Source organism: Mustela putorius, unplaced genomic scaffold (assembly GCF_011764305.1).
Source record: "Mustela putorius furo isolate JIRA1106 unplaced genomic scaffold, ASM1176430v1.1 tig00000228_pilon_pilon_pilon, whole genome shotgun sequence".
NCBI lineage: Eukaryota > Metazoa > Chordata > Mammalia > Carnivora > Mustelidae > Mustela > Mustela putorius.
The window spans coordinates 24345929-24604694 of NW_025421322.1; the positions used below are offsets into that span (position 1 = coordinate 24345929).

Consider the following 258766-nt stretch of genomic DNA (forward strand, 5'->3'; position numbering starts at 1 on the left):
GAAAAGATCAATGCTTTAAAAAAATTTTATTCTTTTAACAAAGAGAAAACAAAAATTTTAATTTCTGCACCAATGTATTTTTTATTTAAAACTCATTTACTTACTTAAATTTATTCTTATCTTAACCAGTACTGACCATACACAAAATTCTCTTCTAAATATTCCTTCTCCATAAAACTTCTACAACTTTCCTGTTTACATTCAGAGTTTGTCCTAAGTCCTTCTTCTTTAAATAATTAGTCTCCTATTAGGACAAAATTACTTTATTTTCCGGCAACAAACATATATTCCCATTCCAAATATTTGTCCCTAAAGCACATCTCTTACTTTGCTTGCATGTAATGTTGTTTCCCTTATTTCTGGTAGTCTTAATTGCATTTATTAGAATTCTTCGTGCTTAGAAACCTTAATTTCTTGTGTAAACTAAATATTGAGCAGTTGCAAATGTTTTTATACCACTATTTTTGGTTAGCTAATTTATGAAAAGTCTTATGATTTCTGAAAACATGCATTTTTCAAAGTATAATTTTTTAAAGATTTTATTTATTTATTTCAGAGAGAGAGAGAGCAAAAGCATGTGGGGGTGGGGGTAGTGCAGAGGGAGAAGTAGATTCCCTGCTGAGCAGAGAGCCCAGGTGAGGCTTGATTCCAGGATCCTGGGATCATGACCTGATGGCAGATGGCTAGCCCACTGACCCACACAGGCACCACTCATAGTACAATTTTTAAATAAAGCACAAGCCAAGTTTACTAAAAAAACTGTATTGATCTTTAGTTTCTCTGCAATAAGATAAAAGTAGACAAACCTATGTTTAGTACTTAATATCTCATTATTTTATCTTATTTGGCAATGATCTAGATATTCAAATTCAGCTCATCATGTTACTTAGAAAAAATCCAAAATTTCAGGTTACCAAACATTTTGGAACCTACACAAAAGTTAAACCATAAATATAAACCTTTTAATCCTATTTACATCTATTTAATTTACTTGTTTGTAACAATTATGTTTAGATTACCCACAAAACTTCATAAGGCATTAGACAAAGTCAACCATTACTCTAATTTTGGGGGGACAAATTTGCAACAGAGACAAGAACCCATTTGATCCCATTAAACAAGGGTAAAATAAAAGCCTTACATTCAATACATAACTCTGAAGACAATTTTGTTTTAATTAAACCCACAGCCTTAAATTAGCTTTAGTACCGAACAGTATCCCAGATTCACATGAGTTCGAAAAAAATATTTGATTTAGTTTCTGAGTTTGGGAATGCCCAACTCTTACAAGTGCTTACCTTCAAACCAACTAAATAGAGCTCTTATATAAATGAATTTCAGCAATACCATCCAGAGGTAGAAAAAACTTAACACGTATAGACACACAGAGACAAGATGAATGGACACACACACACACACACACAGAGGATGTAAACAATCGTCTGGCTTTTGTTCTTACTAATATTTGTGGGAAAGACATTAAAAGCCCAATTTCCAAATACCTCCCTTTCTCTCACTCTCTCTCTTTTTTTAATGAAAAACATTTCCCTAAATTTCCTAATTCTTTCTATTTCAAAGAATTGCTCTTAGGTCCTAGAAAAGATGGGGAGCAAAAAGTTTACATCACTAAGGCCAAGAGAGAGCTCCTACATTTTGTCTGAGATGAAGCTTTGGAACATATCTGCTTAAGAGGTGCTAGAGTCTGGGCACAAAAACCAATCTAGCAGTTTGCATTTCTTTTTTTTTTTTTTTAATTAACATATAATGTATTATTTGTTCCAGGGGTACAGATCTGTGATTCGTCAGTCTTACACAAGTCACAGCACTCACCATAGCACATAACCTCCCCAATGACCATTACCCAGCCACCCCATTCCCCCACCCCCACTGTCAAACCTCAGTTTGATTTCCTGAGATTTGAGTCTCTTATGGTTTGTCTCCCTCTCTGGTTTTGTCTTGGTTTGCTTTTCTCTCCCTTCCCCTATGATGCTCTGTCTTGTTTCTCAAATTCCTCATATCAATGAGATCATATGATAATTGTCTTTCTCTGACTGACTTATTTAGCTTAGCATAATACCCTCTAGTTCCATCCACGCTGCTGCAAACGGCAAGATTTCATTTTTGTGGCTGCATAATATTCCATTGCATATATAAACTGCATCTTCTTTGTCTTTCTTCTAAATTTCTCCTTCTTATTTCTTCAGTCTCATGCAATTGTAGGCTGTGTTTACATTATAAAGACATAAGATTTGTATTTCATAGTACAAACAGAGTGTAAAACAGTTTTGGGGTTTTGCTTTTTTTTTTTTTTTTTTTAAGAGTTTCAGGGTAATTGCAATCTAAAATTCACCTTCTTTTCTCCTAAGTACAGGAGAGTTTTATTCCAGTCTTGATCTTTTACAAAATCCACAAACATTTAAGAGGAATAGGTGAGATTGGGGCTTGGTAGGTAGGTGGGCCTTGACTTCTTTCTGGAGTTCCATTTCTGGTTTCATGGAGATTTGTAAGACAATGAATTGTTTTTACTTCCTCAAAGAAGTAGATTACAGCCTGAATATCAAGTGATTGGCCTACCTTTTTAACTAAATTTGCTTCTTTATATTAGGGAGATTTTTTAAGTGAAATTGGAATCAAAAGATTTTTGTCTATAGAAAGCATTTCAATAAAAGCCTTCTAATTCTGCTAGTCCCTGAATATTGGGTTTTTCACAAATCATTTGTAGGAAGGACTAGAAGAAATTTTGGTCCCCCTTTCCTCTGAAGGGAAGGTAGCAAATAAGTCTTAAACTTTTAAATTTCTCTCTGAATTTTACAGGATCTGGTAAATGTAGAAGTAAAAGGGCTTATAATTTAAAAGATTTTGCCATAAACAATGAATCTTGGAACACTAAAAAAAAAAAAAAAAAAAAAAAAAGATGACTAATATTAAAAAAAAAAAAAAAAAGATTTTGCCACTAGGGGCACGTGGGTGGTTCAGTAAGTTAAGTGTCAGACTCTTGCTTTTGGCTCAGGTCATGCATGATCTCAGGGTCCTGGGATTGAGGCCCCTCACCAGACTCTGGGCTCAAATGCAGAATCTGCTTGTCCGTTTCCCTCCCTCTGCGCTCTCCCCACACTCGTGCTCTCTGTCTGTCTCTCTCAAATAAATAAATAAAATATTTAAGATTTTGCCACTATCCAGGAGACACAAATTCTTTTGCAATGGGGTGGGGGTGGGGGGGGTGTCTAGGATACACATGCAAAGGACATTGCATATGAATGCCTGAGCCTGGCAGAGCCTGATTCTCAATTCCTGGAAGGTAGGAGCAGCAAGGCAAGCCTTATTGTCAGTCTCACGTGTTTTTGTTAAATTTATTTCCTGGCTTTCAGCATTTACATGAGCAACCCATACATTTTGAACCTCAGTGTCCAGCAACTTAAAGTAATGCTGCCAACTCCTCCAAATGCTGGGGAGGAAGACCTTCCTCTGTCCTACGGTCCTTCTAGCTGAACTTAGAATCAAACTGGCATAAGACAGATGAACAGGAGAAAATCAGGGGTGCCTGCCTAGCTCAGTCTATAGAGCATATGACTCTTGATCTTGGGGTTGTGAGTTCAAGATCCATGTTGGGCATAGAGCTTACTTAATTAAACACACACACACACACACACACACACACACACAGGAGAAAATCAAATTTAATAGGCATACATACAAGGAATCCACACAGATACGAAATTATCAGTTCAAACAACTTTTGAGTCTGGATTAATTTAAGCCTCAGATATGGCTAAATCCACGGGTACCATGATAACGACATGTCTCTCCACTCTGCTTTCCCGTGTTCTGACTTTATTCTCAGGCAGACTCTCTGCTCCTAGAGAAAAGAGTCTCTCACAGCTCCAGACTAATTGGATACTTAAAGCCAACTGTCTCCAAAAAGAACTCTCCTTCTCCATAATTCTAACAAAATTCCCAGGGAAGACTCTGATGGGCCTGGCTGGAACATGTGACTATCCCTGAGCTAAAACACAGGATTCCCATAAGGAGAATGTGTGGAGCAAGATAAACAGTCACCAGGGGATAGATTCCCATATAAAAGTGTGAAGAAAGAAAGAGAAATCTACAAAGGAAGAGTAGTCAGAGAATTAGGAGTAGAATCAGGATAAAATTGATGTCACAAAGAAAGGAAAATGTTTAACATTGGGTGAGCAGCTCTCTCAAATGCAACTAAAGTATACTTTGTTAAAAATAAAGATCTGTGGTATATTCGTTGGATTGGTAGAACAGTGGACACCAGAGATTGATGGCAAGACTTTGGTGTGTTTGTGGGGCTAGAGAAGGGGGTATTTGGCAATGAGCTGAGGAAAAAGAGAAAGTAGAAACAAAACTGTAGATGATCTAAGAAATTCAGCTGAAAGAAGTAGAAACAGAGAGGTTACAGAAGATGCAGGATCAAGGTAAGATATTTGAGGCCATAAAGGACTTGAGTTAGCAGGTGGGAGGAAGTCTGAAGAAAAGGAAAGAAAGTTGCTTTGTTTAAAAGACTGAATTACAAGGGAAGTAAATATCAAAAGTATCAATTTAGACAGTAAAACTGCTAAAAATTCCTGAAGGGTGTCTGTATCTCCCCACTATGATGTCCTTCGCCTTCATGGAAATTGAAGACATTGGAAGTCCTGCCAGCATTTGATACATTCATTCTTTATTTCATTCATTTATCCATTCACTAAATGTTTAGGAAGCCACTACCTAGCCTGGCACCATCTAGATGCCAATGATCCAGCAGTGAACAAAACTGGCAAAACCCCTGCTGTCATGGGTGTTAGATGCCTCTGATACATGAGTTGGGGTTTCCTGGGGAATCTGAGCTATGCACTTGACTCCCAGCTCCTTCTGGGCCCACTGGAAGGTGTTACTGGACACCGGGTCCCATCTCTGACAGCTGAGATGTTGGTTCCCTAAACTTTATAGCTGCTTACCCATTATCTGACCAAAGAGAGAATATAGTCATTTCTACATTATCCCCTCATAAACTTTTTTCTCTTCTTTGCAGAACTCAAACGGGAACAGGGAAAAACAAAATTTCCCCACATCGTTAGCTGCCAGTTGAATTCCCAAAATAAGATAAACTTCTCCAGATGACTCACCTAAAAAAACACCCCACACTTCTGTACCCCTGAAAAAAACAACCAAGAGTAGCTATTATTCTGGGCTACAGGTGGAGATTAAAGATGGACATCCAGCCTGATGGAGGCAGAGAGTGAGAAGGCTTGAGTAAACGGACTCCAGAGTGAGACCATCTGGGTTCCAATCCTGGTGCTCCCGCTTATCATCTTTGACACCTTGAGCAAGCTACCCTGCCTGGGGAGAAGTCATCTCGTTGGCCAATGGAAATAACGATAATGATAGCACTTTCATCAAAGAGCTGTGTGAGGGGCATGTGGTCATTCGTTCAGGAGACCACCTGGGCTGAGGGCTAGGTGAGGTGCACCGTCACATCCGAGTTGGGGGCTGCGGCCAAAATGGAAAAGCAGCGAATGTCACAGAAGCAAACATCCAACATTCACTTACCAACGCTGCCAAATAGTCTTTACCTGAAAGTTCACCCTCCTTCAGACCCACTCAGCCTGGACGGGAGAGAGAAGAAGGGTAAGATTTCTCTGTCTACCTTAGACATCAAGGTTGGTACATTTCGTACTGAATTCTTCATTCTGGGGCCAATTGACTTAGGTCATATATTTAAAGAAAAATCTATCTTTCTTCTTAACATAACACGGTGCCACCATTAGGTCAAAATTTTGGCTAACGACTGGTTTTCTGCAAAATGTCAAGGAAAGTGTCTTACCATTTATGACAGGACAGCTGTTGCCTTATTTTCCAAAAAGGAATTAAACGATCTTATTACCCTAAACGAAAATGACTAAAGCATGATTATTTTCCTTTTAATCTTTTTCCCCCAGTGGAAATTTACATAAGACGGAGCTGTAATCCATTCCTTTCATGCCTGCAGTGTGTCAGAAAATCTCTACTCTTGTAGTCCCTGTGGCAGCAACCCTTAACCTGAGCCGAGGCTGCATTTGCCTCGTGGAGTGGATCTGACTTTTATCTGGTGAAATGCAATCAATGTAGACAAGTGCCTTGGATAACTAAAACTTGAGATTATTTCTGGTTTTGAATTCCATGTGTGTCTTGGCTCCTTTTTTTGGCTAAATCCACCCGATGAATTCAGGTCTGTTTGTTACTTGATGTGGTGGTGAAATGGCCCGAGAACCCTCCCGGCATTTGGAATGCTGGTTTTCACTCCATCCTGGTGATGGTGCATTTTCCCGTTTTCTGAGAAGGAATGATGCCCCAGACTCACTTCCTGGATCAGTGAGGACGTGCCCTTCGAATTGTTCTGTCAGTGGTGGACCACTCTCTGTCAGCTCATCTTTTTGTGATGTTCTGGAAAACACTGACCTGTGGCCACCAAAGAGAGTAACCCCTGCGAGGATGAGCTATTTTAAAGCTCACTGAGTGCACCCAAATGGGAATTCAACCCATGATCTGCCCTGAGGAGCGGCAACCAATGGAGCGACCATGTCCAGCACTCTCAAGTACAGATCAGGCTTTTCTAAATGGGAATTTAAAATCACCACTTGTTTTGTGCTTAGGAAAGACCCTGTTTAAAGGATGAACAAGCAAGCTACAGACTAGGAGAAAATATTTGCAAGTCACATATCTGACAATCACCACATATAAAGACTATCTAAAGACTCGCAAAAATCAACAACCAGTACAAAAGCAAATAAAGAATCTAATTAGGGGGCAGCTGGCTGGCTCAGGGGGTAGAAGATGTGACTCTTGATCTCAGGGTTGTGAGTTTGAGTCCCATATTGGGTGTAGAGCTTACTCAAAAAAAAAAAAGAAAGAAAGAAAGAAAGAAAGAAAGAAAGAAAAAGAAGAAGAAGAAGAATCCAATTAGAAAATGACCCAAAGACATGAACAACTATTTCAAAAAAGAGGAGATACAGATGGCAAGGAAGCACAAGAAAAGTCAATGAACATCAGTAGCCAGTAAGAAAATGCAAATTGAAGCCACATTGATGTATCCCTACACACCTATTCAAATAGCAAAATAAAATATAGGGATAATATCAAGGGTGCCTGGTGGCATAGCCGGTTAAGCATCTGACTCTTGATTTCAGCTCAGGTTGTGATCTCACAGTTTTGAGATTGACCCCCATGGGGCTCCAAGCTCAGTGCAGAGTCTGCCTAAGATTTTCTCTCCCTCTCCCTCTGCCCTTCCCTCCATTCAATCTGTCTCCCTCTCACTCTCAAATAAATAAAAATAAATATCTTTTTTAAAAAAGAGGGATGATATCAAATGCTCATGAGACCACAGAGAGACTGGATCTCTCGAACATTGCTGGCAGCAATATAAAAAGGTACAACCACTATGGGACAATTTGGCAGTTTCCTATAAAACTAAACATGCACTTACCATAGAATTCAGCAACTGCACTACTTGGGCATTTATCCCAGAGCAATGGGAACTTCTATTCACATGTACAAAAACATGTACACAAATGTTCACAGCAGCTTTATTTATAATAGCAAAATACTGAAAACAGCTGCAGTGTCTTTTTATAGGTGAGTGATGGAACAAAGTCTGGTATATCCATGATGGGACACTGGTCAACAACAAAAATCAGCTATTATGCACACGACGACCTGAATGGTCCTCAAGGGCATGATGCTTAATGAAAGAAGATAGTCTCTAGAGGTCAAATGCCCTTTGAAGAATGATTCTAATTCTGTAACATTATAAAAAATGACAAAATCAAACAAATGGATAATAAGTTCATGGTTGACAGGGAAGGGAGAGGATAGGGAAGTGGGAATACAAGAGTAGTGTGAAAGAGTTCTTCTGTGGTGATGGAAGGGTTCTGGACCTTGACTGTGATTGATACAGTTACATGAATCTATACATAAATACAATTACACAGATGCAAACACACACATTTCAAAAAGGAAGAGAACAAAATGAAGTCTGTAGTCTAGTTTACAGTAACATGCCAATTTCCTGGTTTTGATACTGACTACAGCTTGATATCACGACTGGGGGAAGCTGGGTGAAGGGTACATGTGATTCTGCTATTTTTGCAACTTCCTAATAATCCGTAATTATTTCAGAATTAAAAATTACAAAAAGCCCTCTACTCATCATTTTCCTTTATCTGTCTAATCATTTATTCATGGTATTCATTCTAACAATAACCATTCATGTCAAAAACAAAAACAAAAACCCCTCCAATATACAGCAGATCTCCTTGTTTATTCTCAAAGCACCACTGAGAGCTGCCGTCAGCCTGCCCGTGATCCAGGTGGACACCTGTCTTACACACCATCTCTGACAGAAGCATGGAGGTTGGATGGAATGGTCCTTTGTGGGCGGGGCTGCGTCTGGAGCGTCTGCCACGCTCTGCAGCCTCACTCTTGGTCTGTCGTCAGTGAATTTATCCACATTTTTAAAGGACTTTATCTTTTCCAACACTGCAACTTCTACAGTCACTGAATTCCATGTGTTTATCCCCCTTGTTTGAAAACACTAACACTCAATATTTAGAATTCCCTTAACCTTTTGAAACTTCCTGGGTGCCCCTCTTATTTGAGTCTATTGAAATTTGGTGAACAAGTTTATTTGTAGACATATTTTCTCTATCTTTCATGAGTTCATAACAACTGCTTATTTCTTCAAATCTTTTTTCTTTCCATACTTGAATCCATACTCTTTGAGCTCGTGCTCAAATGTAGACTCCTCTTAATAATTTAGTTTGTCTCTTCTGATGTGTCCTCCACATGTCCTTCCTTGAGTGGCTGAATGAAATCACACACATTCCTGCAAGTGCTGACCCATTAGGTGTTGTACGAGATAGATGAAACAGACCTTTTAGTATCCAGAACGAATGAAATGCTCTTTTGCATGCTAAGTTTTAGAGGTATAAATTTTTCTTCTAGGCTTTTTTCCTGCCTCGTACTTTTTAGCCAATTGAAATATGCATAAAAGGAACATGAGGGCAGCGTCTATCAAAGGAACTGAGAAGCTGAGCCCAAAAACATCAGGCACTGGGGAGAAATGTTTCCAGGGTGCCCGCAGCGGGCAGAGACAGAGAAAGAGAAAGGGGAAGGTAGCAGGCATTTACATAATGACATCAACATATATTAGCTGCCAGCTGTGAGCCCGTCTTCATTTCTTCTTTCAGGTGTTCCTCAAAGTGTGAGACCCAGAGTGACCCCTGGGTTTGTTGGCCCCAAGGACAACTCTGAAAGGGAACTACAGTTTATCTTCTGTTTCTATGCTCCCCCAGAATAGTGAGCAGGATTTTCCCATCCTGATAAGAAACGCACAGCGCAAATGTTTTTAACAAATAATCTACAATGAATACTATATCTGTTTTCTGATCAGCAATTGAAAGTCATCGTTTTATGGTTTGATTTGTTTAGACCTGTCCGCTTTTAAAGTGTTTTTTAAACATTTGCCAATCACATGCTTTCCCTCTTCTGCTTACTCAGTGGTTCACTCCTTTCATGTCATTTCTCATTTGCTTATTATGGGCAAGTCCCTGAATAATGCCCTGGGGGCACACCACAAATAGAACTATGACATAGTCAACAGCACGTCCTAGGTGGGGCACGTGACCCAGCCTGAGCTAATCAGCACATCCCATACTCCTGGCTATAGTGATTGGCTGCAGACGGAAGGTGTCCAAAGACATTTAATCAGAGCGCCCGGGGGCTCTCATGTGAAAGCCCCATCACAAGAGGAAGTTCTTGTCTCTCTTTCTCTCTGTATCCGTAGCATGTAGAAGAGATGTAGTGACATGTAGTGAGCCCTCAATAAATATATGTATTTTTAAGATTGACTTGAGAGACTGTGTGAGAGGGAGGAAGATCAGAGGGAGAGGAGGAACAGAGGGAGATGGAGAGAGAGAATCCCCAAGGTGACTCTCTGCTGAGCAGGGAGCCTGGAGGGAAGGGGGTGTCTCTCAATCCCAGGACCCTGAGATCATGGCCTGAGCCCAACCCAAGAGTTGGAGGCTTAGCCAACTGAGCCCCCACCCCCGGCGCCCTTCAAAAAATATTTTTTAAATTATTCAATTCTATGGTTTTCTTTTCTGTTGTACCAGAAATCTGAGATGATAGAGGCTAGAGCTGCCATTTTGGCACCACAGAGAGTCCGAGACTGAGCCAACAGAGCACAAACCACACAGAAAGGTGAGATCATATGATTACATCTGTGAGCCTAGATCTTGCCGTGCCTGAAGTCAGAGCTGCCCTTGGCCTTCTCTCTTACATGAGCCAATAAGTTTCTGTTTTGCCTATTCCATGTTTGGTTGGGTTTATGTCACTGTTCAGTAACCAGGTCCTAAATGAAAAAATGAAAAGAAAGATCATGCCCCAGGCTTCAGCTGGAGCATGTCAGCCCCTTGGAAAGGGACCTTCGGAGCACAGACACAGGGATCTGAGTTTGATGGAGCGTCTTTTCATGATGATGTGCTGATGTCGGTGGGGGAGGAGTGACGCCAGCAGGCACAGAGAGCGAGCTGGCAATGGTGACGATGCTTATAATGATGCTGGTGAACCTGGCGATGTTGGTGATCTTGTTAATGGTGGCAATGGTGGTGGGGGTGGGGTGGCAGCAGCGGTGGCCATTAGCACATTAGAAGTGACTCTCCTGGCTCCGCCACCATAAACTGACCTTACAGCCACTTCCAGAATAAGAAATCTCAGGTCTCCAAGAAACCTCAAAAAGTATCTAGTCCAGCCTCCTGCTTGAAGGCAGGCAAAGTTATTGTCTTCACTCTACAGATGAAACCACTAAAGCTCAACAGCTTTGAGTGATTTTCCCAAAACCTTCCTGGTGAGCCAGGCACGCAGCTTTCACCTGCAGACAGATCTGCCCACTTCACCCCCATCTTTCATTCCCAACTACCTGCGGTGTAGATGCCATAGGAATGGTCCTCATTCCTGGGCATGCAGTATGATGGAGCTTTCCATGTCAAAGCCTCAGCCCCACTCCTGATTGCCTGAGAGACACTCTGGGAACGGGTCCCAGCACAGCAGAACTGTGTCCCCCTCAATATTCCTATGCTGAAGACCTGAACTTCAGTATCTTAGAATGTGACTACATTTGGAGATGGATCTTTAAAGAGGTCATTAGGTTAAAATGAGTTCTTTAGGATGGACCTTAATCCAATCTGACTGGTGTCCTTATAAGAGGAAGAAATTTGGATAGAGTTAGAGGCAAGACCACATGAAGACACAAAGAAAGATGGCTAACTATAAACTAAGGAGAGGCCCCAGAAGGAACCAGCCCTATTTACAATTCGATCTTGAACTTCTAGCTTCCAAAACCATAATGAATAAATTTTCGTTTACTTAGCCTGTGGTACTTTGTGGCCACACTAGGAAATTTATACAGGGTCGGTGCATTAGTATTTCTTAATTCTCCCCAGTTCATTCTAAAAGCCAATGTCAGGAATAATTGCCTTATAAGGTAAACTTACACTGCCCAGCCGTCATTCAAGACACTGGCCCACACTTTACCTGTCCAACCACAGAACCAGCTTCCCTATCAAAGTCTCCCACCTCAGACAGGGCTTTCGCTGCACCATCTCTTAAGAAGGCCATGCCAGTTTTTGGCACCCCTTACTTGCTCCTGCTAGCTATTTCCCAACCCCAAAGTCTTCATCCCTCCCTTCCCCCAAACCATATGCAATTCAAATTTTCATTAATCGTTTACTAGGCAAGGTGTTATAAAGCTTAACCAAGTACATATTTTTAAAGAAGGGATTTTCAGGGACCTTTGCTCCTAAACAAGGTGGGGAGGTGTGAAGGGGGGATTTCAACTTCACGCTACACCTCTCAAGTTACACCAGCTGGGAACCTAGCTGAACCACCTGTAAAAAGCTTGACTCTAAGTTCTCAGAGAGTGAGAGCAGGAATTTCTGGGTTTTTTTTTTTTTAAGACTTTATTTATTTTTGAAGTTTTCATTTATTTATTTATTTGAGAAAGAGAGAGAATGTGAGCGGTGGGCAGGGGAGGGAGGGGACAAGCAGACTCCATGCTGAGTGTGCAGCCCAACCCCCGGACCCTGAGATCATGTCATAACCAAGAGTTGGACCCAACATTCAACCAACCGAGCCACCAGGTGCCCTTAAACATTTTATTTTTAAGCAATCTCTATACCCAATGTGGGGCTTGAACTTAAAGCCCCAATATCAAGAGTTGCATGCTCTACCAACTGAGCCAGCCAGGTGCCCCTAGAGCAGGTATTTCCACCATCAGAGAGGAAGAAAGCAAGTCCTCTGCTCGGGGGAGCATGATGAAAGAGTTGGTAAATTCATGGTGGCAATTTTTGAGGTATGTTCTCAGTTTCTACGCACAGTTTTCTTTGTCCCACACTGCCTTGCTACTCCACCAGCTACTGCTGGTGAGAAAGTATGTCCCTTAACAGCGAAGAGCCTACACCCTGCTCTTGGAAGAACCCAGTTCAAATCCCAGTTCCTCTACTTCCTACTATCCGGGAGAATGTCCTCACCTCAGGAATAACCAGAACAGAGTAATGGGTGTTCTTTTGGTGCAGCGTTGGGCTTGACTTTCTACTGATTGGGCAATTTTCATCTCTGTAGGGGCAGAAGTTAACTTATAAATTTTGATCCAGGACTGATACAAATAATTTAACCCTGGTGGAAGAATTAGCTCCAAGGGTTATGGTTTATGGCCCCGTTGGACATTAACCAGCTCTCAGTCTAATTCGGTAATCCTTCTGTATTAATTTCCTGCTGCTGCTGTAACAATCCACCACATCTTAGGGCTTAAAACAACATGAATTGATCTTAGTTCTAAAAGTCAAAAGTCCAAAATCAGTTTCACTGGGTTAAAATCAAGTGTCAGCTGGGTTGGTTTCTCCTGAGGGCTCTGGAAGAGGATGCGTTTCCTTGCCCCCTCCTGCCTCTAGGGTCCCCCCTGTTCTGTAGCTTGTGGTCGCTTCCTCCCTCTACAAAGCACATCTCTCTAGCCTCTGCTTCCCTCTTCTCTCACTCCAGTACTCCCGCCTCCATTTATGAGGACACTTGTGATGATACTACCCAGATAATCAAGAATAATCTCCCCATCTCAAAACCCACAACTTAATTAAGACTGCAATGCCCCTTTTACATATTCCTAAGTTCTGGCATCGGGACGTGGACATCTTCAGAGTGTGGGAGGTCATTCTTCAGGCTACCACAACTTTCTTATATTTCTTTGTTAAATCACCTGCATCTACCTAAATTCTCGAATGCTCTTTGGATAAGCATTAACATCTTACTGGTTCTCACACTAATTAATGACTTAAATAAAATCTTTGACATGATGCAATTTGTACTTAAATTTAACTTAATTAATTTAACACTTACTGGAGGCTCATGATGCACATTTTTAAAAATTAGACTCAGCAGAGCTCTGTGACCCTAGGCAAATCACTCAACCTCTCCAAATTTTACATCTCTGTAAGCAAGGATGAAACAAATCATAATAATACTTAACTTTGGGGCTTGCCGCAGTAGGGACCAAACTAGACAATGTATGTAAAGCAATTGGTTCAGGGCTCATGCATCGTTAAGACCTCAGTACATGTTAGATGCTGATAAGAACCGAGAGCAGTGCTCTGGCCCTCTGTATCTCCACTTCCATAAACCCCGACGGCTGTGCTCAGCACTCCCTGAGTGCCATGTAGCTCTCTCTAGCTTTAGCACCAGACATCCAGCATCAGGTACTTTAATTAATTAATTCAGTTTGCAAAAAAGCACCCTAGGTGAAAAAGGCGATGCCATTCCAGCAAGAACACCTAGCTGGGCAAAGGGGCGCCAGCTGGTTTTCAGTCTCTGCTCACCCTTCCCCAGCTGGGTCCCTCCGCAGCACACACACACTGTGCACACCACATGGAGAGTCTCTATGATTCTGAAATAAATTGATCGTGGTGGCGCTCCACATTGTTCTCTAGACAGGAGTGGAATGAGGTAATAACCCTCTGAGCAAAAAGGCAGGACTTGCCTTCGTATTGATTTCATGCCAAAACCTGGCAAATTGCATCAGGAAATTGCTAGGAAACTTAGTAGCGTCAATACTACTATTCTTGCACATGTACCCACACACACCAAAACTAAACTAAACTAAACCACACCTGCCCAAACAACAGACAATTCTCATGCAACAGACTAACTACCAACATTCCCCGCTGTGTCATGTATAACAATGGATGGAACCCTCCGCCCAAGCTTAGTAACCTACAGCTACACACTCGCTGACCACAGAGCTTCTTGCACTCAGGGTCATGTTCACACTGTCAATATGTGAATCTACCACGTAAATATGTATCCTCACTCGATTCCTTTTAAAAAAGGGAAAAAAGAAGAAAAGAAGAAAGAAAACGAACAGTGCTTAGGCTGAACAAAGCAGCCAGTCCACTCGATGTGGGGTCTGGGTCACCAGCAACTAGATGACATGGTCACTCATTAGAAATGCAGAGTCTCAGGCCCCAAGGCCTGCTGCCTCTGAAGCTGCATTTTCTCAAGAGCCCCCAGGTAATTCAAATGCACGTCCCAGTTTGAGAAGCTCGGCCCTAGAAACTTCTGAGTGAAAGCAGTGGGTGGTGATATCCTTCTGAATAGCTATCCTTCTTTGTAAGGAAAAATCACAGCATAGCTACAAACCAGCAGGGATGTCAGAGAAGGGAAGTCACGGAATCATTTTTTCTGCAAACATTCATTAGGGCCTGTTGTGTGCCAGATACTATTCTAGGTGCTGAGATACAGCAATGAAAAAAAAAAGAAAAAAGAAAAAAAATCCCAGTGCTAGAGGAGCAAATGAATAGTCTATCCATGTCAAGTGGTGATAAACACTATGAAGCAAAATGACAATGGGATAGGGAGGGGGAAATTTTTGCATTATAAAAAAAAAAAGTTTAAACTTTGTTTTCACATTTTTCCTTCTTTTGGCTTCAGAAAGGAAAGGAGAACATAGGTGTGCAATTTCTGCCCTTTTACATAGTATGGTCAGATGATACTTGTGCAAAGATCCAAAGGAGAGAGACAGGATTTGTAAATGTTTTCTGGAACAGCATGGCAGGTAAAGGGAATAGCCCATGCAAAGTCCCAGGAAGGAGAAATGACAGCACGAGTGTATGTGGATGAGAGTGATCCATTGATGATTGCCTGAGGGAGAGGGAGGAGTTGCTGATGAAGTTCTGACAGGGGGAAGAGGATGAAATGGAGCAAACAAGAGAGGCCAGCCCCATAGAGAAGCATGGACTATCTGCCCAGTAATGCCAGGGAAGTTGGAACATAAATGCCCAACCTGAGTAAGCTGATAAATGAGGGGGCAGAGCTCCCAGAGGTTTCCTCTAGTGTTGATGGTTTTTTCTTCAAATAGGAATCAGGTTTATGAATTGAGAGAGACAAGAAGAATACTGAAGTATTATAAGCAGAGAGGATAAGGCTTGGAAGGGTGTAGAAGACAGAGTGAACAGACCAGGGGAGCGTAGGCTCAGCACTGACTCCTCCTGGTGACATGTCAGACTCATCCTGTCTTTCTCCAGCCACGTTCACCTTCAGGTCTGGAGACAAGGAGAAAGTGAGCAGTTGGTAGTGAGGGAAGGGAAGGCAAGCTCCCTCTTGACTCCTTAAACCTGCAGCCGGAAAAGCTTAGCGCGGGAACTTCCCTGGGGAAGGGGGTTGCTGGAAGCAGGAGCTACGCTTCAGGGTTCCATCCTGGAAACCCACCTGAGTTCAAATCCTGATTCTGCCACTTACGACTCTGCATCCTAGAGCACATCTTCTCACTTCTCTAAATCTGCACCCCCTTATCACTGGTCCTATTACCTCTGCCCAGACACTTCCTTTCTCTTTTCCAAACCAAGGAAATGGTCTTGGTCTGCTGCTCGAAGATACACACTTTGAAATATTCAAATAACTGGCCGTGTTCACGCATTCATTCAATTACTCATTCATTCAGGAAATACTAGTATCAGAAGATACTAGTATCTTCTAGTATCAGATAACTAGTATCAGAAGAACAAATGGATAAACCCAGGTTCAAATGCAGGTTCCACCACTTACCAGTTATGTGAAATAGACAGAAACAGCTGTACCAGACAGTTTCTGACTACTCCAAGGCTCAGTTTCCTCTTCTGCAAAACAGAAACATAGTAAAAACTCAGTAAGTATTGGTCATTATTAGTCACAACCACATTTTGCTAGGCACTGTGCTAAGTGCTGGGGATACAAAAATAAAGTGGGTCACCTATGTCTTACACATCTCACATTGTCACAAGGGAGACAGCATCTAAACCAATAATAATTGTGACCCAATTAGGTAAGAGCTGGGCCAAAGAAATGTATACAGCTCTTACTGACATGTAATGGAGCAAAAGGTTTCATTGCACCTTGGGAAGAAGAGAAGTCTTCCTGGGGTGATATTTGGAACAGTCTTTCAATGACTAGATGTTTGCCAGTTGGAGAAGGGGAAGGGCATCCCAAGTTAAAGGAGCAACATGGCACCTTGAAAGGACACAGAGTGCTCATGAAGCTGTGAGGAGCCACAGCCACTGGAACAGAGAGGACGTGGAAAAACAGAATAGCAGGTGAAGCTTAAGAGGCCAAGTGTCCTTTGTGAGGAGGACCAAGTCTGCCACCTAGCCCTTCCAGTGTGATCTTATAAGCAATGGGCAACTATGTTGAGGTTTCCAGGCAGAAGAACGAGATCAGGATCTTGGCATTAGAATGGAACACAGATGAGAGGCGGAGCAAGACGAAGGGTGGAGAGACCATGTAGGAGGAGTGATGTCTCATGAGCATGTCTCACCTGCATTTTTGTAATAATGTAGGTGAGACATAGTAAGAACCTGAACAAGGGCACTGACAGTGGGCATAGAAAAGAAACTAAGGATGGGAGATACCACTCAGAAGAAAAATCCATAGGACTCAGGAATGTGCTGGGCTGGATATGGGGTAAGAAGATGAGGGAGTCATTCACCATCAGCCTACTAAACTCACACACCTATAGGTTGCTGAAGCAGAGCTTAAAAATGTTTTAACAAGTGAGGGCTCAAGTCTAGGGCAGCTCAACAGTTACCTTGGAGCATAGCTTCTTTGACTCTGATGAACACTTGAGCATTTCTTGGTCATCATGTTAACAGTAAAGCAAATACCCTTAGAAAAGACTATCCAACCATGTATCTATAATGCAAGTACAATATTGCTATTAATGATTATGCAATGTGTGTGCTGCAGGGGATGTGAAACAAAGAATAGAAGACCTAGCCTAGGGAAAGATCTACTTCCTGGAGGCACTCATCCATGAGTACATTTTCAAAGGAGAGAAATGGGCACTCCAAGAGCAAAGAAATGCCTGAGCTGAGCAGGTGAGCAGGAAAGCATTTCTCAAGTGTGTTCTGAGAGCCCCTCATCCTGTGAGATGCTCTAGAACAAAAGGACCCATGGTCAAAAACAACCTAGAGATGCCACCTCCAATTCCAGCATGTCCCCTTGGGCATTCACAACATACTAAAGATCCTGAGAAACTCTGCAGTTAAAAATAATTTGTCTAGGGGCAAATTATTAAATAAAGTAATTTTTAAATTATTAAAATAATTTGTCTAGTGGCTCACTCGATGAAGGGTCCAACTCTTGGTTTTGGGATCAGGTCAGGATCTCACGGTTGTGGGATCGAGCCCCACATTAGGCTCCATGCTCGGTGCCGAGCCTGCCTGAGATTGTCGTTCCCTCCCTCTGTTCCTTACCCTCCACCCCACACAAATACACACTCTCTCTCTCAAAATAATATAAATAAAGTCTTTAAAAAATTATTTGTCCAGTGAAAAAAGCAAGTCAGTGTTTACATGGGGCAGGTTGGGGGGCTAGGAAAGGGCACAAGGAAACATCTGGGTGGTAATGGACATGTTCTATACCATGACTGAGATGGTAGATTACACGGATGTATATCAATGTCAAACTCATTGACCTGTACACATAAAATGCATACATTTTGCTATATATTTTGTGTGCAAATTATACCTCATTTAACTTGAATAAAAACTATAATATTCTGTTGGGTTGGTTTGTTTCTTTCACTTTGGAAAACTTTTTAATTATTTTCATTAATATTCCTTCAAAAGGCCTATTTCTTTGAACACCATCTGGAGAAACACCAGTGTGTTAGTTTCCTATGGCTGCTGTTACAAATTACCACAAACATGGTGGTTTAAAACAACATAAATTGATTATCTCACAGTTCTAGAGGTCACAAGTCTGAAATAGGTCTCACTGGACTAAAATCACGGTATTCCCAGGGCTGTGTTGGTTCCGGAGGTGCTGGGGAGAGAAGGATCTGGTTCCTTGCCTTTTCCAGCTTCCGGAAGCTTCCTGCATTCCCTGCCTCAGGGCCCCTCTTAGCTTCATCTTCAAAGTCAGTGACCACATCACTCCAACCACTAACTTCCCTAGCTCTCCTTCTCTGACTTCTGTCTCCCTCTCTCACTCACGAGGACTCTTGTGATCACCATGGGCCCCTCATCATTCAGGATTATGTTTTCACCTCAAACTACTTAATCGGGTCACATCCACAAAGTTCCTCACAGGTTCCAGGTACTGGGACATCTCCGACGGAGGCAGGTGGAGGAAGACATTATTCTGCTCAACACAACAAGTTTTTAGTGTAAAATCAGAGGAGTGAATAATGAGCCTGGAAATGAAGGCTGAGGCCAGCTCAGGCTAAAGGATTTGGTAAGCCACAGGTAGGACTTCTTTACCATTAAATGGGTATATATATGTGTTTTGAAACACGAAAGCTATTCATTGGGTATAACATTTTTTTTCATCAGATCCCTGGCCACCCAGTCTCCCTCTCTGGGAGTAACAAAAATGTTACTTACCACTTTCTTATACATTATTCCAGAAGTGATCCATACCAACCTAATTCTTTTACACAAAGAGTAGAGTAGTATAAAAATTGTCCCAGTAACTTTCTAATTGCCCCTTGAGAATATAAGTTGGATATCATACCAGAGCAGAACAAAGAGTTTCTTAAAAAAAAAAAAAAAAAAGTTGATTTATTAATTTCTTTCAGTAATCTCAAATGCACAACCCCGAGATCAAGAGTCACATGCTCCACTGACTAAGCCAGCCAAGTGACCCCAAAGACAGCTTCTTTATTCATTTCAAATGGATAGATAGCATTTAATTGTATAGACCAGTGATTCTCAACACACTTGTTCATTAGAAGGGCCTGGGGAGATTTTGAAAGAATAATTGGAACAGGAGTTCCTGTTATCCGTTCTCTGCAATAAACCACCTCAGAAGTTAAGAAGTATAAAACAATGACCATTTTATTATGCTCACAGTTTGGAGGGCCAAGAATTCTGGTAGAGCACCGTGGGGATAGCTTTTCTCTGCTCCACAGTGACTGGGAGTAGTGGGGTGGTCTGGATGGCTGGGAGATGGTAGGAATGGTTTGATTGGAGCCACGGGTCTGGGGCCTTGAGTCTGACATCAGCAGGAAACCTCAGTTACTGCCCACATCATATTTGCAGAAGCCAAAATATGCAAAAAAAGTTTCCTGGCTCACATGCCTAGTGCTTGGGCTGGGACTGAATAAAACTCTCTCTCTCTCTCTCTCTCTCTCTCTCTCTCTTCCCCCCCCCCCCCAGCCTACCCCCTTTCATGCAGCTAACCTGGGCCTCCTCACAATATGGTGACCTCAGCATAGTCAGACTCCTTACATAGCAGTGGGCTCATCCCAGAGCTTGAGTTCCGAGAGGCCAATGCAGGAGCTACAAAGCTTCTTATAACTTAGCCTTCGTGGTCTCAGGCTATCTACTTGATCTCCTTCTATTGGTCAGGCAAGTCCCTAAACAAGAGACTATGCCTATTTAAGAGAAGGGGAATGAGACTCTACTTCTCAATAGGAGAAGTAGCAGAGAATTTGCGATCATCCTAATACACCACACCCAGGTGACCTGAATGTGCAACCAGGCTTAAAAACCACAGTTACGAATGTACCAGACCTTATTAACCTGACTGATGAGTGTGCAGGCGGGCACAGCTAGGGAGCCAGCCCTCGGTATGCGGGGTGAGCATCATTTCACACATGGGCAAATATGTCTGGGATAAATTGCTGGAGGTGAAACTGGTGTGGATTAAGGACACCAGGCTGGTCCAGTCGGTAGAGCATGTGACTCTTGAACTCAGGATCATGAGTTCAAACCCCACAATTGGGGGTAGAGATCACTAAAGAAAGGGGGGAGAAAAAAAAGAAATTGGTGTGGATTAAAGATGAGGCATTGGAAGTGTTTTGTTTTGGGTGGGGGGATTTCCATCTTTCTTGTTATTCTCAAAATTTGGTAGTACTAAAGTCCAAGAGGTATTGGACTGGGTTGGCCCTTGTATGGGCTCGAGTGCTTAGGAGGATGCAGAATTGAGTCCCCAGGAATATGAAAGCATTGTATCCAAAGGACAGCAGTAGCTACTGTGCCAAGTTCAAGAGCCCTTATACATGGCAGGGCTTTGGCTCCAGGTCTTGGGGAGGAACAAGGGGTGATAACTGCCTTGAGACAACTGAGCAAAAGAAGAGCCGGTGCAAAAAGGTCTGGTGGGAGAAACAGGGAAGGTGAAGGAAAGGGATCTTCCTGTCCTTTCTCCTATGACTGAAGGGCAGAGGCGTGTGACCCAAAGTAGGTAGGAGCTACTAGATCCCATTAGAGAGAGGCCAGACCACTCTAGGGCAGGTTAACTGGCTTTGGCAGGCAGCAGAATAGTGGTCATAAGAAAGGAGACAAACTGTTCCAATTTGTGGGTAGCTTGTTTCCCGACCTCTAGTACTTCCTCCTGGTTGACCTTCTTGGTGTCATAATCCAGGACGACTTTGTTAGCGATGAGGGAGAAGCCAAAGACTCGAAGTCCACAGTGCCTTGCCAGCTTCGACTGCTGGTACCTGTGTTCATGCCAACAGCATCTGCCCCCGGCTCCGCAGCAGCCAACGCGCTGCCACAGGCTCGAAGGTGAGGCCTGCCCTTCCTTTCGCAGGTGCCTTCCTTTTGCTCCCTCTGCTCCCCATCTGTTTCCAGGCACTGTGTGCCTTCTGCCTCATAGGCATCGGACATGGCAGGGACACGAACTCCAAACCTTTCAAGCCTTGGGCCCTCTAAGAGGGTTCAAACCACTGAAGCCAGTTAGGTTGACCTGACCACAGATCAGCATGGTATCTCCAACCTCAAACTCGGGGTCGAGTCCTCCCCCTGCAATGGTGACTACTAGGGTGTCCACACCCATAAGGAAGAACAACCTCACTGGGAATGTCACCTTCAAGATCGAGTAGGCTTCGTGCGTGGGAAACCTGTCCTGCACCATCACACAGGCTCTGCCATTCGGGAGCCCAAACACCAGCTGACCAGCAGCACTCGGCACTGTATTTTGGGGAAAGTTTGGTATCTCACTGTAGACAAAGCTTTGGGCCTCAGTTAATTTATCAGCCAGATTTCCTAGCCCAGAACCACAGAGGACCGCCACTTGAGGTCTGTGCTCGGTGGGGTGCAGAAGCCATTTGCTAGTGCTTTCATCATCATACGTAAATTCATTCTCCGAGGGGCGCTACCGCCACTGCTCTCTCAAAAAGCTTGTCCTTCGCCTCTGAGACCCGGTCCCCTGAGCTGCACCACACTATGCTGAGCCCTACTTCCCGGGATCCGTGTGCACAGTCCTGTCCTGGAAGTTTGTGAGTAATAAAGTGACACAAGCAAGTCTGAACTTGAGAAAATCCAGTTGTCTGCACTGCCCAGGATGGAGCAGAGGGAGACAAGAATTGCAGACAGAGACCAGACTGATGGTGGTCAGACTATCTGGGGGGTAGATCATAAGGTAGAAGTGTAGCTAGAAAGGGACAAGTGAGTCAGAGCACCAAAATGCTTGGACTCCTGTTCCAAGTGCTGGAAGACAGAGGCTGACGAGGTGATCAGCTTGGTGGAGGGATGACAGGCCCTGGAGTGCTCATGGCCAGTTTCTTAGAAGAGGTAGGACTTGAGATGGAGCACGCAGGGTGAGAAAAGCTTGAACAGGCAGCAAGGAAAAGGCAAGACAATCTTTCCACCAGCATTTCATGTGTTACAAGACATGGAGGAAACTTCTCCTTGTTTTTAAATAAAGATTTTACTTATTTATGAGAGAGAAAGAGAGTCCATATACATGGAGGGGACAGGGGAAAGGCAGGAGAAGGGGGAGGGAAGGGGCAGAAGTAGAGTCCACCCTGAGCAAGAAGCCCAATGCAGGGGTCGATCCTAGGACCTGGGATCATAACCTGAGCTGAAGGCAGACTCTTAACCGACTGAGCCACCCAGGCACCCTGGAAGCTTCTCTTCTTCTCTTTGATACAGAAAATGCACCTCAAGCACTTAGGGCTTAGTCGGCGCCTGTCACACGGCAAATATTCAAAACTATGATGCATAATTCTCAATAACAGCAAGAAATGCCTATTAAAAGCTTAACAAATTGGGACCTGACTTTGGACGGCAACAATCAATGTTCTCGTTATTTCTAAAAAGATCTATGCAGAATGAGTAAGCTTAGGCTCTTCAACCATTGGCCCAATCTGAAACAGACAGTGGTTTGTTTCCTCATTCTGTCTTAGAACCTTCATCAGCTTCCCTTCCTTCCAAGGGAGAATCAGCAGGAACTGACCAGATGAACAGAGAGTCCCTAGAGTCCCATTCCTGTCCCACCATCATGCTCTCAGCCTGGTACTCATCTCCTTGTCATCTTGTAAAACTTGATCCCAGGAGCTGATTTTCTGTGGGATGCGTTAACAAAGAAAAGATCCCAGAGGAAGTACAGAAAGGGTCTCACTGTAAGTGCTGGAAAGATCTTATCTGAAGACGTGTTCCAATTCTGGGTGGCCTGGGGCCATGAAAAGAAGTAGCATCTGGATAGTATCCTATGATATGGTTAACCCTAGTGATCCTTTTGTTCTCGGCTTAAAAAATCCTTCCTCCAGGAGTTCCTGATGGCCCTGAAACTGTTTAAGTGCCCCCACATGTGCTTTCTTATACTCAGAATCTCCCTCATCATAGAAATTATGACACCTTTGTTATTCTTGTGTATGTGTCTCCCTTACATATATATAGACGATCTCTTATAAACAAGCTCTTGTTTGTATGTCTCTGCAGTGGAGATACCCCAAGGTGACCCCCAGTGGCTTCCACTTCTTTTTGCCCATGCCTTGGTATAATCCCCTGCCCTTGATTATAGTAGGACCTGTGACTTCATGCTAATCGACAGAATACAGCAAGGTGAACGGAGGTCACCCCCAGGGTGATGCTGGGTTACATAACCCTCTTTCAGCAGACTGGAGCAGGAGACTTTGCATTCTGACTTGATGAAGTAACTGGTCGTGTTGAAGAAGCCCATATGGCCAGGGAACTACAAGAGGCCTCTAGCTGCCATGGGTAGCTTCTATGGGCTTCTAGAAATGGTGCCCAGAAAAGAAAAGTCAAGAAAAGAGTGGGGGCTGGGGGTGCAGGGAGCTGATGTTCTGTAGCCTGATGGAACCCAGCTGACAGCCAGCCAAAACCAAGGCCTACAGTCTTACCATGGTAAGAAATCAAACTCCTCCAGCAAGCTCAATGAGCTCAGAAACAGATTTTTTTCTCAGCCAAGCTTCCAGAACACCACTCAGCAGACATCTTGAATGCAACCTTATAAGACCTCAAGGGCAGAAGCCAGCTAAGCTGCACATAGACCCCCGACCCACAGAAAGTGTGATAGAAAAATGTATATTGCTTGAAGCTTCTAAATTTGTGGTAATTTGTTACAGCAACGGAAAATAAATACATGTCCTCGATGGACAAGGAGCTCTGCGTAGGCAGCAACCAATGCATAGGGCATCCCCCATTGTACCTCCAGCACCTCCCATGATGCTCAACAAAGATGTGTTGAATGAATGTACATCATCCCTACAATACTTGCAAACACTCCATAAGAAGGAGTATTTTTACTCGAATTTTATTAAGACTGAGAGACGGTAAATGACATATCCAAGATTCACACTGAGAGAGAAGAGACAGGACTTGAACTAGCATCTCAGATCAAACGGCAAGCTTGTTCATTAACATCACAGCTGCAGGAACAGTGCAGGCTTTCCATCTTGGCAGAGCCAGTGGAAGCTTACACAAATTATGGTCCCTAGCCCATGCTCCTAGCAGACATCACTAATAAATCCCTGTATGCTTTCAGGCTGCCTCCACTGCAAACCCTCTCAACTCAGCATTTCGGTAGCCACAAGCAATTGATCAGAGCTGGCCCAGGAGAGGAAACCTATTTATCATCTGGGCCCTGAGCTCCGAGTTCTATCTGTATCTCCTTGCAACTGGATTTGGGATTCCTTCCTAGGAACGTATAGGGAATGATATGAAGGAAAAGAAAGTCGGGGCATAGATAGAAGAAAAGAGATGGGGGGACTGGGGGTGCAGGGAGACCATGTTTCTAGAACCTTCCTTGAGGAGGTAAATGCCTTACAACACTTCCAGGCAGGAAATTCCACTAACGATGCATGCTACAGCTGGGTTTTCTCATGGCTGGCTCCCCGAAGTCAGGTGATGGTGTCTTCCTTGCACAGTGATCAGATTCAGCAATTAGAATCCTTTCTTAATTATCATCATGGTCAGGCCCTCCCAGCTGATGACCCCACCCAGGGAGCGATGCATTGAACATGGACCGTAGCTGATATTTTTGTTGTTTTGACAATTAAGGTGCTCTGTTTGCCCGAGGGGTTACAGTTTTGATATTTTAGACATTAATCCGCAGGAAGAAAAGCTAACTATTCAAACAAGGAATACTTAAGGCTGCCATAAATGTGACGGAGCCTTGAAGTAAGAAAACAGATTGAAAAGTAAAGCAAACAGTCAGTGAATTAGTCGTTTGGTTTTTACTTTATCTGTTAATAAATGGATGAAATCCACTTTGCTCTGGGCATTAGACAGACCAGGGGCACCAAACGTATCGTGCTGATAATACCACCTCTCACGCCAAGGCAGGCATTACTAATTAATCACATCATTCTCTCCTCCCTGAGTCCCAGCTTGGTCTTGGAAACTGTCCCAACATGGTGCGTCAAGCAGCCAATAACAATCTATCATTTTGGATCTCCAGGCAAAACTACTTGCCATCCAAAATTACAGGCACAGCCCCAACTCGCAAGTTATCAAACAAAAACAGTAGAGTGAAGCTTTAGGATGACGAGCACAGAAACTGGCCAGAGAGTGCCTGGATTTGAAGCCCACCTCTGCTCTCCATTAGCCATCCCATGCCTCTGTTTTGTCACCCATAAAATGGGAATCATAAAGCATGTATCTCGTTAAGCTCCAAGGATGATAACGTGAGTTCGAATACGTTACAGATCCTGAAAGAGTACCTGGCAAGCATAAACCCTGGCTATTCTTATATTTGATTCCTTTTATTCTATGTACAAAATCTAGCTCTCCTACTGGACACAGGCTGTTCAAAGATAGGCACCATGCTTTTCCTTCTTTGTATCCCTGGCGCTTAAAACACAATGGGAGCTGAGTCTCTTGAATTGCATTCTTCCAGCCAGACTGGCAGACTCACTGGTCCTGCCCCCAGTGCCTGGCCCATTTCTGCCTCCTGTCTCTCCCATGGTTTTCCCTCTCCCCACACCCCCCACCAGCCGCCATCTCTTCAAGGCCCCCAATTAATTTTCCTCACCCTTCTATTCTCCCCACCAAACCCAGCCGGCCAATATTCACCTGATTTCTACATATCCTTCAGAGCCTCCCCAGCTGGAGTAGTTATTCATTGGTCCACCAAATAGATCCAGCTCTCTGCCTTCTGGGCACATTGTGGAATTTGACTTCCTGCCCTACCCCTGTGGTTGGGTGAGACCCCATTAAAAGTCTGGCCCACGAGCGGAGAAATCTGACTGCTGGTGGGAGACCCTCCCAATTCCAGATCTGTTTCCTCTGCCACAGCTACCAGCAATGTTCCAACCTGCAAGTGCTCGACCTGTCCAGTCTGGAGTGAAATTAGGGGGAGCAGGGCCACTAGCTGACCCATGATGGACCAATAGCAGGAATGAGAAATAAACCTTCATTTTTTTAAACCACAGAAATTTTCTTGTTACTGTTTTATCCTGATTTATCCTGACAGATGCATTACCCTAATGTCAGCATCCCCCTGTGAGCATCTTCTAGCCACCCTGACTCACAATAATTTCTTCAAAAGGGCAGGGGGAAAATACTCTTACTCATTTTTATCCCCAAATCTAACATAGTGCCTTGCACACAGTCAGTGCCCATTAAATGGCTGTTGTGTAAAGGAGTGGCCATTAATCTCTGGGCCTCTAGTTTCTCAGTCTGTGAAACAGGATCATAAATGTCTTGCCCCCTTATTTTGCAGGACTACTGTGGGGCTAGAATGCAATTATCTGTAAGAAGGTGCGTTGGGGATTATAAAATGATGAACACATCTCCAGCATTATTATTAGATAATAAAGTACTAAGAAAAATTCTCAGCATTCATTCATTCATCTTATACCCAGTACCATTCCAGTTTGATAATTAACCACCCCCACCCCCCGACACACACACAAACGCACAATTCTTAAGTTCTGTTGCTGTCTTTAAACTCAGGAACAATGACAGCTGTCAACATCTACTGAATATCAATATCCGCCAGGCACCGCACGGGAAGCTCTTCAGCCCCTGGTCACTATAATCCCCAAAGGGTCAGAGGATTTGGGTACCATAGGCCGATGTTACAGTTAGCCCCCAACAAGGTAAGTAGCTGGCCCAAGGTCAAATGGCAAGAAAGTTGCAGAGGTAGGAGCTTGGTCAAGAGCCCCAAGTATTTGAAGTCCTTGGAACAGAGGCCACAGCACTTTTCTCCCTCCCAAGGAAGGTATGAACTGAACACTGTCCACACCGGGCAGTGTGCTCACGAGTCCTCAGGGTGGCCACCGAATGGACAGCTGAGACTCCGTGTCTTACGCGGCCAGACACCGCCCTCATTTGCCCCGAGTCACACGGGTTGAGCTGCTATTGGGTGTTCGAAGATACACACACACATAGTTGAGTTCACTCCCAGTTTAGGAAACCCAATACATGGCAAGACACACACACACACGCATGCACAGACATTTGCTTCTCGCTTAGAAAAGTTTATGCCATCAGAAGCATTTAAAATAGCGGCAGCTTGGTGACCATTTGCCCAGTGCAGTCCCGCAGGCCCAGCCCTCAGGGGCCCTGCTGCGCTTGGTGTCTGATGCTCGGTAGTCACCATCTTGAAGTTCTCCGATTCTACCTTGAGTGTGTGTTTTGCACGTAAAGCTGGATGGAAGAGTGGAGCCCACTTAGAGCCTAGAGCCTTTGCTCACGCGCAGTCCCAGCCCCTGCCTGGTCTCAGCTTCCCAGGGGAGGGCTCTCCGCCGCCCGTGCCCCTACCCAACATGCTCCAGGAGCCCCCTGCCCTGCCTGCACCCAAGCATCCACATGGAGGAGGCTGGGCCAGGTGGCGTGGGGGGCAGGGTACTAGAATTTATATCTGGGCATATTCTTTAACTCTGGTCAGCCTCAATTTCCTCACCTGCAAAATGCAGACTAAAACCGATACCTGTTACACGGGGTTGTTAGAGAACAGATTTTGAAAACACCTGGAAAGCACTCAGCGCGGTTCACAGCACACGGCAGCCGCTCAGTAAAGGGCAGGTGTCCCACGAGCCGAGCCGTGAGGCTGGTATTGTGACCCCAGGGGTCAGCCGAGACACTGAGGCCTACACAGATCAGGCTCTGTAGCTGGGGGACTCCTCGGTGCAAGGGAACAGATGCAAACCATGGCTCCCCAATGTCCAAACCCATGGGTTAGACCACCAGACCACACTCCCCCATCACCAAAGAGGGCCTCTTTTGATGGCCTGATGTTCCCCGCACCAGGCCTAATTCTGAGGTCCTCAAGCCACACGGCCCTCTGATCTTGGGATCCGACAGAACCTTACAGCTCTCAAAGTCCTGGTGATCAGATTAGCCCTACCAGGTAGCAACGACAACCACCATGTGTGCAAGCCCCAAGAGACCTCCTATCTGCCTGACTTCCCTTCTGCAGAGCCCCTTACAGTGCCTTGCCCAAACAGGTACTTCATAAAGCTCCTCTGATCAAAAGCTATGCGGCCAATAAGGCTCCACCGTACCTACCTACCATCCAACGCCAACACTGAGCCCTAGGAGGCAGGCAACGAGATGAACTAGCAGCAGCGCCATTGAAACTAAAGGCAAAGGAGAAAACGTGAGAAAGACAGAACATGCACAAATGTTTGAACCCAAGGCTTTTGTGTCTTTGAAACTGAAGCCAGGGATATGACAGGAAACCCTGTAGATAGTTGGAGGGCTTCTCCCCGGCTTGGATTGTTGCAGTGTTCAGGAGTCTCCAATTTCTAATCTCACAGGTCGGAGCTCAGCCCTGAGGTCTCTGTGCAGCAGGGTGGGTGTGAGTCAGCCGTGGAGCTGGCAGGGCCCTGGGCCTCGCGGAGTCCAAACCCGTCGCTGACACATGGGGGGAGCGGAGGCAAGAGTGGGTGTTTGCTGACAAGCAGCTTCATGGGAACGCTTGCCTTGGCATTTCTCAGTGCTGAATCAGGGAGAAAAGTTGGGCAGAGCGCTGCGGGGTTCACTGAGGGGGAGAGAAAAGGGGAGAGGGATCCAGGGAGACCAGAGCCCAACATGGGATAGCAGCAGGACCAGAGCAGAAGGCCCACCACCCGAAAGGCCCTCTGGGTGCATTCCACGCTCTCTCCTGTCCACCCTCACCCCAGCCTCGCAGGCAGGGAAACCCCTCCAGGCACGGTTTTTCTCTCCTGCACATGAAGAAACTGGGAACAAGAAAGATCAAGGGCTACATGGCTAACTAGTGGCTAAAATGGAATTCAAACTCAAGTCTAACAAAAACCCAATGTTCTCCTGCACCTGACCCCTCACTTGACGCCCACCTCTGATAAACCCTGTCTCACCCTGGCCTCACCTGCTTCTCCTCTAAAGCTTAGCAGAAGCCAGACAGACAGGAAATGAAGCTGATGTAAAGAGGGTCATTCCCCTCTCAGACAGACTGGGGAGGGTGAGTAGGACCCCAAACGCAGGAACGTGGGTGCGTCTTGTTCAGCCCTGAATGGGGCAATCCTGCACCTGCCGAATCAGATGAAGAGAGAAAAATCCAGGCCTCCCCATTCCTCCCTGATTGTGTCATCTGGAGCAGCACTATTTGACAGAAATATCACCAACTCCAGCTACATATTGTAATTAGAATTTTCGAGTAACCACATTTTTCAAAAGTAAGAAGAAAGAGGTGAAATTAATTAATAATGTTTTATTTAACCAAATCTATCCAAAATAGTACTACTTCCAGATGTAATCAACATAAAAAATTTTATTTTTTATGCATGTCCTTTTTTTTATGATTTTATTTTTTTTTTTGACAGGCGGAGATCACAAGCAGGCAGAGAGAGAAGCGGGGAAGCAGGTTCCCCGCTGAGCAGACAGCTTGATGTGGGGCTCAATCCCAGGACTCTGGGGTCATGACCCAAGCTGAAGGCAGAGGCTTAACCCACTGAGCCACCCAGGCGCCATTATGCATGTCCTTTTTTTTTTTTTTTTTTTTTTTTGGTATAAGTAATCAAAATCTGGTGTACACTTGATCCCTACCCATGCCTCAACTGGGATTAGCGTACGTGACTAGTGGCTACTATATTGGATGGGATAGGTCTACAGGGTAGGAAAATACCCAAATGAACACAACCTCACTCTACATGATGAAAAGGGCTTTTCAATGATCATACCAGAAGGTTGATTTTTTTGATTTACAGTTCTATGCATCTTAACACATGTGTACATTCATGTAACCACAGGTAACCATCCCCATAATCAGCATATGGAGCAGTTCCGTCACCCCCAAAAAACTCCTTGGTGCTTCTTCTTTACTGCCAAACTTTCCTCCTCCCCTAATCCCTACACAAAGGGAATCCTACAATAGGTAACCTTTGGAGACTGGGTTCTTTCACTCAGCATGATCCCTGTGAGAATCTTCTTTTTTCTTACTGAGTTTTAGCACACGGTACAGATAGACCCCAGTTCGTATACCCATGTAGCTGCTGAACGACATCGGAATTGCTTCCAGGTGGGGATGATTACGATCAGAGCTGCTGTAAATATGTGGACAGGTTTTATGTGAACATTTCATTTCATTTCATTTCTCAGGAGTGGAATTGCTGGGTCATGTGGTAACTGTAGGTTTAACTTCATAAGAAACCACCAAATTGCCTTCCAAAGTAGTTGAACCATGTTTTATTCCCATGTTTATTCCCATGGGAAAGTTTCAGTCGTTCCGTATTCTTTTCAGTACTCGATACTGTCAGTATTTTTATTTTAGCCATTATGATAGGTATATAATTGTATCTCATTATGGCTTTAATTTGCTTTTCCCTAATGCCTAATAATGCTGAACATCTTTTAATGTGCTTCTCTGTCCTCCGTATGTCCTCTTTGATGATATGTCTGTTCAAGTCTTTTGCCCATTTTTAAGTTAGGCTGTGTGTTTTTAAGGTCTTATATATCCTAAATATGAGTTCTTTGATGGACATGTGATTTGTATAATATTTTCTCCTATTCTCTAGGCTTTCTTTATACTCTCTTAACATTGTCTTTCACAGAGCTGAAGTTTTCCATTTTGATAATGTTCTATTTACCAATTTTTTCTTTCATGGACTTTGCTTTTGTTGTCCTTAGTAAGGACTCTTTTGCCTAACCCCAGGTCTCAGAGATTTTCTCATATTAAGTTTTTGAAAAATACATCACATGTTTAATATCCAAGGGGTAACTCCTTAAAGAAATTCAGCCATGGGTTTTAGTTGTGAAAATCTACCTTGTCATATGAATTCATTCATCCACTCTGCATGATTTTAATAAGTGCAAAGTCATGACTAGTAAAGGAGAGATCATTAAGATTTGGTTCACAATAGTGGATGCCATTAATTGAAGGTCTAGGGCCAGTGGCCCTATATAAACATCCTCTACATCCTCCAATCTGGCATTACTATCCTCATTTTACAGGAGAGGAACCTGAAGCTTAGAGAAGTAATTTTTCCAGCCACACAGCCAAGTGACAGTAGAGTTAGGCTCGGCTAATTCCAAAGTCCTCAGGTGTGAGAGGGTTCTTTGCCTTCTAGCAATAGAAGACAGCTCGACCTACCTAAGGGGAAAGAAGGAAAGAGAAAGGAAAGGAAAGGAAGAAGAAAGAAAGGGAAGAAAAGGGAAGGGACGAAGGGAAGGAAGGAAGGATGGAAGGAGAGAAAGAATGAAACAAACAAACATATATTGATTCACAGGCATTTCACAGAACCAACCCAATGGCTGAACACCAAATCTTAGAAGGGAAAAAAATTAAGGAAGTACAAAGATCTAGGCAGCAGGAAACATATAGATGTTAACATCCAGACATCCATCCCCTTTGAATGAAGCATCTTTAACTACTTTTAGCCCTTTCATGTATCCTCTCTAGATCCAAATTCCCTGGAACAATCATCTGACTGACCTGTCATAGGTCATGAGACCAACTTTTTCCCAGAGAATGATGCAACACCTTGATTGATGGTCCAACCAAGACTATGTCCAATTAGGGGCACAGTCCCCTTTCCTTGTTGAGAGGTGGTTACATTAATAGTAGTGCTATTACTGCAGGAAAAAGGAAGATGGATCCTGGGAGGATAAAAACCACAGGGGCCCATGTTGGCAATGCTTTCAAAATTTTTGATCATGATCCATGTTGAGAAATCTATTTCACCAGAACGTAGATATACTCACACAACTGAAATTAAATTTTCACATAACATTATGTCCCCTTACAATGTGAAGCACACTCAACATGTAGAAACCGATGCCACAACTCCCTCATGGGTCACAACCTGCAGATTGGAAGTACCACATTACCATGATTTCCTCCTTCTCTGTATCCATGAGGACTCCAGAAGGGAAGTGAGACAGGGAAGGGAGGAGAGCCAGCAAAGCATTCACGACAAGGGTGCTGTCCCTGTGACATCCAGGGCCCTGTTCCACAGGAGACCCTCTGAAAAACTGGGCAGAAAATACCTCAAGATTGTCCCACCAAAGGGCAGGGAAGCTGGGATGTTCATCTGTCCACTAACATTCCTCCACGTGAAGGTGGCACCCAAGGCATTAATTTCCCAATACTTCCAGACTGCCACCAAGTGAAGGCTGAGCTCCGATGGCCAGAGAACCCCGTCCCCCACAAGCAGAGAGATGCAGGAAGCTTTGGGGTATATGGAAATTATCTTTAGATGACCTCTGGGTGGGCAAGAGTGGACGGGTTGAAGTCCTCCTACAAGACGTAACTGGGAGGAAGAAGGACTAACTCAGAAATCCATTGTCAGTCATAAACACCTGCCTCCCTTCCCAAGCCACACCACACTGTCAAGCCCATCCGACCCAACCCCCAGATTTCTAAATTCACCAGGTGTGTCCTGGGCTGGCTGGCTGTTTTCCTGCTTCAACTTTGCTGAAGGAAGAGAGGAAGTCTGGTGCACCAGTCCTACCTCGCCCCTCTGATTCTCAGCCAGCATCCCAGAGAATGCCTCGTTTCAGCCTACCATCTCATTTCAGTAAATCTCTATCCATCTCTGCCCTCCCCTTAGTGCCAGAAGAGACCGTGGCCCTACTCCTGTCAAGGTACCAGTGAAAACAAATATCCAGGACTCAGGGAAGGATCCGGTGCACAAACCTTGATTAGTCACCTGCTGTTTGTCAGATTAAAACATAGAAACATAGATGATAAACTGACTTTGGAAGTCAGGTGCGACGGGATGGAAATAGAAGCCACACGGGGCGCGGCGCAACAAAGCTTCAGTCAGCAAAGCCTGAGGGCGGTGGGCCTTAACTTGGGTCTCCACAGTCACCTGAAGAGCTTTGATTTCCACCGGGAGGTAGGGTAAGTCTGAGGCATCTGAATATTTTTTTTAATTCCCCAGATTCTTTTAAAAAAAAAAAAAAATTCCCCAGATTCTAACACAAAGGAAGTGTGAGACGGGACAAGAAGGAAGAAATAACATTTCTTGTAGTGGCTTTCTTTTTGAGGTCACCTTTATACCCATCTAATTCTCTCAAGAATGCCACAGTAAGGCCCCCCTTATCTGCAAGGGATACGTCCAAGACCCCCCTGCCCAGCAGGTGCCTGAAACCACAGTTAGCACCAAACTCTATATATACTATGTTTTTTCTATACATACATGACCATAATAAAGCTTTATTTATAAATTAGGCACAGTAGGGGTGCCTGGGTGACTCAGTAAGTTGAACGTCCGACTCTTGATTTCAGTTCAGGTCATGATCTCAAGGTGATGAGATTGAGCCCTGCACTGGGCTCAGCAGGGAGTCTGCTTTGAGATTCTCTCTCTCCCTCTCCTTCTGTTCCTTCCCCTGGACTCATGCTATCACTTTCTCTCTATCTCTCAAATAAATAAATTTTCTTTTAAAAAATATTTTATTTATGCATTTGACAGAGAGAGACGCCGTGAGAGAGGGAACACAAGCAGAGGGAGTGGGAAAGGGAGAAGCAGGCTTCCAGCCAAGCAAGGAGCCCAATGCAGGACTCGATCCTAGGACCCTGGGATCATGACTTAAGCCGAAGGCAGATGCCTAATGACTGAGCCACCCAGGCCCCCCTCAAATAAATAAATCTTAAAAAATAATAATAAGTTAATCACAGCAAGAGATTAACAACAATAATGTAATAGAACAACTCTAACAATACACCATAATAAAAGTTATATGAATTGTGGTCTTGTGGTCTCTCTCTCTGAAAATATCTTATTGTCCTATACTCACTTTTCTTGCGAGGACGTGCGATGGCAAAACGCCTGTGTGATGAGACAAAGTGAGGCGAATGACATGGCCATAGTGGTAGACTATCTTTGACTTCCTGTTAATTCGTCGGGAGGATCTCCTGCTCCCAAGCCACAGCTGGCTGCAGGTAACTGAAACTGCAGAAAACAAAACCAAGAATGAGGGGAAACTACTCTTTATGCATGACTGTGCCCATCTCAAAGGAGAGAACACTGAGGTTGAGGGAAATCAAGTAACTTACCCAAGTCCCCAGTGTTATGAGCGAAAGGACCTTGATTGTGCACCATCCAAGACTGAGTCCAAAGGCTGTAACTCCTTCTACCTCACCATGCTGTCCCCCCAGTAAAATTTTAATAAGATTCATGGTAAGAAGAAGGGAGAAGGAAAACATTTGAGATCAAGAGTGTCACTGGATAAATCAAGACGGGCCTAGGTGAGGCAGGTGGGAAGGGCTCTGGGGGCAGCAAGAAGCCTGGGTACCCAAAACCATTCACAGCAAAAATGAGGCAAAGCCACCAAAGAGGGGACAGGGAGTTGAATGCCCGCTAATCCTGCCCTGTCCCAATGTCCACCTGGCTTTGCTCTCAAAAAGGTGTTGCATCCAAAGTTAGCTCACTGGGCCTTTTTCTCATCAGATCGGAATTATAACTTGGAACGTCACAGCCGGCCAGCCCGGGGTTAATCCCCCTCTCATCCCCCTCCTCCAGGCTGACTATGTTCGGCTATAGGAATAAACCAACATCACAGCAGACAGCTTTTCTTCATTTCTCTCTCTGATTCCTCTCTTCTCTGTGGCGGCCTGGCTCTCCGGGCTCAGAGAGGCCCATCTGCTTGAAGGGATGGCCTGCTGTTTACAGCCTCCTCTGGGACCGCTCAAAGACGGGAGAAACCCTATCCATTCCTGCTCCTCTGTGTCTGCTCCAGGAAACTGAATTTTATTTAAGCATCACATTTGCAGAAAGAAAAAGAACTTCAGTCTGCTCTTTCTTGACGGTAAGTTTCAGCAACCAGAGGCCCAATAAATGAAGGCAATCCTCAAAAAAGAAACTTCAAAACCAAGAGCTCCCTCGCACGCTGCACATCCAAAGTCCAGAAGCATCTTTCAGAAAATCCTGGAAAACGGCAGAGCTGGAAGGACCCCACGGATCATCCTGTAGAAGGGGAAGCTGAAGGCCCACACGGGAGAGAGAGCGACTTGACCCACATCATGGCCTGAGTGAGGAGAGAGCAGATCAGGGCCTGGGACCGGGGCTTTGTCCCTTCTCCCCAGGTGGCATTGTACTGGCAGCGACTGAGGACCCACAGAAAAGCAGCACTCTGAAGATGGTCTCCCGTGAGCCCACCATGATCCGTGCTGAGCAATCTAATTCACCAACACGCAAGCATACGGACACTCAGGACTGAAATGCCTGTATAGGAGGCAGAGTTACTGCCAAGGAAAATACCGGATGAAAAACATGCAAGCTCAGCCCCAACTGTGAAGAAAACAAAGTGATCTCCGCTATTTACCAACCCATCCCTCCCGTCGAGGGAGCAGAGGGCCACCATACGACACCACTCCAGGGGGCGTAACGCACACCCTACGGTTAATCTATATTTTCCAAAGGCGGAAGAGCAGGAGCTGAGATATCAGCCATTATTTTTCTTGTTCTGCATTAACAGCAGGAACCAAGGCATTAATTGATAATGACAAGATTCATTAAAAACAAATAGTAACTTAAGAACAACCCCAGGAGACTTGGCTTTCAAGATTCCAGAGAATGAATCTATAAAAAGTGAGCTCATCATAAAGAGGTCCAAAGGAGGGCCATTCAGAAGGCGCCGATACAAGTGCACACACACAGTGGCTCTGGGAGGCATTGTTCTTGTGCTTTTGGTGTACAGAGTCTCCCAACAACCCTATGACATAGCTAGTGATATCCTCTCCCATTTCGCAGATGGGGAAACTGAGATGTTTGCAAGACACATAGCCAGGAAGCAGCCAGCTGTGATTCAAAGTGCCCCACCGCCACACACACACACTGTGTGAGTGACTGTTGAGGACATCGCCCCATTTGTAGGGACAGCTAATCACTGTGACCTGCTAGGGAGAGCTGGGGACAACTGCCTCCTGCCCTATTTCGCTCCAGTCCCCACAGGTGCTGAGCGCGATCCTGCTCCCTGTTCCAGGGAGGAGTCTGCCAGCGCTGTGCTCAGGAAATCTGGGAAGGAATGAGGATGTCCTCAGGGAAGCACAGGTCTGGACAGGAATCCCAGCACCCGCAAATATCGGCATGAGAGCCTCCCTCCCATACCCCCAAGCCGAAGCTTCCTCAGGGTGAAGAAGGGAGAAATAAAGGGAGAAATGAAGGGAGAAAATGCTTCCGCCCCTCCCGTGGAGGCCAACAGAAAGGATTCAGAGTAGCTTGAGAGCTCGCCCAGCCCTTCTGAAGTCAACAGAGAGAGGAGATACTTTTTCATTCTTTCCTCTCTGCTGCCTGGAGCGATTTCCTCAATGCTTCCGAGACTCAGTTTCTGAAGTCCCCGCCAGCATGCATACATTAATGAACTTGAGCTGACCAGCCGAAAAGCCAACACAGTGCTTACCGCTGACCAGAAGACCAAGTGGACAGATACGTGAGCGTGTCCGTCTGCGCTTTTGGGATAAAAAGGTCACAGGTAATTTCCTACCCCTACTCATTATTTTTCTCTACCGACAGACCCCTGTTTTGATTCAGGGCTTTAATATGCCCCAATACAAGGATCGCCTTCCCAAGTTCCTTTGTGAGTAGAGGAGGCCTTTAGTTCTGGCGAATGAGATATGAGGAGAAGACTGTTTGGAGGGAAGGGGGCTTCCAGGACCTTAGTCACCCCCCCAAAATTAGCGGGACAAGCTCAGTGAGCCTTTCTCTCTGCCCTTCCCTCTTCTTCCTTCTGAAAGTGCAGCAGCCAAGTTTCTACCATGGGGACAAAAACCACAGGCAGATCACAGAAACAGAAAAGAAGCCTCGGTCCTCAATAACCTCCCAATGCTTGAGTCCCTGCCTCTTGATCTGTCACATTAGAAAAATAAACCCCTTTCAGGTTTTCCATTATTTGTAGCTAAACACATGCCTAACGGATATTTACCAATTCCAGTTTGATATATTGAAATAAACAAAATCTAGAGACGCGAGCTTGCTTGCTCAAGACCATGTCATGAATTGATGGGTGGGGAATCCAGGCCTGATGAGTATCTTGAGTCTTAAATTCCCACCCCAAATACTCTTTTAATAGAGTCCATGCCCATGAAAATCATATTTATGTCAAGAATCAGAAGGAGAAGTCATAAAATATTTATACGGAAGCAGTTATACCCATCTATAAGAAAACTCCCATCTAGAAATTTAAGTAGCCAAACTTATTTTTGAAAACCATGAATTTCAATCTATGCAAGTGGCCTTTTCAGTCTTGGGGCAAATGACACATAAAGCTTGGAGGAGAAGCTGACCACCCACAGAGCCTGGCTTCACCCCTAGGTATAGGCAAGGAAGTTCCCCTTTGCACATCACACCACGAACTCAACCAAAAAGCACTGTCTGCCCTAAAAATCTGTCCTAGAGAAGATACTGAATTTGCAAAAGCAACTATTTTGAACCACTAATAAATATTTTATAACCCAATCGCTTAGGAAGTCAGGATTGCAAAGCACTCAAATATAAATATGATCATTGCACGGCAAAACTGAGCTTAAGGGTATCATCCACCCTGGATTGTTAGAATTTCATGAAAACTATTTGCTAACCATGAAAAAATGCAATTGATAAAATCATATTCAAATGCTCTTGCTGAGAAGTTCTATCTGCAGTAAAGCTACAGGGTGTGCGTTTGGTCAGGAGCTCTGGAATTTTGGATCCCTCAGAGATGAAAACCTCTTCTTTTCTTTGGGAAAATGTATATCCTTAGAACTGTCCAGATGGATGTAGGCAGTGGCGCTTGGAATTCTGCTGCCAAGCATAGCCACCAAGAAGGAGGTCTTCATAGTGATTCCCCCCTCCCAGTGGTGTTGGCTGTGCACATGTCCCTGTTTCCCTGGACAGATCTAGGTGGTCCAGCGAAAACACACACCGCCCAATTCGTGCCAGGTTCTCTCTCATAGGAGGTCAAGATGTAGACAGCAAGTCATAGTGATGGGAAGTTTTAGACCTAAGTTATGGGGCTGGCAGCAAATGAGAAAGTGAGCCCACCGACTCCTACCCCTGAGGCCCCAGGGGCTTGTCTAGTTCTTGCCCTTCCTGGGATGGTCTGATTCTGTGAGCTCTCCCCGCACTTTCCTAAGAAATAGTTCATTTTAGCGGCACCTGGGTGGCTCAGGTTAAGTGTCTGCCTTTGGCTCAGGTCATAATCCCAGGGTCCTGGGATGAGTCCCGCATCGGGCTCCTTTCTCAGCGGGGAACCTCCTTCTCCCTCTCCCTCTATTCTCATTGCTTGTGCTCTGTCAAATAAATAAATAAATCGTTTTTTTAAAATGCTTTATTTTAGGGACACCTGGCTGGCTCTTTCAGTGGAGCATGGGACTCTTGATCTCGGGGTCATGAGTTTGAGCCCCACCATGGGTGTGGCGCATACTTAATAATAAATAAAATGAAAAACTTTTTTAAAAGAAAGAAATATTTCCTTTTAAACTTGAGCTAAATGGAATCTGTTTCTGTTGCTTAAAGAAAATGTAACAGTGCATACACTTGGCACTCTCGTGCACGTCTTTATTTGTAGGGTCACAGAGTCAGAAAGACCAGCTTCTTCCCACATCGAAACAGAAATAAGCCGTCTTAGTCTTGAGCAACTAGGAGGTGACAGAGAGTCTCTTCCTTGGCGTCTCCAGACCTCTCAGGAAAGTAGTTCTGACATCCACCCTCCTACCCTAACAGCAGAACCCCTTTTTCACACGTTCTTTCTCCTCCCTGTTGGGGCACCAGCAGAGCGGCAAGTGGTTCAGGGTGGGGCTTTGTAGCTGGACCCCCTGAGCTGGGCCCCTGACACTGCTGCTTCTAGCAGTGTGACCTAGACTACTGCTTGACCTCTCCCTCAGTTTCCCCATCTAGAAAGGGGTGGTAACCACAGTGCTCAGGATTGTTGTGAGAATGGAGTTAGCCCAGACGAAGTGCTCAGAATAACACCTCATCCCTAATTTCTCCAAATGTCTCCTCTTGTATTCCAGGCACCCCAGCCTACTTTCCATAAACACAAGCTCCTTCCTGCCTCGAACACTTAAGGGGCCTTTGCACACACTGTCCTCGCCACTCAGGAATCCCGCTCCACCCAGATCTCGTCCCACACCTGTTCCCCACACCCACCTAGAGAGACATTGCAAAAATGGCCCCGTTCTCCGGCCCTTCCTGTATCCACACTCACGCTTTGCTCTGTGATTGCACAGCCCTTCCCCTCAGGAGTCTATATTACCTGTCCCTTGATCCCAGGCTTGCTATGGCCCACAGAGTTCAGTAGAAGTGACCTTGCACCAGTTTTGGGCCAGAGGCCTCAAGAGACCTTGCATGTTTCCAAGCTCCCTCTCAGACCACTGCCCAGCCACAGGGCCAGGCTAGCCGGCTGTGGGATGAGACCACGGGCACCAGTCTCTACCGTTACCCCAGCCCACTACCAACCAGGTCCCTGAAGCAGAGCTGCCTCGCTGAGCAGTCTCTGACCACAGACTCCTGATGCTCTCCCTGAACCGACAGAGACTAGGAGACCCGCCCAGGGGAACAAGGCCCAAACTGTCTGCTCACTGCATTAAAAACAAAATGAGGGATTGCCGTCTCAAGCCACTCAATCTGGGGGTGGTTTGCTACATTGTAAATGCTAACTGATACGCGCCTTCTCTAAGCCTCTGCTTCCTCAATGATATCATGGAAATAAGGAATAATAAAACCTATGTCCTAAAATAAGCTTGAAGATTAGGTGAGATCATGCTTGTAAAGTGTCTATGTTACATTAAGTATTACCCAACTGGTAACTACCACAGACATGGGCTGATGATATTGGGTTCATTTGCCTCTTGTCTGTAAATGGGGAAACAATGATATTTAAGGAATAGGGTTGCAGTGAAGAACCGAGAAAATATGTGCCATGTGCTCAGCACGTTGCAGACACCCATCAGCAATAAATGGTTATTACTGACTTTTTAAATATTATTGCAGAGGACTGGCTCGTTTCTTCTCTTCCCTGGACCGTGTGCACCCCCAGCCCGCATAGCACCCCCACCCCGCCCCCTTGCCGCCACGGGAGGAGGCCTCAGAACCCAGGGCAAGAAGCAGGTCAGAGTCCCTGGGACCCCTTGAACTTGAGCCCCCATGTCGACCTTGGCCACTAGGGGGCAGCCTCGCCCTCCAGCCACACAGAAAGCTGGGGTCATCCCGTGGGTCCTGGCCGGTTTTCCGATCCCGCTGCCCACGTTGTCTCGGGGTTCCTGCGGGTCACGCTGCACACGGGCCACACCCGCACTGTGATCACGCACCTGTCCGCGGACCCTCCCTGCTGGCGCGGGAGCGAGCCCACCCCCAGCCTGCCTGCGGAGACACTGGTGGCCATCCTTCCCCAGCTCCAGGCAACCTCTCAACCTACGTGAGTGGTTTCATAATTCATGTCTGCCCATCAGCGGACAGATTTAGCCTGCTGCCTGCTGAGTCTGGAAATACTGAATATTAAAATATCCCAGCTCGCCCTTCTGACGCCCTCGCCTCTCCCAGATTCACAGGCAGTCGGTTGCACAAACAATCCGGGAGCCACACATCAATTTGTCAATTAAGTAGCTTTTGAGGACTCACATGTGTAACTTTCACGGAAACACGGGGAAGGAGTATTCAGGGCCCTGGACTGAGGTGCCTGACCTTGGAGAAATCCTAGTCCTCTGGCTTCAGACCCAGTGTATTTTCTCCTGCCCCACATTACCGTCCAAACTCTCTGGCCCTTTTTGTAGCGCTGTGCAATGAAGGGATGCAGGAATCCTACTCAAAGGATTTCACTGAGCAAAGTAAAGCAAAAGACCTCCCCATCTCCCCAGAACAGCAACAGAAAGGCTCCCAGGAATTAAAACCGACTGTTATTTGCAGATGGAGGAAGCAGAATCTTTCATATATGGTAAAGAGAAGGGTGTGTGTGTGTGTATGTGTGTGTGTGTGTGTGTGTGTGAGAGAGAGAGAGAGAGAGAACCTCTGACAAAACTCTAGCGGACTTCCTTCATGCACATCAAAGACTGCCAAGCATTTCCCACCTTCAATGTGAATTTGTAAAATTTCTGCTAACGGGGCGCCTGGGTGGTTCAGTCGGTTAAGCATCTGTCTTCAGCTCAAGTCATGATCCCAGGGTCCTGGGATTGAGTCCCACGTCGGTGGGCGGGGGGGGGGGATCCCCGCTCAGCAGGGAGTCTGCTTCTCCCTCTGCCTGCAGCTTCCCCTGCTTGTGCTCTCGCTCGCTCTCTGACAAAAACTTCTAGGAATTTCTAGGCTAATACACACCTTTGCTATAATATCTACTGGCAACTAACTGTAAAAGTGGGTTTAGGATTTCAGGGAAAGGGGGTGGGAATTCCCCACAGACTGAAAAATAGAAGAAGGGGTGGGGCACCCGGGTTTTGGCTCTTGGTTTTGGCTCAAGTCCTGATCTCAGGGTTGTGAGATCGAGCCCGGCCTTGGGCTCTGTGCCGTGTGTGAAACCTGCTTGGGATTCTCTCTCTCCTTCTGCCCCTCCCTGCTCATGCTCCTTCCCTCTCTCTCTGGAATAAACAAATCTTTCGAAAGAAAAAGAATACAGATGAAGGGGTTTCTCCTGCTCTCCTGGCAGATTTCATTCTTTTTTCCAGGAGGAATTTGGTGAGCCCCTAAAGCGGGCTCCAAGCACTGAGAGCAATTCAGAAGGAGCAATGTGGCCTCTCCGAGTATGTGACCTAATTAAGGGGGCAAGACCTCTGTGGGGGGGATAAAGGATAATGTCCCTGCAACACGGAGAGCACGTGTGGTAACTTAGCAGAGGAAATAGTGGGTAACAGAGAATGAGTCTCCCCAGAGAGAATCTGAAATTCCTCTATCACATATTCAGCAAGAAGGCAGTTAAGGCTGGAGAGTGTGGTATGGAGAAGAGCAAGTCCAGGCCAACCTGGATTCAAGGCCTGACTCTGCCATTCCATGATGGACTTTGGACCATGTACCGATTCCCTCTTGAGCCTTGGTTTCCTCATCCATGAAATGGGTACAACAATGCCCACTTCAGAGGCTTGTCAGAAGAGTTCACATAAGACTCCCTTTGGGGTGTTTTTTCCTCTGACACTTCACTAGAAATTTTACCTGATTTTGGCCTAAAAATGATTTAATCTCAGCTGATGGATAAATTACTAATTGGATCAGTAAACAGTAAAACTAGGCATGCTAATTATAAACAGGTAGGCTTTGTCCATACCTCTCCCCTCACTGAGGGACCTTTTCAGAGATGCCCGGCCAGGAATCTAGGAAGATCTCTTGTCTTAGTTTCCCATTGCTGCTCTAACATATTTCCAAAAAATTAAATTCCTCTTATTATATTCTAGTTCTAGCAGTCACACGTCCCAGTTGAGTCTCAGTGAACTAAAGCTCAAAGTGTTGGCAGGGCTGCATTCTTTCTAGAGGTTCTGGGGGAGAATCCGTTTCCTTGCCTTTTTCAGCTTCTAGAGCATTCCTTGGCTCAGAGTCCTTCCTCCATCTTTAAAATTAGCAGCACTGGGCTGTGTCTTTCTCATGCTGACCTCTCGAGTTCTCTCTTGCCTCCCTCTTCCACCTAAAGGACTCGTGTTTCGGCACTGGACCAGCGGGATAATCCAGGCTAAGAAGCCTGTCTCAAGGTAAACCGATCAGCAGCCTTAATTCCATGTACAATTGCCATGTGATCTTACTGACTCATGAATTCTGGAGACTGGGCGACAGACATCCTTGGGGGCCATGGATCCTTCCTGTGACACCCACTGCTGCAGATACAGGGTGAAATCTGGATGAATGGAGAGGGGATGGTTCATTTCCCATCAGTGGTGATGATGGAGCAGCCCCACAGAGATTAGAAAGGCACTCATCTGCGGGTCGGGAGGTGTGAGGTCTGGCCCCACCTGGCTGTTCACTGCTGGAAACTTTGGGCAATTCACACTTTTCTAGGCATCAGCGCCTCATCTGTAAAATAAAAATAATGACTCCTGCCTGCCTCCCCTCCATCACTATTAGAAAGCTTGAATGTAATTCTCCACTGAAAGCCTCCTGTGGACCAGGCAGTGCGGAGGACCCCATGGTATAGAGGATGTCGCACCTGCCTCCAGGGAACTCACACTCCAAGGTGTAATCCCCTGACCCGTCCCCTTGATTCTCCTCTCCACGTTTCTTAGATTTGCCTACATATCGCAGCTCGCTCATCATCAGGAACTGTGAGATAGAGATCCATAGCTAAAAACATTTATTTAAATATTTTATTGGAGTTTTTCTCTAATTTGCCTTCATTTTCAAGTATTTTGGTATGAATAAAGCATCTTTAAATGCTTCCAAAACCATTTTATGAAGCCAGCATCATCCTGATACCAAAACCAACAGGAACACAATAATCAACCAGTCGGTATATAAATAAATACACAAATAAATAAAAATACAGACCAATATCCATGATGAACATAGGTGCGAAAATCTTCAACAAAACATTAGTAAACCATACTTAATACTTTAAAAGAATCATAACCATGATCAAGTGGGATTTATGTCAAGGATGCAGGAATGTCTCAGCATCTACAAATCAATCAATGTGATATACCACATTAACAAAATGAAGGATAAAAGTCATGAGCATCTCAATAGATACAGAAAAAGCATTTGACAAAAGTCAATATCCATTTATGATAAAAACTCCCAACAAAGTGAATATAAAGGGAACAGATCTCAACATAATAAAGGTCATACATGACAAGCCCACAGCTAACATCATGCTTAACAGTGAAAAGCTAAAAGCTTTTCTCTAAGAAGAGGAATAAGACAAGGAGGCTTAATCTCACCACTTTTATGCAGAATAATATTGGAAGTCCTACTCAGAACATTTAGGAAAGAAAAAGAAATAGAAGATATCCAAATTGGGAAGGAAGAAATAAAATTGCCACTATTTGCAGATGATATGATTTTATATACAGGAAACCCTAAGGAACTACACACATGCAATAAAAAAAAAAAAACTAACAACAACAACAATTAAAAAAAAAACCTGTTAGAACTGATAAATGAGGTCAATAAAGTTGAAGGGTACAAAATCAATATACAAAAATCAGTTGCATTTCTATGCACTAACAACAGATTATCAGAAAGAGAAATTGAGTAAGCAATCCCATTACAATTGCTCCTCCCCACTCCCCACCCCCGCCAAAAAATGAAACTAAACCTGGGAATAAACTAAACCAAGGAGGTAAAAGATCCATATACTGAAAATTACACAACATTAATGAAAGAAATTGAAAATGATACAAATAAATAGAAACATAGTCCAAGCTCACGGATTGGATGGATTAATCCTGTTTAAATGTCTATATTGCCCAAAGCAATCTATAGATTCAGTACAACCCCTATCAAAATTCCAATAGTACTTCTCACAGAGGAAAAAAAAAATGTATGGAACCACAAAAGACCCTAGAGAGCCAAAGCTTTCTTAAGAAAGAACAAACCTGGAGGCATTAGACTCCCAGATTTCAATCTATATTGCAAAGCTGTAGTAATCAAAACTCTATGGTGTTGGCATAAAAATGGACACATTAATCAGTGGAAGAGAATAGAAAGCCTAGAAATAAACCCGTACATACGTGGTCGACTAACTTATGATAAAGGAGGCAAGACTATACAATGGGGAAAAGAGTCTCTTCAATAAATGGTGTTGGGAAAACAGGACAGTAATATGCGAAAGAATGAAACTAGACCACTATCTTCCACCACACACAAAAATTCACTCAAAATGGATTAAAGACTTGAATGTAAGATGATGATGATTTTTTGGATCTGACTCCAAAAGCAAAGGCAACAGTAGAGCTACATCAAAATAAAAAACTTTTGCACAGCAAAGAAAACCATCAACAAGAGAGAAGACAACCCACTGAATGGAAAAAAAATTTGCAAATCATATATCTGATAGGGGGTCAATATGCAAAAACATATAAAGAATTCCTATAACTCTCAATAGCAAAAACAAAAAAAAAAATCGCTTAAAAAATAGGCACAGGATCTGAATAGACATTTTTCCAGAGAAGACATACAATGACTAACAGGCACATGAAAAGATGCTCAACATCACCAGCTATCAGGGAAATGCAAGCAGAACCACAATGAGATTATCACCTCATCTGTTAGATTGGCCAAAATTAAAAAGACAAGAAATAACAAGAGTCCCCGAGGACACAGAGACAAGGGAACCCTCGAGCACTATTAGTGGGATGGTAAATTGGTGCAGTCACTGCGGAAAACAGTATGAGGGTCTTCAAAAAGTTAAAAATAGAACTATACTGGGATCCAGAAATTCCACTTCTGGGTATTTAACCAAAGAAGACAAAAACACGAATTTGGAAAGATCTGTGCACCCAAATGTTCATTGCAGCATTATTTACAATTACGAAGATATGGAAAGAACCTAAGTGTCTATCGGTGGATGAATGGATAAAGACGAGGCAGTGTACATATACTCAATGGAATATTACTCGGCCATAAAAAAAGAATAACATCTTGCCATTCGCAACAACATGGATGGACCTTGACTGCATGATCCTAAGGAAAACAAATCAACAAGAGAAAGACAGATACTGTATAATTTCAGTTATATAATGGAACCTAGGAGACAAAGACAAAAGCAAATGAACAAACAAACCAAAATTCACAAATACAGAGAAAAAACTGATGGTTGCCAAAAGAGAGATCGGCTGGAGGATGGACAAAATGCGGGAAAGGGTCAATAATTGCAAATTTCCAATTATAAAATAAATAAGAACATTTGTAGGCAACAAAAATACTTAAAGCAAAGGGTTTACGGTGGAGCCATATAACTAACTGAATGGGAGTTAGGAGACCCAGGCTCTCATTTTTGGGCCTCAGTTACCCTTCTCTCAAGGTCCTGTTTGGCTCAAACATGCACAACTTCATAGCCTCCATCCCTCAAAATGGCCTGCCTACCCCACCCCCACCAAGCAGAGGTTGGATCTCTCCGGTTGTCTGAATTCTAGAAAAGGCTTTGCAGGAACATTGCGGGAGGGGCTGAATGGAGACAGAAAAGGCTTATTGACAGGTCAGGACAGTTGTATGGGCTGTTCTGTAAAGCTGGCTCCTCTCTAGGAAGAGCAGCCAGTTGCTGAAACAGTCATCCCAGGGTACCTGCTCAGCTCTCTTGCCTTCCCAGACCTGTCCCCACAAAGGGAGTTGAGAGAAGGGCAGGATCAAAGCAAATCAAATCACAGTTGTTCCCTATTGGTTTCCTGCCCCCTCTCCCTCATCCCCCACTCTGCTCTGCTACACAGGTCTGAGCATGGCATAGCGTGGTTAAAAAGTGTCCCTGCGCAGAGACCTTAGTCCGGTGAGAGAAGCCTGCCCCAGCCTGGCCCAACCAGATGCTTCCATTTTTTCTATGGCGACCCTTCCCAACACACCCCACTCTCCCTGTCAACCCCTCTGTAAGACCCGACATGCCCCAGCCTGCCTTTGCTCTGGCTCCTCCCTTGCCCCGCTGGTGGACCTAGCTCAGGTATCCCCTTCTCAGGTGTCCCCTTCTCTGAGGACACAGGTCCTGGGATCAAGCTTGAATCCCAGCTCTGCTGCTTCCTATCAGGTGTCCAGAGCAAGTTCCCTGACCAATATAAGCTTTGGTTTCCTCAATGTCACATGGGATGATTATAAATAGCACATGCTTGTGGACTTGGGGGATTTAGGGACCTAATGCTCATGAAGAGCTTATCACAGTGCCTGGCACACACTAAGCACACAAGAATCCTTGACTCAGTTACCATGTCTTAATATTATCATTACTTATCAACAACTATTGCTACTACCCATGCTCATTATCACTATGGCCTGAATGTTCATGCTCCCCAAAATTCATACATTGAAACCTGAAGGATGGTATTAGGAGGCAGGGCCTTGGGGGAGATTATTAGATCATGGGGATGGAACCCTCATGAGTAGGATTAGCACCCTTACCAAAGGGGCTGTAGAGAGCTCACTAGTCCCTTCCACCATATTAGGACACAGCTGGAAAGCACCATCTCTGAGGAAACTGGCCCTGACCAGACTCCAAATCTGCCAATGCCTTGCTCTTGGACTTCTAGCCTGCAACTGGAAGAAATAGATTCCTGTTGCTTATAAGGGACCCAGTTTGTGGTATTCTGTTCACAGTAGCCCAAAGGACTAAGTGAGGCAGAACGGACCCTTCCTCCAGTGTGTTCCTACCCACTTGGTACCGGTTCTCTCAAAGATAAGGATTTGGGTTCAAGGAGTTTATTTGGGAAGTGATCCCAGGGAAGACAAAGGAGAAAGGACAATGACACACAGAGAACGAAAAGCCAATAAAGAATGTGTGAACGAGACTTAACTTTTGTGGGCAGTGACGCTCAGCCTCGTGGGAGAGCCCCTAAGAAAGTGTCACACCCATGGACCCGACAGCGAATGGCATGCTCAAGACCCAACACCGCCCAGTCACGGAATGCTCCCGAGAGACTGGACCATCGCCGCAGGACACGCGTACAACGTGATGTCCAATATCTGTCCGAAAAACCTCAAAGGTTCGCCAGCTCTTCGATGCAGCAGTTCCACTTCAAAGAATTTCTCCCGGGTGACTAATCAGAGATGTACACAAAAATGCAGCTAAAATCATTTCCGCTTCCAGAATGGTTCATGATAGTGAAACACTGGACACAATCCAAATGTCCATCAGGAGAGTGGGTAATGACACCATGGCTTATCCTCACCTGGAAATCCCGGCAGCCACTGAAGATGATTTTATACAAAAATAATTCATGTCACAGGAAAATGACCATGATATAGTTCAGTCGTCTTTTTTAAAAGCAGATCGATACGCTCATAAGCTAGTATTTAGGATAGGACCTGAAAAGAGCTGCGACGTGACGAGCACACACATTTGCGCATGCGCGCGCGCACATATGCACGCACACGCACGCACACATACACACGCATGCGCACAGGCACATACACGCGCACGCGCAGACACACGCGCGCGCAAAACCCGGGAAGGTAATCTCTAAAAACGTTGACAGTGATAATAGGTGAGTGGTTGATTTGTATTTTAATTTCCTCCCCCCCACCCCATCTGTATGTTTTAAATGTTCTCCTGCGTTCCCGTGGGGTAGGGCCGCTCTGACAGCACCCGGCTGCCGACACAGGAAAGCTGCAAGAAGGTGCAGCACCGCTTCACTCGCTGCCTGTCCATATAGGCTTGTATTTTTCCGTCATAGGAACTGTCCTGAGATCAGGCACCTTGGAAGACGGGCTTGCCTCCAGTCCCCGAGTCGTCCGTCTGAGACATGGGCATGTCTGAAAACACACGGGCTTTTTTGCAATGAGAAGATACAACCCACAGCCAGGAAAGGAAATTAAATGCTTTTCCCAGTAAATTTCTCCATCTCCAAATTTCTCTCATTGAAATAGGGCTACCTGCTGGTTTATGTTGCTTGGGGACTGATTAAAATAGGTTGATTCTATGAAGTTACCCGTAGATTTTGAACGGTGGGGAGAGAAAGTCAGTATTTACACTGGGCTTTCTAATCTCTGATCTTGAGGTCCTTTTGATATCATTTCATGTTCTCCGAGGCTCCTTTGAGGTGGGATTCAGGAGATAAGTAGGGAAAGGAGGAGACTGTATGGAGAATCTTTACAGTCACTCAAAATATATTTTCTGATTTTTAGAGGAGGAGGAAAGCCTTCTGCCTTTTCTCTGGTTTTTCTCTCTCACAATAGGATTAGAGGAATTGTCATCCCTTTTATCACTTAAAGTGCCTCAGCCTACTCCCTCCTGTAATAGCTTTCCCCAAAGAGAGGGACAAGCTCCTGTCACTGATCAGAGCCTGGGGTGATCTCTGGATCATGTTTTATGAGCGGGTGGACCTACCATGCCCTTCACATCCTGCTTCCATGAATGCAGCCCTCTTCCGAATTCCTGTGTCACAGCGCAGGACCTGCTGAACCCAGTTCACCCTGTGTGCTGGGCTTGGTGCCCATCCCTGAGCAAGTGGTGCAAGCCGGCCATCCTTGCCCACACAGCTGGTCTGGTAAACAGGCTTAGAGCTGGCTCTCTAGACCCAGCCATTCTAGATTGGAGAGAACAGGGAGAAGGAAGTGCCTTTTTTTTTTTTTTCTGCCCCAAGGCCTCAATCTCCTCCAGCTTTTATCAAAAGAGGCCTTCTTTTGGGGGGTTTTATGGTGCTTGCAGATCATTAAACAAGCTCGTACTTTGTTCCACATCTGACTACCGTTCCTTATATATGACTTGGCCAAGAACGCATGGGGCAGCTGGGATGAGTGGGAGGATTTATTCTCATCCTAAGAGCTGAACTGTGAACCAGATATGTTCCAGGTACTGTGTCAGGTCCTGAACATACACAGAAGACCCCTTCGTTGCCCCCAAGGGGCTCTTAGCCTGGGGGAGGAGGCGGATATGTAAGCAAATACGGGTAATAGTAAGTACAATCCACGGTGATAAGTAATTTAAGGCAAGAATGTACAAAGTGCAGGGGAGCATAGAGAAGAGAGAGCACATTCAGCTGTGCTAGAGGGGATGGGAAAGAGACCGGAAGTCTCCTCGGAGGAAGTGGCATTTAAGCTGTGCCTTGAAGAGTGAGAAAAGCAAAGGAAGGAAATTCTGGGCAGAGGGAACAGTGTGTGTGAAAAGAAAGCAGTGTCACTTCCAGGTGTGGTCAGGCATAGACATTTAGGGTCATAATGATTTTCCTATTCATTTATAGAAGTTCTTTGTAAATTAAGGTGAACATTCCCATGTCTAGTTATGCTGTAAATTAGAGACGTAATCTGTCACAGTGTATGGAGTAGGTTATCGTGGGGAAAAGCTGAAGATAAGGCATTGGTTGGGAACTTGTTTGTCTACTTAAAAGCAATGCAGAGTCAAGGGTGAGATGCAAAAAGAAAGCATCCCAAGTGGGCTGTCCAGAATAATCCTTCAGTATATGACAGACATGCGAGTAAAACCAGAAGGTTAATACACTGCATTCTAATGGAGTGTTCTTTGTTGTTCTTCTTGGGTGGTACAGCCAAGAAGGGTCTCAGGTAATGAAAGGATGCCTACGGAGCTTTTAAAAGGAAAAGTAGGGGGAAATTGAAAAGAAATATCTTCTTTACAGCTTCCACTAAAGTCCTAGTCTTCTGATGGAATTCCATGAACTCACATTTCAACAGAGGAAGCCCTTGGTAACCAGGAATCAGAGCTGCTTTTTTAAAATGTTGCAATGTGCTGGGGCCATTAACAAGGGCTTCAGGGGGAAGATGGAGCTTAATCTGGTCTGGAATAAGGTTTGAGTGGGTGGATGCCATGGTCTGAATATTTGTGTTTCCCCAAAATTCATATGTTGTAATCCAAAAATGATGGTGTTAGTAGGGGAGGCTTTTCGGAAGTGCTTAGTTCCTGAGGGTGTAGCCCTCCTAATGGGATTGGTACCTAATAAAAGGGTCTCCAGAGAGCTCCAGAGAGCTCCCTTGCTCCTTCCACCTCGTGTGAGGATACAATGAGAAGTGTGCAACCCAAAAGAGGACCCTTGGCCAACCGTGCTAGGACCCTGACCCTGGACTCCCAGCCTCCAGTGCTGTGGCATATAAATGTCTGTTGTGTATAAGCTACCTAGTCTATAACACCTTGTTACAGCAGCCCAAATGGATTAAGACAGCGGGGAAGAGATTGGCATAGGAATTCCAGGAGAGGATTTCTTTGTGCTTCTACTAAACTTTCAAGGGTGACCATCCTTTCTTAGGTCAGTCCTCTTTGGTTTCAAGTAACCAAAATCAAGTCAGTGTAGCTCAGTGAAAAGGGGAAACATTTGTGAAAGCGATAGAGAGTGGGGCATCTCACAGGCCATCACCTCATCACAAAACTAACTGGAGCTCTCTGAATCCCAACTCTCAGAAACAGATCTGATTCGTCCAACTTGTCTCACGTGACCAGATTCACCCAATCAACTCTTGCTGAGAGTCTGGATCCCACAGGATAAACATGGCTACCTTGAGCAGCTCTCAAAAAGACTATCAGCCTTGAGTGGCCTAGCTGGCTCCTGGGTGGAGCATGTCACCCTCCATCTTGGGGTCATGAGTTTGTGCCCCACATTGGACACAGGGTTTCCTTAAAAAACAACAACAACAGACAGTCAGTGCAAGCTGAACTGCAGTCCCCAAATTCAAGGTCCTTTCATATGCTCAAGATTCCTTCTGTTGAAAGATTCAGCTGAAACCTATGAACAGTTAGAAGTCTTAATTCGGTGTGGAAACTAGAGTTGTCAGATTTGGCAAAGGAAAATGAAAGGTGCCCAATAAAATCTGAATATTTAACAAAAATATGAGTATTCCCCATATGATATCTGGGACCTTCTTCTACTGAAATATGCTTCATTGTTTGCCTGAAATTCAAATCTAACTGGGCATCCTGTATTTTACCTGCCAACCCTAGTGGAAAGGTGGTACTTTCTGCAGGACTCTGAATTCTTGACATTTCCAAAATAATGATCACATCTCTGGGAATTTTAATGCCCAAGACATATGTAAGGGTTTTCAATACGCCAAATCGAGGACACCGTGAGTGAAGCCAGCATTCTGAGAGTGAGGGGTGGACCTGCATAATTATCAGTGAGTTAAATTGCTTTGTTGCTGAGAGTCGGCTATTAAATATGCATTTCAATTTTGGAGTGGCTGGCTGAAAAACTTGAGTATCAACAGATGAGAACTCCCTCACTGCAGCCGTGACCTTTACCTGTCAGGCTCGCACACAGGACCATGTGCAAGAAGACATCGTTATAGTCCAGATGTCATTCTCCAGAGCCTTTGGACAGAGAAGGCTGGGCTCCCTTAGGCTGGGCTGGGAAGGTGGAGAGGACTGTTGTTAGTGTTAAATCAAGTGGGGTCCTAGTCCAGCAGCTACTTCTTTCAAGCTACCTCTTTATGAACTGGAGCAAATCATAAAACCCTCTAATCCTCAGTTTCCCCATCCATTTATTGGGCATAATAATAGTACCCATCTTACAAAGTCATTGGGAAGGTTGATGATCTCCTTCCTATTTATATGTCATATTCTGCGGACCCCAGTCCCTCAAATCTGTCCCAGTCTCCCTCCTTCCTATGATCCGAGGCTCCAGGGCCAGTTGTTAATAATATCCTCCCAGCTGCCTTAAACTGTGTGCCTTGTCCACGGTCCTACTCTGCTTATCCCCCAGCTTCAGAGACTTCTTAACCCATGGTCTCTAGCTCTGAGTTACCCAACATACATCATAAATCACGTTATCAAGTCAGATCATGCCATCCGGCCCCAGGTTCTCCCTGTGCTCAGTTATAATATCCCTTTACTCTTCTCCCATGGCTCAGAGGTTTCATGACTACAACAGAAGCCACGGCTTTGTTTTCATACCGCACACATGACAGGGACGAGGACCAGAGAGGATGGATCTCACCTTGGAGTCTTGTTTAATCCCTAAAGCGAGAGATTCTCAGTCCTGTCACCCTGGAGTGGAGCCACATGACCCATTCTGACCAACAGAGTGAACGAGATGAAGGGTGTCAATCCAACCCCCAAGCATTTCATTGCCCCTTGGAGCCCCTCCAGAGTCCTCTTCTCCTGGCATAGCTACAAAGAGGCTGAATGTTCCAGATGCTGCAGCTTCAGGCCCAAAGACCTTCCATGAACCTAGACTACAGAGCTGCCCCTAAATTATTCTGAATTTAGCAGACACCGCAGTCCACACCGGTGTATAAGTGTGTGGGTATCATCAGAACGAAATTTCTCTCCCCCTACAAATTGCACAGTTTACCTTAACTACATCAATCGTGCATTAAGATTTTTCATTTCACTTCATTTTTTAATTTTTTTAATTTATTTTTATTTTTTTAAAGATTTATTTATTTATTTATTTATTTGACAGAAAGAGAGAGATCACAAGTAGGGAGAGAGGCAGGCGGGGAGGTGGGGTGAGCAGGCTCCCCGCTGAGAGCAGAGAGCCCGATGCAGAGCTCGATCCCAGGATCCTGAGATCGCTGAGTCAAAGCCAGAGTCTTAATCCACTGAGCCACCCGGGCGCCCATCACTTCATTTTTTTTTTTTTTTTTTAATGCAGGTCAACCTCACTAAATAGATTTCCTGCTCCGTGCTCTGATCTCAGGATTCTCACTCTTAATTCAGCCCCCTGTCATTCTCTCTCCCAGGCAGCACCAGCTTCCTTCCCTCTGCCTTCACAGTCTGTGATTCCAGATCTGTTCATGTTTGCTCAGTGCCCACTTGTCCGCTAGACTGTGATTTCCATGAGGGCAAGGACTGGGTCTGTGTTATTCATTCCCTCACGCCTGGCACAGAATGAACTCTCCTGAAACCTACCCTGACAGATTTTAAAAAGGGAAGATTGCAGCATTATTCACAATAGCCAATTCATGGAAACAACCTAAGTGTCTGTCAACAGATGAATGGCTAAAGAAGATAACGCTTTTATTGTGTATATAATAGGGTTCTCAGTACTATCCATGGTTTCAGGCATCTCCTGGGGGTCTTGGAACATATCCCCCTTGGATAAGGGAGGGCGCTACTGCGTAATACTCCACCTACTTCCTCCAGTGGGTTGTTTTAGTCATTAAATAAAATAAAACCTGGAAAAGCATACTTTCCTTAACTGCGAAGCCCTATACAAATATAAGGAAGAATTTTAAGTTCTTACTAGTTATTTGTGCTTTTCTTTTTCCTTAATTAGTATCAACACTTTTACATTCATATGAAACAGATCGAGTTGTCCATTCAGGATAATTAAGAAGTAAGGTTTATTTTAGAAAGACTGTGGGATGTTGGAGTGATGGTATGTCTTTTCTTCCTTTTCTTCTTTTAGGAAATAATATGCAAATGCCTTTATCTTGCTAAGGTTCTTCCACGCAAACTGGACTAGAAAATATCTTGCACCTGAACGAGATGGGTATGTTTACGTCGTAAATAATAACCCAGGGGAAAGACTAACTGAGGTGAGCAAGGAAAGGACAATACATAGTTACAACTGGAACATCACTGGGTGACGCTCCAAAGCAGGCAAAAGATATATACGGTCAGAGATTGTTTGGTGGCCCTCCCTCTGTGTAAGCCAACCCTTTCCTTTCTCACTAACACCTGCATTGTACGTGTCCATGTGCGTAGTATGTGAGTGTTGGTATAGGCGTACTTTTTCCCAGTCTTTTTTAGCTTGGTTGTTTTCCTGGGGTGGTGGAATTTTTTTTAAAGATTGATTTAATTATTTAATTATTTATTTATTTTGGGAAGCGGGGAAAGGCAGAGGGAGAAAGAGAGAGAATCTCAAGCAGACTCTCCACTGAGCATGGAGCCTGCCTCGGGCCTCGATCCTAGGACCCTGAAATCATGACCTGAGCTAAAATCAAGAGTCGGATGCTTAATTGACTGAGTGGGATGGGAGTGTTTAATTTTATTTTTGACAGAGTCATACATATATGTGGCATTAAAATATAAGAAACTATCCTTTTTATGGAAGGCTGCTGCACAGCTCTCTGGGGTTATGCTAGAGAGACAATTCCAGAAAGGGCAGAGCTGGCAAGGGAGACAACTGTTTTCTTTGAAGCGTTCTTGAGGTGGGTGGAGTCTTGAAGTTCACCTTATCCAACCCTGTGCACCTCTGCACTTCAGAGATAAGGACATGGAGGATGACCAGAGAGGGAGACTGACTTGCCTAAGGTGACAGAATTTTTCAAGCCTTTCCAGAGCATCTCCCACAAGCAAGACTTTATTCTATCCTTGAGGTGGTTCCAAGATGAATAAAGTGTGAGCTCCATACTCAAGGAGGTGACAGACTAATGGAGGGGCATTAAATGTCCTCTAACACAAGGCAGAGTGAATCAAGACCAGAAAGAAGTGTTTAAGAATACTGAAAGAACTGAAAAGAATTCCTGATTGGGAAATTAGAAAGGGTTTTATGGAGAACGTGACATCTGAGGAGGACATCAAAGACAGAAGGATCCAGGACACATAGGACCCACACTGATCTATTTATGGTGTCACCTGCTGTCTGAGGCATCCATTTTGGAAAACAACATCAAAATATGAGCCCATAAAAAAAATAACGATAATAAGGCACGAAGGGAAACTGAGAAGAAGCGCGGGCTGGGAAAGGATGAGCGGAATGAAGTCTGCAGGGGATAGGAGAAAAAACACGGAGCACCTGCTGGGATAGTGCTTCAATTTAAAACCTAAAAGCAAATCAGAGAGTAAGTATTTTCTGGTCATGCTAAAAAGGTAAAAACAATTCCGCAAAATTAATAAACATGATTATGGTGCACTGACATCCTGTGTATAAGCTCAAGGAGAGATGCCTGCTTAACTTGAGGTCAGGCAAGGGAGACCAGCTAAGGGGGAAAAATGGACAGAAAAACAATTTTTAACTAAGTTCCCAAATGACGGGTGGTTGAAATGCCACCGTGAGTGTGGGGACACCGAAGTCCTGCTTTGGGGGGAAAGGGACCAGGTCAGAATGGGGAATAATGATCTGAGAAATTAAACAGCGTGATGTCATCACCTTGAGTGATTATTGAAGCCCCATGGTTGGGGTGAGATGACCCAGCAAGAGTGAGGGTGAGTGCAGGATGAGAGGTGCCCCGGGACTCTGGAAAACTCTCAAGGGCAGGATGTAGCAAGGAAGAGTCAGTGATGACTTGGCTGGTTGCAGGTTTCTGCTGCAATGGGAGTAGAGGGCAGCTCTGTGTTTTGCGGTAGATGCAAAACAAGTAATTGTTCTTAAACTTGTCCTCTAGGGGCGCCTGGATCACTCAGCTCCTTAAGCATCTGCCTTGAACTCAGGTGATGATCCCAGGGTCCTGGGCTCAGGCCCTGCATTATCAGGGCTCCCTGAGAGTCTGCTTCTCCCTCCCCCTCTCCCACTCTCCCGCTCTCCCTGCTTCTGCTCTCTCTCTCTCTCTCTTTCTCTCAAATAAATAAAATGTAAAAACAACAACAAAACAAACAAAAAACCTGTACTCCAGATTGCTGTATCATACTGCAAGCAGGAATGGGTACAGAATGATTTGATCTGCGTAGCAGGACACTCCAAAGACCAAAGGAGACTCTCTCAGGCAGCCCTGGGAAGGTCATTTGCCCTCGGACAGCTAAAGAGCTTCATTAAGACCTTCAGCCACACTCCCAGCCACACACCCATACCTCCACCAACACCACCACCTAGAAATAAAACATTTAATTAGGGGACCAAACACCACAGCTTGCACCTGCTGTCTTAGCATAACAATTGATGGAGTCTCCAGTGTATGCCAGTTTGGAAAACAGATTAGTGGTAGCAAGGGTTAGGGACGGTGGAGACAGGGAGTAGGCGTGACTATGAAGGGGAAGCAAGAGAGAGATCACTGTGGTGATGGACTAGTTCCACATCTTGATTGTGGCGGTGGTTACACAAACCTGCACCTGTGATCCATGACACAGAATGATAGACATACATTGTATCGATGTCAAGTTCCTGGTGGCGATACTTACATAAGATGCAATCATTGGTGAAAACTGGGTAAAGGGTACAAGAGTCCTCTCTATAGTCCCTTTTCAAACTTCCTGTGAGTCTACAATTATTTCAAAATTAAAGGGTTTTTTGAAAAAAATGCTCTAACCGCATACACCAAGTGATAGAGCAGACACTGTGCAAAACTGAGATCTGGGCAGCCAGCACTTGCTTGGATCCTTATAGTTGCTAATAGGTACATAAATCTCAGCTGCTCCAGGCATGGTGCTGGGGGAGACTCCGTTCTTTGAAGCTGGGAATTACAAGACGGGAGACGGAGAATTCTCTGTAACTCTTTCATTAGCTGTCACAAGAAAGTAACTGTTCTGGCATGAATGGGCAGAGACAGATATAAGTGTGGAAATGGATCAGTGGAAGACCCAGAACCAGCTCAAAGACAGCAAAGGAGATCAGGAGGACCCAGGAGAACAGCCCTTCTTTTGGTAGCTCCTGGCCATGAGCTTCATTGTTGTTCAGGAAGCAGAGAATTAATAGTTCAGCCCAGGTCTGCTTCATAGGATAGCTGTAAATACAGTGGGGGTAAACCGATTTTCGTTTACCCCATATCTGGACTTCTGTTGTTCTCAGCTACTCAGTTTTCCTTTTCAGGACCACAAGGGAAAGGAATCCCATGAGACCTTTGGTTTGTTTAGTTTTGTTTCGTTTTTAATGTAAATCACTTCCACTTACTGAGCGTCATATGTCTACACCATTCCCATATCATTTCAATACCCCCATACACTTACCAAGTGGATATTGTGATCCCCCCCCCACTTTGTGTTTGAGAAAACCGAGACCCCAAGAGGTTAAGTAACTTTCCTAATATCACACGGATAATAAGGGGAAGGGCCAGGATTCAAGACCAGCTCACTTCAACTCCAGTCATCCTCACCTTGCTGCACCACCTCTCCTGGGTGTAGCGAGAGTTACAGGGTCACTGAACTCAATGCCATCAGTCACAATCTCACTGCTGTGGTGGATAGACCAGGAAATGCACCCCTTGGAGAACAGTACCCGAGCCTGCCCTGTGCTCCATCGACCCTCCATTTCCCCCGGAGTCAGGAGTAGCAAGGACTGCTCGGTTCCTTCCATCCTTCCCTTTTTCCCTGGGGGTCTGGGTGAAGGAGAAGCCCCTCCACTTACACCAGGAGCCACGTGCTGATAAGCTCTTAGCTCAGAGAGCCATGGGCTCGGCGCAGACCCACCCCTGCTGTCTTCCGGACCCTGGACTGTGGGTACTTTGGGTGTGAGACATTAAACTAGACCCTCGTGGTACAGCCAGAAGTCCTTGGCACCTTTGAATACAGAACAGAATCTAGGAAGCTCAACCATGGTGTCTCTTTCACTGCATCCTTTATGTAAATGGCATTGGCACATGAGGGGAGGGAAGGAGAGGAGCAGGGAAGAGAGGGGAGGGGGAGGGAGGGGAGGGAAGGGCAGAATTTTCCTGGCCTGAGAACATCTCCAGCAAGGGCTCCACTGGGAAAAGCCTGCAAAATCTACTCTCACAGCGAAATCTGAGGATACCCAGCCAAGTCATTGGATTGGAAATTCTGAAGCCAAGAAAAGAGAGAAAGCAGCCGAGACAGCAGACATGTTGACCATTTGGCTCTGCAAACACCACCAAGGATTTTGTCTCCTGTTCACGTGACTCCGATGGGCAAATGCAGTGTCCGGGTCAGACCAGGAGAGGGTCAGGGTGAGGTTAAGCAGCTCTGAGATCTCTCAGCCTTTTTCCTCAGACATGGTCACAGAAGAATGAGAAGGGCTTGGAACAGTTAGCAGCCTAATAAAATATACTAAGAAGCTAGCCACTGCCATTTCTCCTCATGTCCCCACAGACCTGGGATTGCACCCAATTCACACGCATCTCATTACAACCTCATGACAGCCGCACTGATCAGGGTAATGATGTCCCCGTTTTACAGGTGAGTAAACTGAGGCTCAGAGACACCAACCAGTTTATCCCACTGACAATCAGCATAGAACCAGGACTTGAAACCAGGCAAACCAATTCCTGAGCCCACACTTTCCATGGCTTGTATTCTGTCTCCCACACGGATGATAGTGGGGGGTGCTGGGGGAGGGAGCAGAACTAGACCCCAGGGTCGCCCAGCTCTACTGTTCTTATACACATACAGTAACTCACTTAATACATCCAGTAAATGAAGATAACAGACTTACGATACTCATCGCACGTTAGGAATATTATCAAGATGATACATGTGAAACTGACAGTAATAATGCTTGTAATCATGGCGGTGATGGTGGTGGCACGGGGAGGTGATGCTGACGGAGAGGCGGGGTTCCAGGTGGTGAGGGTACTCGAGTTATAGAGCAGTAGGCAAAGATACGGATTGGGAGTGTCACAGAGACCTAGGTGCAAATTCCAGCTCCCGGCTTACTCATGGTATGATCTGAGGCAATGAGCGTCAATGAGCCTTAGTTTTCCTCATCTGCAAAATGGGAATAGTATCCCCCACAAGGTGTTATCGAAAAGAGAAATATGAATGTCCGTTTGTTAGCACCGTCCCTGGCCCTTGATGCACAGTGGCTACTACAGAGGACAGAGGGACCCCAAGAGCAGCAGCAATGGGGAAGTTATCACCACAGATATCAAGAGCTTCTCCCCAGTGGAGGGGGAGCTGGCTCCTGGTTACAGTCTCCGCAGCACTTCCAGCGGAAAAAAACTCAGGAGCCTTCACTTCGAGAGGATGCTTTTAATTTGGCCACGTTCAATGTTCAGCCCCCGAGTAGGCAGGAAGGCCTACCACACTCACCCACAATGCAGGCGCCACTCACTTAACCATTAACCCAGCTGGCTGGAGCTAAGCTGGGAAACAAATGAAGGTTATCTCTGGAGCTGTTACATCACCTTCTCACCCCTGGCCCTGGCACCTCGTGGCCTGAGACTGACCCCATGTCTGCTGGGACTGAAGCTGCCTTGCCCCATTTCCTTCCCCCTCCCAACTCCCCCGATCCTCGCTGCTTTAACCCTTCCCTGTCTAGCCGACATCTGTCATTTGAGATTCTGAGACATCCAAATTAATAATAATAATAATAATAATAATAATAATAACAAATTGCTTGCCTGTGTTGTGGGCTGGCTGGGACACGTGGATTGGTTTATTTCCACCTCACAACCACCCTGTGGGCTGGTAGAATCATTTGTCCCATTTCATAGGTGAGGAGACTGAGACTCAAAAGGCGAAGTCACTTTTCCTAGGTCACACAGCTTATAAATTGCAGAGCAGGTCCTTTTTTTGAGGCGTGTTTGATCTTGGATCCCAGGCTGATTCTACCAGACGATGCTGCCTGCCTTTCAAAGACTGAGTCCACAGGAGTGAGAGTCAATTGAAGAGCCAGGATGGAGGGGTGGTGTGTGTTGGGGGGCGGGGGAGGGAGAATGCACTTGGCCGAGTCTCAGATCCCCCTAGGAAGGGAGCCCCCCCTCCATCAGCTTCTCTCTAGACACTGACCCGACATAATTGTGGTCCAAATGTCATGGTCAGTTGTGAATCTTAGAAATGATGCGTCATGCTTTCGGAAAAGACAGACGTTAGAGAGGGGGGGAAAATCGTGGCATGCCCTTTATCTCACCAGTTCCACTTCTAGAATGTTATCCTTCAGACATACTGGCACATGTGTGAATTGACATATTTACAAAGTTACTCATTGTTTGTAACAGCAAAAAAATTGGAAGCAACCCAAATGTCTGTCATGGGGGAATGGTTAAAGAAATTGTGGAATGTGCATATGATGAAATACTCCGCTGCCATAAAAAAAAAAAAAAATAAGAATAAAGCTCTAGCTGCAGGGATATGTCAGAATACGTAGGATAGGAATCTCTACAACATATTGCTAAGAAAAAAAAAAGTAGTCATGGCATGTATGTTATGCTGCCATTATGTCAAATATGGGAAGGAGGAGGATCAATACAGATGTTTTCCTAGATATGCAGAGGTGGTCTCTAAAAGGATGGGGAAGAAACGGGCACCATCAGTTGCTTTTAGAAAGGGATCTTGGTGGCTGGGAGACAGGAGTAACACAGAGAAGTGCCCCATCCCATTACAGACCTTCTGAATTTAGGCACCTTCACCCAAATTAATTTTCTATATAGAGTGCCTGGCTGGTTCGGTTGGTAGAGCATGTGACTCTTGATCTCAGGGTCATGGGTTCAAGCCCCACATTGAATGTGGAGCCTACTTAAAAAAAAAATTATCTATATAAATATACACACATGTATGAATAATCGTAAAGGAATGTTCGTGGCACATTAATAACGTCACTGGACACGGCATCGGAGACCTTGAATTTGACTATTGTTTTTGTCACCTTGGAAAAGCAACTTGATGGTTCTGAATCCAGATTTCTCCGACTGTAATAAGGCTGAGGGTGGGGGTAGTGATAACCACTTCCCAGGGATGACGGAGAGGGTTAAGAGGCAGAGTGCATTTGGTTATTATTCTCTCCCGATATTTGTAGAGCACTTACTCTGGGTCAGCTGTGAGCTCACAATACATATGAATGAGGTGTGTCCAGCCACGAGCCCCCACCCCCACCATTGTGTATCATGGGGTTCCAGTCTAGCCGGGGAGAAGGACATGAAATCACTACAGACCGAGGCCTGTTGTCATAAATCCTGCAGCAGCGGAGAACTGACTCTGCCAGGCAGAATCCCACTGGGGTTACAGAAGGCCTTCCCGAGACAGGGACACTTAAGCTCAGACCCACAGGCATCGGCTTAGCCAACAGAGAAGGGAGGGGCATTGCAGGTGAGAGGTCTGAGCCAGAAATAAACTTGGAGAGTTCAAGGAACAAAAAGACAATAAAAATGATGGGGAGCAGCGAGCTGGAGGAGAGAGCTGGAGGCATAAGGGGGTTGAAAACATCCGGAGCCTCCCGGAACCATGGGAAGGGCCATGGGGTAAGTTCCAGGAGCAGGGAGAAGCCACTGTGGTCCTACCCAAGGTGGTGTGACAGCAGGGCAGAGCAGGGCATGGACTCAGACGCCAGCTTCAAGTCCTGGCTCTCCCACTTTCTGGCTGGGTGCCGGGGGAGAAGCCCTATGCTCTCAATAAGGAGGCAAATAGTGCTTCTGGTACTGTGTGTGAGGTTCAAGTGCATCCCCGGGGGGGCTCTTAGCTTGGTGCCTGGTGCCTCATACACACTCAGCAGACGGCCATGCGGCGGCAGCAGCCGTAATAGCAGTTGTAATGTATTTGTGAAAAATCCTTCTAGAGCGAGCCTAGGCAAACAATGGCCCATGGATCAAATCCAGCCTACCTCCTATTTAGGGACAGTGCACAAGCTAAGAATGGTTTGGACATTTTTAGGGGTGCCCGGCTGGCTCAGTCCAAAGAGCATGTGATCCTTGATCTTGGGGGTCATGAGTCTGAGCCTCATGTTGGGTGTAGAGATGAGTTAAATAAATAAAGAAGTAAACTTAAAAAAAGAGAGAAAAAAGAATGGTTTTAGTATTTTTAAGTTGCCTTTAAAAAAAAAAAAAAGAGGAGATGGGGCGCCTGGGTGGCTCAGTGGGTTAAGCCGCTGCCTTCGGCTCGGGTCATGGTCTCAGGGTCCTGGGATCGAGTCCCGCATTGGGCTCTCTGCTCTGCAGGGAGCCTGCTTCCTCCTCTCTCTCTCTGTCTGCCTCTCTGCCTACTTGTGATCTCTCTCTGTCAAATAAATAAATAAAATCTTAAAAAAAAAAAAAAGGAGGAGAAAGGTGAACATTTCCTGATGCATGAAAATTTTGTGAAATTTACATTTCAGCAGCCACACGTAAAGTTTTATCGAGAAACAGTGGCCCGGATTCATTTACGCATCCTCTAAGGCCATGTCTCTGCTGTAATAGGAGAATTCAGCAGTTGAAACAGAGACTTGCGGCCTGTGAAGGCTAAGATATTTTCTATCTGGCCTCTACAGAGAAATTGTGCCAACTCCCGCTCTAGAGAATAGATTGGAGATGCCCGAAGATACAAGAAGAAGGACTGATCAGGAGGTCCTCAAGAGTCTGAGCAAGAGACCACAGTGAAAGGGGAGAGACAGAGGCAGAGTCTGTAGACGTTTTTGGAAACTGGCAAGGGCTCCCCAATACTGGGCTTTCCCATCTTTCCTACCTGGGTCATGGTTGCTACTGTATCTGTCTGTATGTTTGAGAGGTTTTGAGGTTCAGTTCTCAGCTCCAACACATTGCAATCCCAGGTCCCTTGATGACAGCAGAGGATGATTCCAGACTCGGGAGACTGACAAGCTGATGACCAGATACATAATGCAGGCATCCTCTGAGCAAGCCCAGGGCTGGGCTATATAAATAGAAGCCAGTGTTCATCAGGAAGTATTCCTGGGGCTGAGGTCATCCTCCCTTTACACTGTCATGGCCGACTCCAGGTGAGGGCTGGGTCCACACCTCTGCCCCACAACCAGCTTGAGTCAGGAGAACATGGTTACACTGAGCGGCATTGAGAGGGGGAGCCAGGACCTTGGCTGGGGGACAACACTCGTGAGAGAGGTAAAGCAACTGGGATTGTCCGATAATGGTAGATCCCATGTCTTAGCATCCACCGGGCCCTGGGGTGGCTGCAAGCTCTTTACATGGATTGGTTCATTAAGTCCTCGTGATCACCCTTAATTACATGGCCACTACCACCATATCTCCATGTCACAGACAAGGACAAAGAAACAGAAGGGTAACTTGCCCGAGGCAGCACAGCTAGTAAGTGGAGGTGTCGGGATGTTATTCCCAGAGATCTGGGTCAAGAGCCCCTGTCCTTAACCACTAAGCTTCATTATCTCTCAGCTCTGGCCATCAGGGAAAGACCACGAGTCATTTAGGAGCAACATTTAGGCCCCTTGGGTTTATTTCCCTTCTCAATGCCTAGGGATTGAAATTCTTTGTCTACCAGATAGCATGTATTATATAATAATCACTTCATTGCTCTCTGGAAGTCGTGTGTGGCTATCAATCCTTGTTCATCAGTATGTAATGCCAACCCCCAACCCCAACACACACACACACACACACACACACACCACACACACAATGTAGTCTCATCAAGGATGGATTAGGATTTCCAGTGGGCTTTTCTACAACCTACAGGTAAGTCTCAAAGTACCCATGTCACCATCCATAGGCTCTAGACAAAGGATGACTGTCTAAGTACACAGCTCAAGCCCTGTCCAGCTCTGCCTGACATAGCGTCAGCTGAGTGGCGTGGGCATTATTATCTGCATAAGAAAGGGAAATTAGACATCCCGTCAACAACAGTACTTACAACTGCCATTTATTAAATGTTATGGGCCTTCAATTTAACTCTCTCAACAACCAGTGGACTGAAGTGACTCAGTGAGTATCCTTAGTCCTATCTTTCACAAAGGATACAGAGGATCAGGACCTGCCCTTGCCACACGAACCTCAGAGAGAAAACATCAGAGATAGTATTCACACTCAGGACTGCCTGACTCTGAACTCTGCTCCTCACCACAGGGCCACAGCAACTCCTCTAAGGAATTAAGGGATATCTCAGGAGCAACTCAGTTCGATAGATTTTATTGATCACATACTATGTGCCTGGTTCTGGAGGAAGCCTTAGAGATGCAGTACCACAGAAACGGTCCCTGCCTAGCAACATTTAGAGTTCAATGAATACAACTATGTAGTTTATTCATTCAACAAACATCTGTTGAGAGTCTATATACCAGATCCAGACCCAATTCCAAGTGTTCAAAGATGCAGCAATGAGCAAAAAAGGCAGTGATACTGTCCCTATAATGTGAGGTTGTTTCAAAACAATGTAATTGAGTATTTTCCACAGGCAGGAGGTAAGCTGGAAGGGAAATGAGAATCCTACACTTGGCCCCAGTTGGGGTGGGCCTTCCGGATCCTCCCGGGAGTCATCCAGTTGTCAGTGCGAAGTCTGGCCTGCTGAGGGCACAGTCACCCACCCTGGCACTTACCAGAGCCACGTCCCAGGAGCAGGTGAGAGAAGGACCAGCTGCTTCATCCCCAGTTTTGCGGAATCCCTGGAGCTCTCCAGTTATCAGAGCAGCTTTCGGAATTCTCCTCACAAGTGCTCCAAAGATGATGAGTTTTGATCCACTTTCCTTTAGAGAGCCCTGTTTCATTGAAAAGCAACTCTGTCGATCTGGTCAATACAGCATAAGGTAAAGAGTCATTGAATCCCTCCGCCGTATGCCTGAAATGAATGTAACACTGTGTGTCAACTATTTTTCAATTAAAAAAAAAAAAAAAAAAACACCACCACCACCACAGGGAAGGTGAAAAGCAAAAGATGCCAACCACCATGGGACCAAACTGGAAATTAAATATAGAACTTCAATAAAATTAAACATTTTGTTCTGTGAAAGACCATGTCAAAAGTATGAAAAAAAAAAAAAAAAGAGCTACAGAGTCAGAGAAAATATTTGCAAACCATACACCCAACACAGAAAGTGCTAGTCAGGGGATATGAAGACTTCCTAAAATGCAACAGTATCAAAACAATCTAATTAGAAAAGGGCAAGAGACACAATGAGATATTTCCCCGGAGGAAAGGTACAGATGTCAAACATCTCCCATCCAAGTACTAACCAGGCCCGAACCCTGCTTAGTTTCCGAGATCAGACGAGATCGGGCAAGCTCAGGGTGGTATGGCCGTAGACTCAAATAAGCACATCAAAGGATATTCACTATCCTTAGCCATTAGGGAAATGCAGATTAAAGCCACAATGAGATAGCACTACACGCCTATCAGAAATCTAAAATATTTTTAGTGTTTGCACTAAAAAGTGTTTACAACCCCAAATGCTGGTGAAGATGCAGAGAAACTGGGTCACTCACTCAGACATTGCTGGTGGAATTATAAAATGGTACAACCACTCAAGAAAAGAGTTTGGCAGTTTGTTACAAAACCCAAAGTCAAACTCAAAGATCATAGGACCTACCAATCTTACTCCTGGGCATTTATCCCACACGAATGAAGTCTTCGATTTACACCAAATGTTTGCAGCATCTTTATTCAGAAGAGCCAGAAACTAGAAAAGCCCCAGATGTCCCTTAACATGTAAATGGTTAAATAAACTATAACACATCCATAACAAAGAATACGGCTCCAGAATAAAAACCAATTATTGAACCAGGCAACAACCTGCTGGAATCTTCAGAGAATTATTCGGAGTGGAAGAACCCCAGGCCTAACAGGTCCCATACAGTAAGCTTCCACTGATGGAAGATCCTAGAATGGAAATGACAAAATTATGGGTTAGATGAACACAGTGATGTTTGCCAAGGAAGAGAATGGGGTATGGATGTACAAGGGCAACATAAGGGATCCTCAGCCTGTGAATCTACAGTTATCTCAAAATAAAAATCTTAATTAAAGAAATAATTACAAAGTGAAAAACTATACCTCAAATTTCACAGGACAAAAAAAAAAATTCTTTTTTAAAGACTGCAGGAGAAAAACTAGTAAAAGCCAGTAATAAATAATAGTAATAAGGCCTGCGCTATTATTGTACCAACACCAGCTTCTTCATTTTGAAAAATGTACCAGGATCATTGGGAGAAGCTGGGGAAGAAGGACATGAGATCTTCCTGTATTATGTTTGCAACTTCTTAGGAATCTTAAACTGTTTCAAAATAAAAAATTATAATTTTTTAAAAACCACTGAACATTCTGATTTTCTTACCTCCAGTTAATTCTTAAAGGACCGCAGACCCATACAGGTCCCACTCCATAGATACTCCCAGGGCCCTGGAAAGGACATATTCTGTGACGTGCACATCAGGTATAAATCAGAAATCTCACCTCAGGCATACGAGACTCAAGCGTCTTTCATGTCTATAATCCAATTTCATTTGCATTTTAAGCTTCCATTCAGCGAATGTGGCAGAAATCATCTAGAGTAATTCAGCTCCTGGGGAGATGGCCCAAGTTTTGGGAAGCATGCATGAAGTCCGATATCAATTTGGGGTGAGGCGGTGGGGGTGGGGGTAGGGGAGAAACACCTTCTTACCTTCTGTGTCTTCAGTCCACACTGCCATCTTCTGGGGATCCACCATCCATCACCCCCGAGTTACTGGTCCACACAGGTCCAGAACCCTTGGGTTCCATCTACAAGGCTTCTTGCCCCCAACAGCGCCATTGATACCATAGTATCTGTCTCCTATGGCTTCTATCACAGATTACTACAAACTTAGTGGCTCAAAACAACACAGAAGTATTATGTCACGGGTATGGAGGTCAGGAGTCTGGAAAGGGGGTTGTGGAGCTAACATTGAGGTGTTGGCAGGCTCTGTTCCCTTGTAGAGGCTCCGGGAAGAATCCTTTTTCCTGCTTCTTCCTTCTACAGACTGCCTACATTCCTTAGCTGTAGCTGAAAGACCCTGACCTTTAGCTTCCATTGTCACATCGCCTCTGACTCCAACTCTTCGCCTCCCTCTTACAAAGACCCTCGCGATGACGTTAGGCCCACCCCAACACACACACAAAGAAGAGGTCACGTGAGCACACCATGAGATGGCAGCTTCCCACAAGCTGAGGAAAGAGGCCTCAGAACGAAATCCACGTTGCTGGCACTTTGGTCTTAGACCCCCTGGTCTCCAGAATGGGGACAAATGAATGAATGTTGTCGAAAACCCCCAGTCTGTGGTGTTTAGTAATGGCAGCCGGAAGAGACTAAGGTAGTCTGTGGGTTGTGTGAAATGTCTATTCAGAACCCAGCAGGAGGCTGACGTATTCACAAAGATGAAGGCAGTGTTGTGAGGGGTGCCCCTACCCATGCTAAATGCAGAACTAAAGAGATGTGGGCCTTCAGGAGCAGCTCCCCTGAGAGGAAGTGTGAAGCTGGGCTATACATGTCCGGAAACTGAGAGACAGAAGCAGAAGGCAGAAGGTTCTACCGAAAACCCCTCCTCGTGGAGGCGCATGAGGAGAGGCCTTTGTGACCACCCAAAGTGCATGTTTCCATTCATGTATTCATTCAGCATTTACTCTGCATCTCTCTTTTATCAGTCTTCTACTGCTGTGTAAGAAACTACGATAAACTGAGCAGCATAAAACAACACAAATTCACAATCACACAACTTGTACGTCAGAAGTCTGGATGTGGTACCCTTGGCTTTTCTGCTCAGGGTCTCACTGGGTGCAAACGAGGTGGGGGCCAGAGCTCTACTTCTAATCTGGAATCTCAGGCTGTTCTTCTAATAACCGCTGTGGTTACTGACAGAATTCATTTCCTTGTGGTTGTAGGACTGAGAGGTCTCTGCTGTCTCATGATCAGCCAGCCAGGAACCGCTCTCAGCTCCCAGAGGGGGCTCTCAGGTCTTTGCCACACGGAACCTTCCATTCAGCCACAGAGAACCTCCCTTGTATAAAATCTCCCTCCTGTTTAAATGTCTCTGACGACTCCTTCTTCAACCAGCCAGAAAAACCTGTCTGCTTCTGAAGGGCTCATATGAGATGCCTGGGTGGCAGCTACCTTCTATTAAGGTCATGATCCCAGGGTCCTGGGATGGGGTCCACACTGGGCTCCCTGCTCAGCAAGAAGCCGGCTTCTCTCTCTGTCTCTTCTGTGTGCTGCTCCCCCTGCTTGTACTCTCTCTTTCTGACAAATAAATAAATCTTTTAAAAAATAAATAAATAAAAAATAAAGGGCTTATATGATTATATCAAACCTATCCAGATAATCTTCCTAATCTCCAGATTTTTAAGGTCAACTGATTTGTGACTTTAATTACATTTGCAATATCCTTTCACAGCGGGACCTCGCTTAGTGTTTGAGCAGCCAGGCGCTGGGAATCTTGGGGCCATCTCAGAGTTCTACCTACCATAAACCTATGTTAGGCAAGACAGTAGGACAGAAATGCCTAGCAAAATACACATCCACGAGGGACTTACAATCAAGCGGGCGTGGCAAGTACAAAGAAGGGACCTGATTACAAAGGAATAATTCGAATTCAAGGAAAAGATAATATTCTGTAGGACTTCAGAAGAGGCCGGTGTCACGCTCTCGGGAAGAGTGGTTTTTCCAAAGGTAGGGACAATCGATTTGAGTCTTGAAGCATAGGAAAAGGGAAGGCATTCCAGGTAGAGAGTGCTGCGTGTACAGGATGGAAAAAACGGTAACAAATCTGGGGAGTGACAAGGAACCCAGTGATGCTGAGTCTTCAGAGGACAAGGCTAGAAGAGGCAGAAGACTGGGCTGGAAAAGTTGGTTGGGACCCATTTGTGCCGGAGGACCCATGCCATTCCAGAGAAGCAACCAAAGATTCGAAGCAGGGAAATGACCTAGCAAGATGTGTGTTTTTGGAGACAGCAAGGATAATGAGGGCAGAAATTAGAGCCAGGAAAATGAGTTAGTTGGTATCTATAGCATTTTTCGTTCCTCAAACTAACCCTATGCTTCCAGAGGGAACAATATTATAACTGATGGATCCGTGAGAGGCAGACAGATGTCGGTGGTAAGGGACATGTGCCGTCGCCAGTAACATGTGTGTGACACGAAATAGTTTTAAATGATACATGGACACAGCAGTAAATAGCTCTGACTCAGAGAGAAAGTTACTCCTTTCCAATTCTTTTTCCAGCCTTTTAATTAGCTCAAGGAAAAGTTCTCAGTTTGGAGGTAATCTGTCTTTAACACCTTTCTAACACCGTTCTCCCAAGTTCCACCTTCTGCAAATAACAGTATCTGGCTACATTAATAGCACTACTAATTTCTGTAGATTATTTTTTTTCCTTTCATTTGTTCCAATTACTATTGGATTTTTTCCATGATAATAAAAGCTATTATTATTATTATTGTTATTATATAAGTATATTTGCATTTTCAAATGTGAATCAGTATAACTTAAAAATGTTAAAGAATTCTGCAGATGGTCTATATGCTGCTGGGGCAGAAGTCGTGAAGGTGGGTTATAAACAAGTCAATTTGGGACACACGTGTGGAATGGGAGTCTGGCAGGATTCGCAGTCGGTCTAACTTGGATGCAAGTCCCACTTCTAACTCATTGGCGCAACATTCCATGAATAATTCATAAACCTTGCTGGGCCTCAGTTTCCCCCTACAAATGAAGGAGATTTTACACCTCCTCAGAAGGTGGTGACAATTAAATGAAACAAAATGAAAGAAATTTCTGGGTGCCTCATACACAGTGGGCACCTGGATTTCACAGCGCATGTCTCTGAAGAGGGAAACCTCAGTTTTTAGAAACACCAAACAGAGACTTAACTCCAGCACTCATTGAGTATCTATGCTTGGTAAATATTACCTAAGAGCATTCGTCTGCTCAACATCTGGGACCTGTGGACGGCAGTTGGTTCTCTGGCTGAATCCAGATGTTTTGTGAGAAACCGTTTATTTAGGAAAAACATTTAACTCAGAGAGGCCAGCCCTGGCATCACAGACAGGCCCCCAGGGCCTTGTCTTGGCTTTCTCTAAGATCTCGGGACGCTACATCCTGCAGAGATCTGTTGGAAGTGGATCTGGGACATTCAGATACATATGCAAATGAAGGTACATAGAAAATACCTCCCACTTTTTTAGTTATCTATGGCTGTGTAGTAAACCTCCCCCAAACTTCGTAGAGCTTAACAACTACCATTTTGTTATCATTTTTCACTTCTGTGAGCTGACTGGTTACACTGGGTGGTTCTGCTCTATGTGATGTCAACTAGAGCTGTTGTCACCTGGAGGGTCAGTTAATCTACCAGCATCCAAGATGGCGCACTCATGTGGCTATAGTCTGACTGGGTGTTAGCCAGAAATCACAGGAGCTATTGTCCCTAGCATGATTTTCTTCCATGACGCCTCTCCATGAAGTCTGGGGTTCTCATAGAATGGCGGCAGGATTCTAAGAGGAAGGAAACAGAAACTGCCAGTCTCTTAAGGCCTGGCTCAGATGTCCCAGTATATCATGTCCATTGCATCCAAGCAATCTCAGGAGTAGTTCAGAGTCAAGGGGAGGGGACATAAACGCCACCTCCTAATGGTGACATAATTTTCATACAGGGAGGAAAAGGATTGATGGCAGCCATCTTAGGAGACTATGTACCACACCCCTTAAAACTTTCCCTTTTTGCAGAGGGTTGTCACTCTAAAATTATGTGTGTATTTCAACCCAGTAAGTATTTATCTAGGAATTTATCCTAAAGAAGTAATCATGGATGATTCAACACAGGCTGTCTCTTGGGAAAAGAAAATGAAAGTACCTGCTATTCGATAGTACTAGACCAGTTCAATCCAATGGTGGTTGAGGATGTGTTTTGAGTGTCGATGGCCTGGAACGAGACAGAGTTAAGCTTAAAGCCCAAATCCGCCACTTAATATTTGGATGATGTTAAGCGAATTACTTGATTAAGCTCTATAAGTCTCAGCTTCTGTATCTGTACGAGATAAAATGTGGGTTGCTGTGATGATCCATGGAAAGGGTTTAGCACATAGTGAGTGATCACTAACTGGGAAGTGCCATTATTATTTGCAGTCGTTAATGCTATGGTTTTAGTACAAATATTTCTAATCTCCCCATCTCCAGGCACATAACACTTTCATGGCTCCATGTGAGTAACTTTGTGACCAGTTCCAACCAATGAGTGGTAAGCGAAAGTGATACATTATTTCCTGGCTGAACATTTAATTATCTGTACAAGATCTTTTTTTCTCTTGTTCCACAATTGACAAAGTCTGATGCATGTGTTGACTATTTTGTTAGCCTGAGTCCCTGAGTGACTGCGATGGTCAGAATTCTCCTTGCTAACTCTTCATGGACATGTAGCAAAAGCAAGAAATAAAGTAGTTTTAAATTACTGAGATGAGGATTTGTTTGCTTTTTATTGTTGTTGTTGTTGTTGTTACTGTGGCGTATTCACTCTAGGGCCATGCTATTTTGGTTGTTGTTCAATCTTGCAATGAACAATATTATTGTGGTCCTATTAAAGGTGACATATAACAAAGCATTTAAATTCTCAATGACAAGAAAAAATAGCCATAATATAAGAGCCGCCTTCACTATGGAGGGCTCACTATTCACAGGGCCACTTACAATATGTTTGTACTTCCCACCAGATTCCCTTCATTACTCACCCAAATATTAGCTCAACAGAGAGACCATTTCTTTCTAACCTTTTACAAAGTTTTATCCACATTCACGCAATTTATCACTACCTAATATATTACATAGTTACTTATTATCTAGTTCTAAAATAAGCTGTTTATCCCAGGAACCATGTATGAAACAGAGTAGACTTTTTTTTTTAATTTAACACAGGCATACCTATATAGCAAAATGTGCATTGTGCTTTCTTCAGGGTGGGAAAATTGAGTGCTACATATTTATGGAATATATTTATTTTTACTTAGGCACTCTTCCAACAAATATGTTTTATTTATGTGCATTTTCATTTTCAATGATTATTATGTATTATTTTCACATGAGAAATGATAATAATAGGTAACATTTACTGAACACTCACCGTGGGTCAAGCACTAAAGCTCAGTACTTTACATGATTTATCTCCACCTCCCTGGGAGATAGGTCTAATCATTATCCCCATTTAGTATTCATAGATAAGGGTACTAACATTTAGAGAAGTTAAATGAGCACTGGGGCTGGAATTCAAACCCCAGATCTCTATGCTATAGCCAAATAACTAACCAATGTATACATCAGGATGCAAACATAAGCTCATTGTAAAGAATAAATAGGCATATTCACACATGTTGGCTCATGGGAGGCTCACGAAAACCTTACAAGGTAAGCCAGCAGGCGTTATTATCCCCACTTCAAAGACCAAGTCTTGGGTCCATATGACTGCATCTTGCCATCCACCTCCTACCACATCTTTGCAACAGGTGCTTCCTGTCCCCAACTCATAAGCCTCCCCCCCCCCACAATACTTGGCTATGCACATCTTTCCTTGGCACACCGACTGAAGACACAGCTCTGTTTCTTCGTGGCAGACCTGAGGCTTTGTTGCTTGTGAGCAAGTCTGCGTGGGAATTCATATAAGTCAGAAGTTAGGAGACTTGGGGTCTGGTCTGGGCACTGCCACCAACAGAGAGCCTCAGTTTTCCCACCTGTAGAATGAGTTGGCTGGAGAAACAGATCCCTAAGGACCAATGCAGAGTGAACACTTTTCGTGCTGGGAATCCAAATGAGGACTGACCAGCGATGCTCTTCCTCACCAGACCAAAGCCTGTGCACAGGAGAAATAGAAGGCTGGAGTGCAGGAAATGAAGGTCTCAGCGAAGATCATTCTAGGTAAACAGTAAATGTGTGCATCTTAAATAGCATTGGCTCCCTATTACTGGATGAGCTCTATTACTGAAGAATGCACTTCATTCATTCATTCATTCATGCATGCATCCATCCATCCACTCATCAGTCACTCACTGTGCACCTACACATAATACACCAGCGGGTTTAAGAACATGAACAGTAACGAAGGAAGCAAAGTGCATGCTTACAGGAATCTTACATTATAGCGGAGGGACAACAAATAAATGGATAAGCACATTAAAAAGCATATGGTAACAAAGACCTTGCCAGGTCATAATTCTCTTCCAGGGTATTGCAAGAGAGGGGGACAAAGTCTGATAGGGCCATGCTTTGGTCCCCTTTGGGTACCACAGCAAATGCTGAAGAAGGGGCACAGAAATAACAAGACCCGGAGTTAAAACATGGTCCTGGATGTAGTCTGAGAACTTGAAAACCACTGCACACTGTATACAATCACTGCAGCTTGTAAAAGCCTCAGTAGTCTGCCCTGTAAAATGGGCTTACCCTACAGGAATGAGGCAAGGATCAAACCAGACTACAAAATCAGATAAGTAAAAAGCTCTGAGTTTTCCCCACTCTAAACTTTCTGTTCTACACTCCAAGCAGGTTCAGATTTCTGCGAAGTCAAGCTCCTGCTATAGATTTGAAAACATCAAGTCCCCCCCCCCTCCAACTTTCATCCCACCACTGGCATGGGATTCCATCTCAAGGCACAAGACATTCTGTATCAAGCCATGGGGGGAGGGGCTGCAGGCATGAAGGGAAACAGCATCTGTCTGGCAAGCTCCCGGTTTTCTTCCCACTTACAGGTATTTGGCAAAGCAATCTGAATGTTCCAAAAGGTCACACTCTGCTTGTTTTTTTTTTAAGTTTTGCCAATAGTGGCTGTTCTATGCTACCGTTGGTAAATTGATATTTAATAGTTTTCATTTCTCCTATCAGTCTCATAATGGAAAAATTAAAGAAATGTAACATATGGAAGGATATATACCAAAATTAAAAGCAGTACCTCCTTGGACAGCTGATAATCACTTCCTTTCTCTTGCTTGCATCTCTGTATGTTGTGCTTTCTTTTCTCATTCATTTAAAAAATATTTATCTAGGGATCAGACAGCTGGAAGAGGCGATCCTGCTATTTACATCTTAGTTCCAAATCTTTCTGCTCTGCCACTTTTCTTTTGGGTTTATAAACCAGTGTGGATTTGTTGTCTTTAGATTAGGGGTTCCACAGGGATAATGCTGGGTTTTTGTTTTTGTTTGTGTTTTTTTCTTCTCTTCCTGCAATTGCTAAATTTGCAAGACTTCCTAGCCAGGCCTGGTTTTCACCCAATTAGGAACAGAAGCTGCTTTCTCCCTGCTACGCATCTATAAAACACATGAATAGATTCTTGTCCTTCCTTGGTTTCAAAGCCGCTAGACAACGATATGAATCCAGGTTCTACGACTTACTGCCTGGGTGAGTTGGAGAAGTTTCTTAACCTCTCTGAATGGCCGTTTTGTCATTTATAAGATGACAAAGATTACTTCACAGGGTAGGTAAGGATTTGACGGGATGATACATTTGAAGGGCTTGAACCTAGCACAGCCTCAAAATGTAATTGCTGTTAACAAAAGTGGTCTTGGGAAGCACTAGAGGCTGTTCTAGGCTTGGAGAGCAGGCATGGAAGGAGAGCTCAAGTTGTTACTAAAAGGTGGAATCATGCAATCATTACCAACTCTGGGTCAGACCTGTAGTTAACGCAATTTTAATCTTTGTTCTCTCCATTTGCCTCAGGTAAGCTTGGACATTTCTCTGAGCCTCAACTTCCTCATCTGTAAAATGGGCATAATAATATAACTTCCCTTAACAGCGCTCTCAAAACGTGATCCAAGGACCCTGGAGGTCCCCAAGACCCTTTCGGGGGCCCTCAAAGTCAATGTCATTTTCCGAATAGGGCAGATTACTTCCCCTTTTCTCTCTCATGCTCTCACAAGTATACAGCAGTTTTCCTGAGGTTAAATGACCTATAATAGTGTCATTGTTCTGACGGCTATCAGAGAGTGTGTCTGTAAACTTCTGTGTTTTAATTTTTTTCAGTTTAATTTCTAATATGGTAAATGTCAGTATGTATCTAACTCACACAGGCAAAAGCTTTTTGGGGTCCTCAATAATTATGAGAGTTTAAAGGGACCTGAAATAAAACATTTTGAGAATCACTGCCTGGTACAGTTGTTGTAAAGATTAAGTAGCAACTGGCATATGCATACAAAGTACCCAATAAACAGCATCCTTATAATTACTGATTCCAAAGCTCCTGAATCACATAAGGGTCTGTCTACACCGGCCCATAAAGCAAACTGAAATCATGGCACTCAATGCAAAGGCGCCCTTGTTTTGTTCACTACTGCTTATGTAGCACAAGCCCAGTCCATGCTAAACATTGAACAATTTGCAGACATTGCAACCCACCAGAAACCTCACGGTTTCTATGACACCTAAGTGCCCTGAAGACATGGGAACTCAGAGAGCAGTGCCGAGCGCTAGCCTGCTTGGCTCAACCATGACCCTTCCCACCCCATTAATCTCTCACCCAGCCAGAGGCCAAGGGTAACACAGGGGAGGCACAGGAACCTTGGCTTATAGAAAACCATCTTAAGTGATGAACCATCAAAAGGAGGTGAAGACCCAAAACGGGAATAGTTTCCTTAAGGTTTCCGTAATTTCCACGGAACCGAACAGAACTACAGACACTTTTAAGGGGGAATGGCAGTGGAATGACCTGGAAGAGTGAAGGCTAAGAGCCATCAAGACTTAGAAGAGTGGAGAGTAAGCAGTACAAAATTATTAAAGTTGGTGGGGGATCCTTTTTTTACTTTTTTCTTGTAGGCTTCAGGCACACCCTCGAGGGAAGAAAAATAAAACAATATGCCTAGATTCTCATGTTGATGGCAAATACATTAGGATCTTAGAAGTTATCAAATGAGATTGAGAAAGATGCGACGCGATCTGGGTCTTGGTCATCAAGGAAGCCGTTATTTAATGAGTCCGTTGAGAGCTGCGTCATTCGCCTCTCAGGTCTGTGAACATCACCCAAGATACCCCTCCCAGACCAGGACCTTGTTTTATAGGCCGTTAAGAAAACGAATAGGCAGCACCTACATGAGCAATAACCGAACAAACAGGTGCAGACCAGCAAGAAATTTTGCATAGGAGCTATTTTTATTGTCAAAATTTTTGGAGCCCCAGTGGGGCTACGTTAGAGAAATTGGAGCCCCTAGGGGAGAACCTAGAAAAACATTTCGGCCAGTTTCTCTCCCCAGCCTAAGAAACTAAAATGTCAAAAGGTCACGCAGTGCTTTGGCCACGCGGTCCGTCCCCAAGGCCAGCCGTCCCCACCCCAGTCCCCGTCCTCGCCTCTGGCCACTGCGCCGCGCACCGCCACCTGTTGCTGCCCTGGCGCCCAGAGCTGAGTCGCAAACCGCCGCTAGAGTTCGTTCTAATTCCCCGGAGCAGAGACTGGCCGGGAAGCCCCGACGCTCCGAGCCTGCTAATCCTCCGGGCGGGCGGGGACTCCGCAGAGCCTCCCAGCCCCAGGCTCCCTTTGTTTTCTCGCTGCGCTCAGACTGTCAGAAGTAGACCCCAGACAGCGTCCCTTGGCCACGGCTCCGCTCGTGCGCGCTTGCGCCCAACTCACACCGGGAAAGTCTGAAGCGTCGAGATGCCCTTGGAGGGGAAACGGGTCGGTCCCGGCAGGAATGCGAGGCGCAGACAGGTTGCCCGTGAGATTCCGAAGCGTCCCCTGGATCCCGAATTCCTCAGGGCTCCTTAGCGTAGCAGAGCTGCAGGAACGCCGCGCCCAGAACGCAAGCAAGCTCACCGCACCGAGGCCGCCGGCGAAGGGCGGCGAGATCCCGGCCGGCTTTTACTCTAAAACGCCCGAGGGGAGCCAGGGGGCGGCGGTTAGGGATCCCTTCCCGCCGGGAACGCCGGAGTCCCAGTTCCGAAAGTGACCCGCCCTGCTTCCGAGGGACTTCCCTGCGAGCGCCGCAGGGGTGTGCATTTCTCCGAGTCTGAGAATCGCAGCGAACGCCGGCCGGACTAGAGTTTAAGTCAGCTCCCGGGGCGTCTGTTTGTTTATTGGCTCTTAAGGGAAAAAGTTTGAGGATCTTTAGCCAACCTCAGACCTGGCGCAAGCGCAAATCTCCGAATCTCCCAGCAAAAGCCATCTAATTTCAAGTTATATAAGTGGGGGCTCTTTCTCACCCTCCCTACCCCAAGCCCTCTTATTACTATTCCAGGAGCAAAACGTAACTCCCTTAAAAAAATTTTTTTTTAAAGTTATTATTTCCCTGAGCCTAAAGACGCGGAGAAAGGGCAGACAGCGCCCTGGGTTCGTGGCGGCCCCACCCGCGCGCGCGGCCCCTAGAGCCGAGAGAGGGACGCGGGGTCTGGGGGTGCCGCGGCTCAGGGCCAGCAGCCGAGCCCCGCAGTCCCTCCGTCTGCCACTCCACGTGGTCAGGATCAACAGTTTGTTGAGCTCATCAGTGACACCTTGAACTTTTCATAAAGAAAATGGGTATTGCACCGGGAGGGTTTGGCCGCGGCCGCCGGGCCGGGTCGTGCTTAATATTCAATGATCTCGCTCGCGCCTCCCCCTCCTCCCCTCGCAGAAATTCCTCCGAGTCCGTTACTGGGCTCAGACTTTTAAGTTAATTTACTGCCCCCCCCCCCCAACCTCGGCTAGTAACCAGCGCCTTTAGGGCCAGCCTCCCCCCACCCAGCTCCCGCCTGAAAATGACATTTCGCCGGCGTCTCCGGAGGGGGCCGAATTTCACTTTGTAACTTTCTGCGGAACCCGAGCCCGGGTGGCAGCTCGGGTGGTGGTATCGTATGCAAATACGCATGCTGACGTTACAGATCATGTGGGTTTTGGCGTAGATTCCCCACTGATCGAGACATTTTTTTTTCCCCTTTTTTTTTTTCCCCTTCTTTTTTTTTTTTTTTTTTTTTTTCTTCTTTTTAAAATTTTGGCCACTGTTCCCCGTACGGGGGCTTTTCCTGTCCGTCTGTCTGGCAGGCTGGCCGTGCCCCTCTTTCCCACGGAGCCCGAGCCCGGCGCCCGGTGGGGAGTGGGGAGTGGGTGGGGGGAGCCAGCAGAGTTCCATTTTGGAACGCCCGTGCCGCGTCTCCGCGCTCCCAGCCCGGGTCCCCGCGTCCCCAGCCCCGGCGCAGGTAAGAAACTTCGCCTCGGCGCCCGGCACCCCCCGCCCGGCGCCGCCAGCCCCGAGCCCCGCACGCCGGGCGCCGGCCACTCCAGCCCAACTTTCCCACCGCCGCCGCCGCCGCCGCGGCTCCCGAAAATGTGTTGTTAATGGGACTTGGCCGGGTTTGTGATTGGAAGGGGGGTGGGGGTGAGGAAGGGGGGGGGCGGTGCGGGCCCTTTTTTGCGGGTGGGAGGAAATCAGAGGATCCGGAGGGGGGGGGCGATTTTTTTTTTTTAAGAGTTTTGATTACAAGTTTGGATAAATGGGAGCCAGACCGAGGAGGAGGAGGAGGAGGAAAAACATGTCTACGTTTCCCTATGTCGACATAAGCCACAAAAAAATATGGCGTCCGCTTTCGACAGGGCGTTACGTAGACCCGACTCTGTTTTTATTTATTTATTTCGTGGCCGTCTCCCTCCCTCCGTGGCCCGGCCGCGGCGCTTTGTGCAAACGGGGCAGGTCCCGCGGGGACTCCGGCGGGACGTGGCCCAGCCCGGCGGCTTTGGCAGGCAGGGGGGCTGCGTGTGCGAGCTGCCCGCCCTCCCCCGCGCTCCCCTCTTCTCCCCTCTCCCGGTGACGATTCGCCGTACTGTGGTGGCAGGAAGCATGACGCCGTGGGCTGAGGCTGCCTCGCCTCTCGTCGCCGCCGTGGCTGCGGGCGGCCGCCGGAGCTACCTGCCGGGGGCAGGGCCGGAGCGCGGCGCCGGCCCCCACGCCCGGCTCAGGTGGCGGGGCGCCCGCGCAGGGGACCGGCGGGGGGTGGGGGGCGACCGGGGGCGGGGTGGGGGGGGGGCTGGGGGTGGTGGCCCCGCGGTCCGCCGCCGGCCGGCCCACGCCCGCGGCCGCCTCTGCCAGCCGAGCCCACGCTCGCCCCCGGAGCGGCAGCTGGCGCTGGCGTCCGCCCCGCGAGAGAGAGGTTCATCTTTGTTGGTGTTGCGGGGTCTTTGTGGCTTCAGCAGGACTTGGTATCCTCGCCTCTGCCAACTTGCCCTTTCCCGGCCGCTGTGCAGGAGGCTGCGGAGACGGAGAGGAGCAGAAAGTTGGGAACCAGTGAGCATCCCAGGACGGTCCCCTCGGCCCCGTAGCTGTGCAGAGCTCGGAGGCGGAGGAGGAGGGTGTCTCGTGAGGCTGGGGAGAAAACTTGGGGAAGCCAAGTTGTGATTTGCTCGGGCTTCCACCTGATTGATCGGCTTCAAAGCCAGTGGGTCTCTGCATTCTGCTGTTCGGGACGGCCTTTTGTTTGTCCGGAGTTGGGGGCGGGCGGGGGGTGCGAATAATGACTTTCCCTGGACCCATATCCTTTGAAAGACGCATTATCCCGCCGGCCCGGGGGGTGGTCCACTGAGTCTTGTCCGGCCCTCGAGTTCTTCCCCTACCTGGTCCCTGACGATCGATCGCCGTCTGTCCAAGTCAGCAGCTCTCCGGGTCTGAAGCAGGCCCCCTTGGGCAGGTTTTCGAGGGGCAAGAATCCCTCCCCTTCATCCCTTGGATAGCTCAGACCTCCCACACTTACCCTCTTAAAACACCACACACACACACACACACACTCACTCACACTCCTTTATGTAGAGCAGAAATTAATGCCTGTTGTAGTGAAGGGGGTGAGCTTCTGAGAGCTCTTCAAGACTTCAGTCAAAAGGTGATTTTCTATTTATGAGGGCCCTGAGTTGAAGCAGTTCAGTCCCAGGGCAGTAATGTCAAAAAGCATTTGGATGACAACCAAGTGGAATAAATATCTTGTAAAATGGCATGTTTAAAAGTAAAAATAGATTAATGGAGCCCTCAAGTGCTTGAATGGAACTAACATAAAGGTTTGATTCAAGTTTAAAGGGAAAATTATATAAAGCTGTATACACATCTTCTTTTAAGGCAGGGCGCCGAGGGAATCTACAAGTAAGACTGAGATGCATCGCTGACAGTAACCGGACCAGGGATCTGTGGGAATTTTGTGGGGTGCTGAAAAGCCAGGCTGAGATTGTTCCTGTGCGCATGTGCCCCTTCTGGCTCAGTTTGATGTCAGTGGGGACGCACCTGAAGTTAACGGCTCTTAGGGGGAAAATCAGAGGCCAGGGATTTAGGGGAAATCTGATACATTAACCAAGCCCCATGGAAAGGAAAAGATAGAATGACAAGTGTTTGTTGGTACTCAAGGATATTCTGATGAAATGCAGGGTATCTTGACCTGCGGAGAGGTGACCCCCACCCCAGGTGTCTCATCTCCATCAGGGCCGTGTGATTGAGTGGGACGCCACGCACTTGACAAAGAGAATAATGACAGTGTTCGATCACGGTGGCTAACATTTACTGTTTTAGTGGGCCAGGCACAATGCTTTCTATTCCGGGTGCTTTCTCATTTAATTCTCACCAAAACCCTGTGAGATAAGGACTGTTATTATCTCCAGTTTGCAGTTGAGGAAACTGAGGCTCAGAGAGGTGAAGAAATTTGCCCAAAGCTGCAGAGCAAAAAGGGAAGCCAGTATGCAAAGGCCTTGGTTCTTTGCCTTCAACACTCCTGTTATGGCAGCTCTGGGATAGGGCGAGTCCTCATTAGTGTGGAAAAGTAAAGGGACAGGTGTAGGTGAAAAAGGAGGAATGGTGACCCCTCTCCTGGAGTTTGAACTCCAGAATTTTCCTGGGCTTCATTTTTTTATTCATTTATTTAGCAACTGTGTGTTGATCTATTTGTTCATTCAGCAGCTATAATCATCCTGGGAAGAGTGCGGTCATTAGCCCTTTTTATATGCCAAGAACTTTTATAAGTGCTTCTGGTTACTTTGTCTTCATGACAACCCTGTGGGGTAAGTACTGCTGTTCTGTCCCTTTTATAGATGAGGAAGCAGAGGCACGGAGAGATTCTCCAACTTGCCCAAGGCCCAACAGTTAGTAAGTGAAGTGCTAGACCCCGGAACACGCTCGCTTCAGGCTCCAGTGTGCTGCTCTAGACATTATAGAGATGCTGGGGAGGTAGAGCCCCCTAACCTCAATGCAAAACACTGCCCCAGGCCCTAGGAGAGGCTGGCAGGATCCGAGCGCCCCCTACCCCCTAGGAATCTGAGCAGCGGGCAGGCCAAATCAAGCAGGATTAACTAAGTGCTGTAATTGAGAAAAGCACAATGAAGGGCATAATTACTGTGCTCCGAGGGAATCGTGGAGGATTTCCTAAAGGGGGTAGCGTCTGAACTGACCCATGGGATGAGAAGGGACAGTGTCTGGAGGTGTGTCGGGTGTGACTGCGTTCAGCTGTTAGCAGCAGAAATCCTGACCACTGGCCACTTAACCAGAGGGGGCGTACTTGTGTCAGTCAATGAGAAGGGTGGGTGGGACGATGTGCCACTGGGGACGACCCGGGCTCTGTCTTTCCGCTTTGCCATTCTTAGGTACAGGCCTTTGGCCCCAGGTCTATGTTTTTGAGGTGGGAAGGTGGTTGCTGTGGCTCCAGGCTTCACATCCGCCTTCCAGGAAAGAGAAAGCAGGATGAGTGAGGCTTAGAGCATTTACCTAGTGTGGCTTTACTGTTAATGTGGGAAGAGTTGCCTCTCAGGGACTTTTGTCCTTAGCTTGTTGGCCAGAACTGTGCCGCCTGGCCACCCAGGGAGGGACAGTCGTGTGTTTTGGGGTAGGCACATTGCTGCCGTGAACAAATTGGGGTGGATGGTGCAAATGGTTGTTGAGTTGGCGGATACAGTGTGTGTGGCCTAAGAGGAGAGGAAGAAAGGTTTTCCCGGCGAAGGTAAAACCACGTCGCTGTGCCTGTTCTGAGGGGGTGGAGAGGGGGATGCCAGGAAGGTTGTACAAAGCGACGATGCCCAGACTTGGGGGTGGACGTGGAGGAGGTTGGCTTTTAATGCATAGGTACCGGGGAGCTACGGCAGGTTTCTGAGGGATGTCATGTGTTTAGGAAGGTAAGACTGACAGCGATGTGCCTTGTGCAGACAAATCAGCTTGGTTCTTATTTAAAATAAAATGAGTTCTGGAAAGTTTTGGACCAAGGGACCAGTTTTGCCTTAGGGCAGAAAGAAGACAGTGCAGTAAGGAAGGAAGGAATGATGGGGAGATGTCTTTTAGGTCCTGCCAACAGGAATCCAAAGTTAACCCGATGTTAATCAGCTTTTCCCAGGGGTAACTAGCTCTGCCTTATCATATCTCAGTTCGTGGAGCTGAAAACCGTGGAGGTAGGTACGGTTACTCCCCAAACACTACACTTGGCCTTCCTCCTGACCCTCAGACACCTGGGTCCTACCTGCATTAGAATAACTTTGGTCATGACCCTTCGCCCTTGCTTTATTTTTTTAAGATTTATTTATTTATTTAAAAGAGAGCAAGAGAGAGGGAGAGAGAGAGAGCGTGTGAGCATGTGCATGTGCGCATAAGCAGGAAGGGGGGAGTGGAGAGGGTCAGAATCCTGAGCAGACTCCCCAGTGAGCATGGAGCCCAAAGCAGGGTTTGATCTCATGCCGCTGAGATCATGACCTGAGCCAAAATCAAGAGTCAGACCCCTCACTGACTGAGCCACCAGGCGCCCTGCTTCACCTTTGCGTTAAATCAGGGGGTTGCGACCAAAGGGCATCAGAGGGCCTTCTGTCAGGTTCTTCACTCTGGATTCCTCCAGCAAGACTCACGTCCCTGATTCTCTGCTAATGTGGTTAGCTTTATGACTTTGGGCTGTTACTTACCTTGCTGAACCTCAGCTTCCACATCCCGAACACGGAGATTGTTCCAGTAGCCGCCTTACGAGTTGTTGTGCAGCTTGAGAAGAAACTTACGAGAGGGCTTAGCATAGCACCTAACACCGTGTTCAGGACACGTCTGCTGTTGTCACCGTCATCACGCCCAGCATCATCACGGCCACTGCCTCATGCCTCAGGCATGTGACTCCCCGGTCTCCCTGAAGTGCCAAGTGATTAACACAGGGGATGTTTATCATTGATTCCAAAAACCCCACTGTCCCCATCTCATCGAATGGTCCTCCCTCCTCTCCCACTGAAACGGACAGCCTTCCTGGAATATCGCAGGGAGACCTGGGGCAGCGCTCAGGGTCTGTAATGTGCTGTGTCATGGTCAAATCCAGACAGCGCGGTTCTGAGAGGATGCTCGGCTACTCACGTCCCCTGTGGTAGACAGTAAAGTAGACATTGCTTTTAGTATTGACAAGGTAGTTTCGTTTTTAAATAGAACAAAAAAATCCTTCCTGTCTCCCCTCCCCCACCCTTCTGTAAGACCCCCCCACCCTCCATCAAACAGGTTGTGATTTTAAGAACATCCACCCACAATCTGTTTCCTGTTCCTAGGCTTAGAGTCATGCATTTGAGAGGGGTTAGTTGGCAATGGTGTGAGAGAGAGAGAGTGAGTGTGTGTGTGTGTGTGTGTGTGTGTACACGCACACACATGTTGACTCCCAAGGAGAGAAACGGTTCTGACAACAGTACATCAGTTTCCACCCAAACTTTCAAATGGAATTTTAAAAAGCCAGAGCCAGAACCAGTTTTCTGGCTGACACCTCGCTTTACCCCCCTGGTGAACAATTCACCTGTTAAAAGGCACAGTTCACGCACTTTCTTCCTTCTTCTGCCCCCACTGCAACCCTCTGGTATAAGAAACACTCAGTGGAGATTAAATCTTACTACACAATGTTTCACTGCGATAGTAGTTACCACTGCGAGTCCGCAGTGAATGAAGGCTTGTACTACTGATCCATGGGGGAGCGATGTTAAGGAGTGTGACCGGGCAGTCGCTTTGGTGTAAGAGATCGGTGGTATGTTTGGGGGGCACACAGGCTTGGTTTAGGATAGAAAAGTGAGAAGCATGTGATGGGTTTACTTCTAGATTTAAAGCCATGCTGGGTTTGCCCTGCGGGGGGAAACCAGCAAAATCCTGGGAACCATTCGCTGTCAAGTTCAGCTTGGGGAGTGGATTCATGCATCCCCAGGGCCTCAGAGAGAAGCCAAATTGAGTTCTTTCCGTCTTTGGGAGGGAATCCTCTCTGTTGGAGGCCCAGGATAGACTCTGGGAGAGAGAAGGAGCCTGCCATTGAGAAGGGAGGAGGCAGGTTGTAAGTAAGAGTTCTTGGGATACAAGTTCTCGTTGGCCTGGTGAGGAGGCTGCCACCGCAGCTTTTAGACTCCAGAACGTCTGCAGAAAACCGAGGAAGGTCCAGGAGTCTAACCTGAGGAGGGAGAACTCCTGTACACATGCACGGGCTGTGCAAACACGAGAGCTGGAATCAGTGTTGGCTCCAGAAGAACACTCCTCAGCGGGGCTGACTTTCGTGCCCGCCCCCAGCTGTCTTGGCCCTCACCCCCCTGCCTTGTCTGCTCCGACTGGTGAGATGGAACCATGACAAAGTTCCCTATACACCCAGCCACACTGCAAACACATGGTGTTGCCGCCTGGAGAACAGCAACACGCCCCCAGCTGGAACGCCTCCTATGTACCAGGCACTGTGCTGAACACTTTCCTCTCACCGTGGCGTTCATTCAGTTGTGACCATGAGGAGCGCTTCGAGAGCTGGAGGGTTGCCCCATTGCAAAGACAGGAAACCAGAGCTCAGAAAGGTCAGGTTCTCGCCAAAGGTCACAGAGAGAAGGTGGCCAAGTCGGGATTCCAACTCCGATCGGTCTGATCCCAAAGCCGGTGGATGCTCCCCGCTGGCTTCTGGAGGCTGGGAGGAAGGATGGGGAGAAGGGACGGTTTCAGGACGCGCTTCTGGGCAGTCTGATTGCTTTTCTGCTGAAGGGGCGTAGGGGTGTGGGTGTGCATGCATGAGTAGGAGTGTGTGTGTATGTGTGAGTTTAGTCACAACAGAAGAGATTTCCAAAACCGCGCTGGTTATCCTTAGTCCCCCAACGCTCCCCCGCCCCCCACCCCTGCTCCAAGAAAGACAACTCTAAAACCTCCGTCAGGGTCTGTGACAGAACATTCTTCAGGGGGTCCTGCTCCCTCTCCACCCCCTCCCTGTGTGTTAGAGAGAAGGAATCCCAGGGGGCTGCAAGCTGCACTTGGGGACCGAGGAGACTCTGGGCGCTACTTTGGAGATGCTGAACACCCTCGCCAGCCAGTGGGGGAAGGAGATGGAGAGAGCAGGCGTTGGGAGGGTGGAAATGGCTGTGTTGCTGTTTTTATACAATAAAAGAGGATCATTGTAATTGGGAGCCCTTGAATCATAACACGTCTGCCTATGGCTCTCTCCAGCTGCAGAGCCATTTAGTTAAATAGCACACAGAAACCTCCTTTCGGCCGGTATTACTTTCCCGCTGTTCTTAAAATGCAAGACTGAGCTGAACTGTGGTAACGACAAAGCCATCTCAGGCTCCCCCAGCCCCCGGGTGTACCCAGAGCCCCCACGGAATCTCCCTGGCCCCTGGAGGAAGACATTTAGAAATTCTTTTCATTTGTACGGCACCCTTGCCTTTTTGGAAACAGCTCCTTTAAGATATTTGCACACAGTCTGGTGAGAGCGAGATGGCACAGCCAAGTTGTTTGGGGGTGGGGCTGGCCCAGAAGGGGCAGAGAGAGGCCAGCGTGCCGGTGCTGGTAGGGATGGGGTGTGTCTGTGCCTTTTGTGGGGTGCAGTGGGAAATGGAGAGATATGGACTGACAGCTAGAAGCTGGAAAAAGAGATTGCCCCCTGGCCAAGAGATTTAGGGGAAGAGACTCTCCCGGTGGCTCCCGGCAGGAGCAGAGAGAACCCCTCCCCTCCCCTAAGAGCGCGCTGAGGGTTCATTATCCTGTAGAAAGGCCTGCTACTTTCTTCTGGGGAACTTTGTGTTACAGAATTAGTGATGAGCCTGCCATGAACTTCTGCCAGAGGCAGGCCGTTCAGGAGGAGCTGGGAGACTTCACATTGTTTCCAAGAGCAAGGGCGCTCGGGCCCACGGGGCCACAGAGTAGAAACCGTTGGGCTCATTCCGAGGGTTAATGGTAGACATTGCGAAGATGGAGGGCTGTATTCGGCACTGTGACATTGAACATGGCCTGACTTCAGCACTTTCGGAAATGGGATTTATGGGTCTTCCGGTACAAAGTCTAATGTCCTCTGGGATCTCCGGAGGAGGATATTGGGGAGCGAGGGATGAGTCTCATAGCCACATGGTGCACTGGTAGGATCGGGGAATGTTCCAGCTGGAAGAAACTTCACAGCGCCCCGAGTCCATCTGAGGGAAACTGAGGCCCAGAGAGCTTAGCCCATTCATCCAAGACGACATGATCACCTGGCAGTAGATCGCTCGTGCTCATCTCTAGGGCCCAGCTTACAGCTCTTGTACCCTTGCGCCTTCCCTCACTACTCTGGTTTCTGTCTGGCCAGCAAATACTCAGCAGCTGCTGGAGGAGGAAAAGGGCGTCCCGGCCCGCAGGAAGGTCTCGGTCACGGGGCACTTAGCAACCACAGTTGTCCTCATACTGACGTGGTAGGCGCAGTGCTGAGCACCCTTTGTGTGTCAGCTCATGAACGTCCGAAGAGATAGAAGAACTCTCTTATCTCCGTTTAACAGGTGAGGAAGAGCATATCAAGAAGCCCTTTGTCCAAGGTTTCTGGGAACCAGGCACCTGCGGCTCCTCCCTCCAGGAGGAGGGAGGCACCAGCCTCTCCTGCCCTCCGTGCACCTGGGGCTCCGCTGTCCCCGATTAGAACTTGTGGCTGAGCCACCAGCCTGTGCTGACGGTGACACAAGGATGAGCGCGCATTTGGGGCTTGACACGGGGCATCCTCACACATAGTTCCCCCTAACCCCCCGTTTATTGAATGCCACCGTGTGTAGGCTCCTTAGGCTGTCACCCCACAGCCCAAGTCGTTAGTCCAGCGCCCCAGCCGAGCAGGGGGTGTGAGGGCGGAGCTGGGACTCCAGCACAGGCCGTGCAGTCCAAGCCTGAAACAGTTTCAGCCCCATCAGCCCTGCTGCAGCCATAACGTGCTCTTTGGGGGGGGGGTTCTCTGTGGGCAAGGACAGGTCACTTAGGGACACCAAATCACCCTAAAAGTCCCCCTAAAACTAAAGGAACTGGGACACTCGAGGCAACTTTCAACTGAGCATTAGATACTTATTTGAGCATATTAAGATGTACCAGTTATCTCACGAAACAAACCGAGCGTTGCTGGGGGCAAGGGGATAGGGAGAGGGGGGTGGGGTTATGGACATTGGGGAAGGTACGTGCTATGGTGAGTGCTATGAAGTGTGTAAGCCTGATGATTTGGAGACCTGTACCCCTGGAGCAAATACTATATTATATGTTAAAAAAAAAAAAGTACCAATTATAGGCACCCCTGAGTGGCTCAGTTGGTTAAGTGTCTGCCTTCAGCTCAGGTCATGATCCTGGGGTCCCGGGATCGAGCCCTGCCTCAGGGCTTCCTGCTCTCGGGGAGCCTGATTCTCTCTCTCCCTGTGTCTCTCCCCCATCTTGTGCACGCCCTTTCTCACTCCCTCTCTCTCTCTCTCTCTCAAATAAGTGAATAAAATCTTTAGAAAAAACTACCAGTTACAATATAGGGGGTGCTGTGTGCCAGGCCCTGTGCAGCTGTGTACGCAGGTGTTAGCATTAGCGCGTATTTTAAAAGAACTTAAATTGTAACGTACATCCCTTAAAACTCACCCATTTATAAAGTGTACAACTAGGTGATGACTAGTGTGTTTACAGCTGTACAACCATCACAACAGTCTCATCTTAGAGCATCTCCATCATCTCAGAAGGAGATCCTGTGCCCATTAGCTCTCACTAACCAGCCCCCTCTGCAGCCGCCCGTCCCCAAGCCTTAGCAACTGAATCCACTCTCTGTCTCTACAGACCTGCCCTTGCTGAGCATTCCATACAGGGAAAACTGTGTAAATGCCCGGTCTTTCATGTTTAACTTCTTTCACTTAGCATAGGGGTCTTGAGGCTCGTCCGTGTTACAGGACGCATCAGGACCTCATTGTTTTCACAGCTCCATAGTATTCCCATGTGTGCCCGTTTCTGCGAGGGCCGCCATAAAAAATACAGCAGACCCAGTGGCTTCAACAACAACAGACATTTATTTTCCCATGGTTCTGGCAGCTGGACGTTGAAGATCAAGGTGTCAGCACACTTGATTTCTTCTGCGACCTCTCTCCTCGGCTCGCAGATGGCCGTCTTCTCCCATGGCCTCATGTGGCCTTTCCTCAGTGCATCCGTGGGGTCCCTCTGTGTGTCCACATTTCCCCTTCGAAGGACACCAGTCAGACTGGATTTGGGCCCACACTCCTGGCTTCATTTTAACTTAATTCTCTCTTTAAAGGACCTGTCTCCAAATACAGTCACAATCGGGGGTACTGGAAATAGAGCTTCAACATGTGAATTGAGGTGGGGATATAGGTCAGCCCCTTTTTTGTTTGTCCATCCACCTGCCAATAATTGGGTTTCTGTATTCAGGGCTTTGGAACCATGCTGCTGGGAACACTTGTGTGCGATCTGTATGGGGGTGTGTTTTTACTTCCAGCAGGAAGAACCTAGGAGTGGAATTGTTAGGTTAGGTGGTCCCTTTATGTTTAACTTATTTTTTAAGATTTTATTTATTTATTTGAGAGAGACAGAGAGAGAGAATGAGCAGCGAGGAGGGGCAGAGAGAGAGAGAGAGGCAGACTCCCTGCTGAGTGGAAGCCTGACATGGGACTCATCCCAGGACCCTGAGATCATGACCTGAACCAAAGGCAGATGCTTCAACGACTGAGCCTCCCAGGCATCCCTATGTTTACCTTTTTGAAAAATTACCAAACCATTCTCCACAGTGGCAGCACCATCTCACATTCTCTGCAGCGGGGCAAGAGGGTTCTGGTTTCTCCGAGTCTCCACCAACCCTTGACATTGCCCTAAGCCCCATTTTACAGGTGAGGAAACTGAGCATGGCGTAGGGAGGGTCAGTCACGTGGCTTGAGGGCAGAGGTGCGGGATCACAGGCCAGTCTGACCAGGAGACTACCCCGGGCGGGCCCGGACTAGGGTGAAGCAGGGCCGGCCTGGCTCCTGCAAGTGTGGGGCCCGCACTGGAGAGGAAGGGCCCCCTTCAGTTTCGTGTCCTTGGGTGGCTAGTTGGCCGCCTGCCTCACCCCTGTCCTTGCCCTGCCGCTAGCCTGCTCCCTGCATGTAGGGGACTGCGCTTAGTGTTGGGAGCAGGGTGCGGGAGATAAAGATGACCGAGCCACAGCCCCTGCCCAGGAGGAGCTCCCAGGCATGCTTGGCAGTGTGTGCATTTGCTGCACCACACAGCTGGCCTAGCGGGACTCGCGACGGTGGAGCCCCTGCAACCAGGGTCACTGTGTGAGTCCCAAGGGGCAGCACCTCTGAAGTACTTAGCCCAGCACCTGGCACCTAGGCAGTGCCCCAGAAGTGCTGGCTCAGACTGGTGTGTTATCACTGACCTATCTTGGACCTTCTCTATGGCGAGGCTAACTCTGAGGCATGAGAGCTATCCTTTTGCCTTGGATCCATGACTGGGGCCACACCCCTACCCCACTGAAGCAGCCATCACCCAGTGAACAGGAAGTGACCGGGGTGAAGGAATGGGCCATCCAGGCTCTCCTCGGACCTGCTGAGCTGGTCCTGGGAGTGGTGGGTCCCATCCCTGGAGCCCAGCTCAGGCTCTCCTTGGCATCTGGCAGTCCCTGGCTGGGCTGTCAATGTTCTATGTCTGGTTCTGCTACCTCCCAAGCCAGAGTGTGATTCCTGTGCTTCCAGGTGTTAGAAAAGACCTGATAGATCATGCGTGGGGCCTAGATGAGCCAGGGAAGGGTGCTTCGGGGCCTTTCTGAGGAATTGGCAGTCCCCTGGTTTTCCCCCAGCTGGGAGAAAGGGCCCTGTCTGTGGCCTTGGTTATAACCAGATCAGCCTGCTGCTCGTTGAGGGCCGGGAGGGGTGTACGACCTCCGGGGAGGGATTCATGGAATCAACCTCAAGATTTCTGGATATAGAAAAGATACGTGCCACTTACAGAAATGATAGAAATGTGTGGTTCTAAAACACCCAATCTGATCATGTTTCATTATCCTTCTAAAAACCTCCCCGTGTCTATGGTTGTCCAGGAGTCACAAGCTCAAATGCTTTCAGGGGCTTTGCAGGTCGTATACGAGAGTGAAGGGGTGTAGAAGGCGGTGGCAAGTGATGGGAAATGGGTCAAAGTGAAAAGCCTAAACCCAGTCTAAAGGTGTCCAAAATCCATTTTTTTTCCCAATGTGCTTTTCTATCCATTTTAATGAGGACCTCCCCTTAGTCATTTCTAGCCCATAGGATCAAGTCCACAAATCCCTGACTCGCACATGACAGCTGTCTAAGAGCTGAGCTCTGCCCACCAGGCACGTTCTGCTATAAGCCGTGGGCCCCTTGCCCTGTGCCCCGCACTCCAGCCCGACAAGACTGGCCCCTAAACTCAGGTGCCACCCTCTCTCCTTTTCCTTTCCCCCAGAAAGACTCCTCCCCAAACTCAGCAAGACCTACTCATTCCTGCTAGAGGGAGAACTTGCTCCCTCCTCCGAGAAGCAAGTGTGCCATAGAAATAACCCCTTAGAGATCTTAGCACATTGATTTTCGTCTGTCTCCTTGAAAAACTGTGAGCCATCCCACCACCCCAAGGGAGGGTTTCCTGTTTGTCTCCATGTTCCCAGCACCAGCTCGAGGCTCACCCATTTAGTAGATTCAAAAGGAATGTGTCTCGTGTGATTGGACTGTTACAAGGATGAGTAAAGGACCTTTTCACCGGAGCCTGTGTGGGAGCCTGTGCTCTGGGTCATCACGAGTTAGCAGAATGCGCTGCTGCTCACTGCTGCCCCCGGTGGCGAGTCTAGGACAGTCACTGGACCATTTTGTAACAGGAAGCAGTGTGGAGGAAGCTTCCGACCCAGGCTGGTTTCGTCCCAGATTTAGGATCTTTGGCCAAACTCTGCCAAACTCCCTGCCTCACTGGCTCCTTCCCACTGCCTCGTCTGGACCTCTGGCCTCTGTGTGCGGCCTGGACCCACTTTCTCCATCTGACTTGTCCGTCCCCTCTGTAGCCTCTTGGGAACACGGTCTTCAGCTTCCCGTAGGGCACCTACTGCAATTTGACGGGTCGTGGTGCATGGTCTTTCTACTACTTCCAATAGTATGCTGTTTTTTACTTTTTAATTTTATTTTATTACCCAAGTCTAAACTTGAGACCAGACTCTACTGTCAAGGTAATAGAGAGGAAGGAAACAAAGTGATTGAATGCCTGCTACATGCCAAACACTGAACCAAACAATATTGTGTACTCTACGTTGTTTTAAATTATTTAATTCTCCCAACACCCCACTTGGTAGACTTTTTATACCTATTTTATGGATGAGGAAATTGAAGCGTCAAGAAATTAACTTGGCTGAGTTATACAGGAAATGGTGGAGCTGGGATTTCGAGCCGGGTCTCAGTGACATTGGGCCCCAGGGACTTGCCACAGCACGATGCTGGAGTGTGGGGTAAAGAGTATTAAGAGTCTGTGTGGGGGTGCCTGGCTGGTTCTGTTGGAAGAGCATGCAACTCTTGATCTCAGGGTCATGGGTCTGAGCCCCATGTTAGGTGTAGAGATTGCCAAAAGAACAACAACAAAAAATCTGTGTTAAATGCCTGAGCAGATGGGATACCAGGGACACTAGTTGTATATTGCCTTCTAGAGTTTAAGATTTTGCTTGTGAAAAGCTGCAAGGTAGCCTTACTACCGGAGCATCTTCTTCCTTTCCCTTACAAGGTGCCTCTTGGCACTCATATAGCTTCTCATTCCCAAGATGCATTTCCTCTTACAGTTTTGTCACCAATTTTGCCCCCACTCTGGGGAGGGAAGGAAAAAATACCTGTCATGAGAGAGTTGGCCACAGTTAGTATATCTCAGCAATCTTGCTGGGCCATCTTATGCAATGGGAAAATGGTCTCCCTGAGATTTCAGTCTGGTGCGGAAGGACTGGCCATTCTGGGACAAACATGCATGAACCCTCTGGAATGGTACTGAATAAAGATACAGGAACAGTCAAGTGAGGCTAACCAATGATGCCATGACAAGGAAACCCCCAGATCCCACTCCCTTAAGAGAACAAGGCTTATCTCTTGCCCTTGGGAAGCACGCTGAAGGTCAGTAGCTCATCAAGGTAGCTCTCTTCCAAGCTGGAACTTAGGGATCCAGGTGGCCCGGATCCACATCATTTGAAGCAATTGGCTTTCAGGCTGCTGGAGCATAGGAGAAGAAAATTAAAGGGTCCCCTACACACTCTTTAAAGGTATCACCTCTCCTCACAGGACCCTGCCTAATTGTAGGATACTGGAAAATCAGGGGGTAGTGGGTGGTATGTGAATGTTTGGTGAGTTATTTCTATCCCGTGAGGCCCAGGGTTGGGGCTGTGATACTTCAGCAAGTCATTGTTCCTCTCAGCCTTGCCAAGTATCGGGGAGTAAAGAGGATCGGTGGCAAAGCCCAGAATCGAACACAGCTTCTTAACACTTAGTCCAGTGCCATTTTGGCTTCTAAAGTCAGTGCTCAATTGTCCCGCCCAATGGGTTGTGGAGGAGGGGTCCTGATGCTTAGAAGGCCCCCCACAAACATTAAAGATAAGAAATGTTTGCAACATATTTACCTTTCCTATATTTCATGGAAGACCATTACAATTTGGTTTGACATTGAATGTCCAGTGTGGCCTAAAGAAAATGAACTTGAACGAGCCCATATGTACCCCTAAGCACGCAAGATGCCAATGCAAGGGTAACTCTGAGAGCCAGCGTTTATGTTGAGCATGCAGTGTACCAGGCAGAGTCTCAGCTCTGTGTGGGTTCATTTATGTGCGCCACCCAACTTCCTGAGAAGGTCCTGACTCTCTCTCCTCCTGAGAGAGGCCTGCTTATCTGCATGTAACAAACGAGGAGCGTCAGAGGCTCTGGGAGGTGACATGGCTGTGAAGCCCAACTTCACAGGCAGCACTAGCTGATTCTCAACCCAGCACTCAATTTGTGAGGTTGGGAGTATGTCAGGGATGCAGGAAAGGCTAAGGATTAAGTAGCAGTGCTATTCACGTGAGCCGTTGAATGCTTTGGGGTTATGCAGACATGCCTCTCCTTTTCAAGGTGTGCGGAAAGTGTTCTGGAAGCTGGCCACTTTGTCTGTCCAGGAAATAGTCAAGCCCCTACTTTGCATCAGGCGCCATGCTATATAGTAGGGATTCTACAGTGGTGGACGAGATACTACTTTCAATCTGGGTTTGATATATTCCTCAATGGAACTTCCTAGATTAAAAAAAAAAAAAAAAATGTCCTTGAAAGATAACCTCCAGATCATGTATTTGAGTTTTGGCTTCAAAGACATGCCATGCAGCTGCTGGGCTCTGCTTCAGAAGTCGGGACCCTCTTCAACCAGTCGGTCCTTCACTTAACCAGCCCAGCCTCTGCTGGTTACCAACTGTGCACTAGTTTGTGTCTCAGTCAGCCAACCAATAATAAAGCCAACATTTGAGATTACCTAGTCTGACCCTCTGAGGTTTTGTCTTTTTTTTTTTTTAAGTTGTATTTATTTATTTGACAGAGAGAGAGCACAAGCTTGGGGAGTAGCAGCGAGAGGGAAGGGGAGAAGCAGGCTCCCCATAGAGCAGGGGGAGCCCGATGAGGGACTTGATCCCAGGACTCAAGCTGAAGGCAGTTGCTTAACCAACTGAGCCCCCCAGGCGCCCTCTCTGAGATTTTAGTAGAAGTAACCAAGGCTCTAGGATGTGAAATGCTCAAGGCCCTTATTCTTTAAAATGTTTCAATATCAAAGCTCCCTCCAGAATAACAGATTTTACCAATGATACAAAAAGTATTCCTCCCTCTCCTGTACTTCCATTTATGAATGTTAAGGATACAGTGTTTTGCCTCTCATAGGCACTTGACACCTTTGATCTTAGGCCTTTTCACTAACCTAGTGCCCAGGGCGGGGCGGAAAAGCTGACAGCCTCCTCTCCTGCCTCACCTCAGACTTGAAGTGTGGTTAAGGGAGCCCCCATTCTTCCCTTCATCACAGAAAAGGTGAAGGACACGTACACGTACAACATCAGATTATTAGCAGTGAACCTGGGCTAGAACCCTGTGCTTTTTGCTTGTGCTTTGCTGTGTGTGTGTGTGTGTGTGTGTGTGTGTGTGTGTGTGTGAGATTTTCTTGCTTATATGTTCAGTATTCGATTTTTATATGAAGCTCTCTCCCAAAACTAATCATTTTAGACTTCCAGGGTCAGGAGGTGGTGGCGGGGGGAGATGCACATACAGAAGTATGTCTATGAGACGGTTTTCGAGAACTTCACATTTTTTCGCTCAGGGTTTGAAGTGTGGCGTTTGGGCCCCCCAGAAAGTAATAGTGTGACTTGGTTATCTCCTCGGAGGCGAGGACTTGGTTTTCATGATGCTGGTAACCCGATGAGGGAAACTGCAGGGTTCCATCTCCCTGACTGTGAGCAGCTTTCTGTGTAGGTGTCCGAGCTGGATCCCGGGGTGTGGGCAGCCTCCCTCATTCTGGGATTCTGGAGGAGTCCTGTCCTCCTGCTGCCCACCAGCCTCTGCTTTGCATGAATAACAGGCATTTGAATTTACTGATGAGAAAAACAAAATGCTTTTGACTCCTCTCACTCATCTGGAACAGCTGGAATCCATGTGTCTTGCGGGTCAGATGAACTTGACCGCAGAAGACACCAGCCATCATTATGCCTCATCCTGGCTCCCTCCTGTCCTGCCCTGCTCCCCCTCCTGGGTTCACATGGGCCCCTAGCTTTTCTGCTCTGCCAGACACCCTGCAGGGAAGCTGGTGGCAGGCCTACAGCGCCTTCTGGGAGGGGTGCTGGACAGCACAGCAGAGCCCTGAGCTGTGGCGGCCACCCGTTGTGCAGAGTAGTTGCTCAGTAAATATTTGTGGAATCTCCGAAGCAGGCAACACCCCGGAGCCCCCCATGACCTGGATCTGGGACACAAGCTGTTGGAGATTGGGCACATGGGCCATTTGTTCTGGCAACGAATGAAACATCTTGGCCCCGTGTGCTTCTCCCCTGTGTGTGTAACTCTGAGTGCAGGTGACCAGCAGAGGCTTGCCTTGGTCAGGAGCATAGCTGGTGGTCCCTCCTGAGCCAGGTCATTTTCCAAGGGAGGAGAGAGCAGGGGCGGGTGGGGAGGCAGGCTGGGAGGGACAGAGGATGGAAATCACTTGAAACTGCCTAGCAAACAAACAAAGAACCTAGGTTTCCTTCCCCCAGGTGAAAACCAGGTGAGAGGCTTGCCCGAAGGACTTCCGAAAGCAGAAGAAAAACCTGCAGCTGGAGGTTCTCTCATGTGTCCATAGGTGCTCATGCACACACACATCCAAAACACAGCACAGCTAGGAAGTTTCATGGTTTTGAATCCTTTGTATTGTGTACAACTTTAATAGCAGAAAATACACATTGAACTAACGGTTTGTGTCGTAAGTTCCGAGTTAGAGAGACTCAGCTCTGCAGATCAAGGCTTTCCATGAATGAGGAGACCATACTGTGTAGTGTTTGCTTAAAATAACAGGCCGTGAGAAAATTCTTAACCCTGGGTTTGCAGAGAGGCTCTATTTATTGCTAATTACCTCCTTCATTGGGGGCACCTATCACAACATTCTCAGGGGGATACAGGGCAAAGTATCATTTTTAATAAAATAATTACTCGAGTACACATATTCCTACAAATTTCCCCTAATGCCCCTTTTTTTGTGAAGTGAGTTTCATAGGTTGGGACTTGATGTCTTTCCTCATAGGCAGCATTGTGACAGGGAGCTTACATCTGGGGGCTTTGGGAACACTGGGGGACACGTTCCTTTCAGAAGAGAACTCGAGAAATTAAGGAAGCGGAGATGTTGGTAGTGTCCTCGCAACCCCCAAATGCACATTTGGAGAAGAATAGCTATCAGCTCCGGGCAGTGGCTGTCTTTCTGTTCAGATGGGTCGACGTGGAACTTCTCCACTGCTCTGGAATGAGTATGTGGCCTGAAAGAAATTCCAGGTCCAGAGGCGGGTCAGGAGGCCTGGGCACACCCAGCGCAGCCACCGACTACCCCGCTGACCTAAGAGCAGGTCATTCATTTCCTCTAGAGCCTCAGTTTCCCTGCTTGTGAAGCGGGGGTGGCCTTACAGCCTTGGAGTCACTTTCCCTCTGCGAAGTCCGTAGGTTCCTCTCTGTCCACTCCAGGTTGGCAAGATTCCTGCAGGTAGGGCTGCCTGTCAGAGGCCCATGGCCACCCTGGCTCCCTCAGAGCGGCCTGTTGACTCAGACCTTTCTGGAAGCCTTGTACAAAAGAACTCGACTTTCCACTGAAATTGCCCATGGAACTATGGTGACGTTTCCTTGGAAAACCCACGTGGTGTTGAGCAAGCAGCCTGCTCCACGCAGCTGCCGATAGTCCAAACTCCCAAGGCAGCCGCTCTGCAACTGATTTACAGGGAAGCATCGAGAAGGGACGGCTGGAGGGGGTGGACTGGGGTGGGTGCAGGGGGGAGGCGGTGGCTGGCGGGAGGACTGGCAGGTTCTCAGGTCCCGGTGCCTGGCTGGAAAAGTTAATGGGCCACCTCCGTGAGCGGGGCAGAGCTGGCCGGGCTGCCCTCCCAGCCCGCCTCCTCTGGAATGCCGTGTTTATTTACGGCTCTGTGGATCCCTGTTTCTCTTGGGAAATCACTTCTCCCAGGGCTGGGGGAAGCTGGCAGGATGTCTCCAAAGAAGGCTCCCTTCCCCCGCAGCTAGCGCTCTCGGAGACCAGGGGGTGGCAGCGGGAGAAGCTCTAGAAGAGGGGGAAGTGGGCCCGAAGGTGGTGCTGGGGACGGCTGCACCGGGAGCCTGACCGAGCCCCCTCTCCTTCCCCCCTTTCCGGTTCGGAGCCCAGAAGGAGGCTGGGGACTGAAAAGTGAAAGCAGCCAAGCAGAAGCGGATTTCCCTCTCCCTGCCCCCACCCCGCCCCAGCAGACAACCCCAGGATGACGGCAGGAGCAGGGGTGCGAGGGCTCTTAGGTTAGTAGGTGGTGTGAGCCAGACTCGGTGGTTTCACCATCTGGCGTCTTTCTATTCAAGGCTGGGATGGTGGCTCCGGGCCCATCTCACAGTCACTCCTCCTCGCTTCCTCCTGGGACTCGCGTCTCAGCTCTACTGCTCCGTCCACCGGAGGCCTTCCCCGGAGGGGTGTCCGCTCCCGGCCCCTCGAGACCCCCACCGCTCGCTCTCGGCACTGCCGAACTTTGGGGCCAGCTTGTTCTTGGTCGTGGGGGCTGTCTTGTGCCCCGGGAGGGCGCAGCAGCGTCCCCGGTCCTCCTCCGCTGGACCGATGCACCTTCCCTCCAGTTGGGACGACCCAGAGTGCCTCCAGATGCTGCCAGATGTTTCCGGCGGCCGTGGGAGGGGGCGGGGGGACAAGGCCGGCCCCTCCCTCTGCCAGCCATGAGCCCGAACCACGCTCTCCGTTCTGTTTTCTTCACAACTGTCTTCAGGCCTCTTCACTCTCTGACCTTGTTTCCTCGCTCGATGCCCAGCAGCTCCTTATACTCACCTGAGCAGCTTAAAAAAAAATCCCCAGCCAGGCCCCACCCCAGGTAATTTGGTGGGAATCTTGGGAGAGACTTTATAAAAGCTTCCCCCGGTGGGGAGGCTGGGGGTAGTTGCTGGGCAGCCCTGGGGGGTGGGGGGGGGGGATCGCAGCTCTCTCCCTCTAACACTCACTGCGGGAGGGAGGAGCCCGGTGGCCTTGACCGCAGCTGTAAGCACCGAGGGGGCTGCCTGGCACATAGTAGGACTTGGCACTGAGATACCGCGAATGAGCAAAGGCTCCGAGAACCCATCCTCCCCGGTCGGTGTTCTTTGTTCTTTCATTGCTGTCAGGCATTCATTCAACAAACACTCACTGAATGCCTGCTGTGTGCCAAGGCCGGTGCTAGACGGGAGGGGATGCCAGGCGGAGTAAAACTTGACCCCGTCTTCTCGGCGCCTCCAGTCTCTTAGGAGGCAAATATGCAAAACTCGAGGTCGTCCGTAGAATGAGATCACTGCTAGGCTGGCGCTGTGTAGAAAGCAGCTAGAATGTAGACTAAGGAATTCCTCAAAAGACAGTAGAAAGGCACCTTGTTTCTCTTAGTGAGGTGGTGCCCGTACATGTTACATTTGACGCTCACGGTAACGGGGCAGACTGAGGTACTGGGAGGCCACATGACTTCCGAGAGGGGTCACCTCCCTACCTGTGGCCCCGTCTGGACTCAAACCCAGACGTGGCTCGCTCGAAGGCCCAGGTTCCTTCCACCATCTGCTGCCGCATTGGGAGCCAAAACTAGAGCTCAGGATCCTGGGTTCCCTGTGTGCAGAGAGCACGTTCAAGCGAGTTACCAGAGTACGTGGGCCTGTGGGAGGCTGCAGGGCCCTCAGCCCTTCCTACCTGAGGGGGGAGGCAGGCGCGGGACTCACCAGCACCCAGCAGTCCCCGCTCTGGGCTGCTCTGTAGGGGGCTGTCATCGCCCTGCACCTCAGGGCTGCCACTCGGGAGGCAAAGCAGGTCCGGAAACCGGAGAGAGCCCCCAAGCAAGGAAACCCAGGTGTCGGCAGTTAGAAGCGAGGCCGAAGGGCCCCAAGGGAGGAAAGGCAAGGGGACGCCTGGCCGGCCACGGCAGCATCTGCTCGCACCCAGAGGAGCGCCTCCCAGCTATCCTTCTTGTGTTTTTAGTTGTCAGTCTCATTTTTGAGCACCTGTTGTATACGGAGCTCCAAGCTGGGTTCGAAGGTCCGAAATAGGCATTCTGCCCTGAAGGAGCTGGCAGTCACTCAGGGGACCAGAGTGCTCTTTGCATAAACCCCCTCTCTGCAGACACCCGCCAGCAAGAAAGCATGCAGGTCCCAGCTCCTGAGCTCAGTGCTCATGGCGCTCTGTGGCAGGACCCAGCCCCCTGGCGTCATTATCTCCGCCTGGAGCTCTCTGCTCCTGGAGTGTTAAACTGCTTACAGCTCCTGAAAAAGCTTCATCTCTTTCTCTTCTCCCTCTGGACCTTTACATATTCCAGCACTTCTTCCTCGTTCCCAGAATAGCTCCCCACCATGAATGAATCAGGTTAATATCACCTCCTCCAGGAAGCCATCCCTGACTAACACACCAATCCAGGTGCCCTTGGCTGTCGTCGAGGTCGCTATTGTTCTTCCTATCAGAGCAGTCGACACATGAGATCGTCGTCACATCTTATCAGTAAGCTTTGGGAAACCCACCGATGCCTGTGTCCTTTCCACTGGGCATTAGACTCAGCCTGGGTATGAAAGCTAAGCCTGAAGCAGCTCAGCTTCACAGCTTCCTAATTGTGGGGGCTTGGGTCAGACTTTAAGCCTCAATTTTCCTATCCTGAGAAATGGGCACAGTAATGCTTCCCTCACAGGGGTGTTGTAAGCATTAGAGAAACTTAGGAAGATTGCCAAGAACACAGTAGATACAGGTATCCAAGTCCCAGCAGGAGATGGAGTAGTGAGGGGAGTTAAAGAAGGGACCGTCTCCAGGGGGCTGGGCACGGGGTAAGCAGAGTCAGTAAGAAATGGGAAAACTGTGAGCAGCTGAAGGGCCTACACCCCCTCCCCAGCCCAGGCATGAAGGGGCAAGGGGGGGGGTGGCCACTGGAGCTTAAAGAGAGGCTGTCGTATGTAATAATAGGAGGTAAGAACCAACATCCATTGTGTGCCTATGACGGCCAGTCACTGTTCTAAATCATTTAAGCTGCATTTATGGGGGCGGAGGTATTCCTGTTTGTCCCATTTGGCAGATGGGAAAGCTGAGGCACAGAAAGATTCATTTGGTCTGGGTCCCAAAGTTGGGGGTGAGACCTCACTGTCCTTTGACTCTCTGCTCTGTGCTGGTTCCTCCCACTGGTAGAATGCACCTGGGAGCTCCGGGGGGAGGACACCCGCTGAGATGGCCCACAGGGACCACAAAGCAGAGTAGAGCAGGGTGGAGAGGGGTTCTGTGGGGCGAGGGGAGGCAGTGCAGCCCAGAGGGCAGTTGGCGAGTGGGAGCTTCTGTGGCTTCTGCTGTCCCTGTGCTCCCTGTGCTTGGGCCACCAGAATATGGGACAAGCCTGGCTGGTGGGCGGGCGCAGATATGTCCCAACTGACTGGACGAAACACTGGCTGGTGAACCAGGAATCGTAGCCATATCACCTAGGCCCTAAAGGGGCATCTTTACTGAGTAACGAAATTGAAACTATTATCCCTTTAAGCTTCTGGTAATGTAGGAGATGGATCGCTCCTAAGAGTTTTAATACTATTACATATTTGTTGACTCGGTGAATTCTTTCTGACATTTATTCAGGATTTCCAGACTGCATAGGAAGGAAAACAAAACACCGTCGTCAAGGTTATAGGTGCAGATAGAAAAATCGGGTTTTCCATTCGGATTGAAATGTTAGGCATTTGCAGGTGGCTTGTGAATTTAGAGGGAGAGTTTAGCACTCCCGTCTGAGACCACCCAACCTGGATGCAACAGGTGATGTCCTGCCAGGGGTCAGGTGATGTCCTCCCGGGGGGGGTGGCAGTACCCCACAGTCAAGATAGAGCTCAGGGTATGGACCATACAGGGCTTGGCACAGACCAGGGTGGAGGAGGCTGGGCTGGCCATGGAAGCCTCAGTGGTAATATCTGACATTGGCTGTGCAATTCATGTCGGTAACACAGGTTTACTCAAGTGCCTATAACTGCCTTCTAGGGTGGGTTCTGTTCATAGACCCATTTTGGAGATGAGGAAACTGAGGCACCGGGAAACTAAGTAATTTGCCCGTAGTCCCCCAGGTGAAAAGTGGAAGACCCCTAATTCAAGTCCAGAATCTGACTCAGATCTGCATCTCTTAACTGCGGTGTTATTGTCTCTCCATCACATAAGGCCCTCTTACTTGACAAGTGAGATTCTGAGAGGGATAGTGACTTGTCCAAAGTCACCCAGCCTTGTTGGCAGGAGAGTCTGAACGGGCCTTAGGGACTGCTTCTGGCTCTGAACCATCCAGTCGTCTTGGGCAGCTCACTTACGTTTTTTTTTTTTTTTTTTTCAGTCTACTTACTTCTCTGCAAAACGGGGCTAATAATTATACCTTTGAATACTTTGAAGAGATGACTAATCATGTCTGCCCTGACTCCTTTTAGATGCAAGGACCATGTATGATGTATGGGGACGCCTCGGGTAAACTGCAGGGGCTGGAACAGGGTTCTGATAAGAGCACGTGTAAAGCCGCGGGCCTGGTCAGCTGAGTTCAGAGCACACAGATTAACCCACACAATTCGTCGTTCCAAATTTATCATCCTCAACACACTCCTTCCCAATCTACAGCTGAATTCCCAGTTACAGCGCCGGGAGTAGCTTGCCAGAGCATCAAAGCCAGCGAGAGCACAAAGATTTGAACCTGGCCAGTCTGGGTGGGAGCTCCTAACGAGGAGCTGTTATTAACAAAGTTGGCAATGTTACATTTTGCACAGCGCCCATCCTCTCAAGCTCTAGCTATAACCACGAAATAAAGGAAAAGCTTTTCTTTAGAAAACCTGGATCTGGAAGGGACTGGTCTTTTTTGCAACATCCTAGCAGAGATGAGCATAATGCTCTTTGTAGCGTCTTCCAGGATGACAGTGAGGAAGCAGCGAGAAGCTGTGGGCCTCAGAGACCCGCCCTTGGAAGTCACGTTGGCAGTGCTATCAGAGGGTACAGAAGTGGCTGGAAGAGGAAAAAAACCCAAAGAATCTAGAAAGAAGTGCTGGAAACAAACCTCCCAGGGACAAAGAAAGTTCACTTAGGTATAGTCCCGTGGTGTTTCTTAGTTATGTCCTCTGTGAATGATTTTGGACAACAGGTGACCTCAGAAGCCCTTGTGGGCCTATGTGCCTGATGTGACCTGAGCCACATCCTTTACCAAGCCCCAGACAGGTTGGCTGTGGAGTGTAAAGTTTAAGAGCAGGACCAGAAGTGAGGCAGACCTGAGTTTGAATCCACACTCCACCCTTTCCCAGCTGTGTGACTTGAGGCCACAGGACGCTCCCGTTTCTTCATCTGTAAAAAGAGGCAGTCATTCTATCTATATCAGCTAAGATGTTTTGCAGATGATGGGAAATCCCATACTTCAAGAAGTGACCACCAAAAGAACCAGGGTTAGAAAAGGTAGCCTACGGGGGGTATGTTGGTGGGAATTAGTTTTTATCATAAGCTTGTGGTTTTCACGATGAGCCTCTGTAGTATTTCATGTCTTAATTATGAGCATTTACTTCTTTGCTAAAAGTAGTCTTAAGGCATTTTACAAGATCATGTAAACCCAGCACCGTGCCCAGTGCTTGGCAAATAGTAAGAGTTTAATAAGTGCAGGCTGTTCATTTCTGGGTCCCTGGATGACTTGCTGTCACTAGTTCCTGAACTCTCCAGAAGGGCGGTCCGGGCTTGCGGTTTCTGCAGAGAGCAGCCGAGTGCTCCAGAATTATGGTGGGCAAGGGGAACAGGTGTGGTTTGGACAGATCTCTTCTTTTTTTTTTTTTTTTTTTTAAAGATTTTATTTATTTATTTGACAGAGAGAGATCACAAGTAGGCAGAGAGGCAGGCAGAGAGAGAGGAAGAAGCAGGCTTCCTGCTGAGCAGAGAGCCCGATGCGGGACTCGATCCCAGGACTGTGAGATCATGACCTGAGCCGAAAGCAGCGGCTTAACCCACTGAGCCACCCAGGCGCCCATGGACAGATCTCTTCTTGCCAGATGAATCAACTTGCTTCCTTACCCTTATGCCAAGCCCCCGCCGCCAACTCCTGGCAGGCAGGGCTTGCCCCTAGACTAGCTAGTGATGGTCTTAGGTGTTTTAAATCTCCAGGTTCCCTGGACTGTGTCTAAGGCTGTTTGGCCAAGGCTGTGAGAGGGAAGAGTGGTGGTCAATAGAAGCAGTCATGGGCTCACCAAGATCAGACTGAACCAGATGTGCTTGTTTTTTCGGAAATGGCTTTGAGGCTGGTAGATGAGGAAAACACCACAAGTCAAGCCTCTCTGGTTTTCATCAGGCTGTTTGAGAAAGTCACTCGTGAGCTCCAGGCGAACATGATGGAGAAATGTCGAATGACACCGCCAGATAAATGCAGGTTAAATGGCTCCACGCCAAAGGGCGTCGACAGATCGGAGTAAAATTGTCCGGACTGAGGTTCCCGGTGGCGAGCCTGGATCTCTGGGCTCACACTCCTATTCCAACCTACGTGCTGGTCCTAGAAGCCATCCAGTGTTCTTATGAGCTGCGATGATACATGAAGACCCTTCCCCCTCTAAAAACCTTAGTTTTCTCTTCTGTAAAATGGGGATTTTCTCATCTGTAAAACTGCCTCCCCAGTTTTGTTCTGAGGATTAAACCCCTGCCTCATTGGCTTGTTGGAGGGACAAGGCAAGGAGAGAAACCTGGTCGTACCGTGCCTGACACCTTGCAGACCTTCAGCCCCTGGTCACTTGCATTTCGCTGTGGTCAGGGAGAACATGAAGCTGGGAGCCATGGTGAGTCTGTTGGCTGAGGGACACAGCCTCCCGGAAGATCTCAGGAAGAATGGGCTCTATCTAGTGACTCCTAGAACAGCATCAGATTCCACGTGAGCGAGACACAGAGGCCTGAGGCGCCCAGATCCTGGGTGGGAAAGGCTCTAGGGACTGCAGGTCCATGTTCGGGGGTGGGGGGGGGCAGCAGTGGGGAGAGGATGATAGATATCCTTGAACAGCCTTGGTAGCGGAGTGTGTCCGGAGTGCAGCACCGGGAATAGCGCCTCTTCTGGGACACAAGCCTCATTGTGGAATTGTGCTCAGTTTGGAGTGATATCTGCTGTGTGGGACACCCACAAACTAGTAAGTCCAAAGAGAGGATTGTAGGCAGTCTGGAATCAGGCAACATTAAGGCTTCGCTTGTTTAAATTTGGAAAATTTGGAGTTTTAGGGGTTAGAAATGGCCCAACCCTGTTACCTGACCAGGTTCAGGACCCATCAAGAGGGACGCGAGGGTCAGACAGGTGGAGATTAGAATATCCACTCTGTTCCCCACAGAACCAGGCCAGTGAGCATGACTTCCATCCATCTGTTGGCTGGAAGGTCTCTCTAGCACTCCCTGTCCTGCGCTCCACACCATAAAGAACCCAACGAGGGAGCTGCGAGCTTGTGGAGCAGACACACTTAACTCAGGGCCGTTGCTGTTGTCCTACGGGGAAGCCGGAACAGGCCGACTACAGCAGTGGTGTTTGCAGCTTAGCCTCACTGAGTCGAGAAATGGACCAGTGACTCATCTGGCAACCAGATGCTTTACTCTTCTTACAGGCCATCATGGGTGAGGGGGATGGAAACTGTCCAGGTGTCTGGGTGAGGATCCCTCCGCGCGGAAGGAAGACAGGTCAGGAGTAAGAATCCCCCTTTCACATTTAGGAAGGCTGCCCGAAATTCAGTAAGCACCTTCTTGGTGTACAGAGTGCTTTCTCTTCATCCGTCCGTTCACTCATTCAGTGAATCTGCAATATTGACTGATCCCCTGTAATGTGCCAGGCAGTCTTCTAGGCTCTCGGGGAACAGAACCAAAAGAGAATCCTGCCCTTATGGAACTGACCTGCCCTTATGGAACTTGGCCTGGGAGGAGACAGACAATAAGTGACAATCATCATAAGTAAGAAATCCAGGTACTACGCTAGAAAGTGATAGTTGCTGTGGAAAAAAACAGTAATCCAGTATTTGAAAATGGTGAGTGAGTGGGCCATGGGGCTATTTGAGGAAAGAGCATTGTAGGCAGAGGGACAAAGCTGGGGCAAAGGCCCTGTGGCAGGAGCGGGCCTGAAGGGTGGGAGAAAAGCCAGGAGACAGACGTGTAGAACAGAAGTGAAGGGAGGGTCGTGGGCCAGGAGGCATGGGCACTGGGTGGCCTAGGACCTTGTAGGCCCCACTCAGGACCCTTGTCTGTCTTTGTGTGGGACGCATTATTTGCTTCACAGCACATGATAGGGTGTGATGGGATGGTTCTTCCTATTATCCCTTTTTATAGATGAATAAACTGAGGTTCACAACCAAACTCTCTGTATTTTACAACTGAGGAAATTATGACCCAGAGAGGAGTGACTTGCTCAAGCCCAGAGTGGGCAAAATGGCACTGGACTAGGACTTGGGCCCACTGATTCTCAGCCCACAGCCCTTTCTCCCACATTTCTGCCCCAGAAATTAACTTCCTTTGAAGGAGAGGACTCTGAGTCTCTCTGGCAGATGCAGATGTAGATCAGAATCTTCTTTCTGTTGAGGGGTTTGGCATGAGAAAGCTGGGAAGCACGCATGTTAGTAAAGACTGGACGAGGGGCACCTGAGTGGCTCAGCTGCGTAAGCATCTGACTCTTGATTTCAGCTGGTCATGATCTCAGGATAGCGAAGTCGGAGGCTCCACGCTCAGTGGGGGGTCTGCTTGAGATTCTCTCTCTCCCTCTCCCTATGTCCCTCCCCACCTCAAATAAATAAGTACATCTTTAAAAAAGAGAGAGAGAGAGAGAGAGAATAAACACCAGATGAGTCAAAGTCCATTGGCTGTAATATGACCACTGTAGCCATTCTAGTAAATTCTGGTATGTGCTGATTGCTTCCTATGTACAGTCCCATTGTGAACTTCTGCTATGTATTCATTCATTTATTACTCATGATCACCCTGAGGGAAAAGTACTGTTCTTACCCTCGTGTTACAGTTGAGGAACTGAGGCACAGAAAGATAAACTGCTCACGGTCACAGCGCCAAGTGAAGAGCTGAGCTAGACTCAGAGTTCAGGCAGTCCGGCTTCAGAGTCTGTGCTTTTAGCCGCTCTGTTCACCCAGATGGACCAGACCCAAAGGAGGTTTCACCAGCTGCAGGATATGGGTCGCCAAAAGCCTGTGTCCATTTCCCGTGAGCAGCTGGGGAGTGGTTGAGAACCACCTTCCACTTTCCCACATTCTTACCTGAAAGATGCTCCTTTCTCGAAGCTTCCCCCTCAGACACGTGAGAATTAACTGGCTCCGAAATAATTCACCCGCCTATGAAAGAAGTCCCAAGTAGCTCCAATCTCTCATCCCCTCTGTGACGGAAAGCACGATTGCCTGTGCTTGGAGTTCTGTTAGGAGAGAAAGAAGCCATCCCCGTGGGTGGAAAACTGGTCTCAGTATATGCTGATCGCATCATAGTAATGATGACACGCATCTCTGTGGTGCTAACACTTTCCAGCAGGCTGTCACACTCAGTCATTGCGTCAACCAGTCCCACGAGGGTTCTGGGCTGTCACCATTTTATAGATGAGGAAGCTGAGATGAAGGGGGGAAGGTTACATGATTTGTTTAGTCACACCAGTGGTGAGTGGAGAAAGACTTGTCCCCAAGTCCATGTCCAAGTCCATACCCAAAGCTCTAGCTGCCACTGTATGCTGGCGGAGCGGCCATACTCAGTTGATTGACTGTATTTGTAGCCACTAAGACTGCGGGTTTCACCCCTGCTATCTTGGAGCAGGGCGTTCCTATGACCTTTCCTGAGTAAGCTGAAATGGGTAAAGCAAAGACGTGATTACCGTTAACTTCTATGGGAAATATTTTAGCACTCCCAGACCCCCAAAACCACCTCTCTCAGACTTTTCAGGTACCTTAGGACACATCTTGCTCACAGATGCACAAAGCCGAGAGCACAGATGCTCGCAGACACACATCAGAGCTCTGGTGGCATCAGGGACCTAGTGTAGGTTCCCGGGGAAGGAGCTGGGTGCGGCCCCTCTCCCTCCTCGGGCTGCCTCTCTGACCACCGTGGCAAAACCAGCACTGAATGCCATCTTTGATTTTTGCCTTTTTTTCCATAAAAAAAAAAAATGGATTTCTTTCCATTAGCGAAACCAGGTACTAACATAGGTCATTCCAGAATGCCAAGTGGCCTCACACACACTTTCACAAAGGGGATACCTCTGTATTCTAGATGTGAGCCCTTCAACCATGCTTTTATTATTATTATTCTATTTATTCTATTATTTATTATTTTATTTATTATATTATATTATTATTATTCTAGATGTAAGCCCTTCAACCCATCTTTTTTCCGCTGAAAACAAGCATAAAGAAGCCGTGGCAAATTCCTGGGTATTTACCTTAAACTCAAAAGCTGTTGGAGACACCGGTTTCTAGGACCAGGTTTCCACTAAAAAAGATGGGTGTTTTTCCCCCAGGATCTGGCTTGCTGGGTCTGTTGTACCAAATTAAGTTGCCGATGGATTAACACCCATTGGCCACGTTGAGGAGTTTGTGTTGATATTACTGTTGTGAAAAAGCACATATTGGTCCCCAGCATCTATATGCCTGTGACTCGCGTTTTTTTGTTTTTTTTTTTTTTCCTCTCTTTTCCATTGCACGCAACTTTTGCTTACAGACTCCTTGGCATAATTGACACATTGGCTCAGGCCTCCAAGACTGCCAACTTGGAGCCTTGGATCAGTGAAATCAGTTATGACAGATGTGATTATTTACAAGAAAATAGAAGTCACTATAATTAGACCTTCTAAGGAGTACATTTGGGTGGAGAATGAGAAGGCACAGTCTAATCTGGCGTGCGGTATTTGGATTTGAGCCCTGAACAGGTTCTTCTCTGCTCTGTGAAAGAAGGTGTTGGGGCGTCTGACACCCTCCACACACACTACCATTTATCAATTCTCATGACGGAGCTATTGATAGATAGAAAGGCGAGGTGGTAGAGTGAGCATTGAATTTGGCACTAGAAATGGTTTCAGTTCTCGGCTCAGCCACTTGTCCTTACATCAATATCTTTTTTTTTTTCAGTCATACAATGGGGATAAAAAAAGAAGCCCTATCTCATCATAGTGTTGAGAAAATTAAAAGTGATAAAGTAAGACAGGTGTCTAGCGTTGTGCCTGATAGAAGGCATCCTGCACAAAGTTCTTACCCGTCTGGAGCACAGCCCTCCATCTCCTCGAGCCTAACCTTTTTCATTGGAAAATACAAGTGAAAAACCATCTCATACAATGGCTGTGAGGGTTGAAGGAAATGAAGTCTGTGAAAGGGGCTTCATAACCTTTTGTTGCTATTTCATGCTTCCATCTTCCTATTATTATTATATTTTTTTAATCCATAGTAGTTTTGATTTATTGCTTGCATCATGGGCCCGGCATGATAGTAAACAGGGTTGGCTTCTCTGGTAGGTACACAGGTACAGAGTGCCTAGAGCTCACAATACTTTTAGGGCCCTAGGAAATGTTTGATTTTAATTTCCCTTAAAATCAAAAGAAAAAAAAGTGAGTATAATGAGAATGAATATAGGGGTGCCTGGGTGGCTCAGTCGTTAAGCGTCTGCCTTTGGCTGGAGTCATGATCCCAGCGTCCTGGGATCAAGCCCCACATCGGGCTGTCCCACTGCCCCTGCCTGTGTTGCCTCTCTCACTGTGTTTCTCTCTGTCAATTAAATAAAATCTTTTTTAAAATAATGAATATAAAATCAAATATAAAAATAATAAGCAGGGGTGCCTGGGTGGCTCAGTGGGTTAAAGCCTCTGCCTTCGGCTCAGGTCATGATCCCAGGGTCCTGGGATGGAGCCCCTCGTCGGGCTCTCTGCTCAGTGGGGAGCCTGCTTCTCCCTCTCTCTCTGCCTGCCTCTCTGCCTAATTGTGATCTCTGTCTGTCAAATAAAAATAAAATCTTTAAAAAATAATAATAAACAATCATAAGCATAGTGATTTATCTGGCCTAGATTATATGCTTCTTTAAACCAATGCAATAGTAAAACCTAATTTTTTCTGTATTTTATTTGGGGCTTTTTTGTGTGTGTGTGTGTGTTTTCTTTTTGGTGGGTTTTTCTTGTTTTGTTTTGTTTTTGCTTTTTTTAATGCTGGAGGGTACCCACAAAGGCAAAAATGTCTAGGGCTCACAAAAGATATATGCACCTTTAGTTGTAGGATCTTTATAAATGTTAGTTCTGGCATTCTCAGGAAGGCTTTTTTAAAATTCTCACTTTACAGATGAGGAAATTGAAGCTGCAGGAGATTAAGAAATTTACCCATAGTCACATGGCCAGCAAGAGGCTGTATTAGTCAGGTTGGGCTAATAGCTATAACAATACCCAAATTTTATTTTTATTTTTTTATTTTATTTCTTTTTAAAGATTTTATTTATTTATTTGACAGAGAGAGATCACAAGTAGGCAGAGAGGCTGGCAGAGAGAGAGAGAGAGGAGGAAGCAGTCTCCCTGCTGAGCAGAGAGCCTGATTCGGGACTCAATCCCAGGACCCTGAGATTATGACCTGAGCCAAAGGCAGCGGCTTAACCCACTGAGCTACCCAGGTGCCCACAATTCCCAAATTTTAATAGCTTAACACTTGAGGGTTCATTTCCTGAGAACACAATACAGTGTGTCTGTTTGGCAGACCGCCTTCCACACAGTGATTCAGGGACCCAGGCTCCTTCCCTCCGTGGCTCTGTCTCCTTGCACTCCTAGAAGTGCTCCCCATTCAGTTGGTAAAGAAAGAACCACAAGTGGGAGGTTTTTCTGGGATGTTTTCTGGGGCCAGACCTGGAATTGGCCCAGGGCACTTCTGTTGGCAGTCCATTGGCCAGCATGTGGTCACATGACCACGCCTTACTGCAGGGATGCCTGGGAAATGGAGTCCAGCCGCAAGTCTGGCAGGAAAAGAAGAACATGGATACTGGGGAGCACTCCCAGTCCCTGACACAGTGACAGTGTTGGATGCCAGCCCACATCTTTTGTACACAAAGCCCGTGTTCTTTCCACTCTATTTAGCTGATTCTTGTCACAAGCTCCTTTATGGGCCCTTTTCTCCTGCCAGACTTGCCCACTTACTGTGCCCAGCACCAGACTTTCACCTGCTCGGTCCCCGCTGCCGTGGTGGGTGCTGGGAAGAGAAATGCCTCCAGAAGGAGCTCCTCTTACCCTGGATCCGTGCTCAGGCGAGCTTGAGAAGGCTGTAGCCCAGGGCTACATTCTCTGTGTCTCCTGGTCCAGAGCCCACTGGGTGCTTCTGGACACGTGCTAAAGCCAGGGAACACCTCCTCGGTATGAAATTAGAAGGCTGCATAGAAGGTTTCAGGGAGCAGGAGAAAAGAGGTTGGATCTTGGAGTCTTGGCTAGACCATGAGCCCTGGGCCAGGCCTCAGCAGTAAAGGGGGTGGTACCCCGGGATCTCAGCCCTCAAATGCTGCAATCCTGGTATGGCTGGTTATTTGCCAAAAATGAATCATGTGGCCTGCCCTTAATCTGTTAACTGATGTGTTTCCTTTGAACCCTCATGATGCTAAAGGACAAAACTGCTGGAGCCAGCTGGAGGCCAGATGCCCTCTGGATGTTTCCTCAACTGTAGGGCAAGCTCAGTGACCCTGGCAATGTTCTAGCAGGGCTGGTGTTGGTAGGCACCCAGGTCCTGCAGAATCAGGCCAACACCATCTGTTAGGAGACCCCTGCGTCTAGTCAGAATAGCTCCCTCCTCCAGGAAGCCCTCAGTGGTCCCTACCTGTTCAGAACTCAAGGCACTGGTTGCCATTCCACGTTAAGGTCCTGCATTGCCTCGTTACACTTGGCAGTTGGCACACAGCTCTCCTCCCGTCCCCTGTTAGTCTCTCACGCAGGCGCGAAACCCTGCTTAAAAATGTGTCTTGCTTCGAGACTTGGCATCCAGGACTCGCCCTGGGAAGAATTTGTTTTTGTTTTAATGCCGAGGACGTTTGCATGAAAACAGGATCTTTGTTGCTTAGGAATTGATCAACTCCTGCTGCTGCTTTTCTCTGCTAAAGTGCCAGCCCCATATTTGTCACAGGCAAGCAAGTGACGATAGGGACAGCTGGGGCCTCCACAGATAAGGGGATCCTGGCCCTACAGGGAGGGCTGCAGAGGCCACAGAGTCCAAAGGGAATCCGGGATCCACCCAAGGCTGAAAAGAGCTTGCAGGTGAGCGGTGCCCTTGGCCGAAGAACCGTCTCATGAGTGAAGATTTTCCACGAGTCCAGTTTGTTCTAGATGTTTGGGGGAGAAGAGAAGCGGCAATACCTTAGGACATGGCCTCCACCTGCAAGGATAGAGAGTAAAAAAGATGACGTAGGAGCCGGTACGTGTAGCAGAGAGGCGGGAGGTGAGGAGTCGGGCAGACTCGGGGTCTGCTCCTTACCCGGCGTGTCTGCTTGGACACGCTGCCTAACCTCTCTGCGCCCCACTCTCCCCCTGTGCAAAAGATCACCCATCTCTCGGGCTTATGGGGATTAACTCAGATGCTAATCGTTACGTGGTTGGCATAGTAGGCCCTCAATAAAGCCCAGCTATTATTACAAATATTAAAAATAACAATTCATAATAATACCAGATGCTCTCCATCCTAAGGAAGAGATATCCAGATGGCCACGGAAGGCTATTTAGAGAAAGGACTTGAACTAGATTTGACACAGCTGTGTCCACTGCAGCCGATTCCTGAGGAGGTTTTGGAAACAGTGTCCAAGAAATGGAAGTAAAATCTCCCACGTGAACGTGGAGGGGGTCTCCAGGCCCCCTGCTCCGCAGCACCCCCGCCCCGGCCACCACCCAAGTGTGGCCCCAGCCTGGCCTGACAGACATCCCCAAAGAAGGGACAGAGATGAGAAACGCCTGGGGTGACCACCCGACCGGTAAGACCCTTCCTCTTGCTTCAGTGCTTGGCTTCCAGAGGGTAGTGGGGTGTTTATGTCCCCAGGCCCACGGGAGGCTAGACACCTTTCTCTCTCTGTGTCCTGAACATATGCTAATCAAAGCTGAGAGCCTGCAGAAAATATCTGCTTGGCAAAGCCCCGCTCCCTTGCCTTGGCTTGCCTACCCTCCCCGGGCTTCCCCGCCCATCTGCCCATCCAAGGGCGTCCATAAATCCAGCTTTCGGAGCCCTCAGGGGCTGGCAGGGCTGCCATGGACCTCAGTCACATCTCGATGGAAACAATTGAAAACCACTTGGCAAAAAAGAAGGGGTGACCTCATGTTTCGTAGCAAGAATACATTTTTTCCTCGCCATTCTTATTCAAGCCCTAGGGGGAAAACCGGCTGCTCTCCAATTCCGTCAGGCTGGGACCTTGGGGATCCCTATTGCTTTCTCCCCTGTCCCTCACCACCCCTCGCGGGGGAAGCACGGGGAGGCCAGGCTGCCGGGGCCGTCCGTGGCCCCTGGTGCAGGCCCTGGAGGAACAGACTGGGCCTCTCCCTCCTGACTGAGGGGGAGTCCTGACTGGCCAGGCGGCCTCCGTTCCCTTAGAGGCGAGCCTATGGCCACAGGGGCCTGTGGGCGGCCCATATATGGAGCCTGGGGAATGTGGGCTCTGGCAGGCCGCCTGGAAAAAATGGCCGTGTTCTGAGGGCCAACTCCGCCGAATTATAAATAGCACGGCCTCCCTTCCCTTCCAGCTTGCCGCGTCTGTCACTGAGGGTTCACAGTTTAAGTTGGAGAGGACCAAACAGGACCGGGGGGCAGCGAGTGAGGGCGGGGGGAGCCCAGGAGTTGGAGCTGCTGCCTTGAAATCGATAGAGAGAGCTGTCCCCAGACCATGGGGCTGGGAGTGGGACACATTTGGAGGAGAGGGACTGCTGATCGAATGCATTATTATAAGCCAAATAAATATTGGCGGGGGCGGGGGAGCTAAGGGAACCTCTAAGGAGATGGTCTTAGAGCATTTAAAAAATAATAATAAAAATCAGCTGCCTAAGAATATGAAACCTGTCAGCTGTTGTGGCTTCTGCCCACAAAGGCCCATCCATGGTGTCTTCTCCCGGATGATTTCTCAGTGGGTTTTGTGTCTCCCTGACATGGAAGGAGCAGGGGCACGCACACCTTCTCCACAAATGTCTGCCTGTTTTGCTCACCACATGGAGGGTTATGAATTTAGAAGGCGTTAGAAAAAAAAAAGAAAGAAAGGAGTGTACAGCTCTGGCTGTGGAAAGCCACCCAGCCGTTTATACTTGGGGAAGAGTGATCAGTAGATGTTCCAGCAATTTCTGAGTTCTGGACAGGGGAGGGCTGCTACCCCAGGGACCTGAAGTTCTCATTTGTGCCCTTGGCTTTGGTTGTACTGGGTGCTCCTGGGGCCAGGGGCCAGGTCTCCTGATGCACTGCCCAGCCTTCCGTGATCAGAACTCCATGGCTGGAACTCGGGGAGCACTGCTGGGCACGATGGGACACAGACACCCCAGGCCGGGACACCCTCCACGGGGGTCAGGACCTTCTCTGCAAGAGAGCAGGCAGAGCTAGCCAGCGATCACTTGTGTCCTTTGTTCCAGAGCTTGTCACCCTGGCGTCCATCTCAGAGATTTGGAAGTGGGCTTATCGATTGGTTTCCTCCCTTCATAATCCTCATTTCGTAGCAAATGAGCAGTCTCATATGTGCCTGGAACTTCATGTGCAATCAAACATTAGAAATTAAAGAGGAACAGACAAACCTTTGTATCTTTTGAACACTTGTCAACAGGAGATCTGCGGACCTCACTGGATTTGGGCAACCGGTCGGCATGAGGTCCGAGTGGGTGGACGTTGGAACTTGGCCTCGTGTTAGATTTGGAAAGCCGGTCTCAGGGAGGGGCTTGAAAACGGTGCTTCAGGAGCCGCAGTGGAGGAGGTGCCTCGAAGGCGACGGGCCCTCGTCGCCATTTCAGACAAAGTAGGTCCGCTGTTACCTGTGTTAGGTATCAGACTGCATCATTTGGAAAGGGGATGTCAGGTCTGAAAAAGATTGGAAACCACTGTTGTGGCTCACTGTGTCATTTTAGTGCTGTGTAAATGAAAGGGCAGGGGTTTTTCCCAAGGTCACAGCCCAAGGTCAAGACCTCCTCTCTGCCCCGGGCTAGCTTGCTCTGTGATTGCAATTCTCCTCTTGGGAAGGGAGATCCCAGAGCGTTGGGACAGGGGGACAAACGGGAGCATCTTATCAACGCCCTTCCTTTGGTAACTGAGATCAACTGAGACCTTTGGTAACCTCCCCAGGGAAGGGAGGGGAATTTGTTCAAGGGACAATGAGGGGCCGATGTGGGACTTGAAGCCACAGCAGGTGCTCACTAAAAAGTCATGATGTGCTATCCGAACCCCAAATGGTGGTGTTTGATCTGGTCAAGACAGCTTTGCAGAGGAAGTGACACTGAGCTGCGAGGAAAACAATGACTGGTGACAAGGAGGCGGTGAGGGGCAGGGAGAGCGTTGGAGCGAGGAGCCCCATGGGTGCCTGGTCGGGTGCTCCCTACCGCTCCTGGGCAGCAGAGGCTCGGGGAAGGCGGCCGCTCCCATGGGAAGACCTCCCATCTGTCTGTGTTGACCTCTCGTCTAGGGCACGGCGAAGGTGAGTGGCATTACCACTGGCCTTCGGTGGGGGGAGGGCGGTTCTGCGGGCTCTTGGAGCCGTCTCCCGCTGACCTGGAGCCCAGCTTCTCATGAGCAGAGCCTGCTCCCGAGAGAGGCGTTTCTGCGAAGCCCGGGCAGAAGGGCAGGCTGGAAGGCTTGGCTGTGGCTGGAATACGTAATGGGCCTCATCTGATGTGAGCGCTGAGAAAGTCCAGACAGCTTTCTCGAGACAGGAAAGGACATCGCAGGGACGGTGGGCTCCGTTCGCTGGGAAACTCCCTGTGGCCTCTGGGAGAAAATACTCATCTTTTTCTCAGGCTGTGTACTTTGCATGAGTATAGGCCCTGATTGAGGGCCCTGGGCCTCGGGTGTACTATTCATTCCTTTATCAGAACTGGGAGAGGACTTGGGTAAAGATCCCCGGAAAGGTGGACATTGATTGTGGTCACCCAGATACACTTTTCAAAATAAATACATGTTCTTTGCAACATAACATCCTAGCAAAAGGATTCCTGTTCTTATACTCTGCTCTCGGGGGAAAAGCAGTGTTCAGGCCATCTAGCGTAATCATGGGCTTACTATAGCTTCGTGAATCCCGCAGAACTCAGGGTGAGTCCAGGACAGCCCAAGAGAGAATGCAGGGCTTAACCCCAGAAGCCAAGCAGAGCCCCCCTAGTCACTCCCACTTTTCTTTTCTTTTTTTTTTTTCCTTTAAAGAGGGCTCCATGCCCAACATGGGGCTTGAACTCATGGGCCCATGACCCTGAGATCAAGAGTCATGTGCTCTACCAACGAAGCCCGCCGGGCGCCCCCTCTCCTACCCTCTGAGATGCATTTGGAGGAGGGACTTCTGTGCAAAATGTCTTCCTTTGCATTCGTGAGATTCCTAGGCTCCATGCTGACATGCTACCTCGCTCCTGTGAGAGCCCGCAGATGCTCCCTTCATGCTTCCGCTGTCTCTGGGCCAGGATTTCTCAAAGTGCGTTCCAAGGAGCAGGGGTCCTGCACAATGCTCAGTGACAAAGGGGTTCCGTGGTCATGGTGGTTTGGGAAACGCTGCGTACCAATGCACCCTGCACCTTAGTTCTTGGCTCACATATCTACCGCAGATTTCTTCCCAGACCGCCATCGCCACCACCATCAGCACCTGTCCCCTTACCTGCTCTGTTCCTCACAGTCCCTTCATATCCTGATTTTATATTTATCTGTTGCGTTTCATATTGTCTGTCTCCCCACACTAACAGGGCTCCACACACGAGGGACTTTACCTGTTTGATTCGGTGCCATATCCTTTGTGTCCAGAATGCTGCCTGGTTCAATTAAGCAACGTGTCATCGGACAGTGAGCCCGTGAATACATTAATATTTTCACACCCTCAGGACTCCTCCATAGAGAATCCTGTTTAATTTTATTTAACTCCATATTTTTTTCCATGTTCATTTCCCCTTTTCTTTAAATGCCCAGTTCCTCTCACCACATAGGCCCAGGTCCAGTGCTGGATAGTGATTTGCTGCACGAATGGCCTCTTTGCCGACTGACCCTTATGCACAGCCCATGGAACCAAAATTCCACCAAACATGCTCCGGGACAGGCTGTTTCCTGTCAACCCTCACAACCTCTCGCCACCCATTACAGTATGGTGACCACTCTACTCCTCTGTAAAATCGCCAAGTGTCAGAACCAGAAGGGACATCAGAGAGCATCCGCACCCAGGGCTCTTGGTTTTGTTGTTTTGTTTCGTTCTGTTTTTGTTTAAAGTAAGCTCCAAGCCCAACATGGGGCTTGAACTCACAACCCTGGGGTCAAGAGTCACGGGCTCTACCAGCTGAGCCAGCCATCCCTCCCACCCCCGCCGTGCTCTTGTCTTTTAGAGGGTGAAGTGGAGGCTTTGAGAAAGCAAATGGGCTCCTGTGTCTTATTCAAGTTTTCCTCCTGTGTTCATTTTCTAGGGCTGCTGTTAAAAACGACCACATAAGTCAGTCGTCTGAAATGGGTCTCACTGGGCTAACATCGGGGGGTTGATGGGACTGTTCCTTCTGGAGGCTCTCTCCTTCTGGGGGAGAATCTTTGTCCCTGAGTTTTCCAGCTTCTAGAAGCTGCCTGTACTCTTTGCCTTATGGCCCCTTCCTTCCTCTTGAAAGCCAGCCGTGGCCCACTGAGTCTCTCTTGAACCGCACCACTCTGGCTCTGGACCTCCCACCTCCGTCTTTCACTTCTAAGGACTTTTGTGATGACATTGGACCCATCCGGATCAGCCAGAATAATCTCCCCATCATTGCATCCATAACCTCATCACTTCTGCAAAGTCCCCTTTGCCGTATAAGTTAACATATTCACAGGTCCCAGGGATTAGGACGTGGGCATCTTTGGAGGGGGGTCATTCTGCTGCCACCCCTCCCTTCACACCATCGTCCTCTTGGAACACCCTCGGGCAAACTTCCATTCTCTTCCCCTCCTTGTAGTCCCAGCACTTTCTTTCTTTCTTTTTTTTCCTCCTTCTTAAAAATTTATTTGTCAGAAAGAGAAGGAGCACAAGCAGGGGGAGCGGCAGGCAGAGGGAGAAGCAGACTCCCCTCCGAGCAGGGAGCCCGACGTAGGACTCAATCTGCAGACTCTGGGATCCTGAGCTGAAGGCAGACGTTTAGGGGACTGAGCCACTCTGGCGTCCTGCCCCAGCACTTTCTGCCACTGCTTCTCATATCACTTGAGAGCTTGTGCTATGTCTGGTGGTGAGGCGAGGCCGTGACTTCCTCATGGGCAGGGCGGTCAGCTCTGTACCTGGCTGTTAGCACCCTCCTGGCGCTCGGGTGGGGTGCACCTGCTCCTCCCCCATTTACTACACCAACCCCCTGCTTGCTTTCACTGACCTCATGGGGCCTCCCCGGTGGTTCCGATGTGGTTCCAAACCCCCCAGGTTCCGATGTTTGATTTTGCTTTGCAATCTCAGTCCTCAAGGAGATCAAGACACCCCCTCCACAACCAGGTTTTAAGTCTTCTGGCATATTCAAATATGAAAAAATATGCCAACTGATTACAGAAATCATGGATCTGTAAAATATTTTAACCAGCAGGTTAACTCTTTTGGCATCTATAATGCCCTGCTATAGAATTATGAGTTTTGCAAAGGTTTATACTAAAAATACTTTAATTCAGGGTATTGGACTGCCACATACAGTCCTGTCAAAAGTTTCCATTTATGCCCTTTTCTGCGGGGAGAGTCCCGGTCCGAGGAGCCTTCCCATTCATACCCCCAAGCCTCCAGACCTGGTGAGAGGTTATACTCAGAATAAAGGCTGAAGAAAACACTTCTAGGATGCAGTTTAGTACGCAGGATGAGACCCTGGGCAAGTCCCAGTCTTCACCCAAACTGTTGTATCCTTAGCTGTCAGCGAGGGGCTTGGAGCCCATGACTTCGAGGTTCCCTATTCGCCAACATCCTGTTACCTGGGGGGATCTGTGATTGATGCCGCCACCTGGCTTCTGGTTCTAACGTAGCTGAGATAGCGGCTTTGCTTCTGGCCTGAGCCAGTAAGTGATTGCTACACTGTCCTTCCTTTTCGCGGATGTCCTTGTACATTCCTTCTGCTCGCCACAGTATTCTTAGCCTGGCAGAGTCGTAGAGCGCTGGATGCTGGCACACCAGAGAGACCCCGTCCCGTCTCCCCAACCGAGGTGCAGAGAGAGTGAACTGCCTTACCCAGGTGTTCAGGTTGGGACTTGAACACCGGCTCCCCTAACTATCTACCCCCTGGTATTTCTGCAATGCCCTGTCAGGCTGGAAGAGCAAGGGAGGTGTGTTCTTTGCAGTGAGTGCATTGGGAAAGTCATGGAAAGCCCTGATTTTTAAGCATCTTGGATGCTTTTAGAAAGAAAACAGGACTCCCCCCCCAAATCATAAACAATAGAAAGCAATTTGCATGTTTATGTGTTACATGCTTTTCTGTATCTATGTTCCGTTTTACAATAAAAGCACATTTTAAAAGTCACCAAACTGAATAAAAGGGGTTTGAGTTCTGCAAAGTAGCCAAGAACCCTCTTGGCTACTTTGTTTCTGAGCTCCTTCAGATGGTTCTTATTCCGTCCCCGCTCCGACCCCCTCCCTCCAGCCCTTCTGCTCCCCATGGCCCTGCCTTACCCCGCAGCACCCATGGCTTGGGCTGGTCCATCCGTCCATCCGACCATCCATCCATCCATCCATCCATCCATCCATTCATTTGCTTGTGCACCCATCATGCCGTTATGATGGTCCTCCTGTATTGAACACACTGTGTACCCTGGTTGCCTTTAAAGACACACAGTGTGCTATGGTAAAAGCAGCCCAGACCCTGCTGTCCAGCAGAGACCCGGACATCATCTTTGGCAAAGTAAGGGGCCTGTTCTATGTTAGACATGCAGACCCAAACGCAGACAGAAGTCAGGCAGGTAGCAGGAATGGGCGAGGCTAGCCAGGGATAATGAAGAGGGAGCAGTAGCAACTTGGATGAAATAAGAGAGTCCATGCCCCATCTAAAAGGGACACCTGCCACTGAGCTCCAGCTTCCTGGTCCCATGCAGGAGTATGGGCCAGTGGTGCCAGAGAGCCCCTTTTAGTTTTTTCCAGGGAAGTTGGAAATCTTGATTTTTTTTTTAAAGATTTTATTTATTTGTCAGAGACAGAGGGAGAGAGAGTGCGCGAGCACAGGCAGACAGAGAGGCAGGCAGAGGCAGAGGGAGAAGCAGGCTCCCTGCCGAGCAAGGAGCCCGATGTGGGGCTCCATCCCAGGACCCTGGGATCATGACCTGAGCCGAAGGCAGCTGCTTAACCAACTGAGCCACCCCGGCGTCCCGGAAATCTTGATTTTTATAAGACATTTCCAAAATGCTTAAAGCATCATATAGGTCAAAGAAAGCATGTCTGAGGGCCGAATTCAGCCTCAGCCACCCGTTTGCAAGCCATGGACCAGAGATTGGTAGATTACACTACAGATCTCCCACGCTGATGCGAAGGGAGGCGGCCACACGTAATTTCTTTGTGCCTGGATGTGTATTTCTTTTGTCTCAGTCCAGCCACATATTGTCGCTGGGAGACCGATGGTGCTGGATAGCAATAGCCATGAAGGACTGGATCTGTGTGTTATACTCCTGTGTGCCCCCCGCGTCAGGACTCGCACGGCACTGGGAGGCAGGAGTAACCAGCAGTCCCTGCTTACTCTGGAAGCAAGGACGGTCACCTTCAAAGATACTATGACATCGGTTAGGAAGTAGACTGACCTACAGCCTGTAGGGGAGGCCCCTGGTCTGCGGTTTATGCTTCTAACCTAGTTTGTGCAGGTGAGAGAAATGGAGTCCTGGTGGGTTAGGACATTTGTCTAGAGAACCCCCACTCCCCTGCAGGCCCCAGGCCCAAATTAATGTATTCCTCCAAGCCTTGAACGTCTCTCTCACCCTTTCCTCATTCCCTCCTCCACTGTCCCCTGCTCACCAGGAGGAGATGACAACCAACCGAACGACAGACCTATCTCACGTACCAGGGGCGGGATTGGGCTTTGGGCAGAAAAGAAGCCCATTATGCCCCAAATCTGTGACCGCAAGGGGGATCGCACCTTGTTGCAGCTGAAGGGAATACAAAGAAGCACTTGAAGCCAGTGGCACCGGCCTGCTTTTCTTCACTGGAGGGAAAATGAGCCAGTATTCTCCTTGTGCCCTATTCCCACCAGCTCCCCGCTTAACCCCCAAGTTGAGAGGCCCCACTTTTTAGCAGGTTTCTCTGCTGGACACTCCAAGAACATATTAGCATATTTTGCATTAAAAAGGGACTTGGAAAATGAATTAAATGATTGGCAGGGTGTTTCAAAAGGGTTTTCCAAACTACTAGTAATTGTGTGGTTTTCAAATTCACCATTCCTGCCTGCAGTGCCCTGGGCCTGGCAGCCGCTTAATCAGGAAACATTGTACCAAGCAGGGCGTATTTTAAGGCTCATGATACCCAGTGATTGCCTGAACAGTACCTGGAGACTTGCTAAAGAGAACCCTGTCCTAGTTTTCCAGTGGAGCTGGCAGTTCATTCTCCTTCCTTACAGAGCTGAGATTTACGCCAGTTCAAAATCTCCTTTTATGAGAGGGTCTGGGTCGACCCAGGAACAGTCTGCTGAGGCGCCAGGCAATGTAGACAGTATCCAGATCTAGACAACAAGCTAACAGAGGTGGATCCTGGGGGAAGGGACCTAGTTGGTCCCTTATGGCTCTGCTCTGGCCATGGAGGCTCTGTGTAGGGGCATGAGTGTGGTGGAAGCTTCTGGAATGTGCTTTAGGAAACATTGCTGTAGTCCAGCCTCTCCATTTTTCATGTGAGGGAGATGAGACCCCAGAAAGACTCTTACTTGCTAAAGGTCCCAGGCCATTTTTACTCTTCCTTAAAAAGTGGGAGTCAGATCCCCTGACTCTAAATCCAGGTTTGTTATGTTTACAGGTATATAGAGAAGAAATAGTAAGCCAGGATGCCTAGCTGTCTGTCGGTAGAATATGGGACTCTTGATCTCGGGGTTCTGGGCTGGAGCACCATGTTGGGTGTAAAGATTACTTAAAAATAAAATCTTAAAATAAATAAATAATAAAATCTTTTAAAGAAAAAATTAATCAGAAAATAAGGTTGTGGAGTTGGCTAGGATTGGAAGGGGGAGATGAGGAAGTCTGAGATGGAGGAACATAGAAATGACAAGCTGTGGGACAGCCTTAGGCCTTTTGGAATAACAGTTGTTATTAACATTATAATTAATCATGATAATGATACTGGTTGCTAACATCTGTGTGCTTTTTTTGTCCCAAGCACTGGGCCAAGTGCCATGCCTGTGTGACCTTGTTTAATCCTCCCAACAGCACTGTGGACCGACTTAGTACTGCATAGCCCTGTTTTACAGATGAGGAAACTGAGGCTCAGGGATCAAGTAGCCAGACCAAGGTTACCCAGACTTGCCTGCAGCAGCAGAATCTTTAGAAGGAAAGGAGAGAATCCGTAAGTCAAGGACCCAGAAGCCCCCAGCTCCCGGACCGTCTTGAGAACAGACAAAGGAGTGGGGACACCGGAGAGCCCCAGGGGCGCCCAGAGGGTGCCGGCCAAGAGAGCAGAGTGAGAAGCTCGGTGGGGAGAACAGGGGCTCAGTGACCCGGATTCCCACGTCTGTGCAGGAGCAGCTGTGACCCGGGTGTGGAAACGCAGGTCTGGAGCTCAGGAGAGGAAGGGAAGAGAGGTTGCCGGTGTTTTAGGAAGGGAGAGAGAGAGAGTGCCTGGTTAGTTTGTGTGTGTTGTGTGTGTGTGTGTGTGTGTGTGTGTCCGTCCTCCTGCACACACACGAACACACACTCAAACACAGACACATCCCCCAGGAGTGACTTGGAAGGGAGAGTGTGTCCTCCAACCGGCTCAGCCAGGCTCATTATGTAGAAAAGGGGAGATGCCTGATCAGCTGTGAACCCAGAACCAGGGAAGACAGGGATGGCCGTGACCCACACTTGGGTCCACTGGTGTGACTAAAGGGATCTCGGGATGTGTCATCCTGTAACCCTCCTTGTCTGAGCGGAGAGCCCCCCACGCTGTGGGGAGATAACTATGTGAGGTGTAACCGTAGGCAGTGCCCTGAGCTGGCCCCGTGGGCTGAGGTGGGCTACAGGACCAAAGAAGGGGGGCGCTGCCTTGAACGGGGGAGTGGGTCATCTCGTCTCGTGTACTCTTCCCTCCCTTTGCTGGGGCTGACGGGTCGTATATGGGAATGGGCTCCTGGATGACTAACTACAGAATTTTCTCCTTGGGAATGCGAGCGCATGGTGGGTCCGGGCTGTACTGCACCTGTGGGCTGCTTTTATTCTACGCAGAGTATCCAGAAACAACAGATGACCATTCATAGAGCCTACAAATTGAGCGTATTGATTTTTTTTAAAGTCACAAAAACACTGCATTTCAGCCCAAAAGTTAGAAAACATTTACTGAACTCTGAGCCAGGAATTGGATAGAATGTGACACACTATTTAATGGTATGATAATAAGGTTAGCGGCTTGTAGGGTGCACTAGGTAAAACAAGGAATATAGAGAGTGCGTGTGTAGGAGAGTAATGTTTTTTAAGGAATCCAGACAGTCCCAAAGGCAGAAAGGTTAACTAGAGTGCCCAAAGTCACACAGCTGGTCAGTGGCTGGGCCGGGATTCCCCACAGAGTATGTCCTCTTAGTCACCCCTATACTACACTGCACAGTGTACCTCATAATATGTTTTAGCTCCACATCTGCAAATCCAAAGTAATTGGAGTGACTCTGCAAAATTTACACTAAAACAAGGCCTATAACCTTTTTCTCTGATTAAAAGGCCTCAAGAACTCACAACAGTGGTTAGAATTTCTGTACTTTTTTTTTTTAAAAGATTGTATTTATTTGTTTGAGAGAGAAAACGTAGGAGAGGGAGAGGGGGAAGCAGGCTCCCCGCTGAGCAGAGAGCCCGATGCGGGGCTCGATCCCAGGACCCTGAGATCATGACCTGAGCCGAAGGCAGCGGCTTAACCCACTGAGCTACCCAGGCACCCCAAATTTTGTACTTTTGAACATTTACTTAATGGGTTGATAGCCCCTTTAAAAGGATGTGCATGTACCCACGTTCATATACATCAAAAAACAAGAAAAAGAACAATATGAAAACTCTCCCACTTCATTCTAGGAGCTGGGCAAGAAAGTCTCCCGACTTGAGCTTTCTTGGAGACTCTTAGTCCACTGGGGCTGCTACAGCAAAAACGCTCTAGACCAGATGGCTTGTAAACCACAGAAATGTATTTCTCACCGTTCTGGAGGCGGGAAATCCAAGATCAAGGCTCTGGCGGATTCGGCATGTGGTGAGAGCTCACTTCCTGGTTCACAGATGGCCCTCCTCTTGCTGTCCCCAACGTGGCAGATGGGGTAAGAGGTCTCTCTAGAGTGGCTGGTCTCTCTAAAGAGAGGTCTTGCTCTTTCAGAAGGACACGAATCCCATCCGTAAGAGCTCCAGCCTCATGACCTAATCGTCTCCCATATCCCCACCCCCAAATGCTATCACATTGGGTGTTAGGATTGAACATAGAAATTTTACGGGAACACAGACTTTCAGTAGAGCAGGAACCAAACATCAAAGAGTGGTTCCACCTTCAAGTGCTAAGGAACGTAGGGACAGAAACCAAACATACAAGCAGAGTCATGGGTCAGCCATCACAAGGCAATAGCTCCAGGAATGGAGGGCTCTGAATTTTAAAAATGACAAAAGGATACAAAATAAAGGACCCTCAGATGGCATTCATCTTGACGGGTTTTCTGCATATAGAAGGTAAGTTTGGAAGGAGGATTGGCATGGACAGATTGTAAAGGGGACTCTGGTGGTGCCGCTCCAGGCTGGGAGACTATGAACACGCCACGTGGAGGGACTCGATCACGTTCCGTTTTGAACACGACTGAACATCCAAAAAAAGGGCACCCGACCTCTCTTCCGGTCACGTCCAATAAGATAGCCACCCCACCCCTGCACCCCGGCGTCCTTCAGAGGCCCACCCTCCTTTCCAAAATGAGACTCAATTTACTGAGTCACCCACTGGCCACCTCATTTGCATTTGGTGGTCAGAGCGGGTCAGGGTGTAATTCGGATAAGTTAATTTTGCAAGTTCCAAACGGTTCCAGGTAAGGAGCGAAGGATGAGAATCTGAGATTTAAAAAATGCGTTTCAGAAATGCCATCACATTAGAGCGGTCCTTTGAGCCCCTTGAGGTGGCCACCAAGTAAACAGCTTAATTTCCATCCCTGTTGGAGGTACAGAAGGCAGCATTCACACTTGCCAGCAGATAAATGTCTCCTGTCTCTGGCGGTGCTTAATGGCTTTTAGTGGAGTTAAGGCTGGGAAGCGAGGGACTGACTTTCTCTTATTGGTAGGACGGAAACACCCGGGAGACCATTTCTTTTCAGACAGATCCTTTCCTTCTCAGATTACCGAGCCACAGCCCAGCCAACTCCTTTTCAGCTCTTTCAGGTAAAATGGAAGACGGAAGCCACCCAGCTGAGGGGCGGTCAGTGGGGGGCTCTGACTTGCGCTGGGCGTGTTGGATTTGTCCACTGAGAGATTTGCATTTCTAATCACAGCCCTGTCCTGGGGTGCTTCAGCCCAGTGGCCGGCTGTGCTCTTTAGCTCTGCATGTATTTAGCTTGCTGGGACCCAGGAAAGAGTCTTCAGCATAAATAAATAGCTGTGTGGAAGGCGAGAAAAGCACTCTGGGTGGGGAGGGGGCTTCCCCAGAGCAGCCCTGGCGAGTATTCTATGGCTATCCCTCACATGCCCTGGGTCCACTTAGGAGAACCTTTTGTTTATTTATTTTTTTAAGATTTTTATTTTTAAAGGAGTCTCTACACCCAGCATGGGGCTCGAACTCACAACCCCAAGATCAAGAGTTGCACGCTCCACCGACGGAGCCACCAAGCACCCCAAGAAACTTATTAAGTGCTGCACTCTTGAGATTTTGAGATTTATTGTCATTTGTCTGAAAGGAAGTAACCAGGCATGTCCATCCCAGCATTAGCTACAGGACAGAAAATTGGGAAAAGAAAAGCGATATCCAACAAGAGGTGAAGGGTGAAATAATTCAACGGTTAAATAAGTTAATGGTTAAATAAGGAGTGGAAACCCACACAAGTCTATTTAGCAGTGTGATTTTTTTTTTCCAAGTGTTAAATGTTAAATGAAATGCAGGATAATGCTGTATGTATCGTTTAAGAAAAAACAACAAACCACCCATGTAGATGGAAATAGATCAAATGTTAACAGTTAAACCTTAGACATGGTATCAGAGACGATTGTCATATTTCTTCCCTGATTTCTGTATTTCCTACAATGGATTTTCTTCTTTTTTTAAGTAGTAAATATTGAGAATTTATTGGGATTTATTGAGAATATTTTTATTGTGAATTGCTGAGATGGTGCTTTTTGCCTCCTACCCTGGAGGGAGGAACCACACTGTAGAAAATCCCTCCGAAACCCCACTGTCCCAGCACCTGTGGCCAACACAGGGAGGAGCAAACTCATGCCCCTGCAAACTGGTCAGGCTTTGTTCACAAGGGATTTTTTTTTTTTTCCTGACCATAGAAGTTAAATGTCAAAGCAGGATACTATCCTGTGCCCTGTTTGCTTGTTTGCTTTCCTTTTTTATCTCCTGGCACGAGAACATCAGCTTTGCTGCCAGTAGGACCATCCAGGCTCTGCCCCTCCAAGCACTGGGTTGCTCCCAAGACACAGGACGCAGGCATGTACCTGATTGCCCTCACCTGTCAAGTCACTCCTCCCCGAGTTCATCGAAACCCTCCTTGAACTTGTTTATATTTTTAGCTGGTACGGCCTCTCGTGCCCAACCAGTTCCATGTGTTTTCCGGCCTCCATGTGAGGTGGCAGAGGCCTGCCCATCGGGCATCCCCCGCCGACCTCCCTCAGACCCCGAGGGGTCCTCCCCTCTTCTGCACATCCAGCATGGGGCCAGCAAAATAAGGATGGTGGTGACACATGCACACTTCCTCGCAAAGCCCGCCTCCAGACAGAATTGATTCGGTAGAACTGACAAACTTGGGGTTGAAAAAGACCTCAGAAATTGTTTAGGCCAGTGCTTTCTGAAAAGTTCACATAATGAGAGTCACTATTTCTAGAAACCAGTGGAAATTGTACGGTACCCAGGATACGGTGGCACTGGATGCCTAAAAATATCATGGGGCCGTGTGTGCGCGCGCACGCTCGCGTGTGTGTGTGTGCGTGTGTGTGTGTGTGTGTGTGTGCGCGCGTGCGCGTGCGGGGGGGGGGGTATTATGTTTTTTTTCCCTCTGGGCTGGAATTGAATAACAATGGTCACTTTGTTTGGTCAGAAATCCCAGCAGTTATACAAGTGCTTTGTTATTTGTTCATGGAGAAACTAATTAATGTAGGAGAGACAGAATCTTTTAAAAATTTGGCCTATGCAGAAGTTAGACATTGACAGGATTCTGCTGATCTGGGCCAGACCTGTGAGGTGGAGCGGGCAGGAATGTTCCAGCATGCCTGACAGATGCAGAGGTGAGCTGCAGAGCAGCCCGCTGACCCCAGCTGAGGAGGCCAGGGCGCCGAGCCTGGGACTATAGTCAGGCCGTCCAGCTCTGAGGCCTGGGCTGCCTCCAGGGCGCCTCATCTGCCTCTCTGTTGCAAACCAGCCCCTGAGATGTGCGTCCTGTACCGGGAATCCTAAAGAGACTGTATTCGTGCCTGTCCCAGCAGTGACCATCCAAACGAGGGTCATGTCCATGGCCCTCCTTGATCTTTCAGTCTCTCCTAACTGTGGAAACAGGTGTCCGGGGTCAGTAGGATATGGTGGGAATGAAGGTAGGCTCTGGACTCCCGACAGCCTCGGTTCAGAGCCTGCCTCCCTCTCTCACCAGTCCAGGATCCCAGCTTTAACTTCCCCGAGCATCAATTTTCCTACCTATAAAATGGGACTAAGGATCTGTGTGAAAGGGCCTTTGTGAGGACTGAACGATGTAATGAATGATAGAAAAGTGCCAGTCCGGTGCCTGTCCGCCAGCACAGACTTCATAAAGATGAGTCTCTCGTGTCATTGTTATTGTCAGTATTCCGTGGGAGGACCACCGTTAGGACACTGTGCCAGCTTTGAACCCATTTTGCTTCACCAGACCAGTGACCGTTACCCCACTGGCTGTATTGTTTGCTGTATCCTTCAGGGGAAAACAACCCAGTAGCTCCTTGTTCACCCAGTTCCCGTTTCAAAGGCAGCAAAGCAAGGCTGGGATGACCTACGTGACTTACACAAGGTCACACAGCTCACTGGGGCAGAAGAAAAGTGCTAAATCTAGAGCTTTTCACTCCACAGTGCCCTGTTCCCTCTGCAGGCCTGCTGTCATCCTCCAGACCGGGAAAATAGGGAGAAACCAGAGAACAAAAGAACCAGATCCCCAAAACCCTTGCTTGGGTCCCTGAGCATTTGCTGCGGGCCTTCTGCTTCCTTTCTTTTAGTGGCTTTAGATGCCGCCACGGGGTAGGGGGCTGAAGGTTCCCATCCCACTCTCCACCCTTCCTGCCTTCCCCGGACCGCGCTCCGTAGGAGCCTGAGAACCCCGGGCCGTGGGTGGAAGACAGGCACAAGGAAGCCTCCCTACCTGAATCAGCCGCTTTCTGAGATGTCAGACATCCTGGGGCCCCAGAACTAAACGAGGTGAGCGTCACTCCTGCCTTTCCCCGGGCTCACCGGTGGGGAAGGTCAGGCACAGACTGTGAACCGAATCCCAGAGAAATGTGCGCCCCTATGGGTTTGGGGAAGAGCATTCCAGGCGGAGGAAGGGTCTAAGCAAAGACACTAAGGTGTCACCTGGCACTTAGCGCGGAGCTCTGCACATCGGTGTGATCTGGTCGCTCTGAGCATGTTTGCTAGACTGTGAGCCCTTCTAGGCAAGAAATCACAGTGAGTCTCTGTCTTCTTAGCCTCTGTGTTTGTGGGGGCCACTGACTGCTCGGAAGGCACCTTCAGGTGTATGATTTTACTTAACTTGCTCAGTAACTTGGCGAGGTCCGAGCTTCTCCCATTTCAGAGATGTGGAAACCGAGGCCTTGGGAGGGTGACTTGGTGGCCCAACTACTTAGTGATTGAGCCTAAATATGGGCTCAGATTTGAGGTCTGATTCCAACTCCGCCGTGAAGCGCACCTCTTCCGGCCAACACTCGGGAAAGGGGCTGGGCTTAGGTGCTTGACTGAGAAGGAGACACTCCCTGGGAGGGACCCCAGGGGTCCTGGGGCTCCGGAGAAAGGACACTGGCTTCCGAGAGGAGGCCGCCGGGGTGGGTCTCTGCTCTGTCAAGTATGAGTTGCAAGGATTTAGAATAGTTCTTTCTCTTTGAGACTCAGTATCCCTGGCCGCAAAGTGAGGAGATGTCAGGAGATCCCTTCTCAGAAATCTGTAGAGCTGGGATCAGAACCTTGGTGTTCAGCACTTTCTTCTGTCCCTGTCCCCAGCCCCTCCCCTCCCCACCCCCAGTCTGGAGTTTCCTCCAGCCCCTGTGCTTTCCTGTCCCTAACCCCCAGCTCAGTGGAATTACCCCAGGGAGCATGTTAAAATGCCAAACATCGAGCTCCATCCCAGGAACTGATGATCCCTGGGAGATGGGCCTGGGAACCTCCATTTCTCCCCTAACCACCCGCAGGAAATTCTGATCACCAGCCAGACTTCGCAATTCGTGCCCAAGCTCCATGATCCTCAACCTTCTGCTGGGGCGAGGGGGCAGTCGTACAATGACTGAGCCCCACCCGCAGAATTTCAGATTTAGTAGTTGACGAGTTGGACCCACCAATTTGCATTTTTTTAAACAAATTCCCAGGTGATGCGGGGCCACACTTGGAGAACCACTGCCCTTGTTCGTTCCTGAGCGCCCAGCTGTCAGCCAGAATGAGTCCTGTCAGCGCATGGACTTTTTTTTTTTTTTTTTTTTTTTAACAGAAACCTTCAGAATGATTTAGATAATTATAGGAGCAGCTGCGGTTCGCTCTGATGAACGCTACTGGCCCGGCTCGCTGCTCGATGTCTACACTCGGTTTCTCGTTCAGGATTCGAAGATCCATTAGATGGCTACTCTGAGACTGTACATACCACCAATGCGATCAGGGCTTTCTAGAGCAACGTTCCAGCTGCTTTTCTTACCCCATGGGGCCTCTCTGTACTGGCTCAGCCACGAGTGGTTCTATTATGGGCATCTCGAGCCAGGTTCAAGGAGGTTCACAAGGCAGGTTGGGGGTGGTACTTCTGGCTGGAGGAGCCTTTCATTACTTCCGCTGCTGGCCTAGGGCCCACACCGCGGGACAGCACAGCTGCCCCTTCTCTCATCATGAAGCCCACTTCTAGAGGACCCCTTGTGTCCCCAGGGAACGTTGCATCGGTAGCTCTTGGTGCTCCCTGGGTTAAAAATAGGGGTCTACAGTGGGATCTTGGATGACCCCAAACCTGGTGGGGTTCTGCCTGGTTTCTCATCTGGCTGGTGTTCTGTTTGCTTGTAAGGGTCTTGGAAAAGGACATTTGGTGTGGGATCCCAGGAAATATTCATCAGATACAGTGGACAAAGTTGTGTCATGACTTAAACTCTGGTGCATCTGGGACTTTCTTTCCCTCTAATGTGTGACAGTTTGTCCACTGTTTAATAGGAAGCTCCCAGATTTGGGAAGAAATACAAGATGGAGTAATTAGAGAGGAAATACAGTGACCATAAGGGCTTTTTCTAGACTTAGGTCTCTCACCAGTGATCAACACAACACACACACACACACACACACACACACACACACACTTCATGCTTCTGTGTGTGGTTTGTTGGATTCCCCTCTCCGCTCCCTCCCCCAAAGTTATTTTTATATCGGGCAGGGATCTCAGGAAGTTATCCAAGCCATTAATGCCTTTCCCGCAATATCTCCTACTTCCCCTACCTGTGCTCTTCTCTCTATGAAGAAAAGAAAGGAAGAAGGGCAGGAAAGAAGGAACAGCTCTCAGACGCTGACCCCTCAGGGTGGGCCAGAGATCTCCGATGCCACGGAGTCATTCAGTTATCCTTTCTGTTTTAGAAGGATAGACAGGAACCCTTGAAGCCAGGTTGGTGCAGTAAGCTGACAGTGGACTTGGCATTGAAAGTAACAGCTCTAGTCCCAGATCTGCCGCGGAACCATGCCACCTTCTCCAAGCTCCACGCGGCTGGTGTGACCTGCCCAGTCGGGTGAAAGAAAAGAGTTGGAGGATGTAAGAGCATCCCTCCCATCTGGGAGCTGGAGGGGATTCTAGAAATCTAGATGTTTTACTTTACCAACAAGCACACAAGGCCCAGAGGCTGTAGAGCACTTTCTGGGTGGAAGAGAAGGCCTGGGAGAGGAAGCAGGCTCTGGCCGTGCTTGCTGCCTCCTTCTGGATGGTTGCTTTGCTGCCGCTGAGCGAAGCAAGCAGAGAAGCGGGAGGAGGACTCTGGGAGTCTCTGGCCAGAGCACCTTCGTGAGCTTTCGAGACAAGGCTTGGTGACGGACTAGTCTGGTTTTCTTTGTGTGTGTGAATGTCTCTCTCGTTTCTGTCTGTCTCTCTCTCACACAGACATGTCTAGCAAAAAGGCAATGATGCTCTTCACAGGAGAGAATTACACTCTTTTTCACGGATCCTGGGGAAACCTGCGGGGCATTATCTAACTTGGCAAGTTATTTCATAAGACATGAAGGAGGGACGATTCAAGTTAAGGAGAACTTCTGCCCAAACTCCTTTGTGTCTGTGGGCTTGTGGCCTTGGACTTGCCCAAAGCCCCCTATTAGCCCTGTTCCCCTCCCACAAATATACACACTCCTGGTCCTGCCGCCCCCAGACACACGGAGAGTAGAACTGAAGACCACAGGCTATTTGAAACAGCCAGAGGGGAGCACCTGGATGGCTTCGTTGGTTGAGCAACAGGCTTCGGATTTGGGCTCAGGTCATGAGCTCGCAGTCGTGAGATGGAGCCCTGCATTGGGCTCCGTGCTCAGCTCAGAATCTGCTTGAAATTCTCTCTCCCTCTGCCCCTCCCCCCACCACTCACACATCCCCCCCCAGCCCCCACCGCAAAAAAAATAAATAAATAAATAAATAAAACAGCCAGAGGATCAGAACTCTTGTTTCTCACTAGCTCACTAGCAGTGACCTTGGGCAAGTTACTTACCCTGCCTGAGTCGCAGGCTTCCCCATCTGCATGATAATAAGAGCCCGTAACATTGACGTGAAGCTTGACCTTTGCAACGGAGAAGCATGGAAAGGGCTTCATCCGGGGATGGACACCAAGTAGCAGCTCGGTAAACATTATTAGCCACTGTGACACATGTTAGAGGGACATTGAAGGTCATGTGATGGCTGTATCATTTTCATAAGGGAATTGACTGGTTTATCATTTCAATGAGATCTCACTAGGCCTCCAGCAATCTGGCTGCATAGTTAAAAGTCTAATTTTCCACCCAGGGAAGAACAAATATCATCCAAGTGTTAAGCACTCTGTAGCCGAGCTGTTATCTTTGAACACCGAGATGCTCTCGTGGTAGCTTTCAGTACTGCCTTATGTGCATAAATACCCCTCTGCCCGAAAAGGATATAAAATTCTAAACAATGAAAAGATACTGATACAACGGAACTGGAAACCATGAAAACAGGAGTAAAAACACAAAAGCCCAATTGTCAGGGGGAGAGAGGTTCTGTGATGCTCTACTTTCTAGTTTACAAAACACGTTTTTGTAATCCTGATGGCTGGTGGACTCCCAGCCGGCCTGGAAGGTCAATGTCACGTCCGTCACCCATTCCGCAGGCAAGGAAATGGGGTCTCAGGAGGAGAGCCATTGTGTGAGAATGACACACAGACAGACAGCAGCCACATGCCCCGGGGCCTTGTGGGACCTGGTAAAGGAATGTGGACTGTCCTGAGTTCGGAGGAAGGCCTTCAAAGGCGGACGCTGGAGAGCGTTGCAATCTGCACCCTTCTAGATCTCTCGGTGTGGGGAGAAGGAGCATGAGTGGCAAGAGGACGGTCACTCGGAAGGTGGCTGTGGAAAGTCAGACGAGAGAGGAGGTGTTCACAGAGAGGAAGAGAAGGGGGTGGGTTGGAGACATGGAGGTCACCAGCCAGGCTGACAGTAGACTAGGTGAGGACGCTGGTGGGGAGGGGAGAACCAAAGATGGCGCCCAACTCCGGGGTGGGCTGGCGGGCGGTTGATGATGGGACATCCACGGGAACAGGTTTCGGAGCTGGAGGGGGAAGGGAGTCCGGAGATCCATTTGCATTTATTTTGGGAAGGAGGATCCATTTCCCCAAACACTCGGTCCTCTGATGGCAAAGAGCCGGTGGGTCGTATTCACTTGCTCCTGGGTGTTGAATAAATGCTTTCAGTGAGCAGGGTGAGCTCGGGCCCATCCCCAGCAGCCTGTCTGTAAAGAATGCTGCCCCTGGCAAGGCTCTGTGTTCCTTCTGCCGCCAGGGAACCAGGGAACCATTCATGACCCCTTCTCAGAACATTGGGCCTGATACAAGAAACAAACAAAAAACCCCAATGTCCTACCTTCTAATGTTTCAGGCTTTCGGTAACTTTTTCTTTTGCCAATCTCCATGGGATCTTTCCTCAGCTAACATTTGAAAGTGATTCTTTTTTTTTTTTTCTTTTAATGTTGCACTCAGGCCTTAAATAACCTTTACCTGTGGTGGCTCATCGAATAGAGGAAACCTGGTAAAATTATAATAACATCAACAACAATAACAAGCTTTTGTAGCCGTCCATTTAATTAAAAGACCTCGCTATTTTATGTGAGTCTTAAGAAAATCTCTGAGGTAAGACACGTGGTGTGTTCAGCTCTGTGTGAGAGGCCGGGGAATGCGATACCCAAGCGCATGGACAATTGTAGTGATAGTAGTAGCAGTAAATTAAGAGTTAAGGCAGGAATTCCTGGGTGGCTCAGTCGGTTAAGCGTCTGCCTTCGGCTCAGGTCTCGATCTTGAGGTCTTTGCGTCAGACTCCCTGCTGCGCGGGAAGCCTGCTTCTCCCCCTCGTTCTTCCTCTGCTGCTGTCCTTGCTCATTCTCTCTCTCTCTCTCAAGTAAATAAATAAAATCTTTTTAAAAAATGGAGTTGAGGCATTCAGAACAGGGTCTGATGCATGCGCATGAGCTGTTGTTTTTATGATCAGTTTCTAGATGGAGGGACTGAGGCACCGTGAGCTTGTGACATACACACTCAGTAGCAGAGTGGGCTCCCTCGTGTGTATGCTGGATGCCACTCTCTAAAGGAATCTGTGTTCCAAAGTGATATTCAGTTGGATCGAGGGGCTGGTGCCAGGACTGGGTCCCCATGAAATTCGTTGCCACAGCCCTCCCTTGCAAGTCCGTCTTCTATCTGAGGCGGGGAGCACACCACCCCGGACAGCTCAGATCCTGTCCTCTCCCCACTACCTTTGCCCCCGGAGCCCTCCCCTCTGCCCACCATCCTTCACTCCTCCCCATTCTCTAAAGTAGAGCTCAAGCCCCACCCCCACCCGCCTGGCACTCTTCTCCGATGCGCTTCTGCAGGGAAACCGTCATGGGTACCACGCAGAGGCATGTGACCTCCTCACCCCAGGTGACTCGTCACCTGTATGACTTGGCTCCCCCTGTTGGGTAGATGGACACAGAGGCTTTGTCTTGTACTTTGTGACTCTCCTTGCTCTGTGTTCCTGGCCCAGTGCCAAGCCCAGAGCAGGTGCCATGACATCCTGTCACTGATTTCTAAAAAATAATCACCATAATTATCCCTAGAACCCAGCTTTGCAACGGGGTGATGTTCCCATCCAAGTTGTCCCCTTGGGGAAGCTTGTTTCAAAGGGGGTGCCATGGCTCAGAATCCCAGGCCTCCCGAAGTTCCCGCCACTGCTTGTTGGCCAGGCAGTGTCCTTTGAAGATGGTTCTACCTGTCCCATCCGTGGAACCAGGAACGTGACTTCCCCCAGAAACGCAGTTACAGGGTGGGGGCAGGGTGGGGGTGGGGGAAACGGGTGTTGAGAATAAGGGCCAATGATCTAATCATGTGCCCGGTTTCCTTTTTGCCTAATAACCTGCCCGTGAAGACAGCTCCAGAAAAGGGCTTCCAAATGTGGCTCAAGCAAGGGTCACATCACTGAGCTAAATATAAAAAGGTTTGCCACGGGGACCTTTTTGAAACAAAGGTTCACTTTGGGCTGAGTCAGTTCAGCAAGTGTGGTTAAAATTTGTCCGCAAAGAGGAATGAAGAAGTGAGTGAGCCTTCGGGTAAAAGCTCATTATCTCCCAGCTAAACTGTGTGTCATTATATTTGTGTACATGTGTGCCTTCCGTGGAGGGACAGCCCCCCCCCCCCAAAATAGACAGTCCTGCTTTGAAGCAGACATAACGCTCATTCCTTTGCCTTTCGCTGTCCTTCCCTGGCCCCCGAATTTGTTTCAACCCAGTGACTCCCTCCACTGACCTGAACTTAATTATTTTATTCTTCATAAAGAGAACACCTCCCCCTGCCCCGATTCCCACCCCACCCCCCAAATGAACTGACCTCTCCTTATTAAGTGTCCTAACAACCCGGTTTTGTGTGGGAAGAGATGTGGATTCTGTTCGCAGGCCCCACTGCCTGATCTCTGTTAAAATGATGAAAATTTGACAAGGCAAGGTGAGGGGGGTGGAGGAGGCTGGGGGGGATGTTTTTTCCCTGGATCCCCGATATTTGTTTTTTGTTCAGTAAAACATTTTCCTGGGCGTCGGAGGGAGAGGAAATGGACGATCTCTGTTTCTTCAGAGACCGACATCAGCTGGCTGTGCGCCCTGCCCTAGCCCTCTCCTCTCTCCATCCTTGTCCTCGCAGCCGGGGTGGGGCTGGAGCCAAGCAATTTCCAGTGCGTGTATCACGGGGAGAGGAGGCCGTTTAGAAGCTCAGAATGGCCACAGTTCCCGAACGATGGTTAGGAATCCTGAGGTCCCACAGAAGCGTGTTTACTGCGGCAGCTGCCCCACCAGGGTCCCGTCGTGGCCGCTCCCAGGGGGCCCCCAGCAGCTGTGAACTGAAATCACCAGCTTGGACAGAATTCCCAGCAAAGCCCCTGGTCTGAGTGGTGGCTGCCAGGAAGTCGTGGAGTCGCTGGATGGGGCCTTTCTGTGGTTTTCGAGATGCAGAGGTGGGGATCATGAATGGGAAAGGCATGTGGCCTCCCGGCGAGGGGCCCCCAGGGAACCCGGTACTGCCTTTCCGCAGCTCTGCTCCTCGGCTTGTCCTCGTGGCTCTGAGTTCCACTTGCTCCCTGGAGACGGAGGGGTTAACTGTAGCTCTGGAGCAGACATTTCCAGCTTTGCAGCTCACTCGCTGTGTGACTCTGGGCAAGTTACTTGGCCTCTCTGTGCCTGGTTTTCCTTGGTGTATTAGTTTCCTGTAGTTGCTGTAACACATGACCACAAATTTGGCAGTTTCACAAACAGGAACTTCCCCTCTCACAGTCCCGGAGTTCATGAAGCCAATGTCAGCAAGGCCATGCTCCCTCTGGAGGCTCTAGGAGAAATTTTTTCCTTGCTTCTTCCAGCTTCTAGAGGCCACTGGCATTCCTTGTGGCTACATCACTCCAAGCCCTGGCTCCGTCTCCCCATCATCTCCTCTTCTCTGTGTCTCTCTCCTGGGTGTCTCGTGAAGATGCTTGTCAGTGGATTAGAGCCCGTCTGGGGATTATCCAGGATAATCTCATTCGGAGACCCTTCATGACGCCTGCAAAGACTCTTTCCAAATAAGGCCACGTTCACAGATTCTGGGCACGAGGACACGGAGGTCTTGCTTGGAGGGGCACGATTCCAGCCACCGGGAATGACTTCCTTCAGCCAGGGCCCAGCACGCACACACACTCCCCGTTTGCTCCGTCGTCAACCTCGCGGAGCCACTGTGGCCTTCAGGGGCGCCCTTCCTGTTGCGGTGTGCGGGAACGGCGCGGGGCAGCCGTTTGGGTGGGGCCACCGTCCCCCAGTTCAGGCCCCCGTCACCTCTCTGGTGTACCACTGCCATCCTGTTGGCTGTCTTCCCGGTGTCGTCTCGTCTCGGGACCACTGCCCTTCCGCCACTTCCTGCACACACCCCACGCCTGTTGACTCTCCCCACAGCCGCTTTTTACAACCACAGGCCAGATTCTGCCAGTCGCCTGTCCCCAGCCCTCTGCTCGTTCCCCTGTCCCACGCAGAGCAGAAACCAGAGTCCTTACACGCACCGACAAGGCCCCACGTGACTGCGTGGCCTCTGCCCCTAGGCCTTCTGGCTCAGCCTGAAATGCAACACACACGTACACCCCCACACACACACCCACACGCACACGCCCTTGCATTTGCTCTTGCGCTTGCTTAGTCTAGAACACTCTTTCCCAGCTGTCTGGGGTTTTCTCCCTGGGTTCCTTGAGCTTCTGCTTAAAAGACACTCCCTCAAAGGGTCTTCGCTGATGCCGGAAGGGTCAGAGCCGAGCTGGCACTGCCATACATCCCCATTCCCTGACCCCGGCTTGTCTTCAAAGCACACGGTGCGCTTGGCATTGTCCACTTATCTGCTTGTTGAATTGCTGACTCCCCCCCCCTTACATGCAGCTCCGCAAAGGAGGGAGCAGGGTCCCTGCCGATTCCTGGCCCCCGCTCCCGTTAGGGGCATGATCAATGTTTCCCGGGTGATGGGGATTATTATGGGCTGGCCTCTGTCTTTGCGTGCATGACCGCGTATCTCCCAACAACCAGGGACAGCAGCGTGGTTATACCCTTACTTGCCGGAGGGGCAGAGGGAGTAAATCAATGTCCCCCAGCAACCCCACTGGTAGGGGTTGGCGGTAGGATCGGAGCTGACTAGTCTTACTCCAGAACCCACTTTCTGTATCACCATCTGCCATGAGGCAGAAATGCCAGACTAGGGGAGGGACCTTCGGGAGCTGGCGTGTGCTATGCTGCAAGTACCAGAATGACCGTAGCCGAGCCCTCACTGAGCAGATGGCTCTGGATTGCTTTGGGTCTCCTTCTTGCTTAATTTCTCAAACTTTGAGAACCATTTGTGCTGTCTCCCTGGGTGGCAGAATGTGAGGTGGTAAGAAGGGTGTCTGTGCAGTACCGTTGCTCTGTTCCACTACTGTCAGATTTGGGTGGCCTGGAATGTTCCAGAAATGGGGCACACGTGAATGTGTCCTTTATTCCAAAACAGGTCAGTCGGTTTTACTGCCTTCAGTAAACATGGCATATTGATTAGAATCAAATATTTTGGTGAGGTGCCATGCAAACAGTACATTTCCAACTCTATGGCTCAGATACCCCGTGGCCTTAGTTAAAAATAGTGGCCCTCCTCCCAGGGGCGAGGCACATGCCAAGCTTTATACTTACTGACTCACTTAGTTGCTCAAACTACTCTTGGGAGTAAGCACTCTTAAGAACCCCAGTTAATCCTAGCCAGAGAGACATAGAGATGTCCAATAACTTGGCCGAAGTCACACAGCTAATAAAAGGCAGAGCCTGGATGTGAACTCAGGTCATCTCTCTCCTGAGGATGAGACGTAAGCAGCTCTCTTCCATGACTCAGCTTCAGCTGTAAATTGTGGGGAGTGCATTCAGTCCTCTTTCTAGCTTGAAAAATCTATGTTTTTGAGGCTGAGACTCGGAGTAGTTTAGAGCCATTGATGTGCGTGGAAAAGGCTCGGTGAATGGGCACGAGGCAAGGCTGAGCCAAGGAGCTCGCAGGGCCGGCTCCAAGATGCGGGCTCCCTGCTTGCACCTTGTGGTCCTGGCCTCTGCTCCTTTTCTGGCCTTGATGGTTCGCAGAAATAAGAGCCCGCAGGTGCATATCCCTGTGGCCACCTGCCCCTTCCCCCTCTCCCCTCCCCCGACGTCTTTCCCCTCTGCATGGGAAAAGGAAAATGAAACCCTTATGGTCGCCTGGTGTTAACTTCAAAGCAGCCTCGCATCTCTTTTCTTGTGTTATTCACACAGAAACCCTGTGTGGACAGGGAGGGAGAGTCCCATTTTACAGATGAGAAAACAGAGGTTGAGAAAGCTGATCTCGAGGTCCCATTCCCTCCTCCTGCCTCCTACGAGTGTTTCCTGGGTCCTTCCTCGGGGATTTTCCTACTTGACTGTAATCATCTTAGTAAATACCTTTGATCGCTCCCAGCTGCCTCCCGCACTGCTGCCACTACTAGGTCAGGAATTAATACCCATCACAAAAATAGTCATCTTCCATCGGTGCCCTCAGTGGGTCAGGAACTGCGCTGGGGGTGTGCCTATTTTGTTTGCCCCTACCCCCCCATACCTCCTTGAGATGTAGAGCATTATGGTGCCCATTTTACAGATGAGGTGCCTGAAGCCACACAGCCCCAAGATGACACACCGTTGCGGAGCAAGGAAGTGTTAAACCCAGCATCTGTACGGGTTAGCACAGGGTGTCTGAGGTCCCCTTCCTGATGGAAGCCTTGGGGGGACTCCTGGTCATGATTCCTGGATGGGGCAACATCCAGTCTCCTTGGTGTGATGTGTAGAGCGCCCCCCTCCCCACCGCCCCAGCACTCTTGCCTCTGCCCCTCCGGCCCACACAGCAGCTCCGCTAACTTCATTGGCAGCCACTCTCCACCACCTGCTGCTCTCTGCTCAGGCCATGCCCTTCCTCCGGACCTCTCCCCTCTGCTCCCTTCCCTGGAATTCACACTCCCTCCCGCCCATCCCTCCGTGAGCCGGCCATGGCCGCCATCTTAGCGCAGCCTCCTCTGTGCAGACCCACCGTCTTCGGCACCCCTCTCCCCACCCAAGCACCGCTCCGTCCCAGGGCACCCTGAACCTCTCCCCATTCTGGCACAGCTCGTGGGGTGTCACCGGCATCTAAGGCAGCCTGTGGAGAGATCCGAGGGACATAGGACAGCAGGTTGAAGAGCCTGACATCTGAGGGGCCCTCAAAGACCAGTGTGGCTTTTATGGAAGAGGTGGAGAATGTATACCTTGCCAAAGGGCATTCTGATTCCTCACGGTTTGTTCGTTTCAGATTTTATTCATTTATTTGACAGAGAGAGAGAGACGGCAAGAGAGTGTACACAAGCAGGGGAAGCAGGAGAGGGAGAAACAGGCTTCCCGCTGAGCGGGGAGCACAAGTGGGGCTCGATCCCACGACCCTGGGATCATGACCTGAACCGATCTGAGCCGAGGGCAGATGCTTAATGACTGGGCCACCCAGGTGCCCCTGATTCCTCATGGTTTTTTAAAACGCCATGCCAGCCCAACAAAACAACTCTGTGGCTATTCGAACTGAGCCCCGAGTCACCAGTAGGAGACTCTTGGGAGCCCCTCAGGATTCTTGTGCTTTACTACATTGTCAGTGCTTAAATGAGGAAGGGAGTTAGGAAGGAAGAATTTACCTTCTCAGGCTGCTGTGACCCAGACCCGGGTAGCTTAGACAACAGAAACCTTTTCTTCTCACAGTCCTGGAGGCTAGAAGTCCGAGATCAAGGTTTCAGACAATTCTGTGTCTGGGAGGACCCCCCTCCTCACCTGCAGACAGCCGCATCCTGCCGTGTCCTCACACGGCCTGTCCTCAGACACACACGTGGAAAGAGACGGCCACCTCTCTGGTGTCTCTTCTTGCAAGGCCGCGAATTCCATGGGGTCGGGGCCCCGTCGTGAGGACCTCATTTCACCTCCATTATAGAGCTCCCATCTCCAGAGACAGTCACACTGGGGTTAGGCGTTCGATATATGAATGGGGGGGAGGCAGAGGGAGCTAAACATTCAGTCTCTAACACAGAGCATTCCAGATCATTTGACCCACAAGTATTTCCTGTGTCCTCGCTATGGGATTCTGGAAACCCTGAAGGCAAGCAGCAGAGTCCAGTGGTTAAAAGCATGGGCTTTCTTATCAGAGAGAGAAGTTCAAGCTTGAAACCTCACTCGGGCACTCCAAGTGGCTTTGGACAGCCTACCCAGGTTCTCTGAGCCTCAAGTTCCAGATTGTAAAAGGGGGACACAACCACGAAGTGTGTGTTTGAGGATGAACTGAGATTAGTGCCTGTCCGTCATGCCTGACTGTTAACTGAGCACGTACTCTGTTCCGGGCGTTCCGCTGGGTGCACGGCAGGGTGCACAGAGCCCTTGTCCTCGTGCTTCCTGGAAGAGCCAGGTAGTGAACAAGTGAATCTGGGATCTGATGACACACAGGTTATGATCACTTGCAGAGGGGGCATGGGCTATCAGGAAATAAATCAGGCAGCAGAAGAACGGCAGCAGGGGAAGGAAGCCCTCCCCGGGGAGGCAACTTTGTCACGAAGCCCAGGGCCACCCAGAGCCTCCGGTCAGAGGTGCAGTGGCGGGAAAAGCAAGCACAAAGGCCTGCAGGTGGGTGACGCTCGGTGCCGGCGCAAGCTGGTGACACTCGCCCGATGGCTGTGCTTACTCTGGCCGTGGCCCCACCCCCAGGGTCCACCTCCCGTGTGGGGACACAGGGCCTCCGCCCAGCCCTCCGGGGTGCCGTGCCCGCCCGCCCGGCCTTCGGAGGAGGGCAGCTCAGCGAAGGTCGGCGTGCTCAGGAGGGCCCGCTGGTGCGGGGACAAGGGCGACGGAGGAGGCTGTGTGGGGAGGTAGGGAGGCCGGCATTCCCGGGGAGGGGGGCTTTGGTTGAAGAGCCTGACATCTGAGGGGCCTTCGAAGACCACTCAGGCCAGACCCAGGTCTGAGAGAAATGCCCCAGGCGCCGTGTGGATGACCTCCGTGAGGGCTGACAAGGGCAGCCGCGGCCTCCATTGTCACAGCCGGCTGGGCAGGCTGTCAGCTCGAGAGAATGAGCTCCCCACTCAAGATGTAAGGCCCTGGGCGGAAATCCAGCTTTGTGAGTCACAACCAGATGCACATCTTGTCAGAGAAAACCATGGCCGCGGCGAACTGGTCATGGTTTCCTGGAAACTTCCTGAGGGTCGGGGGAGGGGCGCTCCAAGGATGGGTGCCAGCCGCGGCTGAGAGAGGAGGATGTGCTGGGGGGGCTGGGCCCAGGCTGGCGGCCTGGAGCTGTGCCTCACGGGGTGCAGGGCTGAGCCTTCCAGGGCCCCCCACCCCAGGGGAGTCAGAGCCTGAGGCCAGTGGACTAGCTGAGGCCCATTCGGGGGGTCTCCGTCTCCCCTCCCACACAGCATGCCCCGCGTGTGGGTGCGGGAAGAGCAGCTGTGCTAGGAGAGGGGCTCCCTGAGTCCTCATCCCACCAACCTGGATTCAAATTCAGGGACTTCTGCGAACACAGCGTCTCTGGCCCTCAGTTCCCTTGCCTGCAAAGTAATGGGATAAATTGGGAGCTCTCCAAGGTTCCACCCAGCTGGAATATTCCGGCACTTCTTCATTTCCCTCCCCGTAGATAAAAGAAACTGAAGCCCGAGAGCCAGGGGGTCGCTCAGAGCCAGCGCCCGTCGCAGGTGGGTCTGGAGCTCCTGCTCTGGCCTCCACCCCTCCACCCTTTCTCCAATGTCCTGCCTTCTCTTCCCAATCTTCTCGTCCTGGTGGCCTCTTTCCCTCTGCTCTTTCTGCCTGTGCTTCCAGCCTGCCAGACGGCCTGCAGCCACCCCAAGAAAGATGTTCCCACCCTGGGGTGGTAGGTCACAAATCAGAACCAGGATAGGAACTCCCAGGGCCATCCAGCCACCTGTGTGCACTCGCTGGTAGTAAGCGGGCGGGACCTTGTCCTGCCACCTCCCGCCTGGATCCCACACATCTTCACATCCTTCAATCCAGCCAAATAACACCTCCCCCAGGAAGCCCTCCCGGATCACTCCAGCCAGAGTTACCACCTTACCAAGACTTTGCCACCCGCACCACTTTACAACCCCGCTGTTGGCATTCTCACTTACTTTTGTCGTAATTATTTGTGCATACATCTTAGCTCCTCAGTGCAATTCCAAACTCAGTGAAATCAGTAACCAAATTGCCTACCAACAGCCTCCCTTCGACATCTGGTGCAGTGTTTGTATTCTAAGTGTTGGGTAGACAATTGTGGAATAAATGGAGCTTTCTTTCTTCATTGCAGAAGGGTTCTTTCCCTTCAGAATGAATGGCTGGGCGTGTCAGAGCATCTGCTCTAGAGCGAGATCAGGTTGAATCTTAGCTCCGCCATCTGCACGCTCCGAGACCTGGAGCGAGTTACTCACGCTTCTGTACCTCAGTTTCCTCTCTTGTAAAAGGAGTCTCGTTGTAATCACCCCACCCACCTGGGTGACCATGAAGATTAAACTAGTCCCGCATGGAAAGGGCTCGATAGAGTGCCCAGCACAGACTTGAGTCAATAAATGAAGTTGTTAAATTTCAGGGATCCTATATGCAAATTTTTATTTGATGTTTTGGGATCTATGTGACACTGCCTTGCAGAATTGGCGCCTGGCTTGAGTTAGGTGCTAAATCCTTTTCAATCCTTGTATCCTTTTGAACCTGCTTTGGATATTTGATGCCCACTGTAGAAGGTCCCCCAGGCCCCTGGAGTAGGAGCGGGGGTGAGGGGGGCCAGAGCCGGTGGGACGGCTCGCCAGCCTGGGACTAGCATACGTGAAGCGCTTTTATTCAATTCATGTGACTCGACAAATTTGGAATGTGTTAGGGAGTTTTTCCAGCTATGAGTCAGTACATTTATGCTCTCTCACACACATAAAAAAATTTAAAACGAAAAAGAGTTTAGCGAGAATCATTTATGAGTGCAAAGTGGAAATCTGTGGAAATTTTATTTTGACCCTGAAGGCAAGTCATACTTAAGAATTTAATAAAGGGCTCCAAACAGGATGCAGTGGAGAAAAAAAACACAGCTCGCTGCCTTTTCCTTGTATATTCTCAGCCACTGTGTTGCACAGACGAGGGTCTAATTTGCATGGCTTTATTAAGCACCTCCTGAATACCCAGATTTGTGCTAAACTTGGTGGGGGGAAAAAGGGGAGCCGAACCAGCATTTATTAACTGCATGTATGTGCTTAATAATAATCAAGGCAGGAGGGGAAGAAAGCTGTCTTGAAGGTCAGGAGGCAGTGTGGGAGAAAATGGAAGAATTGTATTCAGACACATGTGTTCAAGCTCCTACATTCATATCATCTAATCCCCATCATGTCCATTTTTTGGATGACAAAACTAAGGCTCAGAGGACGTAAAGTATTTTGTCTGTGGACACAAAACTCGTAAATGGTAGAAAGCATTATCTAAACCGAGTCTACCAGTTTCCCTATGAGGGTTAAATTTAATGTCCGCAGGAGCTGTGTTTCCCACGGGGACAGGACGATGGGGAGGCAGACATCCCCTCCCCGTTCTGGGAGACCATGTCTGCCGATCGTAACCCTGTACAGCCTTCCTACAGACCAGTCTCTTCAACCACCTTCTACCACTCGCTGTTAAGTCCCGCCGGTCAGGGATTATCCAGAACCTGCTTCTCATTCAGGCTGATCCTCTTTGCTGTTGTTGTTTATTTTAAATAAAGAAACCACCACCCGCCCAGAGGGCTTGTGTTTCCAGCTCACTTTCCTCTCTTTTGCAAGGGCTCATTTTCATAGACTCCCAATCTCCAGGGAGCTGTGTTTTTCCCTCTGAAACATGAGCTGTAATCAAAGGTGTAGTCATCCCCAACATCTGCCAGCAGCCACCGGAGCCAGGGTTCCCCTGAGGTCTGACAGAAGGAGGCTCAGGCCAGGTGCCCCGGGGACAATTGTGCCCTACACAAATCAGATTGCCCTGTGGTTGGCCTTTGTAAAGATGGCAGGGTCCCAGGGATGGCTCTCAGACTGCTGGAGGATGGGGTGGGGGGGGGCGTCAGCAGGATTCCACTGACCACTCGACAATGACTTTTGAGGGCTGCCATGTGTCAGGTCCTGCAGACACGGAGCTCCCAGCTCTTTGGCACATTCCCATCACTCACGGGTAGAATGACCCGATGTCTTAAAATGCCTGCAAGTCCCTGAAAGATCTGGTGCTTGCTCTTTCTTTGGCCTGCTTGGCTACGGGGACTCCAGCTGGCTTCCGGTGTCTGTATCCAGCAGGGACCCCCCCCCCAGCTTTTTCTTTGCCTTTCAGATCCGACCCCCTCTGCCATATTCCCGGGGGCCCCTCCTGGTGAGCTTGCCACCATGGCCATGTGCCACGATTGGCACAGTAATATCGTCGAAGTCTCCAGCTCCAACCCGGCTGCAAAGGCTCACCTTATCTCCCCAGACAGCAGTGAGCAAAACAGACCCAGCCCAGCCCAGGGCCGGGCACCTCTTCCCTGAGTGTCTATTGATTGCACTCAACAGGTTTGAAGAGGAAATATTTGGAAATGAGTAACAGATCAATTCTAGAGTAGAATTCAGCTTGTTCGAGGCGTCAAGCCGTGCCCGCACCCCTTGGGGAGGTTGTGTCCTCTGTGCTCTTGAGGGGATCTTAGTAGAAGCGTAGGTTGGGCTTGGAGGAGAGATGGCCCAGTTTGCCAGCAATTCCAGCCATGGAGCCAAAGTTTAAGAGCCTGTTAAGGGGTGGGAGGGGGGCACTGGAAAGACTATATCTGGTGAGTCCAGAGTTCGAACCCCAGTGCTGGAAGTTGACTCCTGTGACTTGGGGCAGTGTATTTGATCACTGAAAGATTCCGATTTCCATCTGTATAATGGAGGTGTGGATGCATGCTTCTCAGATTTGCCGTGGGAGAGAGAAAAGGCGTGTGGGGGACTCGGCTCAATGCCTGGCACAAAACGAGCACTCAGGAAGTGGCGGACATCGTGCTAGTCACTCGCTAGTGATGCTCTTTGGAATTAAAGGCTGTCTTTGGTGATCAGGGTAAAGCACTGTCTGGAGCAAAGACAGGCAACTTAAGACCACACCTCCCACTTGCAGAATGACAGCTACACAGAAGTGTCTGTAGCTTCCCACCTTTTTTGTGCTTGACCTTAATCTCGTGTCCAGTCTGGACTAGCCCCAGCCAGAGCCTCTCCCCCCCTCCCCTATATTCCACGGTCCCTTGCCCTTTCCTCAATATGAGGCCATCACCACAGGACATAATGGCCTGTTTACCAGACCTGGAGTTTCTTACTCATCTGCTAAATGTTTGCTGAATGAAGAAATGGAATGGAATAAATTGTGTTAGTGGGAGTGACGGTGGTGGTGGTGGTGGGGGTGTTTTTCTCCTACAAACTGTTCAACTAGCTTTTCCTTTCCCCCTCAGGTGTCTAGCAACCAATAGGCTTAAAGTAGGCCACAACGGGAAGGGGGGGGGGTGCTGTAGGGGAAATCCTACGGGCAGATTTTTCCTTATTGGGATTTTGCTCCATATGACAGGCACGTTCTGGTGAAGGGAGTCTGGAGCAGGGAGCCTGGAAACGTGTGCACGTTTCAAGCTTGAAGGACATCGAAACGTCCTTTAATCCATTTACAGTGCTCCCCACGAAAGCTGCCATTTTCCACGTGCACCAGGGCACTGGATCCCCCACGCGGCCCGAGGAGGAGGTTCTGTGAGAGCCCCACTTGGCTGGGAAGGCAGCCGAGGTCCGGAGGAGAGGAGTAATAAGGCGCGCAGGCACTGAACAAGGTGTGAGACTCAGACTCAGACGTCCCGTCTCCGAGGCCAGTACCCTCCCCCGTGCTGGTTAGGATCCGGCGTCTTGTGGGTGATGGCACAGCGCTGGGTCCAGGGATAAACAGAGAAAACAGGACTGACTCACTGAGACTCCCCCCAGCTCTGAGAATAAGTCCCTGTGCAACCCCAAGCAAGTCGCTCTTCCTCTCTCTGCTCAAGAAGCAGCAGCCCACCGGCTGAAGGATAAGAATAAATATCATTAGTAATAGTAGTAGCTAATGTACCTGCTGACGGGTTTATAAGCGTGTTAGGGGGTTTCCTCCCTCAATCCTACAGGGTAGGTTAGGGCTAGTTAGGGGAAGGGGGGGGCAGAGCATTGAAGGAAATAGATTAAGGAGACCCATGGGGCTGCCCCAGGCATGGCGGAGTAGGGGCCAGGCAGGGAGCCCAGAACACAGAGGGGCAAGGTGAGGCAGGGCGAGACGAGCAAGGGCTGGACCCCGCAGGGCTTGGGAAGCCCTGGGGTAAGGAGTGTGGTCTCTATCCTGAGACAAAGAGGCATCCATGAGCTATACCCCCACCCTCAGCCCCCGTACCACCTCTGCGCACATGGTCCGACTAGAATTTATCTCCTTCTTTTTTTGATACTGGGAATTCCTGAAAGGTGAGGGCTGGATCTTACTTATTTATGTCTCCCCGGTGCTTAGCACACAATCAGGTATATACGAGTACTCCAGAAATGACTGTTAATCAAATGTCTAATATATTCAGGATTTAGGATGAATACACTCAATATTTAATAAGTAGATATTAGTACCTATAATGCAACCGACCTTATGAAGGCATTTCTGCTATAAAATAATACACACATTCCGATAAAACTGCTTTCTAAAACATTCAAAGATCACAGCGCTCTGGGGGGCCGTGGGGGGACAGCAGAGCACTCACAACCCACACAAGTCTGTACTGAAGCACAATCCTCGTGATGATACAAGCGCGGTTCAACGGGCATGCTGAATTTTGAATTTAAAAAAATCAGTAATCTAGGGCCTGAGTCGCTGCAGGGCTGGCTGTATTTTACAAAGGAAGAGGGGGACTTGATGGAAGGGGCTGGGCACTGGTCAAGGCTGGGAAGGCAGAAGGGGACGGATGCCTTTCCCAGAAGTTCCGGTGAAAGGGCAGCTGCAGTCTTTGCCGCAGGGTAGCCGAGATGGGTGGGCTAGCCCATGGCCCTTGCACAATGACCTGCGAGAGCTGAGCAACAGGAGTTGCTAAGACAGAGCCCATGGCCACGCTGAGCTGAGAGGAGAGCGGCACAGGTGGGCATCCGCTGCACCCAGCTGTGCCCAGGTGCTCTGCATCCAGCTGCCATCACGTGGAGCAAACATGAATGGGCTGGCAACATTTCGCCCATGACCCTCTGCAACCTCCAGATTTGACCAACATCATTCCCCCATCTACCTATGTGAGCTCATCTGCCTTAGGGAAGCCAAGGCAGTGGAAGGAACGATCGATCTGTCATGTAATATGTGAGTAACTGATCAACCAGGCACCCCAGCTGGCCAGTTTCCATGGAGAAAGGGAACCGTCATATCCCCTGTGTGGGCTGTGGACCATTTTCCTCTTGATCCATGAGTCTCTTCTGTAAATGCATTAAGTGAGCAGAGAGCCTCATAAACCTGTGACGTCATCGCTGTCCCCACCAAGAGCAGCTGAGCTATCAGAGGACCTCAAACCCAAGCTACCCCAAAGCTGTGTGACCTCGGAAAAATCACTTAACCTCTCCATGCCTCATTTTCCTCACCTGAAAAATAGCACTGGTGACACTCCCCGAGTTCTTTAAAGGAGCGATTAGCTGATGGATGAAAAGCTCTTTCTAAACTCTAAAGGGCTTTGCAGAGTATTGGCCTCTCTGCACGTCAGTGCCTGGGATACTAAGGTTCAATGGTCCCCTGGGGACCTCTCCCGCTGGATGGGTAGTTCTAAGTACAGGGGGCCAGAGAGCTGGCCCTGGAATCCGCATTAATTAACCACTGGTATTAATGTAGAAGCTTGAATTCTCCTGCAGGAAGGAGGCCCAGAACCTTTAGCTGGAACATTTTTGCGGGCCCACACGCAAGTGGGGAGGAGGGGAACCAGCCCGCTGTGTGTGATGCCCCCTCCCTGAGCGCTCTCTGGGATCCGGGGGACCCTCCTGCTGGGGAGCCTGAGGTCGTCCACCCACCCCTGGCCCACTGCCCTTCCCTTGGCCCTCCCACCAAGCCCACCCCTTCGACCTCCTCATTCTGGGCTCCATCCAAGATCACACCACGGCGAGGAACACTGGCTTGCTTGGGAATCGCACAAACATGGGCTTGGATCAGCTCTGCCACTTACTGGCCGTAAGACCACCATAGCCACATCGTAGCTTCTTGAACCTGTTTCCCCTCACCTGGAGAATGGGCTATGCCTGCCTCCCTGCCTGCCTGCCTGCCTTCTGTGGTTAGGGATGAATATTACTATCCCTCCCAAGATTGCCAAGGAGAACTCTGCAGACCTTAGTGTGCCCAGGAATCACCTGAGAAGCTTGTGGCAGAGGCAGGTTCCGACTCTGTAGGGTTGGGTGAGGCCTGAGACACTGTTCTTCCAGCAAGCTCCTGGGCAAGCATCCCTTAGAAGAACAGCAGAGCAGGTGAATACAGTGCCCGGTGCATGGTTACTCGACCACAGGACGTATTGCCGAGAAGATTCTCCTCCCCAGTCCCCCACCGCCGGTCAAAAGGTTCTTCCTTGCAAACAGGCATAGATGAGCCAAGAACCCTCTGCTCACCGCAGAATTCTTAGGGAAACAAGAAAAAACAGGTTTTGCTTGGGAGGCAGGCTGGGTGTGGGGAGTGAGGAGCGCGGCCTCCACGCTCATCAGCACGCTGCCCCACGCGCACACGTGCGCTGCAGGTGGGCCTCTGCCGGCTGCAGAAACCTCTAGAGCTCAGGCCTCAACTTGCCATGCTGGGAACGCAGCCTCCGAGCCGGGCACACGCCTTATTCCTCCGGCTACAGCTCTCCTGAGGAATTTTCAAAGCACACACACAGGGTTCGCTTGGCAGGAGTCTCCCAGGATATAAATACGCATTTGGGGCTTTTGTTTTAAGGACTGCAGTATCTTTTGGACTTGAGGCCTGCGCACCGGGCTTTTCCCCTCACCTTCATCAAAATGGAACCACACACGGCCAGCCGCTGCTAGGACAGACCCCAGGGACTCCAGGAGAGCCGGAGTGAGGTGCGGGAGACACTCCCCACCCCGCCCCGTCTGATCGTGCTTTTGGTTTCCCTCTCCTGAAAGGCCTGCATCTCAGCGAGTTGCTGACTCACCCAGGGTGAGGGTCTTTCCCCTCCCCCCACCCTTCTCAGCATCACCGCAAAGCCCAGAGGTTTTGAGGTTGGTTTAATGAGCAGCTTCGTCCTTCCCATTTCCTTGTCTTTCCTATCCTTTCCCGTCCGGGCTCTCCGTCCCAGTCTCCCGGGGCCGCTGGGCTGCCTGGAAAGACCGTTGGATACCCAGTGGCTCTGCCCTGCTTTTAATATTGAGTTTCTCTTCTTTGTAGGTCTTGACACACCGACTGCTCTTGGAGTCAACACGTACCGAGATTCCCAGGATGTAAGCGATCCGGGACTGGTGAGTCACCACGTGTTGGCCAGAGGCTGGGCCTCCGTTGGATTTCAAGAAGGGAAAGGGAATGAGGACGGGGCGTGGGGCAGCCAGACCTGGAGCCTGTCTGGGGTGGGGGCAGCTGGCTTTCGCAGCTCGGACTCTTGCTTCCCTCTAGGTGGACCTAGAAATGGCGCAGTGCAGAGAACCCAGGTGTGAGTCCCTTGGAATTCACTGGGGCCCTGCCAGTCCCTCCCTAGAAGCAAACCGAGGCTGTAGGTGCCTGGGTTTCCGTTCTCTGCTCCCACGCAGCAGCTCAGATGGGCCATCCAGAGGGCCCAGGCTTGGAACTGTGTCCAGGGAACCTCTAACCAGGACTAGGGAGATAATCTTCGAACAGAGAGGGAATAACCTGATTCACAGGTTTGTCACCCCCGGCCCTGAAGAGACCTGACCAGTGAGAGGTGAGAAAGCCACCTTTGCGCATTTGTAGGGCTGTCACTGAACAATGGGCAGCTTTGGCCCAGCCTAAGGACGAATTCCTAACAAAAAAGGTACACTGAGGTGAAATAGGCATCAACTAGAAGTAGTGAGTTCCCTGTCACTGGGAGAATGCAAGTGTGGGTTGCAGAAGCATCAATGTTGAAGAAAGGAGCAGTCTGGGGCACAGACTGACTCTGTGGCCGGGATGCCCTGGAACCCCCAGGGGTAGTAGGTGAGGGGTGGGGGGCTTGTGAGCGCGCACTCTCTCAGCACTGCCTGTTTGGTGGGGCTCTGCGGTAAAACTGTCTGGAAGTTGCTGGATGAGATGACCGTCACGTCTTCCTAAGACCTATTGTCCGTCGGCCCCTGCTGTACCTGAGCTACCGTCAGACAGCCACACATATGACGGCGCCTCACGGGCGTGATAGGATGGGCAACTCTCCAAGCACGGTGGCCATTTTGATTAGAGGCTCTGGGGAGCCCTGTCCCCTGCCAAAAAGACCACCAAAAGATTAACCAGCTAGTCCTGCCATCGAGAGCTTTGATCCAGGCCACACAGACCAGAAGAAAAAGCCATGGGGGCCGCTGTGGCAGGATTCCCCTAGTATCCTAGGCTGCGGGAGGACAGTGGGGGTGGCTTCCTAAGGGCGCTGGGGCTCTTTGGCAAGACCAGTACCACAGACTCAAGCTAGCGTGAGAAGAATCACTCCCCAGACCCAGGTGCAGAATTTGGGCTGGAGGGACACGCACTGGGAACGGGATGGTCTGAGGAATGGGCCCCTGGGCTTCCTTTGTGCTTTGTGACTGGGTCTTCTTGCCCTGGGCCTGGGTCAGCAGCAGCTGTAAATTTTTATCAAGGACCCCTGAGGACAGGGTGCCGTGGGAGGCTGGAGACAGGTTTTCTTTAAGAAACTGACAACACGGATGAGAATTGAGTTTGACGTTTGACAGTCATTGTGCGTAGACTCTATTCAGCTGAGTCCTGAGCGCTGTGGGGGGCTGGCGGGGAGTGGGTGGGAAACAACGAATGGGAGGGGAAGGGAGGCCTGAGCAACACTTGTGAGCCGTGCCTTGATGCTTTCTTGGCAAAACTTTAAGCAGGAGTGGGGCTTTGAAGGTAGGGGCTGTGTCTTTGATTCACAGGACTTGGCACATAGTAGGTGCTCAGTAAGTGATCGTCAAATGACCAGAAAGGAAAGTGATGGGGAGGTGCCATGGGAGGTGATGGCTAGTTAAGAGGAGCAGGGCTCCTGTAGTCCATCGCCCCAGGTTCAAATCCTGCCTCTTCCACTAGCTGCGGGGTCGGGGGCCATGATCTTATATACTTCAGTCTTCTCGGCTGATAGCAGGATTGTGATACCTACCACAGAGGGTGGCTGGGAGGAGTCCATGAATCAACTCCTATCCAGCGGCTTGGCCCTGCGCCAGTACATAGTAAGTGCCCAATAAACAGGAGCCCTAGTCTTCTACATGAGGGACATGACCCTGGATGAAGGTTCAGTGTTGGGACAGCGTGAGGCAGAAGACAGAGCTCTGGGCTGGGAGTCAGGAGCCCAAGCTTAACTGGGGTTTGGGGGGGCAGGGAAGCTATTGCACCCCTGAGCCCACTCTGTAAAATGGAGATGCTATGAGAATACGTCTCCGTTTGTCCCAGCGCTCTCTCTGATGCGCCGTTGTAATCCCGGCACCCAGCTGAAGGCAGGGGCTGCTCAGCCATTTATTACTTGTTGGGGGCCCTCCTGGAAAGTGGTCTGACTTCTCAGGACCTCCCTGTCCCGAAGTGAACTGAAAACTAGGGCAAGCCTCCTCCTCTTGCAAATGATCTTAACAACTTGAAAAGCACCGTACTGAAGAAAGATTCTGTTGATACAGATGGAAAATCATTTAAGAGCTGAGTTTGGGTGGCATGAACTTGAGCCTCAAGGCCAGTGCCCCCCCCTCATCCCCTCCTGAGTGAGGTCTGGCTGCCTCTTCAGCTGGGAGATGGATTCTCAGAACAATGCTTCAGTTTATAAAAGGCGCCACGCACCACACTGGGACCGGTAGCAGGGATCAGATAAAAATTGCACTTGCCTGAACTGGGTATAGCTAGCATCTGTGAAAGTCCAAGCCTCACACTCCACAAGTCCAAGCCTCACACTCCACAAGTCCAAGCCTCACACTCCACAAGTGCCCGTATTTGCCCTGCAGGCAGACCTAGAAGGATCTAGACGGCATTGCCAGTCCCTGGCTCTGTCATGGCTGCAGCTTCTCTCAGCTTCTGTGCTGCCTCTGTTTAGATGAGATACTGGGCTAGGGCAGGGATGGTAAATAGATTTCAGTAAACTCTTTGCTGTTACGTTTTCTTTTAAAAAAAATAAATTGCATTTGCCTGAGACATTTATCAGGCATTAGCAGTAGACCTGGACTATAGAATGAGCTCATCCATGGGCCTGCCTTTTGTCCCTGCCCATCATGCTGTGACCCTAGCTGGATTGTAGGACTGTAGTGTGAGCCAAAGCCATCTAGGGCCCAGGCACTGCCGCCACCGCCCCCCCACCATCCCGCCTTGCCTGCGGGCTCTTAAAAAATGTCTGACATTTTGGCAAGTGACCCCCACTTCACTGGTACCTTTAGTGGGAAGGGACCAGGGATGAAGGACCTTCCTGGGCAGCTTCAAAGGGGAAGCATTCAGAGGAAAGAAGCCCCAGTCCCTGGCTCTGTCATGGCTGCAGCTTCTCTCAGCTTCTGTGCTGCCTCTGTTTAGATGAGATACTGGGCTAGGGCAGGGATGGTAAATAGATTTCATCTTTTGGACTCTGATCAATTGCTCATGTCTGCAGGGGCAGGGTGTTGTGAAGGAGTCTGGGGAATATCAGGAAATGGTGTGCTACAATGGATTAGTGATGTCTGCTGAGGCAGCCGTGATGGGAGAGAGGACTTGTGGCATCCCGGCCAGTTCTTGGATCCCTGCATAAAGCAGTTTCTAAAACCAGTCACTCGCTACCCCCATACTTTGGACTTTCCTATCAGCAGCCTTGTTTTGCATCAGAGAGGCAAAGCCTAGGCTCAGCTTCATTAACCTGGACCACGTTAGAGCCAACCCAAGTAAGTGAGAAGTCTTCATCGTCGGGCGGCTCCTGGATACAGGGGCACTTTTCCCTTTCAGTGAATGGAATCAAATGAGCTAGCAACTAAGTAACTGGCCCCAGTGCAGGGGACCACAGTGATCCATGCTCAGCAAGTCTGACCACACGACTGAGCGTGCCTGACCCATTCTAGGACGCGTACTCTGGGCGCCGACGATGGGTACGACCGAAACGCTAATGAAAGCGGGATGTTTTTGAGGTAGAAAATCATTCAATGGGCAGCTTGGCTTCTATTTCAAATTGCCAGAGAATTTGAATTAGACTTGGCTGCACTCGCTGGGAATAAGCTGTTTTTGCAGAATTATATGCACAAGATGAGACAAAACAGTCCAGAACTAGATTTTCCCTGAGTTTCTCGATCTGTAAAATGGGGAAATAATATACCCCACAGGGCTGTCCGGGAGAGGAAGTGAGACAAAAGGCGGAAGAGACCTCGCAGGCGATCTCACTCCCAAAAAGATGGTCAAAACACTGCTCTTCCTTCTCCCCCGTACCACCTCCTATCTATAGTCCCCCTGAAAGCATAGCTCTCTTCTTACAATATGTTCGAGAAAATGCTGTTACAGATAGATTTTTTTAAAATAGCACCATACTTTTCGAATGACTCCTGTTAGCTTTTCTCAGAGGCTCTTCCTTCTTATTCTCAATGATTTTTCAATGGGAGAGGTCCCCTTAAACCTTAAACTTGAGTTACCCTTGGTCCTCTGGATGGAGTAGCAGATGTTCCCCGGGGTCCTGAAGGGCATGTGTGTGAAGGCTTTCGTTGCATGTCTGTCCAGAGGATGCCGAGCCACGCGGTGAGCAGACCATGTCCACATCTTCCCTTGGACTCAGCAATGTCAAAATCCAAACGCCACACCCAGTATAGGGAGAGTCGGGACAGCGAAGGTGGCCAAGTGTCAGATAGATACGAAGTGATTGGAGTGGAGGCATGCCAAAGGAGGGCATCTACTTGTTAAAAACGGGTAAGAAATTTGAAATGGAACTCCCGTTTCGGCCTTAGTCCCTGACAATCTTCAGGAGAAAGATGAAGTTCTCACTTAAGAAAAATGAAGGCCAATTAAATCTTTGAGGCAGGGAGAGGAACCCACACGGCTGGAGGAACGAGACCCCTGGTCACAGAAGCCAGCAACTGGGGGGGAAAGGGGGCAGGCCTGGGAGGCTCAGGAGAATTTGTAGGACTCCTGGCTTATTGGCTGAGAGGAGAGGTTCTAAGGGGGCAACAGAGCAGTGCACGCACACCCTTTCTCCCGGCCTCCTGGAGCCTCTGCCCCATCCTCTCTGGCCCTGGCCTGGACAACCTCATGCTTCTCTGTTGTCCTCTCTCCTGAGGCCTGGAGCGGAATGGTTCTGCAGCCCATGCCATGCTTCCCTGCCCGAGGAGCCTCCTTTGCCCAGCCCCAGGAGAAGGCCTGGCCAGCGAAAGACGAATGGGTCCCTCCCTCTCCCTCTCCTTCTTCCTCCTGAGCCTCCACTCCCTGTGTCCTAACTCTGCCACGGTTCCCTCTCCTTGTCCTTGTCCAGCCTCATCTCATGGCTCCTGAGGATGGGGCCTAGAGTGCTGTGGGGGCTCAGTGGGGAGGGGAGCGGGGTCTTGAGGTCAGAGGGCATGGCCAGCATAGGCTCCCCTGAGGAGCTGGCACCTGGAGGCCCCGGGCAGGCAGAGGTGTCCCCTCAGCACGTCCAGCAGCTTCCTCTGAGGCTCTTGTCGCCCCCCCCGCCCGGATTCCCATGGACCTTATGGCCCCAACTACGGGGTGGTTGTGACGACTGAGTTTGTGGAATGTGCTTGCAGCGGGGACAGGCGCAGAGTCAGTAAATCAAAATCGGTCAGTAAATCAGTGTGTCCTGTGATCCCCAGATTGACACGAAGACTGTGAGCTTCCCAACCACAGAAACAAAGTCCTTCATTCTGCCTGGCGGGGGGGGGGGGGGTGTTCTCCAGGAGGCTCTGGGCTAGAGCCGGAGGGAGGGGAAGGATTTCTGCGGATTGGGAAGTCAGGGAAGTGTGCCCAGAGGCGCAGAGGGAGAGGAAGTCTGGGACATTTGGAGGGTCCTGTTAGTCCCGTGTTGGCTGGAGGAGGTAGAGCCTGATGGGGGAGCCCATGGCAGTTGAGATGGGCCAGGTCAGATGAGTCAAAGCCCGGAGATCTCAGACAACATGCTCAGGATTGGACTACCTGGAGGAAGCAGCAAGCAGCTTTCAGAAGTTTGAAACCAGGCAGGTGATGTGATACGGTCTCCGGTTTAGAAATGGAATGTGGTCACAGCGCAGAGCGGGGGCTGCAGGTAGGACAGAGCAAAGGCAGGATGGACACACAGACAGACAGATGCGGTTGGAAGGCAGCAGCGAGAGCTGGCCCTAGAGAGAAGGCATGGGGGGGGGGCAGTCACAGCAGGGGTAGAGCAATGAGAGTTGCCCCCAGGGTCCCATTCAGAGAAAGCATTGATTGGCCTGGAACACAGAAAGTGACGATAGGGGTGTCAAGAGGGAGCCCTCAGAGCCTGGCTTAGAAACCTGGGAGTGATCCTGCTGAGCTGGGGAGCGAACAGAGAGGGAGAACGTGCCAGGTGGTTCACAAGTATTTGACGCACTTGTGGGATGCCCAGAGACTGGGAGGGAGTGGAGAGCGATGGTGAAGCGGCTGGTCTCAGGGAGTCCCAACGGCAGGAATCCAAATCCTGACTTGGCCACTTACTAGTGGTGTGACCCCGGAGGGGTCATTTCCTTGTCCAGAGCCTCAGTGTCTTCATCTGTGTAATGGGGATTATGCAGTTCTTAGCTGCCTGAGAGGCTGTACAGGTCAGTGCAGGAGCATCAGGAGCTATGGCTGGCACAGAGTGAGTGCTCAGTAAGAAGATGCTTGCGTCCCATTAGCAGCGGTCTTGCTGTTAGTTTCGGTGTCAGCATTTGTGTCACCATCGTGCTGGAAATGTCCAACACGGGCATAGGCCATTTCAGGACAGGGTGGACTAATTCAGGAGTCATCCATATCTAAGTCTGTGGTTGTCACCCTGATGGGGGTAGTCCTGGGGGAGGAAGAGAGAACCATCATCTGGGTTCTTCTCAAACTGTGTCACCCTCTCCAACGGTGGCATACCCCCCACCCCACCCTTGCTGTCCCGTGAAAAATCAGCATGGGCAACTGTCACCATCACCAAAGGGCACGTGCCACATCCCTCCAGCCGACTGAGGAGGCGCAAAGATGGACAGACAGCTGACAGAGGGGCAAGGCAAGGCCACGGGGTGATTTCATTCTCTCTCGGGGATGGCTCAGAGCAGAAAACAGAACCCAGGATGCTATTGGTATTTAAGAGGCAAGACCAGAAAAAAAAAAAAAAAAAGTACTCATTTGGGAAACCAAGCTACCACTGTCCCAGGTGCCACCAATCTGAAATGTGCTCGGGCCTGCTGGACTGGACGTGAAGACCCCATGGGGGGGGGTGCTTCTCCACAGGTTTGGGTGTGAGTTCACATCACACTCCCATTCGGATGTGTGAGGGGCTTTGCTCCTTCCTCCAGCTCCTCTTGCTCCTGCTCCAGGAGAGATGGTGTCCCGCCTTCCCCTGTGTCTGTCTGACGCCCCGCCCTACAGCCCTGCCCTCAACCCGGTTCTGTGGTCTTTCAGAGCCCAGACATCACTGGCCGAGGAAATGATAACAGTTGAAACTAGTAGGTAACAGTACTTAAGTGGGTATTTGATGATATTAGTCAGACTTTTAGTTACAAGCTGAAGATCTAATTCAAGCTGACGGAAGTCCAAAACAAAAAAGCAGTTCATGTAATTGAAAAGTCTGAGCTGGCCTGGCTTTGAGCCCAGCAGGACCTAAACCATGTCAGCAGGCTTCGCTTCTCCCCATCCCGAGACTCCGATGTCTTCTGTGCGGGATTCGCCCAGCCCAGTTTCCCCCCAAAGATCCAGCAGCTTCTCTAGGCAACCCCCATGGGAAGAGGGCTTGGCTTTGACGGCCATCCCAGCAAGTGTCCTGGAATTGAGGGGTTCGGGTCGCACATCCCACCCAGCGGAAGCCCAGGGTGGCTGGTTGAGCAGCGCTGGTGAGCACACACAGGAGGCTTCTCCTTTCTGTCACAAATGGTGTGTCAGTTCCCTCTTTTTCTTTGCTGTGATAACAAATACTTTGTGCCTGAAACCACACAAGCTTACAGTCCTGGAGGTCAGAAGTCCGAAAGAGGTCTCACTGAGCTAAAATCAGGGTGTCAGCAAGATACATGCCTTTCTGGAGGCTCTGGGGGTGAATTCCATGGCTTGCCTTTTCCAGCTTCTCGAAGCTTCCCTAATTCCTTAGTTCATGGCCTCTTCCATCTTCAAAGCCAGCGATGGCCAGTCGAGTTTCCCTCCTGCTGCATCACTCTGAAACTGATTCTTCTGCCCATCTTTTCAGCCTCTAACAACTCTTGTGATGCATTGTGCCTACCCAGATAATCCATGTACTCTCTTTATTTTAAAGTCAGCTGATTGGCAACCTTAATTCCTCTTTGCCATTTAAAGTAACACATTCACAGATTCTGGGGATTAGGGCTTGAGCCTCTCTGGGGGCTGCTTTTCTCTCCTGCCACCGTCATTGTCATAACTATTGTGACATTTGCCTAGCACTGGGCACGTCCAAGGCCATTTGCTAAACTCATAACCACCCAGAGGGAGGGTACAGCCAATATCCCCCACTTTACCAGAAGGACACTGAAGACCAAAAGGTTCATCATTTCCAAGGTCACAGACTCAGTAACAGTAGAGCCGGGACAGGATCACAGACCGACCAGACCCCAGAGGCTGGCTCCTTCCCGGGTCAGCTGGTGGAGGATGTCTGGAGTCTCAAAATGATAGAGCACAGAGATTGTTTCCAACGTCGTGGAGGTGGATGGCTGGGGTGGTGGGAAAGCGGTCTGGTGCCAGACCTCTGGGTTTCTGTGCCGGCTCTGTCCTTTACTAGCAGCGTGACCTTGGCCAAGTCACCCTACTTTTCTGTGCCTCCCTTCGTAAACTCTAGAATGAGCAGTGCAGGACTGCAAGGAATCACCGGGGCTGGTTTTATTTTGTTTTTTAAAGTCAAACAAATTCCTAGGCCCAAGTTTTTCTTTTTTTGTGTGTAGCTTCAACCCGCTCTTAGTGGGAGAAGAAGCCATGTATGCGTCGCCTTTCACTTTGCTTTCCTCTTTTTCCTGTTTCCTCCTAAGACAGCATGGCAAGGATCAGCCAGCTATGCCTATCTCTGAGCAGCCTGTGTGCTAAGAATGGTTTTATATTTTTAAAGGATTTTAAATATATATATATATATATATATATATATATATATATGCGCAACAGAGACTGCATGTGACCCACCAAGCCTAAAATATTGACTATCTGGCCCTTTCCAGAAAATGTTTGCCGACCTCGGAAAGAACATGGCGTGGCAGCAGAGTTGACCAGACCTGGGTTTGGATCCTGCCCTGGATGGTCAGGGCCCAGTTAGACCTTTAGACCATGAAAGCACCATGGGGCCTCTCTTGGGGCTTTTCCTCCCAGTAGTGGCAGGGCAGGGGTGATGGTCAGTATGTGATCGGGCACGTACTCTGGCCAAGCGCCGTGGAATCTGGACTATAATCCCCATCACCGGCCCTCTGAGCACGCATGGTCATGACCCCTCTGACATGTGGGGAAACAAGCAGCTTGGGAGAGCGGCCACTCCCTCACGAGCGGCACAGGGGGAGGAGACGGAGCTGGGATTTGAACCCAGGCGGTCTGAGCCTGTGCGCTGCCTCTTTGTTGTTGCCGTCGGGCCTCCTATCAGGCAAGGAAACTGTTGACCACGCCTGCCCCCGTTACTTTCCCGACCTCTCTGACTTTCCCTAACGCTCTCTGGCAAAAGTCCTTCTCACTGTGAGAGTAGGCAGAAACAGCTCGAATGAGTATGTGGAAAATTTTGGTTCCGGCTTCCATCCATCTGTCCATCCATCCATCCTTCTGTCCATCCATCCATCCATCCATCTATGCAGCAAACAGTACAGCACCAGGGACTGGTGAGGGAACATCTCTTTAACAGTGACAACGGGGGCAAACCCCAGGTCCCGGGTCCTCTAGTTCATTGTGATGGGGAAGCACACAGGGAAACTCATTAAATTGCATCACATACTTGATTAATATGCTATAATTTGGGCAGCACCAGACTATGACAGTACCCCTCCCCCCACGCAGTTGCCATGGCGACATTAGTTCAACAAACAGCTCCTTAATAGTTAACAAAAATGATGCTCCCGACAGTCAAGCAGAAGAGCAACCGCATTACAAAGGGCTTCAAGGGGTCTACGAGGACATTTCTTATGAGGCCATCAGTTTCCCCTGATCCCTCTATGCGGGCCATCCATCACCAGAAAATACAAGTGTTCTGGGGGTTGGGAGCCCGCGTGATGCCAGGCCTCCGTTCGGTGCAGCAACGGAGAGTCGTCCCTTCTTTAATGCAGAATGTCACAACGGCTCCGTGAGGACGGGTAGCGTGATAGCATTATTAAACGCTTCTTTGTACACCAATCTACTAATTTCACCCCTGCTCGCCCGAGGCTGCTGAAAGCCTTGTTTGCTTCCTGTGTCTTGAATCCAGCTGGATTGTGAGACGGCGTGTGGAGAGCCCGGAGCATGTGTGTGCCACTGTGAGAAGGAGCTCGTTTCCTCTCCAAGGCACCATCTGGTCCCACCCGGCCGATTCAGGAAGGAGCAGGTGCAGGGATCAGGAGACCCAGTCCTCTGCCCTCAAGGGGGCCAATGCCGGAAGAGAAAAGACTGGGGGGACACAGAACGTTCTGTGGCAGCCTCCCCTAACACGATGGTCTGACATGTGCTAAGCACTGAGAAGGCACAAATTAATTACACATCCCGGACCCCCAGTGGGAAGGATGGGTGAAGAACTATAATAAAGTAGGGAGAATGGAGAGGGCTGTCAGGGCGATCTGTTGGCTGTGTGCTCTTAGGGAGGTTACTTAACTTCTCTGTGCCTCTGTTGTTGTTTTTTTTTTTTTTCATCCAGAAACTGGAGATAACACTACCTATACGACAAACTGTTGTCATGAGGTTTAAAAAATGAAATAAACGTATAAAAAGCACGAAAACAGTTCTTAAAATACTCAAAACAGTAGGCACATGGTAAGTATTAAGTAACTGCTCGCCAGAATTTCAGGTTCCCATGGCACCATGCATACAATTATAATAATAGCTCACATCTATCAAGGGCTTACCGTGCCTCGCACAACGCCGCGTGTGCTGGCATCGTACTATCTCATTTAGCTCATGGCAGTCCCATGAGCTAAGGCCTCTCCTTACCTTTGCCGCCCTGCAGACGGGGAGGCTGGGGCTCACAGGGGTTAGGGAGCTTGCCCGAAGTTGGGGCTGCTAGGAAGGGGGAGAGGGGTGTAGTTGGTCTGTGATTGTCACCTGGCAAAAGGTGGGAGTGGCACTGGGCACGGGGCACAGGATCCCGCTGGCAGCCCCTGGGAGGGCCGGCTGGGCACCTGCCTCTTCACAGTTAAAGGACAGGATGTGAAGGCAGAGGAACAATTCTAAGGAGGAGGACTCTGAGGGGGCATTTGGAGGAAAACCATGGTCTGGGGGATTCGCCAAAAGGCAGATTCTTGACCTGGAATGGATGCTTCTCGTAAATAGGACCTGTCCATTTAAAATATACTTTAGAGTTTTATTTTTAAAAAGTGGATTGGAAGAGGAAGGGTGAGACATAAGGGGGAGAGAAAAGCCTTTCGAATTTTCCATGGTCTTATATCGGGATTTCGTTGGCATGATGTGACAGTGCCTACTACATTAAGCGGGTGTGTGTATGGAAAATGGAAACATTTTGCGCCAGTATCTCCAACAACAGAGAAAGGATAGTTTAGATTGTGTAGCAAATTCTAACCAAACCCAGAGCATACTGTACTTTTTAATATGCACATATGGATGTGTGCGTATCCATTACTTATCGCCATGAGAACCCTTCCTAACAGCCAGCCACCAGCCTCACTAGTGAATGACAAGAAGCGTTTAGTTAGCTTCTAATCTTCAGGTGTTAGCCTTTGTGGGTTGGGTTCGCTCATGAACCCAGCAGTCGAATACCTTAGCTAAAGGTTAAGTGACTCTGCTGATCGTGGCTGGGTTTACCCAGATCTTTGGGATTGGCTGATCTAAGATGACCTCAGCTGGGGCGACAGGGGTGAGTTGAGCAGGCGCCACATGTGGTTAGCCCTGCCTCTTGCTCAGGCATGTTCTCATGGTGGTGGCCGAGGAGCAAGGGCATAAGCTGGAAGGGGCCAGCGCTTCTGCAAGCCTTGTCTTACATCTTGTCTGCTAGCAGACATCCAGTAGGCCAACGCAAGTCACATGACCAGTGTCACAGTGGGAGGCCTTAGCAAGGTTAAGGGTCCAAGGTTACGGAGGGAGAATCCTCAAAGACAAACTTGGAATAGTCCTATCATTTCTTCTGGTCTAGGAGCTACAAGGTCACCTTGACTGCAAAGGGAGTCCTCGATGCCTGGCGTTTAAGTCAGCATCTTTGTCTTCAACATGACACCTGATCCCTGACCCATGGTGCCTGCAGTGACCAGTAGGACCCATCACTAGAGAGGAAAGGGGGACCTGGCATACTCCCAGCAGCACTTGGTTCAGATACACGGCTTGTCCTAAGCTGCTTCTCCACGGAGCAGGGACAGTACGCCTCTGGGAGCTCAAGGTTAGCCATGTGCCTGCTGGCAGAACTTGGTACCCAAGGTTTGCCCTAAAGGCAGTTTGTCTAGAAATACAGGTCAAACGAAACGAAGATCTATCTAAGGAATTCTTTTTTATTCCACATCTTTTTTTTTTTTTTTTTTAGATTTTATTTATTTATTTGACAGAGAGAAATCACAAGTAGACGGAGAAGCAGGCAGAGAGAGAGAGAGGGAAGCAGGCTCCCCGTCAAGCAGAGAGCCCGATGCGGGACTCGATCCCAGGACCCTGAGATCGTGACCTGAGCCGAAGGCAGAGGCTTAACCCACTGAGCCACCCAGGCGCCTTTTTTAATAGTAGCCCAATACCTTGAATTTATGTCATGCTTGATACTTCTCATAGCAGTAAGGACTGGCATTATTCCCACTTCCCAGATGAGGAAACTGAGGCCCAGGGAGCTGAAGTGATTTTCTCAGAGTGACATAGCCAGGTGTGGAATGCAGCTCTCTCCCTCCCTCTCTCTGACTCTCTCTCCCACCACTGATCTCCAGCTCAGCCATAGGGACGGCGTTCAGATCCCGTTCAGATCCCGGCTCTGCCTCTGGTAGACATGTGGCCTTGGATATGTCACTTCCCTGACTCCCTGGGCCTCTGGGGAGAATCTTAACCTCCCTGATTGGGCTGTCATGAGATGGAAATGAGTGTATAATGAATGACTGAGATTCTTGAGTTGGAAATGCTCCTAGCAATCTCCCTTAATCCTCAAAACCACTCTGAGAGAAGTACCATTCTTACCCCATTTTTATCACTGGGAAGCTAAGGTTCAGTGACAGAGTGCCCTGCCAGAGGTCCCCCCACGGCAGAGCTGGGGCTTGGACACAGGCTGCCCACCCGCAGAGCCCGGGAGTTTCTGCTTCCCACAGGAAGATTCAGCAAGGACACTGATAATACAAGCCACCATTGTCCCTGTGGAAGCTTGAGATGGAGAAGCACAGTGGAGAGAATGTGCCCCAGAGAAGCAAAGGTAAAAACCCTGCCCCCACTCTAACGAGCAAGGAAAACAGATGCTGGCCAGGCATCGGGTCCCTTCGGACAACAGGAGCTCCATGTTTGAGAACCCCTGGGTTCACACCCCCGAAAACAACAGGGAGAAAAATCCTACCAAAGCTGGAGTCCCCTGAGCCCGATGACTCGGAAGGCAGTGATGTCATCTCTGTAAGTCCTCCCACTTGATGAACCCTGAACGACCTAGATGACCAGATTCCTCTGGTTCGGATGCGTCCTCGCCAGCAGTTAGCGTTGTTGCTCACGGGAGCCCCTCCGTCCTCCTCCTCACACACCAGGTCTCGGTAGAGCTTTCTAAGCATCTTGACATCAGCGCCTTTAAACTCCTGGAGGGAGGTTGGAGCAGGGATGAGTATCTGCTTTACAGTTAAAAAAAACAAAAAAACAAAGGCTGGAGCAGTGGCGTTTGGCTGCCAGCCTTTAGGGGAGGCAAAAGAGGTCAAGGCCAACACAAACCAAAACCATTCCTTTGTGTTCAGTCAGAATCTTGGGTCCAGATTTCTGTTTTATCATTTACTATCTGTATGATCTTGGGGAGGTTACTTTATTTCTCTGTGCCTCTTTTTGCCCCTCTGGCAAGTGGGGTGAATAGTGTTTACCTCTCAGAAATGGTAAGAGAGGGGCGCCTGGGTGGCTCAGTGGGTTAAAGCCTCTGCCTTCGGCTCAGGTCATGATTCCAGCATCTGGGATAGAGCCCCACATCGGGCTCCCTGCCCGGTGGGGAGCCTGCTTCCCTTCTCTCTCTGCCTGCCCCTCTGCCTACTTGTGATCTCTGTCAAACAAATAAAATAAAATCTTTTAAAAAAATTAATAAATTATAAATAAATAAAAAGAAAAACAAATGGTAAGAGAATCGAGCAGTTCGTCCCTGTCACGGGTTTCCAGCAGTCTCTGGAAGGAACAGATGAAGCATGGGGTAGATGCTACCTGTTGCCATTACTACGAGCCGTTTGGATGAATCACAAATGGAAACAAAGTAGGGCTTGGCAAGTGTAGTTTGTGGACAGAATCCTTATCGGGGATGAGAGTGGGATCCCGAAGAGATCTCGGGGAATAAAGATACCAAGGAGTCCGTGAGGACAGGTGACGTGCCAAGGTCTCCCTGCTGATGAGAGGCCCCACGGAGAGGAGAGCCCATCTTCTCTGACCCCCAAATCTAGAACCCGCACCCGTGTCACTAATGGAACCTCCCTGTCGCCTTAAAACTTCCAGCCGGCAAATTTCATGGAGCTGTGAACCCAGGTTTGCATTAACCATGCAAAAAGGATACAGTGTGTATCTGAGCACACTTAATTAAGCACTAGGTTTAATTAACTTAAATCAATCTCCCTCCCTACTCCCGTGCCCCCCTGAAAAGTATAGTCCTTAACTGGAAGTTCTGATTTTAGCTGTTTCTAATCAGACTCAAAATTGCTAGCTTGTTGTCTTAATCTGCCCCTGAGATATCAGCCTTCCCTGTGTGATTAATCTTTCCTTTCTTTGGCCACGTTTCAGACAGAGACGAGCTTTGCTCCGCAGCTTATCATGTTGTGGTTATTGTTCCCTGAAAGGGATGAATGGGAGCCACCGCCTTTTCTTGCCTCATTTGTCAAACACCCACACCCACACACCCCTCGTTTTATTTTTCATTCCAAAGCCAACAGATGAGCTTTGCACTTTTGCAACTTGGCTCCACCCTCAAGAACCTTCATTAATTTTTTAAAAATTTTTTTCTTCCTTTTGATAAAGAATAGTGACCTGCCCCAAATTGCAAAATAATGAAATGCACAAAACCAGACCTTGGGTCCCCTGGAATTTCTCCTTTTCCTCCCAAGCCTACCAGGGGCAGCTGTGATGCCTTCCACCTTCGAGGCCTCCTTCAGCCTGCCCGGTCCAGACCCCATGTCTCACCTGGACCTGAGGGGTTCCCCCCTCAGGTCTGGCTAGTCCTGCTGCTTGCAATCCATCCTTCACACCTCAGCTAGAATTACCTTTTTAATATACAAACCAAATCACACCACTCCCAAGGATTGTAACCAGCGAATAGCTTCTCACTGCAATTCAGGCGATGTCCAGACTCCGTCCCCTGACTGCCCGAACCCTAAATAAAAGATCCTGCCTTCTCTGCCCATCCAGCCTATAGCCTCTCCTCCACAGAGCATCAGTCATGCGGACTTTCTTCCTGTCCTGGGGGACACCAAGCCTGTTTCTACCTTTTGTACTTGCCGCTCCCTCCATGTGCAATGTTGCATCCTAGCCCGGGTTCCCGAGAGAACAGAGGCTGCGACAAGGCTGCTAATGCTTGGTGAGGGGACCGGGACAGATGTGCAGTCCCAGGCAGCACTGAAAACAAGGGGAAAGGAAAGTAAGAAAGAGAAGACAATGCCGGATCGCTGGGCAGGTTAAGCGCTTAAGTCCGACTCTTGATTTTGGCTCAAGTCATGAACGCAGGATCTTGAGATCAAGCCCCACATCAGGTTCTGTGTTGGGCTTGGAGCGTGCTTAAGAGTCTCTCTCTGCTTCTCCCTACCTCCTCCCCTCTCCTCCCCGACTCCCCTGTATGGGCTCACTTTCTCTCTGGAAAAAAAAAAAAAAGAAAGAAAGAAAAGCAGTTAGCACAGTTTTACACATTACATGTGGTTTAGGCGTTGTCCTTTGCGACAAGACCTGTGTGTTTAAGGAGCCAGGTGGCAGAAGGTGGCAGCTCGTGGGTTAGTGTGAGGTGGTGGAGGGAAGGTGGAACCCGAAGAAAGCTGGAACACTAGCTGTGGACAGCGGTGGCTCATTAACACACAAGGTAAACTGAGGTAGCCGGCGCACACTGGCGGTGTGTGCACCTGTGCGGTGTGTGTACTTCTGTGTGGTCCAGTCCAGTTGGACAGAGTCTGTCCACCTGCCATTTCTGGTGGATGAACTTGGCCATGAGCACGTGAGAAACCCATGCCATATTCCACTCTAACACAGCAGTCCTGTTGGAACAGACTTGATTTTCAAGACAGGCATTAGGGCAGACCCGACAGGGTTGTGCTCAGAGAAGCCCATTGGGGTGAGAGCTCCTCCTCACCTCCTGTCTCGCTCATCCCAGGTCCCTGTCAGTTCTGACTCTCCTTCTTGCTCAGGGGGCCGAGCTGGCCCCTGTGACAGCCACCAGAGATGCCAGAGTCCTTAGAAGGGCTGATCCGATAGGACCAAGGCCGGGAAGCCACTGCAGGCCCCACATAGAGGGTATGACGTTGGCCATGCTGCAGCCAGCCCCCCCCATGAGAAGAGAGGTGGCACCAGAAGCGAGCTGTGGGCACCCAGCGCCTGGGGGCCTAGCCGATTCAGCACGTGTGGGGAGACACCTGTGCGGGGCCCAGTTCCCACTCTTGCCTGATCCTGGTTCTTCAGGTTTCCACTTAAAGACACTCTTTGGGGTGGAGTCAGGGACCGTGGACAGAGGGGCAGAACCCCAAACCAAAACAGGAAGCCCCTGGAGCCGGAGCGGGGGCGGTGGGAGTTACAGTCGGTTCATGATTGCTCTGAAGCCGTCCAGAAAATGGATCACCAGAGCAGGAGCGCGAGGACAGCCGCGACCAGGGATGGACAAGAGAAGCCGCGGGGAGCCGGCGGTTTCGGGCAGTCTTCTGGAGGGGGAGCCGCTAGACTCGCTGATGGGGAGACTGGGGGGAGCAGAGGAGCAGGCCCATTGTGACTCCTCTAGGGAGACCCTTCCTGCTCTTGAGAAAGTCACCAGATCGTAGTTCAGAGACAGTGCGGTATTTGGCAAGTCGGTGACAGCTTAAATCATCAAGATGTTGAATTCGTTGTCTCTGGAGGGAAACATCCAGAAGCCGGTGGGCATAGTGGCAGCGCTTGGCTGAGATCAAAGCAAACACACCCAAGACGTGAAATGCAGGGAGGCCTAGGGAGGCCGGGGCACCGCCTGCTGCGCAGTGAAGGACCGGCCCCGCCCCTGGGGGTGGGGCTTCATGCGGGAGGGTTTGGTGGTTTTGAAAGTTCTCCTATACTGAACGGTGGTTGTCAGCAGTGGGAGGAGCCAGCGGGCGTGTTGTCCCCCCCCCCCCGCCCCCGAGGACATTTGGCAAGGTCTGGGGACATTCTTGGTTCATCACAGTTGGAGGCAAAATCGCTGCTACGATTTTAGCGCGCTGCTCCGCGTCCTACGATGCCCACGACAGTCGCCCTCAAGAAAGTTAGCCGGCCCCAAATGTCACGTGTGCAAAGGCTGAGAAACCCTGATTATATCCTGAGCACCCAGCAGTCGTGGAGAAAGGCCTTTTCAGGCCTGTTGCAAAATCCCATAGTCTGGGACATTTGACCGTGTGGCCTGGTGGGCTCTGCTGGTAACCACACCAGACCTGGGAGTTTCTTGCTCTGTGTATTTAAGACACATTAATGGAGAGTTGAATACACATATATTTAGCTCAGCATTTCCGAAAGGTTGCCGATTCAGGAAAAATTCAATTATAGTGCACAAACCTGCTGTTAAAAGTTAAACAGTACACCCCCAAAATCGGAAACAACCAAAGTGAACGGTGAAAAGTGAATGGATAGGCAAAGGACAGTGTATCCACGCAATGGCGTGTTATTCAGTCATAAAAAGAAATGAGCCGGGGCGCTCAGTCACTTGGGTGGCCAGCTGGCCCTTGGTTTCAGCTCAGGTCATGATCTCCGGGTCCTGGGATGGAGCCCCACATAGGTCCCCTGCTCAGCGGACAGTCTGCTTGTACATTCTCTCTCTCTCTCTCTCTGCCCCTCGTCCCGTACATGCACGCGCTCTCGCTCTCTCTCTCTCAAAGCAATTAATAATTTTTTTAAAAAGAAAAAGCAATGAGCCAATAGGCCAAGAAAAGATTTACAGGAGGCTTAAATGCAAATTGGTAAGTGAAAGACGCCAATTGAAATGGCTGCATACTGGGTGATTCCAGCTCGATCACATTCTAGCAAAGATGAAATGAGAGAGATGGTAAAAAGATGAGTGGTTTCCAGAGATGAGCAGAGAGGGAGAGAGGGATGTCCTTTGGGACACAGGAAATTTTATAGCAGGGAAAATCTTCTGTGGGATATTGGAGCACAAGGGCACATGTCACATGTTTGTCAAAACCCATTAAATGTAACACGACAGAGCAAACTCTTAGGTAAACTACAGACTTTGGTTAATCATCAGTTTGGTTGTTTCAGTATAGTTTCATCAGCGGTAACAAATGTCCCTCACCAGTGCAAGACAGTGATAAGAAGAGAAATGGAAGTGAGGAGAGGAACGCTATGGGAACTCTGGAGTTTCTGCGTATTTTTTCCATGAACCTCAAACTGCTCCAAAAATCGGTCTATTAATTTTTAGGATGTGAAGCAATGTAACAGAATTAACAAAATTATTGTAATTATCATAATAGCTAATACTGAGTGCTCCCAAAGAGACAAACACATAATAAAAAGTCATCCCTGTCATCACTATTGGTGAGGACATAATGGAAGAACAGACTAGAAAGACTGGCTCCCATTTAGAGAATATTACTTAGGTCCAAGCAGATAAGATGATGAGCCTTATACATTTAATCCCCATCACTGACCTGGAAGGAATGTCCTGTTATCATCATCTTCATTGTATAGACAGGGAAATGGAGACTCAGAGAGGTCAAGACACGGGCGCAGGGTCACAGAGCGTCAGGGGCAGGATTTGAAGCAGATCTCGTTAATAGGCTCATGTGCACACACATGGGAGTGTGTGTGTGTGTGTGTGTGTGCTCATGCACACACAACAGAGAAGGGAGAGGGATGGGGTAATTGGTGAGTGTGAATGGATGAAAGGAAAGGAGAAGGAAGAACATCAAGAAGTGGGAATACACTACACCCAAATGAAGTTTCTCCCCTTCCCCTGCCTTGTGTCTGGGTGTCTTCCTGTGGGTGTTACCACCTCTACCCCGCCTGACCACCAGGGCTCATCATGGGAGGGGGCGTGGCAGTGACCCAGGCTCACCAGTGTTTCCCTTGGGCCCTGGCCAGCCTGAGAGCTGCATCTGAAGCCAGCCTCCTGCCCTGGGTGGTCCTGGAGAGCTTCTCTTGCCCGAGGTTGTACAAAAAACTCCATCCAGCAGCAGGAGCCCCGCCCCCCTTCCCCAGGGGTGTTCTCTTTTCAAAAGGGAATGTGAGGACCAGGCAGCAGCCATCCCATCCTGAAATGGGGACAAGCAACTCAGAATCCCAAAGAGCCACCTCTAGTTCCGCAGATAGTGCCTGCTGCGTTCAGAGTCCAGAAACAGCCTCTTGTCTCCCGCAGAAGGTGCTGGAATGAATTGTCCCGCACCACCCCGTTTCCTGAGAGCTTCTGGTCAGGCCACCCTGGACCAAATAGTGAAGCAAAGATCCAGCCGCCCCATCTGGCATTTTCGCGTCTTTATAAGGTGATGTCTTACATTGAAGGAAAGGAGGCACTACTCTCTCTCCTACTTTGGCCTTGTCTCCTTTTTATCCATCTTAGGATCTAGACCCCCGTCCCCCACCACTGACGGAGAAGCCCACTCGAGGACCTGGATTTTGTCCTGGCCTTCTCTGCCTTCTGCCCTGTCTGCACAGCGCCTGGCACAACGTGTCCTCAAGAAATGTCTGAGGCATGACACTGAATGACTAACAGTCTCGACTGACCACGGGCTAAATATTCAGAGAGGCATTTTTCTGCCCATTCCAGGAGATTTCAGGACGACCTCATAATTCTCAGATTGTTTTTCAATCACCAGAATCGATCCCCACCCCCATCCCTCTCCACAGGGTCATCACCAATGAACTGTATGAAACTGCAATTAACGTTGGCGCTGTCTCCCTCGCCCTCCCTTCCTGAAAGGGGGCACACAGGTGGTGGCAAATTGACGAGCCAATAGTAATCGCATCATAGGGGAGGTGTGAGCATTGGCAAGGGCTTTTGCAATTAAATTAGGTGGAGAAATTCAGTTTCCGAGGAAGGGACAGCAAGGGGGTGACGCCTGCTGCAGGGGACCTGGCTTCTCTTCAGAGGCACTGCGGGAGATGCTGCTGCCCAGCCCAGGAAGAGGGTGTGGCCGCTGGGATTATTTCCAGCATAATTGGCTTCGCACAGCTCAAGTTTTAGCAAGCAATCAATTTCTATAAGCCCTTTTACACTTGGAATTCAGAAGCAAATCTGTACGTGCTCACCCTGAGCATTTTTTGTTTGCGTGTTCGTTCTGTTTCCTTGTTCTTACCAGGATCTAGTACCATCTTTTAAAAAAATCCCCCACCGGATCCTGGAAAGATCCCTAGGCTTCCCACCTGCCAAACCAGACCCTTCCCAAAGAATGGGCTTTATTAAGAGTTTCAATCAGCGCGGTCTTAATTTTGTTTCTCTCCTGCAATCAGGGATTCATCAGCTCGTAGTTCATTAGAATTACTCTTATCGCCAAGAAAAGCACAGCTGGGCACTCGCTGTCTGGGTCTGGGCCGGAGCTCTCTGCAGACAGGAGGGGTCGATGGCAAAGGCAGAGCTGCGGACTCCATCCTGCCAGGTCCACGGCTGCCCCTTGGAGGCAGAGGGCTAAGGAGGGAGGCAGTCTGACCTGCCAGACTGGACCCACAGCCCTTCTCTTCCCCCTGTACTGATTCTAGAACCTTCCTATAGCTCCTCACTGTGACTTTTATTTTTAAAGGCACATATTTTTTTTTTTTTATTAAAAGGGATGAGCTTTCCTCCAAGAATTCTTTTATTCCTGCCTACTTCTCTGGTTTTCCTTTTGCATAAAATGGGCAGAGACCAATCTATTTCCTAGGATTCTTGGAAGATAGGGAATATAAGGTAATTGGCATTTTCAGCAGTTCTGTTTTATGTACTGTGCATGCACTATGTCCTTTAATTTCTGCAGAAACACTGAAGTGATTTTTTTTTTAGTTCATATGTTTATTCGTTCTGTAAAAACATTTTATCAAGCGTCTATTACATGCCAAATATTATGTAACATGCTGGGGCTGCAGCCCAGGCACAGTCTCTGCTCACAAGGAACCTGGGTTCTAGTCACTGCTCTTACACCATTTCATAGAACAAAACACTGAAGCTCAAAGGCATGGTCACTTGGCCAGGGTCACACGGCCACTTGTCTGGCTCTGAGGGGAGTCCCTGCTCTGCTGCCTTTGCTGCATTCCTGGGGCTGAGCACAGTGCTAGGTACCAGAGCTTTCTCAGTGTCCGAAGCTCCCCACCTCCCCCCTCTCCGCCCCCGCCCCCCGCCCTTGTTTGCTTAGTCTTGATTACATGTCCTCAGGGGGAGAACAGTGCCTGGGAATTAGGATATAATGGGTATGACCTCAGAGAAGTTGTTTAAGTCCTCCGAGCCTCAGTGTTCATACCTGTGAAGTGGGGATACGTACAGCACTTCAGGTTATGATAAACTCCCAAACGCCCAAGATATGAGAATGTCCTTCAAAGGCGGTGATGTCCTGAACCAGGAGGAGTTGTTTCTCGGCACTGTGGTGGGCCTTGGGTATCTTGGGAACCTGTTCATCCGCTCCTGACACAAGGCACCGAGTTTCTTCTAGATGGTGAGAGGTGGTACAGCCTAAGAGTTATGACTGTGGTTGACATTCCAGCTCCCCATTTACTGGTTATCTGACCTTCAGCAAGTCATTAAACTCACTGTGCCTCAGTCTTGTCACCTATGAAATGGGAATGATGATAGCACCTACCTCAGAGTTGGTACAAATTACATGATCGTGTTCCGACAGCCGGAGCCACTCTGACTCCGTGATTTCTGCCCCCACGGCTCAGTTCTTAAAGAGTTCAGCCAAACCTCACGATTCCAGGACGTCTCTGATGATTCCATTTCTCAGTCCGAAAATCAAATCTAATTGTTTCTGGAAAACATTTGGCGCTCTCTTCGGTTTTAGAGTCCTCCCCTTCAGACTGGGAGGGGTTTTTTTCGTTTTGTTTTGTTTTGGTCTGTTTGTTTTGTTTCTTTAATGTGGTGTTCAGAAATTTAATGGAGCAATTTCATGTCCATTTAGCAAAGTAGATTGTTAAAGGAACAGGAAAACTGGAGACCGGGTTCTCATCCCAGGATGTTACCTCACACACGGAGCAGTTTTCGTGATTTTCTGACGAAGAACTCAGAGACTGTTCCCCCCGCCCCAAAGTGACTCGGTGGTAAAGCCTCGTCTCTCAAAATCACATCAGCTCGGTATAACCAAACAGCCGTTAGTGTGGACCAAGCGAATTGAGCCGTCTAGACACAGGGACAAGTCCCTGTCTGTGTGTAAAGGACGGCTTTGTTCTTCTTGCCAGGTGCGGTGGCCCAGATCACTGGAAGGCCACATTTTGGTTTATGGGAGGCCTCTAGCGGTCTTGTGCAACCTGGAAACCCCAATTCATGAGGAGACATCATGGCTCTCCGTCCTCGTGAAGCAAATGGCACATTTCAGGACCTTCAAAGGGAAATCGGCAAAGCAATACTTGCTGGTGTGTCCACGCTGTGCCCATAAGCCACCATTCATTCAGCATCTCCATGGATGGGACAGACCTTTCCTAGGCGCTTGGTACACATCAGCTTTAGTGTCTACCCAGAAACCCACCTTATCCATGAGAAAACTGAAACTCAGAGAGGTCAAGTGACTGGCCCAAGGGGACCCAACTGTGGGGCTAGGGAGCAAGGTCTTCTTTATTCCAGAACTCTTATTGTCCTGGTGAACCACTGGGGAGACATGAGGGATGAGAAAACAGGAGAGCCTCAGGGAAAGGTGGGGGTGGGGGCGAGGAGATGGTGTTAACCATCAACGGAAAATTGTGGCCACTCATCATGGCGATGTTATGAACTATTCCCTTTCAGAAAAGGACCTAAAAACGAATGAACAGATCCATAGTCGACTCAGTTTTGAGAAAGAATGAGGTGGGCAAGCGTGAATCCCCAGTGTCAGATGCAGAACGCAGCCTAGTCGGCCTGCTTCTGGGTTTCTTTCCTCCTTGCCTGCCTACCTCACAAGCTTCGCGTCATAGGATTTTCCTTCCAGTCCAGGGAGGACCATGCCGGCCCGTTATGTCCTGCCCACAGAAAAATACTAGCGGCTAATACTTATTTAGCGCTGTCTGTATGCCAAGCCTCGAGGGAAGCGTTTACCTATCTTAACTTCTTCAAGCTTCCCAAGGATCCTGTGAGGTAGACCCCATCATCGTGATTGTTTCAGAGATACGGAAACTGAGGCACGGGGAAGCTAAGTCACTCGCTAAGTCACCCAGCTAGAAAGTGGCCGTGGGGACCGGACGGGTGCCTAGGCAGGCTGGCCCCGAGCTGCGGCACCCGTGGGCTCCTGCCCCAGCTCAGCAGAACCTGCTCCTGACCTTGTTCTTCCAGCCGCAGCCTTGTCTCGCCCCGACTTGTCTGAGACTTACTCACTAGATCTCCTCACAATTTTGCAGAGTCCTGGGTGTCCAGGCTTAGGGGTTCAGTTGACAGCCATGGAACATCCCTCCGTTCAGCAGACCTGGACTGAACCCCTGCTGGGTCCCAAGCACCAGTCTAGGCACTGAGTCTGGGTCCTCATCCTTGGGATTCCAAGTCTCCTGAGGGTAGGGTACGTCTTGAATTGCCCTCGGTTTCCAGAGCTAGAGCCCCACAAGGACCCCCTCCCACAGCACCAAGAGCATTTCTTCTTCCTGACATTCTTACTTTTTTTTCCCCATTCCTGGGTGATGGCAGCAGGAATTTTGGCCTCACCATGTGGCACCTGCTTGGCTCATAGTAGGTGTTCAGGAAATGCTTCCTTGTAGTCAAAGCTCATTCCTGGCATCTTTCCAGTTGGATCCACACAGGGATGGTTGACAACTACACCAAGAGAGAAACTGCTTAACTAAGTAGCCATACCAGGCTGCAGAAACAGGGTGTCCATTTATGGCATCCTTCAGGAACAGCCACTTGAGTTTGAGATGTTGACCCTAAGGACAAATGCCATCATGGGTGGGGAGGGAGTTTGGGGGGGGGGTGTTACTGCCTTTGTCTTACCTGCCTCTGAAAACGCTATGCCTTAGCCTCCCCTTAACCCAATTCCACATCACACCTCCCACCCCACTTCCCAGTCTCCTGACTTACATGGAAAAATCAATGTATTTCAAGTAGGAAACAACTAATACAGAGCGGTTTCACCTGAGGTGGAAATTATGCAGGCGGCTTAATGCAACGGGAGGGAAAAGACAAAAATAAAGTGGTGTTAGCTAGTACAGTCACACTCGGAATTCCGAGCTGCCGCTTCAGTCACTGCATTCGCAGTGAGGAGGGCAGGCTGCGTGTAGGACCCAGTTAAAACTAACATTCTGTCAAGTTTTAGGCTTTCTGGAAAAGAATGTGAATGGAAAAACAAACTGCAGATGTTTGTTCTAATCTTCAGCAGGGACACGAATTGTTTTGCAGCCTTCAAAGTATCCTGCTTTTTCCCTCTGCTCCTGCCTCACCTAAGGGGGGCAGGGGCAGGGGCGGGGGAGGGTGCCCTCTGGGAGCAGGATGATCTCATGGAGGCCAGTTTATGGTTGGAATGATTTCTCCTCACATGTGAGTGCCAATTTCTGAGGCTCAGTGACATTCAAATTGTGCTGGTCCTCCATTTTGTCCTCGTGCGGGCTTTCACGTGGTTGTTTTCAAAGGCTCCAAAATGGCAGTTGGCCACTGCCGGTGACGTCACAGCGTCCTAGTCAGGCGTGAGCCCTTGCCCACGCTACTCTTCCTCCTCCAGGAAGCCGCAGGATTTGTTATGCAGCCCTGAAAATGTGGCTCTGAGATTTCAAATGTCTGCTCAGCAGACCACACGGGTACTGTTCTTAGTATTCTAGCCAACTGTAATTGCTTTGCCGTAAAATGGCCCGTTTCCTACATGGATTGCGTGCCTATTTTAAGTGGCATGGACAAATATTATTTCTTTTCATAGTTATGCATGTATTCTCAGGAGTATTAAGGGAAAAATGTAACTAGCTGATCAAACCTGTACTTTCATGGGATTATTGCTTAGAATGATGCTAGAATTTACAAAAAAAAAATAATAAGAACAGCACGGGTAGTATTTGTCTAGGGCGTACTTCACAACATGTGGTACAAATGACAAACGTTGGAGGAACAAGGCTAGAATGTGAGCATAGAATGTTAACTTTTTTTTTTTTTTAAGATTTTATTTATTTATTTGACAGAGAGATCGCAGAGGGGGAACACAAGCAGGGGGAGTGGGAGAGGGAAAAGCAGGACAAGCAGGGGGAGTGGGAGAGGGGGAAGCAGGCTTCTTGAAGAGCAGGGAGCCCAATGCAGAGCTTGATTCTAGGACCCTGGGATCATGACCTGAGCTAAAGCCAGACACTCAAAGACTGAGCCACCCTGGGGCCCCTCAGTTAATTTTTTAAAAAACTCCCGTGCCTATGGTCTATTTACCCCTTGTACTCCTGGAAGATGGAAGAAAAATGTCAGTGGGCGTCTGAGTCACAGTGGGGAATCCCTCATAGTCTCACCAAAAGAGCTTTGCTCAGTGGAGTAGAGGTGAGGCCCTGGGATTTGCATTTTAATTAGCTTCCGAGGTGGGTTGGAGGTGTGACTTCCCAAAGCGTTGCCTCAGAACACGCTTCCAAACAAAGATGGGTCCACTCTGCCACAGAATGTTCACGCCCCCCCCGCCCCCACCCCCGTGAGCCACGCCTGCCCTCTGGGAATAAAATCTTCTAAGGCCTAATTTAATTGTTGAGCGATGCTTCCTCTTGGAAACCACTGGGACATGCAGATTTGGGGGCTGCTTGGCTAGTCTGGATTTCGCACCCTCAGCACTGGGGACAGTTTGGGGCTGGCTGGCTCTTTGTTGTGATGGATTATCCTTCCATAGTGGGATGTCCAGCACTGTCCCCGGCCTCTACCCACTGAATACTAATGTCGCCGCCCACACCCCCATGGTTGTAATGACCAAAAAATGTCTTCAGACGTTGGCAAATGTCCCCTCCGGGGACAAAACCAGCCACCACTGAGAACCACCAGGCCCCTTCAGAAACTTTATTCTCCCCTGATGAGTCTTTCCAGTCACAACTGGACTCAGAAGAGGATGGTGAAAAGGGTTTTTCTGGCTTCCCGTGACGAGGACTGATTTACTTGAAAACTCAGGTCCCTGAGTGTGAAAAATAGGCTCCCAGAGAAATTATTCATAGCTCTCTGGCCCTGGAATTTGTATTCTGCTCTTTTTTCAGGAGCCTTCAGGCCCGTGGTATGTGAAAAAAGAATGTTTTATGGAGTGCATGAAGCAGAATGAGTAGCTTGCAGCCTGGCGTAAACCTACTTTAGATCGGCTATAAATTCAAGGAACTTCACAGAATCAGAGTGTAGCTAGGACGGGTCAGCTAGTAGACTGCCCTTCGGGGGAAGTCGACTGAACCTGTCACAGCCTTTCTTTGTGCTGGACACTACAGAAGCTAGTGAGGGTACAAAAATGAAGATGGTCAGGTCCTTTCCCTTAAGGGGCTTAGGTCCCTTAGACAGAGTCAAGCAAGTGTCCCACAGAGGCAGCACGACATAATGTCCTTAGCCATATGGCCTGACTTCAAATCGCACTCCACTTACACCAGCTGTGTGACTTCCAGCAAAGTCCATAACCTCTCTGTACCTCTGCTTTTTCAGTTGTAAATGGGTGGCAGAAATATAACTGGGGGGTAGAACTGGGGGTATATAAGTTCGTATCGCAAGGCGCTTAGAAAGGGCTGGGTTAGAAAGCCCAGTGGTGAAGGGCAGATCTTGGAGTTGGGAGACTTGAGTTCACATCCTGGCTCTTCTGAGCTTAGCCAAGTTCAGTCTCTTTGAGCCTCAAGTCCTCCGTCGATAAGATAGGATGATCACACACCTGCCCCACAGCATTATGGGAAAGATGGCATGAGCTGGTCTGTGACATGTCCAGGCCAGCCTGGCACACAGTAAGCAGCGAATAATTTGTTATTTTGTGTTATTGTTGTTGTAATTATTGCTATTATAAATGGATTTTTACCAAACTCATAAGAGATCAGAGACCATTTATTTCGAGTGAAAAATGAGATAGCCAAGGGCCCAGACAATTGCATCAGTTCCCTGACACTGTCCAGAAATGGCGAGAGGGAGCTGGGTTCCAAAGGCCACCTGGGTGAGCACAGAGTCAACTCAAGGGAAGTGGTTCCGGAATTCACACATACAGAGCCCCAGACCAGGCCTCTGCGCCACAGCGGCTCTGTGGGCTTCCCCCAGGGCTGGGCCACTGCTTCTCAGCATTCTTCTAAGCATATTCTTTATTTAGATATATTAATAATTTGATGATTAGTACAGACACTCCAAATTGCCTATTCTGCTTCTTTCTTACCTTTCTTACCTGTGTTTAAGATAATTTTACCCATAACTAATCTTTTTTTTTTTAAGATTTTATGTATTTACTTGAGAGAGAGAAAGAGAGAGCACAAGAGCAGGGTGAGGGGCAGAGGGAGAAGCAGACTCCTCCCTGCTGAGCGGGGGGCCCGATGTGGGACTCGATCCCAGGACTCCGGGATCATGACTTGAGCCAAAGGCAGAGGCTTCACCGACAGAGCCACCCAGGCGCCCCATGCCTAATCTGTCTTATCTCCCTGATGCAGAATTCTGCCAACAGATTCACACTGACAGGCAAGAGCCTTTAGTCTCTCTCTCCAAAAAAAGTATTTTCCGGGCATTCATTGTCATGACCTGGGTCTTTAATGAAATTAAAATCCAACTGAGGACATGAAGTCCCACACCTGCGCTAATTATCCATGTCCTGGGATGGGCTTCAGATTCAGAAGGAAAGTCGTGGGAATATTGACCATATTACCCCAGGCAGACATCCCAGAAAAAACTGTGGCCCAGCCCCAACTCCCAGCAGCAAAGAGTAAGTGGGGAACCTAAACTTCTACCCTCCCTTGGTAGCAAGGGGCCCCAACCTTGCCCTTGCCCCCACCCTTGCCCCCACCAGGGTGGGGTCAGAGAAGGCAGGGTAGGGAGAGGACACTTTCCACCACCCGGGGCTCACGACACCCACCCTGGTGTCCGTGCAGGCCGCACAGAGGCAGTAAGGAGGCACTCCTACCTCTTCCCACCTCGGGAGGAATTAACGGAAGCCTATGGGGAACTTCTGTGCCTGCCCGGTAACGAGGAAGCTCCCCACTTGAGCACAAAGTGAAGGCCAGTGAAGAATTTGGACTCCCAGCCGGCGGTAAAGAGATGGTACCGCCCCCTTTCCCTGGCAGAGCAGTATCCGGGAAAGCCAGCTAAAACACGTTTAAGAAAGTTCCAAACTCTCCTGTTACCCAGTTTAAAAATCACTCCTACCAAGAACCAAGAAGACCTCAAACTGAAAAAATGAAGGAAAATCCACAGATGCCAACAACACCGAGATGACACGGAGGTTAGAATTATCCGACAAGGATTTTAAAGCAGCCATTACAAAAGTGCTTCAGTAAACAATGATGAACACACTTGAAACAAATGAAGAAAAAAGTCTCAGAGAAACAGAAGGGGGAAAAAAAGAACCACATGGAAATGTTAGAACTAAAAAATACAATAACTGAAACTAAAAATTCACTGGATGACCCCAATAGAATGGAGGGGACAGAAGAAAGAATCTGTGAACTCGATGATAAAACAGTAGAACTTACCCAGTCTCAAGAGTAAAGAGAAAATAAACTTGGAAAAAAAGGGAACGGAGTCCCAGAGGTCTATGAGACTCTAACAAAAGATTTAATACTCATGTCTTCAGAGTCCTGGAGAGAAGAGGAAGGCAAGGGGACTCCAAAACTATTCAAATAAGTCATGGCTGGAAACTCCCAAATTTGGGAACAGATATTCAAGAAACTGAGTGAATCCCAAACCAGGTAAACCCAAAGAGATCCACACCAAGACACCTCAAACTCAAACATCTAAAAACTAAAGACAAAAACTCTTGAAATCATTGAGAGAGAAATGACACCTTACTTACAGGCAGAGTCAATAAGAATGACAGATTTCGGGGCGCCTGGGTGGCTCAGTGGGCTAAAGCCTCTGCCTTCTGCTCAGGTCATGATCCCAGGGTCCTGGGATCAAGCCCCACATCCAGCTCTCTGCTCGGCGGGGGACCTGCTTCTCCCTCTCTCTCTGCCTGCCTGTCTGCCTACTTGTGATCTCTGTCTGTCAAATAAATAAATAAAATCTTAAAAAAAAAAAAAAAAGAGAGAGAGAGAGAGAATGGCAGATTTCTTATCAGAAGCCATGGAGACCAAAAGGAAGTGTCACAGTGTTTTTGAAATAACTGTCAACCCAGAATCCTATATCCAGCAAAAACATATTCTTCAGGAATGAAAGGGAAATCAAGACATTCTCCTATGAAAGAAAAGGAAAGGAACCTCTTTGTCAGCAGACATACCCACAAAAAATGACTAAAGGGAAGTTCTCGAGACATGGGGGAAATGATGGAAGGAATGTTGGAACATTGAGAAAGAGGAAGGAACCCAAACCTGTTTTCTACTTTGCTGCCTATCTTGAAGGAAAAGGACCATAAAAGCAAAGCAGTGAAGGTATTGTAAAAGGAAGACAGTTTTAAGTCTTAAGGATCCTTGAAGGAAGAGAGGATGACTTGATTTCTGCCCAAGGTAGAGAAGTGGTCTGGGGACATGACGAGGGGACATAATCTGCAGCTGATACACACAGGTGTATCAGTAGAATACACCTGTGTGTATCAGTAGAATAAATTGACTTGAGCTAGGACACAAATGTAAGGCTGTCCAGCTTTTTCCCTTCTTCATGTTAGGTTGGTGTTACAGTTTCTCTTAGAAACCTACAACACAACCATACTTACGTTAGACCACCACGCCATTTCCCGCAAAAAACGAGCTGCAGTTAGAGAACGGGTGAGAAAATTTGTAAAAGTAGTATCAGTTCAAAACTTTTCTATCTAAATCCAATTTCCTTGTTGGATTAGGTAACGTTGACACCTGGGCCGTGAAAGTAGCCAGTTTCCATAATGATCAGGAGACAAACATAGTTAACTCCAGCTCTTTGAAATGAGGAATTGAATGGAGGCCATCAGTTAAATAAAGCGAGCTAAGAAGGTGAATAGTTAGCTGATGTTTACTGGGAGCTTATATCTCAAGTATCTCTTACATTTACAGTTACGTTTGGTAATTAATGAGAAATCGGAGACAACCAAGAGTCCATCAATGGGGTTGATGCTACATTTAGACAATGAAATCTGCCCAGGAGAATACAGATGACTCCTCACATGTGGATGGGGAATGACAACCGAGATACATGGTTGGGTGAAAACACAAGTTGCTGAATAATGCATCTAGTGCAATCCTGTCTGTCTGCACGTGGTTGGGTTTGCGCACGGGGAAAGGATGTACACTAAACTGTTAAAAGCGATTACATCTGGGGAGTGGAAAAGATTTTTCGTAGGAATCCTGTGCTGCTTGGGTAATGCAAAAACTAAAAATGGTTTGAACTTACAGGGGACCAAGGGCATGAAAGCCCACTGCATCCCAATGGTCGATCAACTTGCCCAAACCCCCTTGAGCCTCAAGTTTCCTCAAATTGGGAAATCTCCCAAGAGTGTTGGAAGAAAGTGACCGGACAAGCTAGCTGGAAAGAGCCCAGCCAGCATGAAACAAGTCCTGTCCCATCCTAGTTGGGATGCCCAGGGCCAGGGAGTCCGGTCAGAGAATGTTTGCCCATGTATAGAATGGCTAATGACACGCATCTCATAAGGGTGCCGTGAAGATGACATGAGGTCACAGGTGTGTAAAGTGTCTGCATCGTAAGCTCTCAGGAGCGTAGCAATGTTGGTGTCTTTATTTATACCTGCCCCCTCCAGCCCCTGGAGGCAGGTGGCAGGTGGCAAACACTACAGGGGCGTGGAAGGGTTTGGGGTTTTTTTTAATCCGAACCAAATGGATTGTAATGCCTCCTGCTGTGGTTCCCAAATATACATATAAGGAGTTCGCCTTAAGTGACAGTATGGTGAGGGGCCGCTGGCAAAAGGCAGAAGAAGACCTGCCTCCATACTTGCCCGGTGACCCCACAATTCAGTTCACAGAGGCAGCAGGTTCTACGTGGGTGACATGGGGGTGACAGTCCTAAGCCCTGGTATCACCGTCTTCTCTTCAATCTGACCTTAAACTGAGAAGGGTCTGGTTCCCATGCCTACCCTGCATTTGAGTATCAGAGACGGATTTCAAAATTAATTGGGGGGTGGTGTTTAAAGATGCTTGCCAATGGAGGGCTATAACTGGGGGAGTCACTGCACAGCGAGAAGGAAGGCAGAGGGAGAGCTTTCATCTTTCAGAGAAGATATCAGTTCTTGGCATCGTTTTCAAAAGGAGATGTTTGGCTCCTGGTCTGATCTGAGCGCACTCCCTGGGCCGACCCGAGCTCCACGGGCAGCCGGGGACCGGCCGGCTCCGGAGAGGGGTGCGGGGTGCTAGCGAATTAATCACTTTCTCGATGTTCCTTTGTGATTTCCTCCCTCCATAGATGTCGCTTAGTTCTGACTTGTTCTGTAATTTAAGATTTCTTCCACCTGGTTCCAGAAATCTGTGGGGGTTAGAACGCACCTGCATTGGGACAAAGTTTATCTGATTTGAGCTTCGTCGCCAAAAGGAGGGAGATACGGCAAAAAATAGGACAAATGAATACTCATTGCACTTTAAGGTTAATTTATAGACCTTGCATCCCTGGAGGTTTCTAAAAATAGACGAAACACACATCCTTCTGATTCACTTGCCTCCAGGGGCCAGGCCCCACACTCCTCCTCCTCCTCCTTCCCCTAGACCAGTTCTGCTTCTGGATTCCACTCACTCGGCAGAAGCCTGGGAGGTGCCTGCCTGCTTCCCTCCAGCCTCCTGGGTGATCCTCCTCCGTCAGCTTTCCACCCCCGCCATCAGTCTCTCATTCAGGGCTTCCTGTCTCACACCTGGTCTCTTGCAGGGCCTCCGCCTGTTTACCCTGACCCTTCTCCGTGCAGCCAGCCTGACCTCGGAAAGCACAGGTCTGATCATGCTTTTCACCTGCTTAAAACCTTTCTGCCTTCATTGGCTGCTGGGAGAGTCCTGGTTGCCTGGGGGCCTCTCCTCCCCACGATCAGGCCTGTCCTGCCAACCTCACCCTCGCTGCCCCCCAGCCACTCACCCTGTGCCCCCCTGCCCCTCACCCTGTGCCCCCCTGTCCCACATATGCACACAGAACGGATCGGCTCTCATTTCCCCTAAACATACTATATGCCTCTGAGCTTCTGTTCTGCCGCCTGCCTGCCCAGACAGCCTCCTTCCCTTTCTTGGTCACCTGGTAAACTCCAACTTGCTCCTCAAAACCCACCCCTCCTCAGAGCTGTAAATCAAACTGGGAAAAATCAGAGCCAGGTCCACCAAGACCTGCGGGACCTAATCAGCATAATAGTAACTAGTTTCTTTCTTGAACTCAGGGCACTTTCCTGTAGTCGCCTTAACTTGGTCCCTGCCCCAACTCTGAAGGCAGGTCCTCTTCTTATCCTGGTTTTGTGGATGAGGTCACAGATGTTCGGAGTTCAGGGACGTGCCCGAAGTCACCCAGCCTGCCCGTTCGTGGCAGAACTGGGGTTTCACCTCGAGTGTGCCTACCGGGAGCCTGTCTTTGGTCAGCCGCAGCTCTCGGCCGTCCAGAGCAGGGTTTTTCAAACTGCCCGTTACAATTCATGCGGGAGTTGTAAAATCTGTCTGGTAAGGAGAGCGGGCTACATAATCTGTGGGGCCCAGAGTGAAATGAAAACACAGGACCCTTGTTCAAAACACCAGGGGAAAGCTATCCCCTCATCTGCAGTCTCTCAGGGTGTCCTGGTGGTTTTATTCCCCACTTAATGTCACACTCCCTCAGGCACCGGGAGACTCGTGAGAGAGAGCAGACCCTCGGAGCATGGCTGGGGGCTGGGGATGGGGCGGCGGCAGCCCCCACCCTGGCCTTCACTTACACCACACGGGTCTGAAGATAAAATGATTAAGAACTTCGGGACAATGAAAAAGAGCCTAAAAGCCCACGTGCGGGGGCCCCCTTGTGAGCCCTGTCCACTGTAGGGTTTGTGTGTCCCTGTTAGCAGGTCATGGCAGGAAGTTTTTTCCCAAGTGAATAGAAAACAAAAGAAGGTATTAGAATACGCCCTCCGTGGTGAGGGTAGCATTCTGTTCGCTTTGTTTTTGTACGTAGGTCTACGCACACACAGGATGACCACATGAAATCTATTTCTCTCTCTTTTAAGATTTTATTTATTTATTAGAGAGAGAGAGAGAGAGAGAGCGCACATGTAGGCAGAACAGCAGGCAGAGGGAGGAAGAAGCAGGTTCCCTGCTGAGCAGAGAGCCTGATGCAGGGCGCGCTATCCCAGGACCTGGGATCAGGACCTGAGACTAAGGCAGCTGCTTAACCCACTGAGCCGCCCAGGTGCCCCATAAAATCTGTTTCTTACTGTGGATCTCAGCCAAAGAGGTCTGAAACCCAGTGGGTTGGCCTGTGACAGTTGGCTGTCAACTGCTAACTTTGAATTGTCCCCTCGCTCCAGGATGCCCAGAAGACAAAAGAGGCTACTGCCAAGGTGAGCCGTAGAGAGTAGAGCTGTGGTTGGGCAGAGCTGGAGGGGGCCCACAGACCAGGCTCTCCGTGTCCTCGGCCCTTTTCCGTCCTCCGCTGTCACCCCCACACACTCAGACACACGTGCTCCCTCCTTCTTCCCCTTTCCACCAGCTCTTCCCACAGGACGGCCTTCTCCAGGAGGAGACCACGTGCCCTGTAAGGCACTGTCCACCAGGACTCCCGGCGGACACAGGCTCAGAGTTCTAACTCTTTGGTGGCCTTTCACATTTTTCATGGTGGCTTCGTGAGGATGGTGGCCGGGCTTCCGGGAGTCATAACCCTGATCGTCACATAGCTCGCTGTTTTGAAAATACTGTGCCTTTTCAGTGTGTGCCACTAGCACGCAGCATGGCCTCAGACAGCTCTGACCGGCAGTGACAGACACAGTCTGGGACAGGCTGTCAGACACATCTCCAGGCAGAAACAGAAAATATGGTCTGACGTGTCCACCGGCCCCCTGCTGGTCGGGGCCCTGGGCACCGGTCAGCCCACGAACTGTCCTTTCAGAGAAGCCTCCTGGCATCGGGTGAGCTGGCCTGTGTGACAGCATGGTCTCCGGGCCCTGGAAGGGACATGCGAGGGGAGGTGCGGTGGATGGCTAGCAAACAGCGCTCCCAGGGACAGGGATCCCCCTCGTGGAGCCACAGATCCAAGGAGGACCCTTCTGTTCCCCGTGCTGTACGCCAGGGGCTGCCAAGGGCTTCAAACGCCTTGTCTCCCGAACAGCCCCTTGCAGAAGGTGTTTTTATCTCCATTTCGCAGACGCAGCCACGGAGGCTCAGAGAGCCACGTATTTATTCATTAGCAAATACAAAAATACCTGCTTGCCACCAGGTCCTCCAAAGACCACAGCGGGCAGAGCAAAGGGGTCGTTGCCTCTGTGAACCTTACAGCACAGCAGGAACCAAGAAGGAGTGGGAACCCGGGTGTTTTTTTTTTTTTTTTGACAGTTTTACTGAGGTGTAATTCACATTCTGTGCAATGCACTCCCCGAAGCGGACCATCCATGGTTTTTAGTATATTTGTAGTCATGAAACCATCACTACAAGTTGAAACTACTTTCCATCACCTCAAAAAAGGAGAAACCACGTGTCTGTCTGCAGTCACTTTCCAGTGCCGTCCAGCCCCGAGCCCTCATTCTCTCCCAGCCCTGGGCAACCACTCATCTAGTCTCTGTTCTCTGTAGATTGGCTTCTTGTGGACATTTCATACAGATGGAATCTTATAACATGTGGTCTTTTGTGGCTGGTTTATCTCACTTACTGTGATGCTTTCAAGGCACGTACAAGTTGTAGCATGTCAGCCCCCCCCCCCCACTTTTTTTTTTTTTTGCCAAGTAAGACTGCAGTGCCTGGATAGACCATATTTTGTTTACCCGAGCTCAGCTGATGGATGTTTCCACTTTTTGACTATTAAGAATAGTGCTGCTATGAACATTCATATACAAGGGTTCGCACGGCAGGAATCCGGATTTAAACCCTGTTCTTCCTTTCTCTAAAGCCTAGTCACTGCACGCCTCAGCAGCTTCCGTGCCCCCAGAAGACCGTGCCTTCCTGAACCTCCTGTCTCATGTTTTGAGGGAAAGAATTCATCGTCATGGACCACAGCCTTAGCAGAGCCTGGTAGACTTGTTGGCCGGTCTGAAACGCCCTCTGAGCTCTGCGGAGCCGGACCGTCCAGGAAGTTCTCCAGCAACCATGTTCCTCTTCATCCTTCCCTCAAGACAGGAACAGGCAGAGAGCAAAGGATGAAGCACTCTGTCCCGAGCAACCCTGAACTCAGGGGATTCGGGGGCTAATTGAAAAGTTTGCGCGGGATCAGCAATGGTGCTTGAAGTGGCCCTCTTCTGCATCAGACTCGCTCAATGACCACAGAACGTGTGGGTCAAGTCACCTGTGGTTTTTTCCCTCAGCCAATCACCAGCTTGCCCACCGAAGGACTGTCAAAGAAGGACTGTGTCACCAGCAGTTGTTGATAGAAAGGAGGGCTATGTGCCTAGAGCCCAGCAAGCTACCAAATCTGTGGATGAATCCATCCTATAACTATGGCCTTTAGGAGCTCATGTGCCTCCTAGGTCAAGCCTTTCCTGATCTCCACCCACAGGCCCCACACACTCTCTTCTCTGATTGTCTATGGTACCTTATGCTCCATTCATTCACAGAACTTAATCTGTTATTTCATTTCTGCCTGTGTTTTTATCTGCCTCCTTGAACCCAGGGAGAACAGCTAGCTCACTCACAGTCCAAGCACCTAGCTCAGTCTGCAGTGCCTGTGGAAGGAAGCAGGCAAAGCCAGAGAACAGCACTGAGGAGCTGCTGCTCTCATTCTGCTGCCTGATCCTGGCAGCCGGTTCTCTGCCAGGCTGCCTGGGCCAAGATGGCAGAGTGAACTAAGCCAGAAGGAACAGAAGAGCGCTAAAGGAACTTGAGTCCCACAAGCCAGGGTCACTATAACCACGAAATGGCGCAGAGGGGAGAGAATGGGGTAGAGGGCACAGCAGCGAGAGCAGGTGGCATCTGCCTTCAAGTGACAGGCACGAGGGCCCCCCCCTGGTTATTTCCCAGCCCCGCCCACAGACCTTGGTTCAGCCTGGCCCAGTTTCAGGCTCATTATTTGCTGCTGCCAGAGCGAAATGCTCCCTCCCATCCCTGGTTCCTGAGATCTGCCCTTTTAGACCCATCCTTTGGCATTTTATTGCCTCCAAGATTCGCCACTTATCAAAACCCCGACTAATTAAAACTCGCAGCTGATTTCCTTTCTTAAAACTGTGGACCTCTGCTCACTAAGAAGTCTTACAGGTTAATTCAGAACCTTAAGTCAGCTCCTGGAGAAGTCGTTTTTTCCCTATTGCTTTGTTATCTGAGTTCTTTCAGCTCTCTCTTGGATTTTTTGTGATGTTCAAAGCCTGCAATTCAGTTATTCCCAGAGAAACTGCTTGGTGGGGGCTCGTCTGTCTCTCGAAGATTATTCTGGCTGCGATGAATGTTGGACCATGATTCCCAAAGGGGAGCATCCTGCCTTTCTTCTTTGCCGTCCCTGAACTTAACTTTCGGCTGGGTCTGTCACGTGGGGTTCTTTGCAGCCAAATCTGGGCCTCTTCTGGGCCAGGCCCCCTCCGTGTTCCCCTTCCCCCTTCTGAGAACAGCTGTTAGCATCTTAAAGCCCCGGCAGGCTGCACCCGAGTCCCCCAGCGCCCACCCGCCCCGTCTCCAGGCCTGATGGATAATGCCATGACACCTGTTAGGAACAGGACCCAGAGCAGCAGGCAGGCTCCCCTGCAATGGCTCCCTCCACGGGGAGGCCTTGCCAGAGTTCCCGCAGACCCACAAGCAAGCGCCTGCCAGCCCGAGAACGTGGCCGGTGAAGGCTCTGAGCCGACCCTGCTGCTCTTTTCTTCTCTTAACTCTGCTTCCCCCGGTCTCCCACCATCGTGGTGTTTTGTAACCCCAAAGGATAGCACGTTCTTTTCAAACTTGGAGAGTTCTCGAAGTGCGCCTCCTAGATCGTTTGTGGAAAATAGGAAATAAACCGTAAGAAATTTTGTAAGAGGGCCTACACTGATCATTTGGGAATTTCAGTTGGAAAATCGCCTCTCTCTTTCTGCTTTCACTTTCTTGGCTTTATGCTGCGAGAAAACATTTGCTCTCCCTGTTATGGGTCATTACTAGGACCCCGCCTGGGCCTTGGGTTCTAGCAGACTTGCAGAGTTTCTCAGGAGAACGAATAAAAGCAGGAAAAAAAATTTTTTTTTCGCGTCTCCTCGCAAGCAGGCTCCTTCTTTTCTCCATTCGGGAGGAGTCTCGTTTTGTGATGGCAGTGGGAACACGGGTTGTTTGTGGCGGTGCTACTGCTGCCCAGAGAAAGGGATGGATGAATTCAGTGTCAGGCAAGGAGAGGGGGTGACGGCTCTTCAGGTCTCCAGCTGTCCTAAACGCAGGTTTCGGGCACAGGAGGCTTCGGTGATTCACCTTCTCCTCGTCCTCCTGCAGCCCCCGGGGGATGTAATGACCAGCAGACTCGGGTCCCCAAGCGCAGGCACTAGCGGGGAAGGGCGGACAGGCCCCTTGCCTTGGTGGGTTTCAAACCGCCTGCCTTGAAGTGCAAATGGCAGGTGTTGGCTCCTCTGTGCCTTTTAGAGCATCCGCCTGGCTCTTTTATGAGATTACAGGCACTTTCATCTCAGCTTTGGCCCCGTTTTTCCTCCTTCTCAGCAAGGCTCCAAAGACAAGCATCGAGGCGAGAACAAGGAGAGGAGGCTCATTGGTGCCTGCGTCCCCGCTGGGCAGGGCGACCTGGCCTGTGCATCTTCCAGCCGCGTCCCTTTGAGCCGTGGAGGCTGGGAAGGGAGCACCGAGGACCAGGTTAAGAGGGGTCCTTCCCCCTTGGCGCCGGGAGGAAGTTGCATTGCATCCTGGGAACGCTCTAATCATCCCCTTTGCTTTGTGCCTTCCACTTCAATCCAGTGCACAGGGGCTCCGGTGCCTTTCTTTTCCTTTTTCTTTTCTTTCAAACCTCGAGGTACTTTTTTAAGGCTCGGAGCCGAGAACACAGCGCATCTCTTGCGCTTTTGCTTTATGTCTGCACGGACACGTGCATGCACCCTTCCTCCGTGGCTCTATCTCCTCATCGTCTTGCTTTTGCAGGGTCCCCCTGCTTTAGAAGCCCAAACGGGCTTTCCTTCCCATATTGCTCTCAATGAAAGAAAGGCGAGCTTCCATCCTGTCCTAAATCCTGATGCCTTCCTTCAGTCTATCCATCCTGCCATTTAAGCGTCTCTTAGGGAGCCTGCCCTCTGTGCTGGCCGCTGTCCGAGGAGCTGGGGATGTGACCGGGAATAAAGCAGAGGCCTCACTCCTGACAGTCATGCTCCTTCCAGCGTGCCTTTCCCACCCTTCCTCCCCTTCTAGATCTCTCTCCCACTGCTTGCCCCGGACCTCTGCCCACGAGACACCCAGGCCCTTCGCTGAGCCAGCATTCCCTTTCCTGTCTCTGCACTTTGGCTCAGGCATCTTCGCCCATCTGGGGTGCACAGAGCCCCATCCTCAACTTCACCTGGCTCAACTGTTGTCTCCGTGAAGCTTCCTGGCACCTCTGCCCCCCAACACTGGACACTGGCAACAACTTCCTCTGTGCACTTGGGGCCTATGCGGTATTAGAGCTATGACCTGTGTTTCTCAGGGCTCCTCGCCCTGAGCTCACATTTGGGTCACTGTGTATAAGGCTCTGTCTCCCCATGTGTCATGGTGCGACCCCCCCCCCCAGGCCCTCATCATCTCCAGCCCTCTAACTGTTTCTGGGAGTTTGCAAGGAATGGCACAGGGTTCTTCACTCTAAGAGGCCACTGTGAAACTACTTCCTGCCTCTGCCAGAGATGGACCTCCTGTCCTTGCCCCGGGAGACCACACAGCATCTGACAGCACACCCAAATTACCACAGTGTCCCGCACCCTCTCTGTACCGAAGCCCACAGTGGGCTGTGCTGGGACCAGGAGAATCCTGCCCCCACGCAAGCCACGTGTCACATCCATGATGGTGCCCTGGCCGTGCTGCCTCACACAGAGACTTTTATTGAAACAGTTCTGTCCGTTCTTACTTATTCCCTCCTCTTGGAATCAGATATGGATTCTTGGGGTCTGGGCCAAAGGATGATCTGATAAAGATCAGGTCCAGGCCACAGTCAGAACTACATGTCCTTCTGGTGACTAAGGCAGTATTCCTGAGACAGGACACATGTACTCCCTAAAGACACATCACTTCCCAAATAACCCTCAGGCCTTAGGATTCAAAAAAATTATTGGCAGGCCTGTCCTGCCAGAATTCCAAATGTGCCCTGACATGTTTGAATCCTAAAAGAACCAACATAGGCTGAGGAAGTGTATGTACCACCATCTCACTTTCCTGGTCCAGAGCAGACATCACTAATCAATCACAGTACAGTTTCTGCCTTGTGGAACCATTAGGTCCAGAGCAGACATCACTAATCAATCACAGTATAGATTCTGCCTTGTGGAATCATTAGGCCCGGAGCAGACATCACTAATCAATCACAGTACAGTTTCTGCTTTGTGGAACCATTAGGCCCAGAGCAGACACCACTAATCAATCACAGCATAGGTTCTGCCTTGTGGAACCATTAGGCCCAGAGCAGACATCACTAATCAATCACAGTACAGGTTCTGCCTTGTGGAACCACTACTCTTATCTGGGCTCATCCAGACTGTATAATACAACTAATGACTACTGTCTCATGAGCTCTTACCTTGACTCAGTCACTGTTCTGAGGGCCTCTCATTAAATTCATTTAACCCTTACAACTATATGAGGAAGGTACCCTTAGAGATGAGAAGACTCAGGTGCAAGAATTAACAACAGTTCCCCAAACAAAAACTGCATCCTTCCTACCTTTGTCATTTTGGTCATCCTGCCATCGTTTTTATTAGGCCCCGAGGTGGGCCAGGCACTGCAGTAGGTGCGGAGGACAAAAGTAGGACCTAGCACAGCGCTTGGGTGCAGCCCTGAAGAAATCCTTTATTTTGAGGTGAAAGGGGATGCAAGCTAAATTCCAGAGCAGGAAGCTGAACTGGAGACTGCAGGAGTAAGCTCATTCAGTGAGTTTGAAATGAATGAGAGTAGAGAGAATAGAGCTGGTGCCTGACTAATGTCTTTGATTCCCAGACCGGCCGCGTTGTTCTTGTAGAAGCTCCCTCCTCCCTCCCAACATCCCCAAGCTTCACTGAGAGCATCAGCATTTGGGGCAAAGCCACAGCCCCCCGAGGTGTGGGTGGGTGCTGTCGGGGAGGGGTCCAGCCTTCACAGCCCCCTCCCCAGGCCTTCCTGTCCCACGGTTTGGACGGAGTTGGCTCCACGGAGCAGAGGCAGCTCTGGCAGCCCTGCCCAGGGGGTCAGAGTCACTACCGGGGACCCAATGACTCTCTTGCAGTCCTAGGGGAAAGGCCCAGCGGGATTTGTGTCAGTTGTCCAGACCCTAGGACCTCTGCTTCCCCAGCAAATCCAGCAATACTTTTTAAACGTGAACTTCTGAGCCCCTTACCCAGCCTGTCTTTTCCTCGCCTCCGTCCTGCTTCCTGTGTTACACCCAGGCAGGTCCCTTCTCACCTGGTCCTCGGCGGACACCACAGCGGTCTGTCAGACCTCTGTGTCTTGGCCCCGACCAGGGGTCAGCCCGCACCTTTGTAGAGGACCAGAGAGGGAATGTTTTAGGCTGTGGGGGCCAGAAGCTCTCTTTCACAACTGCTCAGCTCTGCAGTGAAGTGTGAATGCAGACACAGGCATGTCTGTTCTCTACCAATAAAACTTTATTCACAAAAGCAGAAGGTGAGCCATAGTTTGCCACCCCCTGGCCCAAACTATTGTCTCTTCTAGAACATCTGCTCATTTTGTCACATCTACGCCTTCCTGTCCTTCGGGACGCAGCTGGCGCCCCACCTGGCTGGGAAAGCCTCCTCCCCCATCCCCCAACTCAGGGCCCTGTAGGCTCATCTCCTCCTCCTCCTATTCTCTTTCTCCTTATCGGTTTGCATCTAGCACCATCATGAGTGTCTTCAGCTGTGCCATTAGATGGAGCAACGTGCGGGTTTCATAATCCACCCTTGGCACATGAGCAGCCATTGGAAGATGGGCTTGATGGCTGTGTACCAGGGAGGCTGGGAGCACTTCTTTGTTCTTTCTGGCACAACCAAGGGGATAGCGTGACATTTATTCATTCCACATGTATTTATTGAGTATTCACTACATTCTTGGTACTCCTTTTTTTTTTTTAAGATTTTATTTATTTGAGAGAGAGCGAGTGTGTGCGCACATATGCGGGTGCAGGGGTGGGGAGAGGAGCAGAAGGGGAGAGAGGGGGACAAACAGACTCGGCGCTGAGCTCAGAGCCCAACGTGGGGCTCGATCCCAGCACCCCAAGATTACAACCCCAGCAGAAACCAAGAATTGGATGCTTAACTGACTGAGCCACCCAGGCACCCCTCCCTTTTTTTTTTTTTTTTTTTTAAAAATACGGTGCTAGCTTCAAGCAGTTACTAACACCAATGCGGAATGACGCCATGTTTGAAAACCACCAGATTAAGAAATGAAAGAAATTCTCAAAGATAAGAGGGTGGCAAGAACTAGTTGAGCTACAACTTCCAAATGTATAAAGTACTTCTACATCCATTCTCTCACTTAATTATAAATGACAACTCTCAGAGGGGAACGGTAGTCTCGCATTTTACAGATGAGAAGACTGAAGTCAGAGGCTTGTGGCCTACTGGAAGTCACGCAGCTTCCAGGACACAGAGCTTGACTCTAGAACTGTTTCAGCCATGTTTTCTCTCCTAAAACAAAACCAAACCACTTTTCTGCTTCTAAAGGTAATAATCCAGGGTATTTTGGAAATTGTTGCAAGTATATAAAGCAAAAATTTAAACATCATAATAATCCCGATGCCATAAAGAGCCAACATTAACATCATCTGCGTGTTTTTTACCATGTTTGCTCATTTTTTGCAAAAAGATCAGGAGCTGGTGCCTGACTAATGTATTATATGTATTTGTGTATAGCTGCATTTTGCAGGCCCTTTTAAAAAGTAAAGTACCAGTAGCGTCCCGTGAAATTCCCCCTTCTTAATGTCACGTCTTTGAGTTTTGATAAAGGCACGTAGTTGAATAACCATCACCCAGATCGAGCTATAGAACGATGCTGTCACCCCAGCCATTCCTCAGTGCGCCTGGTGGTCGCCCCCAACCCTCAGTGCCTGGAAACCACTGGTTTCGTCTCCATAGCTTTGCTTTTCTAGATGTCACATCAACGAAATCGCCCAGTGTGTTGTAGCTCCGTGTTTCACTTAACATCATCTGAGAATGTTCCCGTGTCATTTATATTCTTCAAAAGTATTATTTTTTAATGACTGCCTGGCACTCTGCAGCCTATTGCTCCCTGGGGCACCGCAGCAGCCTCCCGGAGAATAGAAATGAGAGGTAGAAGGTCACTTTGGAAAGAGCAAGGGCAGCTGGGATTGGCTGCACGCCTGTCGCCCTTGACGAGAGGTGTTGGCCCATCTGCCTCCAGGCCAAGGTGGCCCGGCTCCGCAGAGGCACACCGGGCGGTAAGGAAGCACAGTCTCCGGCACCGACCTTGGCATGCAGCTCTGTGCTTCTATAGCACTCGCCGAGATGTGGCTCCTTTTGGATTCTGAGGTTCGGATCACCCCACGGGCCCACTGGGAGGAGGAAAGGCGGTGGTGTATGGGAACGTGGGGGCTCCAGGACTCGGCGCGGGGGCTGGTTTTCCTGCTCTCCCATTCCCCGCTCCCCTCCCCGATGGTCCAGGTCCACCTTCTGGAAAAAGGAGCGATGAGCTGTTGGACTGAGCATGGGGTGTTGCACGTAAACTGATGACTCGCTCGATTCCACCCTGAAACTCACAATACGCTCTGTGTTAATGACACTGAACTTAAAAAAAAAAAAAAAAATTTAAAAACAGGAATGCCTGGGTGGCTCCGTCGATGAAGCCACTGCCTTTGGCTCAGGTCATGATCCCAGGGTCCTGAGACTCAGGTCTCTGCCTGCGACTCTGCCTGCCTGCCTGTGCTCTCTCTCTCTCTCTGACAAATAAATAAAATCTTTTGAAAAAAATTTTAAAAGACAAAAAAAAGAGGTGAGTTGCTGTTACTGAAAAGTATTAAAAATACATTGTCACCTAGTTGAAGCTGCCTCTCTCCAGAAGTTGGGGAGAGAATTCAAGAAAGGGAGTCCAACTGTCAGAGTCAGGATCTCTTGGGAAAGAGCACCCAGGGGCTTCTGCACCAACCCAGGTGCAGAGACATCCCCGCCCTGCCCCACGCCCCAGCACACAGCCCAGGGATGACCCTTGCAACTCTTAGTTACCAAAATGGCTGCCTGCCTTCTGGGCGTTGATGTTGTAGCAGTTTCTTTGCCACCCCACCTGGCCTCTTCTCCCTCCTCCTGGGTCCTGCTCAGACTTCTCCCAGCAAAGCAGAGTCAGTATCCTAGTGTGTTGCTACGGAAAGAATGGCAATATCACTTTGAGTTCATGAAAAAAAAAAAGAAAGAAAAGAAAAAGAAGAAGGAAGGAAGGAAGGAAGAAAGAAAGAGGAAGAAAAGGAAAAAAGAAAAAAATAGGACAAGCAGGATTTTTTTTTTTAAGTGTTACGAAACTGGAAGAAAAAGTGTTCCACCACTAAATATATCCACTTACAAAATCAGCAGATGTGAGGGCTTACACAGCGTCAGTCTCTCAGGCCCGCGGAAGACTGCAAAGCATTTTCACGCCATCATCCCACGGAACTCTGAGAGACTGTTGGAGATTTCTAGGTTGATGTCTGGAACCTTCCGCGTTGGCCAAATGGATGACGCAGTAGCCGTTCAAGGGGTAGCTTGAAGTAACTGGACTCGGTTTCATTGATTTCTTTCAAAAGCCTTCCTCCTGTTCCCTCTCTCCATCCCCACTCTACGTGCCAGATCATTCCAACTCAGACCCCCGTGGGTTCCTGCTGAAAGCCAAGGCTTGGAGCCTGAGCGTGCACCCCAGCTCCGCCATAGACTAGCTCTGGTCCATGAGCTGCAGTTTCCGTGTTCGTAAAACATATACACCCAAGGGCTCGTGAAGCTGAGCAGAGCACAGGACACACCTCGCACAGTGGGCAGCCCGAACCCCCAGCCCCCAGCCCATGGGTGCTGTGTAATATTGATTCTCCTGCCTTCTTGTCATGGTTTCTCTCTGCCCTGGGGTCTGTCGCTGCTGCAGGGGGCAGTTCAGCTGGGGTCTGTCATCCCACAACAGAGCCAGGCGGGTGGCCCCTCAGAAGTAGAACCCCATGCAACCTCAGGCCTTCCTCCATGTCATTCATTCACGCCTTCTTAAAACCACCTGTCCTGCTCAAAGTCCGGCTGTAGAACCTCTTCTCACATTCTTGGGTGATGTCTTGGGTCTGCCTCTGTTCTTAGGAGGTCTGCCTTAGGAGGCTGCCTAAAAACTACACCAAAACTTAGGAATGTCAAATAGGAATCTAGTATGTCTCATAATTCTGTGTGTATGAAGTCCCACAGAGAGTACTAGCTGGAGTACAGCATGGTACTCCATGATGTCTGGGGGCCTCAGTGGGGCCACTTGATACGATGAGTCTAAAACAGCTGGGGACTGGTTGAGCATATCTCTCTCTCTCTCTCTCTCTCTCTCCATGGTTAGCTTGGGCTTCCTCACAGCATGGCAGCCTTGGGACGGTCAGCTTGCTCACAAGCGGGCCCAGAGCTCCCAGAGGAAGGAAGCAGAAACTGCGTGTCCTCTTAAAGGCCTTGGTCCAAAACTGTCACGGAGTCACTTCTCCCACATTCTATTGGTCAAAGCAGTCACAGGGCAGCCCCAATTCAAGGGTGCAGGGATGGGGGTTCATGACCCCCCAATGGAGAAGTGTCAGAGAATCGGCGACCCTCTTTAATCTGCCAAAGTCACCGCACCTGTCTGTGTGCTTGCTCTAGAAGGAAGGTCTGGGAAGCTGTTGGTGGAGCCTGAGAGAGGAACCAAAGAGCAGAGCCAACATTTCTGCTCCTTGACGAAGGCAGGGTTCTGAGAACACACTCTTCGGGGTAGCTGGTTCCTTAAAGGGCTGTGTGCACAGCAGACTTTCAGAGTGGACGTCCCCTGGGAATGCTCTCCGACAGACGGCTAGCAGGTGCACAACCAGCCCTCCATCTCTCTTGAGTGTAAATGCCCAAAGAAACCACACATCAGATTTGCTTGAAGTGAGGCACTTCCATTTCAAGTCCCTGTGCTCTTTCCTAACGAAAGGTGGGTCCAAATTCAAAACATTGGCAGAAGCAGCCAGGCCAGGCTTCACCAGCTGGTTCCCTGGGCTGTGGTTGCCTAGAAAGAAAAGATCCCTGCTTTGTGGGGGTGTATTTAGTTTCTTAGGGCTGCCGCTAACAGAGAACTACAAACTGGGTGGCTTAAAACAACAGAAACTCACCATCTCCCGGTTCTGAAGGCCAGAAGTCTGAATCAGGGTGTTGGTAAGGCCTGGCTCCGTCTAGAAGGCACTTAGGGAAAGCTCTGTCCCCAGACCTTCCTCCTGGCTTCTGGTACCCTCAGGCGTTCTTTGGCTTGTCGGTGGCCATCTTTCCCCCATGTCTCTTCCCATTGTCTTCCCTTAAGTGAGTCTGTCCCTGCATCCAGAGCTCCCCCTTTTTATAGGGACACCGGTCACCGTGAAGAAGGGCCCACCCTAATGACCTAATTTTCGCTCGATTACTTCTGTAAAGATTCTATTTCCAAATGCACTCACATCCTGAGATGTACTGGGAGTTAGGACCTCAACATATTTTTAGCAGAAACAGAATTCAACCCTTAACAGGTGGTGAGCAGAGACACGCTAGGATCAAATCCTGACCCTGTTGCTGTCCCACGCCTAATCTCTCTGTCTCGAAGGGTTATAACCCAGGCCCCCAAAATAGAAGCTCTAGAGGGCAGGGTTCACAGCTTCCCACGACAGTGCTGGCATATATTGGGGGCCTCAATATCAACTTTATGAAAGGGAATGAGGGAGGGAGGTTGCAAAGCGGGGAGGGAAGAAGGAAGGAATACATGAACCTGTCAGCTGATGGTCAAACCGCCAGCGGCCCAGAGAGACCAGAAAGTCTGGGAATGCCCTTCCCCGCCAGGTCCTGGTCCTGAGTGGCCAGGTCGTCAGGGGTCTCTGAGTTCTTGCTGCAGTTACTTCTGCTACCGACAATACCGGAGTATTATTAATAGGTCCCTCGCTCTCCTTTGAAGTGGTGTCAGCAGCATTCTGCTATTGAAGAAAATGGGGGTGGTCCCACTGAAAAGCTCACAGAAGCCATCTCAGCTTGACCTCTCGGCATTTGAAATTTGGGGCTTTGGAGGGAGTTAAACGGATTTGGATAGAATGGGGGCCGTGATCCGTTGCAGCACGGAGTACTAATTTGCTGTCCCCCTTGAAATCAGATCATTGCCAAGGGAGGTTCTTGGTGGGCCTGTCTTCTGCAAGTTGCATCAGGCATCAAGGAAATGTGCAGGACAGAGGATGAAGTAATCGATGGTCAGAAAATGGCCGCTGAGCCCCAACTGAGTGGGCCCCTCTGGTCAGAGCTGTGGAAGAAGCAGGGACGAAGAGGACCGGGCCCTTGCCCAAAACGAGCTCTAGACCCACCAGGAAAAAGAGATATCTAGACAGATAAGTGAGAGGTCCCTGTGGAAAGTTCCAGTTGTATTGTTTGAGAATAGGGTAGGGAGCAAACAATCTGACAGAGGGAAGCTGGAGAGATTCTTCTGGGAGGAGGTGTTTGAGCTAGACTTTGAAGGCAGGCTAGGTTGGCCTTCAATAGAAGGATTTGGGAGAGCGGGCCGTTCCAGACAGAACAGTGTGGGCAAGGCCTGGAGGTGGGTGAGGGCAGGGCAGGTCCTAAAACGGTGAGAGCACGCTGGGGTGGGTCAGAGACCCAGGCAATGGCAGTCGAGCTTTGAAGGCGATGCTGAGGGATTCAGACACTATTTGGGGAGCGGTAGGGAGTGAGCGAGGTTTAGAGGAAGGTGTGCCTTGATCTGTTTTTGAGGCAGATCACAGGGGCAGCCGTTGGGACAAGGTCCTGGGAAAGCCCAGTGGCAGAGCGTGGAAGATAATTGGAGGCCCTGGCAACAGCGCAGGTGACACAGGAGGAAGGCCTGGGGGGTGGGGGGAACGGATTTAGGATGGAGGGGAGGAGGCAGATAGAAAAGACAGGGCTTTCTGACGCCTGCTCAAGGGGGAGAACAGCCCAGAATATGACCACGCCTAACAGGGCAACGGAGTGGGGAGAACCCCCATCTTGGACAGCCCCCGGCAGAAGCAACACCCATGCTCCCAACTCCGCTCTCCCAGGAAGTGGCTGGCCTGAGGCCACTGCTTCTCAAACTGGGCTGCCCTTTGAAGTCCTCTGGGGCAGCTTTTAAAAATACCAGTGCCTGGATGGATCCCACCTACAGGGAATCTGGCCCAATGGGCAGGGGTGTGGCCTGAGGTTGGGGTATCTAAGAGCTCCCCAGCCGGTGCCAACATGGACAGTCCCTGCCCCGGAGAGTTCTCTTGCTGTACAGGGTCAGGCCATCCTGCTGCTGTCAGTATGTCGTTATTCATTGGTAGGATTTCTTCATTAAATGCGCTGTCTTGTATGAGATGGTAAGGTCTGCGAAGACAGGAATTGTGTGTTTCCTGTGGCTGCTGCGAGCACGTTTCTGTCAAGGCCGCTGCTTCACGGTCGGGGGAACCCGGGAAGACCAGAGAATTCCATGCCCCGCCGTTTCCTCTCTTCTCCAGCATCTGGAGCAGTGTTCCTTGCCTTCTTTGGCTCTGGCCCTGTCCTCTGCCTTCAAAGCCGGCCTCTTCTCTCTGAGCCTGCTTCCCTCTGCCGCTGTCAGGAGGCCGTCCTCTCTGCTGGCTCACATCTCCCTCCCCCTCCCTCACCAAGAAGCTTACGACCAACCGCATTCAGGGCCTATCCGGGTAATCCAGGATTACCGCCCCTTCTCAGGGTCCTTCACTTGGTCACAGTCCTTTCTACCATGGAAGGTAACCTTCACAGGCCCAGGGATTAGGACCTGGATATCTCTGGGAGGGCCCTTCTTCAGCCTGCCTCGCGGGCTCCTGTTACTTTTGTTTGCCTCTGTGGGCTCGCCACCTAGCACAGTGCCTGGGACACAATGACATAGTGACACGGTGTGAGCAGGGAAATAGCAGAAACCCAGGGCACCGGCCGATCAGAATCACACCGCGTTAGAGCCAGACTCGTGGGGGTGCAGCAGGAGAGCTGAATGCGGTGGTGGAAGAGCCAGGCATGGGGGATTGCCCTTGGTGCCTCCTAAAATGCATGTCACTTCCCAGCACACACCCCTTCCCCACCCCATTCAGTGGCTTTCCATTATCCTGGGGACAGAGCCCCGTGAGGCTGTTCCCTCCTCAACTCCCCCAGCTTTCTCTCCTCTCACCCCCGCCACCCCGAACTGCCCCTAAAGTTGTACCTGCAACCCTTGTATCATCGCTGCTTCTATAATTTCCTTTCTCGTCTAGTAGATCTAAACTCTGGAGGACAGCCATGAGCTTACCTTGCCCCCCCTCCCCGATTTACAGCCCCAAGGGTAGAACATGGCCCTTAGTGGGTGCCCTAGTACATGTCAGGTGAATAAAGGAACGTCAAACTAATAAGTTGTTAAGAGCCAGACAGCCTCGCTTTTGAGCATATTGGCTTCTCGGGGGACACTGGATGGTTAGGTCATTCCCTAGTGCCTGCACGAGTGGCTGGCTGGCAAGTCATTAAAAAATATTTGTCAGGGGTTGGATACAATGAGCCTGCTCGGACAGAAGAAGGTTCCAGAAGGAGAGTTTAGCAAGAGCCTTGGAGTCGTGTCGTGGGAGACCCCAAAAGCCCATCAAACGAGATTCAGTGGATAATCGGGTGCCGCAGCGGGCCATTACTAAAATAGGAGTTGGAGTGAAGTCAGAGATGGAGGGAGGTTTACCTGGCAGCAGTCGGCAAGGCTTCACCCGTGGAAGGAAGGAAGGTCATTCCGTGTCAGTAACCCGGACAAGATGTGATGATAGCTTTAATGTGGAACCATCTAGAATGTCCCAAACAAATGGTAGAGCTTGGATTCAGAGTGAGGGAGCTTGGATTCACTCAGGAGCTGATGTACCATACCCCGGGCACACGTATGAAAAATGGCACAGGAGCGGGTGTCCGGGGTGACTGTGTGTTTGCAGAGAGCGTGATGCCTCCCCATTGTGACCCATTCAGTCAGCAAGGAAGAAACCCCATTTCTTATTCATGGGATTTTGCACCTTCATATCCTCAGTATCTATTTCTTTAGATTTCGACCAAGCTCCCGTACCTGGGATCAGAGCGCATTGACACATTAAGACTGGCCGCCAGAAAGTTCTCTGGAAAAGGACAAAGCAATCACAGTGACAGGCCTCCCCCGCCTGAAGAGAAACCCACTAATATTTTTTGTCTTCTGTCCTGAAATCCTATAACACCCTTCGGTACCCATTTCCCACACCGATCTCTACAGTAAGCAGTGGCCAGGAGCGATCTAACTATTTAGGGAGCTGTCGGTGCCACGGGGTTGGTTATAATGAACTAATCTTGCTTTCCACCAGAAAGGGAAACCACAAAAGCAAAGGAAGACTCGAGCTTGGGTTCTTTGGTTCAGCGGTCTGACTCGGCGCTGTGTCTCCTGTTCGCACAGCAGCAGAGCACTAGTGAGAGGAAGGTTCCAGCTCACCAAGGAGAACCTGTTCTCGGCCTCAATGGCCTCACGGGACAGCCGAGGCTGTGGTGTTTCCTGCTCTGTCTCCTCGGGGGTAGGAGCTCCTACGGGACGATGTGCGTAATGGAGCTTTGTGCGCTGTGATGCACAGTCAAGACCTGAGGGGTGTTTCCGCTATGGTGTCCCCATTACCGGTATTGGCGTGGACGGGGTGGGGAGGGCTGCTGGCAAGAAGAAGCAAGCAGACCAGTGATTTTCCCCCTAGAGTGGCAGCTTGCAAAATTGCTTAGAACATGTGAAAGAGGAATTCTGGAAGAGTGGGCAACCTTTACCCATTCTTTCCCGAATTGAAATTGTTTAAAAAAAAAAAAAAAAACTTTTCTAGAAAAAATATCTTTCTAGAGTCCTTCCATACTAGACGGACTTGGTAAGATTTATGCCTCAAGATAAAAGTGGTCCCCAAGGGACCTTCCCTTCCCGCTTTCCCTCTGCTCCTCAGATATGTGGACAGTGGGGAGACTGGGAATGCGGCCAGTGCATGTGTTGGAAGAGGGAGCCGGAGAGGGTGGTCCTCACACCTGTAGCCTCCAGCCTCGGTCTGTCCTCCAAGAAGACATCCCATCAGCAGGGTCAACGGGAACCTTCGCCCTTTAGCCCAGAGCTGGTCCGTGGGGATATCACAGGAGCCCTCCCCGGTTAGAGAGGGCTGTTTCGGATCCAGGCCGGCCATGCCTTGTCTCTGGGCAGCCGGAGGCCACAGGGTCCTTGGCATAGACCACAACACATCTCTCTGGCTCAGTGTGCTCACTTGTAAAATGAGTGGGGCCGGACAAGACCAGGTTTAGGTTTGTAATCTGTGCTCCGTAGCGCCCAGCAGCACTGGGTTTGGCCTTGCCTGACCAGTGCCGTTCAGCGATGATGGAGCACAGCCACACAAGGGTCTCGTGCCTGCATCCCTGGGTGCAGATCCCTGGGGATCTGTGCAGGACCTGTAGCTGCTGGCTGGGCGGGAGGGACTAGAGTTCGCGGCGGCGAGGGCCCTGGGCCCAGAGAGGAGCCTGCCACCATTCAGTGACTTACTCCAGGACATTCATCCCTTGGATGAGCTTTAAAAGCAGGAAGAAAGGAAAGGGGAGCGATGAAGAGGAAGGCGTGAGGAAGGGGAGGAGGCAGGCAGGCGCCTTGTCCCCATCAGCTCACCTGATCCTCACCACAGCCCTGGGAAATGAGAAGCAAAATGTGCATCAGGTCGCCTTAAAGACATGAACACTCTGACAAGGCTCAAAGCAAGTCTTCACCTCCCAGAGCAGGTGTTCTAGGATGGGGTGCGCCCAGTCGCGGCTCACTGTGACCTGGGCGTCTTCGGGCGGTTCTGTTGTCGTTGCTGGGCACTTCAGAACATGCTGACTCCTGGTCCCCACCCCAGGATTCCGGATGTAAACCCTCTGGGGTGTAGTCTGAGCCTCAGGACATTTAAGCTAATGTGATTTATAGTTGTAAAAGATCTTTCTGGAAGATAAAGGACCAAGGAGGGGCCAAGAATGGGAAGCTGAAGACCAGGCAGGAGGGGGGAGGCGGGAGTGGGGAAGTGATTGCACGGACCCCACGAGAGATTCTGGGGGCTCTGGGGGGTGGCGGTGGGAGGAAACTTGAGAGGCAGGCAAAGCAGGAACCTGCTTGGGAGGTGCTGTGGGCAGGCCAAGCTGGTGCATGTCCGTGCGTGCTCACACGTGTCCCTCTAAAGGCTGTCGTCTCGGAATGCGAGGCAGAGGGCATTCTCCCAGCTGTGGTAGACTTTGGGCCACCGAAGGCAGCCAGTGCCGGCCTTGCAAGTCAGAGCCCAACAGAGCGGGGGTCCTGGCTCTTGCTCATTCCCAAGGGATGGCAGCCCAGCTTCTCCTGGCCCAGGGGACTGGAGCCTCTGGCTTCCGCCCGGGAGCAGGGAGAAGCTCCCCTGACCGGTGGTGTGGGGTGAGAGGAAGGTCACGGGTTACATCCCCGGGTCACCTTGCCCCGTGCTAGTGTCCTGCGGCTGCGGTAGCAGACTGAGCAACTCAAGACAACACAAATGGCCATTCAGTCCTGGAGGTCAGAAGTCAAACTTCAGATTCCTGGAGCTAAAGCCACGGCGTGGGCAGGGCCGGTTTCCCCTGGGGGCTCTGGAGGAGGATCCCCTTCCCTCGCTTCCCTGGCTTCCAGTGGCCATCTGCATTCCTTGGCCTTGGTTCCTCTGTCCACCTCCAAAGCATGTCTGCCCCTCTCCATTTGCACCCTCGATCACCTTCTCCCCATCTGTAGTCACAACCCGCCCCCCACCTCCGCTTATAATGATCCTTCGGATTCTGTTAAGGCCCACCTGGTTAAGCCAGGACCATCTCTCCATCCCAGGGTCTTTCTCCAAATCCCCTCATCCAAGTCCCTTTTGCTATGTTGGGTCCCATTCACAGGTCCCAGGATTGGGACCTGGATCTCTTTGGAGGCTATAATCCCACCTCCTACACGCTGTACAAAGAGACGCAGACCCATCGCCCCTGGAGGCAGTTTAACCCCAAATGATTTTTGTCCAGGATGAGACTGGCTTGGATGAATGGCTTTGTGGAGAATGTTCTATCAGAGAGGAAGAATAAACCTTCAGCCTTTATCCCAGGCTTTGAGATGAAGGGGAGTCTCTTGGAGGAAGAGATGAAAGAGGTTCAAGAGAAAGCTGTGGGTTTGGGGGTGCAGAGGATGAGTGGGGGGGTTGGAGACAGGAGTGGGGGACAGGATGGGGAGAGGGATCTGATGGGAGCATCTGAGCAACTCCTGAAAAGCCCACATCTTGCCCTGATCCGTGCCCCAGGAAAGGAGAAAGCCCCATCTCCCGGCTCCGGGAAGATGGAGTGTTCGTGCCTCCGCCACAAGGAGGGAAATGAAAAGGTTACACCAGGAATTGTCGATATGATGAATCCCTGTGGTCTCACGGCCTCTCCAAATGTTTTGATAGCAGCATTTGATGGATTGTAAATCAGAGCAAGCCCGTCTTAAACATTTGATAGCACCTTATTTATTTATGTATGTGACACGTAAAACCAAAATTGATTCCTGTTTCTTTCTGTCTCAGCAAGATTTTTTTTTTCCGGCTTTCAGAAACCCGTCCCTCTGCTCCCAGCCCTGCTTTGCCATGTTTGCCGGTGTGTGGGGGTGTGTGGCGATATGTGGTGGCGGCTGTTAGGATTTTCTCTACCCAGAAAAAAGGACACTTTGCCTTGGAAAGGATGAGAGCATGGGGAGTTCGCTTTGTTTCAACATGTGTCTTAATCTTGTTGCCTTTTGTTTTTTGTTTTTTGTTTTATGAGAGTCTTGCTCAGAGAAAGAGATGGAATAAGATAGTTACAGTGTGATAGATTTGTGATATGAACCCCAGACCAACACGAAAACAATTTCCCGATCGTCCTGGCTTGCATTGGAGCTCCCGTGAGCCCAGCCAGGGGATCACATCCACTTGGCCTTTGACATACTCTTGCTACCGTGATAATTTCCAGTTTATAATACATCACCTCATCATCAACACGGCTACCATTTATTGAGTGTTTATGGGGACCTGGTGTCAGGATGGGGTTTTTAAGCATTACACTGTTTACGGCAATCTAACAACCCTGCGAGGTAGGCATTAGCTCTAGATTTATAGATAAAGAAACCAGGTCTTGCAAAATATCTTGCCAGTGTCAAACAACTGGTAAGAGTTGGGCGGGGCCTCACTTCAAACCACAGTCTGTTCTAATTCCAAAGCCAGTGGACTGACTCACTCTGCTTTACCGGCTTCTCAGCTAAAATGTCGTTGACCCACTGCGACACTGAGGACACACAGCCGCCCAGCAGAACCCATTGCCCTAACACGATGGCCTTTGAGAGACACTTCACCCACCTGCCCTGGGAGAGAGGCCACTCGAAGTCTTATAATGATGGTGAAAGACAAGACTCTGCGTCCTCTCTCCATGCTTGCATTCTGCCTCCCGCCACCCCCCATCTCATGGTGTGTCTTACCTAATGGACAAGCTTGTCACCTCTGAGAACCTTTCAGCTTTGATGCCCTGTGGACCTTCTTGATTCAGGTCCTTTAGTCTTTGGGTTCTTCCATTAAAAGCAGAGTATGGGTGGAGGGGCCCCTGGGTGGCTCAGTCGGTTAACCATCCAACTCTTGATTTCAGCCCAGGTCAGGATCACAGGGTCGTGAGATAGAGCCCCAGGTCGGTCTCCATGCTCAGCATGGAGCCTATTTAAGATTCTCTCCCTCCCTTTGCCCCTCCCCACCACCACTTGCTCGTTCTTTCGCTCTCCAAAAAAAAAAAAAAAAGGAGAATGGTATTTGGGCACAAAGTCTTTATTTGTAAACCATCAAGACAAAGCTTCATTTTAACTATTTAAAAAAAAAAACTGTATGTTAAAATTTCCTTTTTTAATCTGCTTTATAAAAACTATTACTAGAGATTAAACTTTTTTCTAGTCTTTTATCTAGACTCCCCAATGACACCCCCTCCAACAAAACTTTTTGAGAGCTGTGTGGAGCTCTCAACTTCCCTCATGTCCAACTATTCCTCACTTGTCCTAAGTGAGGGAAAGAAGAACTTTCTTCCATTTTAAAACCATCGAAGATTTTTGTTTTCATGCGGGTAAGTGAAAAGTTGTGCTTCTCCATGACCCTTTTGAAAGCCTTTCCGAAAGAGCATCATTGCAGAGAACAGAATTTTTAAATAATAACTGAATCGCTTGAAAATCCCTTTGGGCGAATACAGAATGTCCCCCGCGGTCAGCGAGTCTGCCCCTCTGTGGTCGCTGATTTGCACAAGCGTGTCAAGGAGGCTCGTTCTCAGTGGAGTCCCAGGCCCCAGATTCAGGTCCTCCAAGAGGCGGCCCCGGGTCCTCTCACGGACAGAGCTGTTCAGTCACCATCACGCCATTTTTCAAAACTCTCTGCAGGGGCGCCTGGGTGGCTCAGTGGGTTAAGTCTCTGCCTTCGGCTCAGGTCATGATCCCAGGGTCCTGGGATCAAGCCCCGAATCAGGCTCTCTGCTCAGCGGGGAGCCTGCTTCCCTCTCGCTCTCTGCCTGCCTCTCTACCTACTTGTGATCTCTCTCTCTCTCTGTCAAATAAATAAAATCTTAAAAAAAAAATCTCTCTGCAGAGCACTCAGCACTATCAATGGGCTGTTTGCCATTTATTTCCGTCTCCCCCTCCAATCTCGATCAGAGACACCTGGAGAGCAGGAATCTTCGGTCTCACTTCCTAAGTATGTCCGGCAGCATCTGGCTTATAGCAGGCAGGAGGGAATGAACAAACACACAAACGAATGTAGGAGTTGTGATCTCCTTTCCAAGGCCCGTGTTTCCATTTCTTAAAAATAGGTCCTGTGCTCTGTTTCCCTTTTAAAACACCAGGAATGTTGGAGGATGGGAATGGGGTGTCCAGATGCACCCGGGGGGTTGGTGGAATGCACCCCTCGCCACCAGCTCCCACTGCTTCTCGGGAGGTGCTCGAGACAAGGTCAGATTCACGTGTAGACACATGGCGTTCAGTCATGGCTTGTGTTGTGAGGTGTGTAGTGCAAGCAGTGTGTTTCTAGAAAGAGAGCATTAATGTTTGTCAATGACTTACTTCTCTGGATGAGCAAGGATGCACGGCTAACCCTCTAATGGGTCCCTCCCGCTCCCACCCGGAGATTCTTTCTTGAGGAGAGGGAATGGTGTGGAATTAGAGCTGTCACAACCAGAATGAGACAATGTTGCAAATGGGCATGTCACCTGGCACGTCTGTCGTGGCAGAAAAAGGCTGAGAATTGCTGTTTTAGAAAGGGATGCTGGCGGTGAGGAGGTTGGCCTGAAACTGTGTCTGTCGAGATGTTTGCAATTACAGGTGACAGAAAACCCCATCAAAGTGACATCAGTGTGCTGGATTCGGGCAGAGCGGCATTCAGTGGGCTCGCTGTCTGCATCTCTCGGGCCAGTGTGCTGCTCAGCTCTCGGGCAGGGTCCCCCACGTGTGGCAAGAAGGCCACCGGCAACCCTGTGCTGCCATCCAGTCGGTTTCGGCAACTCCACCGGAAAGGAGTGTGTGTCCCCCTCAGTTGTTCTGAAAGAACTGGCCGAGGGAACCACACTGGTTCTGGCCACTTGGCTGGGGTTCTGAGCCCATTCTGGAGTCACTTATCATGGCTGGAGTGCTCAGACCCAAGTCCCACACCCACCGCCGGAGGTCCCATGTGGACCCAGCGTGGGCAGGGGCCTTTCTCTGCCCAGGGCTGACCTGCCATTGCCAGAGGAGGGAGGAAGCCCTTTGGCCTGGGGCGGGGGGCCAGCCACAGACAGGCGAAGCCCAAAGGCCAGGCCAAGACACAGGGAGTGGCTGTGGTTGCGGCTGCTGGGGGAGGGCATGGGGGGACTTAACCTCGCACGAGGAGTGGGGGTTTGGTAGGCATGTGGAAAGCAGTCAGGAAGAGGGGGGATGCTGGGTAAGCTGTGGGGTGAGGGAATCCGGGTTTCCAGTCTCACTGACAGAGAAGATGATGGGACTTTTATTTGGAGTGAGGAGCTTTACCGAAAGATCGGGTGTGAGGCAAGGGATCCACGAGGTTCTAGAAGTGTTACATTTGGGGCGCCCGTGAGACTCCCCGCGATGGGCATAGATGCCCAGAATACACATTTGGAAGATTCTCAAAGGCCATGCATCCGAGACTCTGCCGAATTTCCCCATCAGATATGTTCCAGGTAGGGCAACTGAATGGAGTCTCTTTTCCAACTGAGCGGGAAAGGATCATCCGGGTTGTTTTGTTTTGTTTTGTTTAAGGTTTATTTATTAATTTTGGAGAGAGAGAGAGAGCAGGGGGAGGGGCAGAGGGAAAGAAGCAGACTCCTCGCTGAGTGGAGAGCCCTAGCTGGGGCTCCGTCTCATGACCCTGACCCTGACTTCATGAGCTGAGCTGAAATCACAAGTCAGACACTTGAACTGATTGAGCCACCCAGGTGCCCCCATCTGATTTTTTGATTTATGTGTTTGTTATTTTCCTTGGGTTTCGTGAACCATCTTGACCTTGTTGGGTTGTTGTGTTGTGTTTTGTTTTTTTAATCAAGTTTTAGTGGAGAACGGCCCCTCCAGCCTTTGCGCACACAGTGTAGCTCCCCTGTCGGCCCACAGTCCGAGTGGGAGGGCTGGGGCTCTGCAGAGGGGGCTGGGGCCGGAAAGGCTGTTCGGTGGCTAGCTCTCTGCGAGGATGAGTGTAGAGCTTTGGGGTGGAGGAACTGGGGGAAGGCGGTTTACCCCACACAGTCAGGGAGGGGGAACAGATTTAGCAGTTGGAGAGAAAAGCATCAGCAGAGCGGGGAAGGGCAGAGCACACATTGGTGAGGGGTGAACAGGGCGGTCCTGGAGGAGGGAAGCCAGTAAGAAAGGCTGAGGCTTCAGTAAGTTGACGTAACTTGTCCAGGCTCCCACAGGGACAAAGGGCAGGAGCAGACGTGGAAAGAAAGTCTCCTTCACTCGGGGCGGGAGCTCCTAATCTCTGCCATGGGGGGTTCAGTTGGTTGAGCATCTGACTCTTGATTCTGGCTCAGGTCACGATCTCAGGATCATGAGATCGAGCCCCGTGTTGGGCTCCAGGCCCCACGCTGGGCTCCACACCCTGCATCAGGCTCACATTCAGCGTGGAGTCAGCCCAAGATTCTCTCCCTCTCTCTTCTCGTGCTTGGGCGCACAAACACCTCTCTCTCTCTCTCTCAGACAAATAAATAAATAAAATCTTAAAAAAAAAAATGTGTCAACCAGGGCAGAATGAAGCAGCTTTGGGAAACTGGGTGTTGCTTTTCACTTTTGTTTTGCTTTGTTTACTTTTGTAGGGAAATGGGAACCCGAGGTGTTCTGAACCCAGAGGGAAGGGGCTTCGGGGAAAGGAGAGGAGCTGAGACTTCCGACGAGGGCTCGGCTAGAGTCCCCGAGGAGCAGCAGGCCAGTGGAGGGGCTAGCCTCGTCGTGGGGACACCTGCTACCTCCCCTGAGGTGGAGAGAAGAGGGATACGTGTGGAGATGGGGAAGGAGGTGCCCTTTGTCTTGTGACTTGATCGTCTCATAAGATAGAAGGCAAATCTAAAATAGACAGGCAAAGTTAGGAAAATTAAAAATATTGGCACAGTTGCCATAGAAATTTCTAGGGGCATGAACAAAACATGAGTAAGAAGATCTCCGAGCCGCACGACTCCGATGAGCTGAGCTAGCGTGAGTGCACGGCACCCTCCCCAGGGGTTGGCAGCCGAGGAGGGGATGGGGGGAATGAGGTCAGGGGTCGCAGGGCAGACTGGAGAGGGGGGAGGGGGAGTCGGGGTGCAGAACAAACCGTAACCGTACCGCTTAGCCTCACTTTGGCACTAACGTCGGCTCACTCACTCAGATCACCTGTTTGAAGAACCAGAACAGGCCGGCATGAAAGGTTCTCCTTCAGCCTGATTCCGCAGGTGGAGAAGCCCCCCATTTCATAGATGTGGAAACTGAGGCTGGCCTGGTGAATGAGTGCGCCGCATTTGGAGTTCTCCGGGCTGCCTGTGGGTTTGGGGCCTGTGAGGTGGGCATCCTGGCTGTGGCCAGAGAAGGAGGGACACCTCCATTAGTGAGTGGCAGATCCGGGGTTGAAACTAGAGGAGAGCGGGCTCCAGCCTGTGTCCCTTTCCACAGTCCAGGCGGGCGCTAGTGACAAGGGCTGAGGGGGAGAAAGACCACGGGAGGCCCGGTCCTCTGTGGAATCTGTTGTTTCCGAGTAAACGAGTACCTTCTGGGCTCCGGGCTCACAAAGGCCCAGAACGGGTCTGCCTTCCTTCTCGGGCGTCTTCCCTGGCTTTCTTTGTCTCCTGCCTTTACTGCCCTGCCTCGGGTCACCACGCCTCCCCCACTGCTAGCGGGAGACCAGCCCCCTTCCAGAGCCCTGTGTTGCCTAAATGCACGGTGACGCTAATGAGGGTGGCTGCAAAGTTCCTCTCATCCCCGGAAACTGGTTTGGCTAGAGGACGCCATGCAAGCTTTTTTCTACCGAATAAGAGAGCCTCTCAAAGTAACAAGTGGAAAAAGACATTACAATTCAATTAAAATCTTCCCCCTTTGAACACTCCCAGAGGGAGAAAGCCACTCCGAATTGGTGAGAAATCTAATTTATGGGCTCAGTGTCAGGAAATGGAGTGGTTCACAGTGAACAGCTGTGCGTCCCGGGGACCAGGCTGTGGGTGTCAAGCCAGAGCTCTCTAGGACCCCAACCCCTCCAGCAAGCCCGTTACCACTCCGGGCCTGTTTCCTCATCTGTGAAATGACGGTGATGGCCACGTGCTGGTGTCATGGGGATCACGGAGATGATGCACGGACCCGGCATGTGGTTCCACCATCCTGCCCACGCGTCATAACCAGACCAGCAAACTCCTTTTCTTTAAGAGAAAAGAAAAAAGTCCAGCTGAGCACCTGAGCCATAAAAACACAAGAAATAGCATCTTTTTTTTTTTTTAAGATTTTATTTACTTATTTGACAGAGAGAGACACAGCAAGAGAGGGAACACAAGCAGGAGGAGTGGGAGAGAGAGAAGCAGGCTTCCCACCAAGCAGGGAGCCCAGTGTGGGGCTCGATCCCAGGACCCTGGGATCAGACCTGAGCTGAAGGCAGACGCTTAACAATTGAGCCACCGCCCCCAAGAAAAAAGCATCTTAAAGTTCACCTCTGGGGCCCCTGGCTGGCTCTGTCCGTTGAGTGCCCGACTCCCGACTCCCGATTTCAGCTCAGGTCATGATCTCAGGGTGGTGAGATCGAGCCCTGCTTCAGGCTCTGCGCTCAGGGGGAGGGAGGTCTGCTTGAGCTTGTCTCCCTCTGCACCTCCCCTTACTGCCCCTCTTCCTCTCTCTCCTTCTCTCCTTTTCTAAAATAAGATAAATGAATCTTTAAAAAAAAACAAAAAACAAAAAACCTTCCCCACCCCCAGCCACCAGCTGTGCTGCTGTGGACTGTTGTGTCGGTCTTATGCTCTGTTACCAAGCACCCAGCGTTCTGTTCCCTTTCCTTTGAGCGTGGCTGTTTTAATACAGTTCTTCCCTCACTTCTGCATTGTCCTTTGAATTGTCATTGCCCTCGGGGGCCAGGCCTTCTACTCCGCCCAACCTAGAAAGACATTTCAGTCTTCACACTGTAGAGGTCGCCTCCGCCCACCCACGTCTGAGTTAGGAGAGGCGAGGTGTCGTACCTGCCCAGGCCACTGCACCTGGAGGCACATCAGCCCAGTAAAGATTCCTATGCCTGCTTCTGGAGGTTTGGGTTTAATAAGTCTGCACAGTGGGGGGCTCAGGAAAGGGATTTCTGCAAAGCAGCCCAGGTGGTATCTAATGGGTGAGGAGCCACGTTGTAGGCCCACCCCCCCCCCACACACACACACAAAATTCAAGTTTGGATTTAAGTAGGCTGGGGAGAAATCAGTAAAACTCAAGAACTAACTCGGGGTCACCAGTGACATTTCAAAAGTGATTTCCATTTAACAGGTGAGGAAATGGAGCAAGGATGGAGACAGGTGGGGGGCGAGCTGGGCAGCCAGAGCAAAGCCCAAGACCCCTGCATCAGGCTCCTTTCTTTCCACACACACCCCCACCCCCATCACCGCCACAGGGCACCTACCCTTCCAGATTCCTTCTTCTGAGGCAGCAGTGGGCTGGGGGGAAGTTGTAACTTCAGACCATAAAGGAACAATCACACACTTACGCACACATAGGCGCACACGCGTGCGCGCGCGCGCGCACACACACACATACACACACTCAAGGTCTACCCTTATGAACTGAGGCAGAATCTGTTAAGAGCTCTGTCAGAAGACCCAGCAAAGCTAAAAGCATCTTTTTTGGCTTTGATGTCTTGACAAGATGCTTCCTTTGAAAGCCCAGAGATAGCCCTGTTATTTCCTCTGACAGCCGCAGCGGAAAGCCCTGAAATGAGAAGCAGCGATCCCCCCACCCCTGATGCCCCGAGGTCCGATTTCTTGAGAGCGGCCCACGTGCTCCCCGGGGAGGTGCAACGCCAGCCTGGGAGGCCCAGGGGGCGTGGGCTCCCTGGCTGGCTCTGACCTCTGCTCCCCCTTGGGCAGAGACCCCCAGCCACCAGGGTCTCTTAAGTCTGACTCTTCACCTCTCCCCACCCGCGTGCCTTCCTGGGGGAGTCAGGAGCCTGGACGTTTCTCGAATCTGACAGCCAGACTGTGTGTCAGTCGCCTTGCGACTGAGTCTCCAGGGGCTGGTCTGACAGTCTGACCCATTTTTCCTTCCCCTGAGGGCCGCAGGCCACCTGTAGGGAGAGGCCAGGAAATGCTACCACCCTGAGTCTGGGGAGGAGGGGTGAGGAGGGATGACAGTGGGGAAGTGCATTTTCAGGGAAGCTTCCAGAACCTTCCTGCTCCACGCCTGGCTCACCTCTGCGGGGCCATCCTCCGCTGGGGGCTGCAGAATCTTGGTCCCACCCTGGACTCAGTGAATCAGAACCTGCATTGTAACAAGATCCCCGTACAGCTTGTTCCTAGCTCCGCTGCTCTGGGCTGCGTGACTTTGGTCAAGCTCCTTAACCTCTCTGAGCTTCCAAGTCTGCAGAGGGTCTCTGAAAAGTGACGCACTTAAGGCTTGACATATACTAGGACTTCCGTGAATGTTAGCTGGCATTGCTAAGGGGAAAGCGATTGAGGGAGAATTGGTTTTACCACATTCAGACTCGAATCATCCAGTCATGGGGAAGGAGGTCCAGACTGAATGGAAGAAAGTTCCAGATGCAAAGCAAAGAGCCCTCACCATGTGCTTAGTAAACAAATGTCACGGCAGAAAGAGGAGTCTCTCCAGCAGCCTGTGCCCTCACTGTTTAATTTGGGGTTTGTTCAGATTATTGTTCTTCTGCTTGGTTCGGGGCTTCCTACCTTCCCTGATGTGCCTTCTCTTCCTGCCACCCCTGCCCCACCACCCCAGAGATGTATCTCCAAGACCTGCTGCTCCCATGACTCTGTTGCCGACAGAATGAAACGACAGCTCCTTGCCATAGCATTCAAGGCCCTCCACAGTCGAGACCCAAGCTGACTCGCCAGCCTCTTCCCAGCTTCCACCCTGACTCTGCCCTTTGACCTCAGTCCCGTCATTCCCCAGACTCATCCTTGCTCCTGCTGTTTCCTCTGTCCAGGAGTCTGTTCCTCTGATGGGGGTCCCCCTCCCCTTTCTCTCTACGCCAGGATCCTACTCCACCCGTGGGGCCCTGCTCCACCAGCGGAGGCTGCATCGTGGGCCGGGAGCACGGGTTCGGCTTGGACTGACTTTGTTCAAGTCCCAGCTCTGCCATGAACTTGCTATGTGAGCTCAGGCAAGGCACCTCGCCTCCCAGCCTGGGCGCATTCCTCCGTCAACGGAGGCTCGCAACACCTACCTCGCAGACCTGTTGTGAGGACTCATCCACGAAGTGGGAGCATTTCAACTCATCAGAGCCGTGTTGTCTTGTTTCTAGAAGAAGATAACCTCCTCTGGGAAGCTTTTTGCCTTCCTCCCGTCCTGTCCTACGGAATGAGGCACCACGTGCTCTGTGTTCCGTTAGCTCCCTGCTTAGGGTCGCAGGCCACCCCATTCTGCATCTCGCCACTGCTTGACTTTCCTCCATGGTGCTGATCAGCAGTCGGGCTTCTGCCCGTCTGTGCCCGTGACCGTGAGCTCCGCCAGAGCAGAGATTCCAGTGTCCTGGGTGCGTCTGCACTGGTCGTGCTCAGTATTGGCGGATTATGTGAACGGATCACTTTCGTACCGTGGGGGGAGTTTGGTTGGCACTGCCCTGCCTGGCTGTTACGGACTGAGTCATGTCTCCCCCAGCCACCCTCCTGCCGCTCCGCCAAATCTGTGTGTTACAGTCCTACCCCTGAGAGTGGGACTGGGTTTGCAGAGAGGGCTTTTAAAGAGGTGAGGAAAGGGGCACCTGGGCGGCTCAGATGGTGAAGCCTCTGCCTTCGGCCCAGGTCATGATCCCATGGTCCTGGGATCGAGCCCAGCACCGCGCTCCCTGCTCAGTGGGGAGTCTGCTTCTCCCTCTAGTTCTCTCTCTCTCTCTGTCTCTCAAATAAATAAATAAAATCCTTTTTTAAAAAATTGTACTTCAAATGCCCAAATCTCTTGGCCAGTGTGTGCAAATTTAGCCACCTTCCGTTGTGTCAACAGGACCCTCTGTGGAAGGTTAGGACCCCCTTCCCCTGACAGAGTTTCTCCATTCCTGTGAGCCCTAGTACATGCACACGCAGGTACAAGGGTGCACACATGTGTGCATACAGCCTCCTTGCCCCGCATCAGCCACAGTTCCCACTAGGCAACCATCCTGCAAGTAACTTAAACTTTCAGCCAGCATTTCTAGAAGGTGTACTATGGCCCAGGTGTGGTTCTGGGCTCTGGGGAAACCACAGTGAAAAGTTTCTGCATTTATGGAGTTTATATTCTAAAATAACACCATCTAGGTGGTAACACCATCTGGGTGGCTCAGTCAGTTAAGTGTCTGCCTTGGGCTCCGGTTGTCATACTGGGGTCCTGGGATTGAGTCCCACATCAGGCTCCCTGCTCAGCGGGGAGCCTGTTTCTCCCTCTGCCTGCTGCTCTCTCTCTCTCTCTCTGACAAATAAATAAAATCTTTAAAAAATAAAATGCAGTAAAATAGCACCATCTAGTAGAAGGTACCTCAAGGATAGAAACAGCCTGCGCTGTTTAATGCAATAGCCATGGGCCACCCAGGGCTGCTGAGGACTTGAAATGTGGCCAGTGTGACTGAGGAACTGGCTTTTAATTTTATTTTCATTCATTTAAATTCAAAGAACCGCATGTGGCTAGTGGCTGGCAGATGGAAAGCACAGTTCTAGAGGAAGAAATAAGTAAGCAGGTAAATACTGCTCCCTCCTCTCACCCCCAAAATGTAGGCGTAAATCTTAAATATTGAAAAGTGCTACAAAGAAAGCGAAGTAGGGTAAGGAAATAGAGTGATGTGGGGAGGCATTTGTTTCGGTGGGGTGGCGGTCAGGAAAGTCCCCTCTGGCAGGGAATGTGATCACTGAGGAGTGCTGGGGTAGGACCGTCCAGCAGAGGCCCCGAGATGGAAGGGGTGCCCCTGCTCCAGCAGCCGGAGTGTGATGCCCGAGAGGGAGCAGGAACCCCGGGCCGGAACATTGGAGGCTTTGAGGACTGTTATAAGAGGCCCGGAGAAAGGGCTTCATGCAGACAGGCAGCGTGAACTGATTCTTATCTTAAAACATCCCTCTGCTCTGCAGAGGAAGGAAGCGGGAGACCCAGGGGAGGCTGCCGCAGGCTCCCAGCGGGCAGGAGAGGGTGGTAGCTGAGACGAGGCAGGGAGAAGGGGAAGCGGTGCCGAGCGGTCTGATACCAGATTTATTTTGAAGATCGCATCGGCAAGATTGCGGATGGATTCACTGGGGCGACACAAGGGGGTTTGGGGCCAGAATGCGCGGTGGTGGAACCACTGACGGAGATGAGAAACCCTGGAGGAGGCAGTGTGTGGCTGAAGGGGAAATGAGGGTCTGATCAGCACGAACGGGGAGGCTGACAAGGGCCATTTGGGTGCGCTTAGCCAGAAGACACGGTCCCCTCTGCTCGGCTGTGCCCATGTCCTCTCCTCACCAGGGCCGCAAGGGATCGTCCCTCGCTACTGCGGACATTGCGCAGCGTGGAAATTCCAGGGCTCCTCCTTCGGGTCCTGCTCAGCTTTGCAGCTGAGCCCCTCAGCAGATGGGCGTGGGTAGAGTCCTGCAGAGTTGCTCATAAAAATAAGTCTTCACGGGGTGCCGGGGTGGCTCAGTGGGTTAGGCCTCTGCCTCTGTGTTGTGATCTCCGGGTCCTGGGATCGAGTCCCGCATCGGGCTCTCTGCTCAGCAGGGAGCCTGCTTCCCCCTCTCTCTGCCTGCCTCTCTGCCAACTTGTGATCTCTCTCTCTCTCTGTGTCAAATAAATAAATAAATAAAAATAGGTCTTCTCTTTCACCTTGAACATTCTGTCAGTGGGACTCCCAAACCCAAGCTACTGGGAAGGTCCAGAGGTGGTATGCCATCTCTCCCACTCCCCTTCCTCCTGGATGTCAGCCATACGTGTTTCAAAACCCACCTCCCTTCTCCTTTAACCGCACAACGAAAGGGCCCCTCCATATCAGCACATGCATTTAGACGCTCAGCATGGCTCATTCCCCAGCTTGCCTTCCGCTAACATATCCTACTCCTATTAAGCAAATTGTTCCTGTACTCCCCAGTTAATATTTGTTTAATGCAATTCCAATCAAAATTCTAACAGGATTTTTATTTTGCAGATGATTCTGATTTATGAGAATTGATTGAGGTGAATAAATGATCAAAATAACCCAGAAATGTTTTGCAAAAGAAGAGTGATAAGGAGGAATTCACTCTACCAGATATTAAAACACACTATTTTAGGGGGAGGGGGTTGATGTCACGTGGTAGTTGTATTTTTTTCTCAGGAGCCTCCGTACTGTTTGTCACAGTGACTGCATAAAACATACTCTATAAAAAAAAAAAAAATTAAGTGAGGCACAAGTACGGGTCCCAGTACCTAGATAAGAGGCACAGAATAGATGACTCAGAAACGCCCTAGTATATATAAAAATTTAATGTATGACAAAGATGATTCCATATCTAGAAAAGATAACACAGTATGTGCTATGAGATAATTGGTAACTTTCAAGAAAAATGGTTAGAATTGTATCTTTCAGCTTAACCCAAGATCAGCCCAATTCCAGATGTAACAAATAAAGCTAAAACACTCTAAGAAAACATAGAATAATATGTCTCAGTTATCAAAGAAGACAATCACTTTCCTTTTTATTAAATGTGCAAATGATTTTTATTTATTTTTTCTGTTGAAATATGATTGACATATAATATCCTGTTATTTTCAGGTGCACCTTGTAGCGATTCCATGTTTTCCTGTCATTAGGAAGTAGTCCCCACGATAAGTCTAGTCACCTTCTGTCACCGTACAAAGTTATTACAGCATCATTGACTATATTCCCTATGCTGCACTTTACATCCCCAGGACTTACTTTTTTATAAGTGAAAATTTGTACCTCTTAATCATTACCCTTTCCCTATTTCATGTGCCCTGCCTGCCCCCGAACCCCCCGCCCCTGTAACCAGAGTTTGTTTCTTGTAACTGGAAATCACTTTCTACATATAAAATCACAATGAAAGGAGCCACAAAAGAAAATTTGCTGCCTCTAAAACTTAACATTTTTACATGTAAAACAAGAAAAACACCATCTACAAGAGTATAAGATAAATGATAGACTAGAAAATTTTTGCAACAAATGTAATAACATACTGATATTCTTAATCTGAAGAGAACTCCTACATTAATAATAAAACCACTGAGCATCACAAGATAAAAATGGCATAAATAAGCAATTCAAAAAGAAAGAACACACGTGGCAAGTAAATCTCTGGAAACAATTCAACCTGATTAGCAATCAAGGAAAGCACAAAGACATATGAAGACAGTTTAACCCTACCTAATTGGCAAGGCTTTTTCGTGGTAGTATTTCCTGTAAGTAGAGCGGTAAATCGAGCGTTCTCGCTCACTGCTTGGGGAAGGTCTGGCTGATGCAAAAGCTGGCCAAGTGAGTCAAGAGAACTTCAAATGTACCTACTCTTTGACCCAGTGCTCCTGTATCTACGCATTCATCCAAAGGTAGTTGTCAGAAATAAGGACTCAGGGTGTTGACCATAATTTTGTTGAGAAGAGCCAAAAATTGGAAATAAATATCCAGCAAAAGTTGGAAGGCTAAATACATTATGTGTGGTCTGTCCCTACAAGAAAATACCATGCAGCCATTTTCTTAATCATTATTTTGCTCAATATTTGTAGAAACGAGGAACCTTTCCATGAGTGAAAGGAAGGCACTACAATATTTCGGGTAATTTTTTTTCTTCTTTACACTTCAAATCATTTTCTGGATTTTCTCTCCTGGTGATTTTACTCTTACAATAAGAAACAAACATGGATACCCATTTTCTAATGCCCCTGAAACACCGCTTGCCCGCCCCAGGTCTTGCTTCTGATGTAGCATCAATTAAAGTCGCTAGAGGACCCAGTGACATCTTGTCTTCAATATCCCTTCCACCAGCCTACCCACCACTCAGTGCCTTTGTTGCTTTTCTCTGTTTGCCGCTAGACACGAACAAGTGATCTGCACCCTCCTTTGCTTGCTCTGGGCCAGTTCTCACGGCCGTTTCCAAAGAGAGGAAGAGAAGAAGATGACCTTTCATTTTCATGGGCCCCACTCTGACCATCTGTCCTTACCTAGGTGTTTCCTTTCGGGTGCCAGTCGGTGTGGCTTAGAAAGAAATGCTAGTTTCTTCCACCTTGTGGAAAAACACTGACCCTGTCTTTGTTCTTATCCCACAGATATGATGCTGCCTCTTGTGTGTAGCCATTGGAGCAGTGACAATTTTCTGGGCTGAGATCATTCTCAACACTCAAACATTAGACTTCAGCATTCAAGGAAAGCCAAAGCCATTGGAGGGGGACTACAAGCCCAAAGCCTTTTATCTTACTTGTTCCAAAAATTTCACTGCCCCTTTCCTACCTGCCCACCCCTGCCCGCCCCCCAGATTAAACTATTGCACACAGACAGGCAGCATGGCAAGCAAGCGAAAATCCACCACGCCGTGTATGGTTCGGACCCCACAAGTAGTAGAACAGGATGTGCCCGAGGAAGGAGACAGGGCCAAAGAGAAAGGAATCAGCGCGCCACAGCCTGAAGCAGCCAAGGACAATTGGACAGTGGAACCCGAAAACTCTTCCAAAGAAAATGAAGTGATCGAAGTGAAATCTACAGGGGAAAACCAATCCAAAAAACTCCAAGGTGGTTACGAATGCAAGTACTGCCCCTACTCCACGCAAAACCTGAACGAGTTCACGGAGCACGTTGACATGCAGCACCCCAACGTGATCCTCAACCCCCTCTATGTGTGTGCCGAATGTAACTTCACAACCAAAAAGTACGACTCCTTGTCCGACCACAACTCCAAGTTCCATCCCGGGGAGACCAACTTCAAGCTGAAGTTGATCAAGCGCAATAATCAGACTGTCTTGGAGCAGTCCATCGAAGCCACCAACCACGTCGTGTCCATCGCCGCCAGCGGCCCCACCAGCGGCGACGGTGATCCCGGCATCTCCGTGAGTAAGACGCCCATCATGAAGCCAGGGAAACCAAAAGCTGATGCCAAGAAGGTGCCCAAGAAGCCCGAGGAGGCCACCCCCGAAAACCACGTGGAGGGCACGGCCCGCCTGGTGACTGACGCGGCTGAGATCCTCTCGAGACTCGGAGGCGTGGAGCTCCTCCAGGACACGCTAGGACACGTCATGCCTTCTGTCCAGCTCCCACCAAATATCAACCTTGTCCCCAAGGTCCCCGTCCCGCTGAATACTACCAAATACAACTCTGCCCTGGACACGAATGCCACCATGATCAACTCCTTCAACAAGTTCCCTTACCCAACTCAGGCTGAGCTGTCCTGGCTGACCGCTGCCTCCAAGCACCCAGAGGAGCACATCAGAATCTGGTTCGCCACCCAGCGCTTAAAGCACGGCATCAGCTGGTCCCCGGAGGAGGTGGAGGAGGCCCGGAAAAAGATGTTTAATGGCACCATCCAGTCGGTACCCCCGACGATCACCGTGCTGCCAGCCCAGTTGGCGCCCACCAAGATGTCACAGCCCATCCTCCAGACAGCATTGCCGTGCCAGATTCTCGGCCAAACCAGCCTGGTGCTGACTCAGGTGACGAGCGGGTCGACGACCGTCTCTTGCTCCCCCATCACACTTGCCGTGGCCGGAGTGACCAACCACGGCCAGAAGAGACCTTTGGTGACTCCCCAGGCTGCCTCCGAGCCCAAGCGTCCACACGTCGCTCAGGTGCCAGAGCCCCCACCCAAGGTAGCCAACCCCCCTTCCCTGACCCCGGCCAGCGACCGCAAGAAGACAAAGGAGCAGATCGCGCATCTCAAGGCCAGCTTTCTCCAGAGCCAGTTCCCCGACGACGCGGAGGTCTATCGGCTCATCGAGGTGACCGGCCTGGCCAGGAGCGAGATCAAGAAGTGGTTCAGCGACCACCGGTACCGGTGTCAAAGAGGCATCGTGCACATCACCAGCGAATCCCTTGCCAAAGACCAGCTGGCCCTCGCGGCCTCCCGACACGGCCGCACATACCACGCGTACCCAGACTTCGCCCCACAGAAATTCAAAGAAAAAACCCAGGGTCAGGTTAAGATCCTGGAAGACAGCTTTTTGAAAAGTTCCTTCCCGACCCAAGCGGAACTGGACAGGCTAAGGGTGGACACGAAACTCAGCAGAAGGGAGATCGAATCCTGGTTCTCGGAGAGACGGAAGCTTCGGGACAGCATGGAGCAAGCTGTCTTGGATTCCATGGGGGCCAGCAAAAAAGGCCAAGACGTGGGGGCCCCCAACGGTGCTCTGTCTCGGCTCGACCAGCTCTCCGGGGCCCAGTTAGCCGGTTCCCTGCCCAGCCCCTCACCAGCAATTACGAAGAGTCAAGAACAGGTCCATCTCCTGCGGAGCACGTTCGCCAGAACCCAGTGGCCCACCCCCCAGGAGTATGACCAGTTAGCGGCCAAGACCGGCCTGGTCCGGACTGAAATCGTGCGTTGGTTCAAGGAGAACAGATGCTTGCTAAAAACCGGGACCTTGAAGTGGGTGGAGCAGTCCCGGCACCTAGCCGGCGAGCACGGTCACGGCCACGGGCACGACGCGGCGCCGAGGAAAGCCGCGAGAGCCGTCGCGGCCGAGAGCCCGAAGAATGGGAGCGAGGTGGCTCAGCCCCACTACAAGGACCCCAAAAAGCTCTGCGAGGAGGACTTGGAGAAGTTAGTACCCAGGGGGAAAGTGAGCAACGAGCCGGCAAAAGACGGTGCGCCGGCCAAGCCTTCGGAAGGCGCCTCAGACAGGTCTGAGGGCAGCAGCCGGGACGGACCCGGCAGCGAGGAGAACGAGGAGTCGGGCGTCGTGGATTGGGTGGAGGTCACGGTCGGAGAGGAGGACGCCGTCTCAGACCGGTCCGACAGCTGGAGTCAGACCGCAGCCGAAGGTGCCGCCGAACTAGCCGGCTCGGACTCGGACAGCATCCCGGCAGAGGCCGGCCAGGCCTAACAGGTAACTCCACCTGCTCCCCGTCTGGGAACGAGGGGAGGGCGCCGGTTTTCTCCCTTTTCATTGCCGGGGTCAGTATAGGTTTGTAGGGGACCGAGATGGTGACACAGATGATGGGGTCTTATTTTTAAAAGGAAGGAAAATAGTGATGCCATCAGGCAGGGTCGGAGGAGCCAGAGTGGGTCGGGCAGGACCAGCCGAGAGGGTCCTTGGCTTCACATTGGATGGAAATCAGATGCGAGCCAGCGGGAAGCGAGAGCAGAGTTTACTGAAGGTATAGAGAGAGAGCAGATACAGCCGGAGGGCCTGGGAGACTCGGAGAGGAAAGGAGCATGGGTCCCATCTTGGCTTGGGGTCTGGGGTTTTCCTTGACGACTTCGTTCTAGTCATCGGTGAACTGGTAGGAACAAGGACAGGGTCCAGTCGTCCTCCTAAGTTAGTCATTCCCATGATCCCAGAGGGTCTGTCACGTCACGATGTCTAGGGCCAGTCGTCTGCAATAGGCTTAGACACACGCCAGCCGTGCCCGGTCATTCCTGGGATGTTACCGATTGTGCCGGAAGCCTCCAGAGAAGTCAATAATTCCTTGCCCCTTTCAAGGAGGACACACATGAAGGCGTGTGTAGGGCGGGGGTGCAGGTCCTCGCGAGAATGGAAACAGGAGAGGCAGCAAGAAGCAGACTTGTGTGGACTCCTTCAGTCTCCCTGTCTCACTAGGCGCTGGCAGATTCTCTGTCCTCATTTGCAAGGCTGATGGGTGACAGCGCCACCGCCTGTGGCCTCTTATGGACACCTCCCTCTGGGGCCTGTCCATTCTAAAGTCTAGATGCAATCGTCACGGAGACACATCCTTCTCTTTCTTCGTGTTTGCTGCTCTAAGAAACAAAGGATGTTTTTCCTTTTTCTTTCCGTCCTTTTTTTTTTTTCTTCATTTTCTTTCCTTTTTGGATTTTTTTAGAGTAGTTAACCAAGTCTACTGGCTAGAGATCTGGGGTTGTTTCTTTTAACCTGACAGGTCTGGGTCTTTGCCTTGGCCCAGCTAAAGGAAGGCATGGATGTCACCAAGTCACCCAGCTTCTAATCTGATTGGGTCCCTGGAACCCCTTCAGTTCTGGAAGAAACGGATGCAAATGAGGCCCGAGGAGCCACAAAAGCCTGGGAAGGGAGGTTGTCATGGTTACTAATGGCCGTGTCATCCACATGATGGGACACGGCGCCCAAGCCCCTATGTTTGTGCTTTCCGGAGAGGTCTGTACACATCAAGGCCTAAAGGCCCGACTGCCGGCTCCGTGGTGGGTTCAGAATAGAGGGGGCAGCGGGGCGAGGGGCACGGGAGGCAAAGATCACCTCGGCCAAAGCCGAAATGTTCCAAGGACAGCATGGAACCAGGAAGAAGACGTGCGATTTACCATCTGCCCGCATGGGCTTCTCCAGGGGTCCCGTAAAAGGCAACAGAAGGGGACACCCCCATGTCACCTTTTCAAGTAGTAAAATAAAGGTAAGAACCTCCAGAATGATTGACAAGGTCCCAAAAGGAGTCCTGGAAGATACCATACCTCTTTATTAATGAGTCCGGACAACTTTGACTGGTGAGCCACTCGTTGGTTCATTTATTTTGCAGTGGGATAAGGTGCCTGGCCACAAATAAAGTCTTCTGGAAACCTTGTTTTTAGCCAGTTCCATGAAAATTTCACTAGCCAGCTAGTGAAAATGATTTAAAGAACAGCCGGTTGCAGATGCCATCAAGTCTTCCTTCTCCCCGACCCCGACTTTTCAGGAGGGAGCAATAAATAAAGGGTTACAGGTGACAATGCAGCATAGAGGGAGGGGCTAGTGATCAGAGGGGGCTGAAGGCTACAGAGGCCACCAGTAGCACCCCAGGCCTGCCACCATCTGGATGCCTTGGTTCCTCTCTCTGGCTATTTTCCTGCCTTCTTAAGAGACCCTACCAGCCCAGCCTGTATCTGCCTTGTTGAAATAAGGGAGAGTTTTTTTTTTTTTTTTTTTTTGGTCCAGTCCAAATCTGCCTGAAAACTCCTAGCTTGCCTTGTCTTCTTGACCTTTTCCAATGCCTGACAGAGTCTACATGATTGCTTTTTCCTCCTGCCATGGAGTGGACAACAGTCAGTTCAATTCAGCAAATCCATTCTGCACACCTACTGTGTGCCGGGCTCTGTGCTAAGCACCAAGACGACGGGATGAAGAAGACAGATGAGGGTCCTCACACACATGGAGCTCAGTCAGGCCAAGGAGAGAGGAAACTGCTCTTTCCTTTACTAGCCGGGGTGATCCATGGTGTGACCAGGAGACTAACTCAGGCTGAGGTCAGGGCAGGCTTCCTGGAGGAAGGGACATCTGCCTCAGGGGCTAGCTGAGGGGAAGGAGTTAGCCCATGTACCAGCAAGGAAGAGAGGTTCATGTGGAAGGAGTAGACAAGGCAAAGTTCCAGAGACAAAAAAAGGAATGGTACAGCTGAGGAACCAAGTTTGGGCATAGCCAGAAAGCCGAATTGGGGGTTCAGCAGACGATGGGAAAGGACAGCTGGAAGAAAAGACAATGGTTTTCCCCAGCAGGCAAAGCTCTTCTGGACCGAGTTTGAATAGAAGAATGCCGAGTGTCCCTGTATCGCAGAGTGAGCTTGGAGGGCACGTCCAGATCCCCATCCCCGAGTGGCGGTTGTCTGGGGATGACAGCTCCCGGAGCCCCCTGAGGCCACCTGTCCCCATCCCTCTCCCCCAGGCAGTACCACCGCCAACAGCTAAAAATGCCCACCTGTGTTGGCTGCCACCGTGCCTGCCCCTGACCTGAGACCGGAGAGAAACATGAAGGGGGGACACAAGGCTAAAACCATAGAGAGCAGCTTTGGAGGGAAGGACAGGAGGACGGAAGGACAGGAGGACGGAATGACAGGAGGACAGAAGGGGGTACACGGACTCCTGAGGATCCAAGGCAGAGAGTTAGGCACCTGACCACAGATGGTCTTACTCAGTGGTCCTAGTGACGCCAGATTTTTTTTTAAAAAAAGGTTTATTTACCCACTTTAGAGAGAAACAGAGAAAGCAAGGGAGAGAGGCAGTGGGAGATAGAAAAAAAAATCTTTAGCAGACTCCCTGCTGAGCATAGAGCCCAGCTCGGGGCTCGATCCCCCGAACCTGAGCTCATGACCCAAGCCCAAATCAAGAGTCGGATGTTCAACCTACTGAGCCACCCAGGCACCTCCCCGCCTGTAATTTTTTACAAACCCAAAAACAGAGGCTTGAAACCAAGGAGCTTACTGTATTCTCCGAGCCAGCACCTCAGTTCCATCCCAGAGCCCTGGCTCCTACCGCCGTCTCTGCCTCTCTGTTGTGGACAGAAATTCTCCATTTCTGGCTGATCCCCCCACCCCCATGGTGGTGTTGGGAGGCAGGGAATACCTAGAATGGGCCATTAAACATTAGCTAAATCAGAGATGAACGAACTCGCTGTTTTCTTCCCCCTCTCCCCCGCCAAAAACCGGGAACACCCAGAAACCCCCTTTTATGTTTCTTTATGGTAAACACCACAAGCACGAGCTGAGAAATGTTCCTAAGCAAGATGCTAAGAGCTGCTCAACACCTGGTGACATCCGACGTCCCTAACTGGCTTCCTGGTATTTCTGAGGTGCCACTTTATGGAGGGATGGGCTGCGGTCCGCCCTAGGGCTGGCATCCTGGACACAGGCACCCCTGAAAGGAACCTTTCAACTTGGAAGAAATCCCTCCAAATTACTTCACAGCTTTTATGAACTGAACACATGGGTCTCTTGAAATTCATAAATATTCAGCGATGCCTTTATTTAAACACGTATTTATTTAGGAAGCTGCCGTTGAGTTCAGTTGTCGCACGTATAATAATCCTGAAAATAATGCACCGTTTTGGCTACAGAGAAGGTGTTAGGGGATGTGTATACGAGAGAGGGAGGATGAACTTGGGTGGGCAGCTGAGAGCAGATGCCGGGGTTCCCCCTTGGTGCGAGCTAAGCATCCCCTCACTGAAGCTTCAGAAAGCTTACGTCAGCGTTCGACTCAGCCGGGCTCCCTTGGCCGTGAGGTTGGACAGAAAGGTAAGGAAGCCTATCCAGACCTTGAATTGTGTTGTCTTGATTCAGCCTCTGGGTCTAGTTATCAAAGCCATCTACTAAGAGACCTGTCCCGGTGAGAGGCTAAACAGTAAATTTCCTCCTTTCCGAAAAATGAGTCAGAATACTTGAGCCCCACATGGCCAGACATATGCCTCGATGTTTGGCCAGATGGAATATCCCAGAACTCCTACTACTGAGAGTTTCTATTTACTGGCCTGTGCCATGTGCTTGGGATTCTTCTGCACACATCCAGTAACTCGCCCAAAGTTCATTCCATCCCTGTGAGATAGGTGTGGCTTTCTTCCCATTTTGCAGAAGGCAAAACTGAGGCTCAGAGAGATTTGCCCTGTGTTCCACAGCCCAAAGTTGGCGGAGGTTAGAGGCCACCTCTCGTCTGTTGGGTCAGTGCCTGACCCAGGCACAGGGACAGCACCACCACAGCTCAGCCTGGACCAACAGGGCTTGGCCGCTTCTTAATACAATACACAAAAAAATGAATACACAAGTATTCATTTGCTAATTCTGCTCCCTCCCAGTTTCTGACAATTTCCAACTCACGATTAGGGATGGTTTTGGAGAAGAGATAAATTTTGTGAAATGCCAGAAAAATATGGGGAACATATTGGATGGAAACATCGTTCAGCTTGCTTCAAAAATTTAAGGCTACCCAGTGTTGCATAGTGGCTGCCATTTAGGATCTGGGATATGTGTGCCCCCCGCGATCTGTTCAGATTAGGTGTCCAAATACAGATATTCGAATGAGCGGATGGATGGATGGATGGATGGGTAGATGGATGAAAATGTAATTGTCTGTTTCCGGGTCTCCCCTCCACCAGCCCCTTGAACATAGGGACTATATCCCATGCATCTCTGAGTCCCCAGTGCCTAATCGGGAGCAAATACACAGCAGCAATGTACTGAACCACCCTGAGAATTAGCTAACGTGGTTGGCTCTCAGTTGTCTGGAATCCAACATTTCAGGCGTTGGCTCCTCCTCCTCATCTTCCGTCACTTGGTGGACAGCAGGCAGAGGAGTGGCGCCGGGGCACTGCTCTCCAGTGTGTGCGAGCAGCTGAAGGAAAAGGTCTGCTGGAGATGCTTCTCGGGGACTGCGCACTAGCCTGGCGGCCCCAGCACTAATAAAGTTAAATGCGACACTTCTGTTTACCTGATTCTGGAGCTTCTCACAGCAGGAGCTCTCATGGTGCTTTGGGAAGCTTCTAGCAACTTAGGAGCTATGACGTCTGAGTTCCCTCATCTGTCAGAGGAAGGATGTGGGCCCCAAGGAGAGGAAGTCACCGGGCCAGAGGCGTCTGTCGTAAGTGACGTGGCGCCTTCGTGCATCAGGTATCTGGGGAATGCCTGCCGCATGCCAGGTTCTGGAGGTCAGGGGAGCTGCTGTGCCCAGCGTGTCCCTGTCCTCATGGAGCCCACAGTCTCGTGAGGAATGAAGCTTTAAGCAAACAAAAAGGAAGGACTGCCATGCTGACAAGTTTTTTTGAAGGAAAGGTCCCTGGTCTGTGAGACTATGGAATAGGAGAATTTGACTTGATTTCAGGGGTTGGGCGAGTTTTCTTGAGAGATAATAAATGACTTGAAATCTGAAAAGTCAAGTACGATTTGGCTGAGCCGTGAGGAGGGGACCACATTCAAGCAGAAGGTACAGGTACTCAAAGCCCCTGAGGCCAGAGGGAACTTAAGACATCGGGGACCTAAAAGGTGGCCATTGTGGCTGTGATTTGCCTGAATTCACACTCTAGAGACATGCAGGGTTGAAAAGCCAGAGTGCTACGTGGACTCACCTATAATCCAAATTTCTCTTGATATTCTTCTACCTCACCCATAAAGAAGACTCTGCATGGTTCTGTGTGTAGGATCCTGTAGAGAAAGGTTGAGACGCTCTGAGATGCTCCAGGAAGGAGTGAAAGGAAAGTCATGTTGGAGAGAGCTGGGTGTTCAGACCTTCCTACCCCCCGTGGTAAATGGAGGACAGATGATGGAAAATTCTAGAGCATCCACATGCGCATTACTTTATTCTGTCTTATTAGTAAGTGTTTGTAACCTTAACACTTATGGTATTAGTCAACGAGGGCTGCCAGAACAGAACAGAGTGAGTGCTTAAACAACATAGATTTCCTCACCATTCCAGAGGCTGGAAGGTCAAGATCCAGGTGCCAGCAGGGTTTGGTGGCTGGTGAGGCCTCTCTCCTCGGCTTGCAGATGGCCACCTTGTTTCTGTGTGCTCTCCTGGTCTTTCCTCTGCACATGCTCACTCCTGGTCTGTCCTTATAGGGACACTAGGGCCCCACCCCTAGGACCTCATTGAACCATAATCACCTCCTTGAAGGTCCATCTCCTGGTACAGTCATACTGGGGATTGGGCTTCTGCAGATGAATGGTGGGGGAGGGGACATAATTCAACCCATGGCACTAACAGAGCTGTCTCTTGTTGTCAGGATTAAATTAAATAATACGAGTGAGATTCCCTAAATGCATTGGGGAGGGGGGCAGCACGCATTAGTATCAGCAATGCTCAGCTGCCCACTCTGCATTGAGTCCTTTCTCTATGGAGAAGACCTTGGTCGACTGCTTCCTGCCTTTCCAAGTTGACTTTTCAGTTGAGGCCCCACTTGTACAAGCTCAAGCCTTTAGGTGTTAATTGCATCTCAGAGGGGTGGGGATCGGGGTGGGAGCTGAGCCCTTACTGTGCTGGACACTTTGCATGTGTTGACAACGCTCTGAAGTCAGCATTTTTTTTTTTTTTTAATTTTATGGTGGAGGAGAATGAGGCACAGAAGGGTAACTCATCCAAGATCATTGAGCTGGAAAGTGGGGGAGCTGGCATTCAGACCCAAATCCAAGTGCATAAACACGAGGCTGTGCCTTATGAATTTAAAATACAACTCTGTTTGCTCAAATACTTTGGACTCCTCTGGATAATATCCTCAGTTGGAAAAAGGGCAGAAAGAACCAGTGACCCCTCTGATTCCTCCATCCAGCCTCCTTGCAAGCAGCCTGGGGGAGATGTACCTGGCTTTTAAATCTCAGCAATTCCCCCAAGCCGAGAGGCTCCCCAAACTGCTGCAGGAAAAAGAGCGCTGGCCAGATGTGACTTGGCCAGATGTGCCTGAGTTGACCGAGGCCTGGCATGGGAATGATTTAGGATGGGATGGAATCTTCCTGGCCCCCCGGGGAAATTGCTTAATCACTCTCCCTGCCACCGTGTTTTCCTTTTCCCAATTCTAATTAAAATCAGACCATGCCCCCTTGCAAGAAAAGAAAGTTTGCCTCAAATATTATTAAGATAATAAATCACTATCACAGTGCTTGTTTTTCTCACGGAGTACCGTGTTACGCTCTCCTGAGTCCACAGGGCTTTGGGAAATCCCTACAGGGAAAATTAAAGAGACACAGAAACAGAAAGGTATCACATGGGAAAAGAATACTAATTTTTTCATGTTTCCCCAATGGATAAAGTAATAAAGAAGCAGATTTTGCTAAAGAACTTGATAATACTTTTTAACCTTCCAAGCTGTCCCCAAGATAGAAAGGGAGGCAGAGGGTTCCCTGTCCTGGGCAGGGTTCAGGGAGAGGCTGGACATCCGCTCAGTAGAGATGTTTGAATAGTGGCCATAAGCGAAGGGCCCGACGACCTTGCTGTTTCCTCCCATAGCCGAGATCCAGTGCTCTAGGATCAAGTAATCCATTGGGTTCCTGGTTCTCTGCAGGGGGAGTGTCCCCGACCAGGGACCAGTGGTAAGATTGCAGCTCGAAGCCCAGGAGATTCGCAAGAGGCCACATCCTCAAAGTCACTGTACTACTGGAAGATAGAAACCTAGAAGGGAGCTCCGTCACCAGTCTTGGGTAACCAGCCACGCCTCCCAAAGCACTGTGCTTTTTCCCATTTTTCATTCACTAATGAACTTTGGAGTTTACTTTTGGGGGCCAGACCCAGTGCAGGGGGATGGGGGGTGGGGCAGGGGTCTTGCAGTGAACGCTCTGGGCCCCGCCCATGTCCTCACAGATTGGACAGTTAGCCAGGCAGTGTGAAGACAGTGTGACTCGGTTGTACTGGGATGCCCAGGTGCGGGAGCGTCTCACAAGGAGACCGGAGGGCACCAGGGAGCAAGGCTTTCCAGGAAAGCAGCCTGTGGCTGGCCAAGGCTGCCCATAGGGAAGGCGCTGGGGCCACTGCGCTGTCCCTCCCGGGGACCATGCCTTCTGTTTCCAGCGGCTTCCCAGCCTCTCCTGAGAGCCCCACTGGCTCCCACAATCCTGCCCGCGGCTATGCACCCTGGGAAAGGTCAAGGAGAGCTGAAGTCCAGCGGCTCCCAGGGTGCTTCCGAGGGCCCAGAGCCGACCAAGGACATCCGGGGTCTCTGCAAAAGCAGCTCTGTCTCCTTTTCTCCAGGTCACCCTCTTGCCCTTGCAGTCTGTTTTGGGGAGGTTTTAAGGATTTTGTTCAGTAGTTTTTTCTTCCTTAATACGTCTGGTTGGAGGATTGTGTGTGTCCGTGTCCAGAGGACCCGACACAGGGAACCCGAACCCATTGCCAGATGAAGAAGCACCGTTATGCTGAGGTGTATCTAAAAATGTGAGACTTTTGGCCTTTGGAGAGACGTGGTTCCGTTCCATTTTTGAGGAAAGAAAATAGGTCTACTCACACGCACGTGCACACATGTGCACACACACACACCAGTGAGTGAGCTCACGGACCCCTAAAGCCTCGATTTTACACACGTGGCCTTCCTCGAGGAAAAGCTGAAGCGGTATTTCGGGAGCACCTGCTTGCTTGGCCGGCCTCACCTATAACCCCCGCGGCGGCCCGCAGGTGTGAAGTGTGGAAGCGAGTCTCTGGGAGGTTAAGCGGCAGACACGGGCACACAGCTAGGAAGGGGCACGGGGACACACCTGGGATCCCCACTACTCCGCTCTTCCTGCTGGGACCCACCGCAGCCGGTACCCACGGTCGGCCCGGCTGGGAGAGGGAAGAGCAGTAGCTGTCTCCCTGCCTTGGGCCTCCTTCCCGGAGTCTTGAGCCCTGCTCGGGTGGACCTCCACCCAGAGGAGCCCCCTTTGCAAGGCTTCTGAGAGACCCTGGTTGCCGGGGAAAACCCAGTTCCTTGGGAAGCACAGCAGGAGGCCAGCTACGGTCCGTGTGCCCACCCAGGGGTGCCTGTGGCTCTCCGTGGGATCAGCAATAGGCACACGGTCATCTCTGGGCGACCGGAACCGCCAGCCCCTGCCTTTGAAGCAGACATGCTCACCCCTGTCCGCAGGCAGCTCCATGCAGGGGGTGACACGCACGTAGGACACGGAGTGTGGACGCGGGTCCGGTGTGGAAAGAGCAGTTCCCGTTGGACTGGCCTTGGAGGAGCTCAGGCTGCACCACTAACTACTTGCCTGACATCATTTAATCGCCCCGAGCCCCCGTTTCCACCCAGCATGGTGTGCGCCACAGTCACCTCCCTCCCAGCCTTCTGGAAGGAGCGGACGAGGGGCGTTCGCATCAGCACCTAGCATCTGGCCTGGCCCGGAGCATGCATGAGAGAAATCCCAGTTACTGTCCGTGCTGTCACAAGCAGGGTCATTCCTGGTTTTGACAGCGCTGCTGAGAAATCACGTTGACTTGGGGAGCTCACCCTTCCTCCCGAAGCTTCCCTCTTCTGGTGAACGGAGCGATGTTGGCCGCACCCGGTGTCAGGAGCCCTGGGGCTCTTGTGCCGGACCAGTCTCAGGCAGTACCAGATCCCAAGGACACCCCCGGACTCCGGTTTCACCCACAGACCTTTTCCTTCACAAGTTGGCGTCTTAACGCCAGATTCGTTGTCCTCGTCATGAGTTCCTGGGAAATGTGGGTACGTTTGACCTCCAGACGTTGGGAACGAATGACAAGATAGATGACCTGCTGAGGCCTCTGGCTGAGAAGTGCAGGCCGCGTGCCCCCGGGCCCCTGTGCCGGAGCCTTCCTCGGGGCCCTCCCTACCCCTTTCTCAGCCAGAGGAGAGGCCTGACGAGGAGCAAGGCAGAGGACAAGCCAGTGGCTTCAGAACCTGCAGATTCGATAAGCTTCCGGCCTGTCACAGGATAGTAGCTGTCCCTGGGACAGCCCTGTGCCCTCCCCTGGGGTTCCTCCCTGCAGGAGCCCACAGGGTAGTAATGGTGGTCTGTCTTCACGTCCTAGGGCCGCCTTCCAGGCGGTGGCTTACACAACGGAGATGTGTTCTCCCTCAGTTCTGGAGGCTGGAAGTCTGGTGTTGGCGGTGTTGGTTTCTTTCTGGGGGCTGTGAGGGGAGAGTCTGTGGCACGCCTCTCTCCTAGCGTCTGGTGAGGAGCTGGCCCTCCGTGGCACCCATGGGCTTGTGGCTGCGTCACCGTGGTCTCTGCCTTTGTCTTCACGCGGCGCTCTCCCTGTGTGAGTCTGCGTCCAGCTTGCCTGTTGGTGGCATCACCAGTCGCACTGGAGTGATTAGGGCCCCCCCCCCAGTGACCTCATGTTCACTTGATTACTTACCTCTGTAACGGAAGATCCACATCGGGTGACATTCTGAGATCCCGAGGATTGGGACATCCACAGAGCCTGTTGGGGAGACACCGTTCAGCTCATCAGACGGTCCTTGCGCTGTTCTCCTCACTTCAAAAAATATAAGAATTAAGCGTTTCTGCATATGGACTCTTATTAGATACTGTTTGTTATGAGCATAGACTCTGGAGATGGCCTGGGTTGGAATCCTGACCGGTCCACGTCCTCGCTGTCTCATCGTGGGCAAAGCGTTTAGCCTCCCCGTGCTCAGCCATAAAGTGGGACTCATGGTCACACGGTTGGGTCGATATGAATGCCAAATTAATAATACACCTAAAATGTCTCACCTTGTTATGATCCTACCGTGCTTAGAAAAGGCTGCACCTAGCAACAACGACAAAGGTATATAATACAATATAGAACACTTCCGAAGTATCTTATATACTACGTAACCGCATACTGGACACTCTTCCAAATTCTGGGGCGAATGTCAGCTTCCTTAATCATCTCCGCAACCCCTATTAGTAACCGTCTTACAGAAGCAAAAACTAAGTCCTAGAGAGGTTAGGTCACATGTGTATGGCCCCACCGTCAATAAACAGAATAGTTAGCACCCGAATCCAGTTTGCCGGACTCCGGGACCTCTTAGGAACCACTGTGCCTGGCCGCCTCTCCAGGAATAAGGAAAGGGCCTTGAAATGAAGTAAACAGTTGCACCACCTCCACTTGCCCAGAAAACCCTCCTGTTTTCATTTTATTTTTTTTTTTTAAGATTTTTATTTATTCATTTGACAGAGAGAAATCACAAGTAGATGGAGAGGCAGACAGAGAGAGAGAGGGAAGCAGGCTCCCTGCTGAGCAGAGAGCCCGATGCGGGACTCGATCCCAGGACCCTGAGATCATGACCCGAGCCGAAGGCAGCGGCCTAACCCACTGAGCCACCCAGGCGCCCCAACCCTCCTGTTTTCAAAGGCCTGATTCTGGAGGCACTTCCTGTGATGTCAGACTGGGCTCAGAAACACACACTCCTTTTTAACAACTAGCCCCCAGGGCGCCTGGGTGGCTCAGTGGGTTAAGCCTCTGCCTTCGGCTCAGGTCATGATCTCAGGGTCCTGGGATTGAGCCCCGCACTGGGCTCCCTGCTCAGCATGGAGCCTGCTTCCTCCTCTCTCTCTGCCCCTCCTCCCTGCCCATGCTCTCTCTCTCCAATAAATAAATAAAATCTTTTAAAAAGTAAAAAATAAAAAACCTGGGTCCAAACCTGGGCATTTATCTCTCCTCCAAGCCCCAGGATGGCTTCGGAAGGGGCCTTCCCCAGGAAGAGTGACCCCTGCCTCCACTCCCCCAACCCCCCCCCCCCCACACCCCACAAGGGAATGAGTATCTCCTGACATCTTGTTTCTGGTTTTGTGTCATCTTCCTAGGGACGTCTGTTGGAACTGCATTGCTGATAAAGGGGGCGTTCTGTCTTTGACGAAAGAAGAGAACCTCCCTCCCCGGCCATGGGCCACCCTGGCCAGAGACTCCAAGTGGAACCACTTAGCGGGCACGTGGCTGCAGGGAACAGGAACCCCAGCCCTCACTCACGCCGCCCGGAGGACCGGTGGGAATTGTTCATAGTGCCAAAGTCCTACTACTGCGTTTTCAATGGGTCCCTGTAAATAGTTTGCTCCTCTGCCCTGGCCCCCACCTCTTGCTATACCGGAACCAATTTGTACAATGTGGGAATTTTGTTACCTTTTTAATCAAGGGCAGCATCCTTTTCCAGCACTACCATTGTAAGGTTTTTTTTTTTCCCCAGGCGGGAGGGCTGATCACACGTGCTTTTCTCTTTTTTCCTTTTCTTCTTTTTTTTTTTTAATCTTTATTTTATTAATTTTGGGCAGTGGGGGGATGTTAGCATTAGTGCCATTATATCTACTGGACTTTACGTAGGGAGAGTTCATTTTTTTTTTTTTTTTTTTTTTTACGTAGTTTGAAATTTGCGCGATTTCTCTGTGGGAAGGGCTTGGATTGGGGCATCTGTCTCCACGTTGAGAGGGTTTACAGATGATGGAGCTTCCGGATCAGATCCATTTCCAGTTCTCCCCCTAGCCCCTCCCCCCACCGGGGTCCCTGTTTAGCCACGCACAAGGCTTTCCGAACTGCCAGCAGGTAGATCTGGTTTCTCCACCGCCTGGCCTCTTCGGCTGACCGTGGGCCGAGCCAGCACCAGAGACCCCAGGGGCAGGTGGCCTCTTTTCAGATACCAGCAGAAAGGGCTCCCCCATTTTTAGCATTATCATTACTTCTATGAAATTAAAACAACAAGAGGTCTTCCTATCTAGATGGTACAAAGATGAACCGCTTCAGTTTTTGGTTTCTGTTCCTGACTGGCTTTTCTCCGTGTGGTTTTTGACAAGATTTCAGCTTGAAGCCTCACCATGAACTGGTTTCTGTTTGTTTGTTTGTGTGTTTGTGTTTGGGCCAATTTTAGATTCTGGAGTGCACTTTTTTTTTTTCTTTCCAGTTAGTCCTAACTTCTAAAGAGGAAAAACCAAGAGACATATCTGGTGTAAATGTCGCAATATGAGTTGTGTTTGCAACCCACGCCTCCCCCTAGCCCCTCATTTGGGTACCCTGCACAAATAAAATGCTAGGGAGTTTGAAAAAAAAAAAAAAACCATTTTTTCTAACTTGTTGCTCATTTGTTGTAACTCAATAAAGCAAAGACTAAACATTTTTATAACCTTTTCCTCTGCTTCTCGTTCTTCATTGCCGTCTGGCTCCCAGGGTAGGGCACAAGGGCTCCAACTCCCCCCTCCCCCCCCCCGCCGCCAATCTCAGAGCTCTTATGACAGATTCCTTTGACATTTCTCATTTTCTGTGTTGGGAATGTCCAACAGCACTAATGGGACTTTCAACACAGGGCGTAAATGTTGATGTGGAAGTCTGTCCTAGCTCTTCGACACAGAGAAGGAAGGAGGCTCTCCCTCCTCCTTCACAAATAGATTCATAAACTATGGCAGAGTGGGAGTGAGACCCGCAGGCCACGTGCCGCACCCCTGCGCACACTCAGGTGACCCAAGGTAAGTCACTACCCTCCCCGGACTGCCGAGAACTGGTGACGAGGACACTGCCATTTCTCAGAGAAGGCTGGCTTTTGTGTCTCTGCCCAGGTAAGGTTTAAAGAGTCCCTCACTATGTGGGGAAAGGGGAACCCTCTTACCCTGTTGGTGGGAATGCAAGCTGGTGCGGCCACTCTGGAAGACAGTATGGAGGTTCTTTAAGAAGCTAAAAATAGAGCTATCCTATGACCCAGCAATTACACTACTGGGCATTTACCCTAAAGATACAAATGTAGTGATCCAGAGGGGCACGTGCACCTGAATGTTTACAGCAGCAACGTCCACAATAGCCAAACTATGGAAAGAGCCCACATGTCCATCAACAGATGAATGGATAAAGAAGATGTGGTTTATATATACAATGGAATATTACTCAGCCATCAAAAAAATATGAAATCTTGCCATTTGCAACAATATGGATGGAACTACAGGGTACCATGTTAAGCGAAATAAGTCAATCAGAGAAAGACAATTATCATATGATCTTACTGATAATGTGGAATTTAAGAAACAAAACAGAGGCTCATAGGGGAAGGGAGGGAAAAATTAAACAAGATGGAGTCAGAGAGAGAAGCCATAAGAGACTCTTAAGTATAGGAAACAAACTAAGGGTTGCTGGAGGGGAGAGGGGTGGGGGATGGGGTCACTGGGGGATGAGCATTAAGGAAGGCACGTGACGTAATGAGCACTGGGTGTTAGAGAAGACTGTTGCATCTCTGACCTCTACCTCTGAAACTATTAATACACTACATGTTAATTAATTGAATTTAAATTAAAAAAAAAAACCTTAGACTAAAAAAAACCTAAAAATAAAGAGTCCATCACTGTTCAGCATGACACCCATCTACCCAGTGGTTTTCAAACGTGGGCAGGCCCCAGAATCACCTGGAAGGGCTCCTTAAAATTTATGAATCAGTAGGTCTGGAGCAAGAGCCCAGAGTCTGCATTGCTAACAAGTGTCCAGGAAAAGCTGACACTGTTGGCCCAGGGAGCCCACTTTGGGAATCTCTGGTCTCGAAGTTTAATGTCGCAGGGACTAATGGACTTTTGGCCAGCTTATCTAAACTAAGCATGTGTATGAAGCATGCATAAGCATATTCTTCAGGTAGTCCCCCCACTTCCTCCCACACAGGAAACACTGAAAAATCAGGGACTCCAGATAAGTTGGCCTTTTCCAGAAGATGCGCTCAATATTGAATATTGTAGAGTTTTGATCTTTGGCTGAAAAACCACACAACCCTGCAGTGGATCTTATTTGTGGACTCCTGTTGCCTTGGAGAGACCTGCCCGCTGATGTCTTGGACCAATGTCACCTGCCCTCCAGGACTCCCCGCCTATGGGACAGGATGGGACTGGGGCGAGCAAGCCCCTATGGGTGCAAAATGTAAGGAACCAAGGCCATGCCAGCGCCGAACTTGGACGTGCAGGACCCCAAGAGAGGGCATCTCCTTAAATGTCTCATCCCAGGTGCTGTGCTTGCCTCCCCCAGCGCTGTCAATCTGCTGTGCCATCCTCCAACCCTGCTTCCTTTTCTTCCATCTTGCTTTTCACAACGTGTCATCATATGCCCGTTTACTGCCTTCTGCATCCCCCTGCATTTGCAAGCTCCACGAGGACAAGCTTTGTGTCTCTCTTGTCCCCTCTCCCCTGTCCTCCGGCCCAAGCTCAGTGCCAGACACAGAGGAGATGCTCCCTAGAGGTCTGTGGGATGGATGGATGGCGAATGGATGGACAGATGGGCGAATGGACAGACAGGTGGATGAGGAGTTCTAGCTCTGCAGTCAGACCCAAGTTCGAATCCCAGCTCTCTGGCTCACAGAGCTAGGTGGGCCTGGGGGGGGGGGTTACTTAGCCTTTTTCGCACCCCTGCTTCCTCACTGGAGACCTGGAGGGGCAGATCTTTACCATGGGGCCTTTGTGAGGATTAACTGAGCTCAGGTATGCAGGGAGCCCAGCACACAGGCGCTCTACAATCGTCCCCCTCTTACTGCCGTGACTGGAGAGTGACATCAGGCCAGGCCAAGTGATGGCTCTGTCTTTCCATGTCCGGATGGGATGTGTGCGTGAGAAAGGCAGACAGGAAGAAGCTGGATCCGGGTCTAGGAGAGGATATTTCAGACACCTGTGCTTCTGGCTTCGGAGACTTTGCCATGTGTAGCCAATACTCTCCTTCCTCCCCTTGATGCCCAAACTCTGCCTACACCCCCTCCAAAAAAACCCCCAAATCCAACACGCATGTTCGTAAGTCGGAAGAGCGGGACAGGACCTCTCACAGGTGGAAGAGAGCAGCGGCGGGGTCTGACCGGCTGCTGCTTCTGCCCTATCTTTGCACTACAGTCTCTCCCCAGGGGGTTCCACTCCGCTCCCCCTCCACTCATCTGATTCTGGGGCACTGCCCAGGGCCGTGACCATCTGCCCCCCATAGGACACTCCAGCCCTCTAGCCAGAGCCGGTGCGGTGTGGGAGCGCTCCGGGCTGGGGGAGAGAGTTCCCTTTTCCCATTTAGATGACAGTGTGTGATTAGCCTGTTGCCACCTGTAGCCAAAGCCCCTGCTGGAGACAGGAAGCTGGTAGGTGGAGAGGAAGAGACCAAAAAAATAAAGGAGCAGAAGAGCAATGAGAGAAAGAGGTGACTGGTGGTGACAATGACAGAGGCAACATCATTTGGGTCTCTGGACCCCACCATTCCCCAGGCCAGCATCCTCTCTTTCCCGTTTCATAAACACTAACAGACTTCTCTTTTTGATTTAAGCCAAGAACCTGTTACTAGAAACTTGGTTCTGATGGGCTGATGAGACTGTGAGATAAAAATCGGAGGAAGGACACTCAAGGGACACAGCCGCCTGTTGGCTGGTGGCTCCTGGAATGGATGGCTCACCTCCAAGTCCTTGCTACTCAAGTGCGCTCCCTAGATCAGCGGCCCCAGCCCCTGCCCCCACCCCCAGCCCCATCAGAGTGCTTGTTAGAAATGCAGATTCTCTGATTCCCTCCCAGACCTGCTGAATCAGAACCTGCAACTAATGATCAAGTGATTCACGTCTTCTTTCAAGTCTAACAAACCCTGCTCGAAGGCATCAAAGGGCTTGGCGGGGGTGGGGTGGGGGAGCGGTTGGGAGGGGGAGAAACCTAACCCTATAGCACACCACAGAGTCTGTTCTCTGAATGCAAACTCCAAGGCCTTGGGGAGCTGGGAGGCAGAGGCAGGAGCAAGGCAGAGGGCGCGTGGTACACCCAGTGTGGGCATCCTTGACCTTCTGAGCGGCCTGGTGAGCAGCCACTTCCAACCAACGGCTCTCAGAAATGACAGCTCTTTCTGGCCTGCCACAGCACAGCCTGGAGAGAACAGCCCGTCAGCTCCCTCCTACTGACTCCTGAAAGCTCCGGGCTGCTGTGCCTCGCAGCTGGATGTGCTGATAAACCACAGCAGAGACACCATCGTTGTCCTTGAGGGGCTGATCAACAAGAATCAATAAAAGAAGACTTCTGTACATCCGAGAGCATGTGGCCAGTCAGGTATCCTGCGGAGTGTGGGAGGCACACTGCCCTTGACTTTGAGGAAGGGGAGGCAAAGGCGCCCATCAGTAACTCCAACACTTTCACCCAGTACAAGCCCCCAGTGCGTGACGGACTGATCCTCGCAGGATCCTCACAGGAAAGAGATGGAAACTTGAAATGGAGTGATTCAGGCAGAGCTTATTAAAAGTGTATTGTTCAGGGGCTCCTGGGTGGCTCAGTCGGTCAAGGATCCGACTCTTAATTTCAGTTCGGGTCATGATCTCAGGGTCATGGGATCCAGCCCTGTGACAGGCTCCACAGTGGGCACGGAGCCTGCTTGAGAGTCTCTCTTTCCCTCTGCCCTGTCTCTCTAAATAAATAAATAAATAAATAAAATGACGTGTTTAGAGTTATTGTTTACAAAGGTGTAGGCAGGGCTTGGGGAAACCAACCAGCGAAGATGTAGGGGGCTTGGCCTGAAGGGGTGAGGGATAGGGCAGCTGTTGGAATCCACGGCAGAGAGACGGACAGAGGCGGCGACCAAAGGAGATGTGGCGTTTAATAACCATGGTGACCCAGCAGGGGGGGAGTTGGGGGAATAAATATCCTGACATCATTCTCCTCCCGTCCTGCGCCCTCCTGCCACTGCCTTCCAAAGGTCAAACCCACTCAGAAGTCCAAGAGCAAGGGAATCTATGAGGCAGCCCATCAGAGTCTGGCTCCCAGCACACAGAGCAGGCGCGGTAAGGGCAGAGGGAGGAAACAGAGGGCCCCACACCCAGATCAATCTATTGGCCGGACCAAAGATGGTAAATGTACACCAAGCGTGCCATGTGCCCCACTCCACACCTATGACAGACATCAATAACCAAATTGCCTTTGCCTGCTGGGCTCCGACAGACTTTTAAATATTGAACACAGAACTCCACCTCGAATCTGTTAACCTTGAAACATGAGATGAAATATGTAAAGGATGCATTGGTTGCCTAGCGACTATCCATCCCCTCGTTCTTCCTCACTAACAGAACCAAGATACGGCCCGGGCACCAGCACACCCCAACGCTGGGGGAGAAACTCAGTTTCCCTTGCAGCTAGGAATGGCTAATGAGGCACACACAGAGGGTGACGGCATGTTTCAGTGATCTTGAGGCTAAGTTTCTGATGGCTTCGTTGAGCCCCCAAACCAGTGCCACCAATGAAAGTTTCAAACTTCTCTTTTTTAATTGGGTTGTAATTGACATGCAACGGCCTATTAGTTTCAGGTGTACAAGATGAAGATTTGATATTTTTTACATTACAAAATGATCCACATGCCAGGTCTGGATGCCCTCCGTCCCCATACAAAGTTATTATATGTAATGTTGATTATATTCCCTATGTGTACATTACATCCTCAGGACTCATGTATTTTATAACTGTAAATTGGGTTCTTTAATCCTCTTTACCTATTCCACTTCTGTCTCCGATCCCTCCCCTCCCCTCTGGCAATCACCAGTTCTCTGTATCAGTGAGTCTATTTCTGTTTTGCTTTGTTTGTTCATTTGTTTTGTTTTTGAGATTTCACATGTAAGTGAAATCATATGATATTTGTCTTTCTCTGTCTGACTTATTTCACTTACCAAAATACTCTCCAGCTCTATCCATGTTTTCACAAATATTACTCAGCCATTCTTTTTTATGGCTGAGTAATATTCCATTATGTATGTCTATACCACATCTTTTTTTTTTTTTTTTACCAATTCATCTATCCATGGACAAGGGCTGCTTCCATATCTTGACTATAGTAAATAATGCTGCAATGAACATAGGGATACGCGTATCTTTTCAAATTAGTGTTTTTATTTTCTTTGGAAAAATGCCCAAAAGTGGAATTGCAGGATCATAGAGTAATTCTATTTTTACTCCTTTTATAAACCCCATACTGTTTTCCATAGTAGCAGCGCCGATTTACATTCCCACCAACAGGTACGACGAAGGTTCCATTTCCAAGCGACTTGATATGTGAGAAAAGTTCATCTCTATCTGGTTAACCCACCACTCATTGAATTTGTCTGATACTTGCCAGCAAATACACTCATAGCTGACACAAAATATCTGTGCCATATTTATGCTAGATAGATGTGAGCCCCTTTACTCATACATGTATTTATTTATCCCTGTGCTAATTGCCATGTGAGAAATGAGGTAGGCTTGGTCTGTTTCCTCTTCAAGGAACCGTGATCTGTATTTTGTGGAATTGGTAGGAGTTCACCAGATAGATAAATGAGAGGAAGGCACAAGAAGCAGAAATGAAGGAGTGTATACAATGTCAGGGTGTTAAGTACAAGGAATCCAGCTAGCAGCCCATGATGTGCAATGAAAGAAGAAACCATCAGTGTTGAACAACCAATTCCATTCAGACCCCATCATGAGAAAACAGAAGTGACTATCTACTTGGGGAAAGAACCTGACAAACAGCCCAAGATTATGTTGTTTGCTCATATGCTTGGAAATCAAAAAGTAGTTTGGGATTTCCCAAAACAAATAAAATATTATATAAAACAGATGTAAAGTGAAACAAAGTGTGTTCGAAGCCTTCTACCTCAGACTTGCTTCCCATTGCTGAATTTGAGTCACAAAACTTGGGATCTGGTCTGTACTTCCAAATTTATCTCTTAATTCCCTCCCCAGGCTCTTCTTGGGGCCATACTGGTCTGTTTGCTGACTGGTCAACACTCCCTCTGTCAGTGCACTTTCCCCCGTCAGAGTCCCCCACCCCATTTCTTGCCTAACCCCCTATTCTTCCAAGCCCTGCCGAAGTCTTACAGGACCAAATGAAGGTAAATCTTGAGTGACTGACAGGAAGTGAGGTTTAAGGACGCCTATGCCACTGGTTCTCAGGGAGCCCTGCTCTTCTGAACTCCTACAGCATGCGCCATCAGCAGGATCTATCTAGTTCTGCCCACGTACTGCTTGGCTGTTCAGCCTCTTTTCTTCCTTTTCTTCCTACTTTTATTCCTACTTTACTTGGCAAGAGGATCGGTGGCCTTTACCTGGCGGCATCCCTCGCACAGTCCCTTTCCCGCAACACTCACAACCCTCTCCCTGAGGGAGCCCGCTAGGCACCTGCTCCTTCCCTGAGCCAACCACAGGCTGTGGATGTGGCACCAGCACAGAGTCAGACCCTCTGGCCACAGGGACTTATGTGACTCAGGCCTAGCCAATCACAGCACTCATCTCTGACCTCAGGGAGTGGCCCAAGTGATACACACATGACTCAGCCCAACCAATCAACATTGAGGGTTAGGAAAGTTTAAGCTGGGCAGGGGGAAGAAGAAATCTGAGGTCATTGGAGGGTTCAGATCCAGCTAAGGGTTCACTGGTCTTCCCCAGTTATGTGAGCCCAAAGATCCCCCTCTTGCTTAAGTTAGTTGGAGTTGTGTTACTGTCATTCGGAAATGAAAGGGTTTTGAATAAAACAGATGCTGTTACCCCACTGCCCAGCGCACCTCTGCAGAAGTGATAGCTAGAAATGCAGGGGCGGGTTAGATTATATTTCAGAATGTTTTGGCTATGGCTCCGCTTGTATGAAATGTCCCAAGTAAGCAAATCTATAGAGACAGAAAGGGGTGGGAGTAGGAATGTACACAAAGGATTGGGAAGTAGCTAGACAGCTACAAGCTAAGTGAAATAAGTCAGTCAGAGGAAGACAGATACTGTGTGATTTCATTCTTATGTGGAATTTAAGGAACAAAATGTAGGAGCAAAGGAAAAAAAGAGAGAGGACCCAAGAAACAGACTCTTAACTCTAGAGAACAAAATGATGGAGCCCGGCATCAGGCTCCCCACTCAGCAGGGAGTCGGCTTGACAGTCTCTCTTTGCCCCCCTCTCCGCCCCTCCCCCCCATTCTCTCTCTCTCCCTCTTAAAATAAATTGTTTCTTTAAAAAATCTTTTAAAAAGGAAAGAAAAAAGAAAACAGAAACCAAACAGATGAAGTCAGATTGTGAGTTATAGGAATTTAAGGAACACACACGTGTTTTGCCCCATAACCTGTCCCTGTGTTTCCGGTCTTGAATGGTGGCAGCAGCATCCAACTGCCCAAGTCAGAAATCCGGGGGGACAGTTTTCAACGGTCATTCCTCCTTGAGCTTTAACCAAACAGCAAGTTTTCTCTCCCTTCCCGCCCCCCAATATCTCTCCGGTGACCCATCTACCAGCCCCATGGCTACTGTCATCCCCAGACCCTCACCGTTGCCCTGCACAGCCTCCTAACTTGTCCCCCTTCCCCAGCCGGCCCCATTGGCTGTGTGGACTGTGGCTAGAGTAACCTTTCCTACAAGCTAGGTCTGATCACATTTCCTGTCTGCCGGTCAGTGGCTCCCACTGCCTACGGAACAAAGCCCAAGCTCCAGGGCTCTACAGACAAGTTCCTCTTGGCTCCAGCCCCTGCCTGTGCCTCCCATCCTCGCGTCCACTGTACCCCCTGCCCCATCCCACTTCTCCCTCCCCCCCTCTGTCCGTCTGTCTCTCCATCTCCATCTCTCTCCCACACACAGACACACACACTGTTCAAGCCCATCCTGACCACTTCGTTTCCTCCACCCGCTCCAGGTTCTCTCTTGCCTCGTGCCTGTGCACCTGCTGTTCTTGGTGCCAGAATTTCCCTTTCCTTCCTACTTTACCTGGCAAACTCCCCTGACTCATGCAAGCCCCAGATGAGTATCAGGTCCTCCAAGAACACTCTCTTGACCCCTTCCTGCCAAGTCACTTGCTTCTTCCTCTGTGCTCCCCAAACCCCTTTTGCATGTCTCTAGTATAATTCTAGACACATGGTATTATTACTATCTCTGTGTTTGTCTGCCACAGGAATCTGTGGTCTCCTTGCAGACAGAGTCCAGCCCCGCAGGGACAAGGCAAGCGTGCATTCAATCGTGGGTTGTCGGAATAAATCTGCGCCAGCAATATCACAAGTTTAATTAGACTAGGGATGGTATATTTGAAAATAAAAATTTGCAGGGAAACATCCATGATGGGATCAAAGAGATGAAGGTCCGCAAATTTCTTCCCTTCACCCGAGCAGCCCAAGGGAACCTCTAGTTCACCACCTAATTCTCCTTTTCCCCTAACTCCTAGGGAGACCAATTTGTAGACTTTCTTGGTGCAGGGTCTGGAATGAGCAAAAAAGGACAGCAGAAGTGTCAGATGAGGAGCAGAAGGACTTAAGCCAGGAGGTTAAATCACCCTGTGTAACAAAGAATGGAGAGAGGGGGCACCTGTGGCTCAGTGGGTTAAAGCCTCTGCCTTCAGCTCAGGTCATGATCTCAGGGCCCTGGGATCGAGCCCCACATCGGGCTCTCTGCTCAGCAGGGAGCCTGCTTCCCCCTCTGTCTCTCTGCCTGCCTCTCTGCTTACTTGTGATTTCTGTCTGTCAAATAAATAAATAAAATCTTTTTTTTTTTAAAAAAAGATTCTCAAAGAATGGAGAGAGGAGAGAAAGTTCGGGAAGTGGAAGTCACCAGAGCTGGTAGAAAAGATAAGAATTCTTCGAAGTTTGGTTAATGAACATCTTCAGATTGGAAGACAAGAGAAAACCAGCCAAGAGGCTAACCAGCGTAGGAAGCATGATGCCAGTGGGTTAGATACCTGGCTTTGTGGTATTTCAGAAAGATGAGGGGGAAAAGGTAACTATGTTTTTGTCGGATTTTGGCTTCTTTGGACTGTACTTCTATGAGCGGTTCTAGGACTGGACCATGTGGGTCATAGTTGGAATAGGATTCCAGAAAGTCATTGCAGTAGAAGCAAAATGAAACAAAGAAACTGACTGAAAGCATGTCCTGCTATTAATAGGATGAAACTCGCTACCCATTTCCATGGATCTTGCTTGTCTTACACTTGCTCGTGCTGTTCTGTCTGGTAAGAAGTCTGCGTCCTGGAAGAGCGGGAACACGGGCAAGCAGCAGAGGACACACGTACATGACTGTCCATGGCAAGGCACCTGAATCCTAGCCCCTGCTTTACTGCTAATGGGTGTCTGGCCCCAAGAAGGTCACGATCTCTCTTTAAGCATCAGTTTCCCTATTTGAAAAATGAGGAGGTTTAGACCAGAGGACCATTAACTAACCGGGCATTCCAACCCTCAGATTCTAGGATGATAGGAGCCTGGGCCGCCACGCCTCTTAAAAGTCTCCAGATTCCAGGTCCCCAATCCCTACCCTCAACTGAAGGCTTTGGGGAGATTTTTCAGAACAGCAAGGAGCTCAAGAAACTTGAGGATAAGAGCTCTGCAGCGTTGGAGCGAAGACCGTCAGCATGCTCCCCTAGGGGACTTTGAAGAAACCTACGTGTCCATAAACAGTGTTTCATTCAAGAGCAGCAAAGAGCAGCATGGAAAGTTGAAAAGCAGGCTGCGCCGGGATATTCCTCCGAATCCAGAACCCATCACTCCGCATCTCTCCTCCAGCCAAGCAGCATTCACAATGGCGCCGTTGGAGAAACAGGGAGCCTTTGTTCGGCTGCTCTGGGAAGGCAGCCACCCTCATCTGTGCCCGGATGCCATCTCTGCCCCACAGAGGTGAATAAACCCCAGGCACCAGCCACCTGGTGAGGCTGAGGACTGAGCTGACCTCAGCAGGAGGAATTCCTCTTTAAGGGATCGTTGAAGCCCTGTGTGCCCTGTAAGTTGTCTGCGGTGCTTCTGACTCCTTGGTGGGGTAGACCATGAGCCCATGGCAGGAAAATGGCTAGCACCCCGGGGAAGAAGGACCTTCCAGGGGATGTGCAAATGGTATCCTTTCCCCCACCAGATTCCAGAAAATTTAGACTCCAGAGAGATTTCTTCAAGATTGCATGTAGAGATGTGGCCAAGACCACAGAACTCAAGTGCCAGAGGCAGGACTTGAACCCAGGGTTCTCTGAGGCCAAAGCCCATGCTTTTAACCAAAAGGCTCTAGAGCTTCCTCAACCAGTTGTCTTGGCTCATGACCCATTCCAGAAGTGGAAAGAGCATGCGGCTGATTGGTGGGGTCAATGCCCCAAGGGTTACAGACCCTGAGGAATCTTCCGTTGGCTCCCAGACCAGGGGAGTGGATGGTATGCCTTCTTGGGAGTCTGGCTTTTGTGTTTGTGGTCACGGCAGGCTGACTGGGAATGGAGACAAGGGTTGAGTAGAGCCTTTCAAGGAGCTGTGAAGAGAAATAAAACCAGACTTGAAACAACTGGGTATCAAATGCAGTTGCTGATCAACCCCTGTTTACTCATAAGAATGAAGGACCAGGAGATGAAGGGAATTTGAAATCCACATCATGACCTATGAAACGGCTCCATTTAATTACTTATTCCAGCTACCTCCTAAACCAATTTTTCTTTCTCTTCCTTCTTATCATTTGATACACGTTGCAAAGAACCGTGGAATACCCAGCATCTCTCTCTGGCGGGGCTCTCGCACACTGTTCTGTAATGATCAGTCCATGTGACTCTTCCTCCTTCGTTAGACTGCGAGATCCCTAAGGCAAGGATCTTATCTTACTCATCTTTACATCCCCAGTGCCTAACACATCATAAGGCTCTTGGTCAATATTGTGGGAGGAAGGAAGGGAGGGGGGGGGAGGAGGGAATTGAATAAGATTAAAAAAATAAGCATCTAGGACATACATTTAAGGCTTTTCTTGTACAGCGACCAGTTACAACAGATCCATGGCTTTGATTGGATCCAGGTTTGAACAAACTCTAGGAAACATTTAGAGGCAAACGGGGGAATGTGAATATGGATGTTATTAGATGACACTAGGAAATTATCGCTCCTTGTTAGGTATGTGACTGGTGTTAGGGTCACCTAAAAAAATGTCCTTATTGTTTAAAGATGCGCAATGAAGAGGCAAAATGGCATGAGCTATATATAATTCACTTGTAAATATCTAAAATACTTCAGAAAACAAAAGATGGCAATCGACAATTATTAACTCTAGATAATGAGTATAGAGGGGGTTATTATACCATTTTCTCCATTTTTCTGCACCTTTGACATTTTTGTGATACAGAATTCCAGTAGAACAGTTTTCCAGTATAACCACAGTACAGTTACCAAATTCAGGAAATTATCCTTGCTAAAATACTAACTCTTTAGATACAACTCATACTCCAGATCTGTGAATTGTCTAATCTTGCCCTTTATACCAATTGTTTTTTGTTGTTTCCAGAATCTAATCCTGAATCACATTTTGCAGTTACTCGTCATGCTGCTTTGTTCTCTTTCGATCTGAAACAGTTTGTCCGCCTTTTTTTGTCTTTCACGACGTTGATACACTGTTTCGTCGTGTTTGTGCAAGTGTGTCCACAACTCAATTCTCGAATCCTCCGGGATTCTGGAGGGAATGAGACGTAAGATGTTGTGGCCTCCGCCGTGTGACATGTCGGAGATGTCAGCCGTCGATTCAAGAACCATGTACAGAGCATGTAGTAGGGGCTGAGCTCTGGAGTCCCCAGACTGAATCCAACCATGGCCTCACTCGTGGGGAAGACAGGGAATGACTTCATCCCAACGCACACGAGCTGGCATGGTGGTGAGCAAAGCAGTCCAGGGCAAGGCATGGGAAGAAGAGAGGAGTCGGATTTGGACAGGTCTTGAGGGTGGGCTCAGAGGTCCCCCACAGGGCTGGGAAAAGGGGCTTTGCCGGATGTGTTTGGAAGCAGTCCCTAGTGTCAACAGGCCTGAAATCTAGAGACCGTAGGATGACCAGGTTGGCGACAGAGATAGACAGCAAAACAATAAAGATTATTTTCTAGAAAGACGGCCTCCCTCTGTGTACCCTGTTTCATAATCCGCTCCGCTCCTTTCACAACTTGCTCTGAACACTTTTTCCACGTCAACAAATGCAGCTTAAGTTTTAGTGGATTTTTAAAAGAGCCATTTCCCGTGTCAGACTAGGATCGACTTCATCAATTTCTTGCCGATGGACACGCAGGTTGTTTGCAGTTGCTTTTGCCACTATGGTCCTTGTTCAGGCTGCTCCCATTTCTCTGATTATTTCCTTAGGTAAATGGGGTGGGAGAGGCTTTGGCAAGGTCAGGGCCAGATCTCAAGGATTCAAGCCCTGAGTCAGAAAGAGGGGCATTAGGCTGTCCGTTGTCTTTTCCTCACCCCTTCTAAGCTCCGTAGAAGGCTGTTTCCCCGCCTCTGTGAGCCGACGGCAGCCCGAGCGTGAGAGCCGGCTTAAACGAACGACTCACACCGATTATTGCCAACACGGATGACTTAACTGTCCACGTGGGCACATTGACATTTTCTAGACACAAAAGTTAGGACCTAGAAAGACTCATGTCCTGTCCCAAGACGCCAGAAAGGACAAAGAGGAGAAACAAAGGGGTTTGGAAGCCACTCTGCCTGCAGACAGGGAAGAAGGTGGAAATGTCACAAGGTGAGCACAACTGGGAAGGAGACACCCAGACTTTGAAACCAGGGGATTCAGATCTTGTACTTTGGGTGTAAAGGCTGCATAATGGAGTTTGGGGGCTGGTATAGTGCTGGGTGGTCCGAGGAAAAGTGGCATCGCCTCTCCTACAGCCCTCCAGTCTCCTGCCGTGGTCTCCCAGGGCTAAGCCCAAGCAGAAGCCAGTGGCGAAGGACTCTGGGGGATGCAGACCCAGTCAGATGCACGTTTCTATTTCAAATGTCACAGCATCCGGGAGGCTGCCTGCCTTCCGCAGCATGCCCAGCAGAAAGCAGTAGGCTTGCAAGGGCATGGAATAGCCCGGTCACCTGACGAGGTCCAGCCTGAGGAAGGCAAAAGTTCAAAGGACTCAAGTGGATTCTGGCCAGGATTCCAGGACTCCAGGCAGGCCATCGGTTCAGAGACACCAAAATGCACGGTATTGGAACTCATCGAACCCAGCACCCCCAGCCCTTGTTTCAAAGATGGGGAAAGAGCAGCCCAACGTGAGTAATTTGCCAAAGATCATCTGCTACCTAGTTCCATACCCAGGACCAGAAGTGAAATAGTGTGACTCCAGAACCAGTTTTTGTTTTTTCAAACGATACACATCCTTACTAGGGTCAAGCATCAGAGTTGTCTTTGGTAAGCTATCGATTCCCTTGTTCCTAAAGTTGCTGAGCCATAAGTGGTTAATTATCCCTTGTATATTGTGCCCAATAGAAGCTATGAGAAACCAGAGCCACCTCACCTTTGACGGGCTCGAGCAAGCAGGGAGTTATGAGCAGTCTTCAGAGCTCAAGGAATAATGGAGGACAAGTCTTCCTCCAAATTTGAAAAATTCATCCACAGTGTCAACACCACTCATACAACATTCACTTCCGGAGTGCTTACTTTGTGTCCAGTCCTTTAACGGCTAGGGAAACAAAACTGACACATGTTGGCCCTGCTACAAGTGGGCCCCACCGTCCTTACCCTCCGTTGATCACAGGTTCCTCTAAGACCTTGACCAGTTCACCCTTGACCACCCAGGACCTATTATGTAGTCCAGCACCCAGGTAGCGCCCAATTTTCTCTTGTTAAACGAAATGAGATCGGTCTAATGCAGGAGGCAGACAAGTCCGTAACAGCCCCAATTAGCCATAGAGAGAACTGGGAAAACAAAGTGGGGGCATCGATTCAAAACCTGGGGGCATGGTTGCCTTCCTAGAGCAGGTGCTACCTGAGCTGAGATCTGAGCCCCGTAAGAGTAACCCACAAACAGGAGACGGAAGGAGATGGGGTTTAGCAGAATCAATCTGATATAGGCCTAGGTTTTTCTCTCTTTTCGTTCTCAGCTCTACTTAACTGCCATCCGCCTCTCCTTGCAGAGCTGACCGGTTTTTCACTCTCAAATGAGAAAACAACCTTCAGTTGTCCCACGGAAACCTCCATGTGAGCCTATCTGGTCTCCTTACAAGAATCATGACCTGCCTGGAAGGCAGGTGGAAATCACAGTAGTTGCTCTCACCGGGACTGATGAGTATGAAGAAAGAGAGTGTCGGCGTCTGACCAGGAGCAGGCAAAGGGCGGGAAGAGCGTGGACAAGGTCCTAGCAGAGGGCAGTTTCCAGGCCTGACCTGCCCTGCTCGCTGCGGGGTGGAGGGTCAGGGCCAGAGTCCCCAGGGTCACCGGGGACAGCCTCTCCTCTCATCTCAGGGTCACACTGGACAAAGCCACAGAGAGCATCCACCCCAGAGCCTGACGCGCCTCGGATTTCGGAACAGGTGACACAGCCACTCCAGGCGCTGGGAGCTTATGAATCAGCCTGCCGCTGGGCCCAGGGCCAGCTGGGTCTCTCCTGGGGCAGACAATGTGCCCAGTGAGTCCAGTCCTCTCAGCACGACAGGCCTGGCCTCACTCACCCTCCTGCCCTTTGCCTACCCTCGCCTCCAGCTCCCCATTTCTCTCGCATCCAGACCTGAGCAAAGGCCAGCCATCCCCCCGCACCTAACACTCTGCAAAGGCCAGCCATCCCCCCCCCCCCCCCGCACCTAACACTCTGGCTCCACCCCCGCTCTTTTATCTAGTTAGCCCCCTGCTCCTCGGTCAGGTCACGGCTGAGAAATCCCTGCTTCTAGAAGTTTCCCACGATCCCACCCCCAGGTCCTGGAGAGCTGTAGTTGCCACACTGTGTGCCCGTGTCTCCCACCAGGGCTCCTTTGGGACAGAGACCCATCCTTGTGGCCCCAGCCCCCAGCACCACGCCAGGCCTGTGACTGGGCCAGGCCAAGGGAATACATGAGCGTCTCTTCTCTCGTGGGAGCCACTGAGGGACTGATTCAATTTTGCAGGATGCCAAGGCCAAGGTCACTCCCCAGCTGAAGGGTCCTTCAGTTGGGGTTGGGAGAGCTCCATGTGGAGAGAGCTCTCTTTGCATGAAAAACCACTCACTCCTTTCTGCAAAGCACTTCCCCTGCCCTCCCCCAGGGGCAAGAGAGTCTGGACTATGTTGTTGCCCTGTGCTGGCAGTGAGGGGCACAGATCAGAGGGCAGTTTGGCACCAACACTGGCAGACCACATCCGCACACCGTCAGGGCCGCTGGACAAGGTGATGGCCCCAGAAGGTCCTCGTGAGGTCTCTAAGCACAGGGGACAGGGCTGCGCTTCCTGACCTGCACCTGTTAGCAGTCTCCCTGCGTCCCACCTCCAAACAGAAGCTAAGCTCCCACCCAGCCAGCCTCTCCTGCAGTGGGGAGTGGAGCATCTGGCGCAGTCAAATCCGCCAGCGGGAGCTTCTGGAACAGAAGCGAGGCACGTGAGCGTAGAAGGCCTTTACAGCATCCATGTGAGGCCGGGTTGGTCGGGGAAGGGGTGTTTGCTCGCTCCGGAGCTGTATTCCCGTAGGCAGACCCAATTCCCCGCGCAGTAAGGGCCCCGGTGGCTGGGCTGTTCGCTCTAGTGCTCTCTGGGGGGCACTGTCTGGCCAGATCCTCTCATGAATGTCAGTGGGGGGTGGGGAGGAGGCGTCACTCACACCAGGAGTCCCCAGCCTTCCCAAGATTCTCTGATGCACCCAGCAATCTTTTGATATAAACATTAAAGCTAAAATATCATGTCCTCACAAAAAGTATACAAATGGGGCACCTGGGTGGCTCAGTTGGTTGGGCATCTGCCTTCCGCTCAGGTCATGATCCCGGGTCCTGGGACCGAACCCGGTGCCTGGCTCCCTGCTCAGTGGGGAAACTGCTTCTCCCTCTGCCCCAACCCTCCCCCTGCTCATGCTCTCCTCTCTCTCTGAAATAAATAAATAAAATCTTGCAAAAAAAAAAAAAAAGTATGCAGAAGGTAAATATGAAGCTATGACATTTTTATGAAGGGAAACATCCCCCATGTCAATAAATAGGATATTACCAGGACCCCCATGCATCCCCAGGGCCCACCCCTTCCAGAAAGTGTCCCCTCTCTAAATATAATCATTACCCTAACTTCTAACAGCACCGCTCCGTGGTGCCTCTTCTTGAATTTTAAATACTTGAGAGCACAAAGCAGATATCATCCTGCATCTGGCTTCTTTTGTGCAACACCGTTCCTGAGATTCCCTTCTGTTGCTCTCTAAGGCGGTGTTCTGTCTGTGTTCCCGGCTGTATAGTACTCCGAGGGGGAAGCAAGCCCCAGTCTGCCCATTCTGCTGCTGATGGACATTGGGATGCTTCTAGGTTAGGCTTCTGATCAATGACGGTGCTGTCAGCCTTCTCACACGTGGTGCTCCTGTGCATGGCCATGCTGGGCGGTCTAGGAGGGGAGCAGGACTGGGGCTGGCTCAGATTTTGATAGAGGAAAAAAAATGTGATTAAAAAAATTTCCCCCCAAGGGCGCCTGGGTGGCTCAGTGGGTTAAGCCTCTGCTTTCGGCTTGGGTCATGGTCTTAGGGTCCTGGGATCGAGCCCCACATCGGGCTCTCTGCTAAGAAGGGAGCCTGCTTCCTCCTCTCTCTCTGCCTGCCTCTCTGCCTATTTGTGATCTCTGTCTGTCAAATAAATAAATAAAATCTTTTTTAAAAAATCTACCTCCCCACCAAAGACTGGTGCTAAGGGACACTATCACTGTTTTGCAGGAGTGTGACACGCAGACAGACAGGGTCACCACCTCTGGGCCTCAGTTTCTTTATCCACAACCATAGCCCCAACCTCATCAGACTGTTGTGAGGGTTGAACTGATGACCGATCTGAAGGAAAGGGGAAGCAGGCCGGCCAACGAACACCGCTGTGGAGAGTCTCTGTGCCAGTCGCCTCCCCAACATTGGCTCCCTGAGGTGTCGCCCTCATCTTGGGAGGTGGGCCTCACTCTTCTCTTCATAGAGTTGAGGGAAGTAGAGCTCAGAGGCTTGTGTGAGGTCCTACACGTGGCTCGCGGTCACAGGGCCGGTAAAGGGCAGACGCCCCCAACCCCCATCATCCGTGCTGCACATCTGGGAAGGTGTCTCTGCCTCCCCCACCCCCACCCCCGGGGTAAGGGACTCATCCGTTTCCTCTGAGCCCCGGGTGGACTCATTTGCCGCATGGCGACAGTAAAACCATCGGAGGGCAATTGTGAGGATGAAATTAGTTCATGGTTGGGCAGGGAAGGGAAACTAACGTTTCTGAGGAGAGCCAAATGATTTACACATACTACCTGAGTTAATTTTCACAACAGCCTTCCAAGATGGGAGCCGGATTATTTCCCTCTAGCTGGGGCATTCGGGTGTGTCATGAATTGTGACTCAGGCGTCCCAGAGGGAAGAGAGCCCCCCACTGCCCTCATCACTCCTGAATTCCAGCTCCTGCCCAGGGAAAGGTGTCCCGTTGGAATTAACCCCACAAACCCCACAAAATGGACAATCTCCCGTCCCTAAGGCCAGACCCATAACTTCTCGAATTGCCTTTGCTCCTCAGACCCTGAAGCCAGGCCTGCACCCCCCAACACACATACGTACACCCCACAGGCCCTGCACAGCAAGCTCCCCCCACCCACTGCTATCAAGAAAGCCATTGTCAAATGCACACACTCAAAATGCTAAAAGACTGCATTTTTATTTTTCAAGGGCCCATTCCTAATCACAAGAGGCCACTTAGTCTGAGTGGGGCCCAGTAATGTTGATTAATGATTATGCATTTCTCAAGAGAGTGGGGAATGTTCAACTCCAGCTCCTGCCCCCGGGCCCCCCCGGGGTGCGCATTAATCAGGGCGACCTCAGGGTGGGGGACGACGACATAGAGCTGTGACCAGTGGCCTTTGGGCAAGAGTGATGCGAGGCCCCAGCACAGGGGGTGACTCTTGGTGTTCAGGTGCCTCTGCAGCCATCCCTGGTGCCCTGGGCCCCGCCTCGCCCCCGCCCCCCCGCCCTCCTTACCAGTAAGGGGCTGGCAGGGGGCATAGAGGCGAGGCATTTCTCCACTTCAGTGCCCCACTCACCCCTCCGATCACGCCACGTGGTTGTGAATATTAATCAGACCCCACAGGCCCCCAGGTAGTTCATCTAAATGATTTTAAGGCTTGTCTTTCATTCCCTTTCTCCGTGGGACAGATACAGACATCCCTAATGAGTGAGCAATCCTAGCTCCAACCCACTATCAACCCACTACCTCTAAAGGAAAGTCTGTCTCCGGGTATCCAGCTCTGCCCCCCAACCCCTCCCCGCATCACCCCCACTCCTGTCCTGGGCTCACTTCCCACTGGGCTTGCACCCACATTTTAGGGACGCAGAATCCCAAGAAAGGGCTCAGAGCAGCCACAATGAAGGTGAGGGAAGAAGCCAAGGGGAAACATTGAGATTCAAAAATTTCCCTTTGGGGACTTTTCACAGAGGTGAGGCCTCGGGGTGCCGTGCACACCCTCAGGTGTGAGACACAAAATGGAACGAAGCAGAATGAGGATTTTAAGAGGTGCCGGGGTAAAGCAGCCAACCGAGGGCTGCCTCCCTCACACGCCACCCCACTGGGGGAGTGAAGCGTGGGACAGTCACTTTGGAAAACTCCTAGTTTCTACTACCGCTGGAGGTACACGCACTCTGAGACTTGGCAGTTCTCACTTGTGGGAACTTAGGTCAAGTACTGCCTTACCCAACAGGTACACGTGTCAGTATGTCCCCCAGCAGATGTGCCCGGGAGTGTTCCCAGCCGCACTCCTCCTTCTAGCCTGAAACTAACCCGCTGCCCATCAGCAACAGCACAGTCGAGTAAATCATGGTGCGTTCATACTGTGGAATGATCTTCAGCCACGAGAAAGGGAGCAACACAATCACATACAATAGGAGCGACTTTCACAAGCATCCCATGAAGTAAAAGCGGCTGGACACAAGACAAGAAGCAGGGTATGGTTCCATTTAGAGAATATTTTAGGCAAAAACTAACTTATGTGGTGACAAGTCAAGATGGTAGCTCACCTCGGGCGCTTGGTGACTGGCAGGGGGTTCCAGAGGGCTTCGGGGCAGTGGAGATGTCATATTCTGATCAGGGCGCTGGTGACATAGGTGTGTTCCACTTGTAAAAACTCAAGCTGTACACTTAGGGTGTGTGAACTTTCGTACATGTGCAGTATACAATATATTCACAGTTAGTTACTTAGTTAGCAGGCTCCATGCCCAGCATGAAGGCCCACGCGGGTCTTGAACTCAAGACGCTGAGATCAAGACCTGAGCTGAGATCAAGAGTCAGATGCTTAACCAACTGAGTCACCCAAGCATCCCAACAATATTTATTTAGAAATTAAAACAAAACAAAAACAGCAGCATTGTAGCCAATCTGTTCTTTGGGCTTCTTAGTAAAGATCTAAATCCCTGTAAAATTGTGTTGGTTGGCCAGGCCATGCTTGTGTGAATGTGATGCTGTCCTGAGACCATGTTTGTGTCCTTCCAGTGTCATGGATGTTCCACATACGCCGTCAGGAAGACGTAGGGTCCTGAGCTTCCCTTGTGGGTAGTTGGGAGCACGTGACGGAGTGCTGGCCAACAGCAGGTGGGCGGAAATTATGTATGCCCCTTTCCGCCGGGCACCTGAAATCTCCTCCGTGATGCTCTACTTGCTGTCTCTTTCTCAAGGTGTTTAAAATCTTTGCACTAATTGAAAGGATACTTTCAGATACTTTTAGAACCCCTCCTCCTTCTCCCGTCCCCTTCCTTGGCCCCACCATCCCACCTGCCCACCCACACTGGACTGTGATTTGCACAAGAAATAGATCTCTGGGGGCACCTGGGCGGCTTAGTGTGTTAAGCATCAGCCTTCGGCCCCGATCATGATCCTGGGGTCCTGGGATCCAGCCCCGTGTCGGGCTCCCTGCTCAGCAGGGCACCTGCTTCTCCCTTTCCCACTCCCACTGCTTATGCTATCTCTCTCTCTAATAAATAAATAAATAAAATCTTCAAAAAAAAAAAAAAAAAAAAGAAAGAAATAGATCTGTTGTGATGTGCAGAATTGGTGACTGCTTGTTACGTTATTAGTCTAACCTGACTGACTCACATACACTATGCCTTTCAAAAGAAGCCCCTTGGGTCCTGGCTCTCCAAGTGGAACCTTCTCTGTCTTATAAAGGGGAGTGGAAGTGAACATTATTGGGAAGAAATACTGGTTTCTCACTCCTTGCATTGCCACAGAGAGGGACTTTCCCAGGAAGGAAAAGTAAACTGGAAACTCCAATTTTTTTCCCAAAGGGAAGACTCTTGGGATTGGTGAGTCAAGGAAGGAACTGAGCTTGTTCAGTTTGTGAAGCTCATTAGGCCTCTGGAAAGCCACCTTCTGGGCTCTTCCCCACTGTACGCTTATAGGAGCAGACACTCCTGTCCCTGTTTTCCATGCCCGTGACCAGGGAGGTCAGTCTTTCAAATTCTGGGGTTCCGTTTTAGGACCTCTATGTGACTACGCCCCTATAACATATCTCCCAACCCATTTTTCTCAAGAATGAAGCTAACATTTTGATCTCTATCTAATAACTGTACCTCTCACTTGGCTCCAAACGGAGGAAAGGAGAAGAGTGATTTATTGGTCCTCTAAAATCCAACAAAGACTAGGAAAGCAGCCATTCTCTGTAGCAATGATCCAAAAAATGATCATTTTGAAAAATCATTTTGAACATCAGACGTTGGGGAAATGTCAAAGGGTTTGCAGGAAAAAAAAAGGAGGAGAGGCAAAAAAGGTCTGAAACAAGGGGTACGTTGTGACATCAGCAGCTAAACAATTTAGATCAGATTCCAAAGTTCCATTTCTGAACTGCCTGCCGGTGACGGGGGTCTCTAGCTGACGCAGAGTGAGAGGGGCTCAATGCGAAGAGAAGTCTACTGGTCAGCTTCTAAATTAAAGGCCTTCTGGAAGCAAAGAAGAGGGGCGTCCAGGTGATCTCAGCTGATGGGACAGTGGTGCTCAACCTTTCTTTCTGTCTTGGGCAGAGTTCAGTTGTCTCATCCGAAGGGAGGAAAGATGGTCTCCAATATCCCTTCTAGGCCCATGAGAGAGCTGAGAGTGTTCCAGCAAAGAGAGAGAGAGGGAGAGAGAGAATCTCAAGCAGGCTCCATGCCTAGCACGGAGCCCCATACAGGCCTTGAACGCACAACCCTGAGATCATGACCTGAGCTGAAATCAAGAGTCGGATGCTTATAGACTGAGCCACCCAGGTGCCTCTCCCCTGTGTGCCTCCTAGAGGACACTTGTCATTGGATTCAGAGCCCACCCAAATAATCCAGGATAATCTCCTTGTCTCAAGATCCTTAATCACATTTGTGAAGATCCTTTCTCCAGAGAAGGTCATATTCATAGGTTCTGGGAACTAGTATGTGGATGCATCTGTTGGGGGCCCCCATGGAACACTGCAGAAAGCATTATCAGAATTTCGAAGAGTATGTAATAATCAATTCAAAATAATGTTTGAAATAATTTGAAATAATAAACATAATGAAACCACCTTAATTTTTTAAAGTTTATTTCTTTATTTAAGTCATCTTTATACCCTATGTAGGGCTCAAACTCACAGTCCTGAGATCAAGAGTCACCTGCTCTTCCGAATGAGCCAAACTGGTGCCCAAAATTGTCTTAATTTTTTTAGCCATAGATCTCCCCTGGTTCCCTGATCAGAGTCTTGCTTTGTGTCTGGCGAATAACTTTAATAAGCCTTTTCAAGATGGGTAGGGCTGATGAACGGCAAAGCTTTTATTTTGCTGAGTGTAGAGTTTTGGAGTCAGAGCTAAGTTGACCAAGACAGAGGGGACTGGAACACCCACTCGGGGAAAGCATGGAGAGAAGGCCGGAAGCCAGTGGACCACTCCAGAGAACTACGGTTATGAAATGGATCCATTCCTTCAACAAATATTTATCTCAAAGAGGCCGTGCATGCCAACCTTCATGCTACGTAGGGGGGATGAGAACCCACCCCCCAAATCTTCAGCAAAATCCACACTGCTTGGTAATGCTCTGGAGATGAACTTGAGGGAGGACATGGGGGAAATAGAGCCTTGTTCATGGTTTGGAATGAGGGTAAACCCAGAGACTCTTCCAGAAGGCCACACAAGGTTTCGGGTAGTGGGGGGGGGGCAACTGGGACTTCTTAGGCACCCAGCATCTGCTTCCCTTCTCATGAAGCAGGAGTACTTTGACTTGCTTTGAATGTAAGTACCTGCAGGGTCTTACCCCGCTGCAGAGAGTCTAAATGGGACTGTCAGTCAAATGTTTTTCCCTCAGTTCCCATCACGCGAGAGTCGCAAGGTCAAAGGTAGGCCAATAAGACTTGGGGACTGAACCCTAAAAGGAGAATTGCAAGCATAAACCATAGAGCTGATCTAGCCCAGCAGGTGTGGTTCAGATCAGTTTCTGCTCCCTGCATCCCTGGTATCCTTTCCATGCCGGGTGGCTCGGCAGCCCCTTGGGATCTGTCAGCTACTATATGTCCTTCCAATTCTCTTTCGCCGAAGTTAACCAGAGTCGTTTTGGGGTACCTGTCACTAGAGAACCCTGATAGAAGTGAGGAGGAAATTCCCAATCCCTCCTCTCCACTGAGAGGTCTGGGCAGGTGTTGAAGGCCTGCCGTGGTGACAGCTGTCTCTTACATCCTTAAAGCCGGGTTTGTGACTCCCGCATCACGACAGTTTGGTGGTTGTTGTTGTTTTTTTAAAGATTGTATTTATTTATTTGACAGACAGAGATCACAAGTAGACAGAGAGGCAGGCAGAGAACGAGGAAGGGAAGCAGGCTCCCTGCCGAGCAGAGAGCTTGATGCGGGGCTCGATCCCAGGACCCTGAGATCGTGACCTGAGCTGAAGGCAGAGGCTTTAACCCACTGAGCCACTCAGGCACCCCATCATGACACCTTTGATCAAAATCTGAAGTCTCCCTTAGGGGTGCCTAGGTGGCTCAGTCGTTAAGCATCTGCCTTCGGCTCAGGTTATGATCAAGGGGTCCTGGGATCGAGTCCACATCCAGCTCCCTGCTCAGCAGGAAGCCTCATTCTCCCTCTCCCACTCTGCCTGCTTGTGTTGCCTCTCTGTCAAATAAATAAATAAAAATCTTAAAAAAAAAAAAAGTCTCCCTTAAGCTAACAGTGACTGCCTTAGTGATCAAGAACACTCACAGGACCAGTGCCATCCCTCAGAGAAAGGCCGACACGGGGAGAGAGACAAGAGAGGGATCAAATCCATCAAGGTCAGAGGAAGGCTTCCAGTGACAACTTGAGCTTCATAAACATTTCCCAAGGGATTCTTAAACCCTGCACCTGAATCCAATCCCACACTCCCTGTGGGTCTTTCTGGCCCTGGTGACATGACAGGGGTCTCTCCTTCTCCCTAAGCGCACATGCACTGGCACAGGCCACAGGGGAATTCCACGGGGGAGACAAAGCTAAATTTATACCTTCAGTTAATCTCCCCGTGTTCTCTCCTGCCTTCAGTCTCCACCGAGTTGGGGGTACAGCTCCGTGGTAGAGCATTTGACTGCAGTCTCCTTTTGCCGCAATCGCAAGCGTCACACCCCTTAGCTGATAGTTACTCACTGTAGGTAATTGTTCGACTCTTTTAAATTGTGTTTTAAATTTTATTTATTTCACAGAAAGACACACAGTGAGAGAGGAGACACAAGCAGGGGGAGAGGGAGAGAGAGAAGCAGACTTCCCACACAGCAGGACCCTGGGATCATGACCTAAGCTGAAGGCAGGCGCTTAACAATTGCAGGACCCTGGGATCATGACCTAAGCTGAAGGCAGGCGCTTAACAATTGAGCCACCCAGGTGTCCCCGTTCAGCTACTTTTTTTAAAGTACCTGAACTTTGAATCCAGTCTTCCCAGGATCTCCAGCCTCTTCTGATATCCTCTTCCAGGGAACTAGGATTCCGCTGTATGAACAAGTCCCCTAAGACTCCTAGGAGACCGGACCATCAGCTCTCTCTCTGAACAGGCCGAATTCCTACCCAAGCCATCACCGCAGCCCACAGAGAGAACACACCCTGAAGACAGAGAGCGGGTCCTAATGGCATCTGCCCAAGCACTACTCAAAAGACTCCGAGTTTTTATCATAGATATAATTTGTATAAATATATTTACATAAAAATACTTTTATATTTGAAATTTGTATATTTTTCATGTTTTTTCCCTTTGCGAAGCACAAGGCAATTACCCCCAGGGACGACAGAAAGCTCATTTATGCCTTCAGCTAAAGTTTCCGAACTTTCTGCCCTGCCTTTAGCCTAGCGAGAAAATCACCTTCTGTTGTCATTTCATGCCAGATGCTGACCTTTGGCCTCCACAAAAGCAGAGCAGCCGTGGAGGTCTTAACTCAGAGCTGGGTTCATGTCTGGTCTTCGGCACCTTGTAGCTGCTTGACCTTCAGTGCCTTAACCACTCTGAGTCTGAAGCCTCCTCACCTGGGAGATGGGGATAACACTCCCTACCTATTAGGGTCACAAGTCAGTTCCCAAACCCAGCTGGATAACAGAATCCTCGCAAACTTTCAAAACATGGAGAATGAGAGCGATGTGAGAAATGTGCACCCTTAAAAAAAAATCCCAAGTGACTTTCTGGGACAGGAAGCCTGGGAAGCATAGATCTGAGGCTGACGTTCCACGATGCGGAAAGTTCCTGGCGTGTTCAGTACCCAGGTGTGCTACTGAAAACAGGATTCTACCTACCAGAGTTGGGAGGGAAAGGCGAGCACACGGAAAACCATTCTGGGCTTTCACTGTATGCATAAGGCCCTACAGATCATGATTCCCTCCCCTAATCCCAGTGACAACTGCCACAGCCACTCTGGAAAGCAAACAAGTCAACTGGCGGGAAGCACATGTCTTCTCCGCCCCACCTTCTGAGTTACTAACAGTGTGAAGTCCAAACAGAGAGGACTGGATTTTTCCCCAGGTGAACTTTTGCTATTAAGTTAATGCTGAGAATTTTAAGGGGGTAAGGGACCTCAGAAACAGAGCTGCCATGAATGGAGCGGCTGGCAACCAACATGGCCTGTTCGGTCAGTGTTACGCAAAGGCAGCTTAGAATACAGGATACTGGCGATCTGCTGTCCCCTGAAATGA

The 258766-nt window shown here is 49.5% G+C and overlaps 1 protein-coding gene and 1 pseudogene across 3 annotated transcripts; one reads left to right on the forward strand and one right to left on the reverse strand.

The window, feature by feature from the left end:
- Positions 1-20790: 20790 nt before the first annotated feature.
- On the reverse strand, positions 20791-23460 carry LOC101694552 (annotated as a pseudogene).
- A 54214-nt stretch (positions 23461-77674) lies between these two features.
- ZHX2 (zinc fingers and homeoboxes 2) lies at positions 77675-232978 on the forward strand. 3 transcript variants are annotated; one of them, XM_045078088.1, is made up of 4 exons: positions 77675-78188; positions 149142-149212; positions 216861-219623; positions 220636-222696. In XM_045078088.1, the coding sequence occupies exon 3, from the start codon at positions 217095-217097 to the stop codon at positions 219618-219620; it is 2526 nt and encodes an 841-aa protein (XP_044934023.1). In that variant the 5' UTR covers positions 77675-78188; positions 149142-149212; positions 216861-217094; the 3' UTR covers positions 219621-219623; positions 220636-222696. The 3 variants fall into 3 exon arrangements, with proteins under 3 accessions (XP_044934023.1, XP_044934021.1, XP_044934022.1); XM_045078086.1 differs by lacking the exon at positions 220636-222696 and adding an exon at positions 231670-232978 and having other exon boundaries at positions 77676-78188; XM_045078087.1 differs by lacking the exons at positions 77675-78188; positions 220636-222696 and adding exons at positions 109494-111823; positions 231670-232978.
- The last annotated feature ends 25788 nt before the right edge of the window (positions 232979-258766 follow it).

What these genes read in the sequence shown, in the direction of transcription:
- ZHX2 (XM_045078088.1), top strand. Translation starts at nt 217,095, where the DNA reads ATGGCAAGCAAGCGAAAATCCACCACGCCGTGTATGGTTCGGACCCCA.